At 38.5% G+C, this 288,358-nt stretch overlaps 1 protein-coding gene and 1 long non-coding RNA gene across 3 annotated transcripts; both read right to left on the minus strand.

Annotated features, from left to right (window-relative positions):
* Positions 1-40,840: 40,840 nt before the first annotated feature.
* Positions 40,841-236,333, minus strand: LOC124857612 (cadherin-18). Of its 2 annotated transcripts, XM_047348929.1 has the most exons (12): positions 236,000-236,333; positions 185,303-185,848; positions 162,292-162,586; positions 149,600-149,719; positions 124,808-124,975; positions 123,656-123,843; positions 122,018-122,271; positions 102,877-103,013; positions 96,230-96,351; positions 87,527-87,644; positions 59,109-59,360; positions 40,841-41,666 (listed from the first exon to the last, which is right to left on the minus strand). In XM_047348929.1, the coding sequence occupies exons 2-12, from the start codon at positions 185,531-185,533 to the stop codon at positions 41,161-41,163; spliced, it is 2,391 nt and encodes a 796-aa protein (XP_047204885.1). In that variant the 5' UTR covers positions 185,534-185,848; positions 236,000-236,333; the 3' UTR covers positions 40,841-41,160. The 2 variants fall into 2 exon arrangements, with proteins under 2 accessions (XP_047204885.1, XP_047204886.1); XM_047348930.1 differs by lacking the exon at positions 185,303-185,848 and having other exon boundaries at positions 236,000-236,330.
* Positions 236,334-257,152: 20,819 nt separating this feature from the next.
* Positions 257,153-272,248, minus strand: LOC124857613. The gene is made up of 3 exons (XR_007035633.1): positions 272,118-272,248; positions 271,935-271,981; positions 257,153-257,259 (listed from the first exon to the last, which is right to left on the minus strand). It is a non-coding gene; the product is annotated as an uncharacterized LOC124857613 (long non-coding RNA).
* Positions 272,249-288,358: the final 16,110 nt, after the last annotated feature.

Here is a 288,358-nt window from a genome sequence, read left to right on the forward strand (position 1 = left end):
CCTCTTCTCACTTCAAATAAAGAAAATGAGCACATTGAAAAATAGCGTGGCAACTTTGGTGAAATTGTCATGAGTAGTAAATATTTGCAAAAATATGCATGCTTACTAAGTAATCTTCGCTGTGCCACCACACACCTGTTCTTTTTATATCTGGCTTTTGCTGGCATGCATCTTGGTTCTGGAATGACATGGAAACTGGGAACTTGGAATACCGCAGTAATCCCATTTTTGCATTTGATTAATCACCACTTCAGAATGCTTAGTGCTTCCTGGTTGTTTATAAATAAATAAATAATTAACAGGAAGTTGAGCAGCTCTCCACAGCAGAGCATACCGCCCAAGGGAGTAGGGCTTGGCTGAACAATTGCTCATACTCCTCACATCCAAGCCTCATTAGCATATCTGCCTGCCTGCACAGACATTAAATGCAGGTGAAGCACATCCTGGGTATTATCACTTTGTTTAGAACACAAAGGCAACGCCTGTGCACCCCCACCCCCCACTTAATTTGCCACAGACAACAGGAGGCATCATCCTTTGCATTCTTATGCTTCTAATTGGCGGCGTGGATCGTGAATTCTGACCCATAATCTATGTTTTCAGCCTCTTGTAAGGCACTTTTCCTTTTGTACTTTCCTTTTATTTAGATGTGTTGTTTCGTTGTAGCTCATCAAAGCGTTCACAGAACACCATCTGTACAAAGGACGCAGATGTTTACGTGCCAGATTATCGTGTTAATTTTGCTGCCGAGTCCATGAAACTGAACAGGATAAATGAGCATTCACAATGCATAGTGTGTTCCTTCTCCAGACTATATTTAACATAATCTTTCACTGTGAGTGCAGAGACCTAAGTGGTCATGCCAGTTAAAATAATTAATAAAACTAAGATGCTGGAACAAAGTCATTTCTTAAGGTTTCTTTGTAACACATTGCGTGACTGTTCAGCAACCATAAAACCTATGAAATTACAGCTGAAAAGATACAAAAGGTTTCAGAATATTGGCTAAAACAGGCAACACACTAATCCCTGAATGTGACATATATGTGCAGACGTAACTTTGCTTTCATTCAAGCATGAGTCAACATTAAACCAATGTGTAGCTCTGATGCAGACCTATATATTTCTTTCTAATTTTATACTGTGTGAGGTAAATTTTGCGTCAATGCATAATTTTTTTAATCCTTGCATGTGAGAATTATTTCAATGCAACCAGATGTGCTCATAAGCATATATAGAGCTGTATCTTTTACTTATGAGAGTCAGGTTTTGAGCTGGGGTACAATTAGATAATTCATATTTTGCTAGATTATGTTGTATCACAACTACACATGCTGTGATATCCTACTTCTGGCAGGGATCCCATTAAGTCTCAATCCCTGTATGCTGTATGCTGATACTCTGAACAGTTGTAATAAACAGGAAAAGGGCATATAATTGACTCTAAAACCTTTTAGCAGGGATTCTTGTTAGAAATTTGGTCCCTCCTCAGCTGTATTTAGTACAAAAAGCTTTGCCTGATAATGTCATATAAGACAAAACCCCATATAAATGTGTCAGAAGTACAACTAAAGTAAAATTAAACTTTTGCAAAAAGTCAAAGGATTTTCTTAAGTAAATAATTGAGACGGCAAGAAAATGAGATATAACTACTGTTAACTTGCCAATTTATTATATTTGCTTATTCTGGCTAATGCACATCCATATTTAAATGTGTATTAAATGTATGAACTCAATTTAGATGTACACTAAACTTTCAGTTTGAGGCCCAGTATGGTTTTAACCTGGACTTCATCCACCAAAACATGGTCAATGGTAAATGTACTAAGGTAGACAACCGACAGACCAAGAATGGGGACTCTTCAAAAGCATGGAGATTGGACTGTTGCGTATATCATAGAAATCTACATTACATACTTTTGTTGCGCCTCGTTTATGATGCAACTAAACACAAACTTTTAATCCACAACACATCTATATTAAAACATCTAAATATAAAAACCTACTTTATGTGTCTAATTTATGTGTTTCACTTTTAGGTCAAGTGTAGTATAAGTCTAGCCTTGAGATCTAAGGCCACTTTGGAAATTTCTGAGACTTCATTAAAACCAAAGAATGCTCAGTGGTATATTTCTCTCAGTAGACAACAGAAAGACCAAGAATGGTGATTAATTATTGTATCAAAGGTTTGGAAAATTTACTTGGCATTTGTGATGAAACTGTGAAACAATCTCCTTCGTCTAAACAGAGTTCCATTCATCCAAGAGAGTTATCTTTAGGGTTTTATACTGTTGGGACCCACAGCCATGAGTTACAACAGGAAATGCGGTACGGACTTTTCTGGAACTTTCAAAATAAATTGCATTAACCTACTTCCGGCACAACTTTGGAATTGGGGGTAGCAGCAGACTTCCCATGATGCCACTGGCTGTATAAAAGCAACCCCCTTTCCAATGGTCCGATCTCTACCACCCGGGACTCCGCTGAGAGACTGGCTGGAGAGGAACAGCGCGCTAATGTCTCTTTACTGGCAAAAAGACATAAACTCTTCAAACTGGATCCAAGGGTGTCATACGATCATTGATCATATCGATCATATGCACTATGATAAGTACAAATGAATCACTCTGTGTATCCGGTAGATTCATTCATGAAAGGGAATTAAGGTACACGCCTGGCTTGACTTTCTCTCTGAGGCCTGCAGAAGCAAATGGTGTTCCAGAGGAGTTCAGTAGAGAAGCTGTCTCTACCAAGCAGAGTGGAGCAGTTTTTCCCAGTCTGAAAGGAGGACAACAGGACCCGCATCACCGTGGACGTCTCTTCAAACTTCGTCGTCGCCCGGACAACTCCTCAGCATGGTTCATGAGGTTAGGTTTTGGGCAGAGAGTAATAGTGAAGGATTTAGATTGAAATGATCTAAATGTTTTTCATTTTTATGAAGTTTGGTTTTGTTTGTGTTGAAATCAGCTATCTTGGTGCTAGCAGGCTGTCTGCTGCACATGTGCTCAGATTGTGTTCTTTGTTTGTAAGTTTTTAAAGTTAAGACACCATTGAGAATTAGTCATCCAGAAGGTTGGTTTTATTCAGCAGATCATTCTTTAAAACATTATTTATTAAAATAATATTTTATCTGATCTTGCATTGTGAATGGTTGTCTAAACGTTGCTGATTATTTCCTAAATTAGTTCCAAGACTAACTTAACTTCACTTCCAGGTTCCTCAAAATAATCCTTGGTTCTCAAACATAAACATTGCATGGTAATGTTGCATCACTCTTTTGGTCATGATTTCTAATTATCTTTAATCAACGTGTTTATATTGTACATAGCCCATTAGTCTTCGTTATTCTTTAATTCTGCTTGGTAGTTTAGTTGGATTGTTTTAGCATAGTGAAAAGTTTGTTAATTGAAATATGTTTGACTTTGAGTTGACTTATTTTTGTTAACAAATTCTTGTATTTTAAGAAATTGTGTGAATTCATTCCATATATGTGCAGAGTTTATGCTGTTCAATAATGTCAGAGCTCGTCTCACTCCTTTCTATTTTGTCCCAATACCATCGCCTTACTGGGCTGGTATTCACAGGATAACCCTTAAAAGACCAAAATATTATTTGATAAAATATTAAAATATTAATATGAAATATTAAATAATGTTCTCAGATTCATAATCCTAACAATACGTTTATCTCAAGACTGATAATAATTATATACACCACATTCACCATCAAACACACGAATGCAGAAATCAACTCAAAAAGATGCCCAAATCCCAGCGTCGCAACTCCACCAATCACAAAAAAAACACTGCAGGGCAGCATCAAATGCACAATAAGCTTATTTAAAAAGAAAAGAAAAAAAAAAACTTAAACATATAACAAAGTAATCTTCCAAGAGAAAAAGCAATTCATAACTTTAATAATTGAATGCCAGTGTCCATAAGTTGTTGCTTGTCAAAAAATCTAATAAATCTTTGAAGTCAAATCAGTTTACTTTCTTCAGTTCAGTCTTTTTTTGTCCCACCAAAACAAAAAAAAACACTCCCAAAAATTTGTCCCTCCAAAAAACACAGAAAAAATAAGTCAATTAATGGTACCATCCAAAATACAAAAATAAATGTATATTAATAACTTGCACAATACGTGTATAAAAGAAACCGACAACTTGCTACAACCCAAGCAGCCAAACAGTGCTTGTTTTCCACCATTTGTATTTATTTATTTTTGATCATCCTGACTAGTACGTGTCCATTCAGACATTTCTAAAACATTTTTTCGATCAAAAGTGATACATTTACTTAAGTAGACTACATATTTCAGAAATCTGGATTGAATAACCCTTCAGTGGAATCATTTTTAACCTGAATTTTATTCTGTGCAGTTCTCTAACTGCATGGCAAAGGAGATTAGATTTTTTATTTAGGAGACTTAATGAAAGACTAGATTTTCCTGATGTGTTACAGTTTAAATAAATGAAAACCAACACACATTCCCTATGTTAACAGTGTAATTAGACTGTTTACAGTTCAGAGTGGAAACAGACAGAATAGACCAACAACCGAAGCTGGAAACATCTAATTAATTATGACACCCCTAAACACACTGGCTCTGTGATAGTGCGCTGATTATCCGCAACATGGAAATGGGACAGGCAGGCTTCTCTCTGCCTGTTATGTTCCCTCACTTTCACACTCACCTGATAATACGATAACACATTCATTCAGCTTCTGTGTCCCCCGAAGACATGTAAATATGCCTGCCATTACAAGCCCCTTCCCTCTCAGTTATTCACTTCTCAGTCAGGTAGGTTAATCCACCAACGATTTGTGCTGAAAAGCCACAAGCTTGTAATAGGATCATGAAAAGCAACTTCATGTGTGGGAACACCGTGTAGCTGTTAACATCTATGAAACAAGGACAACTATGAAACAAGTGTCGGGTACATGATGAAATATTTCATCCCTGTGATTGGCAAGAAAAAGGATAGTTTTAGTAAATTAACAGCTTTATCATCTGAAATCTACTGTGAGATAAAATTAAGAAAAGCTAGTTCACAAATTTAAAATGTGCTTCATAAGTCATACAATAAAAAGTGGGATGTCATATCAAATAGCTGCGAAGTCCTTCAAAAGATATTTTAAGGTAAAAAGAAAAAACAATAATTGCACTACAGTTTGTCAACTTACAGTACCTTGCAAAAGTATTAAAAAACCTTTTCACATTTTGCTACATAACAACCACAAACTATTATATATTTCGTGGACTTTATGTTATAGACCAACAAAAAGTGATGCAGTTTTGTGAAGTTAAACTGAAATTATTCACATTTTAGTTATTTATTTATTTTTTTTTTACAAATAACTGTAATTATCTGAAAAGTGTGGTGTACATTGTCTGTATTATGTAGAATTGCCTTATGCTGCAAATGCTGCATCAAGCCTTTTGGGGTGTGTCTTACCAGAGTTATAAATCTGACCATTCTTCTTTTTAAAATAGGTCAACCACTGACATTCTGAATTGAGAAAATGCTTTCCACCTAACATTAATTGTTAGGTCTTGCCAAAGTTTCTTAATTAGATTGGGGCCTCGGCCATTCTAACACACGAAAACACTTTAATCTTAACCATTCAACTGTAGCTCTGGTTGTATGTTTAGGGTTGTTGTCCTGTTAAATGGTGAACCTCCACCCCAGTCTCAAGTCTTCCCAGCCTCTAACTGGTTTTCTTCCAAAATTGTTTTTAGCTTCATATATCTTCTCATCAACCCTGACCAGCTTCCTTGTTCCTGCTGAAGAAAAGCATCGCCACACCATGTTGCTGCCACCACAATTTCTCTCTGTGGGCATGCTGTGTTCATGGTGCCGTGTTAGTTTTCTGCCATATCATTTGGCAGGTAGACTAAATATTAAAATTTATTTTCACATATTTGCTGAGTGCCCTATAAGTAGCTTGTGGCAAATCTCAAATGGGAATTATGTTGTTGTTCTTTTAAAATAATAAAACAATTCTGTAAGGAAGAGTGGGCTAGGTTTGGTTGGATTGATTTTTCCCCCTCAATAAACAAAATAATTATAAAACTACTTGTACAACTTGCTTGGGATATCTTTGATATTAGAAATTGTCTGAAACATGTATGTGTAATAAAGTAAAAAGAAAAGAAACCTTTAAGGGTGCAAAAACCTTCTCACAGCACTGTAATTGCCCACCTGAAAACCCAAGTCATTGGTGGGCTCCCATTCAGTCCACATAAAGCAGTTTACTATGTTAGAACCTCAGAAGCTGCTTATTCATCCAAATGGTGGCACTCATTAATATGTGGATGCTCTCTGCATGACACAGAGAGACCATTACCAGCAGATACTGGGTGCCATTATCAGACAGAAGGAAGTGAAACAGATAGAGGTTCTCTTTACACGAGCAATGGCTGATGTTAATTTATGTCCTTGCCACTGGGAGTGGTATGTTTTCCGAACAACACTCTCCATCTGGTAATTAGTTGGAAGATCTACTGCAGACAGGTCCTTCTGTTGGATTGTTTGAACTGTGCAGTCCGCAAAGACAGCCGAATAGCAGGCGGTGTGTGTGATGGAGTGCTGGGAGCACGAGCACACAAACGGTCGGTGTCGTTGACACGAGCTGAGATGTCCCCCTCCCAGACTTAATGAGTCATTAATCATGGAGTATTCTGAGAGTGGGGAAACAGGAAGCCAAGAGTTTACACTTACAGAATCAACATCATAATGACACAATCTGCAGGAGAGCCTTGCCAATATGTCCTCTGATGGTGTTGCTGCAGAGACCCAAATATTTCATGTCCGAGTGATAACATCTGTTAGTTAAGGATTGACATCTGTGGAGTAACATACTCCTACCACTGCCTCAACATAGGTTATGTGACAAATTAAACTATGGACAAATAAATGGATGATAGAATGGATAGAAGAACATAAGAATAAATGGATGGCTGGATTTCTGCAGATTTACATAGTTGTTGCCTGTTTTTTTCCAAAACTAAATGTTTAAAAATTGATATGCATTGAAAAAATCACATTAGGAGATGAGGAAAAGAGACGGGTATATAACGGAGCACAACATTTCAAAGGAAAGAGAAAGAGAAACTTACACTCTGTGCTTGCACGTGAAGTACTGAATTACTAAGCTACAAATAGGTTTGGTTTGAAGAAGCATATGACTCATGGCTGAGGGAACATTTATCTTGGTGGCTGCTAAAAGCCAATAACAATGTAATATCCTCAGTAACACTAAACAATAGACTATCTACAATTGTCTTCCATATAGTTGCCACAAGTAATAAGAATTGTAAACATGATAAAACATGCGGTCTTTGTCCTATTTTTGATTAAGCGGCTGATAAACAGCTACTTTACTCATTTTCTGTAGCAGTTAGTTGTGGTGCTGTGCCAACAATAGCTTGCATGTACAGAGGAAAGAGAGATGGTGGTTTTGTATGTTTTTTTTTATAAATTAATCAGAAAATAGGTCTCTGCCATGTTTGCCAGTCCAAACACTCAGCATACCAAGATGAGTGATTCTTCATCATTGCAGACTTATAGTCTGTATAGTGTAGTGTGAGATTAATTTCATCATTGATGCAACATTGCATTGAAACAACATACATTTGATACAAGCTATGCATGTGTGTTGCATATATTTTAAGGGTCTTCATCAGATGTGGGGCCTGCAGCCGGTAGCACTGACCACACATCCAAAGGACCAGCCTGCTGAGGATCCTTCAGATTTGTGGTCTTGGGCACTGGTAATACAAGAGGTTCTCCATAGATGTGATACTTTCCTCAGCTTCAGGCTCACGTTGAACATGTATCCCATGAGGCCATCTGTGCAGCACCTGAGGTACCTGAAGCTGATACCATCCAGACCTGCACCCTTTCGCACCTTGATCTTTCACAGCTCGCCTGAAGTGTTCAAAAGGACAGGATGGTGGTGGGCGAGGGGGGCTGTGGGATGGAATCTTCTGAAGCAGAAGTGGTGGGTGATAATCTGAAAGATTCTGTGAGTTACACAATGAATTGGAGAAAGTATCTGGTGCACACAAGAACATTTATTTATCTTCCCTTCGGTGTTCCTTTATGGGCTCTGTACCCATCTACTCATCATTCATGTCGCTTATATTTTTTGCTTCCTCTTGTAAGTGAAGCAGGTTCTACCAGCATCACAAAAAACTTCCACGACTTGCTTGTTTATCACACGTAGTTGCTGTAATCTGTCATCTTGCCACAGGGTCCGTCGGCAGGGGTGTGTCACAACAAATCAGAGTTCAGCTGAACATGATGGAGTGTCTGAGTTCTTTGCTGTAATTTACTTTCTCCTGTGCTCAAACCAATTAGGACTACATTAATCAAACCCGTGTTTGACCTTGATGTATTTTGTTATGTAGTTTCGAGGTTGGAATCTAATATCACCATCTGTATAATAATCCTAAGATTTTGGGCAGATTTTATTTCATAAAGGAATCACATTGGTGTTACATTTCTCATGAACAAAGTATTGAAGCTATTAAAACATTGATTGCATTTACCTACAGAGTCCATACATGTCAACCTTACTTGTTTCATCACTTCAGCCTCTTATATATAATAAACTGCAGTATAGTTACTCACCCTTCACGGTTCTGTGTAAAAGTACGTCTCCATAGTGCATTCCAATCCAGAACATAAGGTTCTTTAAGTCAAATTCCTTCAAGGAACATCCAGGTGGGGAGCAAGACAATTTCTGCTCCAGAGGCAGAGGAAGATAGAGGAAACAAAAGGTGTGTGTGGTTGAGCAGAGATGCTTATATATACAGACAGGACCACAGAGAACTGCTTGTGGTGGAAGAGAAAAAAGAAATATAAACTATAACCCCAGAAAATCAGAGTAAAAATAAAATCTTCTTTGAATCCTGGTGCCTTTAAAAAACTCACATTATACTTAATGTCTGTTCATACGTAACATCTGTACGCTGTGAGCACCTGAAACTATGTCAGAGTCATGTTTGTGCAAATAAAGCTTTATCTGATTCAGAAATATTCCCTGCCACATGTACATTTGGGAATCTACTTACTTATGAATGTTCAATGTTGTGAAAACGTTAAATACATATTTTAAAATACCATGTGAACTATGTGAAGGCCATGTAAAACAATGGCAAAACAAACAAATTTTAAACAAGAAATCATGTTTTGAACACTTTTATTGTACATTGTGTAAAACTCATGTTAATTCCCATATGAAGTCCTTTGGTTGAAACCCCTGATGTAACATAGGAAAGTGGCAAACGGACTAAATCTATTTAGCGCTTTTCTGATCATACCAATTAAGCAAAGCCCTTTAAAAATGGGAATCCCATCTGCACTCGCACTCATGCACAGATATGCAGATCTGTAGGAAAATTATCTCACTGTGTGACTTTTGAACACACTATCCTGCTTTAGCAACCTTTCAATAAAATTGTCAATCACACAAGATTTACTGCAAACACCTTTACATTTAGAGCCTTACTATCATTGGAAATTGCAGTTTGTAAGCCAATGAATATTTAGGGTTCTAAATAGATTTTTATTATTTAACATGAATGTTGCCAGAACTGCTCTATGTTTCTGCTTTTAGGTTATATTTAAACAAAGAGATACTTACATCTGAGTATAGAAGGTTTACCCACATTGTGTTCTACACGTGGAAATTATGTTATAACATCTGAAACATTAAAACCCTTCCGCATATGAAATGTTTGCCTACGTGTTCCAAATCTGGAAATTATATGGTTTTGTAACATGTGAAGAACATTTTGGCAGATCTTGTGAACAAGGATTTCAAATGTGGAAATTAGAAAATGTGGTAACTTTTGAAACATGTGGAAGAAACATCTAGATCTAAAATCATTTTACCACAAACTTTACATTTGGAAATGTGTCGCACACTAACATGTGAAATACATTTGGGGAATCTTCCACTGATGAAGTGTTTTAAAGCTGGACACATTGTAAAGACATCGTTTTAATATTTTGCCATCGATACTTTCACCTGTGCTTTCTGGTACAGGTCCTTCTCAAAATATTAGCATATTGTGATAAAGTTCATTATTTTCCATAATGTCATGATGAAAATTGAACATTCATATATTTTAGATTCATTGCACACTAACTGAAATATTTCAGGTCTTTTATTGTCTTAATACGGATGATTTTGGCATACAGCTCATGAAAACCCAAAATTCCTATCTCACAAAATTAGCATATCATTAAAAGGGTCTCTAAACGAGCTATGAACCTAATCATCTGAATCAACGAGTTAACTCTAAACACCTGCAAAAGATTCCTGAGGCCTTTAAAACTCCCAGCCTGGTTCATCACTCAAAACCCCAATCATGGGTAAGACTGCCGACCTGACTGCTGTCCAGAAGGCCACTATTGACACCCTCAAGCAAGAGGGTAAGACACAGAAATAAATTTCTGAACGAATAGGCTGTTCCCAGAGTGCTGTATCAAGGCACCTCAGTGGGACGTCTGTGGGAAGGAAAAAGTGTGGCAGAAAACGCTCAAGACCCAACACTCTGGATGCTAAAGGCCGCTATCGAAGCATCCTGGGCCTCCATAAGACCTCAGCAGTGCCACAGGCTGATTGCCTCCATGCCACACCGCATTGAATCAGTCATTTCTGCAAAAGGATTCCCGACCAAGTATTGAGTGCATAACTGTACATGATTATTTGAAGGTTGACGTTTTTTGTATTAAAAACACTTTTCTTTTTTTGGTCAGATGAAATATGCTAATTTTGTGAGATAGGAATTTTGGGTTTTCATGAGCTGTATGCCAAAATCATCCGTATTAAGACAATAAAAGACCTGAAATATTCCAGTTAGTGTGCAATGAATCTAAAATATATGAATGTTCAATTTTCATCATGACATTATGGAAAATAATGAACTTTATCACAATATGCTAATATTTTGAGAAGGACCTGTAGGCTGTAAAGCCACGTTTCTCCCATGTGAACATGTGTTTTTTCCATAATGTTAAACTACTACAATACTAGGCTTTAAGAAAAAGATAATTTAGGAATAAAAACAGCTTAAAAGTATACATTTTCTGAGGAGCACCTGATGTCTAAGGCAGCCGGTCAGCAGATGTTATAAAGCACAGAAGGTCCTAGTCATTCATGAACTCAAACAGCTTGACTGTGGCTGCTGGGCCTCTCACTGGAGCACTCAGGTGGCTAAAAAAATGATATAATAAGAGGGACCATTGTGTCTCTATGGGTATGAGGCAAGTCAGGGCACTGAAGGTCTAATGAGGCATCGTGTTCCTACAATCGCACATGCAATATGGTCACCTGATCACTGCAGCAATGCACCCTGCAGAAATTGAACAGCTTGTGGAAAATAATAGTGTGAGAAAACCTCTGGTGTCAGATAGAATGCAATAGAATAAAAGGCAATTGTTAGTAATAACAAACTCAACACATGTAAATAAACTTGAAGCTCTATACATGTATAAAAAGATGCAACAAAAGCATAGTTTCTACATGAAAGTTTCTACTTGAATCAGTTTATCGTCATTTCATGGTACACCTAATAGTATTCAGCAGAATGAAAGCTATTCTGCTGAATCCTTACCAGCTAGTCTGGAAAAATTTTAAATACTAGTATTGTGGTTCTGGTTGTGATGTTGCTGTACCGTTTGCCTGATGGCAGCAGTTCAAAAGGTTAACGATGAAGCAATGAAGAGTCTCTGCCAATGTTCAGTGCCTTGTCTCTGCAGCGGCTCTGAAACCGATCATAGACAGAATGAGGACAGTCCACTGACCTTTTAAGGTCATTTATATTTGCCATATGTACACCCATGAGGTCAGTCTCCCAGTTCACCACCTCCCAAAGTTGAAAAGGTTGGATTGAAAACTGGTGACAGTGAAGGGTGTGTACATGGCTGTTTGTCCTGGTTGTCACTGCCTTTTGCCCATTGACTGCTGTAAATAGGCACCAGACAAGGCCCTGTATTGATTAGGTGAGTAACTAAATGGCTAGATGACTGTGGTATCCATTGAACTACAGTGACAGTTGGAGATTATTTAAAATTTGTGACATGTTGCATTATCCAACTGGAAGTAGCCAATTGGAAATGGCTAAGATACTAAGATAAGTTAAGACATTTAAATAATGCTCATTTTGTACCAAAAGGTCTAAGGGGTGCATAAAAAATATCCGCCTTACCATTATGCCACCTCTGCCAGCCTGAACCGTTGATACAGGTCAGGATGAACCGATGCTTTCATGTTTTTTTATGCCAAATTTACACCTAACCAGCTGATTGTCGCAGCTAAAATTGAGAGGTAAACCTCGCGTGTAAACCTGTGTACACTGTAGACTCGGTTTTCTGTTCTTAGCAGAGACGTGGTACCTTATGATGTCTTCTGTTGCTGTAGCCCGTCTGCTTTAAGGTTTTCTAAGGTATACATTTTAAGAATAGACAGTTATAACAAGTGTATTTTACATTTGTTTAAAAAAGTCTGTAAAAAGGTTTTGAATATGGCTTTCTGAAAGCCATGTGACCAATTAAAGCACTGTTATTGGTTCCTTATGCTCTTCTCTGTTTTATTTATTTTTAAGTATTACATTATTTAATGCATGTTTTATGGAAATGTGATAGCTTAAAAAATGATTTGGTGTCCTCAGAGGAACATGGTGCCATAGAGGGCTTCACAGCTACCATTCTAACTTCCTGTATTGGCTAGCTGTGCTGCAGCACAATAGCCTGCACTGAGGTGAAGGAACATCAGCATTTAACATTAGTTCTTTCACACAGGTAACAAAAAATGTTGATGACGATTAGGATTTGAAGTTTGTTTGCTGCTTTTCTGTTTTATTTAAAAAGCGTCACACATGTGAATATGAGACACTGAAGTGTTGTTTGTTATTCCTCTAAAAAAAAAAAAGAATGAAGCCTCTTTAAAAAAGCCAAGAAATATTATAAGTCACCACTTTACATGGTGGTCAGAGAGGGCAAAGCTGAACATTTATTTTACTTTGATGAGAGCTGCAGAAGCAACAGAGCTTTACCCAAGTGCCACATCAAGACTGCTCAATCATATTTTCAGACTTTCAGGTGGAATTTGTTTTTTTCCACATTCAAGCCTATTTTGTTACAATTTGTCAGTCTTTGATCTGTGAATAGAGCTGAGTGTACTGCCTCTGTGAATTTGATGGTTCTCAATGGAGGATTATTTTCTCTAATGTGTAAAATTGTCAAGGATTCTGAGTGGGAGGCCTCTGTGCGCCAGTGGAAGTGCCGTATCATCGGGTAGCAGCAGAAATTCCTCAGCTGCTAATGAAGTAATCAGACCAGAGAAGATGTTTATACAGTCCAGCAATCACATAGCTGGAAATCTAACCAAAGACAGCTCATTGACTTGCAATAAACAACCGAAGGCAATCAACAGGAGCTTTCATCATTTATTTTATCTCATTTCTTGTTTTCTATCATATGTTTTTTAAGAAAAAAATTAGGTCTGAGATTATGAACTTTTTGAGTTGTAAAGTGAAAGCATGCCTTAATTTTTAAAGCAAGACATCTCTGATTTCTCTTACAGAGGGAAGGCATTTTTATTGAAAAATCTTCAACCAAGCCATCAGCCAACATTTACTAGGCAGCTGACAGACATTTCAGCACTTCTACAACCCCGCTGTGCAACCAATGGTTTAATAAGATTTTTACATCTGTACCACCCAGTGAAGTAAAGGATTTCCTTTGTGGGACTGTATATTCTGGTTGGAGAAAATATGATAAAAATTAGCAAATGTTATTGCATGAAAAGATAAAATGTTATGTCTAGGAACTTTGAGCTAAATCCTCTTATGTTTTTGATATAAGGCATCTTTTGACACAAGTATTCTTATTCAGTAGTCAAGCAAATATTTATAGGGTGAAAGCAGACAACATATTTTTGGAGTGCCCCATAAATGAATGACAAACTCTTAAAGGAGTGGTAAAAAAAAAACTGTCATAGAACATAAAACACGTTTTACTTCTTTGATTTATTTGATATTAGGTTCAGTTTTCACTCACTGATAATTTAGCTTTAGGAACCAAACCTACTTTGAAAGGTTAAGCAAGAAGATTAACTGGTTTCATTCACTTTGCAAGAGAGCAAGACTTTCAGCAGATAACAGTGTTACGACCCGGCTCGGCCAGGGGTGAAGAAGGGGTAGTAACATAAAGCCAATGAGATATATGATGTATAAAGAAGGGTTATTTATTTGAAACGTTTGAAAGTTACTGGCACATACATAAAAGAAGGAGGGTACCGGCAACGGCAAGCAGCCTCCAGCACAAAAGAAATAAACCAAATAAAACAATCAAAATTGCCTAGGGGTGTAGCCAATCAGCAAACAGGGAAACAAAGCAATCAATACACTCAAAGGTGATCAAACCCTAAGTTTGAAACCTATTCAATGAGTTTTCCCAAAATCAAGCCAGCCAGTTCTAAACCAGTCGCCAGGAAGGACAAAGTTAAGTTCAAACAATTACCATTTTCTCAACCAGAATAAACCAAAATAAACACCAGCAAAGCTCCATAAGCACAAGTGGCGAGCTGCTCAGATTAAAATCACAGCCGCGCCTAGTGACAAGTGCAGAGAGTTTATATTGGGCAAACCCCTCGGTGATTAGCGGCGCACTGGCGGCAACAGGAAATGAACAGTCCACGAGTTCCCGGTGACATCCAGCAGGAGGAGTGCAGAGCGCCCAGGAAGATCCGAGTCCAACAGGAACAGCGAAGAAGAGAGCAACCAGTGAAGAAGAACACAAACAAGGGGGATTTCCACCAGGAGGAGTCCCGCGCAGCCAAGGCAACAGCAACGGAGGAACACGGTTTCCACCTTTCCAGCAGGCTCGTAGGCCGCCTGTAGACAAAGTTATGAAAACAAAACATACACATACGACCACCGGCCGTAACAAACAGAAAGGCTGAACTGATGAGCCCCAAATTATTCAAACCCTTGGCATGTTAAGCTTTTAAGTAATCTTTTATTCTACCCACATGTTTTTTCTGACTGGAACTATTGCCACCTTGGAGTGGCCCAGCCAGAATCCTGACTAAAATCTGTTAAAGAATATGTGGAGGGAGCTAAAACATGGTGCTGGCAAGGAGACCTTTCAACTTCAATGACTTGGAACTTATAACCAAAGATAAATAATCAAAATACCATTGGAAACATGCAAAAAGCCTGTCTGCACATAGAACAAGGGTTCACTTAATCTGCAAGGCATTAAATTGGCCTCCATTAATAAAGTAAAACATGTTGGTGTTATTTTTTAACTAGGGCATGATTTTAATCCCATATTAAACGGGTTTGTGAATTTCCTTTATTCACCTTCAGAATATTGCCAAAATTAGAAATATCCTATCCAGGAGTGACGCTTAAAAACTAGTCCATGCATTTGTTACTTGAAGGCTGGACTATTGTAATTCTTTACTATCAGGATGTTCACAAAATGTAGTTAAAGGCCTTCAAGCTGAACCAAAACGCTACAGTAAGATATTTCCACTATTTTAGCTTGCCTTCATTTGCTCCCTGTTAAATCCAGAATAGAAATTAAAATTATCCTTCTCACATATTAAGCCCTTAATGATCTAGCTCCATCATACATCAGAGATTTGATTGTTCCACATATTCCTAACAGACCACTTCGTCTTCAGACTGCAGGTTTACTGGTGGTCCTGGAGTCTCTAGAAGTAGAATGGGAGGCAGATCCTTTAGTTATCAGGCCCCTCTCCTGTGGAACCAGCTCCGGGTTTTAGTCCCTCAGGCAGACACCCTGTCTACTTTTGAGGCTAGGCTTAAAACTTTCCTTTTTGATAAAGTTTATAGTTAGAGTGGCTTAGTTTATCCTGAGCTATCTCTGTAGTTATGCTTTTATAGGCTTAGACTGCTGGAGGACATTATGACCACTTTCAGTCTATCTGCTACATTCTCATACTACTCTCCAGTTTTGCATTCTTTGCTGTTATTTCAGCTATTAACTTTTAGTTGTCACTCTGTTTATTTTCTTCATAGAAGCTACACCTGGCCCGGCACTGTGTGTAGCTGTGGCACCTTCCTATAGTGGGGCATCGGCTGGGATACTGCTGCAAACAATTTCATGTTCTCCTTCTATACATGATACACTTTGCCTTCTCTTTCAGCGCTTAACCCTGTTTTTTTCCGTTACATAGCTATTGGGTGAGCTTTTCTATGACCAGGACAAGAAGCAAGATGGTGCTGGTCTGTGTGGCTTGCCATCTGTCACTGGCAGTATGTTATTTGTTTGTGTTTTTTATATTGAGTATTATGGTGCATACACACTCTGTGTTGATATATGATCACCCAGCTTGTCAAGTCAAGTTTATTTAGTGCTTTTCAGCAACAAGGCACTCAAAGCGCTGTACATGAGGAAAAACATTACAATGATACAGAAAATCAAACACAGAAAAACAAATCAAATGACACTAATAATCCTTGGGAGTTTACTGGTAAGAGCTGGTTCTAATCCAATCTTTCTAATAGAGGTAATTAGCTCATTAAGTCCTCTGTGGTAAGGAAATCATCTGGTGCCACAAGAAAAAATGATAATATTAATCCTTGAGGTCTCTAGTATGAGGCAGTTGTGGTCCCATCATTCAAATAAGGTGGGTCACTGGTATAAAACAGTTTTAGTCCAAACTTTTTAAATACTAATAATGTTTGGCTGTCACTGGTATGATATAGTTGTAATACAATCCTTTTAAGAAATCTAAAATTCTCTGGTCATTAGTGTAAAAACGGCTTTATTCCAAATTTTCAAATACTATTAATATTTGGCTTTCGCTGGTAATCCTTCTGAGAAATCTGAAAATCTATGAAAAGTAAAGAAATCACACATTTAGGTAGGTGAGAAAAGAGAGCACATTAGGTAAGAAGAGGGAAAAAAAAATCATATTTCACACTTCATCCTTAGCAGGATATTCAGTTTGAGATTGCAAAAAAAACCTCAGCACAAAGAAGCAACATATATACGAAACAACATCATGGAGGGGATCCGGTGAAGGCGGTGTGAGGGGGTGCATGTTTATCTTGAGCATGTGTGTGTGTGCATGTCAGTTTGTGCAAAGTAAGTCCATGAAGCACTGTCACAGAGGCCATTGTAGTTGATGATACGATAGAACATTCATCAACTGGCCACACAGTTCTGAGCAGGTCCACAGATGTCCTCAGGGAAGGGACGGGGCAGAGGGAGCAGAGTGTCATGTTTACATAACTTCCAGGAGAAGTTGAAGATAGCCAGCCATCAAGGCCGTGCAGGGACGACCGTTTCAGAAAAACAACAATTATTTGGATTAGGCTGACTCTTAATTTTCTGTCAGCCTTGAGGGTCTTGCTGGTGCTTCTCAATGGTGAATCCAAACAGCCAAATTCCAGGTCATTTCCGCCAGATCCGAGCGAACAACTTTCTCCAAGATTTATCCCATTTCACCCCTGAGTCCAGGAACCGCAACCTGCCTGCAATCCTGTGTAAGGATCACATCCCATCTGCAATTCAGCTCATGTAACATCTCAGTCTGAGTGTTGATCGCTCTGCAGATCACATCATACATACCAGGCAGCCTTACAATAGCGAGAACAGCTGCTGACGTTTTCCGAGTTTCTCGATATACCAGGTAACCGCCAACTCCAACTTCTGCCAGGAGTCTATCGAGTATCCGGAAAATATTGTCCCGTCTGGACAAGAGGGTCCCCCTTCATCCTGTCTTCTTGTCGAGAAGATTTGATCAGTTGCATTGAGAGACCAGCTGACCAAATCCATAACTCATAATTTTGGAAGATATGCAAAAAAAGGCTCCAAAAAGAAAGACAAGAGACAGCTGAAGCAGGGCAGATATGGGAGGGTGCAGGAGACAGAGAAAACCATCCTCCTCCACCAAGAGCAGAAAGAAAGCAGCTTGTGTCCCCACTCCACCTCCTCTGCATAAGTGTGCCCGTCGCCGAAGACGCAGTAGCGGTCATCTGGTAAAGCTGAAAGCTTATTTGGCATCCTCTTTGCTCCTCTATCCAGAGAACAAGCAGTGGTGGTTTCCTTCTTTATCTTTTGCCGTTCTCTGGAACCTGTCGACGCCTGGCTGGTATCTGTTGTTGGCATAAATGGGACTTTCCATAAATCCCACAGTTCTTGCTAACTAAAGGCCTATCTCCAAACCACCTTTTCCTTCCAAAGTCCTTGAAAAGACAGTACACATTGAACAATAGGCATTTCTGGGAAAACTAATATTTTAAATTTTCCAACCTGATTTCAAATCTTAACACAGCAACGAATCAGTCATTTTAAAAGTTTTCAATTACATATTTTAACTAATAATTGTAGATTAGATTTGACAGCTGAGTTTGACACAGTTGGTCATGCCACTTTACTGTGTTGTTTGGAGCAATGGGTGTGTACAAAGGACATAGTACTAGAGTGGTACAGGTTCTACCTGGAGGAGTAAAGGTTTTATGTCAGTCTCGCTCTAAAGAAAAAATGCACATGTGCATCCCATACCTCAGTGTCTTAATGACATTATTGCCTGAATGTCACTTAACTTTTTATAATTCATTAAGAAAAAGAGCAAAGTAATAACCCCACTGAGATCCTCAGTTAAGAGTGTGTTAAGAGTTCTTGGCCTAGTGGGGGTCAATCTGGGGGTCAAACTGGACCCCGACCTGAAATTTGACAGTCAGATTAAGACAGTTGTGAAACAAAGCTTTTTCCAGCTGAGGCAGCTGGCTAAAATAAAGCCGAATCTCTGCAAGCAGCACTCTGAGACAGTAATCCATCCATTTATTAACACTCGGCTGTAGTACTGTATTTTGCTTCATGTAGGGGTCAGTGCTTCATCCATCACTTGTCTCCAGAGGGAGCAAAATGCTCCAGCTCATCTTTTAACTGGCACTTGGACATTTGAGAACATATACCCCATTTTATCATTTGGAAGAGGGAATGGTGCAAGTCAATGACTCAACTAAATCTACTGGGTTTCCTTAGAAACCTTTTTAAGCAATATGAATAAAACACTGAATTTGATTGCATTGTTTGATTACCAGGATTAGTCAGAATGCATGTATTTACTTGACTTGGAATATGTATGATTCCATTGAATTTTGTTTTGTTTTGTTTTGTGTCTGGAGACAATATGTGTTGTGAATTGGACTGAATTGCATTGAGTGTGATTGCTGTAATGTCACTAAATAGTTTTCCAATAATTATTTATTTATTCAATTATTAGCAATTTTTAGATTAAATCGAACTTTGTAAAAATTGATTTCACTTTCATACTGTCTTATTATCTTTTGAGAGATGTCCATCCCAATCACATTTCCCATCCAAAACAAAATTCTTGGTTGAATGAATATTTTCAACAAAACTCTGGTAGGAGTATGAATAATTGTGGGCTCAGATGTACATATATGTTCTGATGTTTGAGATATGGAACATCTATTAAATCCACAGTTCACAAACTGTGGTATAAGTCCAACTGCAAATCTGCAAATTACATCCAAGCCAAAAACCTAGGTCCCATTCCAAGTTCGAAAAATCAGTTAGATTGATGTCCTCAGTGACCAAATTAACTACAAACCACAATAAAAGCTTATACCAGTATTTCCCAGCATTTTGTACAATCACAACACTGCAGCAACACATTGTTCAAGGGCTGCAAAACTACTTTCTAACTTGGCTCTTGCAAACTTTTAAATGCAAGCTAGACATATTGAATTTAGAGGTCAGGGTTGCTGAGAAACCTTGGACTTTTCCCATTGGAAATTCCAGCTCTAATTTTTTTAGCTGAACACCTGGGATTTAAACTTTTATTTTAAAAACAAACTCAATTACTCCGCATGCTTCAACCAATTTACCAGTGTGGATGGATAAGAATGTTTTTTTTCGTTGTTGTATTTTTAGGACAAGACACAAGGAACTGAAAAGGTCCTAGTCCCATTGTACAGCAGTTTTAAAATGTCAAGATGGTGGTACTTGAAAAAGTTAGCATTAACTGAGCTGTGTACATGTTAAATGAGAGATTAACTTTTACTTTCATTTAGTCTAAAAGGACATCATAACACCTGCTGTCAGATCTGAAAGAAGAGTTTTCCATTCCAAAATTTAAATTGAGTTCTAGATATGCTGATTCAGTGCAAAATAAACTAAAACCCAAATTTGTCCACATTCATATCAGAATTATTTTCTCAGAAAGAATGAGAGAATTCAAAAGGAATGTAATTTTACACCATGGGTCAGAAAAATCATTTTTAACTGTATTTCATGTTGACACTGAATGTTTCATAAGGAATTAGCCACTTATATTTGCATCTTTCTTTTTAAATTTTAACATCACCCAGGGATAGAGTGGGAGAGATAATAAAAATGTTTCACAGCAGATTATGTGTCTGTTTATTCCTTCTAAGCTTTATATTAAATTAACCTTCCTTGTAGTTTTGTCTACTCAGCTGGGGCACGGCTGCACCATCAGGCAGTCGCTCTGGAGGCTACACATAATTTGCTAAACAACCGGGACACAATTGTATGCTGTTGTACGAGTTCAGTATGTAACCCACATGTGGGCTCTAAAGATTTCCCCAGAGCTTTGGAAATAGAGTTTAGGGAGCCAGTTGTTTTCTCTACATAATATACACTGTTGATAATGAAATTGATTTAGCCTTATTCTGCACAAAGACACCACAAAACATTTTGACCTTGAATTTGTTCAAATTTGCTGCTGTTGATCTTTTTACTCTTTTGATAGTGATGCAGAAACTCTCATCTGATGCAGTTCTTAATAAAACTGTATTTCTCTGTCTCTTGAAGTCCTTCAATCCTAGCTACTATGCCTCGCAGGAATACATATCTCTTTAACCTATTAAACGCTGTTGTTACATCCAGAAACATCAGTGTATTTCATATGGAATTTTTTTATGCAAGTCAAACTAAAGTATTGCAGAATTGTTAAGTAGAAGAAAACTTCTTGGTTTTTATGTGTTTTTCTTTTTACTGTCTAAATATTGTGCCATGCATTTATATTCAGCCCCCCCTGTTCAGGGACAACGAATGAAAAATAACCTATTGGCTAATTCTGGTTCAATGTTGATTAATTGTCCCTGTTAAAAAAAAAATCAATACATTTAGATTCAAATACTGGGCAATTTCATAGGTTTAATGGAGGAGCTGCAAAAAGAAACATTTGTTTATTATGATCCTGGGGTGATTTTCTGCCTGTGTTTTTTCCTGTGTTTCTGCCTGTGTTTCTTCCCCTCCCTTCCTGTGTTGCTGTTGCTCTATGGGTGGGAATGTTCTTATGGAGCTGCGTGCTCACCTGCAGCTGATCATCTAACCAGGCGTGGAGCATATGAAGTCAAGCCAGATGCTCCTGCTTTACTTGATATTTCTATTGCAGTAATCAAGCTCTGTTAAACCCAGATTTTTATTTATTGTTCAAATTACCTCCTCATGCCTCTTTATCTTAGATTTTGAGATTGGATTCCTAGTTTTAGGTTGAAACAGTGAGCCTTACCTGGACAACTTACCTCTATAGATTCATCGCTGGTCCTCTGTCCTCCACTTCTGCTTGTCCACCCTTACCAGCCAGAGGCAACTGAAGTTCATGCAACAGCCTGGAAAATATACAGAGCCTAAACTTTATACCAGAGATTCTCAGCTACCTCTCACCTGAACAGAAAACCCACCTTAGAACAAGTAGACACAGAATCCTGAGCTCTATATTTCCCATACCAAAATGAACCAGACTAACCGCCATTTCTCTTCTTCTTCAGCTTTTCCTCTGTTCGTTCCCCTGCAGTGTCACAACAAGTTGGTTTATTAATTATGGCTGTTAATAACTCATTTAACTTACCAACTTGTTGTCCACAGGGATTTACTAGCACTTGGGCCAGTTTTTGAAACTTCTAATATAACATTGTTTAAAGAAAGCCCCTTAACTATGTCAAACTGTATCATCTCAATTAAAATTCTATTGTATTCTAAGAAGTCTTTTGCATTTTGCCACAAGTATCATAGGAAGGACACAGCATACATGGAAAAAGGGGCTCTGATTGCATAAGGCAATGTCATTTTTAGTCCAAAAAAGAGAGAGAGAGACAGATAGAACTGTGCAAAAGTTTTAGGCAGGCGTGAAAAAAAAAGTTGTAAACAAAGAATGTTTTCAGAAATATAAATGATGATTGTTTATTTTGATCAATTTACAAAATGCTGCGTAATTGAACCCAAACATACAACCAAAGTCATTAGGAACTGTCTTGAGTGTAAAGAAGAACAAGTATCACTAGAAGTGATGGTATGGCCCCCACAGGGCCCTAATCTCAACATCATGGAGTGTGTCTGGGATTACATGAAGAGACAGAAGGATGTGAGAAAGCCTACATCCACAGAAGATCTGTGGTTAGTTCTCCAAGATATTTGGAACAACCTACCAGCCGAGTTCCTTCACAAACTGTGTGGAAGTGTACCTAGAAGAATTGATGATGTTTTGAATGCAAAGGATGATCACACCAAATATTGAATTGAGTTAGATTTCTCTTTTGTTCATTCACTGCACTCCTCTGCCATTTATGAATTTAAAAATATATATATCCTATTGATTTGGACTAAAGCAAATTATTCCAGCATCATGCCAATGGAGGTCATTTTTTTGGCAGCATTGGTGAAAGATTCAAATGCATTCCCAAATACATCAACCATATTTAGAATATATTTAGTGTAATGAAAAGCTCATATGCTAATCAGATAAACAGTCAAACACGACAGGAGACCGGGCAGCATCAATAGAACTACGTCCCCCAAGGCAGGTCTCAGCTTGTCTTCTTATCCACAGATCAAAAATAATACGGCATCATCTTAAGACCCACATAAATGTGCATAATCATGAAATTGCAAACTAGGAATCCACATTAGCAATGACTTGCTGTTATGCTCAGCAGGTTTTCATAGATCACAGTATATCTGCTGCTTCTCAGCTCTACAAATACTACCACCACAGTGAAAGCATTGCCTAGGGGGACCTTTTACCCAAAGGAATACTTCATGCTTTTTTATTTAAACTGCTGCAATGAATTCTGTTTTTTTATTAGTTGCTGTCAAGCAATTGGCAGCGTTACACGGGGGTTTGTTTCATACCAAGAACCTCTGAGGAAATTTCAGCTGTCTGTAAGCCAATTTTACTCATAGTATGAAAATTAATAGGGCTAACTGGGCCAAATAAAGACCACAAAAGCCTCACTTGAGATAGTCTTTCTTGCAGATGATATTACAGTTGCACCTCTATGTGTGTTCTGGATCTTGCTATAGAATTAGGCTTGTAAAATACAAAGATTAACATTTAAAACACCTTACAGATGTTAATTAGTTTATACTCTACCTGAGCATGACAGCAATTGTCATTTGTTTTTGTTCTAAGCTTTGACTTCCATTTTGTCACAATGCTTTGAAGAAATTGTTTGCACCATTACAGATTTTGTCTTTTTTTGCTGCTATTTATCTAAAGACGGGTAGGTTGATCAAAATATAGTCAGTTAATGTACTCAGGTAATGCTTTCTAGTACCTACATTATAAAAAATTGGCTGATGTGATATGTCAGCACATACTTAAATGGTCAGCACAGCACATTCTTTACACTGAGAAAAACTCCAAGCAGGATGAATTTTGGTTTCTCTGATACAGTTTTTGATGATAACCTGTAAAGGCAGTACTAGTAGCATGGTAGCAAAGAACCTATTAATAGTTGTGGCAATGAACGGGGAGTGGTGGCCTAGCAATAACACCAGTATTGACAGGAGAAACAGCAGTAAAAACACTAGCTGCAGAAGTAGAACCTGTAGCAGTATAAGCAGTGAAAGCAGAGGTTGCTGTGGAAGTAGTTGTAGTACAATTAGCAGAAGCAGTATTACAGTACTAGTATCAACAGTATTGATAGTGGAAGAAGGTGTAGGAGTACTGACAGCAACTGCAGTAGAGTCTGTAGTAGCAGTAGCAAAAATATCATTGAATGCAGCACTAGCAGCAGCATTTGTAGCAACAGCAACAATAGGAGTAGCAACAGTAGTAGTATTAAAAGCAACAGTAGAAATACCAGTAACACTGGTAACACTACAGGCACTTCAGTAGCAATAATAGTAATAGTAGCAGTACAAGTCATATTAGTACCACAAGCAGTTGAAAGAGTTATGGTACCGGTACTGGGAGTGACCAGGAGTCATACTATCCGAACTATTAGTAGCAGTGTTAAATACCTTGCAGTAGCAGAAGTACTTCTAGTAGCAGTAGCAGTACTACAAGCAGTGCCAGTACAATAATAGTAATGGTAACAGACAATGTTGCAGCAGTACTACTAGCAGGAGGAGGAAAAAAGTAGCACTGGAAGCACAAGTTGCAGTAGCAATAATTGTAGCAGGAGCAGGGGTAAAAATAGTCGCTGTAGCAATAGTAGTAGCAGCAGGAGTAAATACTACCCATGGCAATTGTTCTAGTAGCAGGAGTAACAATACTAGCAGTAGCAACAATAGCAGCGGCGGAGTAACAACACTAGCAGTACCAATAGCGGTATCAAAAGAAGAAGTAGAAGCAGTACTTACATTAGAAGCAGCAACAATCACAGTAGCAGTGGTGGCAGGAGTAGTAGCAGCCCTTACAGCATGAGTAGAAGAACCTGTACTAGTAGCACCAACAATAGCAGTAGAAATATCAGTGGTAACAATAGTAGCAGTGCTAGTAGCAATGATAGTGCTAAAGGTTGCAGTATAGGTGTTAAGTACTGGTGGCAGAAGCAGTCAAAACATAGGAGCAGTGTAAGTAACAACAGTAGCAATAAAAGTGTCGGTGGTCACCGTCATTGCAGGACCAATAGTACATGTAGCAGCAGTAGCAGTGGCAGAAACATGTCCGATGCCAGTGGTTGTTGCACCAGTAGCAGTAATAGCGGTAGTGGCAGCTGTAGCTGGACTAGCAGCAGAAGCTTTTGTACCTTGAGTATTAGTAGCAGTAATTGTAGTGGTGGACACAATACTTTCGTTTTTTTTTTTTATATATATAAATGGAAATAAAAAATATACAATATCTTTAAATTTTACTTATACAGAGAAATTACTTTACATTATAGTGGCATAAAGATAATGAAATAATTAACAAACACAAATATTTAACGAGAATAATTTTTTTTTTCATATATACAAAATGAAAGGAAAGTTGGACTTAAAACTTAACTAATAATGTTTAGATAACACAGGCAAACAAATACGTTTTTTATCCTGATTTAAAGCAACTTAGGTTTTCAGGGTGCTTTTATGGTTTTCTGGGAGTTTATTCCAGATTAGTAGAGCATAAGAACTAAAAGCTGCTTCTCCATGTTTGGTTCTGGTTCTGGGTATGCAGATTTCTGGGTAGATTTGAGCCAGAAGACCTGAGAGGTCTGGATGGTTGATACACTGACAACAAGTCTGTAATGTATTTTGGTGCTAAGCCATTCAGTGATTTATAGACTAACAGAAGTATTTTAAAGTCTATTCTTTGAGATACGGGGAGCCAGTGTAGGGACTGTAGAACCGGGGTGATGTGCTCCACTTTCTTAGTTCTAGTGAGGACGCGGGCAGCAGCGTTCTGGATCAACTGCAGCTGTCTGAGCGACTTTTTAGGCAGACCACTGCAGACACCGTTGCAGTAATCAATTCTACTAAAGATGAACGCATGGATTAGTTTTTCAAGGCCCTGCTGAGATATTAGTCCTTTAATCCTGGAGATGTTCAGGTCTGGGTCCATCACTACACCCAGATTTTGAGCCTGATTGGTGGTTTCTAGCTGTATTAATTGAAGCTGTGTGCTAAATTTTAAACGCTATTCCTTTGGTCCAAAAAACATGATTACTTCATTTTTGTTTTGATTTAGCTGAAGAAAGTTTTGTAGATGTTTCGCTTCCTGTTTCTTCCTTTCACCTGATTTCAATTTGTCCCTCAGTGTACCTTCTTTTTATTTTGTGACTACCTCCCTCTGCATATACATCTCTTGGTATAATTGCCCGTTGTCTTGACTTCGCATACCTCCCTTTATATAACCACTTACCTATTAGATCCTCTCACCAAACAAGTTCTGACAACTAGTGTTTAGAATATTGGAAAATGGACAGCTAAAAGACAAAGAAGTGTCAAGCCAATATATATATATATATATATATATATATATATATATATATATATATATGCAGCACCAGAAAGACTACTGTACTTAAAGCTTTCCACTAAATTTCCCTACTTCTCATTTATTTTGGGTACCTACAAGTTAGGCATTATGTTTCAGGTTCTATTCCAGGGATTAACTCATGTCTTTTACCCAACTAGAAAAGGGGCAATTTCAGTTATACTGAGTTTGGTTTCTCATCTGCATTTCTCCCCTCTTCCTGCAGTGAAATTAGCTTGTGAACAATATTTGCATAACCTACTCCTCCTCCATGTGTGCAAGACACTCCCATCTTTACAAATCCAAACTGGCTGAGATTTATCCAGAAGTGGATCCAACTCGTGATAGATGTAAATCTGAGGAATCCACATTGACACACATGTTCTGGTTACGTCCTAAAATACAAGCTTTTTGGTGAGGTGTTAATGAGGCTCGTTGTGCATGCAGTTAAAATGATCCTGAATCCACTCTTGGCTTTTTGGGTTGTTGCTGAAGAGTTGGGATTTTGTTTTGGAGGGCACAAGGTTATTGCTTTTTCAACTTTGTTAGCACATTGAATGATCTTTCTCAAGTGGAAAGACGCTGCCCGACCCACAGTATCACACTGGATTAGGAATGTGTTATCTAATTAAAATGGGAGGAAATCAGATTTAAGATGAGAGGCTCTGAAAATAAATATTTTCAGACTTGGAAATGTTTTTTTATTTTTCTTTAATCAACCATTGATTAAGGAATGAATGGTTTTAATTTAAAATGATTGATGCGTTGATGCGATCTTATATTGTAATATCTATTATTGTTTTATGCTCTCTGTATGTTGCTTAAATGACAGTTAGGACTGGTTTTGTTCTTTATGGGGTGGGTTACTTGTATTTATAGTTTATTTTTGTGTTTTTCTGATGTAAAACTTTCAATGAATAGTTAAAACATAAAAACTTCATGGTGGTGCTAAAGAAATGTTTGATGCGTCATATTGTTATCTTTGTTTTTTTAGTTGATTCAACAAAAGAAACTGGAAAAAACATCCTGTTTTTGGGATGTGGTGCTAGTGATTAAAGTTCCGAAAGATCTAATTTAAAAATGGTTATTTGCTTAGTCACAAACATTGATTTATTTATTTAGTTTATACGTTTTTTAAATACATTAAAAATGCATTGGTCAAAGTTTATTAATCACAATAACAAAACTTTATAAATTGCAAAATACAGGTCTGAAAATGAGTGAAACTAGCACATGTCAAAATAAAAGCTTAAAAGGGAGCTATGACCTAAGACTACACAGTAGTGTAAAGCTCAGGTGAAATTTGTGGTCACAGTCAGTAAAGGATTAACTTTAAACTTACACATTAATGATGCTTTCCTGTCAAATATAAAATACTTTTATAAAGACATCTTCCTTAATGTAAAACCATAAAATAGAAATCGTTTTAGTCGGCTTAAAATGAGCTATTTCTGCAAACAGCAATTACCCTTTTTTTGCAGGTCTTTACAGCTTGCTGCTGTGATGTAACTTTAAAATTTTAGTAGTCTGCCCACTGTTGTATCTCCTTTCAGACGTACTAGACTGGCTGGATTAGTCCAAATGCAGATTTGTTGTCGCTGTTTACCTGCATTTACAAAAAAGTAGCAGCATATGTATCTTTCATGTAGCATTTTGCTTTCAGCAGTTATATATTTTATTGGAATATCATAAACCTTTTTTTTTTTACCATATTCAACATCCCTCTGAGTTTATTTATGCCTTTTTGTGACAGTGAAATAATTTAAGATTGTGTTTAAGAATGATCCCAGTGAAATTGAACCCCATGAACAGTTTTAACAGACAGTCCTGTTTCCACCACCTCACTGTCTCTTTGGCACAGGAGCCCTGATTTGTTCACATTAACAACCAGCTGGCAGGAAAAAGGAGCTGCATAATGTGCTACACTGGAAATCGTTGCTATTGTTAACAAGCACCAGATTTTACACCTTTCAACAACGAATTCTTTAACAATAGCTCATTTTGTAATCGTTTAGACAAAACCACTACACTTCATCAGAAGATCTCATTCTTTTTACCCTTCTTTCAACAAGGGTAACTTTTCGAACATAGGTCCTTTGTTTTCTTGTTTTTCTTTTATATTTGTTATTAGAAATGAAATTCTACTGTGGCCTCCTTTCAGAAACATCAGTTTGAGAAATCTTTAGAGTTTTGTCTGATGGAGAGAAAAATCAAAGAGGGTTTTTTATCTCTTATCCCTCACTCAGCTGAATGTCAGAAGCACTCATCAATGTCTCCCTAAAGGCCTCATTATCCTCTTAATTTCCAATTATTTCAAAGACAAACGAGTACACCTGGCATCCTAAGCAACCCTGTCAATGATGAACATGGAAGACTGAGCCATCCTCACCTACCTCACTGGAGCTAAATGGGATGATTATCAAATGATTTTTTTATTTCAAATAGACTGCAATTCATGTGGGATTTACTTTCCATGTCTGAATGAAGCCTTTGTTTTGCGTTCTCAGGTGTAGTTGTTTCCAGCTAATTTACTAATGCTGTGTTGTTGTGATGCAGCCAAATTTGATCACCTTATTTTGGTTTTGAAACAAGGTCACCTTGTTGTTCCCAAATATGTGCAGTACAAGTATCATGTAGCTAAATTATTTGAGACTACGGTATTTAGTTCAACCAGGGTATCAGATGACTGGCAAAGAAGACACATATGGCTTTGGCTATAAACAAGTTGATTAAAGATGATTGAAAATCATGACCAAAAGAGTGATGCAACATTACCATGCAATGTTTATGTTTGAGAACCAAGGATTATCTTGAAGAATCTGGAAATGAAGTTAAGTTAGTCTTGGAACTTAGGCAATAATCAGCAAACGTTTAGACAACCATTCACAATGCAAGGTCAGATAAAATATTATTTTAATAAAACAATGTTTTAAAGAATGATCTGCTGAATAAAACCAACCTTCTGGATGACCAAATCTCAACAGTGTCTCATTAGCTGCCTTTATTTATTGAAATAATATTTAAAGCAATATTATTAAGGGAATATTTTGGAAAAGAGCCAAATCTTTCTGGAGAAATGGAGCTTAAAGGTGTTTCATTAGCTGTAAGCAGTTAAAGCCAACAAAAGAAGCTTATAGCTTTGCACCAGAATCAAACACACACCTTTAAAATACCATTAATAAAAAGGGTTAAAATGCAGACATAGTAACAGTTGCAATAGTGGTTTTCTGGAAAAATTTAATTTTTATGTCTTACCTTTAAATAGGTACCAAAAGTTTGCATTTAGAATTTTTAAGTGTAGAGTTAAACTCGATTTATTTCAGTTATGTAATCTCAGACAGAAATTGCTTCTAAAACCCTTAAGGCTCAACAGGTTAAAGTCTCAAACTGGTGTAGATGCTCCTCTGTATTTCAAAGAGTCAGCTGAGGTACTTCTGGCATTCGATCAGGATGTCCACTGGATCCTTTTGAAGGTTTTTTGGGCACGTCCGACTGGAAGACCCCGGGGCAGACCCATGGAGGGATTCTATAAAACTGCTTGGCCTCTGAATGAGCAAGAGAGGTTTGCTGGGCAGGGGGGTCTTTGGGTTGTCCAATGATCTAATCTCGGCTAAGTGGAGAACAATCGATGAATAGATGGATGGCTTGTACCTTTCAGTGCATCTTAGATGAACCTAGGACACTATGATATTTCTTTTTTGCTCCAATATTTTTTTTTTGCCCTGTGTTTGCTTATTTGTACTTTCATTCTCCTGTGGTTACTTGCAGATTAAGGGTGATGTTTCCTCCAATGGAGCTCTGTTCCTTTGCTTGTGTTGACATCTCAAACACTTTAGATATCTGGTATCACAGATGTTAAATGAAGCATGTGATCACTGATCAGATCGCAGCTCAATCCTACCTGACAGTTCACTGACCTACATTAAACCCACAAGCAGCCAAAGAGATTGCCTCTTTTTAATTCAGTGCAGTAAACCACAGTGTACCTACTGAGCACTAGGAATAAATTACTCATTTCATGTGTGTGGTACATGTGGCCTATTTCACAATTCATCATTTATACTGTTGATACTGTTGGCGTTACCACAGGATGAATTGTTAATGCCTGTATAGCACCTTCAAAAATCCCTTGTTTTGTTCATGAGGCTGTTGACAGTAGGGAAGGTATCAGCATATGAAAAGCTCAGGTTTCTATTATAAAATAGGTGATTCGGTTCAATTGCCTAATATTATTTGATCTTCTTTGATTTAGGAGGGTTTGTCACTTTAATTGCAAAATGGAACATCAAAATGAGGGAACTCTTTCCAAACTTCTTCAATGGCAAACACACAGAACAATTTTGGAGTCTGTGGGGAGTGTTTTTGGTGGATGAATCAGTGTTTTCACACTTCAGCTGAGGAATACTAGACTCAACCGGATAGCTAATGCTGTAACACATTCACATTAGGGACAGGTAAGATTCAAGTATGAGGATGTTTTGTAATTCACAAGCAGCACAGAAGCTGTTTCGCTAAGGAGTAATGTTGCTCGGTTCTCTTGTCGTCTACCTTCCCTGGTTGTTTGAAACGTGTGTGAAAGTTTAGCAGAGACTTTAACTTTGTCGTTTAGCAAGTCTACGGATGAACAGGGACAGCATACTTTCAAATCTTTACTGGATTTCTGAAATCCTTTCCAAATGGATCACCAACACAAGAACCTGAGCTCATCTTTGTTTTGATCTAGCAGTATCTCTAAAATAAGATAAATATGTTGTTGATATCAGTTCAACACCACATACAAGACAAATGGGGAATTACAATAATTAATATGGTTTTAGATATCCAGCCTTTTTAAAGTAGTTTTAGTATGGAGGCCTCAATTTACAAACTTATTATCACCAAATGTTGCACATCATCTACAGAGCAAATAGCTTTAATGACATGATGTAGGTAATACCAATTGTTGTTTCAGTCCTACATCCAACGTAGTCAAGGCCTATCAACCATGGCAGCCCAATAATGTCCAGAACATTCAGTATTTTTGGGGAGAGTGCAAGTAGATGGGAACTTCTGACCAGCACTGCATTACAGTTAGTATGTGGATGCTAAGTGAGCATGGTTGACATGCTTGGATTATATTTTTTATTTTTTGCATTATATTATTCATTATAGCCACTTTGGAATCCAACAATATTTTGACACTCTTACTAACAATAGCAGAGCAGTTACAACAAGTCTTACTTTTGTTCAGCAAGAGCTGCCACTTGAGCAAAAGTACCTTATACCATCATTTCCAAAACAGAAACGTGACACATTGAGGCACAACTGAGGCAATACATACATCACAAAAATTGCTCCTACATACTTATTGTAATATATCTGCACATAAACTATACAAATGTGAGATGTAAAGAATAATATGATTTGTACTTTGTTTACATCTTTGCAACCTGTTATTTTTACTTTTACAAAAGGAAATAAGGGCTTTAGTTTCTGCTCTGAATGAGAAGGTGCTAACCTGCTGCACTCTTTCTTAAATGGGGATTAGGTGAAATTCCATGTCTCAATTTGCATTGCCTTTGGACAATTGGTTGTGTTTTGCCCTGACTCTAATTTTACATAAATATACATAAACATGTGATATCTCCCCTAAATGCAAGCAGAATTCCTAATTTAAAGGTGAGCTATGTCACAGAGATATTGTTTGCTTTGCACCCCAGTTTTGCAATCTTAGATTTGTGCAACATTTCCAGATTTTTAAGGAAGAGTAGGCAACAAAAATTTAAATTGATACCGAAATTACTCAGAGACAAATTAGTAACCAAATTAGCAACATTTAGGTGCCGAAAAAGGCAATTGTTACACGTTATTCTCTTTCAATATGCATTAAAAACAATTAATTAATGTGTCGTCAGCACATTTATAAAGAGATTTCAGTTACATGATGAAGCTTTAACTTGGTGAAGAAACAGCAAGTCACTCGTAACAGCCTGTTTCCACTCCCTTCCCTGCATAACTTTTCATACCAATGTAGGTCAGCTGTTTCAGTGCTGCTCTGAATCATGGTTCTTTTAATCTTTTAATATTCATTCAGTCATTTTACTGGAATATGCATGCTCCAGCAGTGGGAAAGTATAAAAAATTCTAATTCTAATAAAGAGATCCGTTTATTTATGGCAGCAAAAAGGCACAAACATTTGAATTTGGCATATTTATTTAGAAAACTGATTTTGGTATACAGACTCCTGCTGCTGAAACGTTCAGGTAAAACAATTTTAATGATCACACACATGATTTTCAGTTCCTTTGATCTCGTTTATTTCCAGTTTACCTTCTCATACTGAGGAGGAATGGGCATTTATAATATGCAAAACCCTCCTCTGAAGCCTTTATGTAGGGCTGTGATTTAACAAACCCTCTCAGAAGCCGATGACGTCATATTCTATAAAAAGTATTTCGCATTGCCTGGATGTGCTGGGCCTGAGGTCTCGCAACCCACAGCTTCTGAATAAACAAATTAAAACAAATAAAGACAAAAATACACACCACACCTCTTAAATATGCAAACACAAGTACACATTCATCCTTGACCTGATATGCAAACTGCAATTAAAGCTGTTTTGGTATGTGAAACTGCGCGAAGTAAACAGACTCAACTGATATGTCACACACTGCAATTCCACAAGATAAGAGGGAACTAGAGGTGAAGAAGGCAGTAAAACATCATAGCAACCATCAGCACTTGCATTGGGACTGTTATTCTCTCAAATAATCAATTTTATTTTTTTGTGGACAGATAAAACCCAGGGAGCTGTTTCCACAACAAATATTCTCATTCAGCATGTGAGACATTACCCTTGTCTTATCTCAGAAACATATGGGGGAAAGCTTTGATAGATTGTGGCCCTGTAAAAAGCAATCTTTAGTCAGAAAGTGTTGCTTTAATCCACCTAAACCTCTTAAATTATCTCTCATCACACTTTGTTTTTGTGAAGATGCTCATTTTAGCTTTCTGGAAACTTTACACTTTTTAATTACTTATCATTTGATTACATTTCTCAGTTCGAGCTGTGAGTCTGTAAGCATCATGTATGCAGATAATTGCCTGGAGATTAGTTTTGCCTGTCAGAGATGGAAAAATCTCTGCCCACCAATCTGTGCTTTTAAAAAGCTTTTTTGTCCACCAGATTTATCCTCCACACGAATTGCATTCCCATGGATTAGTTGAGAGGTGCACTAAATGATACAGTCAGATGAGGAAATTATGTTGATCAATGTAATTAATTTGGCAACATTATAGAGGGTCAAATTAAATTAATTCATGTCAAATTAAATAAGATCATATATATATATATATATATATATATATATATATATATATATATATATATATATATATGCTTCACACTGAAGGCATCAAAACTATGAATTAATACACATGGAATTATATACTGAACAAAAAAGCAGGTCAAGTTATGGGTTTTAAGGAATGTCGGACTGACATACAGTACAGACCAAATGTTTGGACACACCTTCTCATTCAAAGAGTTGTCTTTATTTTCATGACTATGAATGTTGTAGCTTCACACTGAAGGCGTCAAAACTATGAATTAACACATGTGGAATTATATACTGAACAAAAAAGTGTGAAACAACTGAAAATATGTCTTATATTCTAGGTTCTTCAAAGTAACCACCTTTTGCTTTCATTACTACTCCGCACACTCTAGAGGTAGTCACCTGAAATGGTTTTCACTTCACAGGTGTGCCCTGTCAGGTTTAATAAGTGGGATTTCAAGCCTTATAAATGGGGTTGGGACCATCAGTTGTGTTGTGCAGGAGGTGGATACAGTACACAGCTGATAGTCCTACTGAATAGACTGTTAGAATTTGTATTATGGCAAGAAAAAAGCAGCTAATTGAAGAAAAACGAGTGGCCATCATTACTTTAAGAAATGAAGGTCAGTCAGTCCGAACAATTGGGAAAACTTTGAAAGTGTCCCCAAGTGGAGTCGCAAAAACCATCAAGCGCTACAAAGAAACTGGCTCACATGAGGACCGCCCCAGGAAAGGAAGACCAAGAGTCACCTCTGCTGTGGACGATAAGTTCATCCGAGTCACCAGCCTCAGAAATCGCAGGTTAACAGCAGCTCAGATTAGAGAACAGGTCAATGCCACACAGAGTTCTAGCAGCAGACACATCTCTAGAACAACTGTTAAGAGGAGACTGTGTGAATCAGGCCTTCATGGTAAAATAGCTGCTAGGAAACCACTGCTGAGGACAGGCAACAAGCAGAAGAGACTTGTTTGGGCTAAAGAACACAAGGAATGGACATTAGACCAGTGGAAATCTGTGCTTTGGTCTGATGAGTCCAAGTTTGAGATCTTTGGTTCCAACCACCGTGTCTTTGTGCGGCGCAGAAGAGGTGAATGGATGAACTCTACATGCCTGGTTCCCACCGTGAAGCATGGAGGAGGAGGTGTGATGGTGTGGGGGTGCTTTGCTGGTGACACTGTTGGGGATTTCTTCAAAATTGAAGGCATACTGAACCAGCATGGCTACCACAGCATCTTGCAGCAGCACGCTATTCCATCCGGTTTGCGTTTAGTTGGACCATCATTTATTTTTCAACAGGACAATGACCCCATACACACCTCCAGGCTGTGTAAGGGCTATTTGACCAAGAAGGAGAGTGATGGGGTGCTGCCGAGATAACCTGGCCTCCACAGTCACCGGACCTGAACCCAATCGAGATGGGTTGGGGTGAGCTGGACCGCAGAGTGAAGGCAAAAGGGCCAACAAGTGCTAAGCATCTATGGGAACTCCTTCCAGACTGTTGGAAAACCATTTCAAGTGACTACCTCTTGAAGCTCATCAACAGAATGCCAAGAGTGTGTCGAGCAGTAATCAAAGTAAAAGGTGGCTACTTTGAAGAACCTAGAATATAAGACATATTTTCAGTTGTTTCACACTTTTTTGTTCAGTATATAATTCCACAAGTGTTAATTCATAGTTTTGATGCCTTCAGTGTGAAGCTACAATATTCATAATCATGAAAATAAAGAAAACTCTTTGAATGAGAAGGTGTATCCAAACATTTGGTCTGTACTGTATTTATATATATATATATATATATATATATATATATATACAGGGGTTGGACAATGAAACTGAAACACCTGGTTTTAGACCACAATAATGTATTAGTATGGTGTAGGGCATCCTTTTGCGGCCAATACAGCGTCACTTGGTCTTGGGAATGACATATACAAGACCTGCGCAGTGGTCAGAGGGATTTTAAGCCTTTCTTCTTCGTGATACTGGTGGAGGAAAACGTTTCCTGACTCGCTCCTCCAAAACACCCCAAAGTGGCTCAATAATATTTAGATCTGGTGACTGTGCAGGCCATGGGAGATGCTCAACTTCACTTTCATGTTCATCAAACCAATCTTTCACCAGTCTTGCTGTGTGTATTGGTGCATTGTCATCCTGATACACGGCACCACCTTCAGGATACAATGTTTGAACCATTGGATGCACATAGTCCTCAAGAATGGTTCAGTAGTCCTTGGCAGCCCATCTAGCGCAAGTATTGGGCCAAGGGAATGCCTTGATATGGCAGCCCAAACCATCACTGATCCACCCCCATGCTTCACTCTGGGCATGCAGCAGTCTGGGGGGTACGCTTCTTTGGGGCTTCTCCACACCGTAACTCTCCCGGATGTGGGGAAAACAGTAAAGGTGGACTCATCAGAGAACAATACATGTTTCACATTGTCCACAGCCCAAGATTTGCGCTCCTTGCACCACTGAAACCAACGTTTGGCATTGGCATGAGTGACCAAAGGTTTGGCTTTAGCAGCCCAACCGTGTATATTGACCCTGTGGAGCTCCCGACGGACAGTTCTGGTGGAAACAGGAGAGTTGAGGTGCACATTTAATTCTGCCGTGATTTGGGCAGCCGCGGTTTTATATTTTTTGGATACAATCCGGGTTAGCACCCGGACATCCCTTTCAGACAGCTTCCTCTTGCGTCCACAGTTAATCCTGTTGGATGTGGGTTGTCCTTCTTGGTGGTATGCTGATATTACCCTGGATACTGTGGCTCTTGATACATCACAAAGACTTGCCTTCTTGGTCACAGATGCACCAGCAAGACGTGCACCAACAATTTGTCCTCTTTTGAACTCTGGTATGTCACCCATAATGTTGTGTGCATTTCAATATTTTGAGCAAAATTGTGGTCTCACCCTGCTAATTGAACCTTCACACTCTGCTCTTACTGGTACAATGTGCAATCAATGAAGACTGGCTACCAGGCTGGTCCAATTTAGCCGTGAAACCTCTCACACTAAAATGACAGGTGTTTCAGTTTCATTGTCCAACCCCTGTATATATACATATAAAAAATACCTGGACCCTACAGAGGTTTCACAAGCAGTCCAATTCCACCACGAGGATGGCAGACAAGCAGTTACTCTAGGGGAGTTGGACAGGACCATGAAAGATTCTTGACCAATTGGCAGGACCGATTTCTGCTCCTTTGTGCACGGAGGAACAGGATCAGTAGTGCCAGGGTCTGACAATGTGAGCCACTGGCATGAATGTCTCCAACCAAACCATTTGAAAGACTTCATAAGGGTGGCCCAACTTCACGTAAGTGTTTCTTAACCTTTTATGAGCCTCGACACACTTTTCTTGTTGCTAGAATTCACCACCAACCAAGAAGTCACAAAATGACACTGTCTAATACAGTATATCTATAATGACAACATAGTCTGAATTTATTTATACTCAATGTGAAACCTGGGGATGTTTAGAAGTACACAAAGCCAATATACAGGCTGAAATTGAAGAAAGACACACAAAGCTCTTCCTCAACAGCTCTCAGTATGTGTCTGTTTTTTTATAGCTGTCAGCTTTGAAAAGCTCAGCTCACACAAATATGCTGCGGAAAATGGGAGCAACACTGAAATAGCTTTGTTGGCCAGAATGGGAAACTCTTTGGCAGCAGTCAGCCGGAAACTGTCCAAAGGTAGTTTAGCAAGCCTTAGCTTTAAACCACAATTTTGTTTCAGTTCAGTTAGTTCCTTCTGCTCCTGTAAAGTCATGTGCTATATAGGTCCCTAACCCAGCCAAGGCATTCAGTGTAGGCTGAGGAGAAATAAAATAACTTCTCAAGAGGTTTCAGCTGTTTGTCTATTACCTCACACAGTCCAACAGTGTTGATATCTTGCTGTTTCTCTGTGAGGGGGAACATCCCAAGGTTAGCACTTTGCACGTTCCATTGCCAGAGGTGCAACTTCAAATGGAATTTGTTGATTTTATCTTTGCTTGTATGCAGGTTTGCATTCCGCCTTGGATTTGTGTGTTCAGTTCATTCAGATGATGAAATATATCTGCCAGGTATGCCAACTTTGCACCCCACTCATCACTTGCAAGTAGATTTGAGTAATTAGACCTCTATTTGTAAGAAACACTTTAAGTTCCTCCTGCAGCTCATACATGGTTCGTTGCCACGTGACAACTATCGAACCTCTGTATGGAGCATCAAGGTTTTATACACTGCTCCCAGTCCTCACACAACGATGCAAATGTGCAACTTTTCACAGGTTGAATCTCAACAAAGAGAGAGAGAGAGCGAAAGAGACAGACAGACAGATAGACAGACAGACAGACAGACAGACAGACAGACAGACAGACAGATAGATAGATAGATAGATAGATAGATAGATAGATAGATAGATAGATAGATAGATAGATAGATAGATAGATAGATAGATAGATAGATAGATAGATAGATAGATAGATAGATAGATAGATAGATAGATAGATAGATAGATAGATAGATAGATAGATAGATAGATAGATAGATAGATAGATAGATAGATAGATAGATAGATAGATAGATAGATAGATAGATAGATAGATAGATAGATAGATAGATAGATAGATAGATAGATAGATAGATAGATAGATAGATACTGTTGCTACATTGAGGCAGCAGCCCAATTTCCATCTTCCCTAAATATCATAAGTATTTCCAGGTCTTGTTTGTTTAAAAACACAAGTACAGGTAGATCTGTTGCTGAAAGAAATCTTGACTTGGATGACATCAGTAAGCCGTGGTGTTGCAGGCTTTGCTGCCCTCGACAACCACACAAGGAGAAAGTGACTGTGTGAACAAGAGGGTGAAAGTAAAAGAATAATGACAGACATTAACTAATGTGTTAACCTGATAATTGAATTATTTTGGCTTCAAGCCAAATAGAGTTATTACAGCTTAAAGCTCCAGTTTTTCAGTTAAGTATAATAGAAAACTAAATAAAGAAACAACCACTAATTGTGAGTTTTGGGAACCGCTTTGCTTGCCGTTGGCTAACTTGTGTGACCTTTGCCGTGGGCCAGCCTCAGGCCCAAAGAAAATACTGGCGAGATTTTTCAGCCTGTCTCCCCTTTGCAGTCCAACATTCGCTCTGTGGGCTTCGGGAAGTAGTGAGCAAACATCCAAAGAATGAGACAGAAGACCATCACAGTAATGATTACAAACTGAATAAGTGGGGGGCCTTAAATATTTATCATCCCTTCTTAGGACCATCATAAGAAAAATACAAAGAAACAAAATCTAACTACATTAGACCATGAGAGAAAAAAAAATGGAGTGAAGTGGGTGAAGATAACACATACAATTCCTTTTAGTTCTAATACTATGTTTCATACATTTGTCATCCACTGAAGACTTGAGAAGCTGAAGAGCTCTTTTTCATGATGAAATGTTCACTCATGGCACTTTCAAGAAATTCTTCAGAGCACACAATAAAACCAAACTTTGCATTTTGGACTTGAACAGACTAGCTTAACTCCTTCTGACAAATAACACCATGGAGTAAAACTTTTCTCTCTTACTTAGCATATTATGTAAAACATAGAGTGCGTCTTCATTCACTAAGGAACAGAAAGGCTACAACGTTCCTTGTCTTTACATAAAAGTATTTAAAAAATCCAATCTCATTCTTATGGGAGTCTGTCATGACTTTGGGAAAATCCAGAATAAATATTACAGAATAACTATTCTTCACTTCTACTGTGTGGAAATGTCTTATTTGGGCAGTGGCTACAAAAATAAAACTACGACAAAATTACTTTCACTGCAAATTTGAAAGCCTTATTGCCTTATTATATAAAAATGCTGAAACCCAGTTTCGGTTCAGATTTTTATGGCCAGTAGACTGCTTATTCTTTTGTGCAAGGACCCTTGTCAAAACCAAAAGCTGTAAATTTATATTTGCAAGCTATTTTCCCAATGCCACAACTAGCCATAATATTTGTTTTGCCTGTTGGCATAAATTGGCATGTTTCTGGGCCATTCCAGCATTCCAGAAGCTTAATCTCAGCCTCTTTTATCTAATCCAAACCATGCTTTTATATTACTGGATCATCGTTCTGTTGGAACACTCAATTGTTGTCTCCAAGTATTAATGATAGAAGCAAACTGTCACCCTTAGGTAAAAATAAATGTTTTAACATTTTCAAAAACAAACCTAAAACTACCAAGACTCATGAAATGAAAACTCCTGCTTGAAACCCTTAAGCGGGGGTTTCTTCACGATTGAAATTTGCAAGTAGGCACACAGACAAGCCAAGGCCTTTCTGGAAAGAAGTTTATTGAAACTTTCCATGAAGTCAAAGGTCTTCTGAAAAAAAAAAAATGTTTTCTGGTGAGACAAGACAAGGATTGAGCTGTTTGGCCACGATGACTAGAATAATTTGGAGGAGTCAATGTGAGTATTTCAAACCTAAGAACATTGTACCAACTGTCAAACATGGATGTGCATGCTTGGTATGAGTGAATGCTGCAAAGTCAATAGCACAATGCAAAATATGTATGCAATTGGCTTAGCTCTGTCTGTATGATTGGATTAAATTTACTTTTTTGTGTGATTCAGCATTACATTAATTAAAATAATTTTGTGGAATAGGTGGCAGTATCATGCTGTGGACTGTTTTGCTGCCAGGTGTACTGGTACACAACACAAAGTGGATGGAATACAATGAAATGGACTACCGCCAAAATGTTTAAGTTCATCTTAAAACAGCAACTAGTTGGTAGAATCTCTGACACAGTCTGATGTTCCAAACAGACAATAACACCAACTACATCAAAATGAGGTTTGGAATTGATAATGTGGGCTAAAATGAAATGTTTTGAAAAGTCTTTCTAAAGCCCAGATAACAACCTCATTGAAAAATTGTAGATTAAGTTTAAAAGCTGGGCCAACCTAATTTAAGCTTAATAAAAGCTACAAAACACGTGCAGTTAGAATAAACCTTGGTAAGGGATTTTTGTAAATCTTAGTGGGGGTGTATGAATATATTTGAGCCTAGATGTTTAATTTTGACCCCTGTGCAAATTTAAGAAAACTTGTGCATTCAATTCTCATTGTAAAAAAGTTGTTGGTTGTATTTTAATTTCATTGTGGGGGAAAAAGGTTTTAAATAAATGAGCAAAAAGGCCCAAACTAAGTTCCTCTATTCTGTTAATCATGAACAGGTTTGGTGATGCTCTCCACCTTGATGCTCTGTGCTGATCTCAATGTGTCTTCTTAGAAGAATAAGACAAATGTACAAATTTTTCACATATCCACTCAAATGGATTTCAGGACTTTATTGAGCAATAAAAAATATACAGCAAGGAAAATATCATTTTCCTTTTTCCTCATATTTTATCTTCTTTCAATTTTAAAATCTGACAATTCCAGATGAATAATCCATGATGAAATGTGACAAAATGGAAAGAAAACAAACAAAACAAAAACAATAAAATAGAGCAGTAATTTTTAGTTCACCAATAAAAGTTGAGGAACACTGAGACTGTCTCTGTTATTAATAAAAAATCAGAAAAATATGGGTTTGTAACAGATTTGGTTTGAACAGGAGTGAAATCACAGACTAAGTGGTCACATCCGACTCTGCCTCTTCGTAGAGTTCTGCTAGTTTCTGGAACTCGGGTCCCCAGTCTTCCAGGTAGGTATATTCCTGCTCCGACTGTGCGCCAGCAGAGTCCAATGGACTTATGGACCCTGTAGATGAGCCTTGGCCCTCGTAAGCGTAGGTCTGGAGGGAGTCATACGGTGGCACGCTGCTGTCCATGTCGGCCTCCACTAGTCTCTGTTTGATGAATTCATGCACATCCCCCTCATCCAGCTCAACCGACGGGCTCCTGCGGACGTGGGGCATACGGCAATGATTCCTCATGTCTGGTTGAATGTCCCGACGGAACTTGAGCTCCTCGGCAGCAGCTGGATTTCGCAAAGCAATGATGTCAAAAGCCTCAGTGTCTTCCTCTCCACCGCCCTCGTCATCGTAGGTCACCACGTTTTCTCTAATGTCCTCTTCAGCGATGATAAGGGGCTCCTTCTTGCTGCGCCTTAGTGTAACAAAGAGAACCACGATGGCTGCAAGACAGGAAAGTAAAATTTTTAGTATGGATTTAAGGATAATACTGCCTCGTAGGAAAAAAAGGAAAGATTTACTTTGGTAACAATCAGCAATAGATATAAATACTAACTCCTTCCATGTGTGGAAATGCCAACCTTCGTGTTTCTGTACTACAAAGTAATTGCACTAAACTCCAATCAATTTATTGAGCATGATTATCTGACTTTTGGTCAGAACACTAAAATGGATTGAGCATTGAAGGGCTCTGAATTAATAACAGGAGTTGGTTGTCTTTAGCCTCAGGAACATAAAGATACTTTAAATCCAGGCCTTCAATGATAAAATTGCAACAGTTTTAATGGTCTGTAGGTAAATTTTCAGGTTACAGTTAAAAGGTTTTACATTTCATGAGGCTAAATAATTGACTTGGACTTCACCAGGTTCTCGAATCCTACATCCCTACAAGATTGAAGACAAAAAGTATGTAGGAGGGCTACTAATTCAGTACAATTGATTAACTGAATATCAGCAAGGTTAACCACCTTTCTAAAAACAGGAGTTTTGGCACTTTGCTAGTCTGTAGTATACAGGTGTGTGTTAACAAAAAATTGTTAGAAAAGTCATTAGCAGTTACCTCAGTTAAGCAATTGTTGTTGCTCATCAATTTTGAAAAGGTTATAATGCTATTTCCAAACAATTTGAAGACCATTATTATGCACATAGAAACTAAGTATTGTGCAATTGAAAGCAGATTCACTATAAATGTAGACCATGCAAAAAACCCAAGAAGTCCGTTCATAACTCTACAGGCTTCTTTTCAAATATTTATTGTTAAAAATCATGCAGACTCAGAAAAAAGACTAAAGAAGTATGGCTTGTTATAATGGTTGAAGGAGAAAGCCTCTTTCCTAACAAAATAGTTTCTGTCATTCCCTTTGAAAGAGAAGACTTCTGGAATAATGTCCCTTTGGACAACTGGAACCATAGTATAAAACCAAACACAGCATTCTCAGCACAAAGACCATATAAAGACTATCAATATGGGGAAAGGAGGATGATTAGGGCTTGTTTTGCAGCCATAGGAACTGGGAACATGGCAGTCACTGAGTTGACTGTGAACTCCTCTGTATATCAAAGTAATCTAGAAACAAATGTGAAAATATTTTTCTGAAAACTGATGCTTGGCTTAAACTGCATAATCAACAGTGATACCAAACGCAGCAGCAGATCTATAACACAAAAGCTTAAAAAGAAAATCATGAAGGCAAGACCTAAATCTGATTAATTTTCTGTGCTGGGAGCTTAAGATTTCTCTACCGTCAAAAATAAAAGTGATGTTTAAAACAGGAGTGGGCCAAAAGTCACACAGAAAACCACTACTGAGGGTAAATGCTGCTGTATGTGGTTTTGCTATCTATTGTATCATGGTGTGTACTCTGTTTTTTGTCTTTCACAAAGACTTTCCATGTTGTGTTTCCTAAGCCTTCAAAACCAATGAACTGAAAGTGGTTGTACTTTCTATTTTTTTTTTTTAACCAAACTGTCCATCTTTTGCATCAGTCCTTAAGTCTAAAGAATGATTCAGAAAGAGTTGACTAATAGAAATAAACAAGCTTTCTAAGTTTAAAAAAAGCCAACTAGGAGTCTTTAATACCATGAAATAACAGAAAACAACGGAAAACCTGCTTTGTCACATTAATGAATTTTCAATTCATCAAAATAGTATCAATGAAGAAGACGTGTTTTTACAGGTGAATTATCTAGAAGGAGCTTATTGCTGCATTAGCTGAGAGAAGTGAGATATATCAGTCTTTTTAAAGATGCAATGTTGCCTCACAGTGCCATCATAAAATGTATAAGCAGAAAAAAGAAAGCATAATGGTACAAAGGAACATAAAAAGGGATCTAACTGATAAAACTGCTTGGAAGGTGACATTAACAGAAAACTGCACATGTGCCAAAGCATTCTTTCAGGATGAGATATATCCTAGCCATTAAGAGGTGTGAAACTGAAAGGTGGAGGTGTTAGATAAAGGACTTATAGGATTCAGCTCTGTTAACCTAAAAAACAATAATGCTTTTGACTAATCCAAAATATGCACCCAAGCAACACCTTCAGGTTTCCATTGTTTGATGGTTATTAAAGCCTGTCAACAAATAAAACAGTTTCTAGTTTTCTAATTCACTTAAAGCCAAGTAAGGAAGAAAAGGATATTTAGATGGAAAATATGGGTCCAATTGTTCTTGACCAGAGAGACATCAGGATAAAAATCCGAGCTGCTAGACAGTGAAAGTCTTACACCAGAGAGCTTGAACAAAGATAGAGGAAAGGTTAAATATGCCTCAACAAGAATATATTGAATTAGATGGATTGGACCGTATATAATTAAACTAAACGCATTTATATTATTTATAAACCATAGGCCTGTAGTCATTTAATCCTACAATGGTGGGTTTCTTGGGCACTGGGATGATGGTGGATCGTTTGAGGCAGGAGGGGACCTCACATTTCTCCAGTGACTTGTTGAAGATCCGTGTGAAGATCGGAGCGAGTTGATTTGCACAGGCTTTCAGACATGATGGGGAGACGTTATCAGGTCCTCCAGCTTTCTTTGTTTTCATGCGCTGAAAGAGCTTGTTTACCTCTTCCTCGGAGATCTTTAGTGCAGCCAGAGGATCTAAAGGTAGGGGTTTGGTAGCTTTGTGGTAAGAACTTGTTCCTGAATGGGATGTGGAGGAGATGATTTGAGGTGTGAATGGCTTCCTGTCATGTCTGCAGTAGAAGCCATCAGACGGTTCGCCAGGCGAGGATTCTGTTGAGGATGGGTGGGGGGTCTCCTATAGGTAGTCAGGTTTCTAAGACCCGTCCATACAGCCGAAGCATTGCCAATAGAAAGGCTGTTCTTAAGCTTCTCACTGTAACTTCTCTTGGCTGCTTTGATCTCCTTTGTTAGTTTGATCCTGGCCTGCCTGTACCACACCCAATCTCCACTGCTGTGACCTTCTTCCTTGTCCCTGCACGGGTTCCTGAGATGTGGAGTAAACCATGGCTTGTTATTCCCGAAGGTGCAGAATGTCTTGGTCTGCACACACATGTCCTCACAGAAACAGATGTATGATGTCACCACATCAGTTATTTGGTTTAAGTCAGTGGCTGAAGTTTCAAAAACAGTCCAGTAGCGTCTATTTTGATTCCTCAGTCCACTTCTTAACAGTGTGTACCACGGGTTTGGAAGCTCTTAGTTTCTGCCGTAGGTTGGGATGAGGTGGATAAGACAATGATCTGAAAAACCCAGAGCAGCCCTGGTAACAGCATGATATGAGTCCTTTAAAGCTGTGTAACAATGGTCCAGTGTGTTTTTTTCTCCTGTGGGACACTTAATATGCTGTCTGTATTTGGGGAGTTCATTTGAGAGGTTTGCTCTGTTAAAATCTCCCAGTATTATGATGAAAGAGTCCGTGTATTTTTTATCCACATCTGAAATCAGCTCAGCGAGATGTTTTTCCGCGGCAGAAGTGCAGCCATGCGGTGGAAAATATGAGCCAATTATTATAAACAAGGAAAACTCTCTCAGTGAATAAAACGGTTTGCAGTTTATGGAAAATGTCTTCAGATCAGGACTGCATGTTTTCCCCTGGACTTTTATGTCTCTGCACCAATCTTTGTTTATATAAAAGCACATTCCGCCTCCTCTCTTCTTCCCTGATAGCTCCGCGCTGCGATCCGCTCTGAACAGCTGGAAGTTTGGCAACAACCAAGCGCGGTCCGGGATGTTTTCACTCAACCATGTCTCGGTGAAGCAGAGAACCGCTGGTCCGCGGAGGTCCGTGTTTTTACCGGTGAGGAGAAGCAGCTCGTCCATCTTGTTACTTAGAGAGCGGACATTTGCCAGATGGACTGAAAGCAGTGGTGTTCGTAGTCCTCTTTGGTGGAGCTGTACCAGCGCGCCAGCATGCTTTCCCCTTCAACGCTTTCGGCGGTGTATCCCGCAGAGTGCCGCGGCTCCGCTCACCAGGAATTCGGTGAAGCTCGGATGGATGAATGATGGTGAAAAAATCCAGAGAGACGACTCTCTGATGGTGACAAGTTCCTCTCTGCTGTATGAGCCAACATAATTGTGGCTCGAGACCACAGTACTGTGGCTCGAAAGACATAAAAACACACAAAAACGGAAAGAAGGAGAGAGCGAAGCTCCGAGGCTGCCATCGTCAGCGCCATCTTGGTTTATGGTTGTTTCACTGTCAAACACTTTAACAGCTGCCTCTAACCCTATTGCTGAAATTAAAATCCCATTACATATAACCATGCATAGGCAGCATAAGAGACATGGGAAAACATACCACTCTATTATTTTCTATTAAACAACCATCATGGGTGCTGTCTGGTAAGCGTACAGTGATCTGAGGAGCAATGCCAAGTGATCTTTTCTGAACCTGTTGACAGGTTCTAGATAAAACAGCTGATGTCCAGAAATCTGTTTTGTCTCAGTCCACTACAGCACAACATCTCCAATATGTGGTAAAGACACAAACTGATTCAAACCAGTTGGATAGATGGCAACACTTCTGATATGTGCTTGCCTTTGTGCTGTTCCACACATTCCATCTGGAATGCCAAATATAATTCTATCCATACCCATAACAGGTTGGCAGGTTTACCAAATAATTCTAACTTAACGCTTAATGTTTTTGTGGGTGACAGGGTTTTCTACCAAACAGGCTAAATTTGCGCTGGTGCTTTCGTACCACCAGTTCTCTTTGTTTTTCCAAAAAAAAGCTCTAGCACTGGTTCTTTCTCAGCACCAACTCTTAGCTGGGCCAGAGGAAAGAACTGCTTTCATAAAGAGCTCGACACCAATCGAAACTTTGTGAGGACCATGCTGAAAAGTTAAGTCTTGGTTTCAATTTGCCAAATTAAAGAAAAAAAAATAATAATGAAACCAGGCTTCAACAAGAATAAAAAGTTATATTTGCATGCTGTCTCCCATCCTCCCACTCTTTATTTCATTTATCACCTCTCACAGAGTTTAAGAAGGTCAATGTGCAGCATAGAGCTGCACCTACAGATGTTATTTTTAACAGAGTCCATTTCCAACTCTCTTTTTAAACACTATCAGACATTTAATATACCCAGGTGGTTTTATCAAATCTTGCTCTAAACATGGTTTGGCTTCTGTTTTCCTGCCCGATTTTCAGAAACCATCCTATAAGGATTGTCACAAGTTCACAAACACTTCTTGGTACATAAAACAGAATAAATAAATTAAGGTGCTAACATTAAAGGAAGGGATACTCTTGCTGTCCTACAATTCTTCACTAAAAGGTAGAATAAAAAGGCAGGAGGATCGAACATTTACTAGATGAAAAACTGCATGTGTGTTTTATAACTGCAATATACTGTATAATATAATGATAAACTATGTGTATAATAAACTATTTTACATGATACATAAAGTATACTATTTAACCAAGTATTAGCTTTCCTTCATGATCTTGTAAAGTAAAAACCAGCATCACTCCCAGATTTTAGCTTGGAGCCAAAAGTCTTCACATTCACACTCTTCTGATTCTGATTGTTTTGTAACTAAAAACCTGAAAAATCACAATTGATCTTTTTAACATGGCTGAACAAAAGAGCACCCTATAGAATTATTTCAAAAAATGCAATTAAAACTTAAACACAAGGTTCAGCAAAGAAAATGTTTCTTTTATAACTTTAATTAAAAATAAATAAGTTGACTGTGCCCCAAGAAAAATAAATTATTATTTATTAATTTAAGTTCTAGGCTTGAGTTTTCAAAAAATACATCACAACCTGCATTTGTGGGGGGAAGAAAGAAAAAATATTCAACTTTCTTCCTGGTGAATAGGCACGTCCAATGTGGGGTTAGAGAGGGTAAAAAATGCAATTTGTCTGAGACAGCCCTTATCGCTCGGCTTGTTTAAAACACCCAATTACAAAATGTAGAAATGTAGGGCTGTGTGAGGTGAACTGGGTCATCACTGAGTAAAATGAAACGTCTGTTCCCTTATTTTCTTCATCATGCAGATTTCAGAGCCAGTGCATTGTTTTTCTCCACCTCCTCCTTCTCCAATCTGCACTTTAACACCTTATGGAGGTTTACAAGTAAATAACTTGACTATGAGAAATTGTTACTGGTGAAACCTTATTTGAATTTTCAGAAAGTGGACTGCAGTTTTAACAGTTTGCAGTCAGTTTGTAGTGTTTTTGTATCCATATGTTGTATTGCAGTCCATAAGACACCGATGTTCCATCTGTGGGCTATTGAGGTCATTACACATACAAAGCTATGGTCTCCTTAAAGCACAGAACATTTGAAAAGTCTGACATTTCATTTATTTAGTAGGGAACTGGCAGGGAGTTAGCAGGGAACAGTGCTGGCAACGTTCCTATTCACGCTCTACACTGCAGACTTCTCCATCAACTCCCCAGGCTGCCATCTACAAGGGTACTCAGGTGACTCTGCCATAGTCAGACTTATCCCAGGTAAGGATGACTCAGAGCACAGGACTTTGTTGACTGGTGCCAACAGAACTACTTCCTGATCAATGCGGGGAAAACCAAGGAGCTGGTGGTGAATTCCCGCAGGTTCAGACCCACCTCTAAACCGACACTTGTAAACTGGACTGGAGTCACAGCACTGATGTTCTTTACAGAAAGGGTCAGAGCAGATTCTACCTGCTAAGAAGACAGATCTTTCGGACTGCAGAGGACGCTTCTAAAGACCTCTTTTGACTCTGGGGTGGCATTGGGCATCTTCTATGGTGTAGTTTGTTGGAGCAGCAGCTGAGAGGAAGAGGTTAGATAACCTCACCAGTGTAGTGATTATTAATCTGAGAATATTATTTAATATTTAATAATTTATCAAATAATATTTTGGTCTGTTAAGGGTTGTCCTGTGAATACTGGCCCAGTAAGGCGATGGTATTAGGACAAAATAGAAAGGTGTGAGACGAGCTCTGACATTATTGAACAGCATAAACTCTGCACATAGATGGAATTAATTCACACAATTTCTTAAAATACAAGAATTTATTAACAGAAATAAGTCAACTCAAAGTCAAACATATTTCAATCAACAAACTCTTTACTATGCTAAAACAATCCAACTAAACTGCCAAGCAGAATTAAAAAATAACGAAGACTAATGGGCTATGTACAATATAAACAAGTTGATTAAAGATGATTGGAAATCATGACCAAAAAGAGTGATGCAACATTACCATGCAATGTTTATGTTTGAGAACCAGGGATTATCTTGAAGAATCTGAAAGTGAAGTTAAGTTAGTCTTGGAACTAATTTAGGCAATAATCAGCAAATGTTTAGACAACCATTCACAATGCAAGATCAGATAAAATATTATTTTAATAAATAATGCTTTAAATAATGATCTGCCGAATGAAACCAACCTTCTGGATGACTAATTCTCAACAGTGTCTCATTAGCTGCCTTTACTTATTGAAATAATATTTGAAGGGAATTAAGGAAATATTTTGAAAAGAGCCAAATCTTTCTGGAGAAATGGGGCTTAATGATGTTTACTTAGTTATCAGATTTTGTGAAATAATGTTTAGGGACTATTATTCACTAGCTTGAAACTAACAACCTTTTTGTTAAATATTCTTTAGTAGCAAGCACGTGTTCTTACCGGTTAGCGTTGAGCTAACAAAAGAAGCCAATAGCTTAGCACCAGAATCACCACATACCTTTAAAATACCAGGGTCAATGAAAGGGTTAAAATGCATAAGCACGAACGGCGCGTTATGATCAATGTTCTGTTTAAAATCACCCTTCAAGTAAAGTTTGTCTTAACTTTAAAAACATACTAACAAAGAACACAACCTGAGCACGTGTGCTGCAGATATTCTGCTAGCACCAAGATCGCTGAGTTCAACACAAACAAACCAAACTTCATAAAATGAAAAACATTTAGATAATTTCAATCTAAATCTTTTTGTTATTGTTCTGCCCAAAACACTTAACCTCATGAACTGTGGTGAGGAATGTTGTCCAAGCGACGATGAAGTTTGAAGAAGGTATCCACAGTGAACAAAGGATTAGCTTCCCGCTAACCTCCAGCTGTGGATGAAAAACGGCTCGTTGTGTTCGCCAACAACACTGCACGTTAACACGATGATGCGGTCTCTGCTGTCTTCCTTCCAGACTGGGAGACCATTCCGCTCCGCTTCATAGAGACCGCGTCTCTGTAGAGAACTTCTCTGGGACAATTTGCTTCTGCAGGCCTCAGAAAAGTAAGCAACCCTTACACCTTAATTTCCCCTTTCATGAATGAAAATACCGGATACACAGACAGTATTTCATTCGTACTTATCTTTGCATATGATCGATGATGTGGAAGCATAAAGCTCTGTTTAACTAGATCAAAAAAGTGTTATTATTGTCTTTACCATAATAAAATTAACTCTGTGATAAGTTCACTCTGAGTGGAGACATGCAAGGTGTCTGTTTGGAAAACAAATTACAGGCAGTCCAGTTGACCACAGGAAGAAGGAATGATAAGAGCTTTCAGCTGGGAAAGTTTTGATATCTCTAAAAGTCCTGCCAGGTCAATTTGACCTGAGAGTTTGCATCCTGATAAAGTCATGAGAGTGTTATTATAAAATGTCAAGTATGCCAATCTGATGTTTTCCAGATGTTTGGCTAAATGTGTATTCCCGGAAAAGTAGAGAAAAGCAATGTTGAAGGTGCCAAGAAGGTTACGTAAATGAGAATGATGATGTCAATTGGTCAGGATGCAATACAATACACACTAATGCTTTGTATCTGTATAAAACCGCCCCGTAAGGACTGAACGGGGGGGGGGGAGACCTCCGGAATTTTTGATGAAGATGATTCTGTTTGCTTTTTGAAGAATAAAAGTTCCCCTCTCGTGTGGGTTGTGTGTAGAGAGATATTCCTGAGTATTGTGATTTGACCGCTCGCTCCCAAATGATCGTATGACATCCTTGGATCCAGTTGAAGAGTTTATGTCTGTTTGCCAGCAAAGAGACATCAGCTCGTTTGTCTCCCCTATCCGGTGCCTTTCGAAGGCCGTGTGGAAGAGGGCGGATGTAGCAACAGCTGTGCTTATATTTGGGCAGTCCGCAGATATCCCGTTTCCTGGCTGTGCCGGAAGAAGGTTAATGCACTTTATTTTGAAAAGTTCCAGAAGAGTTTGTACCGGAGTTTAATGTTGAAATCCATGGCTGGGTCCCAACACCAGGATGCCTCCTCGATCCAATGCTGGTGGTGGGAGATAGAAGTCTGTCAAAAATAGCATCTTGGACAATGTCTTCCACCCCATACATGGAGCTGTTGCAGAACTGGACAGATCCTTCAATGACAGACTGCTGCATCATAGGTGCACAAAAGAACATTATCACAGGTCCTTCCAACCAGCAGCTATTACACTTTATAACCATCACTGTTCCCAACAAACTCAAACTCAATAAGTTTTTTACATCCCTCCACAGTGTTTTTTCATTTCATGTAAATAATCTGTTTTTGTTTTGTATGCAAAAATATAAACGCGCATTCTGGATATTTTTTAAAATATCCTATCCAGTTGAACAATTCTTTCAATCTGAGTATGCTATTTTAATAACTTCTAGTGAATCCATTCTTCCATTTGCCTGTCATTTTGTTGCCTCTGAATTTCCTGACTGAAGGAAAAAAAAATCAATTCAATTCATTTCAAATATTTTTATTCAGAGGGGAAAACAAACACAGTGTTGATAAATCATTTCTTGTACTTAAAGCATTTTTTTTCTAAAGTTCCATAGAGTATAAAAATGTGTGTGTAACAAGGGTTCTTTCACCTCAGTCACTCTTCAAAAAGGTAAGACAAGACAACATGCTGTTCAACTTAGACTAACATGTTGATCTTGATAAGGTGGGAAATGACTGCAAGAAAATACCGTATTGTGTAACATTTCCCACACAGTCTGGGGCTGAGGAATAATTGAAAGTTTTAAAACAACTGGAACAGTGACAAACAAGACTAAATGAAAATCAAGTTTATCTTACTACCATGCACAGTGAGGAGGATGGTAAGTAAGGTCAATAAAAAAATCTCCAGAGCTCAATATTATACAACTCCAGGTGGCATCTTAATATAAGTCTTAGTTAAATAAATTAGATGCTATCTACATGCAAACCAATTCTTTCTTGTCATGTTTAAACAAACATAACTACCTTTGCAGGTTTCTAAACACTCCTTGAACATCACAAGTTTTTAGCTGTCTGCTTCTTTTTACTTAATAGAAGATATGGCTAAGGTAGGGTAAACTCAAGCTAAGGTAGCTTGAGTTGGTGATTTTTATAATATTTAATTGCCTTTTTCTTGCTTGATCTCCAAGTCATATATGAATGAAATTCAGGACTGGAGTAATGATAAAATTGTATATTTCATTTGTAACCAAATATATTTTATGCTACAAATAAAGGCTTCTGAGATTATTAGTCAGGCTAACAATACAGCAGGTATTATTCTGCTGACAGTAATTTTCTATGTAACTTACTGCTATGAAGAGTTGTGATAACACTAAATTATAATTTGCGTTTTATTTGTGTATTCTGTTTTGTAGAACCACAAACATCCGTACCTGTACACATGAATCTACTTGAAATCAAATGAAACCTCTTAAGCCTGAAACCTGAAAACCTAACCTGAAACCAGTAAAGCATCAACTGGCCTGATCATTGACTTGGGGTTCATACAGGCTTCTAAACAGTGCACACTCTACGATCACCACCATAGTAAACCAGACATTAACCAGACATTAATAATGCATTAGAACCTTGTTTCTCAAACACTGTATGAGAATCAATTTATGTTTATTTTGTAGTTTTTACGGTGCAGGAAAATGTTCTGGAGATGCTAGGACTATTCTGGGTGCTCTGAAAAGGAGAAATAAATATCTGCAGCTGTCAGAGACTTTCTTTTTATGTCAAGGGCTTCTACATGTAGGCGTTCTTTTCTAGTCAGTCTGAAATTTAAATTTGAAAAAAAAAAAAAAAAAAGGTCTACGATACAGTTTTATGTAGTTCCTAGTAATAGTACAACACAGCACTTTTCAAAGTCAGTCATTGGTTTTGATTTAGGTGTGCCACCCCGAGATTTTCAATAGTCCCATGTGGCCCCCCCGTAAAAAACTTCAGGGGGTGCCACTGTCCACAGGACACAAAATTGGCCCTCTTCCACAGTCATCTCTGTCATCAAACTTAAATCCAGTGCAAAGCCTGCAGCGTACGCTCAATGATCTGAAGAGATTGTACAGAGAGGATTGATGAAGAGACCCTCTCTCTGTATGCTCTAACCTCAAGAAATATTAAAAGAGAAGAAAAAGGGCTGTCATTTCCCACAACGCTTCGTAAATACTATCAACACCAGGAGTGCTAATAATTTCTCAGGTAATATTTATGTTGAATCATCTGGATAGAGAAAATTACATTGGAACAAAAGAAGACTTGACTTGAATTTAATCAGAAAGTTTAAATAAAATATCCTTACTTTTGAATCATGGATCAGACTTTAATTTAAAGAGAGTAAAAATGACAAGACATTTAGAGCTGAAAAGAAGCTGAACAATTGTCTATGATCAATTAAAGTATGACAGGCTTTAGAAAATAGCAAAATAGTGTTAAATCCTATTATCAGCCTTTAGAAATTATTTTTGATTTAATTAAAGTTGCTAATGAATTAATACAAACGGTAAAAAACTAAAGAATGGTGTTCCAGCTGTCATAACTACTCATTCTCTGTAAAAAATGCAGAAATTTTAAATAATGTGTTTTTATCATAGCTGTATTTTCAATGTATTTTTCCGGCTTAAACCAATTAGTACTGTAATGCTGTACCATTTTCTCTAAAACAAAATTAGTATTTGTAATTGAAACTGCTTATTAAAATTATTTTAGTCGTGTGGAACAACCATTATCCAGCGAGTTAGAGCCGTACAGAGTGAGTATTCCTCTCTGGTGCGCTGCAGACTTAATTAAGGTGGCTTATTAGGGAGCACAGAGGTAAAGCACGGACATTAATCAGACAAATGGAAAACAATCAGGCATAAACAAATAACAGAGACACTCAGACATGAGCAGGGATCAAAAGTATGAGATATGTAATTAAGCTGACGCTGTCACACTTTCTTCTTGGTACGTCTAAATATATTGTTTTTGTTTTTCATTGAAAGTCCATATAGTCTTGAGGTGAATTGATTGTAAATCCATCTGTTTCTCTATTTTAGTTCATTGAAAGTCATGTGTGATTTTTGACAAATTTGGTGGTACACTAAGGCCAGACATTCAGAACACCAAAAGTAGTTTTTTTTTAAAGATAACTGCCATGGCTTTTGGAATTTGGTGAGTTGTTCTGTTCCTGTTTTCACCAATTAACTCACCTGCATCCACTCTAAAAAGTCATCTCCTTCTGCATGCAAGAAGCAGCAGAAACCAGATGTTTACATGTACTGCATAAAAAGAAAAGAGAAACATGGGAGAACCTTGTAAGTCTGAGAACAGAATCTCAACAAAGTATTGAGGTGGTAGTATTATGTTGTAGGGGTATTTTACTGCAGAAGAGACTTGTGTACTTAATAAAATACGTGGCACTATGAGGAAATAACTTTCTATGCAAATATTAAAGCAACATTTCAAGACACTTGACAGGAAGTTAAAGCTTGTGGACAAATTGGACTTTTACATGGACAATGACACTAAGCATACTACCAAACTAGTAACAAAGTTGCTTAAGGACAACAAGGTCAATGTTTTGCAGTGGTCAATCTAAAATCATTCTCTTGAGAATTTGTAAGCTGAGCTGAAAATTAGTTTGTGTGTGTGTGTGAAAGGTGGCCAGAAAACTTGACTCAGTAACTCCAGTTCTGCCAGGGAGGAATTGGCCAAAACTGCAGCTAACTATCATGAGAACCTTGTAGAAGGATGCCCAAAATATTTGACCCAAGTCATACAGTTCAAAGTAATGCAAACAAATATAAATGAAATGTATGCAAACCTCTGACTCTGAATGGCAGAAAATAAACTTAAACAATTACAATATCGCCCCCTGTTGGACTGAATAGTTTTTATTTCTGTAGAAACTATTCCCAGTGCCAGGTTTCAGTAAATTGGATCTCGGAGTATGTTCAACCTGCTTTGTAGTGCAAGGAACTGTTATATTATATAACTCTATATATATCCTGTTGTTGGATCAATAACTAGTCAAGCATAAGGTACAAGGGGAGTGCTGCACAGAGAGCAGCTGAAATGCTATATTAAATTTGATAAAGTTCAAAGCAATGGACAAAATTTACAAAACAGGAAAACTACTTTTTCTCTAGGTTTGGTCAACAAAAACTGGAATCGCACTAAAATTTTATAGGCAGAATGATAAATATGTCATATTAAAATACAGAGTAAACATGCTGAACCTTAGCGTATCATTTCACAAAACCATTGCATAAAGGTATAATGCTCAGAACAAGAACAAATGTTAATTGAGGAATGTTGATGTATATGTCGAGGCTACAAAATGTTTAGAAACAGACTGCCCTGTAGAAACGTTCAAATATCTGTTGCTGCCAAAAAACATGGATACTGAAGAGTTGCTGGCAAAGGGAAGTGATTCAAACGGGACAAAAACCACAACACTGCAATGCCAGTGAAGTATTTTACTGCCCTAAAAAGATACTAAGTTTTCAAACTTGACTTTGCATGGATTGAAAAAAAAAAAATATATATATATTATTAGTTTGGAACTAAGTATCATCTAAATACTTATTTTTAAATGACTGAGATTGGTATCAGCAAAAACAATCCTAATCGGACAACTCTTTAAAAAAAAAATAATAATAATCACAAAAAATAAAAACTTAAAATACAAAAATACCCTTTTAGATTTTTTTTTTTACACTTTTTGGGCTGAGGAAAACACATTTGTAACACAGTATATTAATATATTTTATTTTACATAGATTTCATCAAAACAATAAAGAAATACATGTTGATGTTTCATGAAATTAGGAGAAGTACATCTGGTCAGGGGAATAAAATTGATCTTTTCAAGAGGAAAGAAAAGCTAAAAAAATAATTTTCACCTTCTTTTCAGAGCTTCTGTGAAATTCAGTATTGCAGTTCATTTAAATGATTCTATGTACAAGTCTATTGCTTATTTCGGGACTATAACATTAATCTTGTCATTACCATGTGATTTTCTTTTACATGAGCACATCTAAATGTAGTGTTAATAAACACTGCATTCAGAATGATCAGACTGCGTTTCATCTGAATCTGATATAAACATAGCTGGAACATTGTGTTCATATTCTTAAAGGGACAAAAAACACCAATGACAGTCCACCAATAAGCTTAAGCAAACATTAAAAAAGCTACACTTTGTAAGACAATCTGCCAAGTCATCCTCTGCCTAGACTCGTTAAAAAATAAACAATGCCTATGCATGATGTTACCACAGAGAGAAATAAACCATACACTGTTCACATCTGAAAACATTGTTTTTTCAATCCCACTTTCCAACAATGTATTTTCAAAGTACCCTGAAGAAGGAGAATTATAACAATAGTACTAAGAAGTGGCAGTTACCTCAAATGGAGGGACATTGTTTTGGCTGACACTTACTGACAAAACCTTAAGTCCCTGTGGGGTTAAACCATGTCTAATGGTCGAGGAAAGAGTTAATACAAACTGCAATACAGTTCAATCCTCCTCTGCAAAAAAAAGAAGCTGATATTATCACTTCTTCTGGCTCAACATGTTTGTTTCCTTTCCTTCTATCTGCATTGTGCTGTTGTTTAGGTATTCAGCAAGCATCCACAACTACGACCGTTTCCTCTGAACAGTGGTGATGGCCTTTTGTTTGCCTCTGCCAGAAGCTTCGGGAGGAAGACAGTCTGTACGATTATGCATAACCTTCACGCACTAATGTCCACAGACAATCAGTAATGAGAGGAGGAAAGAGAAGAGACTCTGTTATTAAACAGTATTATCTAATCATGTCCAAATGCAGAGACGCTTTAACACCTACCGGAGCTGATAGGTGATTGTTTACCTGTGGAAATTTAATGAGCTGCCTTTGATCTTTTTACTTTTAATTTGTCTCATTTTTTTAAACATTTCTTATCACTCCCATGGATATCTGTAATCTGACCCATTACACTGACTGTAACTGATCCGAAAGACGCAATCGTGTTTGCAAGTTCAAGTAAAAATCTTTTGCTGTCACTGGTTATGTGTGTTGCTATAGAAACACAGTACAAATTACCACTAAAGGAAAGCTGTCTGGCTGCTAGGATAGCCAATATTGGAAAAGTGTTTTCCGTTTTCACAGGATTCCTGACGTTCTTGTGTATTCATGGTATAACCTGAAACAGAATCAGCAGGAGTGGAAGACGTGTTGCTCCTCCCCTCATTTGTTGATATTTATCGACATGCGCTGCACGAGTGACTACATGCAACGTCTCACACATACTCGCAAGAGAGAACAAATGAGTTTTTACACTGCATGCACAATCATTTGCAAAAGGGTTTTAGATATAAACTTTAGCAGTCATACTGAAAATGCATTTTCCAACAAAACGTTTTTGCATCATTGCATCTACTATTTGTGGGTGGAGATATTTCGAAGCAACACGTGTCAAAAATCACATTTTAATCCTATTTCTATAAAACGCAAGACAAAAATAAAATAAAGAAAGTTTAGACGTAGGTACTAAATGTTTTCTGTTAAATCTGCTTTATAAGCAGAAATGTTTTCCTTAGGCAGTGTATTATATCGGATTAAGACCGCACCTTGACAGGTCTTCTGGTGTGCATCAAGAATGCAGTGTGCTCCCTTTAATGCGTGATTAAGACATTGAGTGTTCCAACTTTTAACAAAACTTCCTTGGCAATACTGTGGTGCTGACAGCAATACAAGTAAGTCAGTTTTGGTTTAAACATCAAATCCTGCTGCTGTGTTGGCTTCAGCAACAAATAACTCGCCATGCAGATGATATCAAGGATCCATACTCTACAACAATAACCACAGTTACTTCAGGTCATCTGCACATAGAGATCCGTTGGAATAGGCCTCACTGAAGAAGAGAAGTGCAGACACCTCCAGATTGCACATTTATATTGTTTGCTTGAAGGCCTTGGAAAGTTGTGAATTTTTCAGCTGCAGTCCAATCCAAAATGTAATTATCATGTTTCAGAGAGAGGTACTTGCATCATATTTGGCGATGAGAAGGAAGGAGGTGGACAAATCTGGTGCCACAGGATTTTAGAAATGTCACAGCTCAACTCATATATAACAACTCACCTACTCCACCTCAAGCATCAGTGAAAAATACAGATTTTGGATTTTGTGTCCACGATGCCATGCGCTTGTTCACTACTGCCTCTGCTTTCTATGTATAGCATGTAAAACATGCAAATGGCAGAAGCATAATATTGTTTAGGCATGACAAACCTGTTACAGTAAGTCTGTTACAGTACTGTTTTATTCTGATTATGCAATGTTTGCTGTTGATTTTACCAGTTATTTTAAATGTCTTTAAATAATTTATTGACATTGTGTTTTATGTTATTACTATTTACATTGTTTTTCTTGCTTCTCTAGTGTCTTAATGGTTACTATGGTTTTCATTCTCATGCATCTAGGGCAGGGGTGTCCAAAGTCAGTCCTCGAGGGCTGGTGTCCTGCATTTTTTAGATGTTTCCTTGGTTTAACACACCTAATTCGGGTGACTGGGGCTCAGCAAAAGCCTGCTCATCATCCATCTATGGAAATCAGGTGTGCTTAGCCAGGGAAACATCTAAAACATGGGGACATACGCCCTCAAGGACAGACTTTGGACATCCCTGATCTAGGGTCTCTCGTAGAAACAATGTTGTTATGCAAGACAACCTCAATTCCTTCTGTTAGCACTTAGCAAGATAAGTGCTTAAAGTGCAACCAAAGGTTAAATTATTGTGCAAAATGGCATGTTAGTTTCCCTTCAGATATGCTTTTAAAATGTGGGATGTGTCATTGTGGGATCAGGCTATTTAATGCCACAACTAACTTTTTAAATGTATACTCTCAAAGGAGGAGTATTGATTTATGTCAACCTCTGCTGCAATAGTAGTTAATAAGCCCAATTCAACTTGCTGCCTTGCAGATTCAAACAACATCTCATTTCCACCTTCTCTGAAGTCCTTCACATACTTTTTCTTTGACCCTCCCTTACTTCAACTTACTCATGTCAGATTCCACCAATGTCCTCCCATATATATTCATCCCTCTCTCCATCTCTGCCCTCGTCATACTCCTTCAACTTCCCACTCTCTAACTCCTCCACGGTCAATCTCCGCCATTCATAGGCTCAGGATTTTTCCACCCCCATCCCTCACATTCCGTCCTTCTTCAGCCCCCTAGAGCATCTGCCCCCAACTCACCTAGCAGGATGACGATGCACAGCAGGATGGCGATCAGAGCCCCCGTGCTGAGACCCGCAGAGGAGAGGAATGCCTCTCCCTGGCAGATCCGAATCTTCCCATGGTGTTGGCAAGGGCACACCCGCAGGGTCAAGGTGCTGGTGCCACTCAGCGATGGCTCCCCACCGTCCCACACCACGATGGGCAGCTCGTAGAGCTCCTGGGTTAGGTGGTTAAACCGGCGCCGCCTGGCAATGATGCTAGCTGTGCTGTCTACAAAGACAAAATGTTAGGAAAACAGTCAGACCCCCAGGGTTAAAAAGACTAATTGTGCACCTTTTTCAGAGAAGTATGCAAATACCTCTATAATGGTGACAGTAGTCTGGTAAACATAGTCTTGGGACTGTTACTGAGATATTTTTCCTTTTAAAGTATCTGGAGATGGGATTATTTACTGTGTTTGCAACTTATCAGCTTGCCAAGGGTAATTCATTTCAAAAGTCTGTTTATTTCTTTTAATCTGCAGCAAAATAACAGCTTACCTTCGTCTCTGCAGAAGCACGTCATTTTCATGTAAATAAGCAGAAAGTTCCTCTACTGAGCTTGTGTGCTCCTACAGATAGCTTGGTATAATAATTGATGAAAAGTTTTAAAGCTCACATTGATAATCTTTTGAAGAATCTGAGTCTAAAATTAGGCTTCTTTCTAAGAAACAAGTCATCTTTTTCTTTTAATGCTAGGAAATGTGTTGTTGCTGCCACATTTTTCCCTATCTTCTTACCCATCATTGCACATTGTATTCTCTAGTGAGTTGGTTATCCCTGTCTCTTTGCAGACTTTTTCATTTGTCCATTTTATCTATAAATCCATTCTTGGTTTATCGCCTCTGAATTTGTTCTCTTACATGTGATCTAAACATACCAGTTACAGTCTACGATCCCAGAATGTCATCTACCTCTGGGTTCCATCAGTCCGTACAGAGTTAGAAGAACTGCTAAAGAACTTCTCTTATATTGCACCTTCATCCTGTAATCATCATCAACAGGAGCTGAAACTGTTGTATCAAATTTCTCTGGATGGTTTTATTACGTTTAAGAATATTGCAAAAGTGTCAGAAAGTTCTTGACTTTGTTCTTAACTTTATTTATCTATTAATAATTATTTATATTTTAAACATTGTGACATATGTCAAATATGTTCTAACAGATCTCACTTGTAAATGAGAACTTGTGTCTCAATGAGACTACCCATACAAATAAAGGTTTATTAAGAAGAAGATGAAGAAGGAGAAAAAAAAAAGAACGAAACAGTAGTTGGATGTTTTCTGGGTATTATCTAAATGATCAACTTTTATTACAGACCACTTTATTCCATATTACCTCAGTACTAAAAAAAAAAATTATAAATAAAAACTGACCATAACTGATAATCTTATTTTGATCAGAACAAGAAAACTATTTTTTTGTATAGCTTACATTAGTAGACTATACAGAATATAATTGAAAGTATGTCACGGAGAAGAAATTGCGGCTACAACAAAAACTGAAATGGCTTATAATTGGGTAAGGTCAGTGAAAGGGGTTCTCTGAGGGATTCTTATGAAGTTTGCCAAAGTTATTCCTCCAATTTCACACGGATGTGAAGCGACAATGTAAAGTGAGTCGCACAAGAAATGCACAGCTAAAAAAGCCGCTTGCTGATTTAAGGACTAATTTTTACTCAAACCCAGAGATGACTGCCACACAGACAAGGTAACAGCAGCCGATATTATCAGTGTGAAACTTTAAAAGCTTGTAAAGTTTTTACCAAATTTGTGCAAATTAATTGTTTTGCGCTAACAGGTAAGCAGAGATTCATGAGTGTAATGTGAGATCTTCGTTATGCTGGGACCCACAGCCATGGATTTCAACATCAAAACTCCGGTACAAACATTTCTGGAACTTTCAAAATAAATTGCATTAACCTACTTCCGGCACAACTTAGGAATTGGGGGTAACAGCGGACTTCCCATGATGCCACTGCCCGCATAAAACCCCCCACCTTCCCATATGTCTTTCTCTTCCACGCCGGTGATCATCGGGATAGGAGGAGACAGCGCGCTAATGTCTCTTTGCTGGCAAACAGACATAAACTCTTCAACTGAATCCAAGGTGTCATAAGATCATGCGATCATATGCACAAGATAAGTAGAAATAAATCACTGTCTGCGTATCCAGTGATTTTCATTCATGAACGGGGTAATCAAGGTACAAGCATTGCTTGACAGTTCTCTCTGAGATCTGCAGAAGCGAACTGTTTCCAGAGAGTTCCCAGCACAACGCCAAGTGCAGCAGTTTCCCAAGGAAGGACAACGGAGACCGCATTATGGCAGTTAACGTGCAGTGTGGTCAGCGGACAAAACAGGCCGCCAACCCACTGCTCCGGAGGTTAGCAGGCAGCTAACCGCTTCGTTCACGGAGCTCTCTTCAAACTTCGTCGTCACCCAGACAACTCCTCAGCATGGTTCATACGAGGTTAGGTTTTGGGCAGAGAGATAGAAGTAATAGAAAAAGATTAATGATCTAAACGTTTTTCATTTTATGAAGTTTGGTTTTGTTTGTGTTGAACTCAGCTATCTTGGTGCTAGCAGAATATCTGCAGCACACGTGCTCAGGTTGTGTTCTGTGTTGGTGTGTTTTTAAAGTTAAGACAAACTTTATTTAAAGGGTGATTTTAAACAGAACATTGATCATAACTCGCTGTCTGTGCTTATGCATTTTATACTTTTTTATTAACCCTGGTATTTTAAATGTATGTGTTTGATTCTGGTCCTAAGCTATCAGCTTCTTTTGTTAGCTCAACTGCTAACCGGTAAGAACACGTGCTTGCTACTGAAGAGTATTTAACAGAAAGATTGTTAGTTTTCAAGCTAGTGAATAATAGTCCCTAAACATCATTTTACTAAATCTGATAACTAAGTAAAAACCATTAAGCCCCGTTTCTCCAGAAAGATTTGGCTCTTTTCCAAAATACTCCTTTAATAATATTTCTTTAAATATTATTTTAATATATAAAGGCAGCTAATTAGACACCGTTGAGAAATGGTCATCCAGAAGGTTGGTTTTATTCAGCAGATAATTATTTAAAACATTATTTTATTAAAATATTTTATCTGATCTTGCATTGTGAATGGTTGTCTAAAGGTATGATGATTATTGCCTAAGTTGGTTCCAAAACTAACTAAACTTCATTTCCAGATTCTTCAAGATAATCCTTGGTTCTCAAACATAAACATTGCATGATAATGTTGCATCACTCTTTTTGGTCATGATTTTCAATCATCTTTAATCAATTTGTTTATATTGGACATAGCCTATTATTCTTCCCAATTCTTTAATTCTGCTTGGTAGTTTAGTTGGATTGTTTTAGCATAGTAAAGAGTTTGTTGATTGAAATATGTTTGACTTTGAGTTGACTTATTTTTGTTAATAAATTCTTGTATTCTAAGAAATTGTGTGAATTCATTCCATGTGTGTGCAGAGTTTTGCTGTTCAACAATGTCAGAGCTTGTCTCACACCTTTCGATTTTGTCCTAATACCATCGCCTTACTGGGCTGGTATTCACAGGATAACCTTTAACAGTCCGAAATATTATTTGATAAAATATTAAAATATTAATATTAAATATTAAATCATATTCTCAGATTCATAATCATAACAGTTAAATTCAAATTAATGACATCATCATAGTATTGGTAATGTGTCCCTCAATGTCCCTCATAAGCGTTCTTGTTGTCCCGCACTCGTTTTTTTGATATCTGGTCACCCTAGACGAGGTTGACTTGCCATAATTTATTAAACCATTTTGCTCTCTACCAGGAAATCCTGACTGACTATTTCCTTTCATAAGTTCTTGACCTTAAGCTAAAGCGCTCTTGGGTTATGAAGCACAACATTACCAAAGCTACCTCTAAATAGCTTCAAACACAAAATGAAGGTTCTGAAGTGGTCTATTCAAAGTCTGTTAAAATCAAAACTAAATGCTGCAGCAGGCTTGCCTTGAGCAGTCTGCTCAGTATTTTCTATCATTTGATGGCAGTTGGTTTGGAAAAACCAGTAATTGAGCTTAGGAGGCAATTCTATTTTCACGTGTAGCAGGTAGGTTTGGATAACTTTTGCCCGTCAATGAATGACGGTGGCGTAGTTGGTAGCACTGTTGCCTTGCAGCAAGAAGGTCCTGGGTTTGATTCCCAACCAGGGGTCTTTCTGCATGGAGTTTGCATGTTCTCCCCGTGCATGCGTGGGTTCTCACCGGGTACTCCGGCTTCCTCCCACAGTCCAAAGACATGCCTGTTAGGTTAATTGGTCTCTCTAAATTGCCCTTAGGTGTATGAATGAGTGTGTGCATGGTTGTTTGTGTGTTGCCCTGCGATGGACTGGCGACCTGTCCAGGGTGTACCCCGCCTCTCGCCCATCCATAGACTGCTGGAGATAGGCACCAGCTCCCCCGCGACCCACTATGGAATAAGCGGTAGAAAATGACTGAGTGACTGAATGAAATCATCATTTGACACCTGCATTTGGTGTTTACACAGGTTGTCTTTTAACAAATATTAAAATTAGTGGTAAATTAGTTAAAAAACTAATAGTAACATTCAAATAGTTTAGATTAGTGCACAGTGTTTGTAGTTTCCATTCATTTATTCATATGTTCAGTTTTATAATGAACATTTGAACCTATATTTTAAAATTGTATTAAGAGGGCATCCAAATGCTTTCACATATTTAAAAGTGTTATTTTTAAGTAATGTAATAAAACTATTAATAACAACTTGCCCAACACTGTGTTCCAATGCATTCTGATCAACTTCAATAAATAAACAATTTTTACAATTATTTAGTAAAATTTTCCTTCTAGGAATATTAGGGTAATAAGTGCAGCGCAGGAGTACTCCACTTTAAAGTTAAATTTTTCAGTTGTGAGATTATGCTGCTGCAATAAAAGACACATTATGCCTTCAAGGCTAGGTCTGATCATAAATATTGGCACATGAAAAAGGTTATTTACAGTTTTTTAGTAAAATTTTTATACATCTTCACATCAATGGAAGTAAAATATACACAGGACTGACTAAACGTTCACATATGAGACACTGCACGCTGATCTGTATGTTCATGCTATTTAATTTCTGAAAATGCTCAATCGTGCAGCAGGGCAACCTTTCCCCATCCACCCGGTGAAAACACCTCCGCCATGCTGTGCTATCAAGTTGCCGCTGCTCTGAGACCTCGCCTCCCACTCCAATCTCGGCTCCATATATGAATAATTGTAATGATCGACAGTTGGAAAGACAACACGTACTTCAAGCTTTATTAAGCCAGGACTCGCTGTTTCACTGCATCAGCACGCAGATGGGTGGAGGCTTTGAAAGACGCAAATGGCACAGAGGAGAGGCAGGGATTTGTAGGTTGGATGTCTAAGCAGTAAGCAGAGAGCAGGCTGGGTGACGATAGAGGCTGAATGAGAAAAAAAATCAGGTTGGTGTGTATGTGCAGGTCCTTGTACTAACCACAGAGAGGAAGTTCACATCCATTATGTTATGGTAATTCACATGAACCCATGTCTCGTCACAGGTGAGAGGAGGAGAACCGTGTGATTGCAGAGTGAGTGTGATTAATACCTTGGTGAGACAGACCATCTGCAGCCAAACTGCATCCACATATGAGGAGACAAGATACAAAGTTCAACAGTTTGACTGTTGCAACTCCATAGAATTACCTGCAGGTAATAATTCTGATCATCAGACCTATGTATTTTGCATAAACCAAGGAATACATTTGCCCAATATTGTAAATTGCTTTGAAGTTTCCACTCCACATAAAACACACACACACACACACACACACACACACACACACACACACACACACACACACACACACACACACACACACAAACAAATTAGTATGCACTGAATGTGAACACCTCTCTGCACTGAGCCAGTGCTGGCAAACAGCTGCGTTTTCCCAAAACCACCAACACAATGAGAAGAGTCACTTGGATAATTTTTGCATTCCCATAGTGCATTGCAAAATGCTAAACCTTTTCAAATTTTGTCAAGTTACAACCAACAGAGTTCAGTTTTTATGAGATTTTATGTGACAGACCAACACAAAGTTGCATATTATTCTGAGACAGTAGGAAATGAAAGATGGTTGTCAAAATATTTAGCAAATAAATATCTGAAAAGTGTGTATCTGTATTCAGGCCCATTTACTTTGGTACCCTAATACAACTCAGTGCAACCAGCTGCCTTCAGAGGTCACCTAAATATTAAACACATTCCACCTGTGTATAATTTAATCTTAGTATAAATGTAGCTCTTCTGTGAAAGCCTAAGGTTTGTTAGAGAAAATAAGCCCACAAACAGGATCATTAAGATCTTGCAGAAAGGTAATTTAGAACACAAAAAAGTTTGAAAACAGTATCCCCAGCTTTAAACATCCCAGAATCTAAAACTGGAAATAGCATGCCCCAACTGCCTAGCAAGACATGGTCATCCACCTAACGTGGCAGACAGAGCAGGAAAAACATTTATCATGTGTGACAGAAACCTTACACAGTGACCAAACCATCTCCATAGTGAAACCTGGCGGTGGCAGCATCATACTGTGGAGATGCTTTTTTTTTTTAGCATGAACGAGGAAGCTGGTCAGAATTGATGGAGCTTAATGCAAGAAAGAAAACCTTTTAGAGGATGCAAAAGATTTGAGACTTGGGTAGAAAGCTAGCGTTAAGCAGGACAGCAATCCAATGACATGCAATTAGTGTTGGAATGTAACAGTTTAGATCAGTCATTCTCAAATTGTGGGGCGTGCCCCAAGGGGGGCATGATGGCATGACGGAAGGGGCCGAGAACAGCCATAACGTTTTTTTGTCCAAAAAATAGAGTGCACGCACAAACCTAATGTGAATGTCTGAGGACTCTGACTCATTTGGCGGTGACACAATAAACAAAAAGAGCAGGGATAAAGCGGACTTATCCAGAGAGGGTCTTCTGTATGGAGAAATATATTACAGGGGCACAGAAGAAAACAGGTAAACGTGTCAGGTACGACCAGAACATAGACAATGAGAGCAATGACCAAGGAGACTTAATATTATTTGCTAAATAATTATATTTGTTCTTTACTCAGGTTGCACCTCATTGTTCATGTATTAAGTAGGTGTGCAGTGGGATAAAAGACTAACTGTAGTGAGTAATACTGTGATGCTATTAAGTTAGGTACCACAAATTGTCGATTCATCTTTTTGCCAACCTTTTTTGTTTTTAACACACAACTTTATTATTACTGTTCTAAAATATGTTATTGCACATTTTATGTTTTTTTAATAGTTTTGAAGAAGAACAATCATGATAGTTTTGTTAAAGTAACATTTTTCTGGATATATAGTTTTGCTGGGATGAGGGGGCTGAAAATGGTTCATTCTTTAAAGGGGATGCAACAGAGAAAGTCAGAACCATAAATTTAGATCAAAGTATATTTGTATCTTGGAATAGCCTAGTCAAAATCCAGTCATTTATGCAACTGTGAATATGTGGCAATACCTATGAAATGTATGTTTAAAAATGCTCTCCATCCAATATGACAAAATTTGAGATATTCTGCAATATGAACACATTTTTCAGTCTCTTGATGTTTAAAGCTGGTAGAGACTCATGTGTCCCAGTGTCATGATCCCATGAAGTTTTTTATTGACTTTTGTCTGTGTTCTGTATTTTGGGCTGCAATGGAACAATGGAATCCCCACCTCGCAGACGGCACCTGTGCCTGACGCCTTGCATGTCTTCCGTGACGGTCAATGTGTTCCTGCACAGGTTCATCAACAACCTACTCTTTTGCCCGCATTGGGCATTTTGTGGATGAGCGTTTTGGGTGGACTCAACTTGCTTTCCAGCTCCAGTCTGTTGGTCTTCAGAAACCTGAAGTTGGACTCTGCCAGCTCCTGGCCAGTCTGTTGATTGTACTCACCTGGTTTCCATGTCCCAATCACATCTCCACAGTATTTAAGCTTATTGGTTTCTTTCACTCACTGTCGTTGCTCTGGTTCCTGTGTATTTCCCTCATGTTCTGTGAGTTTTCAGTTTCATGATTAAATACAATCTTCATCATGTGCCTGCTTCTGTCTAGTTGCCATTGCACACCACACGTTTAAGATTTTTATTTATAAGATGAATACTTTTGCAAGAAACTGGATGCACCCTAGGTATTCCTTTTAAGTTTTAAAGAATAATGAGATCGAATTATTCATAAAAATTTCAAAGCAAAAACTTCACTTTAATATTTGGTACATATTTTCTTTACATATTTCTGCAAAAACAAAATCTTAAATTTACATCTGTCACCTCAAATGTGTAAAAATTACTGTTTGCTATAAAGTTATCTTTTAGAACACGAGTATTAAAAATAGTAAAATAAATAAATCGATAGTACACGACACAAACACATTTCAACAGAATTCACACTTGCCTACACATGCACTTGGTTGCATTACTTGTCAGCTTTGGTAGGAGTGAGTAGGTGCCTGATGGGAATCTGCAGCACTCCAGTTTTCACTGGAAATGTGACATAAAGAGCAGTGGAAATCCTGTTCTGAAGGAACACTATATGATAACCTATAAGTTAAAATGTGTCTACTTCTTGTTTAAGTTAAACTTGGTCTCTATGTCAAGAGAAGTACTGGTTTAATTTGAAGTAACTGACAAAATGCAAATTTATTAAGCTTGACTTACAGGTACTTCTGTCAACAACTTCACATATTTAATATCTGAAAATATTTTAATTTGAGTTAGACTTCAAATTAAAGAAAACTTTATAAAACAAAAAATACATAAGAAATATATAAATGCAGAAAACGAGTTTGCACATTTGACTGAAGTAATTTCTGTCTTATACTCATTATGGAAATGGAAATAACTAATGAATTGCATCCCACCTGGTATGACTCACCAGCTGTTTCAAGCCTAAACTTCCTTACAGGCTTTATGCCACAAAGGATACATTATCCGGATATCTTCAGAGGCCAAAGTAAATCTTGAATAGGACCTTCCACTCCTTTTCTCTGGATGATCTATTTTTTTCTCTTCAGTTAAGACAATTACTTCTTGAATTACAACGTAATATGCCACACAAACTTCAAATCCTCTTATAAGAATGGTGTCTGGAAATTGGACCAAAGCCATAGTTATGATCCTTAGTGTTAGGTTTTGGTTCTCATCTATGTTTTTTTCATCATTTCCCTGTTGTTCATCATGTTCTATATTCTTGCCTTATTTTCTGAGTTAACTGCTGTGTTCCTTTCCCCGTGTAGTTTAGTTTCTTCCTCTTAGGTTACCATTTGTCTTTTTCTCCTGGATTTAGTGTTTCTGTGTATCTCAGTTAATCTCATCTGTGCTAATTAGTCTCCCTTCCTCAGTCTCTTTGCTTACCTTCTGCCAGCTGCTCCTCATCATCCTCTGATCAACACACCATCATCCAAAGTCGTTCTCTATTCATCCCTCAGTATTTTATCCCTTTATTGGTCATTGCTCTCTGCTGGTTCCTCCTGTTACACTTCCTGTATTCATGCCCTTTCCCCATAGTTTTGCCTTTGACTCTGCAAGTGCTCCTCTTCCTGTTTCCTTGTGCGTTCTTGTAAGTTCTAAATATTTATTAATAGTAAAATTATAATGTTCATCCAACGTGCCCATCTCTGCCCGTGTCTTACTATTTACCCACACTCTGTGAAGTGCCTCAGTAGCATTTAAAGAGACCGCACCAAAACAAGTTGCTCTCAGACGCACCTCAGAACAGGGGTTACAGACTGTGGAGCTATAATAACAAGGAATTCAGACCAAAGCGTTGCAGTTCCACTTTATATAGATAACAAATGAATGATTCAAGTGCGTAAATGAATGATTTAAAAGCATGATATGTACCCTTTAATGCATAGAATAGTTGCAGTGCTTCAATGCTCCAATTTCCCATTTGAATGTGTTATTATATTATGGCTTTCAGCTGCTATACAATGCAACCCAAGCTAACTTCGATTAGCATCTGCTGTAATCTGCTGACATCTGGAACCATATTTTGTGAACAAATTAAAGGGATTTCAAGGGGATTCAAGTCATATACAGAATAAACAATCCATCTATCAGTCCATCTACAGATTATCTGAGACAGGTTGTGAGGGGTAGTTTATGCAAAGATCCGCAGGCCTCCCTATTTGCTACTTCATCCATCTCATCTGGGAGGCATACAGAGTCAGAGCTGAGCTCTAATCTCTCCAATGAATGTTGGATCTACCTTGAGGCCTTATTCCACTGGGACATATCTAAAACAGTCCCCTTTGTACATGCCTAGACAACCTCAGCTGGCTCCTTTCAGTGCAGAGAAGTAGTCACTCTATTCTGATCAGCTGCTTTAAAATTGAGCTCCTTGTGTGATCCCTCAGGGTAAGTAAAGGTAGTCTGCCAATTAAGACCATTTTAGTATTTATAATGTCATTCTTCCATTCATTACCCATTCGGATGTTTGGTAAATTAAATGCCCCGTCTACTGGCTTTGCTCTCTCTTCATCACTACATACTTAAACAACTTGGAGCCGTTACTCACTTTTAAATAGAAGGTAGAAATTGACACTGGACAATCAAATACAAGCTCTTCTTAAAAGGGGATGGATGGATGGATGGATGGAGTAAATTTAGTCCGTTTTTGCATAAGCTAAAATGAATTTGGTTATTTATGCGAGGAAATTTGGAATGTAATTTTAAACAGGAACATACAAAAAATAAATTCATTCTTCAAATAATAGTATATTACAATGCTTGTTTAGTTAATACTTATACAGTTATTTTCTCAAATAGAGTCATAAATCTAAGTTAATAATCCTGACCTTAAAGCAGAAGGCAGACTATTGTGTTCTGTTTGCAGCTCTGTTCTATGTAATGTTGATAAGCCCAGCATACTTCAGTCTACTCTGCCCCTCTACATAACACATGCACTTTCAATAGATCATTAAGTGTTGGGAAATCAACTGTGAGTAAATGTGCATGACATAAAAGCTAATTGAACATCCCACGTATGGGTTTGACAGCCGTCCTCTCAACACAGCCTAATAACTGTGGTATTATAGGATCCGCTATGCACAAGGGAAGAAGTTGCTGTCAGAAATCAAGTGATCAATTTAAATATGTGGCTTGTTTATAAATCATAGCATCAGTCTAATTGTCTTTTTAGATGAAACTGTGTTTGAGTGTGACATATAACACAATCAAAGAGCCAGTCAACGTTTAGTTACTGTAAAGCTTGTATGGGGTGGTGGATATATTTGAATTGACTTCAACCGGATCGGATTTTGACACAGAGATTTCCAGCTTTTTGCCCCCATAAACCCATCCACGTGAACTGACCTGTCTTCATTTTAACAAAGATTACAGTTTCTTTGAAGCCAACATTTTTTATTAAACCCCTACACTTATCTGATTCAGTGAATGAGAGCTGGTGCTGTTATGGATCTCTGCAGCAGAAAAAGAACCAGTTGTAATAAGATAATAGCTTGAATGATATCTGAACTGAATAAGTGATGGAGATTTCATGAAAAAAGCCACAACAGTTTAGTTAATAGGCTCTTTTTATACCCATTACTGTCAAATTATCAAAAATGGGTGGAAAGGACGAATCCATTACAGGTGTAATTGACTATTTAACTGCAGAGGTATAACTTAGCAGTGTTTTAAACTGAAAATCCAAATTTTCTTATCCAGAATTTAGCAGAAAGCTACAAAAACTTTCATGAAGATCCTTTTGAGAGAAAACTGTGACTGATATTAAAAAGGTGATTATGAGAGAGTGAATAGTGTGACTAAATAGCATTTTATCCAGCCGCTAAACAAAAAAGGGAGGGTTGGATGGGTGCTTATTGGCTGTAAAGAATGTGTATGGTTGGATGACGGATAGCAGTAGATTGGCTGGATATGTAGCCTGGGTGGATGAAAAATGGTGTATTTTGTTATATAAGTGCAAAGATTTGAATGATCAGTTGTTTTAATCCAATTCCCCCTACAATCTAAATTTGAAAGACAAAATACAAACTTACTTTAGATCTCATTGTTAGTAATATGTATTCAATAAAGGTTTCCACATGGAATGTATGTGGGACCAAAAATAACACAATGAAAAATAAATATGTAGATAAATAAATACACATATAAATGTATAAATAAATAAATAAAAGAAGAATTAAATACACATATAAATATATAAATGCATAAATGAATAAATATAAAAATAAATAAATACACATTTAAATGTATTTATTCATCTATTTATTCATTTATTTTCTCCTTTTTGTGCATTTATACATTTATGTATTTATTAATTCATTTATTTATACATTTTTTCATTTAAACTTTTATTTATTTATTCCTACATTTCTTTCTGTATTTCTACATTTCCACATTTATTTATTTCTGCTTTTCTGTCTCCGTATGTTAATGAGGTGGGTGGTTCTAACATTTGTCTTCAGCACCATTGGTTAGAATGTGTGTATGATCCCGATCCTGCTACTACTGCCTAGACTCCGGTACCAAAGTTCTATTGGTAGGCATGATGGAGGGTTATCTTACAGCCATTGCCCATGATTTAAGGTCATTGGCAAATAATATTGAACAAAATGACTACCTCCATTTTCATTTTGCACGGGTCATGGAGGATTTCAATCAGCTCCAAGCTGAGATGGATGTGGAGTTTGACTCCACTATATTGGAAATTCTGGAGGAAGTTGGCCGCCAACTTACTTCGGTAAAGTTAGAAAGATATTCACAAATTCGGCTTTTCCGGATCAATAACTCATCAGCGGAACATTGCCTCTAGAAAACCAACACCTCTCTGCAACCACAGCAAGGCAGACAGTGAGCATCAAATCGTATTTTCCTCAAAACGAGCCTAACACCGCGCTGGGAGACTTGCAATGGCCTCTATGCAGAGATCGCTGCTCCTCTAATGCGCAGGGACCATCTGCAAATTGCAACACCAGAAAAATATAGATGGAGAAATATTCAATAAAGTTGCCAAGGAGAGCTGTATTGTCATTAAAATCATTGTATGTGATGTCACGTTTTTCATACTACATTTCTTGGATTGGAAATGAATACTTAAAAAAAATTGGAATTTCCCAAAGACTATAGCCTAAATAGCCAAATATTCAGTAAAATATGCATAAAATGGTCAATAATTTCACTATAGCATGTTGTAGTGCCAACAAAGTCATAGCACACATAGAGCACCTCATCTTGAATCCTTTGAATAAACACAACATTGCCTTTATTGATGCAGACTTGCTTATACTGATAATAATTACAACCAAATAATATTAAACTTTTCCTTTACTGTCTGCAGTGTGTCACAACCTGAGATCGGACACCATTACACAAAAAGGTCTTACAGCTTGTTCATGCAATATGACATAAATTCCCACTGCCTGCAGGCTCCAACTTGCTCACTGACAAAAGAAGAATTTAACTGGAATGACATATTTTAGTTCTAGTTAGTATTTTCAATAAAAGTATGATTTTATGTATAGTAGCTTCATATTACATTAATAAATAAATTAACAATGTGCTATTTGTTATATTTTGAGGAGCAAACCAGCAGTAACAGATCCAGTGCCTTGCGAAAGTACTCTGCCCCCTTGAACTGCTTCAAACATAAAGATTCATTATAATTTTTTGTCAAGAATCAACAACAAGTGGGACACAATCGTGAAGTGGAATGAAATTTATTGGATGTGTCAAACTTTTTTAACAAATAAAAAACGGAAAACCACAAGCAATTCCCACTGTAGTCTCCCTCATAATGCAAGAAACAAGACAGAAAATGATATTCAGGTGAACAGGATTTTGTGTGCAGCTGTAAGGGCTTCTTTAATATTGGGATTTTTATTATTCATTGTGATTTGATTTTATGTCATATTGCATGAACAAGCTGTAAGACCTTTTTGTGTAATGGTGTCCGATCTCAGGTTGTGGCACACTGCAAACAGTAAAGGAAAAGTTTAATATTATTTGGTTGTAATTATTATCAGTATAAGCAAGTCTGCATCAATAAAGGCAATGTTGTGTTAATTCAAAGGATTCAAGATGAGGTGCTCTATGTGTGCTATGACTTTGTTGGCACTACAACATGCTATAGTGAAATTATTGACCATTTTATGCATATTTTACTGAATATTTGGCTATTTAGGCTATAGTCTTTGGGAAATTCCAATTTTTTTTAAGTATTAATTTCCAATCCAAGAAATGTAGTATGAAAAACGTGACATCACATACAATGATTTTAATGACAATACACCTCTCCTTGGCGAATTTATTGAATATTTCTCCATGTATATTTTTCTGGTGTTGCAATTTGCAGATGGTCCCTGCGCATTTGAGGAGCAGCGACCTCTGCATAGAGGCCAATGCAAGTCTCCCAGCGCGGTGTTAGGCTCGTTTTGAGGAAAATACGATTTAATGCTCACTGTCTGCCTTGCTGTGGTTGCAGAGAGGTGTTGGTTTTCTAGAGGCAATGTTCCGCTGATGAGTTATTGATCCGGAAAAGCCGAATCTGTGAATATCTTTCTAACTTTACCGAAGTAAGTTGGCGGCCAACTTCCTCCAGACTGTCCAATATAGTGGAGTCAACCTCCACATCCATCTCAGCTTGGAGCTGATTGAAATCCTCCATGACCCGTGCACAACGAAAATGGAGGTAGTCATTTTGTTCAATATTATTTGCCAATGACCTTAAATCATGGGCAATGGCTGTAAGATAACCCTCCATCATGCCTACCAATAGAACTTCGGTACCGGAGTCTAGGCAGTAGCAGCAGGATCGGGATCATACACACATTCTAACCAATGGTGCTGAAGACAAATGTTAGAACCACCCACCTCATTAACATACGGAGACAGAAAAGCAGAAATAAATAAATGTGGAAATGTAGAAATACAGAAATAAATGTAGGAATAAATAAATAAAAGTATAAATAAATGAATGTTTGAATAAATAAATAAATGTATAAATGAAAAAATTTATAAATAAATGAATGAATAAATACATAAATGTATAAATGCAAAAAAGGAGAAAATAAATGAATAAATAGATAAATAAATACATTTAAATGTGTATTTATCTACTTTTATATTTATTCATTTATGCATTTATATATTTATATGTGTATTTAATTATTCTTTTACTTATTTATTTATACATTTATATGTGTATTTATTTACTTATATGTGTATTTATTTATTTACATATTTATTTTTCATTTTTTTCATTTTTGGTCCCTCATAGGAATGTACATAGAATTGGAAATAGTAATAAAATGCATAAGATCATTGATCAACTAGAAAAACTTGAAGAAGACAATCCAGCAAGTAGAAATGAGTAGGTCTTCAATTCTCCCATGCAGGTGAACAACCATTTGGTAAAACCCAGACATGCTGCAAAATAAAAGGGTTTTTAACTTTTCAACAAGGAACAATAAAATAATAGATCATTTTGATTAGATATTTGATGGAAAAGAGTCAATACACTTTAATGTTTTAAAAGATTCATCTGGCATTGATAAAAATAAATGCTTTGAATATCACCAACTAAAATATATTATCCACTCCAAATTTAAGATGAAATAAATAAAAATAGATCCTTCTCTAGCAATAACTAGCTTCCTTAAACTTCCGCCCCCAAAGTTGCTTTTAAAGACTTACAAAAAACCTTCAGAAGTATATTTTCCAATCTTACCTTTTATCAATAAATGGGATGTTGATTTGTACAGATTTTAGCAAGTAAAACTTGCACAAACACTTCTAGAATGACCCAAAATGCCAACCTTCATCTTATACAATACAAAATCCTTCACAGAATGCACTATACAGGGCAAAGTGTTCCAAATAGGTTTCTCACTAACAAATGTCCAAACTGCATGGGAGATTTAATTGATGACCATCTATCAGGCACTGTCTGCCTGTTTATGGCTTTTGGCTAAAAGTAAGTCAAGAGCTATCAACATGATGAGAGTACCCAGTACCAGACTGCCCTTTACTTAACCTATTTGTTGACATCACAAATGTAGATTTGGAAGTGAACAGACGCCACATCCTTCTTGCAGCTCTAAGCATTGCAAAAAAAACCTATACTTACTGGAGGAATAAATACAGTTTAAATATAATTTATTTAAAAAAAAAATGTCATCAATTTAGCTTCTATGGTGAGAATGTCTGCTTGTAACAAAACAGATAGTCGGAATTTAATTTTGGTTTGGTTTCTAATAATTAAAAACATCATCACTGGTCAAGATGGTATGGGTTTGGCCATCTTGGCATTGGGGGCTGAGGGGTATGCGGATGCTGGTGCTGGGGTGGTGCTGCCCCCAGGAAGACTGGGCATTTGGGCACTTCCCTGGAGTTTTGGTTGGTCTGGCATAGGTGTGGCAGAATTGGACCTGCGGCTGGGATGGGGGTTAAGGGGTTTTGATTAAGCCCGGGTGGACAGAGGTGCCTGAGATCCTGGCTGGTCTCACGGTCTCTAGGCTGCTGGTAGTGGGATCATTTGACATTACCAAATAAACACATGTAAGCACCGGGTGGGGGGGGGGATCATCCTCTTTTGACACCCATGCTGGTTTAGCAGGGACCGAGGCATGGGGTTGGCCTAAAGGTCTCTGACGGCATCTTGAGGGTGTGTGTGTGTGTGTATGTGTTGATTGAACATTATAATGGATGGATGGCTGGACAGATGGACGGACGGTATATTTACCTATTTATTCGCAAATGTTTGAATGATCAGTGTCTATAATTCCCGTTATATACTTTTTCATAAAAAGGGATCCTTTTGTGAGCAAACTCTAACTGAGAAGAAAATGAGGTCATGAGAGAGTTAGTGGTGTGAATGACTGAAAGGGATTTTCTTCAGATGCACAACAACAGAGGGAGGTATTAGGCCACCAACTGTTAGTCTGCAACAACAGCAATGAAAGAAGCTGCTCTGAGCGTGAAGAGCTTACTTGAATTATCAAACACAGGAGTCAACAGTATGACGTTCTTTCTGTATCTTTCCTTTTTCAAGTTCAAGTGCAAATGCAATCTCTAATTGAGCACATTTGACTGAGATCACAAAAAGCCTGAGAGCAGCAGCTTAACTTTTCAGAGGGGGCCTTCCGCAGTGAAGAGAGCAGGGGAGAATTAAGGGCAAAGAAATAAGTAACATTAATTCAACTAGAACGAGGATTATAGAAAGTGTAAATAGGTAAGCAACAGTAAATGCAACAAGGAGATTGAAAAGTATCAGGTAAATTTACTTCTAAACTCTAATAACATTGGTTTAAATTTTTGGATTACAACAAAAGCAAAATGTTATTAAATTAGAGACAATGTTTATATAATACCTTATAGATACAGATTCATATTCATTAAATTAGAATGTGTTCTAAAGAGGCTCCTTTGTAAGATTAAAATATATTAAATATTAAACATTCTTTTCATTAAATGCACATCTCTGTATTTAAAGAAAAATTGTATTGGTCTGATCTAATATTTAAATTTTTAATACCATGCTTTCATTAATTCCCTGTAAGCGGAAAATCATTTTAATTAACAGAACAAAGGCTTGAAAACACCTGTGTGTAATTAATGTGCTCTTCTAAGAGTGGCTGTCAACCTTTAACGACAACTATAACCTGCTTAACTCAACTGAAAAACCCACTGAAATCCAAACTATTAACTATTAACTTATTGTTACATATGTTTGTCTCTTATAGATGGGGATGTTTCAACTGGACCTCTCTCAAAAATTCACCATTTTATCTTCAGAAAACAAACAAAAGCATATTGGAAAATGACTTACGTCTGAAGAAATCATGCTTGGAATTTTTATGCTACTTCTAAAAGGTATTAGTATAAAATGTTTGGAGCAACAACACTAAACATAATAAAAAGAACACCACACTCACAGTGAAGCATGGTGGTAGCAGTATCATGCTTTGGAACTGTTTTTTTTTATTTTTATAGCTGATACTGGGGTGTTTGTCAGGGTAGAAATAATTATGAACCATTCCAAATACCAGTCAATGTTGGCACAAAATCTCCAGGCTTCTGCTTGAAATCTGAAGATTAACTTCAACCTTAAGCATGACAACAACCCAAAGCATATATCCAAATGAAACAAAGAATGGCTTCTGCAGAAGAAAATGTAATTGCCCAGCCAGAGTCATGGCCTAAGTTTGATTAAAAATCTGCAATGTGATCTAAACAAAGAAGTACACAGGAGACTAACTCCCAGTCTAGCATATTTGCAGAGTTTTTGTAAAGAAGAGGGGCCAACTATTGCCAAATCAACATGCCACATTCTAAGAGTCCTACCCAAAAATACTGAGCACTGTATTAAAATCAAATAGTGGTTCAACAAAGTATTGGTTATGCAACCACCTAATATTAGGTTTTTCTTTCCTCCTAAAATATGTCATTTTGTTTTTTGGTTGAGTTGTATAAGATTACATTAAATGTGGAATAATTTCTGAAATTCATCTTGTTCAAATTTCCCACCACTAAATCCTTCATACTTAAAAAGACAAAAGATTCTGGGTAAGCCACAGCATGTTTTTCAACTATGGTATTTAATTTTGCTCAGGTGAAGCTGTGTTGGATGTTTGTCCATGGGTGAGTTGATGAGCTGTTTTCCTGAAGGAGACTTTTGGGAAGAGCTACAGAGTAGCCAAATTTAGTCTAATTAGTGAATAGGTTTAGTTTATCATAGTCTAACACAGTTAAAATAATGTGCACATAGGAACTTTAAATAGGATCTTACTCAATTAGTTGAACCCGAAATTTCAGACCTAGATAAGAGCAATCATTTAGGATTGCTTAATTTTTGTACATAATGTAATTCCACTGCTCTCCATTATTGTTCACAATTTTATTCATTTTACTCACTCAAATACTTCACATATTTTCACATGATATTTACTATACCAATGTAAAATCTCTCTCAGCCCATTGTGAGATTTACAGAGTAAATCTAAGGGGGGAATATGTGGAAGCTTAAAGCTTTGTTTGGTAGGCCTGTTTTGAGTCATGTTGGGCCTAAAAAAGGGAAACAGCTGTGTAGCTCAGCTTTGGAATGAGGAGTTGATAAGAGTAATGAAACTGTTTTGGTACAACTGTCACGTAGACCACTTTGATTGCTTGCTGAAGTGATGCTAGTCTTGTATTCCCATAACTGAACAGAATCAATGTGTCAAGAAAATGTACATAAATCCGATTGGTCAAAAGATTCACATTTACAATAATGATATGACTTTTGTATATATATCCTGACTTGTGTCAGAAATTATGGGATTCTTTGAGATTTTGTATAAAGATGTATTCAGAGATGTGTTCTGAATAAAAGGTCCCCCAATGTCGGCTTTGAGAGGAAACCAGTTGTCTCCTCAACCTTTTTAAACTTTCTTCTCCCATACTCAACCTCATATGGGTGACCGTTTCTTCTGCAATTAGACAATTATATATATAATGTTATAGTAAAACAAAATATAGGGCTAAACTTGTTTTTTTATGTACAACTCTAAGTTGTTGAACAAGTAGGCCAGTCCCTCAAAGGCTGTGTCCTGATTGGTTCTTTAGAGTAGATTTTATGAAGTAGAAATGCATTCACTGTGTTTCCCTCTTTGCTCCCTGCTAGCAGTAGTATTGTAGCACAGCTAGCCTATACAAAAAGTTAGAAAAGTAGTGGTTTAATACTCCAATGAGATTTTGCTTGATTTAATTGATTTTTGCCAAATGGCAAACAGTTAGCAGATAACAATTACATTGAGTGTTGTAAGGGTGTTCCTGAGCATGTTGCTTTAATATTAAGTAATAGTCACCTTACTAAAGATCCTTCAGCATTGAGACCTGAGTTGCCAGTGTTTATTACAAGCAAGAATATAAAAGGCCAACAGAATTGTCCTTTAACCTCCTACCTCAGGATCTCTCTCCCACCCCCACCCATCCTTCTTTATTCATGCTTATTTCTTGAGGAATTGTTTTTTTTTTCCTCACCACAAAATTTATAGTTTTCAATTAGTAGCCTTTCAACATCCATTTAAAGTGGAACTCTCTGAAATGGGAACATAAAACTTCAGAATATAACCCATTCAGGCTTTAAGGAATTTTGGGTTTTGTTTGAATTTATTGTTCTATCACATTTTCCCATTTATTGTTATCTCTGCCGATCCCAAACTCACACAGGTATGATTTACTCATCTGTCCTCTTTTATGCCTTTTGTTGAGTGAAGTACGTTTTTGCACTTATTGCAATGGACTGGCGACCTGTCCAGGGTGTACCCCGCCTCTCGCCCATAGACTGCTGGAGATAGGCACCAGCTCCCCCGTGACCCACTATGGAATAAGCGGTAGAAAATGACTGACTGACTGGTTCGAGTACTGACCCTGGCGACCTGTGCTGCATATCTTCCTCCTTTCTTCACTCAACTTCCTGTTTGCCTACTTTCAAATAACTAAAAAATAAATAAATAAGGGCCACTTGTGCTGCAAAACAAATCTTAAAAAAGTACATATCAATGGATAATACAGTGTCCAAGACAAAAGTATTAATAGGAACGTCTCTATGTCTCTAATGTCATAAAGTGAAGATTTATAGGTAATTTATCCATTTAGGATGAGGAAGTGAGAAAAAATTTAATCTGAGAGCAGTAGCTTGGAGATCTAACAAACTTTGGAGGAAAGAAAAGCATATTTTCTTCTGCCCAGTTGGCAAATAACCACTTGATACAAAAACTCTAATCGGAAAAAAAAAAAAAACACGAAGCTTCTTACACTATTCAGATAGACATAATTTATGCTCTGATTATGATCAGCATTGTTACTCTGATGTACGAAGGCATAATTAAGCACGTTCGTCCCTACAGCTGAGTCACCACAACAGCCTCCTTTATATAAAAAAAAAATCATGCAGTGATTATGGAGGTTTACTTTTAACCACATAATCACTCAATCCATATGGGAGATTATCTACACCACAGTAACATAGCTGTCAAAATCTTATTCTAAGGGAAGCCTCAGTCACTAAACTCAAACCATACAGATCCACTAAGAGTTATTTTTCTCACATCAATATGTCTTTTGGCCCCAAAAGCCAGTTCAAGTTAATACTACACAAGCACGGGATATATGGAAGGTTAAAATACTAAGATACAGTCATATAAGAGCTGCAGTCAAACTCTCTCTTCTTCATGTGGCTCAGACACAGAGACAAAACTGTTTCAGCTGAAGCCAATTATTATAACAAAACATGCAGGAGAATCATTTCAAAAGAGTTGTCACTGATTTAATGCGATCTGTAGTCATCAGCAGATATTTTGTCCTGTCAGGATAAATATTTTTGTTTTCCTAACTACCTCTGTCTGTAACTCTGAAACAGTTTGCCCCAGGGCAGCTGTGTCTGCAATGTAGCCTACCACTGTCAGTGTGTGAAATTGTGTATGAATGGGTGGACTGATTGTAGTGTAAAGCGCTTTAGGGTCCTTTGACTTGATTAGGTGCTATACAAGTACAGGTCATTTACCATTTAGATATTCTAATTGCGTGATTGACACCAAGATGGCGCCGACGATGGCCGCCTCGGAGCTTCGCTCTCTCTTTGTTTGTGTATTTTGCATGTTTATATGTTTTCGGAGCCACAGTACTGTCTAGGACCACAATTCTGTGGTCTCATTCAGTAGAGAGGAACTTCTCAACATCAGAGAGTCCTCTCTTGGGATCTTTTCACCATCTTTCATCGATCCGAGGTTCACTGAGCTTCTGGCAAGCGGAGCTGCGGCACTCTATGGGATCCTGTGCGAACGGAGACGTCGGAGAGGGAAACGTGCTGGCATGCTGGTAAAATTCCGCAAAAGAGGACTACGAACACCACTGCCTTCGATCCATCTGGCAAATGACCGCTCTCTAAGCAACAAAATGGACGAGCTGCTTCTCCTCACCGGTAAAAACACGGACCTCCGCGGATCAGTGGTTCTCTGCTTCACCAAGACATGGCTGAGTGAAAACATCCTGGACCGCGGACTGCTGATGCCGGGATTCCAGCTGTTCAGAGTGGATCACAGTGCGGAGCTATCGGGGAAGAGGCAAGGAGGCGGAATCTGTTTTTATATAAACGAAGGTTGGTGCAGAGACATAAAAGTCCTGGGGAAAACATGTAGTCCTCATCTGGAGTCATTTTTTATGAACTGTAAACCGTTTTATTCGCCGAGGGAGTTTTCCTTGTTTACAATAATTGGCTCATATATTCCACCGCATGGCTGCACTTCTGCCGCTGAAAAACATCTTGCTGAGCTGATTACAGACGTGGAGAAAAAACACACGGACTCTTTCATCATAATACTGAGAGATTTTAACAGAGCAAACCTCTCCAATGAACTCCCGAAATACAGACAGCATATTAAGCGTCCCACCAGAGACAAAAACACATTGGACCATTGTTACACAGCTTTAAAGGACTGCTTTGAATGCACAGACTGGACTGTTTTTGAAACCTCAGCCACTGACTTAAACCAACTAACTGATGTGGTGACATCATAAATCAGTTTCTGTAAGGACATGTGTTTGCAGACCAAGACATTCTGCACCTTTGGGAACAACAAGCCATGGTTTACTCCACATCTCAGAAATCTGCGCAAGGACAAGGAAGAAGCTCACAGTAGTGGAGATTGGGCACGGTACAGGCAGGCCAGGAACAAACTAACAAAGGAGATTAAAGCAGCCAAGAAACGCTACAGTGAGAAGCTGAAGAACTGGTGATACTTCGGCTGTATGGACTGGTCTGAGAAACCTGACTACCTACAGGAGCCCCCCCACCCATCCTGAACAGAATCCTCGCCTGGCCAACCGTCTGATGGCTTCTACTGCAGACATTACAGGAAGCCGTTCACGCCTTCCACAGATGCTGGTCATCTTCTACACTGCCATCATTCAGTCTGTCCTGTCTTCATCCATCTCAGTGTGGTTTGGCTCATCCACAAAACAGGACAGGTGCAGACTGCAACGAATAATCAGGAATGCAGAGAGAATAATCAGGGCTGACCTTCCCTCCATCCAGGACTTATACAGGTCAAGGGTCAGAAAAAGAGCTGCAAAAATCTGCAGACCCAACACACCCTGCACATAAACTGTTTAGAGTTTTACTTCCAGGCCGCCGCTACTGTTTACTAAAACCAGCCGCCACAGAGACAGTTTCTTCCCCCAGGCTGTTTCTCTGTTGAACATTTAATAGAGTACCAAACAACAGCATACAGATGTTGCAAATGCACCTTTTTATTTATATATGTGTATATTTGTATTTTGTATATTTGTATATTGTTTAATGCAAAAAAGAAAAACCACAGAGCAAAGTGTCCCGGAGTCAAATTCCTTGTTTGTATGTACGAACTTGGCAATAAAGCTGATTCTGATTCTGGTACTTATCAGGGTTGCATGTGGCATTAAAGGGGACAGGTCACATTAAAGAAATGGGAACCTGTTTTTGTAGAACCTTCAACCTTTTGGATATTTTGAATGGGTGCTTGAATTCGAGTGTGAAGTATAGGTTGTGTGTGGAGTAGGTGTGTTTGTGTGCATTTGTGGGTGGATTAAGTCCATATGCTAATTTGTCACCTGGAAGTGCAACGTTGTTATAATGGTGAGAAGGGTACAAACCTCAAAGTACTAGGAAGGTGATAATTACGAAAAATGTATCTAATTCTTTAAAAATATTACTATTTATTGCTCCAAAATATGAAATTTGCTGTTTAATAATAAATAATTATAATTTACAAAATGTTACTTACTTAATTTTAACCGTTCATCAGATCGAGAAGGTTCATGGTTTCCATTGCACAGAGGACGATTGTGAATCTTTGCCACTGCTGAGCTATAAACATTTGGGGGGTACTTAGAGGAAATAATTACAACCCCTGTAAAAGACTCAGAAGTTGCACCAGCTTGTAATTTAAATATTTAAGAACGTAAATATGAAGAGATGAAGAAAACAGACTCCTTGAGAGAAGGATTTCTGTGAAAGATTAATGTGTTTTTTTTCCTTTAAATTAAAAGTCAATGTCATTGTTATATTTAGTTTGAAATATCTCTTACACCCACCTACCCTCTGTGGGTTTCAGAGATAGTTAATGAGATATAAACAAACAAAATTTTGTATTGTATGTATATCTATTAGAATTAATCAGCCATATTGCTGTTTTGTGTTCTGTCAAATGTTGCCAGTTAGCAACACAGAAAAGGATCGAGTGACCATTCTTACTTTCTCCAAATAAACTATACACAGAGAAAGTGGATGAGATATGTGAAAGTAAATAGGTGAGAAGTGCAGATTTCTTGTCATTTCTTGTCACCCACCTGGGACAAAAAGTCCAGATTGTATATCAGGGAAGAAATATGTCTACAAGACGAGCTTCTACTATGTACATCAGCATGGGCAAAATAGCGTTTTGTTTTCTCATATCTACAGTGAAAAATAATTAAACAGGGAAATTCTGTCCATCCCACATAGGATTATATCAAATAGTCTAATCAGAGAAAAACAAGACACTGCGGGCTAGTATGCAATGGTAGGTAAAGCACAAATTAAAAGGCACCGTATCTCAAAACAGAACTAAACCAAACAATCTGTTATTAATCTTTCATAAGAGAAGGCAAGGCCCCCCTTCCTTTGGGCTTTGGAAATTACATTAGAGATATGCTTGCAATAAATCCTACATATTTTAGGAGAAACATATTTGAAAGACCAGGAATATTAATTAAAAGGTGTTTTTTTTGACTGGAAAGTGTTTAATTTACAGTATGCACTTGAAGCTGATCCTGCTTGCCAACAAAGTTTGCTAACTTTGACTCATTCCCCGTACCACTAGCTCCTTCCAACACAACAACAGTAAATAATTAAACCAAGTGAAATCCAACATTAAAATCAATAGTAGACCAGCTCAGAATTAGTTGATTTCCTCCTTATATAAATGTGGTGAAATCTTAAGCAACATCGGCTTCCCATAGCTTAAATTGTAAAGATAGCATGTTTATAAACAAACTTTTGAGAATGCAAACTATACTCACCATATCGGATTTATCCTGTAAGATTGGAAAACGTTATTATATTGCATGCAGGCCATTAATTTCCTTACACTGAAAATTTGTTGTTGTGATCAATTTTTTTAAGCACACAGCATATGGCAAAACTGTGAAATTATCTGCTTAAAAAATAAGTTTGGAGACAAGCAGTAAAAAAAACCAGCCTTTGGCTTTCACAGCACAGCCATCATTATCACACCAATAGTGAAAAGACAAAATATCACTCCATTAATAAGTGTGATATGAAACAACTCATCTTACTTGCGCTACTTTAGTTCAATATTTCCAATGTGTTGGAAAAGTATGAATTCCCCTTAACCTTTGACACACTTTCTTTCGTGTTTTAACCAAAAATTTCAATGTACGTATGTTATTTGGATTTTATCAGTCAACAAAAAGAAGTGCATCATTGTGAAGTTAAAAAAAGCATATTTGGAAGGATTTTTTATGCAAATAAAATCTGTAAAGTTGTGGCTGCATAGGTAATAGGACCCAGCCCCTCTGGTACCTGAAAATGAAATCCATATTAACTAAACTGAAAAGGCCTCAGTGGTTTGTTAGAGAACGTTAGTGAAACAACAGCATTGTGAATGTCCATGCAACAGGATACCACCCTCTCATTGATCGACTTAGCTTTACTTACTTTGTTTTCTATTTGGCATCAGACAAAAACTGAGGTTAATTAAGGTAAATGTTTTACCTTTTATTGTCATTTTGTGTGTTTGGAGTAGGACCTAAGTGCAGACAAGAACGTGGGAGGTGCATGATGATTGTATTCATTTTAAAATAGGGAAACTACAGGAAGACTCAAGTAGAACAGGATGAGGAACATGGCCAGAGGAATAGGCATGTAAACGGGGCAATGGAGAAACAGACGGGAAAAACGGAAAGTATACCAGGCATGATAACGGGAGGGTCCAGCGGAGAACAAAGAGAACCGTATATATATGCTGAGGGAGGTGCAGAGAATAACATGGGATGCCAGTTTGATAAAAAGGGGAGATAAAAAGGAACAGCTTAGGCAGAAGGTTAGCAGGCAGGCTGAGGGGGGGAGACTAATTACCATAGGGAAGCTCAACTAGGACACAAGGAAACACGTAACCAGGGAGAAAGACAAATACTAAACTAATGGGAATAAACTAGATAACACAGGGTTACATTAGGTATGGGCTGGTTATTGGTCTCAAGTTAATGCATGATTTTAAAACTTTACCTTTTCAAAACCGCCAAAATTATTAAGCATACTGTTCCTGTGGGTTAAAGTATATTTAAAATGAGCAAGTTCCTAATTGAGCGGTGTTTTGTCCAACTGCAAGGGCAGAGCATCCCTCTTATACCAGTTTCATTGACTACTAGTCTCTAACAGGTGTCTCGTTAACACAAAAAGTCAGCTGCATGGAAAGCCATGACATGAAAATCAAAGAGGCACTGTGTCGCTGTTATGAAGGTAATGTTTTTTTGAAAGTACAGTTAGCATGCTAAATACAGTTGACATGCAGGAGGGGTAGAACAGCTGGTATGTCAAGCAGCAGCGTGCAGGCTAGATACCCAAATTAATATCTCAGCTAATTAACCAGCAAATAGCTCATTATAATCCCAGTGCTATTCTATAAAGTGCACACTAGTAAGAAGCGAAAGGCATCTTTATTTTAAAATGTCCGCTAAATTGAGCAGGTGTTTCTTCTGTAGTGTGCCCCAGTCTTCTACCAGTGTTCATATGTAAAAAAAAAAAAAATGTGCTGTTTCAGCTCCCACTGAATTTAAACTTCTTCCCACAATGTGAGACTGAAGTAGACTTTAATTCTTGAATATGTTTAGCTACTATAAACTGATAAATCAGTCACCAGTACATGAAATTCCTAGATTTTGCCAGGTTGAATGTCAACACAGTCACTGGTGTTCTGTCAGTCTTCAAGTGTACTTTTGTAAAAATGGCTAAATGATGAATATTGAAGTTAAAAACAACCTTATTCTAACTGTAATAATAACTATTATATTTCAGCTGCAGCAGTGTAATGATTGTTTTTCTTTGTTATTGTTATTTTTTTATTAAAGCAATTAGATCATGTTACACAATTTAGTTTTGAATGTTTATGTTAATACTGTTAAACTAAAGTTTAGTTTGGCTTTTTTGTTTAGAAATGTGTCAAATTTGTACTTTTGCAAATTAGTGTAAACATTCATAATTTCTTTATGTATTTATTTTATTATTATTATTCTTAGATTAATACATTTACAATGTAGCATAAAGAGATTATTATTAAAGAGGTTTAACCCATTTTTGTATAACAAAACATTAAATGAACCCCACACATCACCTCCGTCTTCCCAAAAAAACAAATAACTCAGCAACATTCACAATTTTGAGGAATTTTTGTAACACATGCCCGTAGCTTAGAATTAAAACCAAGTCATAACTAATAACCATCATCATGCTTTACCTTATGATAGTTCCTTAAGTTAATTAAGTCTTGCTCTGGGTTATTAAGTGTAAAACTGGGATCTAATTACCTACTCACACCATATGTTTGTGAAAAGTAAGTAGTTCTTTGCTCTGAAGGAGATCAGAGTCTTTGCAGTCAGTTTTTGGCCTTGCTGTTATTCTCTTCCACCTTGAGACTTACTGATGGTCAAGAGGTGTGGCATGTCCCTGAGTGCTGCAGCAAAACTTGCCTCAGAAGTTTGAAGCAGCCAAAGGAAGCCTTATGATGGGAAGGAATCGGACTAAGAGATAAAACAACCTATCTTGTATGATAAGGGATTTCTTTTCTTTATCTCTCTACTGTGACCTTCATCTCTGTTTTTAGGCTGCTCTATGGCATCCAGAATGCAGTGAACTCCTCTTCTCAGCGGGTAACCGTGAGATCTTCTGGCTGAGAGCTTATAAAAGCCCTGTGATTGCCGACCACCCGAGGGCTAGGCATTCACCTGACACTGAAAATGGTTTCTATGGCAACACTCGCTCGCCAGCCATGGGCAGGCAAAATATTATACACAGGAGGCAGCGACTGGGAGCGGCTGAGCGGAGTAATCCATTTGACAACACGATGTGCAAACACGCCATGGCTCTGTGACTCTTCTGTTTAAAGCAATCAGAAGAGATCCCACTGAGGGTTCAGCTCACCATACTCACTTGTTATAAAGCATGTGGTTTTACTGCACTACAAGGGTGGAATGAGAGAATTGGAACAACCTAGGCAATGAGGATTTCTTGTTGGCCAAAAACTCATGATGAAAGCTAACAAACAAATTGATCACATTAATTACCTTCATTGTCCTTTAAGGTGAAGTTAGGATTAACTGGCAGCTGGTTTGGAAAAGCAAAAGAGAACCTCTGTCCATTAGCAAAGTCATCCTTATCAACTGCTGTGATGGTCTGGATCACCTGAGAAACAAAATTAACATACTTTTAAAATCATTAGGTCTTTTTCCATTAAACACAAATGTTGAATTTTTTTGTGCCATGTCTGGAGAGCAGAATGGTCAAAACATCATGAAACATTAATCTTGAGCTGTGCATTTAGCTTAAAGTACAGCCAGCTTTGGATTGTACCAAATGGAGCATTACTGCTAATTACTAAAAGGCAAAAAAGGCAAAAAAAAGAATGGGAAAAGTCCATCCTGATCCCACTGAACAGTGGTCTGGTGCTCATACTCATACAGTGCCTTGCTAAACTTGAGAAGTCAATAATCGGAACTGTGGCATGCATTTCTATGCAGCCCCCATGGGTCAATACTATACACAACCACCTTTCACTGCAGGTAAAGTTGCTGGTCTTTTTGGGTGTTTTTCTATTAGTTTTGCATATCTATAGACAAACGTTTTAACCCACTGTCATTTGCAAATTAAACAGAATAAAGTATGTCTGTGAACATACATTTTCAAGTCTTACTACAGTTTTAGGGCTCGACTTTGACTAGGCCATTCTAACAAATTCTAACAAATGAAGAAGTATCCAACCTGTTTTAACCCAGGACTGTTCTGTATTCAGTTGTATACCAGCTCCCCACAACATGATGCTGCCACCACATGTTTCACTGTAGGGATGACGTGTTTAGGATGATGCACGGCGTTCATTTTCTGTCAAAAACAGTGTTCTGCATTCAAGCCAAAATGTTTTGCATTCAAGCCAGAAAGTTTTATTTTGATCTTATCTGGCCTAAACACCTCCCACATGCTTGCTGTGTAAAAGGCTTTATTTGTTGCAACCCTTCCAAAAAGGCCAGATTAGTGGAGTGCATAGCTAAAAGTTGTCCTGTCATGAAATTCTTCCACCTGAGCTCTGGATCTTTTCAGCTCCTCCATAGTTATAATGGGCCACTTCTCTGATTCTTCTTGCCCAGTCAGTCAGTTTAGGTGGACGCTACACTTCGATAAGTTTGCAGTTATGCCATGCTTACCTCCATTTTCAGATTATGGTTTGATTGGAGCTCTGTGAGATGTTTAAATATAATGTATTATAATCTAACCCTGTTTTAAACGTCTTCACAACATTTTTCAAAAACTCCTTTCCACAAGTTTGTGATAGTAATGTAACAAAATCCATCAAGTTAAATTGTTATGAATACCTTTTCAAATTAAAGTATAATTACTTATAGAAAGAAAACTTTATATCACCCCGTTATCATTCATGTCCTCGTCCTTAAATGACACAATGTCCTTATGTCATTCTGAAATCAAAAGGCAAGTCAACTGCCATCACTTTATGACAAAATAACCATTTGATAGGTTTATGTTCTAAAAAAGCACCATTACAGCGGTGCCAATTTTTGAGAAAGTGCTTTATTCATCTGCTTGAATGATAAAAGTGCCCACTTTCAAAATATGTAATTTGTTTTCAAAGCTGCTACATTTTTTGGAGTAGCTTTCTCTTAAAATAAAAAGCTAGGAGTGAAAAAAGTCTTGTAGCAGTAAAATGTAATTGGCAAGTAAACAATGATCGAGGGAAACAGGGAATATTTGCTGGTAAAAGGTTTAGTTGGAATTTAGAATTTTTTTGATGGTTTTGTTTTAAGTGGGTAATCTTTTAGGCATCCACAGAAAGCTTGTTATATTCCCCAATATTTTTATATCCTTATGGTAAGAAATGCTACCATTTATTTATATCCAAAAATATCAGTTAGCTTAAAATATTATCTATTTTATGATGAAATAAACCAATTAGAACTTGAACCATGTGAAAGTGTTTGCATTTTCAATTAGAGCAGGCAATTTTCAGCCTATCAGAACTCACACAGTTCTGTTGCTAGGTAGACAATGGAATTCATCAGGTTTAAGATTGATGGTAGCTTTGTAAATTTACAATAGCAGTAATTAAATAAGGACATTGACAGTAAAATCAACCATTAACTTCACTTCTTTAAGTGGTGGGCCTTTGTTATTAAAACATTTATGACGTGCTGATTTCATTTTACTGATTGGAGTAATTGGTTTAGTTTGCAGAACAAATATAAACAAACAGAGATTAAAATCAATGGAAATTACATAAATTATGGAGCAAAAATTGTAGGAAGAAGGATAAGCATATTATGCCTGCACCTTTTTACGATCATTTTAACATGAGGGCAGCACTTAATTCTTTCACATAAAAAACAAGAAGAAAGAAGGAACAGCATCAGCAGAGATGCAAATTCTAGAATTCATGCAATAATCTGTGAACAAAAACAATTAAAGCTGAGTTTGATATTCACTTGACATCTTTGCACATTTTTTTTAAATCTACATTGTGAAGAAGTCTTAATTTCTCTTCATAGTTATTCAACTTGTTTACCCAAAAACAGGCGTATCTTCTCCTGTCCTAACGTTTACTTTTCAAAACATACATTTTCCTCTATCTTCATTTTTTTATATCAAACAGCTTCGTCTGCAGTTACGAAGGAAATCAATGCTTACTGTGTACATTATCATTACAGCACTGAGTTCTATCAAACCAAGCACACTGTACAAAACAGAGGCTATTTGTAAAATGTATATATGTATACAATTATTATGGCATTATACACTCACTGGCCACTTTATTAGGTACACCTGTCCAACTGCTCGTTAACGCAAATTTCTAATCAGCAAATCATATGGCAGAAACTCAATGCATTTAGGCATGTAGACATGGTCAAGGCAATGTGCTGCAGTTCAAACCAAGCATCAGAATGGGGAAGAAAGGTGATTTAAGTGACTTTGAACGTGGCATGGTTGTTGGTGCCAGACCGGCTGGTCTGAGTATTTCAGAAACTGCTGATCTACTGGGATTTTCATGCACTACCATCTCTAGGATTTACAGAGAATGGTCTGAAAAAGAGAAAATATCCAGTGAGTGGCAGTTCTATGGGCGCAAATGCCTTGTTGATGCCAGAGGTCAGAGGAGAATGGCCAGACTGATTCAAGCTGATAGAAAGGCAACAGTAACTCAGATAACCACTCGTTACAACCAAGGCATGCAGAAGAACATCTCTGAACACACAACATGTCGAACCTTGAGGCGGATGGGCTACAGCAGCCGAAGACCACACCGGCTGCCACTCCTGTCAGCTAAGAACAGGAAACCGAGCCTACAAATCGCAGAGGCTCTCCAAAATTGGACAATAAAAGATGGGAAAAACATTGCCTGGTCTGATGAGTCTTGATTTCTGCTGCGACATTCAGATGGTAGGGTCAGAATTTGGCATCAACAACATGAAAACATAGATCCATCCTGCCTTGTATCTACGGTTCAGGCTGGTATGGTGGTGTAATGGTGTGGGGGATATTTTCTTGGCACACTTTTGGCCCCTTAGTACCAATTGAGCATCTTGTCAACGCCACAGCCTACCTGACTATTGTTGCTGACCATGTCCATCCCTTTATTCCACAGTGTACCCATCTTCTGATGGTTACTTCCAGCAGGATAACGCGCCATTTCATAAAGCACAATCATCTCAGACTGGTTTCTTGAACATGACAATGAGTTCACTGTACTCAAATGGCCTCCACAGTCACCAGATCTCAATCCAATAGAGCACCTTTGGGAGATTCTGCAGCCGACAAATCTGCATCTGTGTGATGCCATCATGTCAATATGGACCAAACTCCCTGAGGAATGTTTCCAGTACCTTGTTGAATCTATTCTAAAAAGGATTAAGGCAGTTCTTAAAGCAAAAGGGGTCCAACCCGGTACTAGCAAGATGTACCTAATAAAGTGGCCGGTGAGTGTACATAAGCAACAGCACAATTATGCTACACACTTCAACCATGAACATTTTTAATAACTTGAATTCTTTGAATAACTTGCATTTTTATACTCAAAAAGAAAAGTGCATTTTGCATGCGTAACAGCAAATTTACAGTCTCCAAACTTACTGCAACTCATTCTCCCGTTGTCACTCTGGACTCCGGTGTGACTGCGTTTGGGATCTGTATTAGAGGCTGACATTTTTTCGGGAATCCCGCTTGTAAAGATCACGTGATTTGGACGGTACAGGATAAAAAATTAACGGGAGCAGACGGGAGCGGGAGCTAACCAATAGGATGGAAAATAAACTAGGATCAATTGTATTTGGAAATGTAAAACTGAGACTTTGTTATAAATTTAAGAAAAAAAAAAACTTGGATCAATGCCGCCATTGTGTAGTTTTTTCCCAAGAAGACTATACTTTAATGCGAGTCAAACGAACTACACGACCCACAAGCCAACAGTGCTTCTGATCGATGTTTTCCACCTGCATTCAGAATGGAGGAAGCAAACGTACAGAGCCCGCGAGGGGACATGGGGGAATTGTTTTCTTTTGCGTCTCCACGCAACACTTTTGCATTCCCACACAATACTTTTGCGTTCGCTCGCAATACTTTTGCGTTCCCACGCAATAGTCTTTGCGTTATATCGCAATACTTTGCGTGGGGACGCAAAATAAAAAAAATTCCGCATGTCCCCTCGCGGGCTCCGTACAAACGCAGTTGGAGAACTGGACGTGGTAAAATAGGATTTGCAGCGTAAAATCAGAAGTAAGGACTTATCTATTAAACTCATAGAGCTGACAAGAAAGTCGCAAATATTACCGAACTTCAGGAGAGTTGAATGCAACGGTGTTAACACGCAGTATGCTGCTTGTAAAACGTGTTTAGTCGGAATCAAGTACACCAGTGATTAAGGCACACTAAGGCAAATTCTGGATTGAATCAGTCCTGCATCTCTTCATTCGTCAAACGAAAAGTACCATTACATGTCAACAAAATTGTTCGCATGTGCACTAAAGATTTGAGAGCCTTTGCCACAGTAGAGCGGAAAGGCGTCATCAAGGGAAGATATTAAATGAATACGTTGTGAAATAGAAAAAAATTTGATGTACCATTAATGTACTATTTATTTTAATACATCATTAAATATTAAGTGTACTACTAATTACGTCATGTCGTCTTTAAAATTATACTTAATTATTAAGTGGCACATTTAATTGCATAATAGTCCATTTCATGAAAAATGGTACATTTATTGTTTCTAATGATGTATTAAATAAATAAACGGTACCTTTAATTTAATGGCACATTTAAGATTACATTTCTTTCATGTTACATTTACTTCACTTATGGGACATTCACAACATTTATTTATTTAGTGATAATTTTATTGTTTTAATTTTGTCCAGTTTGACCCTCCATTCTTGATGCCTGTATAGGAGGTCATGTCAGAATTTGAATCAGGTGTTCTGGAGCAGACACACATCTAAAACTTGCAGGGAAGGGTCCCTGAGGACCAGGGCTGTGAACCATTGAGATACAGTTTCTAAATTGTGAATGTAATTTTTTGCACTTTTGTTCACCAAATACAGTTCTCTTGCTAGGTGCATTTTTCTTTCGTTTCAGCACCTTGAAACATAAAAGTAATGTCATTGTTCAAAGGAAACAATCACTTAATAAATGAGTAAAATACAACTATGCACATTTTGTTTATTCAACTAAGATAGACATGGTCTGTTTCCTTGTTTCGTATTTTATTATTTCTTCATTATTATTCTTTTTACTTTAACTGGCCTTTACTGCAGCTAAAAACAGGGACCTAACTGGTCCTTTAAAGAAATTGCCAAAAGACTAAATTAAGAAAACAAAAATGGGAGTGGCAGAGGAGTGGGAGTTGTTCTAAATGAGAGCGGGATGGGAGTGGAAGTCAATTACCAGGAGTGGGATGGGACAGGATTTTTTTTTTATGCTGGCCTGGTATAGGGATGGGACAAGACATTTTTCTGTGGGAGCGGGATGGGACAGGAGAGAAAATCCACTACCATGTCACCCTCTAGTCTGTAGTCAACTCGGTGGGCACGATAACCAGAAAACAGGGGCGTGGAAAGGACAAACTACAAACATACTCGTGTTTTGCTTTATTTTGAAGAGCTGGGAGATAATCAAGGGGTTTGATTTTGAAAAAAAGCCAAGCTCAAATAAGAAACTTCACCTTCCAAAACAAGCCCAAAACCGCAACCTGTGACTCACAAGATTTTCAAGCCCAAAGTTGCTTATAATAAGCAGACTAGGCAACACTGGCACCAATGTGTTTAGTTTTACATAATATTGCAAATGGTTTACATTTTACTTGCTTAACATGTTTATATGAAGCTTATGGTGCATTTCATTTATTATTATTCCCGAAAATCTGGTTTCATTAACTCTTACAATTGGAATATCATTCATCATGAGACTGACCTCCTTTTACAGTTGATTGTTGCTAAATATAAAAAAAAAAATGTTTTGTAGTAACTTGGTGATAATTTTTCTAAATTAAAGCATTTTTGTCAAGCTGTCAGTTCCTTTTTTTCCAACTCCAGAAACTATTCAAAACTTTTATCAGTGAAATTTAATGTTGTTTTATTAGCATAATAGAATGTTAAATTACTTGATGCATTACATATGTCTTTTATACATTACAGAGCAAAGGTTTGGACACACCTTCTCATTCAAAGAGTTGTCTTTATTTTCATGACTATGAATATTGTAGCTTCACACTGAAAGCATCAAAACTATGAATTAACACATGTGGAATTATATACTGAACAAAAAAGTGTGAAACAACTGAAAATATGTCTTATATTCTAGGTTCTTCAAAGTAGCCACCTTTTACTTTGATTACTGCTCCGCACAATCTTGGCATTCTGTTGATGAGCTTCAAGAGGTAGTCACCTGAAATGGTTTTCCAACAGTCTTGAAGGAGTTCCCAGAGATGCTTAGCACTTGTTGGCCCTTTTGCCTTCACTCTGCGGTCCAGCTCACCCCAAACAATCTCGATTGGGTTCAGGTCCGGTGACTGTGGAGGCCAGGTCATCTGGCGCAGCACCCCATCACTCTCCTTGGTCGAAAAGCCTTACACGGCCTGTAGGTGTGTTTGAGGTCACTGTCTTGTTGAAAAATAAATGATGGTCCAACTAAACGCAAACCGGATGGAATAGCATGCCGCTGCAAGATGCTGTGGTAGCCATGCTGGTTCAGTATGCCTTCAATTTTGAATAAACAATCTATTCAGTAGGACTATCAGCTGTGTACTGTATCCACCTCCTGCACAACACAACTGATGGTCGCAACCCCATTTATGAGGCTTGAAATCCCACTTATTTAACCTGACAGGGCACACCTGTGAAGTGAAAACCATTTCAAGTGACTACCTCTTGAAGCTCATCAACAGAATGCCAAGAGTGTGCGGAGCAGTAATGAAAGCAAAAGGTGGCTACTTTGAAGAACCTAGAATATAAGACATATTTTCAGTTGTTTCACTTTTTTGTTCAGTATGTAATTCCACGTGTTAATTCATAGTTTTGATGCCTTCAGTGTAAAGCTACAATATTCATAGTCATGAAAATAAAGACAACTCTTTGAATGAGAAGGTGTGTCCAAACATTTGGTCTGTACTGTATATAGCGTTAAACGTTTAGGCACCAGCACAGAATCTTGTGGTACATTACATTAACCCTTAATAAGTTAACAGTGCACCGATTGCTTTTTATTTTAAAGTTTGTCATTAAACTTTTAATAAATTGAAATATGTCACTAAAATATTGCATAACTGACTTTGGCCGGCTTAACTCGGAGTAAGGCTTTATTTTTACATTACATTCTTTTTAGGTGCAGAAGGGTTCTGAGTATGAAATAATTTAGTCCAATATGAAAACTTTTTAAAATTGTTGTCCTTACATATCGAGTGATACACTGTTAGTCTAACTGTGTGACGAAGAAGAGTATTTAGAATCCATGAGTAGCTATTTAAAATGTTATAGTTTCAATTAGTGTCTTTAGATTTGCAATAATTATTTGATCCAGTTACAAAATATTCCATTTGTGATATAAATGTAAATTGTTTCCAAAAAATTACCAGAATAAATGTTCTACTCTGCATATTTTCTGCTGAATGTAAAGGTTTCGCTGTCTGCAAAAAGATTGTGATTCTTGCTATTTAATCCCCTGAGCCAGGAGTCCTGAGCTTGCAAACCTTAATTCAAATTTAATCCAAACCTTCATTTAAACTTGTCTTGGACCAGTTCTTAACTATAAAAAATTTATTTAGTTGTGTCTTTTGCTGCTTTACTCCATCATCCTTTGCAGAGCCACACTTTCAGCCATTTCCAAGCTGCTGATTGCTCTATATCTCAACACCCTTCTTAATTTGAATGAATCAAAGACTACTGTGAGCAAATTGGAACGAGCTTCGATTTAGACCTGTCATGGTTTGCTGCTGAGATGCTCATTTTGTATAAAGGATGATTAAGCAGCCTCTCTCCAGCGCTGTTAGAGCCGCTACAGCTCTGGTCTCGCTGAGCAACCCACAAATTGCTGAGGGAAACGAGAGTTCAGCACAAAGAGGAGTGGTCAGGGAAATGACTGTGGTTAATGTGCACCTCTACACACTTTCATCTTTAAGTTCAGGAAAGTTTTGAACATGGGAGGACATAGATAGGGAGAAAAGCTGTAAAGAGTGTTTAGCATTTTTTTCTTCCCAGTGATGGGTTTCAGACGCTCACCTGGCTGGGCCTTGAGCTCTCGCACACAATGACTTCCTCATCAGTTGCTATTTCTGGCGGATTGTCGTTCATGTCCAGCACCTGCACGGTAACAGGAACGTGCCTGAGCAGACTGGGGTTGTCTGTAAGCAGAGACAGAATAGGTGAAAGCTGAGAAAGAAGCTACATTTTAGGTTCAATGCACAATAAATCATTCAAGATTTAAAAAAAAAGGTACACACAACTCAAAGGATAGTGACTGTTACTGGTAGCAAGGAATACCAAGGCTTTAAATGCTTATATTCTCAAAAAAGTTATTTCTCAACTTTGCCCTTCCCCAACTTGTTGCTACACAATGCATATAAACTGGATTAAAATAAGATCCAACACTATCTGTTGCTTTTAAGAATGACAAATGTGGCAATTTGGAAATACACTGCTCAAAAAATAAAGGGAACACTTAAACAACACAATATAACTCCGAGTAAATCAAACTTCTGTGAAATCAAACTGTCCCCTAAGGAAGCAACAGTGATTGACAATCAATTTCACATGATGTTGTGCAAATGGAATAGACAACAGGGGAAAATCTTTGGCGATTAGCAAGACACACTCAATAAAGGAGTGGTTCTGCAGGTGGGGACCACAGACCACTTCTCAGTACCTATGCTTTCTGGCTGATGTTTTGGTCACTTTTGAATGTTGGTGGTGCTTTCATAATCGTGGTAGCATGAGACGGACTCTACAACCCACACAAGTGGCTCAGGTAGTGCAGCTCATCCAGGATGTCACATCAATGCAAGCTGTGGCAAGAAGGTTTGCTGTGTCTGTCAGCGTAGTGTCCAGAGCCTGGAGGCGCTACCAGGAGACAGGCCAGTACACCAGGAGACGTGGAGGAGGGCGTAGGAGGGCAACAATCCAGCTGCAGGACCGCTACCTCCCCCATTGTGCAAGGAGGAACAGGAGGAGCACTGCCAGAGCACTGCAAAATGACCTCCAGCAGGCCACAAATGTGCATATATCTGCACAAACGGTTAGAAACCAACTCCATGAGGATGGTATGAGTGCCCGACGTCCACAAATGGGGGTTGTGCTCACAGCCCAACACCGTGCAGGACTCTTGGCATTTGCCAGAGAACACCAGGATTGGCTCTTCTGTGCTCTTCACAGATGAAAAGCAGGTTCACACTGAGCACATGTGACAGACGTGATAGAGTCTGGAGACACCGTGGAGAGCGATCTGCTGCCTGCAACATCCTTCAGCATGACCGGTTTGGCAGTGGGTCAGTAATGATGCAGGGTGGCATTTCTTTGGAGGGCCACACTGCCCTCCTTGTGCTCACCAGAGGTAGCCTGACTGCCATTAGGTACCGAGATGAGATCCTCAGACCCCTTGTGAGACCATATGCTGGTGCGGATGGCCCTGGGGTCCTCCTAATGCAGGACAATGCTAGACCTCATGTGGCTGGAGTGTGTCAGCAGTTCCTGCAAGATGAAGACATTGAAGCTATGGACTGGCCCGCCTGTTCCCCAGACCTGAATCTGATTGAGCACATCTGGGACATCATGTCTCGCTCCATCCACCACAGACCGTCCAGGAGTTGGTGGACGCTTTAGTCCAGGTCTGGGAGGAGATCCCTCAGGAGACCCTCTCTACATGCTCTTCCAGGAGGAGTGACTGCTACAAATCTCTGACTCGATGCAATCTGCTGGGTTTCCTTAGATAGAAAAACGTCTTATCCAATTTGAATAAATAACTGAATCTAACTGCACTGTTCAATGGTTAGGATTAATTGGAATGTATGTACCTGACTTTTGTGAAGTGCCTTGAGACAACATGTGTTGTGAATTGGCACTGTATAAATAAACTGAATTGAATTGAGACCATCCACCGTCTCATCAAGAGCATGCCCAGGCGTTGTAGGGAGGTCATACAGGCACGTGGAGGCCACACACAATACTGAGCCTCATTTTGTCTTGTTTTAAAGAGATTACATCAAAGTTGAATCAGCCTGTAGTGTGTTTTTCCACTTTAATTTTGTGTGTGACTCCAAATTCAGGCCTCCATTGGTTAATAAATTTGATTTCCATTGATGATTTTTGTGGGATTTTGTTTTCAGCACATTCAACTTTGTACAGAACAAAGTATTCAATGAGAATATTTCATTCATTCAGATTTAGGATGTGTTATGTGAGTGTTCCCTTTATTTTTTTTAAGCAGTGTTTGTATGAGCATACATTAAAGAACTCTGCTACTCCCTAACTTCTTGCTGCACACTGCTCTCCAGCTGGCTGGGACGAGGCTCCTACATTTATCACTGTCTTATAAGAAAGAAAGATTTGACTATTTGGAAATATGCTTCAGGCGTACAGTCTGGCAGCACTACCCCTTACCTCAATGTGGGCTGCACACTGCCTGTAAGCTGGATGAAAGAAAGCTCCCACATGTGTCTCTTCTTGCAAGAAAGATACATTTGGCTGTTTTTGAAATAAATATGGAATAAAACTGGATGATACTGACAAAAGTATTATCACAATACTTTTATCTGTATTGAATGATTTTATTTATTATTATGATCAATTAATAATCTAGTTTCTAACATACCATAGGTTTCAATAAAAATAGAAAGAAAAATGGAAACAAACTTTATTAATAAGTAATTACATTTATCTTTTAAGTATGGCTGTAAACTGAACAAACAATTCATTGAGAACTGCGGGACATTATTGATTACAGGTTAAATAAAATAAACTTTCTCAAATAGCAATCATATGGCTGAAAAAAGTCTCCTAAAGTTATCCCTAACCTAAAGTAGCTGTCCACACATTTTGGAATGGTTTCTTGATTTATAGTTGCACTGGTCATAACACAGACATTAAAATCAGTGTTTAGGACTCAGTCTAACAGCTTAGCATAAAATGTTGTTTAAAGGTCCAAATATGACCTTTAGCTAATATCAAAGTAACAGAACACTTAGTTTATTCACCAGGTATTTAGGTACTTTTAATTATTTTTTAATATGTTTCCAACAACTTACAAGCAAAACAAAAAATGAAGTTGATTACCTTCAACTGCTTGGTTGTCACCTTCAGCCTAATATATATGCAAGTAAGGTGTACTGAGCACTCTGATTTTATGACACATTTTTACTTAAACTTTATTAACTTAGTTACTCTTCATTCTTCAATGATTAAAGGGACTTTTTGGACTAGTGACCATTCCAAGGCTTACCTTGCCTCTCATGCATTTGCCTGTTCATCTACCTGTGACCATGTACTAGATCAAATGAGTCAATAAATTGATTGGAATATGAAAATCCAATGAAGCAAACTAGGTAAAAGATGTATGGGTACTGGGTCTGGGTACTCTGGCTTCCTCCCACAGTCCAAAAACATGACTGTTAGGTTAATTGGTTTCTCTACATTGCCCTTAAGCGTGAATGAGTGTGTGTGGGGTTGTTTGTCCTGTGTGTGTCTGTGTTGCCCTGCGATGGACTGGCGACCTGTCCAGGGTGTACCCTGCCTCCTACTCATTGACTGCTGAAGATAGGCACCAGCTTCTCCACGACCCACTATGGAAGAAGTGGTAGAAAATGACTGACTGACATTTTTTCTGTAAGCTCCCCCTAACGGCCACTAATAAGGATGCAGCTTTAATGCAATAATGCATTGTTTTTTTTTTTTTTCAGACTCATTTGTTAAATCCTTGTTTTATTTTTGTTCAGTTTTAATGCTTTTTATTACTTATTTTTATTACTGATTCCCACGCATAATATACATGTAAAGTATTCTATATAGTTTTTTGCTGTCACTTTTCCTTAATATTAAAACTACCTATTCGTTTCCAAAATGTTGAGGAAGCGCAAATGTTTGTTTTTCTTCTGAAAACTGGAAATGTATAAATAATTTTAAAAGCCGATGCCTTCTGACAAAAAAGCAGGACATCAATGTTGTTATTATGTTAAAATGGCAAAAGCCAATCAGGATAAATACTTCACTGTTTTTGTCGGTTTTATAGTATATTTATCCCCAAGTGTTTTTAATCGCAGATTCGCTTCATAGTTCACTGTTTAATACTTGCAGACTGTAGCAATCTTAAACACAGTGCTTAAACAACTTGGAGTATGCATGACTTTTCTGTGGCCCTGAAGGTCGTTGAGGAATGTAGTTCACTGTCGACCCATGAGGTACCTCTGTCCAGGATTGTAGAGTGCTTTTACTGGGTGGCTTCCAGGAGAGATAATGATTTACGGTATGAGTGTGTAGTAGAGTGGCTGAGGTGAAACAGTATGTTTGTTCAGCAAAAAATAGTACTAAGCAGATAAAAAAATCTTCAGGTGCACATATCCTCAAGGGAATTTCTAGTTCTACATGTTTACTTTTTATTTTGTCTTTAGGCTTGTATGTTTTTGTTTTTGCAAAGTCCAATGAATGTTTAAAATGGCATCTGCTGTTTTCAGACTTTTACACATTTCAGAGACAGGAAAGGTGCTCCAGAAAGCATAAGTACACAACTGTGACAGATGACAACATTTATATTATTTCTGCATATTGTAAAAGATTATTTAAAAATAAAACTGATAATAAATACATCCACATTATTCATAAATATTAATAAATGAGTCTATCATTTCTTAAATGTAAAACTACAAACTTCCACAACTTGTGGATCTCCCCCAAACTCCTACATGAGTTTTGCTTCATAATCCTTTTAAACCCGTGATTATCCCTGCTGCTTATGCATCTTTGTTCACACCAGGATTTTCCTCCATTCAGCTTCCCAGTGAGATGCTTGAATACTGAGTTTTAGGCGCTCATTAACAGTAAGCCATAATCATCAACACTAACAGAAATAAATACTTGAAATACAATGATCTGTGTGTTATGAACCTATGTAACATAAGCTGCACTTTTTGATTGTAATATCTGAAATAAATGAACCCTTTAAAACTATTTTTATTTATTGAGGTATTCCTGTATCCTACCTGAAGTAAATAATAACCTGTTTAGGCACCTGTAACATATATACACATATATACACACACATATATATATATATATTTCTATAGATCTATCAATATATAGATATTTATTATTATTATTATTAATAATAATAATAACAAACAAATAAAAATGAACAAAGAATATTGACTTTGTTGAAGCTTCATAATCAATTGAACTGCCTTATTTTTAATCTTATTTTATTTATGACATACATGTATGAATATTATTCAGCAATGACTTTATTTAATTTTGGTACTTCTGGCCTGCCACAGGTATGCTAACATTTGAAAAATGGCTGTGAATTTAAACCCTCTAATTTCTTATCCAAATTCCACTTTTAACCTCTGCCAGATAGTTTGCAATGCAATAAGTTGGGAGCTGTTGCTTTGTCTATGTAACTGTAACTCTTTGCCAGCTTTAAGTATATGTCCTTTGACTGTGTCTAGGCATGTATTGTTGAATACTAAAGAGAGACAAAGAGATAAAGAAGCATTAGCATGCATGTCCTTGTCCACTGGCTGGATATTTGCCTAATTGTGATTACAAATTACCCAAGTCACCTGAGGTTAGGGGGCTTTATTGATTTAATTAGTTACCAGACTAGAAAAGGACATTTAAACAAATAGAGATTGATTAAATTTTATGTGCAGTCATAGGAAAATTCACTTTAGCCTGTTAAAATACAGTCTAAATAATGTGCAAATGAAACTGACCCAATATTTTCTAATCTATAGTAATTTTACAACATTTAAACTATGCTGAATATACTTGATTACAATGTTTAAACACTGAACTTCCCTTCCAAAGACACATGTATGTTAACATATACTGCACCACCTTTCTTGTTTACTGCAGCACAGTTGGACATTTTGAATCAATACCACGACAATTGCCTGTCCAGAGTGTCCACAAATCAAACCTGCCATGCAACATTAACATTGGAAAACCAGTCACAACATGTGTTTATGGGGTGCTGATTACTACATGATTAAGAATGTTCTTTCCACATATTTGTTGATTAGCATGTCAGCATGCAATCCAGCTGGAGTGTCTTTAAATAACACACACAGTATCTAGTGTTCTGTACCTACAATGTGCTACAGATTTGATTCTGTAGCTAAGGGGAGCATGTGTGCTGCTGATTCATGTACTCATTGCTTTTTATGGATCCCCTCTTTTATTGATATTGATTCTGACTCCTGTGTTACTCTCTATGAATTTGAACCCGGGCTGCCCCCTAACTATATCATCCCCTCAGGGTGTCCTGTTATCTAGAGGGAGAGAGAAAAAATAGGTTGAGCTAGAGACAGGGCCTATTTCCTCTTTAATTGTTTCTATCTAAGCTGTGGTAAAGGACCTTCCGATTATTTAAAAGCATCTCTGATGTATAACATCTAAAGTTATTTGTAAAGATCCAGTGACATTCAAATTATTCTGAGTATCCTCAAGACCAGAGGATATTCTTAATCTATTTTGAAGGGGGCTGAACAGGAATTATGTATGTTTGCAGATGGTTAAATGAAGAATAATCCAGTTCTTATGAAATTTCAGCGAACTGCTAAATATTTTCCTCCCAAATGCAACCGTAGCCAACACAAGCTTCTAGTGTAAAAGGTAATGAGTAAGTCATTGCATTATGTTTATTCATACACCTGGGTACCTACCAACCTCCGAGGCCATTACAGTAATGTTGTGCCAGGGTATATCTTCTCTATCCAAAGGCTGTGTTGTACGTATGACTCCACTGCTTTCATCGATTCGGAAGTATCTTACTCCGTCCTCTTTGCTGTCCAAGTAATATCTGTCAGAGAGATAAATACATTCGTAAGTATGGAATTACAAAGCATTTGAGGTTACATAAATCACAGATAAAAAAAGATAAAAATAAGGGTCCACACAGATTTGTTAGTCTAATTCTATATACCAAAGTATGGTTCTCACAATCAAAAAGAAGTCTGATACCAAATTCGCCAATAGGTTTTTGCTATGGCCCTTAGTGTTGCTTGAATTGCAAAGGATCCATGGTTATAGCTTTATCACCAATAGCTGCAATACGTCTTAAACTAAGCTCTTTACAGCTCTTGATTCCAATCCGAATAACGACTTTCTGAGTGAACTGTGAAAACCTTCACAGAGTCTGTGTGAGGTTTTTGTGGTTACTTTGAGCTTTTCACACAGTCATAACAGATGAACTTTTGGTTTACTGCTAATATTTTAATTAAATATATTTATGACCATGAAAAATTGCTTCCCATGGGTACATTTTTGTCTGTCTGTCTGTCTGTCTGTCTGTCTGTCTAAAGTACTCGTACTCGTCGTCTTCCACTTATCCGGGACTGGGTCGTGGGGGCAGCAGACTCAGCAGACACCCAGACGTCCCTCTCTCCAGACATCTCCTCTAGCTCCTCCGGGCGGAGCCCATGGCGTTCCCAGGCCAGCTGAGAGACATAGTCCCTCCAGCGTGTCCTGGGTCGTCCCCTGGGCCACCTCCCAGTGGCACATGCCTGGAACACCTCCCGAGGAAGGCGTTCAGGAGGCATCCGGTATAGATGCCCGAGCCACCTCAACTGGCTCCTCTCGATGTGGAGGAGCAGAGGATCTACTCCGAGCCCCTCCCGGATGGCCGAGCTCCTCACCCTATCTCTAAGGGAGTGCCCGGACACCCTACGGAAGAAGCTCATGTCAGCCGCTTGTATCCGGGATCTCGTTCTTTCGGTCATGACCCAAAGTTCATGGCCATAGGTGAGGGTAGGAACGTAGACCGACCAGTAAATCGAGATCTTCGCTTTCGGCTCAGCTCTCTCTTCACCACAACGGACCGGCACAGTGCCCCCATTACTGCAGCAGCCGCACCAATCCGCCTGTCAATCTCCCTCTTCATTCTTCCCTCACTCGTGAACTCCTCCACTTGAGGCAGGAACTCCCCTCCAACCTGAAGAGGACAAGCCACCCTTTTCCGGTCGAGTACCATGGCCTCTGACTTGGAGGAGCTGATCTTCATCCCAGCCGCTTCACACTCAGCTGCGACCGCCCCAGCGCATGATGTAGGTCTTGGCTAGAGGGGGCCAGCAGGACCACGTCATCTGCAAAAAAAAGAGACGAAATCCACTGGTCCCCAAACCAGACCCCCTTGGCTGCGCTTAGAAATCCTGTCCATAAAAGTTATGAAAAGGACCGGTGAGAAAGGGCAGCCCTGCCGGAGTCCAACATGCACCGGGAAGAGGTCCGACTTAGTGTCGGCAATGTGAACCAAACTTCTGCTCGGCTTGTACAGGGACCGGATGGCCCCTAATAAAGGGCCCCCGATTCCATACTCCTGGAGCACCCCCCACATGGCATCACGTGGGACACAGTCCAATGCTTTCTCCAGGTCCACAAAACACATGTGGACCGGTTGGGCAAACTCCCATGAACCCTCTATTACCCTGTAGAGGGTATAGAGCTGGTCCACCATTCCACGGCCGGGATGAAAACCACACTGCTCCTCCTGAAGCCGAGGTTCAACCATCAGCCGGACTCTCCTCTCCAATACCTTGGCAGGGAGGCTGAGGAGTGTGATCCCCCTGTAGTTGGAACACACCCTCCAGTCACCCTTCTTATGAAGGGGGACCACCATGCCAGTCTGCCAGTCCAGGGGCACTGTCCCCGACCACCACGCAATGTTGAAGAGGCGTGTCAACCACGACAGCCCCACAACATCCAGAGATTTGTGGTACTCAGGGCAGATCTCATCCACCCCTGAAGCCCTGCCACTGCGGAGCTTTTTAACCACCTCGGTGACTTCAGCCAGGGTGATGAAAGAGTCCAACCCCGAGTCCCCAGCCTCTGTTTCTACCAGGGAATGCATGATGGTAGGATTGAGGAGATCCTCGAAGTACTCTTTTCACCGCCCGATAATGTCCCCAGTCGAGGTCAGAAGCCACCCACCCCCACTGTAAACAGTGTTGGCAAAGCACTGCTTCCCCCTCCTGAGGCGCCGGACGGTTTGCCAGAATCGCTTCGAGGCCAACCGGTAGTCCTTCTCCATGGCCTCACCAAACTCCTCCCAGGCCCAAGTTTTTGCCTCTGCCACAGCCCAGGTCGCGGCACTCTTGGCCTCACAGTACCCGTCAGCCGCCTCAGGAGTCCCGCAAGCCAACCACAGCCTATAGGACTCCTTCTTCAGCTTGACAGCGTCCCTTACTGCCGGTTTCCACCACCGGGTTCTGGGATTGCCGCTGCGACAGGCACCGCAGACCTTACGGCCGCAGCTAATGGCAGCAACATCGACAATAGATGTGGAGAACATGGTCCATTCGGACTCTATGTCTCCAACATCCCCCAGAATCTGGTCAAAGCTCTCCCGGAGGTGAGAGTTTAATACATCCCTGGCCGAGGGCTCCGCCAGACGTTCCCAGCAGACCCTCACTATGCGCTTGGGCCTGCCAAGTCTGTTCGGCTTTCTCCTCCTCCAACGGATCCAACTCACCACCAGGTGGTGATCAGTGGACAGCTCAGCCACTCTCTTCACCCGAGTGTCCAAAACATGCAGCCGAAGGTCTGATGATACGACAACAAAGTCGATCATTGATCTCCAGCCTAGGGTGTCCTGGTGCCAAGCACACTGATGGACACCCTTATATTTGAACATGGTGCTCATTATGGACAAGCCGTGACTAGCACAGAAGTCCAATAATAAAGCACCACTCGGATTCAGATTGGGGAGGCCATTCCTCCCGATCACGCCTCTCCAGGTGTTACTGTCATTTCCCACGTGGGCGTTGAAGTCCCCCAGCAGAATAATGGAGTCCCTGGGAGGGGGACTATCCAGCACCCCCGACAGGGATACCAAGAAGGCCGGGTACTCCGCACTACCGCTCAGCCCGCAGGCCGAAACGACAGTCAGAGACCTGTCCCCAACCCGAAGGCGCAGGGATGCGACCCTCTCGTCCACTGGGGTAAACCCCAACACGAGACACCCCCAGCTAAAGTTTGAGTAATAAAGCATATGTGTGCCTTCTCAGTGTAATTACCTCTGAGGAGCTCTCCTTAGAACTTTAATGATGTTAAATAACACACTTTAACTATTAATGCTTATTAAAACCAAACCGATCTGTGTGTGCAATTTGCTTTGTCTCCATAAGTATCTAGTTTAATGCCTATGTCCTTTCAGAGAATACTAAATCCTAACTTGAACTGTTTTATCCAAAGAGACACAGGCTAAGCAGGGACCAATATAAAAATCTCAAAAATAACAATTCTGTGTAAAAATACCACCAATTTGTGATATAACAATAATAACACAAACATTTAGGACAAAATCGAATGTATTTGTGTTTATTTTAACAAACCAAAATATCTATCTAAACCAATTATTGCTGTCTTTTGTGGTTTCCTTAAATCAATTAAATTCTTACTCCTGCTAAAATAATTTTGTAAAATATAATAATAATTAACATAATAATATTGATTATTGCTGATATAATAATATATATCTGATTTAAACACTTCTCTATGATTTTTATACATATGTATATGGAGAGAGACAGAAGAAAGGTAAGTGTGTTTGAGAGTCACACTGTTTACAATCAGAGTCAGCGATGTACAGTCATGTTAAAATGTTAGGCTGCCCCCAAGTTATTTAATTATACGTACCTATCATAAATAACCTTGTTTCACTGATTAAACAAACATATCAACGAATCTATATTCTAATTGAGGAAAACGTGAGGACACTGTACCCCCTTCTAGGTAGTGTTAGGACCTTCGGTTAAAATATAGTAACTTCATGCTACACACATCCCCCTTTCTGGTGTCCAGATAATTTAATTTTCGACTCATTCGTTCAAAAAACTTTATTCCGAAAGTCCTGGTCTTCGTCCATATGATAGTAATACAGAAGGCATATTTTTTTAAATAGGGCATGTCAGTTGCTCATTCAGGCTGGCACTTTTACATTTGGAGTACGGCTTCAGAAGAAAGCTAGAAAGCTAATTGTATTGCAGTAAATTTGCTATGCTTTATTATTTTAAGACTCCTACCTCTGTCAGGGAACATATAGGGTTTGGAACTTCTTTCAGCCTTTTGGAAATCTAAAATATATCATAAAGGTAACATTCTTTAGGGAAAACACACAGGGACTGCGGTTTACAATGAGTAATGCTAACTATGTACAGTATACAATGCTTAAAATGTTGAATTAGTAACTGCTTTCTCTTTGATTTAAAATAGCTGTAAAAACCTTTTAAACAGTAACTCCTCTCTCACAAACAAATATTTAGAATGACGTTAATGTACAAAATACAAAATTAATACTTTTGAAAATATTGCCGCAAATTTGTCTGATACCATCTCAAAGCCAAGGTGCTGTATGTACATCACTAATACCTGTTGTTGCATTATCAATACATACGAAGGATCATCATTTAAGAACGTTGCTGCCATCTAGTGGTCAGACCTTTGCTCAATTATGCCTAATTTAACTAATTAGCATAACAAATACCCTTTTATCGTTTGTGTTGTATTCATTTCGTTGTACCCCCCAGTACAATGACAATAAAGACTATTCTATTCTATTCTATTCTATTCTTCAAATTAACAATTTCTACTTAATTTAGCACAAATAACTATTTAAATCATAGTTTATGTTTTATATATAAATAATTCTATACACTTTGAAAGAGTGAAAGATCATGTCAAATCAGAATTGGCTAAAATCAGAAATTGTTCTAAAAAAATTTGATTATAGTGACAGAAATGTTCAATGTAATTTATAAAGTATATCTTCAACTGGGCATTTCCTCACAACAGTCTCACTCAACATGACCAAAACTGCAGAACAAATATCTGAGATCTATTATTTTGTCTTGTTGTCACACATTGCTCACCACCTCAACCCCCACCCTGTTATTAAAAAGCCACTACAACCACAGGGCATTTTACAGATGCAGTAAAAGTCAGATGAAGTGGATGAGCTTAGCAGCGCCAACCGACACATATAGGATTTGTATTTAATTTATTTGTGTTTACTCATAACTGCAGAAAACAAAAACACATCATTAAAAAGGTAAAAAATTGCAGAATTTGTGTGCAGTTGCTCACAGCATGTGTAAATTTAGAATATTTGATGTTCCACATTAAATACTTTTGTTAATTAGTCATTCTTAGGATGACATTTTTAGATACTGATTAACATATAAGGAAAATGCCATTAGATACATTTACATATTAAAGTACTGCAACAGCTTTATGACCATAGGATAAACAAAGAAAAGAGCAGACAGAGTAGTATATTAGAAAATCAAAACATGACAAAGAGTAAACTGTTAAAATGGTAATGTTCAACAGGCACAAACATGTATCTACAATCTTCATGTCACTTAGTTTTAATCACCTGTTGGCTTCAGTCAAACTCTCTGACCTCTGATACAGTATATTGCAAAAGCTTTTATACCCCTTAAACATTTTTACATTTTGCCTCGTAACAACCTTTAACCTGTATTTTATATAGAGCGTATGTGGTATTCGAACATAAAGAGGCGCATAATTGTGCAAAAGGAAATGAAAAAACGTGTCCAAAATCTACAAATAAAAGTGAGGGGTGTGCCACGTTTTATAATCAACCCCATTAACTCTAATACCTATAAAGAAAATCCTAACAGTTGTCTTCAGAGGCTGTTGACACCCTCGGCCACCTGATTCGAGGATCTCTGAAGCTCTGAATGCCAGTCCATGAGAGCCACTGTCCTGCAACTCTAGATGCATTCCTATTCCAACACAGCTCAAACAGCTGAATTACCTCCACAGCTGTCGTTAAACTCTGCTCGGGCCAGGTGATAAACCATTCATCTCATTCAGGTGTGTTCGAACAGGGATGCATGTAAAGGCTGTAAGACAGCGGGTCTTTTAGACCGGAAATGGAGACCCCTCCTGCAACTCTTGCAGGGTTATCAATAGCCTTTACAGTGCCTTTTATTTAAGAATATCAGGAGTAAAAAAATATTTTTATTTGTGAAAAAACCCTTTATCCATTAATTTAAAAAAAAAACATGAATTTTTGCCATGATGTGTCAAAATGTGAAAAAGTCCAAGGGGTTTAAAGACCGCTGTTAACAAAAAAATATAGATTTTTTTACTAAAGCCATTTATAATTTCTCTTTTTGTTTATGTTTTCAGGATCTAAGACAGATTAAAAATAATGCCTGCAATGAACTGCACCCTCCCTTCTGCGAGATGACACACAACTCAGCAGTGACTGATTTAACAAACGAGACAATGTCTGATAAAATCACCACACCGACAGTTGCATCTGCATATAAAAGGATTTTCAGAAAGTTAGTTCATATGCCCACTTCACAACCCAGCTGTCAGGACTCAGCTACTCTGCAGAGCAGACTGAGACAAAGGAGAAAAAGCCAGTCTTTGCGCCAGATGTTTTTTACCCCTTATACTCTCAGAGTGCGTTTATACCTTGTCGTATACAGTGATGGATTTTGGGTCAGATGCTGAAAACAGGCAGACAAAGTAGCTAAATGTAAACAATAAGAAGCAGTGATTCTGCAAGTCTTTGTGTTTCTTAGAGACAGAAAGAAAACAAATGGGGGGTCTACAATCTGAGGAAGAGCAGAAATATACTCCGAAGGCTTATCTGACAGTGAGCAGAACTGTTTGAATTTATTTCTTCTCTGAAAGAAAATATCTTTATGAAACAGAAAAAGAGAGATAATGCGTAAAAAATATGTGCAGGTGCTTAAACCTTCCACATTCACGCATTTAAGCCACACATGTACATGTTAGGAGACTCTTTAAAATATATAAACACAGTAAATGTCCAAGATGGCCCAACTGTAATCCAGTATTTAAACCTGTTTCAGTTGTCCTCTCAAGTAAAAATAAAAGCATTTATTTTCCAAATTTGCTACTTTTCATTCACTCACAAGGCTACTCGCCCACTACAGCATGTGCTTCTGCCCACTCATTAAAACAGACAGAAATTGCTGCTGATTTTACAACAGAGATAAAATGTGGGACAGGCAGAAAGGTAGAAATCAAGTGCTGTGAGAATTAGCCAAATATAAATATTCAGAGTTATAAGGTGGAAACTGAAACCAGCCTTTTACCCTCCTTAAAATTATCATTTGGAGGTGCAAATCTGTTTTTGTTTAATACCCAAGCATATACTATTCCACATCTGCCATGTGTTTTAATAATTCCTGGTCAAGCATTGTCTTTCTACTCATCTGTTACTGTTGCATTTAAAATATGGTCTCTAGCTATTTGTTTAGGACATAATACATTATTTGTCATTAACTGTGACACTAAGACATAATACACAATTTATATAGACCTCTTCTAAAACGTTTAGGAAAAAGTAATACTTGCATCAGCAATGACTTTATTTGAACACTTTCTTATCTAATGCTACTCCATGCAGAAACTCTGTCTGCACTGATGAAGATTCCCTCACCTCAGTATGGCAAATGCTCAAAGTGGCTGACATAGAACAGGAGTAGTACTTATTTTCAGATTATTTCAGCCAATATTTAGTTAACCACTTGAAGTCACTCATCGACTGTGTATAGAACATCAGATATTTAGCCCAAGAAGGTCAGGAAACCATTCTAGAATGAGTGTGAATCAGGTCTAGAAAAGGACCCACAGTAGTTACTTGTAGAAACAAGTAACTACTTTGGGTCAGACTGTTAACTATAAATGTTAGTTCTTTCATAGCTGTGAAAGGGATTTTCTTTAACCCTTCAGGGTCCTGACTGGCAGTACACTAAAGGTTGACTGCAGTAGAAACACAGATCCTGACCAATACTCTAACTGTATAATCTCTGAAGAAAATACTGGACCAGAGGTTTTAAAACTGCATGTCCGAGGTTATCCATGGCCAAGGATCAAAGTAAGAAAATACAGTTTTACTAGGTTTTGAAAAAAACATTTAAAATTAAAGCTGCAAGCAGCATTGAAGGCCCTCAGCGCAACTCGGCCTGTGCAGCGACCGCGGGAGCCTGGCATCGCCGCCTGCGCATGAGCGACGAGGCTGCCATTCAATTCCACACATCAGCACTAGGAGGGACTGTGAGCGACATGTCATATTATCTTCGGACATGCAGAGTTCTCCTCTGGCGAGAGGCATTTAAAATTTTGGGGAAATCTGACCTTCCAGATGGAAGCTGCACTAAATTGTTTTATTAGTGGGCAGAGCTGAAATGATGTCATGAACTGACTGTGGCAACATGTTCAGCATTGATCCCTAATGATGTATACTACATTTCAAGTGGATCTGATGATGTATAAGGGAGATAGAGCCCTTGAGGTGTCCTAGGGGGCGCTATTGATCCAGTGCACAGTGCAGTATGGTAAAAGGGCAAACAACAAGAGCTTACAATACTAAATTAACATGTTTCATGCTGTACACCAAGAAACTTCTGGTAACCGGAATCGTTCAATCTTTAGCTCAACTGAATCTGATCTGTGACAGATTTAACTCCAGTAAGTGAACGCACCCTGCCTAAGCACTAACAGGTTTAACTGAGTGGAGAAGACTCAGTTATTTTCAGTAACAATGAGATGTTTATTTCCAGGGGAATACAAAAATGTGCTAATGTTAACCATGCTAACACCACTAACACTAACACCACAAGAACATTTTTAAAATGTTAAGGCTGTAATAATTGTGTATTTGTTTTCAATGAAAACAAATGACTGCTCATTGGAGGAACCATAATAACGAATATTTTGAATGCCACCAATTTTAGTTCTGAAATTTGAATCAGTTAAAATAGTATTACTATGTCAAAGCTTAGCAGATGAAAAACTAGCCACAAACAATTACTTAGTACATCTCTAATAGTTTGCTTTATTAAAATGTAATAGAAATTCACCAATTTCTAGTTGAGATATATGTTGGAATCCTAGATACCTTCGGAGTGATTTTGTAAGGTCTGAGAATATCTGTAGGTGCTGTAAATAAAGTCAAGCTTAAGAGACATAAATTACCCAACATAATTGAAAAGTGGGACAAGGTGCATAGAAACGTTTAGTCAAATTAGACATTAGGACCTTACCTCATATTAAGGATGTTTTTAATCTTACAATCCACATGTTATGACACAGATGTGCTACGCTCAAAATAATACATGTAAAAGTTTCTTTTATATAAATCATTTTATTTTACTAATCTAGAAATTCACAAAAAAGCTTTTTTGAATAATCCATACAGTTAATTTTAAATATTGAATAATGCGCTAGCTCCCTAATGTCAGCCAGTCTTTTTATTTAACAGAATGATTATATTCAGAAACCTTAAATACCAAAGCTGCTTCAAGCCAGAAGATGATTTTTATCCGTCATTTTATCTAATTTACAACCCTTTCTGCTATCTCTCGAGTTCAAAAAAAACTATACAATAAACAGATAAAAGATCCAATTTTTTTAATTTTCTCTGTACAATATAACATGTCCACATATTTTCCAAAGTCTGTCTTTGATTACTTAAAAAGGCTTGTGGCATCTTCAATCCAGGAAGCTGCAGTTCCTGGAGCTGCTGAGCTCTGTGTCCTGACTCAGTGACAGAGAAGCATGCAGAAAAAGAGAACACAGACAGCAGGATGGTTTTTCCTAAACTAATCTGAAACCAAGCCAACTCTGCATATTTTGGTGGCAGACAAAGTGTTTTTCTCTGCATCATGCACAATATGTTTGTTTATTTATATGTAAAGTTCCTGCAACCTTTGTTTTGTTTTTCTCTACATCTATGACATGTTCAGCATTCCTCTGTGACTTTCTATAGGAGTATTTTGTCAAATTTACTGCTGCTCTAAATCCAAAGGGAGGAGCCTCCAGATATCCCAAAAGCCAAAACCAGGATAGGCCAGGAGGAGCTGAAGCAACTCTCCCTCCACCAGAGGGACTAAGGTGGCAGAACAAATAGCAGAAATTTAAGTGGTTCCAAAATAACATACAGCCTTATCTGACCCACAGTTTCCCTGTTCTATCTCTGACTTTCTGGTTTAGTTTGGGGGATTTTCAGGTACTTTCTGAAACGTTCTTTTTTTATTTTTTCCACTCCTAAAACCTCAAATTAATGTCTGATATCGTAACTCAGAATTAGGCTGTAAGGCTTTTGTTTAGACTTCAGAGAAAGCCAAGCAAAAGTTTGAGAAATACCAATCCTTTAATAATCTTACATATTATTAGAATTGTTGCTTCCTATTCCTAAAACTACTCCCTCTTAGTGCTAGAAGGTTAAGGGGGAATATTTCCATCATTGGTTTACCCAGTTTTTTTTCTGTCTTACTAAATTGAATCAGTAGGAAACAGACATTAGTGTAATAAATAAAAAAGTAACTTTTGATTGTGTGTTTACTACTTACTTTGACTGGCTGAATAAATCTTTATTTTGATAAATATCCACAACCTCAATTTGTGGTTGATTATGTTGAATTATATTACATAAATACAATTTAATGTTTAATTCTAAACATTGGGTACTTTTAAACTTTTACTACTAAAATATGTAAGCTTATATTCTACATTTTGCCTGTGTATGTAACAAAATAAAAATAAAAAACAATGTTTTTATAGCTGCAATAATCAATGTTGTTATAGTTTAGCAATAGTGTCAATAACTGTTATTTTTGTTTTATCATCGTCGTCATCAACATCATTTATTGTCCCAAGTGAAAAATCTAGGTTTAAACATGTCTACAGACAAACAGTTAAAGACTCAACACACATCCAATATCCCAGACAATACAAAACATAACAAATCACTAACAATAAAATAGCTAGAAAGGATTACAATTACATGTAAGATCTCATTCCAAGCCATGCCTACTCTATATGCAAGTTAAAACAAAAAGAACTATAATTAAACAAGATTGCAGGAGTAGTAATGGTATAGTACTTTTTGGTACTGAAAAATAATGCAGTTGTGATATTTATAATCTCAAACCAGACCATGCCCTGTGTCAAAATGAGGTGAGATCCTTCCATGTATCCATGCAGAAATTAATTAAACCCTCATGATTAGATCAATGACATATACAGCAGTAAATGCTCACATTTTAAAGCTGTGAAGTCTGGGGGGCCCATTTGGTGTATTTTCTAATTCTTCTTTCTTTTGTTGAAGTGTATCCCTATGATTGAGTTTAGCAACAATCACATATGATGAAATGAGAGCCTAATCTTTAGAGTATCAAATAAATAATGATCATATTACATGGATAAGATGTCATGAAACAGTAAAATGAGTATATCTTCGCACTCTGGAACTGAGGACTGAAGAGGCCTGTATGGAGTCAAACATTAACATTAGAACTCCCAGGGCCGTCAATTTGACGGTTTTGAAAGTTTGACATGCCATAACTCTGGTTTATTCAAACTCTTATCTTCCTGGCATCCTGACTTTTTCTAAACCTGTGTCTTGTGTATTCCTATGTCACTATTTTGAAAAAATAACAAAGTAAATAAAAGATCTAAGTATTTCTACCTCTAACTAGCACAGCCGCTATTTTGACGGACCTGTTATTTACATTGATTTTCTTTTCCTGCGGCTGAGTACGCGCGAGCGTTGCCTAACAAACGCCACTCTAGAATGCAGTCTGAGAAGGAGATTGTTGGCATCCTACAAATGGCTTTCAGAAGGATATTTTCTGCTCAAGAGGTATTGGAAATGCTTCAAAAATTACATGATTGTGATTCTGGGGTTGCGAGAGATTCTGATGGCTCTTGGTCAGCATTCACATCCAGTGACAGCGAGTAAGAGAGTGATCCTCCCCCGGCTAAAAAACACGAGTCGTCCCATTAGCAGGAGGTTGTGGCGCATTATATCAAGGTAGTAAAAGACTAGACTATGTAATGATTTTATAATTTTAGGCTATAGTTTACACATTAATAAGCTAATAATATATAAACTACAGCAACAGTGCTACAATCAGCGCAGGTTCAGAGATAGGGAGACGAGCCAGGTGCCCAGTGCCCAGCTATAAACCCAGCAAACCAGCTCACTGGCAGGAGAGAAACTAAAAACACAAGGTACTGTTAATGGGAAAAAAAAAAACAAAACAATAAGTTAGGTCATAGATATAGTAGCCCAGTCACAACAAGCTATTCTGCTCTTTACACCGTTTTCATCGCAAGACGAGCACACACCTGGGAAGGAGTAGGAAATATGAAATGATGGCACTGTGTGGACAGTAGTAGGGGAGGAAGAAAGGAGAGGGAGGCGTCAGAGCCAGAACGCGTTGACAGAGCGCCATATCCAAGATGCCTAGACCGCATTCCTCTGCTTGGTGGATGCTGAAATGCTCATCCACGTTCAGGGCTGCAGGGTGGCTGAGGTCTGCACAGTTTTAGGAGACGGTTCCTGCTCGGACATGAGTGTGGATGAGCTGAAGGCATTTTTAGCACTAGTTTATGTCCACAAAGTGAAAGGGGGTCGTAAGATGGAGCTGTCCAGCTTTTGGTCAGATAAGTAAAGCTTTTTTTTTAAATGTACCCATTACTCTATTATTTTTCAGTACTATTTATAAATAATAATAAAACATAATAGGTTTTGATCAAATACTATTATTAATTCTTGTCAAAACCATATTTTTATAGCGTGCAAGAAAATCTTTAGCATTCTGACCAATGTAATGCAATGACGTCATCACCGCCCCGCATCCAGAATGTTTGCCGTCAAATTGAGGGGCTTGGAAGTTCTAGAAGTGTTAGAATTCTGGGAGTCCTAGTGTTAACTGTGACTGTCTTATCTTTTTCAGAAGTAGAAAACTACAAGTACAGGTCCTTCTCAACAAATTAGCATATTGTGATAAAGTTCATTATTTTCTATAATGTAATGATGAAAATTTAACATTCATATATTTTAGATTCATTGCACACTAACTGAAATATTTCAGGTCCTTTATTGTCTTAATACGGAGGATTTTGGCATACAGCTCATGAAATCCCAAAATTCCTATCTCACAAATTTAGCATATTTCATCTGACCAATAAAAGAAAAGTGTTTTTAATACAAAAAACGTCAACCTTCAAATAATCATGTACAGTTATGCACTCAATACTTGGTCGGGAATCCTTTTGCAGAAATGACTGCTTCAATGCGGCGTGGCATGGAGGCAATCAGCCTGTGGCACTGCTGAGGTCTTATGGAGGCCCAGGATGCTTCGATAGCGGCCTTTAGCTCATCCAGAGTGTTGGGTCTTGAGTCTCTCAACGTTCTCTTCACAATATCCCACAGATTGTCTATGGGGTTCAGGTCAGGAGAGTTGGCAGGCCAATTGAGCACAGTGATACCATGGTCAGTAAACCATTTACCAGTGGTTTTAGCACTGTGAGCAGGTGCCAGGTCATGCTGAAAAATGAAATCTTCATCTCCATAAAGCTTTTCAGCAGATGGAAGCATGAAGTGCTCCAAAATCTCCTGATAGCTAGCTGCATTGACCCTGCCCTTGATAAAACACAGTGGACCAACACCAGCAGCTGACACGGCACCCCAGACCATCACTGACTGTGGGTACTTGACCCACTGGACTCTTGCTTGAGGGTGTCAATAGTGGCCTTCTGGACAGCAGTCAGGTCGGCAGTCTTACCCATGATTGGGGTTTTGAGTGATGAACCAGGCTGGGAGTTTTAAAGGCCTCAGGAATCTTTTGCAGGTGTTTAGAGTTAACTCGTTGATTCAGATGATTAGGTTCATAGCTCGTTTAGAGACCCTTTTAATGATATGCTAATTTTGTGAGATAGGAATTTTGGGTTTTCATGAGCTGTATGACAAAATCATCCGTATTAAGACAATAAAAGACCTGAAATATTTCAGTTAGTGTGCAATGAATCTAAAATATATGAATGTTAAATTTTCATCATGACATTATGGAAAATAATGAACTTCATCACAATATGCTAATTTTTTGAGAAGGACCTGTATAATCAAAGAAAAATGTATAATGATTTTCTATTTTTCTACAATTATTAAATGTAATGAAGAGGGGTAATGTAAATCAATAGTGATGTATGAATAAAAAGAATGATGTTTTTCCTTTTTAGCTTTAACTGCTGTGAGAGCAAGAAGCAGATAAATATTGTGTTAGAAAGCTTGAGGCTGAGCAGATAAGGAGGGCACCATGGCCTGGGAGCCAGAGGCGGCAGAGTCATAACATCAGGACGGGAGGGGCAGAGGAGAGCCAGCTTCACAGGAACTGTGCATGGATGGAAGGTCAACGAGCAAGCTCAAGTCATAACAAGCATGGGAGCGAGAAACGAGAAGCCAGGTGCTTTTTGTCAGTTTGAAGTTCGAAAAACAGGCAAAAGTCAAAACACAGGGAGCCATCTGCGGGCTGTTTACGACTATGTCTATGGAGGCTGGGAGACAACACCGAAATGTCACGGCGACCGCGTAACTCAATGATGGGAAAGCTTGCCCGGCAACAGGGGATGAGCAGTGAGGCTATATGCACTATAAAAACTGTGCCAAAGAAAGAAATGGGGTTGTTTCGGACAGAGAAAGAAGCTACAGATGAATCAGAAGACCGGAGACGCAGCCCCGCTGACAAATTTTGCATTATAAAGAGGATCAACCCGTGTGCCCTGAGAAGAGCTGCAACTCAAAATTGAGAATCTGAATTTCATCTGTTGCATTTTTACCAAGAACACTGAAGTGAACTTGGTCAGTGAACAACTGATTGCTCTAAGTTTCAGATTCCTGGAAGTCCTGAACCAACCTCAATTACACCTCAAAGGTTTTCTTCAACTATTCAGCCTCTGGAAGCTACCAACCTTTGAAACAAATGCCAACGAAGTTTCTGTTTTTTTAATTTTTCAATACATTTTTTTTTATTTTTTCAACTTGACCATCGAAAACCCGAGCATCAGCGCCTGTCCACTTAGAGGAAAAAAACTGAAGATTTGCCCTTCACCCAAGAAGACAATCACTCGTTGCCTACTGAAGAAATCATTCCATTCGGATCCATGGTTGGCCTCTGTCTCCAAAGCCTCTTCAGCCTTACCAGTTTCAGCATTAGTGAAAGCTAGGTTAAGTTGATTGATTTAGTTCTATTATTCAAATTATTAGGTTTTGCTGTTACTAACCCCTGCAGAAGCATTACTAATTAAAGGAAGCACATAAAATTCTAGATTTATTGTGGACAGTCAATTATTTGAGTCACCTCATTTTTTTTTTTTTTTTGTTGGTGGTGGTAAAAAGTCTTGTTGCCTGGTTCCAAATGATTTTAGGAAGTTTTTATAGGTTGCCTTAAGCCAAACTTGTTAAAACAATGCCCTTGGGGCTCGTTCCGAGCCACTAAAATCAACCTAACCCATATACCAATTTCAAGTTGTAAAATAGGGAATGAGCAGCCGTTAACAGAAGTGACTATCGAGGAGTGGATAACTGCTGTGGGTTCTTCAGTTATCCAAGCCACCAGTTGAAGAAGGGCATGACTTCTGGAAAAGATAGTCTGTTAGAGGTTAGGCGAGTCATTTCCCGACACCAGCTTAAACAGATTTTCCAGTAAACCTGCTCAGTAAGACCTTCCAGGTTCAAGGAAGTCTGGACCCATTGGATGGAGAGCTGGATTGAGCAATCCCCTTAGAAATAGGGAAGTAGGAGGGAGGGATTAGCTCATCGGACAACGAAACTGTTCATGCAGTTTACCCCTTATGTCTACATGATGGTATTCTTTTATTTCTTCCATGCTACCTGTTACAAAGGCAATAGATTTCCAAAAACACTCTCAAGCAATTTTGAACTTTTGTGACTAAATGCTGCTTGTTTAACAACAGTGGGAGTTACCCAGTCTGGTACAATGCATTCCACTTGTTGCTTCACGTGGTTGCCATTGCTAAGGGTTGCAACAGCTCACAAGAAAAGAAACATAAATGCCTGAGTTGGTTGACAGTGTCACTAGCTGTCATTCTTCCTGTCATATACTTTCCCATGCCCTCAACATTTCAGAAAAATCCATTACCACAGCTTGTGCTCCAGGAAGTTTATGGGCTAAGTGAATATCAGGGTCTCTCAGTGGACTCCTGTGCCTGCTAAGCTGTTTATTTTTACAACATTTGGTCAAATACACAATTTGTAAGAATCTTGCATTATGGGGGGGCATATTGGGTAGCGCCTCAATGCAGCCTTTACTGCATGTCTTCCCCCTTCTCTCTCAGCCCATTTACTGTCTGAGTCGTGTGAAGAGAGGGCAATAAAGCCACCAAAACTTTTGTTAAAGTCAAGTTATATCATACTACAGAGGAATAGTGTCAACCTCATATACACAGTGGGCCAAAATTAAAGAGTTGCACAAATCTGATGGTCAACTTGATATATTTTTTAAATTGGATACTTATTTGGCTAAAGCTGCATTTACACAGAAGACAAATATATGTCCTTTACCTTTGGTAGCAGATTTTTTACTGCTTCCCACCTGTCCAGAAAGCTTCTGTTTTCCATCTTTCATTTGGCCATTTTTGGGAGGAGTGGCCTGATGGGACTCTACTTTGGACCAGCAGAGCATTCTGGGATTTGTTATACTAGCTGTGTATGCAAAGTCTATCAGCAGCCAGCTCTAAAAGACATTCAGAATGCATTTAAAGTCCAAACATGATTATAGTGCAGGCCGAATCTGGCCAGCAGGCCTAAGTTTAACACGTATGCTATAGAGCAACACAAAGAGCAGAGAAGATGGTGAACACTACATTGAACAAAGTTTTTACGCTGCCATTTTTGAATAATCAAGTGGATCTCATTGCAGAATGCCAGTGAGTACATTTTCTTGCTAATAACCCAATGATATATCAGCAACCAACAGATTGTGTCTATCTGTTCATAAATCATTAATGCTTTTTATGGAACCTCTTGCCTCTGCAGTACATGTCAAATATTTCAAATATGATCCCATTACATGCTGCAACAACAGAAGATTGCTTCTTATTGATATAAGAGCAATGCATTACCTCTTAAGGAGTATCAGGTTCACAACTATTCCATCAATTTTGTGAACAACATGAAGAAAATTCAAATCATTACAAGCGATGTAGCTGCTGGAGTGTAATGCCAAGGAACAAGGCACCTGTTCAGTACACTGCCTAAGGCTAGTACAAATTTGTATTTTTCTCCCCATTTCCCACCAGTATACAAACGTCTGTTTAGAGTGCATATAAATGTGCAGAGTAATTGTCTTGCCTCAGGTTACTTCTCAAACATAAATAAGCAGATATCTGGTGATACAGAGAACACTGCAAAGCTCTCAGTGAAGCGTAAATTGTTTTAGAGATGTAATGTTAGCAAAAAGTAAGAAACTATATAATGGTAAAGGACATACAAAAAAAAAAAAAAACACTATACAAGTTTTACATTGCACTAAAAAGCAATGTCAAGCTTAGAAACCACCATTAAAAAACATCATACAACATGCATAATGCTGCGCCAACTAGCAGTATAGAGCCTCAATTTATCAAAAATACAAAGGATAACACAATTTGGGGAAAAGGTAGGATTTTAATGCTAACAAAGTTATTCCAAAAGAGCTATTCCTTGAAAACGTGGCATACAGTGGACCGTCAAAAGGATGATGCATTTGTCAAGCCCTGTGTAATGTCATTTTCCTATTTTTTATTCATGAGTTTTATAATTTGACTGGAAAAGGGTGGTTTGTCCTCCTCAGGTTGGAGGGGACTTCCTGCCTCAAGTGGAGGAGTTTAAGTATCTCGGAGTCTTGTTCACGAGTGAGGGAAGAATGGAGCGGGAGATTGACAGAAGGATCGGTGCGGCCGCCGCAGTAATGGGGGTGCTGTGTCCGTTGTGGTGAAGAGAGAGCTGAGCCGAAAAGCGAAGCTCTTGATTTACCGGTCGGTCTACGTTCTTACCCTCACCTATGGCCATGAACTTTGGGTCATGACCGAAAGAACGAGATCCCGGATACAAGCGGCTGACATGAGCTTCCTCCGTAGGGTGGCCGGGCACTCCCTTAGAGATAGGGTGAAGAGCTCGGCCATCCGGGAGGGGCTCGGAGTAGAGCCGCTGCTCCTCCACATCAAGAGGAGCCAGTTGAGGTGGCTCGGGCATATATACCGGATGCCTCCTGCATGCCTTCCTCGGGAGGTGTTTCAGGCACATCCCAACGGGAGGAGGCCCAGGGGACGGCCCAGGACACGCTGGAGGGACTATGTCACTCGGCCAGAGGAACTGGAGGAGGTGTCTGGGGAGAGGGACGTCTGGGCGTCTCTGCTGAGTCTGCTGCCCCCACAACCCGGTCCCGGATAAAGCGGAAGACGACGAGTACTAGTACGAGTTTTATACAGTGTTCATCTACTAGGTTTTTCATGTTAGACAGCTCTCCTTATGTCCTCCACCCGCCTACTTTCCTAAATGTTTAAGAACACAATGCCCAATTCATTGTTAGAGTTAGAGACGGATGGAAACGCAGACAGGAGCTTCTTCCAGAAGCCTTAAGAACTATTGATTAAGAACACTTAAACAGACTCTAAAAAGAATCAGGCTCCATTAAAGTAAAATATAAAGAAATGTCCAGTACTGTATACATCATGCAAGTATGAGCTTTGGTTATACAAAATACTAATCCTGTTGGTTCATATGTCGTCCAAATACAAAACGCAGTTTTGATTCAAAATAAATTCAAAACAGAACACCAAATGCTATTTATCCACTGCAAGTCAGCTGAAAAAGTGCTGAGCCTCAAAATAAGCTTCAATGCGTTTTCAACCTTGGGCTTCCTTTACATTTGCAGTTTGTAAGTCTCCAGGAGAAAATTATAATTTTTTCTAAACTTTTGCAGGACTGTTTATTTAGTGTGACTCTCTTACCTTACAGGACTGCTTCTGCTGTCTGGATCTCGAGCTGTAATGCAGCCCACTTCTGTGCCACTTGGTGAGTTCTCGTAAACATCCAAGATATAATAATCCATAGAAAAGACGGGGGCTTCATCAACATCCCCCACTGTGATTTTAAGGGTAGCAGTGTCTTTGAAAGCACCAAGGTAGGAAAACCGTGGATCCACATGTGTATTCATTCCTTCAATGTGTAGCGTATAGGTCTTCTTTCTCTCGTAGTTCAGGGGCTGTAATAAAAAGACACCACACGCTCACACCACTTGGTTATTACACACCCAGGTTCACAATCATATTTGTACCTAATTTGCTGTAAAATGGGATCCAGTTAGGCTCAATGTTACAGCCATTTAACCTTTTAAATTGTATCACTTGCACTATGTGTTATCGGCACAATACCTTAGGAGCGTCCTATAAAGCATGTCTGATGCAAAAACATTTAATAGAAACAATATGAAGACCTCATCATGAAGACAATTTTCAACAGGGCTGCTAGAGGTCAAAACAAAACCCTTTAGTTTAAGACTTGTACCCAGAAAGAAAAAAAGTCAAATATATCAGATAGCACCAGCTGGGAACACGAATGTCTTAATCACCCGTGGACATGTGGTCTGAAATCCTGAGAAATATTTTCTCCTGGAACATAAGAAAATGGGGTCAAATAAACTGATGGACTGACAGATGCACCCAGAGTACTAATTGAGTCGATTTTGTTAATGTAAAAGTAATTTTCCATTGTAATACTGCACTCTCTGAGCTTCAAGGAAAATGAGGTACTCTCTTCTTTTGGTCTAAATTCCTATACTACAGGGTACCTACACATTGCTTCATTTCAGACGTTCAGGTTTATAGTAAAATTTCCAATATTGGGCTGCATGGTGATGCAGTTGGTTGCACTGTTGTCTTGCAGCAAGAAGGTCCTGTGTTCAAATCCCAGCCAGGGGTCTTTCTGCATGGAGTGAGCATGTTCTCTCAGTGCATGCGTGGGTTCTCTCTGGGTACTCCTGCTTCCTCCCACAGTCCAAAACCATGACTGTTAGGTTAATTAGTCTCTCTAAATTGTCCTTAGGTGTAAATGGGTGTGTTCATGGTTGTTTTTCCTTTGTGTCTCTGTGTTGCCCTGCAATGGAGTGGCAACCTGTCCAGGGTGTACCCCCACTCTCGCCCGTAGACTGCTGGAGATAGGCACCAGCTCCCCCGCGACCCTGTATGGAAGAAGCAGGTGTAGAAAATGGATGGATGGATTTCCAATATTTTTTAATTTTCATGCCATTTTTAACAGCTATGTACAAATAGATACTGTAAGTTTTCATTTGATGTAAAATTCTAGACAAAAAAACCTCTAGCCCTGTAGGAATGACAATGTGTCATATACAGAAATCTGTACATTTTTAAAGTCAATAACCTAAAACAAGGCACTAAAAGCTAAAATGTTGCTGGAAAAAACTAAACATAAAAAGAACTATAAGTTTGTTGTGATAGGTCTGTGTCAATTCAACCCTTCACGTATTGGCACCATTATCCCAACATCCTTTCATTTTGTACCTGTAAGCAAACCATTTCCTACCCATGTGCATTGTATATTAGCTTATCTTTGTAGTTGTACTCGCTTACCTTTTTCAGGCTGATGATTCCCTCTTTTGTGTCTCTGTCCGTGAATATGGAGAACATATTAGCCCCCTCTGAGTTGATGATACTATACTTAATGTCCGCATTAACACCAAGGTCATCGTCGTTGGCTTTGATCTTCCCCACTGGTTTCCCAACTTGAGCGGATTCGGGGACATAGAGCTGGTAATTTTCTGTGGAGGAACATTGATTTGCACCCACTTAGAGTAAGCAAAAAAAACAAAAAAACAACAGTATTAAACAAAACCTCCACTGCACCAAATAGTTCTCTGAATGTTTTCCTACAAAGGCTTTGCTAAGCAGTTTGACTCCGTCATCATTTGTTCCTGAGGGAATGTCATTAAAAATACTCTGCAGTGCTTCAATTGACATTAAATGTTAAACTGGGGGTGATAGCATTGCAATGAAGCAGATAGTTAATCAGAAAATGTTGATACTGGAACGGTTCTTTGTTGTACCATAAATTGGAAATTCTGAGCTGCAAGGCAATGTACTTGATGAGGCTTTATCATTACTTAAATTTTTCATTTTAATGGAGAGAATTTAGCCTGTAAAACAGAGGATTTTGATAAATATTCATCAGATTAAGCAAATTACAGAATGTTTGACAACAATATTAGACTTCTGAGTTGTAGAATGAGTATGATAAATGATAAAAGGATTACTGACATTCTAAAACTGATACAGTGTATATCATTAATCTATGTTTATTTAAAAAAATCATTATTACTGAACTTTATTACCAATAAATAATACTAAAAAAATGTCTCTTTTTATTGAAGCTTGGTTCCTGCTCAAATTATTTTTTATTTCAGAATCACTTTAGTGAGTCTTAGAATAATTTTAAAAAGCCCTCACTGTTTTCACTATACTGGTGAAAATATTGCAGAGCTCTTAAAATAATTTTTTAGATTATAAAACTCCCCAGATAATTTTTGCGGCAAGGCGGGAGATGTTTCAGAACATATGCTCAGTTTTACAACCAGCATGGCAGTGCGATGTGATGTGGAGCAGATGTGTCCAGGTGGCTAAAAGTAGCTCAACCTTATACATTCAACCTAAGCGGTAATTTCTCCAAACTTGGTAACTACCATAATGACAGCTGTGTCTTGATTTTTTCACTTTCTTAGTACTTACTTTGGGGAAACTTGGGTGGATTGTCATTGACATCTGTCAGGGTGACGTTGATGGTGGTGGAGCCAGATAGCCCTCCAACTTGGCCTGCCATGTCTTTGGCTTGAATAACAACAGTGTAGTGTTCTCTGGCTTCTCGATCCATGTCTGATAAGGCAGTCCTGATTATTCCTGTAAATTAAAGGAACATGCCATTTCAAATGACAAAGACAATAATATTTTTGTGCAACATATAAACATTTAATTGGCAAGTTAACAAGGCAACATATCAACAAACATAAAGAATAACTGATGTTTGAAGTAGCCATGAATCAGGTGGTTGTCTTCAAGTTGCAACATCAATTATGTTATTATCATGCACCCCCTTTCTGGGTCTTAGGAAGGGGTTTATGGCCTAAAGTTTGACCTACGCCCAAACCTTATGTGACATAAGTCACAAAGATCCAAAAAGGTGTTCCTTGGACAACAGCAATAAACCCAGAAAATTAAAGATAGTGCCAAGCAAAACAGGAAAATAAAAACAAATCAAACCAGGAGCAGAAGAAGAATAAAACAACCAAGATGTTGTTTTGTACATACTGTCTAATATCTACAAATATGCCCTTTTAGACACTTTATTCTCAAGGACTACATTAAAAACAAAAGCTGGTCCAGGATGGTGTAAATGAATAAAACTGTCATGTGCTCTAGAGAACCTAGATAAAGTTAAAGTTTTTTTTTTTTTTTTTTTTTTTATTGTGTTCATTTCAGAATGAACACAATTAAAATAAAATGTCAGTTTTATTTTGTTTCTATTTAGGGGTTTTTGGGGTTTTCCCAAACATTTCCATTTCAGTATTATCTTTTTTAAATGCAGTAAATGATGTGAAATACACTGTGTTACAACTTAGAATATGGCTAACAACTAATCTGGCTAAATGTTAGAGCTAACACTTTTTTTCATCCCCCATTTTTCAATTTTGTTTAATTTTTGTTTAATATTGACATGGTGATAACTCTGTATCACCATGTAACTCTTTTTGTGGCTATTCAAGGTAACGGCCAGTCTAAGACTAACCTGTACTTGCTTACCGTGTAACTATGGTTTACAGTTCAAGCTAATGGCTACAACTACTATGGCTAACAGTTACTCTAATAGCTATTAGGGTGCAGAGTATGTATTTCAATAGCAGATTTCTGGTACAAAAAAATCACAAACAAAATCCAAACACTACTGTCTGGTTTCATTAGAATGTAACCAAATCATTTATCAGCTAAAACCCTAGAATTGACAGAGGGCATATTATCTTATATACAATGAATGTAAATAAAAACAGAAAAAGAGATTATTAAAAGACTACATTTTTTAATGTACTAACTATTCAGATAGCATTCTGTTAACAATATTGGCTGTACTGAATGCCTTAATATTCCTTTCATCTTTGATTCTCCAGGTCCTTGATTGTCAGATGAAGCCCTTTCCTTCCTATTCTATTTAAAAATATTATGTAATCTTAAATCATGGCATACTGCAACACCCTAAGGCACTTGTACTATCACATTTATTCATAACACGGAATGCTCAGCCATGAACTTTCATACTGTGATATATGACCACATCGCTGACTACAAAGAAACTGTTCCTACAACATAAGAATCTAACACCATAGACATGTTTTTCCCCAGTGCTGTTTTTTTAAGATTTCTGTGGCACTAGTGGCATTTATTTGCAGTAATCAGACAGGAAATGGGCAGAGAGACAAGCTGCGTCGAGGACTAATAGCCTCCTCATCACCCTCACCAGGTGATGATTATTTATACATTAAGGTGCCGTTGTATAAGTGTCTGTACAATGTCAACCCTAGTTTATGTGTTCCGATAACTGTTATCATGTTAATTTATAGTCTTCAAAAAAACACCACATAGAAACAAGAATCCATATGTTTATACTGTGGCATAAGTGTTTATTTTTTATTTTGTTTTTCCCACAGCCGGCATACTGTGGTCACCATTGAGCTTGTATTTTCATTTAAATCTGCAATAGAGCTACAGATATTATCCAGGAACACTGGAGTAAATGGCAATGTTGATCACAGCAAAAGGGAATTTTGTGTCACCTTTGCACATTTTCACATACAATTGCAACAAAAAACAATGGATACAATGACTTTAGAGGATTATAACTGTATCAAAAAAGTCTAGCATGATATTTTGTACCCATTTTTTTCCAATCTCTCTAAATTTCCTACATGTGAAAAAAGTACTCAGTCTATTTTTATTGGTATTTTAATAACTGTGGGAAAAGAATAATCATGGAAATTCTCAGACTTTATGTCTAAATCAAATTAATTATAGATTTGTTTCTTTTAAAGTTTTTATGTCATGACCTAAAAATGTGGCTCTGTTCCATGATTTATCAGACGACTGGTCATCGTCAGATGACTTATGAAATATGATGGGTTGTACCCCCCCATCAATCCTGAAGGAATACAGTTGACCTCTGGTACAATGAAGACAACACCCAATGTTTAAAACTGAGAGTAGAATATTGCAATGGGATGTTAGGACTGGCTCCCCAAAACATGCTTATCACATGTTTTACATACAGTGCCTTGCACTTTCTTGAACTTCCTTGACTATTCTCACATTTTTTGATGTTATAACCAAAAACCTAGATGTTTCTAGGATTTTACAGAGAAATAATGTATATTTGTGAAGTTGGAGGAGAAGGCGACATAGTTTTTAAAAAGTGATGTGCAGTGTTTGTTTTCCTCCACAACAATGTTTTGCATGTAATCCAAAAAGATTAATTTTACTCACCTAACCTGACTACCTTTTTTCCCATGTAAGCTTGCTGTCTGTTTGGCTTTAAGGTAAGCTTTAAGCAGGATATCTTCAGAATTTCTTTTAACAATGGCTTTTGTTTCCCACTGTTTAATATAAGCCATATTTGCGGAGTGCACAGCTAGTTGTTGTCCCACCTGAGCAATAGATCTATGCAGGTTACCCAGGGCCACTTGGCTGCTTCTCTGTAGAACGCTGTTCTTTTCCAGGCCTGTCAGTTTCAGTGGTCAGCCATATTATGGTAGGTTTGCAGTTGTGCCACATTATTTTTCAATTTCATAAATACGTTTCAGCATCTTTGAGAAATCCTGTTGGTTATTTATACTATTGCTAAAGTGTCTTACTTGAAAAAAAAAATGAATGTTATGTTACTGTAATAATATGAATTAGTATTAGTATAAACAATTAAATATAAATGCAGACCTGCACTTATTCTCATAAAATTTCCCTCTTTTATATTGTTCATGGTTTTGTTTGAGTTTAATCTAAATTTTACAACCTTGGATTTGTTTTATACTTTTCCAAATACAAATCAAAGTGCATAAAATTTATTAAGATATCTATAAAATACATTGTTAAGCTGAAACTGAAACAATTATTGCTACTTTTCCAGTATTCAGTTTCAATCCAGGCAGCTTGAATTTCACCAAACCCCATTTAAAAGTTAATGGATACACTTTTATTATGTCTTTCAGTTCACAAAAGAGGCAGACATTGGTGTGTTATACAATAGGTCACTTTCCTCTCTCTTGCTTTCAGGACTCTGAAAGTAATCCTTTTGCCTCAGGCTGAATAATCATTAAAAGTGGGTCAAGGAGCCAGGCAGCCGACAATATTAAGATTTAGGGGATTTGAGGTTACACATCATCTGTCACAGTGAACCCTTGCTGAGGTCCAGGCGACTAGTAAACCTGGATTTACCAGAAGTGATCAACAAAAAGGGCTAAATATAGCTTAAAAGACATGCTAGATCCAGGTTTGATTCAAGCAAAACTACTAAGAAAGCTGCAATCAAGATTTCACTTGTCAGATGTATTTGCAATATTCATAACCTTTCACAATATAAACCTGCCAAGTTGAAGACACTCCAGGAGTAAACTGACATTTGTACTCCTGCATTAATTGTTGTATGAATAGGAACTCAGTGATTCATCATCTTTTTAGTTGTTCCAGGTAAAAAAAAGGTCTAACCCTTAGCAGTTGAAAATTATGGGTTTTTCAATCTAAAATGAGACAAAACACTCTGTGTTCATAAAGATCCAAGAGCAATCCAGCATGCAAGAGGCCATGCATGCTGGATTGTGTGAAACAAAGTAATACTAGGTTGAACCACTTTTTCTGTCAATGAGGGCCATGGTTCTATATTGTTCATTCCTTATTATGTACCATCTTCAATAGTATCAACTGCTTTCATGGTGTCATTCTGTGCAGAGGAACTAGCGTTAGGCAGGGAGGCAAGTGAGGCTGGCTTTAAATCATTGCTCCATTTTGCTAGTTTCATTTTATTGTTCAACTATAGATGGACTTTACTTTCTTATTTGGAAATAATAGTAGTGAGGATATTTTACTCTAGTACAGTGGTTCTTCAACCTTTTAAATTAAGTGTCGCCTCACCAAGTGCTAGGTTTTCCAAGCACCACTATGCTGTCAAGGAACTACAAGAGGTCAATGGTAGTAGAAGACATGGGCTTTTTCTGTTTGTGGTATTTTGTCCCAAAGAAAGTGTTGAGTATGAAAAACTCTGCATGACACAAACTACTTCTCTGCTATGAGGATGTAATGGAGATCAGGATTTGGTTGTGCAAAGACCCCCTCTATGTTCAGTCCCTGCACCCGGCATCCCAAAGCAAAAGCGATGTTTCATACAGTACACACATGTTTTAAACAACACATAACGTGTGACAACATTAAAATGTTTGGTTATAGAGAAGTGAGGTGGAATCCATGGATGGTTGGTTTCCAGGGAGATGGAGTCTGATGGGTCAGACCTCAGGCCTCCCTTCATAGAGATAAAACATTACTTCATCTGTGCCTTAGGTAAATCTTGCTCTCTTCTGGTCAATCTGTACTGAACTTCAGATTATTTATGTCAAAACCTTTATCATATGAGGCTCTGAACCTGCGTCGACGCAAACCCCTATCCATTTAGATCAAATCATGCAATGCACAAGGAGCAGACACTGCTTTTTATCTCTCAAAACATCCATCTTACTGCAAGTATTCAGTTGCAGTAAGACAAACATTTCCACCTTAACAAAAGAAAGAAACATAATTAACATTTGTAATCATTTGCATCTTATGTTTGAAATTCCATGAGGTAACAACCAACAATTTAAATGTTGCATTAATGAACAATTGGTTGCACCATCCGCAAGGCAGGGCCTAAAAGCCTACAGAGCTATTTGTTTGGTGGCTGTCATTTGTTTGGTAATGATTCAAATCTGATGACTAAGTGAAGGCTGGAACATAGATGAATCTGTAAATGGTAAATGGACTGAACTTATATAGCGCTTTTCCAGTCACACAGACCGCTCAAAGCGCTTTACACTAGAGCCACATTCACCCAATCGCACTCACTAACGCTCACACATTCATACACCGATATGCAGATCAGTAGGGAACATGAGGTTAAGTGCCTTGCCCAGGGGCACATCGACATACAGCAGGAGGAAGCTGGAATCAAACCCACAACCTTCCAATTGCAAGACGACTACTCTTCCTACTGAGCCACAGTTGCCTAAATGAAAAGCCTTGTCCTTCCACTCAACTAATTATCACCACAGCAGTCCAGAGCACTGCCCAGCAGTACAGATGAGTCTTTCCATCTCCTACCCCTTCCCACAATCACTCCAAGAGACACCAAGATACTTGATCTTCTCCAGTTGAGGAAGAGACTTGCTCCCCACTCAAAGGGAGAAGTCCATAATTTTTTCAACTTAAGAACCATGGTCTCAGACCAAAAGCAGCTAAATCTCATCCTGGCTGGCCACTTCACACACTCAGCTGCAAATCACACCAGAGCACAATGAAGGTTCATGCTAGAAGACACCAAATGAACCACACAAAAAACCACACAGAAAATGAAAATAATCTAAACATAAAATTTGAGTTTTCCAAATCAGACACACTCCTCTAAAATTACACCTTGAGAAAAGGATCAAAGATAGTGGGCCTTGGCACAGTCAAAATTGCTCCATCTAAAGAGCAACCTTAAATTTGAGCTTGAATTTGCGCTGAGGACTAGACAGTCACAGCGGACCCCCCTTTTCTAGGTCCACAAAATACATGTAAACTCGACAAACTCCTAATGACGAGGCAGCAGCTTCATGGCAGTAAAGATCTGGTCCATCTGCTTCACAACCAGAATAAAAGCCCCCCTTTCTCTCCCTGAATTTAAACAGTTCTAATGCTCCTTATAGAAAGAAGTTCCAAGGACATCTCCCATGCTTCCCTTTGTATTTGACTAAGTATAAGAAACTACTTGGTCTAAGCAGCAAAAGGATTTCTGTTAGAGTTGGCAAAGATCAATATGAAAAGACATCACGCACTTCTCTCTATATATTTAAGACTTTCATAAACCACAGATCAGGGCAGCCTAAAATGGTAATGGGTTCTAAGAAAGAGAAAAGATGCAAGGCTACAATGCAGTTTTTAGGCTCCCACAGGGAATGAAAATACATGTTGAACTAAACATTTTCGAGACTCACAACCTGAGTAATTTCATGTCGTCAAAGTTTTCTACTGAAATGCCAGGTCTCAACAGGCATCTGCTGCTGTTCTTTGTTCCAAAAACTAATCAAAGTATAGCTAACAACTTTCCTGTAATGATACAAGCCCCCCAAACTCCATTGTAGGTCCCTTGTTATTTCCCTCAGCCTTAGCAATACTTGACCTAAAGTCCTTAAGACAAACTTGGAAAGTTGCCAAACATTGTTTTACTAAAAATCACACCAAGATGGACGATCTGACCTTTCAGATTTTATATTACCTTTTAGTTCATAAAGGAGCAACATTCCTGGGCAATATTTCACAGCTGGAACCAAACAAATAAGCACTTATAAAAAATAGATGAGATTTTCTGTGGCAAGGAGAATTTGGCTTTGATCCACCAACAGTGAGAATGGCCAACTGTGAGTCACACTAAATAAAACAATATGTCTCGCAAAGCTTTTCACACCCTTGAACTCTGTCAGATTTTGTCATATTAAATCCAAACACATCAGTACAGAATGTAGTAAATTATTGTGAAGTAAAAAAAAATGACAATATCAATTTTCATTTATTTTTTACTCAATAAATCCTGAAAAGTGTGTTGTGTATTTTCTTTCTGCCACCTTTTTAATCCCAAAATGAAATCCAGTGCAACCAATTACCTTCAGATGTCACCCAGTTAGTAAATAAAGTTTACTTGTGTGTAATTTATGTATAAATGTAGTTCTTCTGTAACGGCCCCAGAGAATTGTTAGAGAAAATTGGTCCACGACTAACATCAAAAAGACCAAGGAGTACTGCAGACAAGGTCAGGAAGAAGTTTGCCAAGCAGGATAAGGTTATAAAACAATATCTCAAGCTTTGACCATTTTACAGAGCTCTCTTCAATCCATCATCTGAAAATCAACAGGCGCAACTGCAGATACACCAAGACATGGCTGTCCACCTAAACTGACAAGCCAGACAAGGCGAGCATCGATCAAAGATGCTGCCAAGAGGTACCTCTGGAGGAGCAGCAGAGATTAAAAGCTCTGATGGGAGTCTGTTGATAGGACATCTGTTTGTTGTGCACTTTACAAAGTCTTTTTGGACAATTGGCAATGAGAAAGCCACTGCTGGAAGAAAGCTATAAAAAGTCCTTTTTGATATTGACCGCGAGCCATGCAGACAACACAGCAAGCTGCTCTCATCAGATGACACTCAAATATGCCATTCTTGGTCTGTGCACATTATCCAAAACAACGGTTGCATCATACTGAAAAGTCACCTGCTGGCCAATATTATTGTTGATTATTGCTATGACAATATTAGTTTTGGTAATATTTGTCTAACTTTGTTCTTTCCCATCTATGATTATGAGGCTTCTAACACTCTGTGACCATTAGTGTATTTGGTACCATCATCTGTGTCAAGTGCGATAATGTACTGCAGTTAGACTAAATCCAACAGATTAAATAAATTATTTGCATACAAAGTACCAATCCCCCATGTATACCTTGCTATATTACCATTGCACCCACTGATGTTGCAAAGTCTTGTGCAGTCCTACCCTGAACACATCATAGGTGACAGCATAGTGTTGGCAGCATCATGCTGTGGGGAAGACTTTCTTCAGCAGGGATTGGGAAGATAGAGTTTATGGGAAGACGGAAGATACTAAATACAGGGCAATCATTGAAAGTGTTCAAGGTTAGAAAAAAACTTGAGACTAGGGTGGACTTTCACCTCCTAGCAGGACAACAGCCCTAAACATGCAGCCATAGCATCAATTGAATGTTTTAAAACAAAGCATATTGATGTGTGAGAATAGCCCAGGCAAAATCCTGACCTAAATCTAATTGAAAATATGTGGCAAGAGCTCCATCCATCTTCTATACCTGCTTCTTCCATACAGGTTCGCAGGGGAGCTGGTGCCTATTTCCAGTGGTCTACGGGCAGGATACACCCTGGACAGGTCGCCAGTCCATCGCAGGGCAACACAGAGACACACAGGACAATCCCAGGCGCCCAGAGTCAAACCCAGGACCTTCTTGCTGCAAAGCAACAGTGCTACCAACTGCACCACTGTGCAGCCCACACCATCCATCCAACCTGACTGAATTTGAGCTGTCCACCAAAAACTACTTGAACAATAGAGACATACTTTAAAAGATTTGCAGCTGTAATTACTGCCAGAGGTTGTAATGAAAAGTATTGGCTCAGGGGGCTAAATATAAATGCATGCCACACTTTGGATATTTATTTGTAAAAAAATCTAATCTTTCACCATGCTGTGATTAAAACAAAATTTGGTTGCACAAATTATGAGTATATACAGTGTGCATACCACACTTATCAGAGCTTCCCTTCAAAAACATTTTGAAAACCATGTATCTGTTTTGTCCGCTTCACAATAATGCACTAAACTGCATTGCCCTGTTACACAAAATCTAAATAAAACAAACTAAAGTTTGTGCTTTTGATCTAACAAATTGAAAATAAAAGTTCAAGGGGTTTGAAAACTTTTGACAGTCAGTGTAAAAGGTCACCACCAAGGATTGCATTGCATCACCTTCAATGCAGCCTCTTCATTCTTAAATCAAATTCTTCTCCAGAAAACATACATCAGTGCTCTGACACACAAATCGGGCCGCAGAACTCTCTTTCATGCTCAACTCTGAGCTGTATCACCTCAAACCGTCTCTCCTAAATCTCTACAGTGCGGCTCAGTTAATTTAGAAAATAATTGAGAAAGAGCTGACTTCCATGAACCTGGCCTCATCTTACACGGTGAGGTGGTTAGCCTTTTCCTCAACCTCCTCAGTCTATTATAGTCGATACTATCACACTATCCACCTCTTTGTCTGGTGGGAAACTTCTAAAGGAGAACAATCTCTCGAGTGAACAAAAAGGATTATAGGAGATTACAAAAGCACTCTTCAATCTTCAGCTCTAGGAATCTTGGTTTTTGGCTCATCTAATACAATGTTTATGTGAGTACAGATACAGAGTTTGAGAGGAAAAACACTGGATGAAAGCAGCCACTGAATGTAAGAAATATGAGTGATAATAATACAGTTTTTGTTATATAGTTTATCATATAAATATAATTACAGTGCTTTGCCTCTTTCTTCAAGTTTCAGTTTTTTTTTGGTTTTTATGTCACACCTAAATGTTTCAGATCATCAGACAGATTTTACAATGAGACAAAGATAAGAAAGAGTAAATACAAACTGCAGTTTAAAGATGATTGTTTCATTAATCAAGATAAAAAAGTATGCAAACCAACCTGGCCCCGTTTTTAAATCATGAATCAGTTGTGATTAACCACATTTGTTGGAAAGCTGAGTAGAATTTTACTAACTACACCTAGGCCTGATTGCATCCTGACTTGTAGAATTATGAATCACAAATAGAGCCTGTCTGACAGCATGAAGTAGTTAAAAACATTAAAAAAAAAAATAAGGCAGTGTGTCCTGATCTAAAGAAATTTAAAAAAATAAATGAAAAACAGAGAAAAGGGTTTCAAAGCATTTTCACAGGCTTTGGGAAGCCACCAAATCACAGTGAAAACATGGAACAGCAGTGAACCATCCCAGGAAGAGCACATCAGTGACTAATCCAGGAGGTCACCACAACCCAGAGCAACAGCTAAAGAACCGCAGGCCTCACTTGTCTCAGTTAAGATCAGTGTTCTAGTGCAGAAAGACAGTTGGAAAACCATTCATGAAACGCTCCAAATAAAAAAAACACTTCTGTTCCAAAATCTTGTCCAACATTTCCTAAAAACATCTTGACGATCCCAAAGATTTCAGGAAAAATACCCTGTGGACTAATGAGACAAAAGCTAAACTTTCTGGAAAGTGTGTATCTTTTTACATCTGGCATAAAACTAACAGTGTTTTAGAACAAGAGCACTCAAAACACCAATAGTCAAACATGATGGTGGTAGTGTGATGGTCTGGTGCTGCTTTGCTGCTTTAGGACCTGAACGATAACCATAATTCTGCTCTCTACCAGAGGACCATGAATCAGAATGACAGGCCATCAGTTCATGGGGGTTTTTAAGTTTCCGAGTCCAACTTTAGACCTAAATGCCATTTAGACGTGGTAACATGACCTTAAACAGTATTCATGCCTGAAAACTCTCCAGTTTGGCTAAATAAAAACAATTCTGTAAAAACAGTGAGCCAAAATTCCATTACAGCAATATTAAATATGCAGTACTAGTTATCACAAACACTTGATACCAGTTGCTGCTGTCAAGGTGGTTATAACTAGTTATTAGATTTAAGGGGCAATTACCTTTTTACATAGAGCCAGGCTGATTTAGATAGCTATTTTCCTTAATAAATGAAATTAGAATTTGAAAGTGCATTTTGCTATTCCTCGAGTTATCTTACATAGAAAAAAATGTGTTTGATGATTTGAAACATGTAGATGTGAAAAAACAATTTAAAAAAAGAAGAAACCTGTAAGGGTTAAAATATTTTTTTGTCTTTGAAAAAATCTGCTTGGACTGAATCACAAATGATTGGCATAAAGAAAGATTTAACCAGAGCAAATGCTTAATCCACTAAGTGCAGAAACATCCTGATCTGTGTCAGCTCCTTCAATAAACTCAAACACTCACAAATCCCAGATCAGCAGCGAAATTAGCCTATTTAAGATTCAAAAGGGACTTAGGGCTTCAGTAATGCAGAGAGTCTTTGCATATAAGTGTGTGTGTGTGTGTGTGTGTGTGTGTGTGTGTGTGTGTGTTTGTGTGTGTGTGTTTGTGATGGAGTACAGATGTGAAGCGCGGTTAAGGGGCATTCGACCGTGAGTTTTGAGAGGAACAGCCTTGATGTCTCTGCTGGTAAGTGACAGATGCACAGTAGTGAAGGGGAAAACAAGAGTTATGACCAAACTATAAAAAGGATGAATTCAGCACCACATCTCAGATGCGTTTTCTGCTGAAATATAGAAAGCGCTTTACCAAATTCGCTGACTTGCAGTTTTGAGATTTGCAAACCAAGTAATCAAGTAAATCCTCTGCTGTGAATGTTGTTGAACACAGTTTAAATGTCACTAATCCTGCTACAACAGCCCTGTTATACAGGTCCTTCTCAAAAAATTAGCATATTGTGATAAAGTTCATTATTTTCTATAATGTAATGATGAAAATTTAATATTCATATATTTTAGATTCATTGCACACTAACTGAAAAATTTCAAGTCTTTTATTGTCTTAATACGGATGATTTTGCCATACAGCTCATGAAAACCCAAAATTCCTATCTCACAAAATTAGCATATAATTAAAAGGGTCTCTAAACGAGCTATGAACCTAATCATCTGAATCAACGAGTTAACTCTAAACACCTTCAAAAGATTCCTGAGGCCTTTAAAACTCCCAGCCTGGTTCATCACTCAAAACCCCAATCATGGGTAAGACTGCCGACCTGACTGCTGTCCAGAAGGCCACTATTGACACCCTCAAGCAAAAGGGTAAGACACAGAAAGAAATTTCTGAACGAATAGGCTGTTCCCAGAGTGCTGTATCAAGGCACCTCAGTGGGAAGTCTGTGGGAAGGAAAAGGTGTGGCAGAAAACGCTGCACAACGAGAAGAGGTGACCGGACCCTGAGGAAGATTGTGGAGAAGGGCCGATTCCAGACCTTGGGGGACCTGCAGAAGCAGTGGACTGAGTCTGGAGTAGAAACATCCAGAGCCACCGTGCACAGGCGTGTGCAGGAAATGGGCTACAGGTGCCGCATTCCCCAGACCTGGGCTACAGAGAAGCAGCACTGGACGGTTGCTCAGTGGTCCAAAGTACTTTTTTCGGATGAAAGCAAATTCTGCATGTCATTCGGAAATCAAGGTGCCAGAGTCTGGAGGAAGACTGGGGAGAAGGAAATGCCAAAATGCCAGAAGTCCAGTGTCAAGTACCCACAGTCAGTGATGGTCTGGGGTGCCGTGTCAGCTGCTGGTGTTGGTCCACTGTGTTTTATCAAGGGCAGGGTCAATGCAGCTAGCTATCAGGAGATTTTGGAGCACTTCATGCTTCCATCTGCTGAAAAGCTTTATGGAGATGAAGATTTCATTTTTCAGCACGACCTGGCACCTGCTCACAGTGCCAAAACCACTGGTAAATGGTTTACTGACCATGGTATCACTGTGCTCAATTGGCCTGCCAACTCTCCTGACCTGAACCCCATAGAGAATCTGTGAGATATTGTGAAGAGAACGTTGAGAGACTCAAGACCCAACACTCTGGATGAGCTAAAGTCCGCTATCGAAGCATCCTGGGCCTCCATAAGACCTCAGCAGTGCCACAGGTTGATTGCCTCCATGCCACGCCGCATTGAAGCAGTCATTTCTGCAAAAGGATTCCCAACCAAGTATTGAGTGCATAACTGTACATGATTATTTGAAGGTTGACGTTTTTTGTATTAAAAACACTTTTCTTTTATTGGTCGGATGAAATATGCTAATTTTGTGAGATAGGAATTTTGGGTTTTCATGAGCTGTATGCCACAATCATCCGTATTAAGACAATAAAAGACCTGAAATATTTCAGTTAGTGTGCAATGAATCTAAAATATATGAATGTTAAATTTTAATCATTACATTATAGAAAATAATGAACTTTACAACAATATGCTAATTTTTTGAGAAGGACCTGTATTTGCTAATACAATATTTCCTCTGGACTGGTTTGCATCTATTGAGCAGACAGGTTCACTGCTGCACATCACTAATTTACTGCATTGTGCTTCAAGATGAACTTCAATATATTAAACATCTTCTAAAATGTACAACCAAAGGTATGATTTCTAGCTTCTTTCCAAAACTACGCATGGCTACCCTATCTGATAAAAACAGTTAAGCACCAGATTGAGCAACCAGAATAAATTATCTGATTTAAACGCTCTTTAATACACACAACCTGTCACTGTTCTACATGTGCTCCAAAGTAAAGTCCAAGTTTGTCTCTTAATCGGGGTGCCTATTTTAACCTCTTGTAGACTGTTGCAAATTTGCCTTAAGCCGCTTAGTCTTTATGTAGAAAAGGTTGAATATATTACACTAATGCCTGCTGATTCAAGAATTATAAATACCAAGAATCACATAGCAGGAACTTTGCCGCCATCTAGCAATTATATAGGTTTGAACAGATAAAAGTGGGACCATCAGGTTTTTTGTAACATACCTAAGGATGCACCAAGTGTGGAGGCCTACAGTTCTCTTCAGTATATCTTGACTGAAGGGTTTTTGATTTGTCCATGATGTCAAACAAGGAAGTGGTGGGTTTAAAGTGTTGCCTTAGAAAACATCCACAGATGTGCCTTCATTCCAATCAAATGTTACAAATTAATCAGACACTCATAAAGTCATTACACCATCATCTGGGCTTTTCCAAATTGCATAAAGTCAAAGTATTCTTAGTGTATGTACAATTCTTATTTTGTAGAAAGTTGAGAATTCTCTAAATGTTCTCTCTATTATCATTCTGGCATTTATCATAGAGAGATAATTCTAATAATCCTAATGGAATGAAAACAGATTAAATGTAGTGAGAAAAAAATGTTTTTTGTACAGTGTAAGAAAACATTATGAATGTACTTCATGCATACAGTTTAGGCAGTCTGCAACAGTTCATCAACATTAACTGAAGAAGCTGGACTCATTTCCCTGCTCTGCTATGACTTCTGCCTCTCCCACTTTCCCCTTCCTCGGTTGGTTTTTAGAAAGTATTTCTCATATGTAAATCAGCATGTGGAACCATCGTTCAGGACTGCTGCCTTCACTCGCACCACATCCTGCCTACCAGCATGACTGATTGGACCCAAGTCAGAGTCCGGTGCTGTAATCAGGCACCAACAATCAGCTGCACCTGCTGCACAGAAGCGCAGCTAATCTGTTCGTCGGGGTGGCTGTGGTTTCATGTGAGCAGCTTGCTCTCTTAGCTCCTGTTGTTTTATATTCACTCGTTAGTGATTACAAGTCAGCATCAAGACATTTAGGCAGTTATAGTGATTGGTTTTGTTTTTGCTTTCCATTTAACTGCAGCCATTTGTAGCCCAGTGTTGACACATTTCAAGGTTGTGCAAATCAGTATGTTTCCTTAGTGAGCTTTTGTAGGTGTTAAGGCATTGGATTTATATTAGGAGTGCAGGAAAGGCCATATCCTGTTCAACCCTCTCTTTTCTAACACAGAGGATGATGTTGAGTCAAAGCCATCTTGCAACGCTAGCTCCCCATGAAGTAGTTTACCATTTTTTAGCACTTGCATGTTTATTCAACAGGAGGGTAGAGAGAAAGGTTAAAAAACTTGGTATGCATTTCAGAACCTATTGCTGAAATTAGATCCCTATTAGAAACACTTTATGCCTTATCCTATCTGCATACAGACAGGAGGAGAATCAACTGATTCACTGATGCAGTTAGAACCAACTGGAGCTCAAGCTTGTGAAGATAATGGTGGACTCACAGAGAATCCTCTCACGCCCCATTCTCGCACCATCCCCAACAACACAGTGTTGACTGTAGATCACTTCAGATTCTTAGGATCTACTTTTCTTAGGATCTGAGGTGGTAGTTACCCATTGGTCATCAATCGATCGGTCGGTCAGTCTGTCTGTCGGTTGGTCCTTTCTTATATTTCTTGAGTGGACCTCAATAGAGTACTTTAGCTATTGAGTGTGCTTTCTGCAGTAAAGAGAGGTCACCATAGAGTGTCTTTCTAAATCATTCCAGAGTTATATGCCAAGCAGTGACATACTGAGTGTTCTGACACTCTTCCTCCATAACTACTTTCTATCAAAGACAATACTCCCCCCTTCAGGTCATACATCTTTGCGAATAAAAGCAACATTTGCTGTATGCCAACTTAAGGTCTCTGTCACCCTCATTTAGGTCCATAACAAATTCAATCTAATCCTGAGTTTCCCTGCTTTCTTTTAGCATTTCAGATGAAACCATCACATTTCTGTCAGTTGTAATTCCATCAAGGCTTCTGTCTTTTTTCTTGTAGGGATGAGAAAATGCCTCCGTGTGATTTCAGAGATAATTATAAAGAAGTATGAAGTCATTTCTTTTCAGCCTTCAGCTAACTGACTTTGAGATGTCAAATGTCCAACAGAATTAGCTTTTGATTTTACACATATTTAACTCTTGCAAGTAACTTACAAAATTATTAGTTCAATGCATACTGATAACATAATTTTACTCTCATACAATAGATACATGCACAGCATTTAATATTACAATTTACCTCTGCTGCATCAAAATTATGAATACTATTACAATTTTATTTTCAAAGATTATATTTTCTAAATTGAGCAGCCTTTTTACCACGCTGACTGAATGTGAAACCCTTTTATTTCATTGGCTTTGATTTGCTGCCAGTGTGCAAAAATCTATGCAATATATACAATGTTTTCAAATAACATTGAGCAAGTTCTCTCACAATATTTTGCCATTTCACATTATCCAGAAGGTAAGGTGTGCATGAATATCTGGGAGCAGATAGGTGCTTTGTGCTTAAAATGAAAATAAAAAGTTGCAACCTTGACTGCAGCTGGTTTCTCGTATGCACCTTGAGCTGCTGATAGCGGCGCATTAATCCTAACGCTGTGCATAATGTCAACCCGTAAGAGGAGCCTATAGGAGGAGAGAGAAAATAATTATTTCTAATAATGTTTGCTGCCTCATACTCTTTATGCTTTCAATTCTTTCAAAAATACATCCATTGTTTGCATTGTAAATGCATGCATGAGTATGGATAGCTAAGTCAACAGCCTTGACAGTCATCCTGGAGACACTGTAAACAAAACAATGTGTACATGATGCAAAGCATAATAAAATAACATGCTGCTGTGAATCACTATGTTGGTGCAGCTTTGTGGGGTTTGCAGGGGTGAGAATGGCTCTCCAGGGACAGACCCTGTCCACCTACACAAAGGCTTTTCTGATTAAACAGTTAAACAGTTATTAACAGTTGTTAAGGGCTGAAGTAGAGATTCCACAACTCCACTGTTTTGCAGTAAAAATGATTACGCTTTACACAACTTTAGGCATTTTCACAATATGGTCTATCTGCTTTGTACATCAGCAATGTTGGATGAAACGATGCCATAGAAATATGCTCTAGCATTGGTTTGCCATGCATTTTTCACCGTAGCATACAAAATCTGATCACCAGATAAGTCAGGCTGCCACAGAATTTCAGGGCATGTTGAAAATCTCATCCACATATCTGCAATAATAGTTAAAATAATAAAAATATTTCTTACAGTAATGTTTTGTTGAAAATTTTGAAATTAATTGTTATTTTGCCATTATTAAAGAAAACAGACAAATCCCTGACATTCCTGGGGGAAACACTGCTGATAATAATATTAATAACAGGTTTATAAAAAGGATAAAATGTTACTATGTAGGTCTGCACGGTGGCACAGTTGGTAGCACTGTTGCTTTGCAGCGAGAAGGTTTTTTCACAAGTGCTCTAATGTTTGTGTAAATGAATGATAGTAAAAATATGTCGGCAGTTGGCACACAAAACTTCACAATGCTAGTGAAGATATCAGACATCACCAAGCAAGCAAGTAATTTTAAGAGATATGATTTAAACAAGTGCATAAGGCACTGAATAAAGTTCTTCATAGGTGTTCTTGTCTTAGTAAACTAATGTCAGCTAGCTAATTGGCTGGATTAGCAGCCTTCAGCATGGAGTAGGCTGTTTATTTTACGTGTCAAAACACTAACTGTTGCAGCTTGTTGTCAGCTTTTGTTTAAAGTCTTACCAAGTTTGAAAAGAGTGATGGGTTGCACTCTGTTTTTTCTTCTTTTGGCCTAATATACACAACTGACTGACAGCTACAACAACCAATGAGGGCAAAAGAGCAATGGTCCTCAGCGTGTTAAAACACAGACGAAAAGTAACTATTCTCCTGCATGTAGGGTTGTACAATTAAATATTTACAAAAACTTGAAAATGAAAAAGATGTAGCCAAATTTCACCTTGCAAGACCCTTTGCTTTGATTTATTTTGTTCTTCAGGTGCAATGAAAATATTTTTTGCTAGGCTCAATGATTAGCTGTGGTCAATAATCTTGATTTCAAAATTGAACAAAATAATTGTAAATGTTTTTTTTGTTTTTTTTTACTTGACATACACAAAGTCAATGTTGTTATCTAAAATATACACACGCTAACAGGACAGCCCTAACAGGTGTGGATTTTACCAGATGTATTGATCATGAAAACTTTTTAAACAGGAATAACTCGAATGAAAGTCTGGCCACTTGTTAGAAACACAGAAAAGGGTCTGAACTGAGAACTTTTGCTACGAAGATAGACTGTTCAAGCAAACATGGATGAGATCAACAGTAAACAGTCTCTTTGTTGAAAATGTTTTTTGCTTCAGGATTAAGACACAGTAGGATTATTAAATTTAAGGGAAGGAACAACCCAAACCTGTGGGAACAGGATACAACAGTTTATTCTGTGAACAACTGCTACAGAAAGAGAGTACCACTTCTTGGAACAGGGAGTACCTGGGAGGCTGAAGCTATTCGTGCTTGAAGCGTTAACAGCTGGACAATGCTTCCTGTTAAAGCAATTTTTGTTTTTTAATGTGCTTTCTGTCAGTGCAAAACATGCTCAATTCCTCAGATCAAATTAGATCAATAACCATTTCCTTCAAATGTTCCTCATCTATGTTTACCAATGATAACAGTCTTCAGCTGCAACAGTTTTTGTTTCTTCATAGCTGAGCCAAATGAAAAAAAGATAATATTTGTCTGCATCTGCAATCTGATTGTATATCAGAATATTAAGTTCCCTTCCATCCAACATATGTAAGTGTTGAAGTGGCTTTTTAGAGCAGAGCAACTTAATGTTGTGGGCAAACTAATAAAGGCACACTTTAGTTTGAGTGGGATCACAGACTGTTTCCTCTGAATATTTTCACTGCAACAGTAATGTATTGGAGTTTTAGCTGCACTGCAATGCTTTTATTCTTTAAAACAAAGAATATGTGTAGAAGAGGGGGACTTGCACAACCACTGCAAGGCTCACCAATATAATGTTATCTGGTGAAACAATTGACAGATGAATGGAATGTGCTGCCATCAAAGTAACAATGCTGGCCAGAACACCAGGAGAAGCTACATCTATTACAATGCTTCTGCTGTGACTATGATTATGAATATATTATTTAATATTTAATATTAATATTTTAATATTTTATCAAATAATATTTCGGTTTGTTAAGGGTTGTCCTGTGAATACCAGCCCAGTAAGGCGGTGGTATTAGGACAAAATTGAAAAGGGTGAGCCAAGCTCTGAGATTATTGAACAGCAAAACTCTGTACACACAAGGAATTAATTCACACAATTTCTCAAAATACAAGAATTTATTGACAAAAATAAATCAACGCAGAGTCAAACATATTTCAGTCAACAAACTCTTTACTATGCTAAAACAATCCAACTAAACTACCAAGCAGAATTAAAGAATAGGGAAGACTAATGGGCTATGTACAATATAAACAAGTTGATTAAAGATGATTGAAAATCATGACCAAAAGAGTGATGCAACATTACCATGCAATGTTTATGTTTGAGGACCAAGGATTATCTTGAAGAATCTGGAAATGAAGTTAAGTTAGTCTTGGAACCAACTTAGGCAATAATCGGCATACCTTTAAACCCTTACCTTTTAAAGAATAATCTGCTGAATAAAACCAACCTTCTGGATGACTAATTCTCAACAGTGTCTCATTAGCTGCCTTTATTTATTAAAATAATATTTAAATAAATATTATTAAGGAAATAGTAAAATATTTAAGGAAATATTTTGGAAAAGAGCCAAATCTTCCTGGAGAAATGGGCTTACGTATGCAAGCACGTGTTCTTAGCTGTTAGCAGTTAAAGCTAACAAAAGAAGCTTATAGCTTAGCACCAGAATCAAACGCATACCTTTAAAATACCAGGGTTAATAAAAGGGCTAAAATGCATAAGCGCGGACGGCACGTTATGATCAACCTTCTGTGTTTAAAATCACCCTTTAAATAAAGTTTGTCTTAACTTTCAAAACACACAAATCGAACACAAAACTGAACACGTGCTGAGCAGATAGCCTGCTAGCACCAAGATAGCTGAGTTTAACAAAAACAAAACCAAACTTCATAAGATGAAAAACGTTTAGATTATTTCATTCTAAATACTTCTATCTCTCTGCCCAAACCCCTAACCTCTCATGAACCGTGCTGAGGGAAAGTTGTCACTACATGTTAACTGCCGTAACCACGGTGATGCGGTGCCGTTGTCCTCCTTTCAGACCTGGAAACTGCTGCACTCAGCGTTGTAGAGACAAGGTCTCTGCTGGGAACTCTCTATAACACAGTTTGATCTGTAGAACTCAGAGAGAAAAGTCAAGCCACGCTTGTACCTTAGTTATCCCCTTCTATGAATGAATACCGGATTCTTCCAACAGTAATTCATTCATACTTAACTTGCATATGATCGCGTGATCTTACAACACCCTTGGTTCCAGTTTGAAGAGTTTATGTCTGTTTGCCTGCAAAGAGACATTAGCGCGTGTCCCTCCTGTCCCGGTCATCACCAGCGTGGAAGAGATTGATTCCTTGGAAAGGGGGTGCTTTTATACAGCAGTGGCATCATGGGAAGTTCGCTGTGCCAGAAGTAGGTTAAATTCAATTTATTTTGAAAGGTCCAGAAAAGTCTGTATTGCATTTCCTGTTGCAACCATGGCTGTGGGTCCCAACACTTCCAAAACCTTTGAGTTTTGAATACCAGTTTTTGTCACAAGTGATGTGCCGCTTTGGTGAATTACAAGCAGGTTGGGCTCACAACAAAGTACTTTCAAATCTTTCCAGAGGGTCCCGCTTTTGTCAGATGAAGTTTAGATTGATGATTGTCAGATCAATCTGTTGGAATTATGATTATTGATTAATTAATATTTATCAATAATTATAATTAAAAATTATAATTTGACTAAATTAATTTCTTAACCAAAATCCTCATTTATGAATTGAGACCAGAGATGTCTTCTGGTGTTGTAATTGTGGCTCAACGCCTCTGATAATTACAACCGTTAAATACTCAGTAATAATTGATGAATTGATGAAAGGGTTATAAAACTTTTGGCGGCAAGCTAGCAAGCAGTAAGGTTGAAGTAAATGGGGAATTTTACCATGAGGTTATTTTAACAGTACAGTGTCACAGCGCACCTGTGCTTGCTCTCAGGTGTTCAGCATCCCCGCAAAACACACACAAAGCTGGGTAGCGCAGCGGCCTCCAGACATCAAACACGGCACATGAAAGTTTCAATAAAACGGTTACATGCACATATCATTCAGAACACATTAGATTAAATAGCGAATCTCATCGCACTAAAATCTCCTGTACCCTGCCCAGACTTTCTAAGAAAGAAATAAAAAATGGGTGTTACTTGTCGTCGTCTTCCTTCTGAGCGGGGTTGAGAGAGAATGGGGTGGAAGTTGGAAGTTACTGTGCGTCCACAGTTAACTTCAGGAAAAGCGGTCAATATTCGTCCTCTGGCCTCCTTGGCGAAAGGGAAAATATGATCTCACTATCACAGTCCACTAGGACAAAACAAGGTGGCTCCTTGAAACTCCGTGTTTTTTAGTTACGTGTTAAGCTCACGTCTTCGATCGGCAAAGTGAAATTTCTGGCCTTTTTATTCCAGAAACCTCAGTTATGAATTCTTCATTGGCCAGTGAGAGAGAATAAATGAAATCCACTCGGGGCTCTTCTCCGGGCGATGCTTCAGATGTTGGTAACCGTGTCACGGTCTCTAGCTGAAGGCAAAATGGTGGGTCGTCTCATCCTCTGTTATATAGTTGACGGTGGCCTCAGGGCTGCAACGCTCCTGTCTTATCAGCCACGGGGGCCGACGGGATCTGTAGGCCCGGACTGTCCTGGATACAAAATGGCCGAAAACGCCAGGAGGCCTGGTGGCGTCCAGCAACGTGCAAATGGTCCAATATTCAGCAAACAAGTGGTCCAACAAATCGAAACTTTATAAACCCAAATTCAAGCTGCAAACTGTTATCTCTACTTCTGTCTTGGGTGGACATGCAAGAACAGTCAAGCATTGCGTTCCAAATGTTCCCATCTGCAACTTTCAATTGTGGTCTTGGCTGTCTATTGCTCACATTTTTACCTTGATCTTCTTTAGGGGAATTGATATACCTATTGTAAGCTAAAAGCCTGAACAAAGTTAAAAAGAAAACATATTTAAATATTAAAAAATCATTTTCTATCTCTAGTTTCAAGTAAACATTTAAAGCTGTAATCATTCTGCGTCCATCCATTTTTTATATAGATCTACAAATGGGAATGAATCAAACTCATGTTATAACAGCGTCTGCAGGCACTCTTAGTTAAAATACTTTAATTCCATTAAGTACCTGCAAGGCATTAAAAACATTAAACCCATATTTGGTGGGCATATAGGATTTCCAGAGCTGTAATAACAGTTCATGATTGCGTTGGAGACATCTTTATCTGTATTAACATCTTCCGATGTTGAACATTATATTTTCATTGTGGACAGTTTGCCATTTCATGCAATTTGTCAGCAGTCAAACCCGTCTGTTATTTCAGTCACTCTCAGATCCGAGAGGTTCTTATCAAACCCAGCAACGGCAGGGGGGAAAAAAAAGAAAACTCGTCGCTTTGACTCATGCTGAGGATTTGGGTCAAGGCCGAGGCAATCCCTTATGTCTTTCTTCAACACCATATGTGTGCCAAATGCCATGATTACCTTCTGTCCTTAAATAATCTTCAGTCACTGCTATGTCAGGATGCCAACCTGAGCTCAGAGGGGAATAGGCTGCATGTTTGAGCACTCATATAACGCCCCCGACTAGTTTTTGAATTTCCCATGAAGGTGTCTCAGCAGTTTAAGCATAATGGGCTCCGAGTAGAGGAGGATATGAGGACGTGTAAGCAAACTAATGCACTGCAAGACATCTGCAGATGCAGCTTCATCTCTCCCGCAGGGTGCCGGAATGTGGCAGTGCGCCAGCAGAAATACTTTAATACCTGAGCCGAGCATGTAAGTGATCATATGAAAGTGCAGCTCCCTGCATGTGTGCGTCCTCCGCTGACCAACAGGGGTCCTTGTACTAATTTTAGAGATGAGGTTGGTTTGCCAGTGACAAAAAAAGGCAGCAGCCTACTTGTATAAATTAATATGTGTGGGTGGAATAGTGCTGTGTGGAGAATGCAGCTGGCTAAGGCCTTCCATTTCATCCCTATGCTCTGCTTGCCCCATGTCCGTTTATGGACAAATAAAGAGAAAAGCATTAAATATTATATTTTATCAAAAAAACTTGATTTGAATTCATTGGGTTGCAACAATGTCTGGAAGACATGGAAAAGTATGGGTCCTGATTTAAGCTATCCTACCATCCATCCATCCATCCATCCATCTTTTATTTCATCCTACTGTCAATCCTTCCAATGTTGCATTGGTCTAGCCTTCTATTTCTTATTCTATCCACCTGTCTCTCCTTCAGTCCACTCATCCATCTTTGCATTTGATATTTCATCCGTCTATTTTAAGACATCAAATAATCAATTTTTCCAACTGTTGTTCTATCAATCTATAAAGAACTTATTATTACTTATAGTAAGTCAATAGGCTTCAGAACACTATAGATCAAATTAAAATGATGGTTTTTGGAAGTAAAAAATGTGTAGGACACATGTAAAAGATCCTGTTTATACTGTAGTAACATAGACAAAGATATCTATTCACTCTAAAATCTGCCACCACACCACTGTGGAATTTTCCCATTAATTCCCAACCACCCTTTTCACCTCAAGGTAAAGTCAGAATATACAGCTGTTCTTTTGTATTGCTTAATCAGCACAAAAATTCCTGTTTCACATGGGCGGTACGGTCTCCAAGGAGGTGACAATTTATCCCAGATGACAATGAATCAACTCATACAAGAGGACGTTGGTCACATTACCCGACAGCACCAGCAGCAGCAGCAGCATAAGAGACAAAACAATGCAAAATTTAGATGCATGAGCAGCCAGAGGACAGATTGTGTAAGGTATGGAAAGATAAGCAATAAAAAGACCTTCACATGCTGAAAATATAACATTTTTCACATAAGTTACATGTCTTGTACCTTAGAAAGCCTATTAATATTTAATAGATTATGGAAGAGGCCTCTCAGACAAAGGATGAACTTTAAAGCAGTGAGCTCTGCCGAGCTGCAAACAATGGCTTTCTGGAGAGATCTTCACAAATGCCTTTTTAGCCCCTTGAGATCTTACTTATGGTCCACAAAGTGAGGTTCGCGTGCTCCACAATAAAGCGGTTTTATGACTAAACCATAACTGCACTGTGTTGCTTTTACTTTTAACGATGCCAGATATGGTGAAAATAGCACAGAATGTCTACAGCAAAGAGACCATGCTGGAACGATTTTACACATTTTTAGACTTTAACAACAATAGCAATTTCATCCATTCGTACAACAACTTGCAAACATTTTTATACCCTAGGCTTTTTCCCATTGTGTCACATTACAACCACAATCAACATTGTATTTTAGTAAAGTTTTTGATGATAGAGCAACACAAAGTGAAGCAAAAGCTTCCATGTCCCTATCATCCCCACATGATGCTACCACCACCATCATTTATTGTGGGGGTGGTGTGTGCAGTGTTAGTTTTCACCATGTAGAACAGGTAGTCTCATTTGACCATCCATCCATTCCTTCTACCACACGTTTCCTGTGTTGCATACATAGATTAGCGCAAACTGCAAACAGGACTTCTTTAGCCTTTATTGCAATAATAACTTGTTTTCTCATTATAAATGCCAGATTTGTTGATAGCATGACTGATAGTTGCTGTTGACTGATTCTCCCACCTGAGGTATAAAGGTCTGCAGGTACCACAGCCTCTTTGCTGCTCATTAGATTTTATTTAGGGTCAGAGTAAAGGGGATTGAATATAAATACTTATCATCACTTTTTGGAAAAATCCTGAAATCCCATTTTATAATTACACACAAACACACACACACACACACACATACACACACTTGTTCTTGGTCAATCACATATGTCCCAGTAAAGTACATTCAAGTTTGTTGTTGCCAAATTATAGAGAAGTTCAAGGGGGAACAATACTTTTGCATATCCCTGCATTTCTGGTTTTAGTGTTTATAAATAAATGCATACTGTAACACTCTGTCCCCCAGCAAGCAAGAATACTGCACCTGTTTTGGGGTCCACGGAGAAATATGGCTGTCCTTGTAAAATACTGTAGACTATCCTTGCGCTGTTACCATAGGTGGGATCGTCAGCATCTGTCGCTGTTACTTGCAACACGGAGGTACCTAAAAATAGAAGAAAAAAGAAGCAAAAATGATTTACGGCTTTCTAATGGTAATGCAGAGACACTCAAGTATAATTGTATATTGGTTTGAAATCTCCTAGCAACCACATGTAATTCATTTAAATCCCAGTTGAATTCACAAAATAAAAATCTGTAAATAGATCACACGGCTGGAAAGAGAGGAACAGTTTCAATGCTAGTCACAGACTTCCAACGTAGTCACCCTGTTTAATGTTTAATGTAAAGAAACAAGAAGCTACTCGGCAAACATGCTGATTTAGCATATTTTAATACTGGTTAACATTTGACTGGAAAAACTCTGAAAAATGTTGATGTGTAACTGTGGTTTGCTTGATAGGCAGCAGGTTTCTGTTACACTTTAGATAAACTCATCATCAGCATTAATGATTTTAAACTTTTCTCTTTTGCAGAAAGAATTGGGTGCACAAATTTTAACTTTACCCCAACTCAAACAAGGCCAACTCAGAAACCACCAGGATTCAAGCCTACCTGTCCGATTTGAAGGGAGTTTTACATTAACATGGAGTTTTACATTACCCCAAAGTCAACACCTTAATGCTCAAACATCTTTGCAGTGACCAAATTGACAAACCAAATGTCTTCTAGAGAAAACTTTTATGGCCAAATGAAAAAAAAAGATTGGCCACAACGACAGGACGCATGACCAAAGAAGTCAATTTAGGGCTTTTAAATTCAAGAACACTGTACAAACTGCCACGAATTGTGGTGACAGCATCATACTGTGAGACTGTTTCATTGCAAGTGGTAGTGGTGACTTGTAAAAAGAGGATTGATGAATTTAACTGAACTACTACCTCCCCTCGAATTAGTTAGATGGTCAAAAAACAACTTGGTTTTCTAACAGGATAATGCATCCAAACACACATCAGCATATGTTTTGGACAGGATGGAAAAGGCTATATTAAGCTTCTGAAATGGCCTTCCCCAAGCACTGACCTCAACCCCATTCCAAATTAGTTAACTTTAAAACCAAGGCTATGCCAGGAAGTCAGCCAGTTTAAATCAACTCCACCAACTCTACCAATAAGAGACGTCAAATGTCCAGATAGTTATAGCCATGTTGTAGGCACATTTTAATTTTGTAACCTGGAACATTTCAACCCCATAACCTATTGTAACCTGTGCTCCTGTTTTGTGTTTTTCAACTTTGAGGTCTAAAAACATGCTGTTTACATACAGTGCCTTGCAAAAGTATTCGGCCCCCTTGAACTTTTCAATCTCTTGCCACATTTCAGGCTTCAAACATAAAGATATAAAATTCAAATTTTTTGTGAAGAATCAACAAGTGGGACACAATCGTGAAGTGGAATGAAATTTATTGGATGTGTCAAACTTTTTTAACAAATAAAAAACTGAAAAGTGGGGCGTACAATATTATTCGGCCCCCTTGCGTTAATACTTTGTAGCGCCACCCTTAGCTGCAATTACAGCTGCAAGTCGCTTGGGGTATGTCTATCGGTTTTGTACGTCGAGAGACTGAAATTCTTGCCCATTCTTCCTTGCAAAACAGCTCGAGCTCAGTGAGGTTGGATGGAGAGTGTTCGTGAACAGCACTCTTCAGCTCTTTCCACAGATTCTCGATTGGATTCAGGTCTGGACTTTGACTTGGCCATTCCAACACCTGGATATGTTTATTTGTGAACCATTCCATTGTAGATTTGGCTTTATGTTTTGGATCATTGTCTTGTTGGAAGATAAATCTCCGTCCCAGTCTCAGGTCTCTTGCAGACTCCAACAGGTTTTCTTCCAGAATGGTCCTGTATTTGGCCCCATCCATCTTCCCATCAATTTTGACCATCTTCCCTGTCCCTGCTGACAAAAAGCAGGCCCAAACCATGATGCTGCCACCACTATGTTTGACAGTGGGGATGGTGTGTTCAGCATGATGAGCTGTGTTGCTTTTACGCCAAACATATCGTTTTACATTGTGGCCAAACAGTTTGATTTTGGTTTCATCTGACCAGAGCACCTTCTTCCACATGTTTGGTGTGTCTCCCAGGTGGCTTGTGGCAAACTTTAAACGAGACTTTTTAAGGATATCTTTGAGAAATGGCTTTCTTCTTGCCACTCTTCCATAAAGGCCCGATTTTGCAGTGTACGACTGATTGTTGTCCTATGGACAGACTCTCCCACCTCAGCTGTAGATCTCTGCAGTTCATCCAGAGTGATCATGGGCCACTAGGCTGCATCTCTGATCAGTCTTCTCCTTGTTCGAGATGAGAGTTTAGAGGGACAGCCGGGTCTTGGTAGATTTGCAGTGGTCTGATCCTCCTTCCATTTCAATATGATTGCTTGCACAGTGCTCCTTGGGATGTTTAAAGCTTGGGAAATGTTTTTGTATTCAAATCCAGCTTTAAATGTCTCCACAACAGTATCTCGGACTTGGCTGGTGTGTTCTTTGGTCTTCATGATGCTCTCTGCGCTTTGAACAGAACCCTGAGACTATCACAGAGCAGGTGCATTTATACGGAGACTTGATTAAACACAGGTGGATTCTATTTATCATCATCAGTCATTTGGGACAACATTGGATCATTCAGAGATCCTCACTGAACTTCTGGAGTGAGTTTGCTGCACTGAAAGTAAAGGGGCCAAATAATATTGCACGCCCCACTTTTCAGTTTTTTATTTGTTAAAAAAGTTTGACACATCTAATAAATTTCATTCCACTTCACGATTGTGTCCCACTTATTGTTGATTCTTAAAAAAAAATAGAATTTTATATCTTTATGTTTGAAGCCTGAAATGTGGCAAGAGGTTGAAATGTTCAAAGGGGCCGAATAGTTTCGCAAGGCACTGTACGTTATATCAGCCGATGGTGACTGGGTCCTCCTGCAGGAGTGTTGCTGCTTGTGATGTAGGGTTATACATCTGTGTCCACCTAAACAGCTGATCAGGCTTTAAAAGCAGAATTTTGTGAAAATGTGTAACTACCTTGGATTACTTGCTGTGAAATACTGTTTGTTTACATTTGAATCCCTGGCAAAATGGCTTTGACAGCATTACTCCCTCAACCTCCACAAACATCTGAAAGCAAAAGTCTAAACTTTATTGTATTTATTTCATTAATACTTCTAATACATTCTTAGCTTATTTTAATACTTTATATGAACTTAAACACTCTAAAACACAGTGATATTAAACATGAAAGCTTATTCCCGTAAGACAATTCAAACTGAACAGAAACTAGGAGATGACTGAAACAAAACGCTGGAAATATTTAACCAGTAAGGCACCCTCAGACCACAAAAGTGCACCTATAAGTCAGGCTCCATCCAAAAAGTACTGCCTCCCAACCAGGACCAGCTTTCTACCCTGGCACTCTGATTTAACCCTGGTTTCAATGGAAACAATAGAGGTAGAAGAAAGGCCCAAAAAACCTTGTTGATGGCAACAAATGGATTGTGGTTGAGATGCAACTCTCAAAGGTACATTTCACTAAATATTAGTGAGAGCTTACGTATGTATTTAACCTAGTATAAATAACTTTGGTCAAACTTGTGCACCCAGTTTTTATTTAAAAACAAATCATTGCAGATTTTTCTTCTATAACCCTAGAAAAAAATTTAAAAGCTCCAAATTATTATGTAATTCAAGCCCATAATGAATGTATGCAAAGGTCTCCAGCGCATAGAATCAGAACACAACTAATTTATAAGCAGGACTTTGAACAGACTATGTAACAATGTAATGGAAACATTTATTATCATATTGTACTGTGCATGACTTGCAAGTTGCTGAAAATTTTGCTAAAATATTTAGAATTTTAAATCAGAAAATATTATGAATGCAGTTACCTTCTATGAATTACAAAAGGGCTATAAAACAAAGACAAGTGATTAAAAAACCTGAACTAATGCTGACCTTTTATTTAGTGAGTCATTGTAGAAACTATTGAGGTTCAATTTTACACTCCAAGTGTTGCTCACATGGCATTACAGGCTTCATTGACCCCCTATAACTGCATGATGAGTGCGCTGTAATAGCACTTGTACTTGCGTTTATTTGATGCACTGGTGTATTTATGTATGTAAGCTCTGCAATTTGATTAGACAAGTAGGCTGCATGATGCATCTCATGGCTATCTGGACTCTCGCCTTGCTCTGCTGTCCTTCCTTTGGGAATTACACAATGGAACTCCTCTGAGTCTTACCAGATGTGATTTTTTTTTCTTAGTTACCTTGTGGAGCACAGTGTAACGTCAGCCATCATAAATTATATTCAGCGCACAGCATGCTGGTTAATGCTGCCAACCTCATAATGATAATTTAAGTAGAAATCAACAACTCCTTTATTGCTTTAGAATCTGAATTAGTACTAAATGAATAAAAATTATAAGATTTAACAAAAAAGCTTTAATTGTTCCAGAAATTAATTCATCTTTAATGAACATTACCTGTGGATGTTACATATGTTGATAATGATGATGCATTCATTATATACTCGCTCTTAAACTTAAATGGCAAAGTGCAACCAGCTGTATGTGCTATGTATTTACAGCTAATAAAATGAGGACTATCACAATAAAAAAAAAAAAGGTTTGTAGTCATAAAACACAATGTTGTATGTGCCTGTCTTAACAAACTATTTCCTGAAATTGAAGAAAAAAACATTGCTAAAAAAATCAAGAAGGTATGAGGAAAATCTATGTGCAGCACGGTCTACGTTTTTCCTTATTAAACCTTATTTTACTGCTTCTGGGTAAAACAAAAAACACAACCAAAATTTCTTTTGTTCTTTTCAAGAGAAGCGCACTCAGCCTTAAGAGGAAAATCAGTGTTTCTGTGATTAAAACGGATGTAGCATTTGTTGTGTTTATTTTCAGATGCAAGAAATTAAAACAGACCTACATTTGGAAATGTTCAGAACGTTATTCAACAACATCGTTATCGCTGACTCATTGTGATGAGGCTGTTGTTTACTCTCTACTTTAGAGTTTAGATCGGATGAAGGTAAACATGGAAGCTTTTCTAATTGCAGGTTTTGAAATCTCACTATGAATAGTTTCAAGTGTAAGGAAACAACATTTCTCTGAATGTGTTTCTACAGTAGTACCTGATGTTGAAATTGCTATTAATAGCTGTAAAACCGCCGTCACACTGTGTCTTATGTTGACACATATGTTGGCGCACCTAAAGAACATGTTTAACTAGGGTCAAAACATCAAGAAATGAAGCTTATTTCATGTAACATCAAGCCAAATACTTTCACGTTTTTGAAGTATGTAAAATGCTTATGATGTTTGTATTTTGTGTTGGGATATAGGGTGTAGAATGTGTGGCACAGTGACAGAACTAGTTGCTGTGATGTCACTGTGTTGTTTTGAAATCTTGAAATCTTGAATTTTCCTAATGTGGGACAATAAGAGGTATTACTGCTCTATTTCTTTTGTTCTGAGGTTGGTTTGCACATTTTGTATCAAAACACATTAATATCTGGGACTCAGAACCCATCTCCTTCCTGTGCGGTATGATGCGTTTATAACCGAATATAACTGAACAGATTAACATGGAACCTTCATGCAACCCTGCATCTGGAAATTCTACCCAGGAATGAACCAGACTTGTGGAAGTCAATAATCCTATTCCTAACATCTTGGCTGATTTCCTTTGACTTTCCAATATTATCATGCAAGGAAGAAATGTGTTTGAGGTGTGCCTCCAATTAACTCAAATATTGTACATTTTACACAGTCATCATCAAGACATTTCCAAAATATATAAAGGCATAGTAATCTTAGTGTACATATTAACACCACAACAATATAATAAATGTTTTCCTAACATAGAAGCTTACTGTAAAATTATCATCCCCAAGCCCAAAGCCAACAATACATGTTGCATAAGTCATAAATGGCACAAGACTTCATATTTCTGAAAATGTGCTAATTTGTGACAGTTTGACATACATAAAATGGAACTGTGCATGTGTTTTTATTTTAAAAGTGAAGAATAATGTCAATAGCAGCTTTTTCTGTCAAATTGTTGTAAAGGTCTCAGGGTCCAAATGTAAACTGAACCAAACTCTTTTATATTTCTAACCAGTTTTTGTTTCAAAACTAGTATTTTATTAGTTAATATATTATGTTCTATTGTTATATTTAAGAAATGTCTTTTTTCACTGGGAGTCATATATAGCTATAAGAAGGGTCAACATTTCTGCATGGGACCATCGGATACAGTAGAAAAAAAAATCATGATGTTTTTTTATTTTTATGTCAGCAATTCTTGCAAAAACCTTGTGGAAACATTTTATTTCATATGTTACACACAGATTATTCCGAACTTTCGCCACATTTTTACATCCACTTATTACACCTACTTACAAACATCAATTCATCCACTTCTTCAATACTTACTAGACTCATTGATGGCACCACGATACGTAATGCCCTTCTAAATGGTCAAAGCTGGTCTCTGAAAATGGATTGTACTGTAGGTTCTTATCATCCTCCCACAACCTGAATCGAGGTGTTAATCTTCAACTTTTACCTCACTGAACTCCCAGTAAGATGTTATTTGAGACTTTATGGGTCAAAACTGACCTATAGGACATTATAGGATAAAACATGTCTTTACAAAGGAAACAGCTGTTCTTTTTTGAGAGGTCTACCACCGGTTATGAAATATAAATCTATGTTTGATGATATTTTTATTGTGTTACTAAATACCTAAAAGCTACTAGTTCGTGACTAGTTAATGTCTTAGGTGTAGTCAATAGTATCTTCAACAACTTCCGCATGGATAAAGAGAATGTACTAGCAAACTGACAGATGCCAGACCAAAGTGAATAAAGTTTAGTACTTTCTTTTTAGCAGTTTATCCACTTGAAACAACCACAGCAAATGTTTTCAGTGAAGTATTTTAAGATGGTAAAAATCTGCTTTGACTGTCAGTTAATCTGGATTTATAACCTAAACTCAATTCTCTTTATTAAAGATGAAGTCATTACATAAGTTATCAACTGCAGGTCAGATATTAACTATTTATTGCCACTCTATATTTTTACAATCTACAATTCTATTTTTTTAAATCCTAACTCTACATTCAATTAAATTTTGCACACAATTTTGCTCAAAATAACTTCCATAACACATTGATATTAATGATGAATATTGTTCTAACTAGTCTTCAACCAATGTGTTTTTTAGTCTTGAAACTTCAATAATCCATTGCCAGCAGGGGTGTAACGAGATCTTGTGATATTTAAACTTGATGATATTTCTTGTTTAAATTAAGTCTGTCTCAAAAAGGTTTATCCAAGTTCTTAATATAACCTCTTTTGGTCAAAATTGCATCGAAGAAGCCTTCGCATATTTTGTTGAACTCCCCCCACCCCAAAATACATTTTGTAAGCATTGTATTAATATTATTATTATTGTTGTGCACTGTGGCTGGCTAACAGCCTAAATATCTAATATACTGTTACTTGTCAAACCTGATCTATTACACATGTTAATACTCATTTTATTTGTAAAACACATTAAAACTAGCATGTAAGCAATACCGCAGAGACTAGGCTGTTTTCTTAAAGAATTTGTACTGCATTTGATCTCACTTTATGGGGTTTGTATTTATAATCCATGTTATTACCATAGAATGAGTAATTGTTTTCACTATATACAGTATTATTAAATGGTATATAGAAAAGGATAAAATATACCTTTAAGACCACCTAAGATGTGTCCTAAATGAAAACTGATTTGGGTAAAAAACTTTAACCTGAACTGAATGACACTGATTTCCGATTCTTTGACACATGGCTTCTAATTTGAAGGTCTTGTTGTGTGTTGTTAAAATGTTGTCTTGTCTAAACTAGGGCTCTGTCAATACTAATGAGAATAGCACTTTCCACATAGAAGATTCATACAGAGATTATTTGTTATAAACAAAGGCTTAGGGTCCATCTCTATGGTCTATTTGCCCCCTCATCATTTTCTACTTCATTTAGTTTTGGTCATTTCATACCCATATTTTTAAGGTACGAAGAAAAGCAGTTTCCAAAAGGACTTCTCGGTCTGAACATGCATGAATCTGTAGCTGCTAGGTGGAGGTTGCATGCACACTTTGATAACTGACAATTTTAATTAGTTTACCATATTCTTACTATAGGCAACTGTGATAAAATGTGGTTACAGTGTATTAATGTGTGAGCGTTTGTAAGTGTGATTGGGTGAATGTGGCTCTAGTGCTTTGAGGTGGTCTGTATTCCTGGAAAGTGCTATATAAGGTCAGTTTATTCCATTTACCATTTTATACACCTGAGGCCATAGAAGTGAATGGAAAACCTGATTTATTTGGATGGGTGAGCGAATACTTTTGGCAGTATAGAGTATGTGAGATTTGAGCATATCGATGACTATTTATCTCCATTAAAATACTAAGGTACGAAGTAAAAATAAGCAAAGGTCTGACAGTGAGAGGTGCAAAACGAGTTGCCTGCTAGTATGGCCAAGAGCAGGCATGAAATTGGGGGAGTAATATTGATCCAGGATCATTTTCCCACATTTACTTCCCTATCTCATCACTCTGTTTTCATTAAATTTCAAATGTTAGCTGAATACACTATTGGCTGAAATAAAGGAATGGCAAAGGAAACAGGACATACAATTGGTTGGAAGAATATATCAAATGAAGCACGGCTTTATCTATATTCAGACTTTTCTTTTGAGATTTGATGTTGTTGATGTATGTTGTAGTTGATTGAATTTCATGACACTGTTTTGACTCTGATTTTTCAAAGAATACTAGCTCACAGTTCCAGCCTTCAAACGTCAGTAGATCACCGCAGTAGCAGGTGAGACTGGGGAGAATTTTGTCATGCACAAGAACCATCAGCACCTCACTCCTCTTCTCCCTGTACACAAATGACTGTACCTCAGTGAACCCATCTGTGAAACTCCAGAAATTTGTAAATGAAAACACTGTTATTGGTCTTATCCAGGAAAATTATGAGTATACAGACAGACATGACACTGTGTCTACTGTGGACCTTTCCGGTTCGTAGGAACCACTTTTTCTCAAGGGCTCACACATGGTCCTCACACATGGACACTTTTTCGGAAGACGGCCCAGCAGAGATTGTACCTCCTGCAGCACCCCATGAAGTACAACCTAATGCAGGAGCTTTCTGTCATCTTCGTCATTATTCAGTCTGTTCTGTGCACCTCCATCACTCTGTGGTTTTACTCATCCGAAAAACAGGACAAGTCCAGAACACAACAGAAAATTAGGTCTGCAGAGAGAATAATGGGAGCTGACCTCCCCTCCATCCAGGTCTTGTACAAGTCTTGGGTCAGGAAAAGGGCAGCTTACATATCTGCAGACCCGACACATCCCAAACACAAACTGTTTAGAACTTATTTGCAAGAAACAGCCACTACAGAGACAGTTTCTTTCCCCAGGCTGTCTCTCTGATGAACACAATGAATACATTAGATATATAATACCATATTTGCATGACCACAACCTGCCTTTGTTTTTTCTTTACTTTATGTGTTAAAGTAATGGCCGTATGTAAAAATACAGACTGTTCCTTTATCTTTATTTTGTTTCATCTAAAGTTTATATTTATACTAAATGTCTCTATGCTTTAAGCACTTGAAACCAAGGTCAAAATCCTAATTTCTGCACACATCTTGACCTATAAAGCTGATTCTAATAAGCTTAATGTATAGTTAAACCACTGTTAGAAAAAATAAAAAATAAAACTATCGCTCTGCATGGATCCCCCTTAAACCATCGCTCACTAGAACACTATCACCCCAGTGAATATTATAAGGATTGTGCAGCTGAACTACCTGGCATGTACCCAGCTAATCATTTAAGACAGGGGAAAAGGAACATCACAAACAATTATCTGCTACAGTCCAAGACAGCCCATTCCTACACTTAGGAGATTTAGTATTGACAAATGTGCTGGGGGGATTAGTGCTCTGGAGTGTGAGGACACTTGATTGTTACAGCCGATTTCATGCTGAAGACAGCCAGTTGAAGCTGAATTGCTTTAATGGACATTAACAAAAGCAAAGTAGGGATGGGTAAAAAGGCTAAATGTTACTCCCATACGAGACGTTAACTTATTTCTTTGGGGCATCAATGGTGATCGATTTTATCAACTGATAATTGAGTTTGTGGCAAATCTCTAAAAAAAAAACTAGGACGAAACAAGGGGATGCAAACTGAGAGGTTTGCCCTTTAAGTAAACAGTGTCTTGCTAAAATATTCATCCTATTTAACAGTTTTAAAACATTGTTCTTGTTATAAGCAGAAACTTAAACATATTTCGTAGGGATTTTAAAGCAGGGCGAACAATGCTGGGAAAAAAGTATTTGACGTCATACACTTTTTCTGATTTTTTCTGTCACATTTAAATATTTATCGGATTATTCATTTTTAGCATTCGACAAAGATAACCAGAGTAGAAACAAAATGCAGTTTTCAAATGATAATTTAATTTATTAATGGAAACCATTTATCTAAATCAACCTACCCCTGTGTTTAAAAGTAATTGCCACGTAAAGCTACAACTGACATCAAATGTTTGTAGCAACAAGGAATCTTTGACATGACAGTGGAGGAATTTTGGCCCACACGTCTGGGCAGAGCTGTTTAATTTCACCTGCTCTGGAGGGCTTTCAAACCTCTCTCAAATCACAATTGGATTTAGGTCTGAACTTTGACTAGGTCCCTCCTAGGTCCCTTGTTAGTCCTTCAGAGTTGGACTTGCCTGTGTGCTTTGGATCACAGTTCAAGTGAATTTTGACTTAAGGTCACAAACTGATGGCCAGACATTCTCATTCAGGATTTTGAGCTAGAGAGCAGAATTCATGGTTCCATGATGTACTGCAAGTTGTGCAGGGATGCAAAGCTTCAGATCATCAGACTACCACCACCCTGTTCGACTCAACGTATGATGTTCTTTTTCTGAAATGCTGATATATGTCCATGACACTGTTCTTCATCTATCCTTGAGTTTCCTTACATCGGGACATGATGTGTTTCTTCTGCAGTCTTTTAGCCTTCCTGTTTTACACCAGTTATATTTAAGTAATTCTTAGTTCAACTGGCAACAATCAGGCCTTGCTGTGGCAAGTAAAATTAAAGTTGGCTTCTAAAAAATGTGGTTAATCACATTTATTTCATTCTTAAACAAAAGGTGGGGGATGAGAGTATATTTACTTGTGTTATGTGTTATTAAAATTTGTTTAATTATCCAAAGTGTGACCAAAACAGAGGAAATGTTTAAGGGGCCAAATGTTTTGATTTACAGCACTGTACTTTGGTCTTTGTGATTGCAACATCATAAAATTTGATAAAGTTGAAACAGAATGAATATCTTCGAAAGGCATTTTGTTTATGTCACTTTGCCTTCCATTTATTTCGAGATGAAGTTAAAAAAAATTAAACTCCCTCACTGCTGGTTAAAAATGTATGATTCTCTCCCTTGGTAGAAGCCAACACATTTATCCTTAAACTGGCACCTAAATATTTATCACCTGTGATTATTAAATATTCATTTGACATACCTGAGTCAGAAACTTACACAGTAACAAGCAGAGCTGTGTGTGCATCAGGCCTGGGAAACGTATGAATATTCATGAGAGCAACCATAGAGATATTGACCCTATATAAAGTGGGCTTCGACAGATCTGTTGAAGTGTGCATGTTTAATCAGCTTCTAACATCTTCTCCAAGCCAGATGAAGCCATTCATTCTCTGTTTCATATATTTCTCTGGGTGATTTCATACAGGACAGAAATAAACGGGAAGCTTCCACCTCACTGTCAGTTCCACAAACCTCCTTTTTTTTATTGCATTTGAAGCAAAATCACTCTGACAGCAGTTTGGCTGCAGTGTGGGCCAAGCAACATATCGTTTTAAAGGATTAGAGCGTCATACTTTAAAGCTGTTGCGCCGTGAGGTAGAATCCACTGGACTGAGAAAAAAAGAGCAGCTTTTGTTCACCAAGCTACAAAGAGAAGACATGGATGTGTTGCCACAAGATCCTTGGACATGCGAGGAGTGGCTGTCTCAGGGAAGGAGGACGGAGGCTTTACATTCCTCCGTAATGTGGGGGTACTCCAGTGTTGATGGCAGAGGAGCTACTGAGTGCTCAGAAAGACCTGGCCACCCGAGAGGGGAAACATAAGAGCAAGGAGAGGGATAAAAAAGATGAAAAAGAGAACTCTAGCTTAGAGAAGATCACTGTAGAAGATTGTAACACCAAAATGCAGCAAAGGGTAAATATTTGATTGCACTTTGTCATATTAATATCATCTTTTTCTGCTGGAGTATTTTTGCTCTGAGTAGTTTTAAATTACACAAAGGGTTGAAGCCAAAGGTCCTCCTTGAAATTTTCTCTTTTTACTGTAGAGTGCAAATGTAATGATGGCATGAGCATAACAAAAAGTGGCAAATATACCACTTAAGTTCAGTTCCGACCGTCTTTTTCATTCTCCCTCTGACTTACGGCAATTGACAGCAGAGGGCTATCATTTAGAGCTCCAGATTATTAAGCTGCGCTACTCACCCACTTCAGACATCTCTGGCACTGTAGCTACAAAGGGTCCATTTGGAAATTGAGGTGCATTGTCGTTGATGTCTTGCACTTTGATTATGAATTCTGACATTGGTTCCAGGGCCTCCTGCGTGTTGCGGTCCAAGGCTTGCGCATGCAGGACATAATGTGTTTTCCTCTCCCGATCCAGGCTCTTGGTGGCATGAATATCACCCGTCACTTCATCGATGATAAATATAGACCCGGCTCCCTCTCCGCTCAGAATGTACCTGACGGATCCGTCACCTTTGTCTGAGTTTGAGTGAAGCTGGATGGGGGAGACGGAGAAAAAGGGTGTTAGAATATGGACAGGATATTACAAAAACATCTTCAAATAGATTTATTTTTCCAAATCAGTCTAACATTTTTAATTGCAATGCTGCAACTGAAATGTTGGATAGATTTACAGCAGCTCGCAAAAGAGTTCATACTGCTGAGACTTTTCCAAATTGTTTCAAGCTACAACCACAAACTTCTATGTGTTTTATTGGGATTTTATAAGATTTTATTAGATGAGAATTTTGAAGCAGAAGAAAATTATACATGGTTTTCAGTTATTTCAGAAATAAAGACCTGAAAAGTGTGGGATGCATTTATAATCAGCCCTCAATCAATTGTAGAACCACCTTTTGCTTTAATTACACCAGCAACTGTTTCAGGGTATCTCTCTATCAGCTGTGCACATGTAAAGACTTAAATGTATATTCCTTCATATTCGCAAAATAGTTTAAGCTCAGACACATTCTATAGACAGCATGTATGCAAACCAGTATTCAGTATTCACCAGTATTACCACATATATCTAATTGGATTTAGGTCTGAACTTTGAAAGGGCTCCATCTAACACCTGAATATAATTTGATAGACCAGTGTTTCTGAACCCTGCTCTTCAGGACCCACTGTCCAGCATGTTTTAGATATTTCCCCTGCAGCCACATACCTGACGTAAATGAACTAGTGATGAACTGGCTTCTGCAGCTCTTGATTTCTTGCTAAGGAGGTTATGCAATCATGTGAATCAGGTACACACCTTAAACATGAAGGACATTGAGCCCTGATGACCAGGGTTGAGAAACATTGATCTAGACCATTATATTGTAACACTGGCTGTATGTTTAGGATTGCACACAAGTTGACTTACCAAATAGAGAACGTCTGAAGGTAATTGTCTTTAATTTAGGGTTAACAGTAAAGTGTGCTGTGTACAAATGTCCACCACACTTTTTATTTGTCTGTCTGTCAGTCATTTTCTACCACTTCTTCCATAGTGGGTCACGGGGATGCTGGTGCCTATCTCCATCAGTCTATGGGCGGAGGGTGGGGTAGACCCTGGACAGGTCACCAGTCCATCGCAGGGCAACACAGACACACTCAGAACAAACAACCATGCACACCTAGGGGCAATTTAGAGAGACCAATTAACCTAACAGTCACGTTTTTGGACTGTGGGAGGAAGCCTGAGTACCCGGAGAAAAGCCAAGCATGCACGAGGAGAATATGGAAACTCCATGCAGAAAGACCCCCGGCCAAGAGTCAAACTCAGGACCTTCTTGCTGCAAGACAACAGTGCTGCTGTGTGTATGTACATATTATGTATTATTATTATTTACATAATTATATATTTTCCTTTTACTTCACACTTCAAATTAAATATATTGAAGTTTGTGTTCAAGAGGTAGAAACATTTTTACAATGAACATTTAAATCCATTTAGAAAATAAAGCATATGTCATCATTATTTTTTACCAAAATCAAAACATATTTTACCCCTTGGAATAATGGGGGCTGCCATGGACATTTTCTTCCTTAGGAAAGGAACTAATGAAGAAAAAATGGCATTACAGTAAGGTGCAATTTGTGTAGAAGATTTGCACTATGTAGAGTAGTAGGCTTTGCAAGATTAATTCATTGCATGGTGGTCTTTGGCCCACATTCCTCCCCTTTAAAATCTCCCAACATCAAACCCAGACATCACATTATTCAATATTTCTCTTTCAGGCCTTACTATAGCCATGCATCCCCGCAGAACCGCATCTTTAGAGATTAAAGGTTTAAAGAAAATCCTTACAAGACGGTTAAAGATGGAAAAGTGTTACCCTTTTTTTTCTAACCAGGTCTCACAGGAATAGAGCGGAAGCTAAACCATTGGTTCAGCTATAATTGATACCAAGAGGATTAAGACCTTCAAGCTAAAAGCTCAGCTAGGGAGCAGTTTGAAAAATTTCCAGCAAAGCCAAATTTCAACAAAAGGGTGGCACCCTAATATAACTAACTATGAGAAATAGGTTTTAAGAAATACAGAGTGAGATGTTGCAAGAAATTATTTTTTTTTTATTTTCACTTCTGTCACATGATGAAGTGGTGAAGTTTTTGCTTTCCATGTTGGAGATCCATATCCAGTAAATAGCTATGAATGCCGAGGCCAGCCACAGTCTGGCTAAAGCCCCTGTTGTGTAGGAACAGTACTAGACTGACTATTTCAAGACTGACTGACTGACTAACTGGTTGAAATATTAACTAATGTAATAAGTGTTTTCTTCTTGCATAAAATAAGTATTGAACATGTAAACATATTTCAACTGTAAATATATTTTTTATGGTGCTGTTGATATGATTTTCATGCCATATGTCACTTACAACTCAAATAATCCAGGCATGCATAGGAATCAAAACATGACATGGAATCAGTGTTGCAGACAACCTTCCATGGTAGGCCAATAAATTGACTTAAATATCTCCATATTTAGAAAGAAATCCTGCTCCCAACATATTATCTGCTGGTTTAGTCCTAACTTATGGTTTCTCATTGCCAATGTGTCATACAAGAAGCATCTCATAATGAATAAAAGTGAAGAGATATCTCAAGACCTTAAGGTTAATACTGAAGAGGAAAGAACACAATTTTACCCTAAAGCAGCCAATAGGTGATCTTTGCAAGATTTCTGAAGGAACACTTGTTCAATAGTCACGGACACTTGCTTCAGAAAGAGCTAGAATTAGAGGATAAAGTTTTTTTCCATGAAAACAGTAGTTACTCAACCAAATAAACCTCTATCAGTGCTCAAAGCGAAAGATTCCATTGCTGAAGAAAAAACACCTTGACCCTCATTAAACATTTGCTGCAGATCATTTAGACAAGCCAATACAATTCTGGGAGAATAAAGTCTGGCTAGAGGCAACTAGAATTTAACCCTTTGGAGGTCATTGGACTTGTGCCATATATGAGTTCGGCATAGAGTATCAAATAGCATTCTGATCATATGTAATGTGTCAATTATAGTTTGTCTGTAAACAATACACTGCTACAATTGGAACAATGTTTTGAAGTAAAGAACAGAGTAAAGGACAAGTCGGTCTACTTTCACAGTAATCTAAATATAGAAGCCATCTATCATTATGGGGTATTGGTCCAGTGTTACAGCCTTAAAGAGACCACCTTGTGATAGTGAAGCCTTGTGCACCAAAGGCTTTTTTCTCTCATTGTATGAAATCATTTCTAGCATTTTCTACAACTATGGCTGCACGATATTACAAAATTATGCAGTGAAGATGTTACTGGAAAATGCCCATGCGAGTTGTGATAAATAAGTATTTTTCTTACTGCTTTCTCTCTTATATTTTCTTGTCGTTGCTGTTTGTAACCTTTAACATCTTGGCCACTGTAATCTACTGTATGTCAGGTTAGGAAAACTACTGCTCTCAGATTCCATCCAACATCCTCAGTATTACACTAACATGCAAAATGTGACCTAATTATACACGTAATATATTACCAAGCAATTACTGCATTCCAAGCAATGCCTTGCAATATTAATATCACACACATCCTGTATATATTTGTGTTTTATTGTGAATCCCCTACTCCAACACTTTGAGACATGTTAAATACTCTGAGACGTGCAAAGTGGAAAAGCTCAATCCAAACTTACTTAAATATTCCATACCCACTTTTCCCTGTTCAGGATACAGAGAATGAACACTGGGCTCCCAACGTTTTCCTTCCTGACTGGATTTTAAGAGTCCCCAATCCATTTTTGTCCATTTTACAATAAAGAACGGGCTGCACGGTGGTGCAGTTGGTTGCATTGTTGCCTTGCAGCAAGAAGGTCCTGGGTTTGACTCCCGGCCGGGGGTCATGCATGGAGTTTGCATGTTCTCCCCATGCGTGCATGGGTTGTCTCTGGGTACTCCAGCTTCCTCTCTCAGTCCAAAGACATGCCTGTTAGGTTAGCTGGTCTCTCTAAATTACCCTTAGGTGTGTGAATGTGTGTGTGCTTGGTTGTTTGTGTGTTGCCCTGCGATGGACTGGCGACCTGTCCAGGGTGTGACACCGCCCGCCCATAGACTACTGGAGACAGCTTCCCCTTGACCCACTATGGAAGAAGCGGTAGAAAATGACTGACTGACAATAAAGAATACAAATGTTCACTATGAATTAATGCAGATGTTGTATGTATGTAGGATGAATGAATTATTGGATGGATAGATTAACAGAAGGACAAATGGATGGATGACAGATGGATCAACAATAGGATGCATGTATGGATGATGGACAGATAATGGATGAAAGGAAGGACACATGGATGCAACATTTAGACAAAGAGAGCAAATGAAGTCAGTCTTGACTTCTCTGTTTTCTTTTCCATACTTATTTAGACATGGAAAATACACTACCAGTCAAAGGTTTTAGAAACATTTACTGGTTTTCATTTTTTTCACGACTGTTTACACTGTACGTAGATTCTAATTGAAGGTATCAAAACTGTGAATGAACACATATGGAATTATGTATCAAAAAATTGTAACAGAACTTTAAATATGTTTTATATTTTACATTCCTTAAAGTAGCTGCCCTTTGCTGTGATGACTGAAATGTTAACCTTTGGCCATTTCTCAATGAACCTCTGGGAAGTTCTTTGAAAACCATTTCAGGTGACCACCTCATGAAGCTCATGGAGAGAAGGCTAAGAGAGCAAAAAAGTAATCGAATGAAAGGGAGGCTATTTAGGAGGTACAATCTAAAATATAAAAATGTTTAGTTATTCTATACTTTTTGTTAACTACAAAATTCCATGTGTGTTCATTCATAGTTTTGATGCCTTTGGTGAGAATCTACAATGTAAATAGTAATGAAAATAAAGAGATCCATTAAGTGAGAAAGTGTATCTAAACCTTTTGTATGTGAAAATTCATGCTTTTTTTCATACATTTCCAGACTGCTTAGAAACCCTGACAACTTCCGATGCAGCTCAATGATGTGAACATATTAACATACATGGATGGTAGCTAGGTGGATGTTTAATAACAGTCTAAAGTCAATATGTTTTTAGATACACAGACTGGATGTTAAACATGTTGAAAAGTGGAGGTCTGAGGCCATCTCCAATCAAAACCTCAACCAGCAAATGAATTTCCTATTAAAGAGCTGCTGTTCTTTCTGGGCCTGACTCTTGATGAGCTGACTGTCCTTTTCGCTTTAAATATGAAGCCTGCAATTAGATAATAAGTCAAAGCTCCTGATGAATCAGGTATTTAATTAGAGGCTAGATACTAGTAACACAAAGCAAACCTACAAAGTGTAAAGGAAATAGAATTAGACGTTGCATGCACACACCTGCAGTGTGGGAGAACCCTATTATCCCATTACTTTGTTGGTGAAGTATTGCCTATAAATGCCTACTCTTTTCTGATTTATTGTCAATTTCGCAGAAAAATCATGTTTCACCATTGGCTCAAGTTGGATAATCAATTCCTAACTATACATTTATGATTTGAAGTCAAAGAATTAGAGTTATTACTTAACAACAATCCAAATCCATATCTGCTAAAAGCATATATCCACTTCAGTTCAGCAGCCTCCACTCCACCTCATAAATGTAATTTCGCCTCTAGACAGACTGCTAATTTAGCTATTGACTTCCTTTGCAAGAGTCAATAAATCATGAACCGCAAAATTCGAACCAATGATGCATTCGCTGGCTATTGCCTTCTGAAATCTATGGGTGATAAAAGTGCCAACAGGTTGCCAGCCATTACATAAATGTTACAGCCTGAAAGCAAAGCAGTGCAGGTGTTCAGTCGCATCTCTTTCTGGTTTAACCAAAAATGTTTTAAACACCATCTAAATCGGATTAGGCTAAAAAGTGTCAGTTCGTACTGGTTAGACCCCCGCTCCTGTATTCTGACAGTTAGGATAGAGATCCTGGAATTCTTTGAGACACTGAAACACAATAAAGAGGGTATTTAAAATGGTAATTGAATGTTATTTTACTTGTTTAAATGAGTCCAAACAATTTAAAGAAAAAAATCCATGAAGATTGCACAACAAACCTCTGGGTTTTGATTTATGGATCTTTATATCTATGTTGAAAAAAAAAAAAATTCAATTAACCTGAAAGGTTTTGCACAAAAAAATAGATTTTTTTGTTTTAAGTCTTGGTTAGTCGAATGAACTTTGGACTATTCTGAATAGAGTATTCTACAATGGAAATGTGTTAGAAGTTAAAAAATGAAATTAGGCCTTATTAGAACAAGAGCATTTCACACTAAAAACATTTTTCAGTGTATTCATAAAGTAGGAAAAATTCCCACTTTAAGACATGACTGTTTTCAACAAAATGTCCAGTGCCAATTATTGTAACTACTAGAAAGTACACAGAAATTAAACATTTCTGTCATTTGTACTCTACTTTTTAAGTTAATCAGAAAGTAAAGGAACTTTTAATGTCTTATCTAGAAATTATGATTTAAACAATATTTAGGGTATAAATGTGACCTGATGCACATCGTTAACTAAAGCTGGCAACAAGACAATAGCTATTAGCCTTAATTTGCCTAAATCTACATTCAGAGCCACCACTCACCATGAGGAACATGGGAAGAAAGGTTAAGAAATCTCCTAAAAGAATCTGTAAAATAATTGGTTCTACAATAAAATATGGAATTCAATCTTTTTTTATACATATATACAATAACTGTAGAGGGCTATGAATTTGACCCATATGAAATATGCTTGCAGCACGTTTTGAAATAAAAATTTGGTTTGATGGAAACAAACTGTCCTTAAATGTGAACAAAACTAAAATAATGTCTAGTAATTGTACATCAGACATGAAACTGAGTCTACAGGTAGTTGTGCATGAAAGTAAATGTTTTGGTGTAATAACTGATAATAAAACCTCCCATTAGGCACACATTAGAAACTCTGAAACAGTTGGGATGTAAAGCTACAGGTACAAGAGGATGGATATAGGATATATATATCTATCTATATCTATATAGATAGATATAGATATCTATATATAGTAAAATTCAGGAAATATGAGGCATAATGGATTTTTTGAATTGTGTAAAACTGTTAAATATACATATTTACAAGACACATATCTATATCTATATAGATATATCTATGTAGATATATAATGTCATTAACTGCCCAGCTTCAACTTAATATATAACCTCTGCCACGATGTGGTGTTGTCATATCTCCACAAAGACTTTGAAAAACCAATTTCATCTATAGGGCATCAAAACAAGGGATCGTGTTTATCTCCCAGTCTCTAAGGGTGACTTTATTAAAGACTAGTGGAATAGATGACTGGTATGAGGCTGGCAGCTGGCAGGTGGAAATGCATCTCCGTGGAGATCAAAGTAATCCACAGAGTCTGAGGCCCCAAGGCCACATTACGAAAAAATTCGAAGCTCAAACAAACCAGGACCAAAACTTTTCTCATACAACATCTCTGCTTTTCTGCTGCTTTCACCGTGAAGATTCTGTCGAGTCTTTTCCAAAAAGTAGACTTACATTGTTTGTGTTCACAAGCTAATTGGTACTTACAGCCAAACAGCTTACCACCAGTGCCACTTGTCAGGTGCCTAAGTCAATTACGGCAAGGCTAGAGATTTGAGCGAGAAATCAAACCAGACAGAAATCCTCCCAAATAATGTTATTTCTGCAACACTAAACAGTAATTCTGCTCATTTTGGTAATGAAACTAAAGCTGATACTTATCATTATAGTTGCTCAGCCAATCACCAAATGTCAGATCTCATAAAAACTGAGGGTTGAAAATTGAAAAAATACAATTTAAGAGTGGAAAATTTGGACTCAATATTAACAATAGTTTAATTAATTAATTGATGTTGTTTGATATTATTTCTATATAATTCTAAACATAAATTGAACTGTTTTTCTATATTTTCTTTTCACTTTTTGAAGCTGATATTTGTTGTCGTCATAAGTTCCATCTTTCCTATTCTAAAATAACTTAGACCTGTTTTCTTATATCTAGATTATTAAACAGAAGAATAAAAAATGTGTTTACATTCTATATTGTAACAAGTCAGTGGCGGTTTACAGATTCTGCAAACCAGACAGACAGACAGACAGACAGACAGACAGACAGACAGACTTGTCATATAAAATTAATACTATGGCACAGATAAATATGCTGGTTATTGAAATCAATTATAAATCGCTTTGAATTAGATTTTTTTCTACCCTAAAGGGTGACTAGCCGCTTGGAAACTCAAAATGTCAATCCTTTCCGATATCTGAATACACCATACTAAGTACAAGCAGGTTTTGTTGACAACAGCGCTGTACAGTTGACATATCTGCTAAAAGTACCACTCAGCTTACATGAACTACGGACATAACAGGAAGGCTCAAGCTATTTCAGCAAAGTTGTTCTGTTTTACCCTTTTAAGCTTTCAACTTCTGTCTGTCATGGAACATGCTGGATTTGTAAAAGTTAGCACCATTTTGCAAATATCAAAGTTCAGGTAAGGACCTCTATTCTCAAGGAAACAATACACAAGGAGATTGCTGTTTTAGCAATGCTAGCCATACTAAGATGTTTAAGGAGGTTTAAAACATCCAGTCTGTAATAATTTTGTCTTTTGTTGTAAAAATAATAGTATAACCCTGATTTACAGTCTTTCACACTGTTAGGGGATATGACCTCTGCTCCTGATATATTTTAAAATGAAAAATCACCGCAGCAAGTCTAGAAAAAACCATCTGTGTAACTAACTGCTTTTCCCTAATATAATGTAAAATAAAAATGCATTACATTTATGGTCCAGTGTATATATGTGTATATATATATATATATATATACATTTAAAATATATTTATTACCATTTATCGGGCAAAGGGAGTCAAATTCTTTGTTTGTGTCACAAACGTGGCAAAAGGTTGATTCTGATCAAATGTGCAACTTGTTTTAAGTATTTTGTTATTTAAATCCCATAATTGCTCACCCTGCCAGCTTTTGCTTAGGTGTAGCTGCTTTTGCATGCACAGGGTTTTTACAGAGGAATACACTTCTCCATAAATACACAGACTTTGGGTATAATCTTTGGCTAGTATTTTTTGAAAAGTACAGAGACAAGCAACATGCATGTCACGCTGGCTGGGTGAGCCCTCGCTCAAAAACACCAACACTAAAGCATATTTATTCTTATGTAACACATTTAGACATAAATATGTATATATCCTCAGACTTTGAAGGGCTCGGGTAATCCTCTCAAAGAACTTTTTGAGACAAGAGCCACAGCAGTGCCTGTCGGTGCTGATATTTTCTTTAAATCCCTAATTTCAAAATGCCAACGACAAGCTGATGCAGGGTATTCCTTTTTTATTGCATTTGAATACCAATAAATCAAACTCTTGTAACTGCTGTCCATATCAACTACTGAATTGTGTTTGAGATGCAAACACTTCTATTATAAAAACCAGGGCTCTAAAATGTAAAAAGGTATTTTTTGTTTACAATACAAAGCCATAAAAACTATTTCTTTCCTTACAGCTTCTTCTTTTTTTTTGTCAGACTTAAAATAGTCAAAAGATAGCCTGAATAAACACAGAGTCAGTTCTCAAACAATGATTTAATTTATCTTCACTTTGACTAGACGACTTAAAAACATTATTATTATATTGTTGTTCAGGCATTAATTTGCTAATGTGCATCAAATCCTTTCTCTGCTGCATGTGCCAAATGTTTACAAACTGATGACTAAGCATTCACCCTGAGGATCTTCTGGCAGAGAGCAAATTTCATGGTTCATTCAGTTACAGCAGATAGTCCAGGGCCTCAAGTAGCACCTTACCTGCACATTTAACTGTCAGGGATGTTTTTTGTCTTAAATGCTTTTTTTAGTTTGCCAGTTATAACCGGACACATACCTTTCAAATGTCACTTTTGTGTCTTCAGTCCACAGAATATTTTCTCAAAAATGTTGAGGATGATGAAAACAGTTTTCAGCTAATGTTAGACAGGCCTTTTTTATTTTGTTCAACAGTGGTATGCTCTCCCATAGATGCCATTTTTGCCCAGTCCCTTTCTTATTTTTTTTAAATATGAACAGTGACCTTAACTAAGGCAGGTGAGGTATGACAGTCTGAGTTATTCTGTTCTCCTGGATGAGTCATTGATGCACTGTTGGAGCAAATTTAGCCGACTGGCCACTCCTGGGAAAGTTAACCAATGTTCCATGTTTACTCCATTTTTTGAAATTTACTCTCACTGTGTTTGGTGGAATCCCAGCAACTTAGAAATAGCTTAGAAACCCTTTTCAGATGGATTGATTTTGATTTATGTTATTCTCAAATTTCTTTAGATAGGGATAAGATCTCTTTCTTTTTGAGATCGTTTAGCCTACTTTATGTTGTTAGACAGCTTCAGTTTAGATGGTTTACTTAATCCTACATGTCTTGCAATATGTAGGCTGGGGTGTGGACAGTAAGGTTCAACTCAGCTTAACAAAAAATGTGGTAAGTTCGTAATATAACATAGGGGAAATTACTTTTTCACATAATGCCACGTCGGTTTTGATAGATGTTTTACTCAAATAAAATCATCAATTGAAAGCTGCTTTTTTTTAACAGCTTTTTTTAAATGTACTTATGTTATCATTTCTGATAATAACATTTGATCTGAAACATTTAGATGTAGGCGTGTACCGATTGATCAGCCTGCTGTTCCATCAATCTGCCCCGATTTCCCTAATTTTGGGTGATCAGCCGATGTGAAACCAATCGTATCCACCTATCTATCCACTGTTCCCTTTTGCTCTGCTGTGAGAGAGGGCTGACTGACAGACCAGCCCACCAGGCCACCTCTGTATGTGCGCGATTCACAACTGTTGACAACATAAGATTGGAACATTGAAGGTGTGTTGTGACCTTATGACACTTGACAGTCTCAGTTATAAAAAAAAAATATGCATCATCTAAAATCGGAATTGGCAGGTCCGGCTTTTTAAAGATTGCTAATCTGTGATCGGCCAGAAAACTGCAATCAGTGCATCCCTATTTACATGTATAGCAAAAATAAAATAATTCTTTAAGGTAAGCAAGTAGTTATTTACAGAACTGTATATATTCAAGAAATGCAAAAAAAAAAAATAAATCAGTTTATATTACTTATATTTAAAAAGGTAGGAGCATCATGTGTCAAATTACAGATATGAATTCTGCCAACAGAGTAATATATATATCTTTTAGTCTTTTCTTCACTGTAGGTTAAAATAGATTCCATTACAAAGAACCTCTACAGTCCATCAACACCTCCATCTTGTTACCAGCAAATTACAAAAAAACATCATTTGTTACCATCAATCTCAGAGGAGAAAAGTGTGCAGCAGATGTAACCTGCTTCTATCAACAACCCTGTTGTAAACATACAATAAAACATAACAGATAAAATTTTGTTTATGGACAAAGAGAGCCAGCTGCACATTTCCAGCATTTAATCTTAGTTCAGACATAAGTACCATGCCAATTATATTATCCCTGCCAATTTGTCTGCTGAACAAATATAAGGCTGAGTGGCCACCTGCCTCTGGAGTAATCAGCCAAAAGCTTTAGGAGTTGCCACAATTCAGAGAGACATAGCAGCCATTTCAGGTGAAGTCAAGAACATTAGTTAGTTTCAAATTTAATGGAAAGTGAAAAATATCAATTTTGTTAAAAAGGGGCACATGGCACATAACATAGTCTTTAGAATCACACCAGACTTCTGGAAAAATGCTATACCAAGGGAGATACAAATGTGTTTAGGTGCCATGCTTACTGACTGTCATCTCTTTTACCCACTCCTGTTTTCATCCTTGTCCTTTCTGTTGTTCAGATCCTGATAATATATGCGAATTGTTAGAATGCATTACTGGTGAATGTCCTTTGTAATGACTTGCCTGAATTGAGTTTACAGATCCTCATAATGTATGTGTCTGCCTTGGATTGTTTGCTTTGTGGTAATTTAAAGAGGTGTTTTCTGTACTGTTGGAATGTCCATGTCTCGTTATTAGCAACTGTGCTGAAGAAAAAAAAAGGAGAACTACAATATTAGAAAAATAAAAAAATGCTGGTGAAGGCAGAATCTGAGATGAAAAACATATATTACATTGACAACGCTTTTTCTAATTGAACCTGTATTGATTTCTAATCGATTTTACATCAGTTACACCTACAGAGATCCTCGGCTTCCTGTTTGTTTTATGACCCAGCTATGAAGGGTTACAATCTCAAGCAATTTTAAAGATGCATTCGGTGGACGTTTGAAACTTTCAGCAAAGAAAAGCTCTTTTGTAGGACTGGACGGTTAAACAGTACTTCATTATAAAGCGTCCCTTAATTATACTATAGTCTAGTCCACAGTATTAGTATTACCCTCAGGTCGTCGCTACAGAGCACTGTTTACTAAAACCAGCCACCAAAGAGACAGTTTCCTTCCCCAGGCTGTTTCTCTGATGAACATGTAATAGAGTACCAAAAAACTGCATACTGAAGTTGCAAATGCACCTTTGTATATATGTATATTTAAGGACTTAAAGATATATGCATAAATATATTTAAAATATTTTTAAAAACCCAGAGAGCAAAGTGTACTGGAGTCAAATTCCTTGTTTGTATGTACAAACCTGGTAATAAAGCTGATTCTGATTACATCAGTATTTTAAAGGTTTGCAGCATAATGCAACCGTAATTTCTTAGTTTAAAGAACAAATTTGCAATGTTGTTTTTTTTTTTTTTACATTTGCAGTGAAGAATAAATACATACCATGTATGCAGTCATTGTCAATTTATTGAGTACAATCTCATGGCAGCAGTTAAATTAATTCAGGCATCTAGATGCGATGAAGATAACTTACCGAGAAACAGAATGGAAAAGAAAGGGGACGTAAATTACTGTAACCCTGATATGTTTGTTGGTGCCACATGGGCTGGACTAATTATGTCAGAAACTGCTGATCTCTTGGGGATTTTCACACTCAACCATCTCTCAGGTTTACAGAGAATGTTCTGAAAAATAAGAGATCCACTGAGCAGCAGTTGTGAAAACAAAATGCCTTGTTGATATCAGTGACTAGAGGAGAAGGGGCAGACTGGTTCACGATGACAAAAGGGCAACATTAGCTCAATTAACTTGTTGTCCATCATAACTAAAGTTCGCTTAATACCATCTCTGAATATACAACAAAACACAACTCAAAGCAAATGAGCTACAGCAGCAAAAGACCACCCCAGGTACCACTGCAATCAACTGAGAAGAGGAACTAAGGCTTTCTACACAGGCTGACCAAAGCTGGACATTGACAGAAACAATAATGCTGCCTCGTTGGAATTTAGATCGTAGGGTTAGAATTGTGTTGTGAACAATATAAGGGAGTGGTGGCCTAGTGGTCAGAACAGGAGGTTTGCGTTCCAGAGGGTACACATGGGGCTAGGTTCGTATCCCACAGATTGCTTCTCTGGGTCCCTGAGCAAGACCCTTAGCCCCAGAATGCTCCCTGGGCGCTGCACAATGGCAGCCCACTGCTCCCTATAAGGGATGGGTTAAATGCAGGAGACATTTTGTTGTAATGTGCAATGACCAATAAAGATGGTTACTATTATAAAATCATAGATCCATTCTGCCTTGTATCAATTGTTCAGACTGTTAGTTGTGTAATGATATGGGGGATATTTTCTTGGTTCACCTTTTAGGTCCCTTAGTACCACTAGAGCATTATTTAAATGTCACAGCCTGTCAGAGTATTGTTGCTAACTATGTTCATCCCTTTACGATCACAGAAAGCCCATCTTCTGACGTCTCCTTCTAGTAGCATAATGCTAAATGTCCTGAACACGACAATGGGTTCAATGTGCTCCAAAAGCCTCCACAGTCACCAGATCTCAATACAATAGAGCACCTTTGGGATATGGTGGAATTGGAGATTGTCATCATGAAAGTGAAGCCAACAAGGCTGCAACAATTGCATGGTGCAGTCATGTCAATATTGAGCAAAATATTTGAGGAATATTTTCAACACCTTCCTGAATCTAGACAACATAGAACTAAGGCAGGTCTGAGAACAAAACAAGGTCAGACCCGATACTAGCATGGTGTACCTACAACAAAACATCCAAACATGCCACATCCAGAAGTGTGCTTGTAGTTCACCCAGATGTAAGGAAAACCTTTAACAGGTTTCTACCATTGTCATCTTGATTACAGGTTTCCTGTTATATCCAGTCAGCTTTGCTTCTGGTCTATTTTCCATTCTGTGACTCAGTGCTTCCACTGCATCAGTTTAATGGGTTGTTGTTCAGCTTTTTTATCTTGTTCAACTGTTGATAAAACTGCCTTAAGGGTCTGGCTAATAGCCAATGCTTTAAGGTGCAGGGCAGAGTAGGGATGGACTTAAAGGTTTATCACAGTATTTAGTGGCATATATTGTTGGAACGCATTTGCTAAAGTGATGCATCAGTCACTGGAGTTTCCTACGCAAACACTAGCCATTACTACCACGAGAATATTACAACAAAATAACTTATAGGTACATTCTTTATGGACAGCTACACAGTTGTAACCTGTAGGTGTGAAAGGCTGGTATAAAATTTGCAGCAAAGTTTTACTGACTTTCTTCAAAACAATACCATTGCTATTTTTCAATACATATGTATACAGCATCACTAATACCTACCATTTTTAAAGGTTTGTTATTTGTGATTTTGTAAATCTTTTAATCAGGATAGGTCTACATTCTTCCCATGGATCTGAGCAACTCCTTAAAATTTCTGTGTCTTGAATCGAAAGATAGAATTAATAACCAAATAGGAGCTGACTGTGAGAATCTTGGTTTGAAGCCTGTATTCCAACATTATACCTCGGGGGCAGGTAGCAGAAGAAAGGAGAAATGAAAAGATGATGGAACATCCACCCTATGGGATGATCAGTTTCTTGGCCTCATATTTTAAAGGGGGAGGGTTTGCTGTTGATTAAATCCCAGCTCCCATACTTAACTCAAGAGGACTTAATCTATTTTTTTTCTCATGTGGGTGTGCTTGATTGTCTGATTATCACCACCTTTTGGCCATACTCCCTCCCAATCAACTCCTGTGAGCACCCCCTTCTCTTTGATTGATTTGTAACAGTCACAGCGAGCCCTGATGACGGAACGCCTGCCTAATGACCATACATCAAGAGGAAGTGATGAGGGGCGTGCTGAAGACATGCCGTTAATGCACATCACCGTGATCCGCCCCAACATTTGTCCTCTATTTTGACATCTGTGAGGAGAAATGGAAAGAGTTGTTGTTTTTACTAGCAGCAGGGAGGGAGGTTGATATATCTATTTATGGTAATGAGATATTTTGAGTCCTAGGAGCAACTCTGACTCTGTCTCTGACTGCTGCTGAAGTTTCACATACTGTAAAAATAAAACTGTCAGATTTGCATGAGAAGTTTTTAGCTCATGCCTAGTCAGCGAAGCAGAGAGCCATCGTCTCTTTTTAATTTTATACATGAAAATGACAGAGGAAAGCACTTATGAAATTATGTATACCTATGTAGGCAGCTGGCATGCTGTTTTCTGTAGTTTGTGGGTCACTGGGTGGTAAACAGCTTTGGTTGCTTGTAATTTGGTTACTTTGAGACTAATTCAAAGATACAGCCTAAATTTATATTGATTGACTGTATACTATATCAAGCAGTCCACAATCAAACAAAGGCAAAAGTTAAACATATTATGTTTGCATGTTTACTTTCTGTGTTGCAGAGTATTTATATCTTGTTTTGTCTTTTCTTTTTACCCTTTCTGTTTTAAGTCTGAGAATAAACAAATTCTAAGTAAATTCTAAGCAAATAACTTAAGTAAATTCTTGATCCTGCAAGTCAGACAGTAATTAGGTCAGGACTAAATTGAATGCAACTTTTTCTAAAAAGTGGTTAATCACAATGAATCCATGATTTAACAAGAAGGGATAATTACATTCCCACCTAGGGCCAGGTTGGTTTGAATAGCTTTTCCCCTAATAAATGAAAACTGTGTTTTGCATGTAGACAAATTACCTTTGCCTGGTAAAATCTATTTGATGATTCAAGCATTTGAGTGTCACAAATAAGCAAAAACAGAAGCAAAACTGTATGTAAGGTGCCATTGCAGCACTGGGTATTGTTATCTTTAACATTGCAACCTTTAGGCAATACTAACTAATTCCGAGTCATATGTCTTTGAGTCAGTAAGAAATTCTGCGTAATATTTCTGTATGATAGGTGTTTCCCATTCCCCCCATCGTGATTAATATTGTGCTACAGGCTGTGAAATGTTCCTTGTTATTTCATGTCACACTTCAAAACAGTCAAATTTGCAGGGACTTGTTGCATGCATTACAAGTCATAAGAGAAAAGCATTATTATGTTGAGAACGTTGCTTTGCCTATTCCTTCCCATTGTTGAGCTTTTACTACACACACGACTGTTGCCTGATTCTGTCACTGCACAATCCATTTTCAGATGCGTGAATAAAACATTCAGACACCTTTCTTTAAAGCCGTGAGTTTGTTCTGCAAATGAACACAAAATCAGACAAGGAGTATAAGTCCCAGTCCGAGCTGAAGCACCCATTCTGTCATATGTCAAATTGCGTACTGTCTTGTTTAGTAGAAGAAAGATATCCAGTGATATCTCAATGTTTTCTGCCCAAGAGCCAATTCCCTTTCTCCAAACCCTCTACCTCATCCTGCAGCTAGTTTATAACAGACGCTTCACTGCAGCACACCGTCTTTCAGGGTTTGGGTATTTGCATCATCCAAAATTACCATCCAATCTGTTCTCTGACTTCTTCAAAGTGGCATGCTGAGCTGATTGACACAAGGACATTCACACCTTCCATTGGGAGAATGGGTTGTCTACTGTCTGGTATCTGGACAAGTTCTGTCCTTTACTGAGCATTTGCGTCTCACTCATGCACGAAGCTGTCATTTCCCAAATGCGTCAGCCCCCCAGAAAGGTGTCACAAGGGATTACGAGAAGCCTAAGGGGGATTAAAGTGTTTTTGACAGACTGGCCGCTTCACTTGTTCCAAAAACTTATGTTGTATTTTTTGTTTGTGGAAGAATATTGACAAAAAGTGCACCTAAAAAACTCGAGAACCCTTAAAAAATTTGTAGAAAGCCTTAAAATAACTCTGTCTTTTATTGCAGTAGTATTACAAAAAAACAGAAAACCGGGTTCTAGCATGGAACAATGCATTCCAATGGTTTGGTGTGAAAGCACTGAACTTTTAGCTGGAAATCCACAAAGTATTTTTTCTTGGGCTTAATATGATGCGACACACAGGTCTGTTTTATCCACTCTTCAAAATGGGAAAGAGAAGAGAGCATGCCATCCAAGTAAAGCAAATATTTTGATAAACTATAAAATGGCAACAACAGCTACTTGCTTAAACGTTGCCATTTCTACAGCCAGGACAATAACAAAAATGTTTAACTGAACTGGAATTGACACAAACAATGCTGGATGAGGACCAAAATTTCTCATGTCACCAGACGTAGAGAGGAGGATTATAAGGGAGGTAAAAATAATTTACCGTTGACTCTAGCAAAGAGCAACATCTTGCGGTCTCTAAGTCTCCAAAACCACCCTTAGATGTGATCTACATGCTGCATTGCACCTGAAATATTGCAACGTGTAAAGTCTTCAATTGACTCATTCATTTTCCACAAAGCTTAAAAACTGTAGAGAAGAAACCTTTTTTAAAGAAGACTTAACCAAATGCTTCAATAATAAATAATTACCATATCTAAGTGCATTTTTGGTAAGGACCATTGGAAAGGCAGTTTATTAACAAGTTTCCTCATTTTTGCTCTTCAGTCAGGTTTTAATCCCACCACAGAACTGAAACTGCAATGGTAAGAGTTTTGAATGACATACATCTTAACAGTAAAGGAACTAAAACTACTGTGTTGGTATTATGGGATCTCAGTGCTGTGTTTTGGTTCCAATCTTACCCAGGAGACCGTGATAATCTGGGTGAACATTTACATGTCCTTCAGGGCTCCATGCTTGTGACAATTTTATCCAATATCTACATCCTCCCCCTGTTTAGCTTATGTAGTATTGCAACATCTCTTACTATATACTATGAAGGCCGATGAAATTAAATGTTATATTTTTGTCATCCCGTGACCAATGTCCACAAGAGCCACTGAGTCAGTGTATTTAATAAATCATTAAGTGGATGGGTCAATGCTTCCAATATGCAAGATTAGAGAATAATATTTAGCTAGACTCCATGAGGCTAAAGACCACAGAGCATGCAAGAAACCTAGCAAAGTTGTGGATATGGACGTTTTTTTTAAAAACCATGTTATTTCTAATTTTGTGAGATCTAGTTGCACTAGATGATCAATCTATTTTCAGGCTTTTCAAACAATTTTACCAATAATTTTGGAGAGCATTGTACCTAAATCTTCCAACTTCCAATTCATATACTGTAATGTGTGTGTGCCGATTTGACCTCTTATCAAGTTTATGTCTTAGACATCCAACTTTTGATTACCCAATTATCCGCAAAGAGGCTGTTTGTGATTCTCTGCAGTTGAGCCTTCCATTTGCTGCTTGCTAATGTCAAGAGTTTTTAATCAAGCAAAGAAACGAAGATGAAAAAAATTACAGTGAGGGCCATTTAGAGTGTATTAATCCTCCTTCTCCCTCTCTGCTGTTTTCGTCTAATTAAGGGTCATTCTGTCTCCTGGACACATTAGGACACTGCACACCCATCCCAACCCACATAATTAAATGTTTCCTTGTGTTTGCCATCTGGAGACCTCGTCTCTTTAAGCGTGCATGTGTTTGGCTCAGCCATGGATGGAAAAAAAGGTACCGAACTGCACACAGAGAACAGAAAAGACTGGTAAAATATCTGAAATCCAGGATGCACAGTATTAATCCATTTTTGTGACATCTCCCAGGAAGGAGACATTTTACAGCAGGAATCCTTGTGATGACCTAGAGCAAGCAAACTCTGTGCAGCAGCATTTCTTTGTCTTTGACCACATTTCTCCACAAGCTCCATTGGGAAGGACAAGTGTGTTAACGTCTTGATCCCGCTGGCTGAATAAAAGACTGCATCTTCGAAGAAACCATGGATCCAAAGTAAAGAATGGTCCTCTGTGTGTGTATCCAGTGACCATATCCCAGCTGAAAATAAGACTAGCTGCCAGAAACTGGTTCTCTTAAGCCCTGCAGAAAAGAATCTCAACCGAAGTTGACCTAGAGAAGAGTCGGTATCCCTAATTATGCCAACGAAAATGTTTCCCCTACACAGTCTAAAGAAGACGGCATTAAAAATAAAAGCTCAGCACACCTGACGTGTTCAAGCAAATGCTTGCCTCAGCTGATAGACTGAGAATGGCCGTCACATCTCTGTTCATACTGCTGTACTACACATGCTCTCATGTTCATCAGGACGGTTCACAGGAAGAGGATGTGTCTGGGCAGAGAACATTTGTTTAGATGTTGTTTATTTAATTGTGTTTTGATTTGCTTTTGGTGATTAACTGTTCAAGCGAATTAGGTCGCTATGCCTGATCCACCAAAGTTTGTTGTGTTTTAAATTTGCGACAAACTTTATTTCAATGAGTGGTTTAAACACTGATGATCCAGTAACATGAGCTTACTCCTCTTTATCGGCGTTTCCCCTTTCTCCCAACTCAGCCAGGGCTTGGTAATTTTGATCAAAATTGCTAACTTTATTCATATTTGCCTTTGACAGTTTATGCATATATGCACAACACATGTCATATTGATTCCTCAATAATGTTTATATTTCTTCTCATTGCTTTATTATCATCCAGGATTAGATGTTTATGTTTGTTTTGCTTTCATTAGCAGGACCTATAACAAGAGCACAGCCATACATCCATAACACACACACTTGGAACAACAGAACCCTTGAGGTAGTTTGCAGCACCAGCAGAAAACAACTAGCAAAGCTGACATAATGAAGTTCAAAGCAGCCCAACAATTTAATGTATAAATAATCACATATTTATGCAGTCAGGGCCACGGTAAGCTGGCACTTTGAATATGTTGCAAACATCCTTGTTGTTGCTTTTACTGAAGACACAATGCCTGCTCAGTTGTTTTTTGGCGCGGAAGATTTCATGGTTCATTTTTGCATCAAACACTGGAGGATTATCCATGTTTCAACAGTAAACAACATTTCTCTGTCAGCCTGACGAGGCGATATGTGATTCAATCCCCAGGTTGATTCAATAAGCACACATCTGAAGCACAAATGATGTTTGCTGTCCTTTTCTCCGACCCTTGTCCAGGCGTATCATCTTATCCTTCTTCCCTCTCTCTCTTTTTGCTTTCAAATGATAGTTGAAATACAGACATATGTTTAGCCAGAGTAGCATTCTTTTTTCTCTGGGTGCAGTTGAGGATTAGTCTGTGCCTGAGTGCCTAGAATAATGATCACTGCAGCGGAGAACCACATTTTCACATTCTAGGCGATAACGGGTAGGCAATCTGCAAGCAGAGGGTTTACCCGGTTCCCTGTAGCTTATTGTGCTTATAACAGAAAAGCCACCACCAACGGCCAATAACTGGTCTTCACCTCATATTTTTTGGACACAGAAGGATATAAGTCACTCTTAAAATGGCTCTGAAGTTATAGTGTATTGCAAAAGTATTCTTATCCCTTGACCTTTTTCACATTTTCTTATGTTATAACCACAAACTTCAGTGTATTTCATTGTGTGGCAAACAATTATACAATTGCTTAATTGTGAAGGTGAAAACATTATACATGGTTTTCAAAAGGTTTTATAAATAAAAATCTAAAAGGTCTGGCATACGCCCTTTTCTGTGAAACCCATAAACAAATTCAGGTGCAATAAATTGACTTAAAAAATCACCTAATGGGTCGCAATATTAGTTTGTGCATTAATAGTATTCCAAGTCCATTTACCCTGTTGGGTGGACTCCCACAGCAGTGGATGCCCACACCTGATACACGTTATGGTGGCCAAGATGTGTTTGTAGCACTGATAAGAAGGTGAGGGAAGAGTAAAATATGGATTTATTGCAACTGATGACGTCATCTTAATATTTTATCTCCCCACTGAATGAATTTTAAATTTCACGCAGTCCTATTCAACTGTGCAGGTTAATCTCAGGCTTACATATAAAATGCTACAAGTGATGGTACACAAACACAGCACATCATCATTAACTAATCATACCTAACACAAAGTAATGGTGGCACCACCATGCTATAGGGATGTTTTCATTGAACAGGGACAAGCAAGCTGGTTATCACAAGAAAGTGAAGAGTATGGTACAGTTGAAGATCTACGGAGAAATGTCTGTCCATCTAAACTGACGCGTCAAAAATAAACAGCTCAGGTATGAAAGTCCACTCGCAGGTCAACTATTAAATGTGCATTCCAAAAAACCTGGCCTTTATTGAACAGTGTCAGAAGGAAAAATTATTAATGAAAGAAAGCTGTAAAAAGTCCTGTTTTGAGTTTGCCAAAAGCCATGTAAGGGACACTGCAAATGTTTGGGTAAAGGTGCTTGGGTCAGATGAAACAAAACTGTATTTTTGGCCTACACGCAAAAGCACTACAGGGAAAAACTAGTTTAATGCATTTCAGTGAACATACCACACCCACCATGAAAAATGGTGGCAGCAGCATGCTATGGGCTGCTTTTCTTCAGCAGAGGCAGAAAGGCTGGTTAGTTAATGGAAAGATAGATGGAGCTAAATACAGGGCTATCCAGCAGGATGACTATTCAGCCCCAGTTACAATGGAATACTTGAGATTTAAGCATATGTGTTAAAATGGCCCAGTCAAAGTCCAGACCTAGATCCAATTGAGAGTCTAAGGCAAGACTTGAAAATGTATCTTCAAACATGCTCTCGATCTAATCTGACAAAGATTGAGGTAGTTTGCAATGAGGAGTGGGCAAAAAATTGAAAATTTTTATGTGTAAAAAAAAAAAAGGCACAAGCATTCCCCTAAAGCCTGAATCATTTTCCTTCTACTTCACAATTATGCTTTACTTTGTTGGTCAAAAAAAATTCTAATGCATTGCACTGGAGTTTGTGGTTGTAACATGAAAAATTAAGAGTTGAAGGGGTGTGTATACTTTTGTAAGGCACTATATGAGAAGCAGCTGTAATTATATTGTTCTAATTCAGCAAACAATCGAATCTTGGTTTTTCTTCCTACAGACAAACTGAATTTAACAGTTTAGTGGAAAATAAGCATGATAACGAAAGCCATTTTTACTGTCAGAATTACTGCACTATGTATAACCGGGTTTGCAAAGTGACAAAATAGAAGATGCTTCTTAAGAACTCAGAATTAAATATTTTTTGGACATTTTCAGAAAGGAACAGTTAAAGATAATATCTAAGTAATATTTTTATAAGTTAAATCTTTAAAAAACACAGACAGACGGACACACACACACACACGCAAACATACAAATAACACCCAAATTTCCACATCAGAAGATAAAAAAGCTTGCATAATGCTGACATGATAATCTAAAACAGCAGAACAGCTTGTTCCGTTTGCAACCCATTTCTCAATAAACAAGAGGAGCGAGAAAAATGCCAAGTAAGCTGTTCAAAAAGCAGGTTCCATGGGTTGGAAATAATCAATTTTTACACACTGAGTGTTCAGTGAAAATCCTACCTTTCCCACATACTGCACATCTGGTCCAATGTGTTCTTCTAAAACAAAGAATTGGTTCCAGATCCAGCCACGCTTGGGTCTGTGGTGCACCTCTGTCTCCCCGTTGGCCAGTTTGGTCTGGTTCTTGGAGGGCACTTTGGTAGGGACATGGTGGCCTGCCCCAGAGCACCTCTGGATGAAGCAGAGGCAAACCAAGAAGGGACAGAGGCAAGAGGTGGTGGGTATCCTCATGGTGGCGTGGTACTTTGTAACTGTATTCCTTTATTCCAGGGCGGCAAGGTCCTCCCGCCACTGCCGCAGCAGCCGCCTCCAACAGCCACTGCTGCAGTGGTCCAGAAAAAACGACGGTTTAAATCCAAACTAAAGTGATTATCTTCCAAGGGGATCTTCTAAGTTTCATGGTCCAAAGCCAAGGATTTGAAAAAACGCCAAGATATATCTACATTATGGAATTTTCCATACTCTGATTAGCTTTTCAAATGGAAATCAACTTCTGGGTAGTTCTCCTAGGTATAGAGGTTATTCCAGGGAGCCATTCTGGATGTCCTGGAAGAGAAAACAGAGAAACGAGAAACACAGATTAATTTGATGGATATTAAAGCCTAAATGTCTGCTAATTCTTCCAATTAAATTGCAACCCATAAATCCTTTCAGACGAAGACGCACATGTCAAACTGTCTGACTGGGAGAAAGCACAAAGGGAACGAGACACCCTGCTGCATTATCTCAGCCGTTTGTCTCATTTAACCAAGACGGAAACATATTTAGACTTAAAGAGTAACATTGCTATTTAAAAGGTTGTCTCAGCCTATATTGTTAGAGGGCAGCTTAGTGACCGATATCGCCCGATGATATCGACGTCATGAATCACAGGCATGAACCATTGGGCCTGTGCCTCAAAGCCTGACTTGACTTTATTAAAAATAACTTGACGAGGGTTTGATGTGGATGTTTTAACACGACCGAGCCACATGACAAAGATTAGTGTGTTTCTGATGCACAGTGAATAATACAGTGTGACACAAAATTCACTTTTTTACATTGGCTGTTTGTGGTTCATCATAAAACCACAAATCTCAAAGCATTTTGTAAGATTTTATGTGGTAGACCAGCACAAAGTAGTGAGTCAAAGGAAAATGCTGATGGTTTTTAAAGACTTTTGTATTTTTTTACAAATAAGAATTCAAATGTCTGGCAATTATATTCAACTCTTCTGGGTAAATACCCAGTAGAGACTCCATTTTACACTAATACACTCTTTTTGATGTACGCCTGTACCAGCTTTGCACATCTTGAAACAGAAATCTTTGGTCATGATTATTTGCAAAGTAACTCAATCTCAGACAGATTCTGTTAAAACTCTATTTTCAGGTTTGCCACTCATATACAATGTATTTAGGTAGGGACTTTGACGGTCCATTCTAAAATATAAAAATGCTTTGTCATAAACCATTGTAGCTCTAGATATATGTTTAGGATCATAGTCTTGCTCATACTAGTGCATGTCACACTATACAAATTTAATTTTTAACGAAAGTGTTTGAATGCCATCATTTGCATCAACTTCACAATTATTCCCTACTTTTTGTTGGTCTATCACATAAATGACATTAACATTTTTTGAGGTTTGTAGCAAAATGAAGACTTTTGAAAGGTACTGTAGGCGTGGTTAAAATAAGCAAGCACTATTACTATGATGAAGACATGCAGAAAATCTCTAAAAGTGTGGAGAGAAGATGTGTTTAAAATGCCAAATAAAACAAATCATTTTTAAAAAGCAAAAAAAAATTTGTAAAAAAATTCATAAAGACTACTCAAACGAACAATTGAAATTCCATCTTGGTGAGCATTCCAGACAAGCTCTGTCAGCCATTGCAAAGAATATGCATTACAAGTGCTCCAGAAAGCATTAGTGAGTAAATTGTCTGGTCTTGGAGTGGATTTCAAATGTAGATATGCTTTTTTGGTGCTGCTGAAGCATGAAATCAATCCGTTTCTCGTAAAGAAGAATGAATCATTTGACCTTGCTGTTCTGTGGTGTCGTTCAAGCTTTACCACACAAAAGTAGATTTTAGATGGAAAAATTTTGAAAACCTGCCCATCTACTTAACGCAAGGTTAAATCGTGCAATTTGTAAGCTTTTTCTGTAACTTTAGATTAGAAGGTATGGAATACTGTGTACAGCAGCAAATCAACCGTTTCATAAAATGTGAGCCCGGAGATTACTTTGGCGGAAAAACAAAAGAAAAATCTGAACCAGATATTTGACCTTTACATATAAGAGGTTTTATATATTATGTTTAATATGCCGAAGAGGTCAATACTAAATGGTAACACTCAAATCAAACTGGTCTCAGAATTCACAGACTGTCTTTAATGTAATGTATACTTTCCAACACCACATTTCCAACAGTTTAACACACAGGGCTCAGCATAGTTTTAGCCGTACTGCATAACAAATTGTGCAAAAAAAGCAGCTTAAGTGGAAAAAAAAAAAAGATATATATATATATATATATACAGGGGTTGGACAATGAAACTGAAACACCTGGTTTTAGACCACAATAATTTATTAGTATGGTGTAGGGCCTCCTTTTGCGGCCAATACAGCATCAATTCGTCTTGGGAATGACATATACAAGTCCTGCACAGTGGTCAGAGGGATTTTAAGCCATTCTTCTTGCAGGATATTGGCCAGGTCACTACGTGATACTGGTGGAAGAAAACGTTTCCTGACTCGCTCCTCCAAAACAGCCCAAAGTGGCTCAATAATATTTAGATCTGGTGACTGTGAAGGCCATGGGAGATGTTCAACTTCACTTTCATGTTCATCAAACCAATCTTTCACCAGTCTTGCTGTGTGTATTGGTGCATTGTCATCCTGATACATGGCACCGCCTTCAGGATACAATGTTTGAACCATTGGATGCACATGGTCCTCAAGAATGGTTTGGTAGTCCTTGGCAGTGACGTGCTCATCTAGCACAAGTATTGGGCGAAGGGAATGCCATGATATGGCAGCCCAAACCATCACTGATCCACCCCCATTCTTCACTCTGGGCACGCAACAGTCTGGGTAGTATGCTTTTTTGGGGCTTTACACCGTAACTCTCCCGGATGTGGGGAAAACAGTAAAGGTGGACTCATCAGAGAACAATACATGTTTCACATTGTCCACAGCCCAAGATTTGCGCTCCTTGCACCATTGAAACCAACGTTTGGCATTGGCATGAGCGACCAAAGGTTTGGTTATAGCAGCCCGGCCGTGTATATTGACCCCGTGGAGCTCCCGATGGACAGTTCTGGTGGAAACAGGAGAGTTGAGGTGCACATTTAATCCTGCCGTTATTTGGGCAGCCGTCGTTTTTTCGATACAATCCGGATTAGCACCCGAACATTTAGCCATGAAACCTCCCACACTAAAATGACAGGTGTTTCTAGTTTCATTGTCCAACCCCTGTATATACACACCCAGCTACAACCTGTTACTTCTCAGCTTGCTCCTTATACAGGTCCTTCTCAAAATATTAGCATATTGTGATAAAGTTCATTATTTTCCATAATGTCATGATGAAAATTTAACATTCATATATTTTAGATTCATTGCACACTAACTGAAATATTTCAGGTCTTTTATTGTCTTAATACAGATGATTGTGGCATACAGCTCATGAAAACCCAAAATTCCTATCTCACAAAATTAGCATATCATTAAAAGGGTCTCTAAACGAGCTATGAACCTAATCATTTGAATCAACGAGTTAACTCTAAACACCTGCAAAAGATTCCTGAGGCCTTTAAAACTCCCAGCATGGTTCATCACTCAAAACCCCAATCATGGGTAAGACTGCCGACCTGACTGCTGTCCAGAAGGCCACTATTGACACCCTCAAGCAAGAGGGTAAGACACAGAAAGAAATTTCTGAACGAATAGGCTGTTCCCAGAGTGCTGTATCAAGGCACCTCAGTGGGAAGTCTGTGGGAAGGAAAAAGTGTGGCAGAAAACGCTGCACAACGAGAAGAGGTGACCGGACCCTGGGGAAGATTGTGGAGAAGGGCCGATTCCAGACCTTGGGGGACCTGCGGAAGCAGTGGACTGAGTCTGGAGTAGAAACATCCAGAGCCACCGTGCACAGGCGTGTGCAGGAAATGGGATACAGGTGCCGCATTCCCCAGGTCAAGCCACTTTTGAACCAGAAACAGCGGCAGAAGCGCCTGACCTGGGCTACAGAGAAGCAGCACTGGACTGTTGCTCAGTGGTCCAAAGTACTTTTTTCAGATGAAAGCAAATTCTGCATGTCATTCGGAAATCAAGGTGCCAGAGTCTGGAGGAAGACTGGGAAATGCCAAAATGCCAGAAGTCCAGTGTCAAGTACCCACAGTCAGTGATGGTCTGGGGTGCCGTGTCAGCTGCTGGTGTTGGTCCACTGTGTTTTATCAAGGGCAGGGTCAATGCAGCTAGCTATCAGGAGATTTTGGAGCACTTCATGCTTCCATCTGCTGAAAAGCTTTATGGAGATGAAGATTTCATTTTTCAGCACGACCTGGCACCTGCTCACAGTGCCAAAACCACTGGTAAATGGTTTACTGACCATGGTATCACTGTGCTCAATTGGCCTGCCAACTCTCCTGACCTGAACCCCATAGAGAATCTGTGGGATATTGTGAAGAGAACGTTGAGAGACTCAAGACCCAACACTCTGGATGAGCTAAAGGCCGCTATCGAAGCATCCTGGGCCTCCATAAGACCTCAGCAGTGCCAAAGGCTGATTGCCTCCATGCCACGCCGCATTGAAGCAGTCATTTCTGCAAAAGGATTCCCGACCAAGTATTAAGTGCATAACTGTACATGATTATTTGAAGGTTGACGTTTTTTTGTATTAAAAACACTTTTCTTTTATTGGTCGGATAAAATATGAATTTTGGGTTTTCATGAGCTGTATGCCACAATCATCCGTATTAAGACCTGAAATATTTCAGTTAGTGTGCAATGAATCTAAAATATATTAATGTTAAATTTTCATCATGACATTATGGAAAATAATGAACTTTATCACAATATGCTAATATTTTGAGAAGGACCTGTAGTGGTTCAAACAAGATGGTTGATCTGAGCATTTGAAGATTTAGTAAAAAGAACAGAAACACAAAAGAGGAGGGCTGACAGAGAGTTATCCAAAGGATTATGTGACAGCCATGGCAGGGGAACAGATAAATCTTTCTACATACAATTCTTCTACATTCCTCTGCTAGGTAAACCTTGTAGTTTGATTGTGACACAATTCACTTCAGCAAAATGTGGCATGAATATATTAGCATTAATGATAGCGTATGTTAGCATATAAACACTAACAATGCTTGCTATCCCTGCCATTCCAGTATATCAGGTGTTCGCAGACTTGTCACCTTACAAACACTGGCCAGGATGTGACTCATTGTTGGAATAACTTATTATCATCACTGTTTTAAAGCAACACCAGAACTGAAAACCACTGAATACAACCACTACTAAAACAATCTGTTGCAACAATTGCAAAATGACAAAGAAAAATGAACTGATTGTAAAAATTCACAACTTAATAAAAAAAGATAGGAAGCTGCTACTTGTTTAATTTCCTGTAGAGACTAATTGTGCTGCAATGCTTAAACTAACTTCTGCATAAACAGCAAAAGTAACTGGAGATTCTGTTTTAGCTGATATTTCTATCCTCCTCACACCATAGCTACAGCTAACATTTCTGTTGGAATCTAAAAGATATCCTGCTTACTTACAGTTGTTGTTAAGCTGCTATATCTTTCGGTCACCAAAACCGAGGGACTTTAACCTCAGATGCCCCACTTGCCTACGCTAAAAATCTGTTGCTTTTACTTTTAAAATTGTAGGCTGATTTTCAAAATCTGAGGGACCTTGCATGTGACAATAAAAAATTGTAGACATGACATGTTTGGTCCTACAGTGTGTGGTGTCCAGCCACACAGCAAGCACAACAGATTACACATGAACAGAACTCACGAAGATTCAGATCTCACAAACCCTCTCGAGATTAAACATGAGTTCAGCGTAATTCCCTTCCGTGATTCTGTCACCTCGCTTTCTGATTGGCTATATGTCATATACAGGCTGTGTGCTCGTCTGTCCTCGTGGAACACCCGACACGGTAGGAAATCAGGCCAAGACAATCCAACATGTTGATTATCCCTTATTTGAGGTCGGAGCGGTTCCGATGTCTGAGCAGACTAGATCACTCCTAACACACCACACACAGCAAGATTATCATATAAGAGTATCTTAAGAGCCATCAATATTATTGGGGTGTTATGGTTTGCGAGATATAGGACCCCAGAATGTAGACAAGCAGGCAAAACAAAAACAAAGTTCCGCGGGCGACCAGGTGGTCACCCCCAGCAGGCACAGAGTTTCGGCGGGCGACCAGGAGGTCGTCCCCAGCAGGCACAGAGTTCCGGTGGGCGATCAGGAGGGTTCGCCAGGCTCTGCTTCAACCCTCGGAGGCAGAAGCAGAGCCAGGCGAACCCTCAGAGGCTGAAGCAGAGCCAGGCGAACCCTCGGAGGCTAAAGCAGAGCCAGGTGAACCCTCAGAGGCAGAAGCAGAGCCTGGTGAACCCTCAGATTTGGGTTCAGAGACCAGAACAAGGACAAACCATTCCTTGAACCCCTCAGGAACAGGGTCCGGTGGCGCTCCCTCCTCGGACCCCTGGTCGCAAGGCTCAGAGGCCAGAACGAGGACCAGTTCCTCACTGAACCCCTGCAAACTAGGAACAGGAAGAAGGTTCAGCGGCGCTTCCTCCTTGAACCCCTCGTCGCAGGGTTCAGAAGCCAGAACGAGGATAAGTTGCTCTTTGAACCCTTCAGGAACTGGAGCTGAGGCGTCGGCAGGACCCTCAGTGACGTGAGCAGGGGTTGATGTGTCGCAGACACCCTCAGTGGAGTGTGCAGAGGCTGAGGCATCGCCGAGACCCTCAGTGGCATGCGCAGAGGCTGAGGCGTCGCCGAGACCTTCAGTGGCGTGAGCAGGAGCTGAGGCGTCCCCGAGATCCTCAGTGACGTGGGCAGGAGCTGAGACGTCGCCGAGACCCTCAGTGGCGTGGGCAGAAGCTGAAGCGTCGCCGAGACCCTCAGGGACGTGGGCAGAAGCTGAGGTGTCGCCGAGACCCTCAGTGGCGTGGGCAGGAGCTGAGGCGTCGCTGAGACCTTCAGTGGCGTGAGCAGAGGCTGAGGCGTCACCAAGACCCTCGGTGGCGTGAGCAGGAGCTGAGGTGTCGCCGAGACCCTCAGTGGCATGGGCAGAAGCTGAGGTGTCGCCGAGACCTTCAGTGGCGTGAGCAGGAGCTGAGGCGTTGCCGAGACCCTCAGTGGCGTGAGCAGGAGCCGAGGCGTCACTGAGACCCTCAGTGGCGTGAGCAGGAGCTGAGGCGTCGCCGAGACCCTCAGTGGCGTGAGCAGAGGAGTCGCCGGGGCCCCCAATGACGTGAGCCGGGAAGTCCCTCTTACGACGTCCTCTGCGCCGTGTGGAGGGGGTTGAGGCTGACTTAGGATCAGGCGTCATCCCAGGCTGTGGTGTGTCTGGCCTGGAGTCAGGCTGTGGTGTGTCAGGCTGTGGTGTGTCAGGCTGAAGACCTGGCTGTGGACCTGACGTGGGCTGCTCTGCAGCAGCAGCAGCTCCCTGGATTCCTGGCGTGGAAGGAGGTGGACGGCAGTAAAACTGCCTTACTGCAGTCTCATAGTCCCTCTCGATCTGCCTGATCCTCTCCATCAGCTCCGGAGAGGAATACATGAGGCTGCACAGACGGCATGGGCGGAGGTGCATCGAGCCTGGGAGACAGCGCTGTGGCAAACGAAGATGCGGGCTTACTTGCTGCAGGGAGCCTGGGAGACAGTGCTGTGGCAGGCGAAGATGCGGGCTTACTTGCCGCAGCCCTCACAGTAGGCTGGCTGGGAAACCACCTCCTCGCCAGCCGACCAGCTGGGAACCCCTGTACATCGGCGTTTCTTGCGGCGGGAGGAGGACGAGGGCCTCACTGTCGGACCAGCTTGTGCAGCCAGGGGAGCAGGCGGAGAACGGCGACGAAGGGGACCTGTCCCCGGACATGGAATCGCCAACCTGGATCCATCATAAGCCGATTGCAGCACTGACAGCCCTGCAGAACGGCGCAGTGACTTCTCCGCCTCCCGAGACAGGAAAGTAAAGAGGTCCATGGAGCTGGCCTGATGCTCATCTGCGAGGTCCATCGTTGGCGGAAACATTCTATTATGTTTTTCGAGATATAGGACCCCAGAATGCAGAAAAGCAGGCAGCGTGATGGAAAGTGAAAAAGGTTTAATAACAAAAAACTCACTCACAACAAGAGGCAGGAACAAAACAACAAACGGGCAGGCAAGACAGGCATGGCATGATCAAAAAAAAAACAAGACCTGGTTTGAGAAATGTTTCCGCGACGACTAACTGAACAGGTGTGTATATATGGAGTGAAAACCAGGTGGAGCAAGGAGACAGATTAACTTGGAGCAGGTGAACCGAATAAACTTAATTGACCGACAGAACAAAACGTGGCTGCGGCAAAAACAGAGACAGAGACAGAAAAAATAATAAACAGAAGCATGATTCAAAATCTAAGCAGTGAAAAACATATAAGGAAAAAACCCGAAGCCAAAAACCAAACAACCCCAAATTATAACACGGGGAATGTCCGTAGGTGAAGATCAGGTCAAAAATCTGCATAAAAAAATGTTTTTTCCTAACTGTGACATCACGACTTGCCTAAATGATCCGCACATGTCAAAAATCAACCAACAGAAAATCCAGGGCGTTTAAAGCAAAGTATCATGGAAAGTTTAGACTACAAATTTTTCGACTTCATGTAGTAGCCAGCTGTGCTGTAGTGCTAATGCCAGAATATACGCAAACAGGAACAACAAATAGAAATTTGGTTTCATTTGTGTTATTTTTTGCTTTTGTCCTCCTAACTTTTCCACAGGTAACATGTTTTGTCAGTCTATAAATAGTTATGTTTTCTTGTTTGTATTTCCTTCAGTCCTCATACCAGATGGACTTTTCCCTCTAAAATCCCATATTTACCAGCATACTGACAAGTTGTCTTTGTTTTTTACATGAAGTGTTCTTAAACAATGCTAATGCCAACTTTGTTTTGATTTCTCTAAAAATCACAAATTTCAAAAAAAGGACTTTGTCTTTAGTTGCAACCTTTCTAACTTTCTGTAGGGGGATTTAGGTAGTACGACTGCTGTTTAGCTTTATTTTGTCAAGAATGTGCTTCATAGCCACCAATGATTGATAACACTTAAATTCAATGAAAAATAATGACATCGAAAGCACACTGCCTTCATTACAAAATAAAAATTTGAGACAATGTTTAGTGAAAAAAAGTACAAGAAGTACAAAGGTGTTTTTGCCTTGCATTATTAATGGGATGTACTGCAGTTTTAAATAGCCCCCTTGAAGCTAAGAGCACAGAGTAGCAGCTTTAAGGGGATTATGGAGCCGACAAATGCATGTATTTGATATTTAACAGGATATTGCAGCTGAAAGACTTCAAAGTTTCTCTTGCTCTCAATCTCTTTTAATACATGTGACAAGATTAGAGAGAAATGCTGCAAAGGGGCAATAATGGAACTTTTGCTTGTGACACACTTTGAAGAATAAACATTAAATTATTTTCAAAGAAAATAAATGTTTCACAAAACTACATGGATTAGGATATGCTTAGAACCAAAATGTTCCCAATACCTACATGCAAATAATGTAGCTGAGCTGGATAAACTCATAGTTTCTGGCCATGTGACCCTAGAGGTTCTGCAGTGGCTAAATAACTAAGTTGAGGATAAAAACTCCGCAACACACTAAAGGTGTAATCTGGGAAGACGGTTTCCATCTGCATAAGTAACAATACACCCCAAATCCTGTTTTATTACTTTAACTGGAAAAATTAGATCAAACTCCACAGAGAATACTAATGAAGTAGTCATTTTGAGTAAGTTGTTTCAGAGACTTCGAGGTTTTTAATCTGGCACGAATGTTTGTAATACAATCTAAAGAACATTTTCCAACAAAGACTTGTTGAGACATTTGTGGCACCTCAGTGAGTAACAATAAGAATATATTTTCCAATGGTTTCACTTTAGCCTCCTGGGGTTCTCTTCAATCAGTCTCCTAATTGTCTGATTACCATGCTGATTTGAAGCAAAATACATTTCAATAGCATCTGGCTCTGTCAACAAAAATAATTTCTCGCTTTCCTGATGATGATGATATTGTTTCGAGCGGGCCCCTGCTCGTCCCCGTCTTTATGCACTGTATGTAGAGTTAAACAAGGTGGGTGATGCACAGGAGCTGCATCAAAGATTATGTGGAAGAAAGATGCAACAGTGGGTACATTTACATGAAATTGGGTTTGTGCTTGCCAAAACTTCATTACGGCAAGATAAGTTCATAATGTAATTTTTTTAAATTCTGTTCTGCCACAGTTGCTACTTTGCATTTTAAAATAAACCAGCAAGATAGGATTTCAATAATAACTGTTTATTAATTATATAATATTAAATACTATTTTGTACAGCCCACGATAAAGCAGATTTTCTTACACAGAATAGGAGAAAACGAGATGGATGCATAAAATGCTAATTTTCTTTATATTTTACAAAAGCTTTTCAAAATTCTTTAGCAAAGATGCAACAAAAAAAAAATTGCCTGCTGGATTGTTAATTTCACCAGCCCTGACTGGTGAACTGCTAGTGAGAAACTTAAACATCTTTTTCCAGTAATTGAACATACGACATCAAAGAGCTAACAATACTCTTCAATGTGGAAAGTGTTAGTGAATGGAAAATGATTCTAAGTAACTATTTTGAGTATCAATGAGTTGTTTTAAAATGAAGTTAAAGGAAGAACAAAAAGTGCAAGCCTGCTAAAAAGAAACTACACTTTCATCAGAAACAGGGAGAAACAGGGAGCAAATCAGATAGCAGGAATGGCGAAAGTATTACTGCTCACTTTTGTCCTTTTGAGCTTTAACCGCTATCTGTCATGGAACATACTGGATTTGGAAATGTTAGAAGCCCTTTGTAAATCTCAGAGTTAAAATAATGGTTCACATCCTCTAGGGATCACAGAGATTTTGTCTACAGTCAGTAATGCTAACTGTGCAAATCCCTAAAAAGCTAAAATGCTAAATAAAGTTTAAATTGTCTACTAGCCAATCATTTGTTATTGTTTCAAAAAAACTGTAAAATCTTGTTTTTTGACTAATTTTTTGCCCCTTCCTCTGAAGAAAAGCCATTTCACTTTCCCACTACTCTGAGTAACTGTGAAATACAGTAAGTAGAACATAATTCAAACCTTAACCCTCTCTGTGGAACTGTGGCATGTCAAACCAGCAAGGAAGAAGGTGATAAAGATGTGTCCATGTCCTGTTTAGCTATCGCCACCAATCTGCGGAGGAGGAGGAAGCGCAAACATCCCTAGTAGAAAAGGCTGCCAGACGGCCGCTTCATGCCTCTCAGTCCTGAGGGGGGCGGCCTACACTTCATGCATCAGTGTAAAATAACTGAGACCAATCTGGTGGAACACTCCACCACCACTGTTGTTAGACGAAACAACTGTCCTTGTTGTTTCTTTATTTTTTTACATTTCGAGCTACCCTACAGCAGTCCCTGACAGCAAACTTTGCATTTTAATCTTGAGAATGGAAAAAGAAAAACATGACTAGAAAGACTTCTTGTTGATAAAAGATGAAACCTTCGCAAGTTTGGCATTCTTTAAATGTTGTTTAAGTTACTTTATCTTATTTAACACTCCATTTCCTCAAATGTGACCAAGATGAAAATTGGATTCTTTATTAATAAACATCAGAACATGGTGTTCAACAACAGTACTTCAACAAAAATGGTTTGGGTTGTCTCATAAAAATCCATGTTTCCTCTTCTTTTATGTTTTTGGTCTCTGCAACTTTTCTTTGTCCTCTGAGTGCTAAGAAAAATCCCAACAGATTTACTTTCACAAGTAGAGCGTTACAGCTAACGCTATAATGCTCCGCTTGATATATATATATAAAAAAAACTGCTCTGGGATTATTTTGACTGCAACTTTTGACTGAAAGATCATCCCATAGGCAGACTACATACACTGCCCTTCAAAAGTATTCACACCCTATGTACTTTTTCCACATCTTGTCAAGTTACAACTACATAGGTCAATGTTTTACTGGAATTTTATGTGATAGATCAACCCAAAATGCTGCCTGCATGTAATATGGAAAGAAAATGAAAACAAGGGTTTCAAAGGTTTTTACATATAAGAGTAAAAAAGAAGGAAAATCGCTTTGCACATTTGATTGCAGACCCTTTGCCCTGGAACCCCTAAGTCAAATCCAGTGCAGAGTATTGGCTTCAAAAGTCACATAATTTGTAAACAGACTCCACCTGTTTGTACTAATATCAGTATAAATATACAGCTGTTTAGTCCATGCTTTGTAGACCTTACACAGCACTATTAAATCCATCCTCTGAAAGTGGAACTTGAAACCTACCAATGTTCACCAGAACTGACAGTCAGGGCAAAGAGACTGTTAATCACAGAGCCTGCACAGAGACTTGTGGTAACTCTGGAGGAGCTACAACAAAGGAGCACAGATCCACTGCTTAAGTGGAGGATTCGTTGCCAGGACAGCTATTAGTCGTCCACTCCAAATTTTACTTTTTAGCCTATAAGCAAAACACTATTTGTGGTGAAAAACTAAGAATGCACGCATCAGTTAACATACAATCCAAATGGTGAGACATGATGGTGGGAGCATCATGCTATAGGGATGAAGCTAGTCATAGCTGATGGGAATATGGTTACACACATACAGGGCAATAATGGAGGACAAATCAGAGGCTGCAAAAGACTTAAGATTAGGGCCAAAGTTTACCTTCCAGCAGGACAACAATCCTTAAACAAGAGCTCCAATAAAATAGTTTATTTCAAAGCACATTTATGGGCTTGAAAAGCCTAGTTAAAGACCAGACCTTAAGACAGCATCATGCTGTGGGAATGTTTTCTTCGGGACAGGGAAGCTGATCAGAGTTAATGGTAAAATGGATGGCACTAAATACAGGGCAATCCTGCAAGAAAACTTGTTGCATAACTTAAAATTGTTCGACACTCATCATCTCCTAACAGGCCATAGGCTCAGCTTTCTAGTGGTCTGTCCACATCATTTAGAATGAAAGATATAGGCCAAAAAAACATAGCACCATACCAACATTGGTTTATGTGTTTGCAATTCCTGGAGTTTTCAGAAAAAAATTATATTTTATACCTTTGCTCTAACCTATAAATTTAACATATGTGCGCATAAAGCTAAGAGTGGGCTGAACATTTAGATATGTAACACATTGGTATCCTTACAACATGCTGTCCATGACTGTGTACAAAATGTTCATGTTCTAAATCAGCAGATACAAAAAATGTATGAATATGTATGCCTCTGGAACATTTTACCAATGCCTTATTTCAAACATTCTGTTTATCTTATTTCCCCCTTTCTACGCAGTTTGAATTTTTACTTACTGTACTCAAGCTCAGTAAAGCATCTTCTGAAACTGCAGGCAACAAACAAACCTCTGTAAAGAGGATCAAAATGTTTTTATTTATTTCCTTCTGGTTAGGTGAGAAGTCAAGATGCTCTTTGGCCACGGCCGTCTCTCTGGGGCTGCCCCTCTTTGTTCTGAGGACGGAACAGTGGCCCAGCAATGCATGTTTTGATCCAGCTGGTTTGCTCCACATCAGCAGAAAGTCAGAGCTGGTAAAATCGAATGTGGTGGATGAGCTCTTAGCAGGAGGGCGGCGAAACATTAGCTGTAGAATCTACCAGCTGTACTGCAGGTCTCCAGGTCCTCTTAAATGTGTTAACATGACCAACAAAATCAAGTTTTTCCGTGGCATCAACAAAACAGAAGATAGATATTGTGCCTTGGAAAGTTATGAAACCTCTTAAACCTTTAACATCAATATTGGGATTTAATTATATTTAAAGTACTCTTGATAGCGAAATGAAAGAAAAAATGCATGGTTTTCAAAAATGTTCACATCTAAATAGTGTTGTGTGCATCTGCAGGTCTTTTGGGGTATGTCCTTACCAGCTGTGCACAACTAAAGGCTGAGATTTATGACTATTATTTGCAAAATATCTCAAGGTTGGTTAAATTAGAGAAAGAGCATCAGTGATCAACTATTTTCTAAAGTGCCATCCCCACATCATGATTCTGCCACCACCATGTTTTACTTGGGGGACAGTGTTTTCAGGGAATTATGCAGTGGTCATTTTCTGACACTCATTGTGTTTTATAAGTAGGTCAATAAGATCAAATTTATCCATATTTGCTATGACCCCTACTGTTTGTTGCAAACTGCACTTGTTATTGCACTTTTTCAACAATGACTTTCTTTTTGTCGCTCCATAAAGTACAGATTTGTAGAGTGCAGAACTAATACCAGTCTCCTCAATTAATTTGCTAACCTGATCTGTGGATTTCTGCAGCTCCTCCAAATTTACCATGGGTAATGTCCACTGTCTCTACATACTTGTCCAAGATGTATCAATGCGATAAGCCCAGTTTCCTTAGAAAAATGTCTTACCTACTTGAATAATAAACTGAACTTGACTGCATTGTTTAATAACTACGATCCAATTGGAATGTTTCTACTTTGACTTTGAAGCTGTCTGCATGACAGGATTAAATTTACTCTTTTTGTAAAGGTCCTTAAGATGATATTTGTTGTGAATATATCTATACAAAGATATCTCTATATATAGGTATAGAGATATATATACATAAACTGACACGGTGGGGCAGTTGGTAGCACCATTGTTTCGCAGCAAGAAGGTCCTTGGTTCAAATCCCAGCCTGGGGTGTTTCTCCCCATGCATGTGTGGGTTCTCTTCAGTTACTCTGGTTTCCTCCCACAGTTCAAAACATGACTATTAGGTTAATTGGTCTATTTAAATTGACATTAAATCTGATTGTATGTCTACATGGTTGTTTGTCATGTGTGTCTCTATGTTGCTCTGCGATGGACTGGCGACATGTTCAGGTTGCACCACACCTCATGTCCAATGACAGGACCAGTAATGTGCTTATTAAGAGCAACATTATCAGATGGGACAAAACCCAGTCTGTATCTGTTAGTGCTGGATTTGGGAAAACCGTGTTTATGGCCTTAAGGACGCAGTTGGCAGATATCAAAAATTGGACCAACTCAACAGGATTTCGTTAACCTAAAACATCAATGAGGCTTTAGCCCTCTCTGCTGAAGCATTTTATTAGCTCCGTTTTATAAGACAGTAATTCCAAACTGGGGTTAGATTTTAAAGCTAAAGATACTGTCAACATGTTTTGCATGCTTACAAAATAATAAAAGTCAACAAAAAACTTTAATTACATCAAAATCTGCTGCCTTTCCTAAAAAAAAAAAAATATGCTGCCTTTCCAAGTACGTTTCTGGAATTGGAATAATTTTTGAAATAAAATATAGCTTAGGTAATAAAGTACCATTTAACCTATGTTTATACACAGCCTGCTTTTCAGAGGAATCACAAGTGTTACAAGCGTTATCAGCCTGATTCAGAGGAAGAAGACTTTCCTGGAGGATGATGACAAAACCTACAGGACTTTCAAAGGACAAGCACTTGTGTTCAGACTGACCAATTTCAGGTTATTCTATCATTCATGGACGTCAGAGAATTCAGCTCCTTGCCACAATAAAAACAAGTTTTAAATATCCCTGGACAGAAGTATGAAACATCAAGGTTGTTGTTAGTTTTAATAGGAAGTTATCTGGAGTATATTTTAGTAGAGGAATATTTTCTTATTTTGTACCCTTGGTCATTGAATAATCTTCAGAGTACAATAAAGCGTAATGTTTTCATCTCAAAACACCCTTTAATGACTTCTGTGACTGATGGGGTGTGACTAGTATTTTTAATATGGACATTGCACTTATATTATGCTGATTTTATAGGACAATGATAATTTTTTTCTGTATTTTTTAATTTAATCCCTTTATCTTGTAACTTTGTTTTAATTTGTCTTCGCCAAATTAACGTACTGCTGCCTTGCCACATATTCTGTAGTATCTATAAATGTGTTTTGTGTGTGTGTAAGCAAGAAGAAATTGAGCACATTTTGTGATTCAAGTGCTTTTATACGTACAAAGTATGTGCGTCACCTATTTTCTTTGTGTATATCGCATCCGTACTGTGAGAAAGGATGTTGAACTTGGAATATACTTAATGATCAATAAACCATCTGGAAGTAAAGGTCCATGACCCTAAACACATGCTAATGTTTTATTATTTTTTTTAAATATATCACAAAAAGCCTAACGTCCGTGCCTTATCAGCCACTCCAAGCATTCAGCATGCAGAGGTGAGCTGTTCTTAATCGGTGAGTAAAGAGCATCTGCATATCATAGCATTAGATGAACAACAAATCATCCTTCCACCATTTCTGTGGAATTTTTGTAGATACTGTTGCAGTGGTGAATATGTGCTGTAATCTATGAGTTATCTATCATAGAGTAATCTATGAGTTCATAAACTCATGTTACATTATTTTTTGTCTGAACAAATTAGTCCATATTACTAATGCTATAGAATCAGATTGGTGCAAGTTGATGCCCGATATGTTATTTTCTTGAAGGTGCATACCTTCAAATTCCATTCAAAGCAGATAAGTAATAGTGTGCAAGGTATTTATTTTAGTTTTTTGTGCATGCATGAAATTCAGGAGGATGGGAGGCAATGCTTTTTTTCTCAGTGCAAGATGGGGGCTCCCAGTAGAAAAGGTTGGGAGCGATTGTTGTAGGACACAGTGAACAGCATTAGTCCTGGAGTGGCCGTGTTTATTTTTTAGAAAGCTCAAAACAAAAATTTTGTTTTTTAAATATAAATTTTTCTGTACAAAATGAGTCATGGTAAGCCAAACAAATACTGTACATGTGAAAAAAAGAACTGGAGTAGGAAGTCAGTACCCACCACAGTTACTGATATCCTTGGTAAAACTCTGTTAAAAGCATAAATGTTGTGGAGACTTACAGCCTAAGACACCACTCGTGAGCATTGAAAATATTCTAGTATTCACTTAAAGATGTGCTAGCTATTTTCATGGAATTTTTCAATTTCAAGTAATTTCATGGCCTATAATGACAAAAAACACACAACTGGTGTCTATATAAGAGTTTAATAAAATCGAATAATGTGTTTTGCTGGATAGAATACATGTAAATTGAATTTGCTAAAACAATAATGCAACATATAGTAATAAAATTGAAATGTAAAAATTATCTTATTTATCCAACATTGTATAAAAAAGGAACAGTTTATATATCCTTTGTACAAACATAAAACCAATCAGCCAAGTGATATATGTCTTTTATTTTACATGAATGTCTTTTTCACAAATGTCAAATGAGACATGAGGCTTCATGTACTAACTTAGTTTTTGTTGTTACACACATTTCAATTCAATTAAGTTATTTTCCTTTTTTTGGAGCTTTTTGTTGTAAATATGTAGTTTGAGATCATTTTATCTTATATCTGGCACCTTTTTATTAGACAAGTTTGGCTGTTGGTTTATTCAGTGTTAAAATATAAACCACTGCATTTCCCAGTCCTCTTTCTCCTTGGAAATTAATGCAATAACAACTGAAGATCTTGTGATTCTCTGACAAATGATACCATTGTCTTTTACCAATAACTGTGGAAATACATTTGAATGATCAGCAGCTGTTCTATAAATAGGCGCTTTCTGCCTGCAGACTTGTGGATGCTTTGACCTAGCTCTTTGTAGGTGAAAGAAAGCAGATCAGTGTGATCAGCTTCACAAGCGGGGGAATCCTCTAAGAATGCAACACACTCTAAAGGCTCCACAAAATTGGAGGAGACACATAGTTTGGAGAGCAGTGCCAGCAGTTTAGAAGTTAAGCCAACCAGACTCCAGTACTTTCACAATGTCATCTAACTAAAATAACACAGGGGATCAAAGCTGAGTAATCCCATGTTATAGGTTACTTATTATATGCAAACTAGCTGAGCTGTTAGAACCATTTTGTTTTTTCTTTAGGACACCTTCTATTCTGTGTAAGATGCACTGCCTTGAACAAGTATTTACACCCTAGGAACTTGTTTTCACCTTTTGTCATGTTACAACCAAAAACTTCAATATACTTTATTGGGATTGTATGATTATGCAACACCAACACAAACACTGTTTCTTCACAGTTTTAAATAAAAATCTGTAAAGTGTGGCATGCATTTTTTGTGATGCATTTTTTGACAGCCCTAAATAAAATCCAGTGCAACCAATTGCCATCAAAAGTCACTTATTTAGTAAATCACAGTCTACCTATGTGTAATTTTATATAAATACAGCTCAGAGAAGCAGTCCAGAAGTTAATAGTAACTCTCAGGAAGTAGCAGAGAACCACAGCTCAGGTGCAAGAATCAGTACAGTAAACAGTAGAGGGACTGTGCCTCAACAGGAAGAGTGGTCGCTATCAGAAAATTCAGTTCAAGCATTTTCCTCTGTCACGTGTCGATGTGCCCTTAGAGAGCGCTTAACGACAAGATGCCTATCGATCTATGCCTGTGTATGAATGTGGATCTAGTGTAAAAGTAGTTTGGTCAGTATGACTACTAAAGTGCTACAGAAACAGACAATTATTAATTGTCCTGTTAGGGAAACAGCATCAGTTTTCAAGACTGTTGGTGGTAGCACCATGCTGCTGCACCACCTGTTTATGATTGGTGGAGTAATGAAGAAGGAGGACTACTTTCAAATTCTGCACCTTTACTCCAATCCAACAACTAGTATTTTTCTGTTTTCAGTTTACAAAAAGCTCTGTTTGCTATGCACCGCAAACATGTTGGAGAAGATGCTTTGCTCAGGTGAGACCAAAGTTAAACTGTTTGGCCTACATGCAAATGCTGTGCGTGGAGAAGATTTAACACACCAGACACATACCATCAGCTCAGCTCTCTTCACCACAACTGACCGCCACATTATCTGAATTACTGCGGCAACTGCACCGATCCATCTAAGTCGCTCCATTCTGCCCTCACTCGTGAACAAAGTTCTCAAACTCCACTTGAGACAGGAACTCCCCTCTGGCGTGACTCGGCTGTGAACCACCTTAGTTCAAGCTGTAGCTTTTTCCTGGAGAGAGCCAGCAGAACTACTTAGTCTGCAAAAAGCAGAGACAAAATCTGCTGGTCCCCGAACAGTGCCCCTCCAGAGTAGAGGGGCACTCCTGCCTCCCGCCTTTGGCTGTGCCTAGAAATGCTGTCGATGAAAGTTATGAACAGGACCAGTGACAAAGGGCAGTCCTGCAACAGTCCAACATGCACCAAGAACTGACTTAGCGTCTGCAATGCGAACATGACTTCTGCTCCACTTCTACGGAGAACAAATGGCCCTTAATAAAGGGCATTGGACTCCATACTGCTGGAGCCCACCGCACAGGACACTACAAGCGAAACAGTGGAATATCTTCTCCAGGTCCACGAAGCTCCCATGAACCCCTCGAGAACCCTGCGAAGAGTATACAGTTGGTCCAGCGTTCCACAGCCAGGACGACTCAGCCACACTGCTCCTCCTGAAGCCGAGGTTCGGCTATCGGCCAGACTTTCCTCTCCAACAGCCTGGGTTAGGCCTTCCCATGGAGACTGAGGAGTGTGATCCCCTGTAATTGGAACACACCCTCCAGTCTCCATACTTATAAAGGGGGACCACCCTGGTCTGCCTGTTCAGGGGCACTAATCCCAACTGCCATGCAATGTTTAAGAGACGCATCAGCCATGACAGCCTCACAACATCCAGAGACCTGTGGTACAGATCTCATCCACCCCCCAAGGCTTGCCACCGTGGCTCTGGAATTCATCTCCTTGAGACAGGTTGGACTCTCTTCTACTCTGGAGGGGCATGGAGTACCTGGCATTTTGCTGTCCCGGGTGGGGATGCTGGACCATGCTTCTCTCGGGGACTCTTTCATTCTGTTGGGGGACTTCAACGCCCACGTGGGAAATGACAGTGACTGGAGGTGTGTGATTCGTAGGAATGGCCTCCCCAAAAATTGCGCCGCTCAAGGTGGTAGCAGGTTGGAGTAGCTCTGTTACTTTTGATTCTGATTTATTCTTTTTTGGGAACTATTCCTCTTGTGGTGGATACAGTTGATTTTTTTTGGATGACTGTCCACTCCAGTGTCGGATGCTGTGCAGCTTGGAGGATTTTTCTTAATACTTTCTATTTTTGGACATTTGTTATGATGCATTGCCATGGCAACGGGGTTGTTTCTTACAACCGGGAGCAGCTGATTAACATCTCAAAAGCTCAAATAATACTTCAGCTACAACCCCAAATCCCTGATGAGATGAAAAGGAGACGCCGTGGATGCAGAGCAGGAGCTAAGAGAAGGAGGAAGTTCAAACCATCTCTTCCGTCGATTTTGATGGGCAATGTTCGATTGTTGGGAAACAAGTTGGATGAACTCCAAGCCCTACAAAGGACACAGCCAGAGTACCGGGCATGCAGTATCATGTGTTTTACTGAGACATGGCTGCAGGATCATATCCCCGACTCCAGCGTCTCTCTGCCGGGCTTTTTAACCATACGAGCAGACAGAGATTTAAAGAGGCGCGGCAAATGTAAAGGAGGTGGATTGGCAGTACTTGTGAACAACAGATGGTGTAATCCAGGACATGTTACTGTGAAGTGTCATCTCTGCAGTCCAGATGTTGAACTGTTGGCAGTAAGTTTTCGACCATATTATTTACCCAGAGAGTTCATCAGTGTTATTTTGGCAACAGTTTACATTCCACCTTCCGCTGTTGCTGACACTGCATGTGATGCCATCAGCTCAGTTGTTACTAAGCTACAGACACAAAACCCCAATGCTTTTGTGGCAATTTCTGGTGATTTTAACCATTCTACACTCTCTGCTACACTTACAACGTTTCAACAATTTGTCAGCTGCTCTACCAGAGAAAACAAAACATTGGATTTGTTTTATGCAAATGTCAAGGACTCATACATCTCTACAGCAAGACCTCCTCTAGGCAAATCAGATCACAATCTTGTTTTTCTCTGCTCGAAATATAAGGCCCTTGTTCAGAGGCAACCTGTAATAAAGAGGACTGTGAGAAAATGGTCACAGGAAGCTGAAGAAGCTCTGCAAGGTTGCTTTGAGGCTACAGACTGGGACGCACTGTGCCAGCCACATGGAGAGGACATCAATGTCATGACTGAGTGTGTAACCGACTATATAAACTTCTGTGTGGAGTCTCTGCAGTCAGGTCTCTTTGCCACGATCAAAATGGCATGATCAGAAAAAATGTTTACATGCCCGCTGTTTGGATTGACAATCGGCATAAACCAATCCTCTCATTCATTCTGAGCAAGCTGAATCTGATCAGAATGTTCTGATTAGTGCGTTTACATGACACATTTTTATTTCTATCTGCCCTTTATTCCGAATACTTATTTCCATGTAAACATGCCTACTAAAGCAGCTTAAAATTAAAGGGAAGATGGGTAGAGCTAAATACAGGGCAAAACTGGGAGAAAACCTATAGAAGCTGCAAAAGACAACAATTTTAAACATACTGCCACTGGTCCAATGGAAGGGTTTAAATCAAAGCCTATTCATGTGTTGGAATAACCTAAAAAAAGTTCAGACCTAAATCCAATTCAGAATCTATGGCAAGATTTGAAATGTACTGTTCGCAGACATTTCCAATGAAATTTAACTGACCTTGAGCTGTTTAGCAAAGAAGAATGAACAAAATCTGATGAGCAGATTTGTAGATGTAGTTACAGAGAAAGGTGGTTCTACAATGTATCAGGGACTGACTGCAAAGCACAACAAAGTTTTGTTTGCAAAAAAATGTGGAATTCATCTATCATCATATTTCCATGTTTCAATTACAAATTCTTCAGCAAAGCATTTTAGATAATCTTACCTGGCTAATTCGTGCTGCCTTAATTACAAAAGCTTTGCGCACATCTGACATTAACATGCATCGTGGGTCATCAGATCACAGAGCGGACAGCTCTAAGTATGTCAGTTCACACTTGTCATTCAAATGTGTCTGCATCTGTCTCAAGTGACCACTTGTGATCAGATCTCATTTCCCCACTCTATATGCAAATAAAAACATAGCCTGAATGACACGCTGGAATATAAAACATCGCCAGCTGTGAGCAACAAACAGGACATTATAATGTTTCTGCACGGTCCTAAATTACATTCATCGGCACATTAGCGGAGATTAGGGCACTAAATTAACAAATGTCAAATTACCAGCTGTATGTTAAACACACATTACCAAAACGTTATTTAGTTTAGGCAGAAATATAAAACTTCATATGGTATGTAGTAAAGCTCATTCTGAGAAGTCTGGTTTAAACTCTCTACTGGGTTCTTTCACCTTTGGCAAATGCGAAAAAGTACCTAGAAATCCCAACGCTGGTCATTGGTCATATAAAGTAACTTTCCTGCCTATTGTGCACCCATGGTTTATGTTAAGCTTGTAATGCGTAAATATGTATTTCATAAGCTTTGAACTTCTTTTCTGTCACAAAATACATATATATGCGAGAGAAAAGAATAAAGGATATACTACAGAACTGTAGGATTCACATGGCAGGTATTGCTTCGATAATGGCAAATTAAATGGCAGAAATGTGCCCATATAGAGAATGCAGGACCTTTTTTTGACTCTTGGTTAGCATGGCTAAATCACAGCGGGCAGGTTCTTCGGTGGGTTCTCAGCAGGAGTTTCTCTGTAAGAAGTTTGCAGTCATAGCTGGGTGGATTTTTTCTAGCTACAGCCCTCATGCCAATTTCGAGACGATGATTTTTTTGTACTTTTTTGTACGTTTTCTGAGGTTGGTTTAGTTTAATAGCTTTAGTGGTTTCTATAACAAAAACTGGGTTCACAAGGTTGAATTTATTGTGGATTTTCTAAATCCTACAAAGTTATAGTTTTACATAAAGGCTCAAATGCTGTGTGTATATATATACCTCCACAGCCGTCGGGTTCAAGTCTGGTCCCATTGACCTTTGCTGCATGTCTTTCCCTCTTTGTCTCCACCCCATTTCCTGTCGTTCAACTTACTAAATAAAGGGCACTAGTGCCACAAAATAAAAATAAAAACGAAAAGACTGAGCTTTTTGGATGCACAAACAGAAGAAATTTTTAGAGATGCCAAAAAGAGGCTTGGAAATTGTGGTGGTTGCATCACGCTAAGGACCAGTGGTACCAGCCCACTGTAGATGCCAGTATGAAGAAAGAGGACTATCTCCAAATTCTTCACGTTCACCTCAGTTGAACAGCTAGTTGCTTAAAACTTAAATAATTAGTAAAATATTCACAAACAAAACTGGATTTGTAGTGAGCAAGTCTTCAAGTTGCCCCCTCAACAGATTTTCTCACGTGAGCTCCTTCAGAATTACCATGGGCCTCTTGGATGCTTTACTAATTAATGCTCTCTTACTCTCTCCATTTTTAGATGATGACTTGAACAGAGCTCTGACAGATGTTCAAGGCTTGGGAAATTGTTTTATAAGCTAACTCTGCTTTGATCTTATCCACATCGTTCACCCTGACCTGTCTGTTGTGTTCCTTGATCTTCATGATTCATTTATTTATTATTTTCCTTCTATTTCACAACTATGCCCTTTTTGTGTTGTTCTGTCAAATAAATTCCCCAAAAAACTACATTGGCATCTGTGGATTTGATTTGAAGAAATGTGGAAAAGGTTTAAGAGATATTAAAAGACCAAACCCCACAGTTTCTGAGGACCACCACAACACAATCCTGGCTTTTGTATGCCCACAATTGGACGGTGATCTAGATGCGTACGAATATTCAGTAAAACCTACACATTTAATCAAGCAATAATTGTTTAACCATTAACTTAAAATCTGTTTTGTCAAAATGTGCTCAAAAGGAAACTTGATTTCCACCAAAACACAAAACATGTGACTGATTTATTCTAGAGCTCTATTTTCCCCATCACTGTGGCTTTATTAAACTTTTTCAAATACTTAACATCACTACCATAGTTCCCCATTTTGATGTGAAAGGTTCCTAACGATTTCTCCCCGCCAGCTTAACTTAAGTTCATTTCTCAACGCCCACAAGAATGGAATTTTGATCATATTTAATAACCACAGGATAGTGGGCACAAAATTACTTCAAGATCATCTAATAATCATGAGCTGGCTCAATGCATATCACGGCCCAAGGCATGTCTTCTTGTCAGATCTAGATATAAAGATCTAAGACGCTCTCCTTGCCTAGAATTAGGTAGGTAAAGCAGAATTATCTTTCAGGGTACAGATAGCACACCTACTTAAGAAATAAATTTAAATAATGTGTGGACATTGATAAAAAAGTAAACTATGACCCAGAGATGCTTGTGTTAACAGTGCAAGACACCTCTATATATTTTCCTATATATTACAGTATAAGACATGTTTTTTTTTACATATACCATATAAAAAAGAAACATTACATTTTTTGTCTCTTCAACAACATGCAAAAGACTTTTCAAAGAGGTTGACAGTGTCATTACCCAGAATGAAACAAGTCTTGTATCGATATGGGCTGAAAGCCCACACAGAGAGGAAGAATATACTACTCGAAAAGCAACATAAATTGCCAGATTACAATTGGCAAATCCACTCAGTGACAAATGGCCGTAGTTTTTGAGTCATTTCCTGTTGTCTGATGTAACCTAAATAAAGTGTGTGACTATAATGATCCATAATGTTGACAATTTAAGGAAAAAAGCGGGAGCTCTCAGTCATCATCCACACTGTGAATGATGGCGTGGCAGCCCCATGTTTATAGGGTGATTTGCTGCAGGAGGGAATGGTGTAAATCATGTGGAAAGAACATTAGGTGAGTATATTGGAGCAACATCTCAAGACATCAGCCAGGATGGTAATGCTTGTGATCTTCCAAATCGGCAATGAATACTGTCAAATTAGTTACAAAGTGGCTAAAGGACAACAAGGTCAACATTTTGGAGTGGCCATAACAAAGCTCTGATCTCGGTCCCATAAAAAGTATGAGGGCAGAGCTGAAAAGGTCCAGGTGGGTAAAACGGCCAAAGAACCTGTTTCAGTTGAACCAGTTTTGCCTAGAGGAATAGGTCAACATTCCAGCAAAACATTGTGAGTATTTTTTGAAAGAATTCCAAAGATCCTAGACTTAAGTCAATCAATTTGAAAGTCATTCTACCAAATAATAAGGGAATCTATGTAAACGCCTTGCTCTAAAAAAAGTTACAATTGTCCATAATTGTCTCTCATTATTCTGGCATTTAGCAAATATAAATAATGTTGGCAATCGCAACTGACCTTAAACATGACAGGTTCAGACTGATTTCATGTCAAACAGTGAGAAAATGTACATAAATATCCGCTGTACATAAATATAACTGTGCAAATATAAAAATGCAAATGACTAAAGCTTGAGCCTTGCATTTCCAGCTTTTTTCAACACCTGTAATCAATTACAATAAATACATCTCAGGTTTTAAAACACAGCTTAGCCTTGAAGGTAATTAGATCTAGTGCAGTAATGACTCCCACGGAGTCATGAGAAGAAGATGGCATCTCCATCACCCCCTCCCACCATCTTTCCCAAAGTGAAGAGTAACTCGTCCCTCCACTACACTACTCTCTAAATACCATCTGTTCTAATTCTCAACTTTGATTACCTCAAACCAAAAAACTCCTTGCATGAACCAGCACAACAAAGCTTGGCAAAATGGGAGCCTTTGATGTTATCATCTCCTTGTGTTTTACATGCCAAGCTAAAAAAAACCTATTTACATCAGGAAAGGAGTTTTTGTTGTTACTTTTTCTTTTTTTCCTTTCGTGTTTAATTACAAAACATGCCTGTACTCCTCAACCCCACTATATGTTGTTTGGCTGCCTAATGAGAGCTGGGTAGAAGATGGAAAATTTCCCATCTGTTGTGTGTTTAATGCCTGGATTCTTGAGCTCTCATCATACAGCGGGAGCGCTGGGATGGAGCTGACAGCGCCCATCTGCTGGCCCCAGCAGAGAAAAAAAAAAACAACAAATCACAGTTTTTCAACTCTCATCACCATCATCACTCTCCACACTAAGTGCAGAGGTGCCACAAAACATTTAGAAAGGGGTCTTCAACAGTATACACAACACTGACATATGCCTGGATGCAAGTCTTCAGGCCAGCTGACCACTATGGTTTTCAGTCAGAATGCTGATGGTCTAATGAATCAGGCTTTTATCATAGGAAAACAAAATGCTTATCACAATTCGATGTGATGAACAGCCTTAGGCAATTTTTCAGCAGGAGCTATCTTCTTGATGTGATTCAAGAGTGTGGTAGTGAATGGCATTTTAATCTCTCATATATTTATTTAAATCTCAGTCCTGTTCTTTATTCAAGAAGAAAATCTTGGAGAAGTCTCTAACGAGCTCCACCTAAATAATCTGATTTACAAGTTCTAGCCAGGCTTTAGAGTACATCATATAGCAGTGATTCCAAACCAGGGGTACTTGTATCCCCAGTGGTATGTGAGCACATTGCAGGGGGTACGTGGAAACATTTAATATTTTATTTTATTTCCAAGATGACAGGTAACTATCACCAGTTAGTAGGGATAATTCTTGGATGTGTGATGCTTTATTATGACCCAGGTACAAAGTACACCAAGCTTTTATTAACCAAAAGAGCAAAAAAGGCACAATAAAACAACTACAGGTGGTAAAGACTAGAGCAGAGGTGTGATTGCTGCTCACCTGCTACTGAGAGAGAGAGAGAGAAAAGTAACAGCTGTTTCCACTCTGCCCCCAGATCTATCAAAGATTATCTAGGACAAGCAATCTCAGGTGTCTCATTAAAGCTAGGTTAAATGATGAAAAGAAAGTAAAAATTATATAGTGAGCCAAAGCATAAATGTTTGTTAAGTTTCTGATTTTATAGGTTTAAATGTCTGTTTATAAGGAACTTATTCAAAAGAGCTCCAGTTTTTGTTATAGCAAAGGCAGATTTATTACTTATGTTGATTTTGTATGTTAGGTGTGGAATTGCCTGAGTCCGTGTGGGGCAAGAGTCTGTAAAACAATTCACCTCTGTCCAGTAAACCGTAGACACCAACCTGTACAGTTTAAGTTTGCCCATCGTGTACATTATTCAAAGGTCAGGTTGCATAAAATCTACCCCTCTGTCTCATACTTTCTGGTTCTGTTTTTCCTTAACAAACTTTTGGTGTAAAATATTTGACTGCTACTCTAAAGCCTATAAAAGGCCTCTTCCGCTCGATGTAGGACTCGCCATATGTGGCACCCAATGGACAAATAAAGATCTTCCCACATCAATGCTTTGACCTTTGGAGATGGGAATGGTCGCTGCCAGAAAACGTTTCTTATAGGAATGGAAATCCTCTGCTGCCCCCTCCTTTCAGATGTGGATCATGGACATCATGTCATTATGCAAATTGATCGATTAATTAGAACTTTTGTAAGTGTTTGGAATCCATTTCTAGCTCACCTAGAGGAAGTTAAAGTAGTTTGACACGCTAGCTCTTGCCCCAGAATTATTGTCATTTCCTCTTTGGTTTCTTAGGCAGAGTTTAACTAAGTTACTTGTGCTTATTTGTCTGAGCCACTATTTGATTCTTATGTACATGTTGAAAATTATAAATAAAATGCATAAAAAATAATTAGTTGTACAGTCTATTTTCACTAACCCCTTGGATATATAGTAATTGTATGTTTTCACAGATTAACGGATGGCCGTTAATGTCATTCATTATATTAGATCACACAAGGTACACAATATAGCCCAAGTGTTTCATACCCTGCCTTCTGACACGCAGCTAAAGTCCATATACAGCTAAAGTATATATACATATACACAGGGTTTCCGCTACATGTAATTGATCGTGGCGCACCGCCATGGCAAAATAAAAGCCGCAAAACCTTCAGAATAAAGTTTATATATATATATATTTATATATATATATATATATATATATATGTATGCGTTATGTTAATTTTTATTTCTGCACTTATACTAACCATAATCAGAGAGTTTAAATATTATGAAACCTTAAAATTGACATTTTGAAAAACCAACACCGCCGACTCCTTGCCTGTGAAGCTGCTACAGTTCTTTGTAGAGGGAGGCGAAAGAATTCCACATCCTCCGTTCCTGCTCTGTTCCGTTCCGACTGACGGAGCAACTATTAATGAGAATGGTTGCACATTCTTCGTGACTACACCGAACATCGCCGTCGACGGACCCGCTCTCTGTCGTTCTCCGTCAAATTATGGAACAACTCCAATTTTCTGTTCCATTCCGGTCCGTCTTGCTCCGGCTGGGTCAACCAATGTACCTCTCATGCATGCTTTCTTCGGGCTCCAAGAACTTGGAGCGGACATACGTTGCATTTGAATGACAGTAATGTAGTTAATTAATATGACTTTTACCTTGATGCGTAATGTTTCAGATACAAGAATTACTGGAAGTGATGGTATGGCCCCCACAGAGCCCTGATCTCAACATCATCGAGTGTGTCTGGGATTACATGAAGAGACAGAAAGATGTGAGAAAGCCTACATCCACAGACGATCTGTGGTTAGTTCTCCAAGATGATCTACCAAATATATACACACAAATATGTTTTAAATTTTACATTCCTTAAAGTAGCCGCCCTTTGCTGTGATGACTGAAATATTCACCTTTGGCCATCTCTCAATGAACCTCTGAGAAGCTCTTTGAAAACCATTTCAGGTGACCACCTCACGAAGCTCATGGAGAGAATGCCAAGAGAGCAAAGCAGTAATCAAAGCAAAGGGCTATTTTGAAGAATAGCCCTTTTGTTTACTATATAACTTTTGTTTACTATATAATTCTATGTGTGTTCATTCACAGTTTTGCTGCCTTTGCTGAGAATCTATAATTTAAAGTCATGAAAATAAAGAAACCTATTAAGGGAGGAATTGTATCTAAAACTTTCGACCGGTAGTGTATATTGCGCCAAGTCACAACACATGTCGTCTCAAGGTACTACAAAAAACGTCAGCTCAAACAAATCATACTAAGACTCCAAGTCAAGTACATACATTCCAAATTGGTCCTAATTATCAAACAATGTAGTCAAACTTTCTTATCCAATTTGGTTAAAAAATTTTCTATGTAGTAAACCCAGCATATTGCATTGAGTCACTGACTTAACAATCCCTCATGCTGAGCATGCATTTAGGTCATACAAACGGAGGTTCCCATTACATCAATGTGGCCTGCCTACTTTGATGCTGAATCCAGTCTTGATTTAATAAAGTTAATCACGCAATTAGGATACTGTGAGAAGCCATCTGCCAGGACCAATTGAGGGTTTGAGAAGTTAGAGCAAACACACAAAAGAAAGCACAGAAACACTGATCAAGAAGTAGTTTCTATGTTAAAGAAAAGTTTTCTCTGCTTTAATCATGGAGCTGATGTATAAACCTAGTCCAGCTGCTCATACAGGTCCTATATAATACCAGTTCATCATGGAGTCTCATAGGGTGCTGTGCTCGGCCCAACATTTTTCACTTAATGGCATAATGTACTATTGATTTATAAATATTCCTTAGATAAACTCATCCGTAAATCTATATAAAACCCATTAAAAAGACAAGTTTTCTTTTATTCAGAAAATATAGATTGTTTATCTTATCTGCTATTAAGAAATTAATGCTCACACTAAAGCAAAAGCACAGTCACATTTGTGTAGGTGTAACAACAGAGCTACTCATTACACAGAGGAATCATGTATTTTCAAAGAAGTCTATGAATGAACAGCTCATCTTTTTGTTGATGATTTTTTTTTAACCAGTTTCAACAAGTGATACTATAACTGATTGCTGTTGACATTGTGTGATTTTTAAAATATTTGACATTGAAATATAAAAAGAGCAAATATTTAAATTATTGTTCACAATAAATTTCATAACGGTTTACCAGTAAATTATTTCGTGTAAGAGGCTATAACACACTAATAATCTCACAAAATGTGCTTCCCTCTCTCCCACACAAATCTATAAACAACTGCAGATGTTGATGTGCCGGTAGAGGACAGACTGTATCCTTGAAACATTAGAGCACATTATTTAAGAAAAAAGATGAGAAAATGTTTTTTGTGGTCCACACGCCTGGAATAATCACATGTTGTAAAATTAAAGATGCATTAAGTTTTTTGTAATAAAATATGACAATTAATTTAGCTTAGGAATTATTTTGTTACACCTGATAAGTCATAGAGGTATTATAGTACAAAATAAATAGAATAAACAAAAACAGCCTAGTAGTATCTTTTAAGAAAGAATTTTAAAATACAACAGTTCTCTGTGGAACAAGGTTTACATATGCTATTACTAAAAATGCTCCACCTCTTTCGGTTTCCAGCCTCGCTCTGGGGACAGTGAGCAACAGCTGGTCTACAGAACTCCCCAACAGGGATATACTGGGTAAGAAGGTAATGAAGGATGGGGCGTGTCCAGTAAATCATTTAAAAATAAGCAGTAATAATTTTAAATCTATCCATTGCAAAATAAATCAGTTAGTCAATGCTAAAAAGTGATACATAGTCTACCTGCCTCAGCCCTGATAAAAACAAACCAGGAAATAGTAAATTAATGTAATCAATGTAAGATCAATTTTGAGGATACAAATGTTTATCCCATTTGGGTTGCAAAGGGGCCAAAACTTCCTGGTAAATTTCTGGGATGTTTCCAGCTGCTTTCCATTGGACCTTAGTCCCTGGATCTTTGAAAATAATCCAAGTTAGAAATATTTTACAGATATAATGTGAAGTTCTGAGAATTAACTGGTAATTGGGGGTAATTTATAAAAACTATCATATCCAAACATAAACATAAACATTTTGGTTTGTCAAAGACAGACAACCATGTGACATTTGCAAGTTAAGCTTTAAGCCTTGTCCACACGTAGGCAGATATCTGGGAAAACGAATAACGTTTTATGCATTTTGTCCTTTTATCCACACATGAACTCTGTTTGACATCACTAAAATCAAATAATTCTGAAAACTTTTTTCAAATCTAATTTTTTGAGCCTGCGTGTGTACATGATTAAACAGACTTTTACGGTTCAGCGCATCACTGTCTGTGACTAATATTGTGTTGCTGACGTCAAATGTGCGACCATTGTTTATAGACTCGGCTGTACAGTGGAGTAAAAATGAATGATGAACAATTCCCAATCATCATCTCACAAGACAGTATCTTGTGTTTTATCAGCTTTATATTCTAAAATTGTGTTTAAAAGAAGTTCAACGTTTTTGTCCACACAAACGAACCTCCTGGCACAATGTTTTATACCTAACATACCTAACATGAAGTTGTGATTGTTTCGAAGGATTCTGATTAGCTGAGATAGGTTTCATTTTTGCAATACACTGCCCCCTATGCGACTGGAGTGTTTAACACAGCGCTCAGTGGCTTATTTCTGCGGGTTGGTTTGGATGAAAACTTTTCTGAAAAATGTCACATGTGTACGATATTACTTTTAAAAATGATTTAGAGAGATATTCGTTTTTTTTTTTAAATACCCTGCTACATGTGTACAAGACCTCATCATCTGTCATACCATCAATAACATCATGAGAACTTATTCAACTTTGTAAGTGGCTACAATTGTTTTGTGGTTTTTAACACTATCCCACCCATTAACAGGTGCCATGTTGAAGAGATAATCAGTGTTATGCACATCAACTTGAATATAATGTTTTACCCTTTAGGTTAAAACAGGATTCTTTGTGGAGCTGGATGTATCATTTCACCGCTAAAGTCCAGCCTTATAAGACTAAATATTCGGTTTCTGCAAACCTTTGTTCGTTTATAGAGAAGAACCCAAAGATCCACTTTTAATTCCTTTCTCAATGAAATCAACCTGATAAGAGCAATATCATCACATTTAAGCAGCAGCAACTAAATGCATGAATGGCTGACTGATTAATTGCTGTTATACCATTTGGCAAGTTTTCCATCAATCCACTAATGAGCAAATTACAGATTTCAGAATTGCTTGAATGAATGTCGGGCTCTTGGGATTAATGTTGTCCCCTGCCAAACAGAACAAAAAACGAAGACACAATGTGGATTCAGGATGGTAATATATTCATATCACCTCCAGCACTTGGTTTTCCCTCCTGTTTGAGAAGTCTAAATTCAGGTTGAGGCCACTGGGGTTTGGCAGAATTCACAGTTTCAACAAATGCTAAAACACATGGAGCAGGTGGATTTTAAAATGAGGAGAAAGCATCTGCGCTCTCATCCACGAAGTGTGGCCACGGCTATTCACTTTAGCATGTCATAGACATATAAGCTTTCCTTCTCGCTGCCAGGTAGATTCCCACATGAGTGGATGAAGCGTGAGAGATTTGCGGTGTTCAGAGATGCTTGCTGCACTGCATTTCAACTGCCCGCAGCAACTTATATGTCTGTGTGTGCATGCGTTTGTGTGTGTTGGGGGAGGGGGGTGTTGGGGTGGAGGTGTTTGGTGCACCAACAGACAGGTATGCCTCATCATCAAAATAAAGAACAAGGTGGTGGAGCAGACAACAGAGACATAGCAGTAAAGATCAGTCTCTGTGAAGTGAAGGTTGCGTCAGGGTGGTGTTCATTAATTTCTTTAAATCCTTTCAATACAACTTTGAAAGCTTTTAAAAGCTAAAATTCAAAGAGTAGCATTAAATTAGACACTCCTATTATTGTTTTCTAAATTACTATAGTTTTCATTATTTTGAGTCTTCAAGTATTTTTATGCATCTTATTGAACTGATTAAAGCATATGTTTTATATTTATTATCATAAGCCTAAACAGATCATTTGTTGCAGGAAAGTCAATGTATTAAAGAATCCCAAAGAAGGAGGAAACCTTATATTTATAGGTTTTTGGGTTAGACTACATTTTGTAGTGATTTCTGCTTTCTTTTTACTAATTCTGACACACCGATACCAGCCTTAGCTATTTCTGACTTCTCTATAATAACCTTGTAAACAACGTTCAAAATATTGTAATAAACCTAGCGGGGAAGACCCAGAACTCAGTCCCTTCAGCAAATTCTGGGTCTTCCCCGTTAGTTAGATTTTCAGGCTGTACATGACCCTGAAGTTTAGAATAAGATGTCATCAATTTTAAAGATTGTTTAACAAATCCAAAGTACATCTAAATAATTTATGATTGTTAAATGAGATAGTTTTGTTTACTTTATTTATAATTAAGTTAATTTTTCATTTGAGTGATTTATTTTCCGACAAAAGGGAGAAACATACTACATGAAATCATTTTAACATTGACAGTTATTTCATCAGGAGTTTAAAATCTGGCTGCCGGCGCGGGGTTGTTGACTTGTTTCCCTCTAATTGCTTTCTGAGATTCATTCTGATACACAGAGAGCAATTTGACACTTTGGAACATGATCTGACAGCCTGGCAGCAGTCACCAAGTACAGTAAAGCCCTTGGGGTGAGGAAGTGGGCAGATGTTGCAAAGTGAATGGTGCAGTCACAATTTTGGAAGCAGTTGCAATAAAATTTGATTATGCACTGCACATCTTTATGGAGCCCAAAAAGTGATAGTAATGGATTACAGTTAGTGTTGATTTCCTATCTGCATGAAACGCTATTTGTTAATATGGAGTAAAAAATGTATTAATGCACTAAGTAAAGCGACAATGACATAATATACAGTAACTTGCAAAAATATTAATAGCACCTACTTTTCCAAATTTTTTCATGTAACAGCTTTAGCGTATGTTATTGGGATTTTCTGAGGCACAAAGGGATGCAGAATTCTGAAATGAAACCTATGCATTGTTTAAAAAATCTGAACAATGTTCACTACATTTGTATTCAGCCTCCCTAAATTAATATACTGAATCACATTTTCCTGCTATTACAGCTGCAGGTCTTTGGGGTAGGTTTCTACTGGCTTTGCATATCTAGAAACCATCATTTCTGCCCATTTTTCTATGCAAAGTAGCTGAAGCTCAGCCAGATTGGATGAAAATAGTATGCGAACACAATTAGCTAGTTTTCCTGACAAATGGATTTACATCTGGACTTTGCCTGGAGCATTCTAACACATAACATCAAGTCTTGTAACGTGTGTGTCACTTGATGCACTTTCATTCTGAGTAGTGACTGGTATCAAGGTTGTGGAATTAACTATGTTTAACAGCATCAAGACAGGGTACATTCAATGTAATCTAATTTAACTATCTTGTTTTAATTATTTTTAACATGTTTAAGAATCAACTGATGCTCTAGGAAAGAAACTTCAAAGCTCAATGATTCTCTCAAAGTAGATGGATTATTATTAGCTAAACTAATCAAAAAGTAAGTCATTGGTTTTACTTGAAATTTCAAGCATCCAGCATGCAAAGGTGAGATAAGCATTTGCATTGCTTAGCTTAGCTTGACATTAAGTAATGTGACTGTTGGGTAATTGCTGCGATATCTAAGTAGCCACTGGGATTCTGTAGCAGAGGCACACATTGACAATATACATCGGTGTTGGGAGCTGCAACGCTTATATGAGGGAATTCTTCGACATGTTAAAAAGATCCATGGTAGTCCTGCAATATTTAGTGATCAAATTGTGTACACTACAATGTAAAATGCATAGTAAGGCCCTGCCAGACTTTTATCTCCATTCATCTTCCCATCAAATTTGTCACTGTTGAAGGAAGGTATCCCTGCAACATGATTTCACTGTGGTGACCTTCTTCCATGTTTACTGTTTACACAACATGGCCTGTAATTGTACTTTTCTCTGCAAGTTCACCTGCAAGCCTTGTCTCTAACAGCTTTTCACATGCAGTTTCATCTTTGCAAAATTGGGGAAGAAAAGGATTACAGCATAAAATGTTTCATTGTAGGAATTGTGTCAGGGAAATAAATGAGGTTTCTTCCATAGATAGCATTTTATACATTACACAGAGGTGGAGTCTATTTCCTAACTAGGAAGCTTCTGCAGCAGCTGGTTCCACTAGATTTTATTTAAAGGTATTAGAGTAAACCTGGGGGAATATTTTTTATTAGAAAAAAATGTTTTAATCTTAGTCCTTAGTCCAAGTATTTAAGTTGTATTAAAAATCCACCGGTCGTCTTAACTTGGGCGGACAGCCCCCCGTGGCTTGCCTCTCATCCACTGCAAATCTGCAAATCACTGTGGATGCCATGTCCATCACCTCCTCACCTCCTCCTCTCCCTTCCTTTCCCTCCTCTCATTCTTGTGAGACTCTGGCATGGTCCAATTAACATCCCAGCGATGCATCACGAAGGATGAGCCGGCCCGGCAGGCGTGCAGCAAACTAATGTTTTATCAGTGCTACGCATCAGGGTTTCTCCTTGCACTGCGACACTGACAACAATCTGACATGACTCGCCTTTTCCACCCTGTCAGGACTCTCCACAGCTTCTAAAATAGACTCTATAAAGTAATAAATGCAGTGAATGTAAATTAAAATGCCTCTCTGGAGCTGTTGTAGCTCTGCATAAGAGTGGAGAATGTGTGAAAACATGTTTTGCACTGTTGTTTTATTCAAAGTCCTGTCATTGTAAGTACATTCCAATATTGTCTATCAGCATGCTTTTACTATTTTCTGCTGAACACTCCTTCAGGATACTGCTGAATGTCTCCCACTCTATTGCGTGTGATTTGCTGACTACAAATGTGTAAATGAAATGCCTGAAGCTTAAAATGTAAATCTGGCAGGGGGTAAGTGTGATACGAGACGCACCCAGGTGAATAAAACACAGCTCTTTCGAAAAAGGTGAAGCACCCAGAGTGAGACCAAAAGGCACTATCCGTCACCCCGACGCTTTAAAGCAGAGAACAAAAATGAAGCACTTTAAGGCAGCCCCCAGGATGCCAGACACAAACGCACAGCGATTACATAATGACGGTTCATCCTTTACAGCAATTTAAAAAAGTCAACGTTTCTGAGCAAACACTCACGAATGGGAGATGGAAATCCAAACCCTCTAATAGAGCATTAACTATTCATGTGGCATATTGGCAATCAAATGGCCCTGTTTTCATATTCTGCGCAGTCATTCTTCCATAAAAGATGGAACAAATATGCAGTTGGAATAATCTCATATCCATTAAACTGTGGAACATTGTTTCTTAGTTTTACAATAGGTAAAGCTATTAAAACATTTTTTTATTCTATTTGTTTTTAAAAATAAATATTATTTTGTTTTGACTACAATGCAGAACTGCAATGGTTTTCCGTTGCCCCGACAAAAACCCAAATCCCTTTTACAAAGCACCTCAAGCCAGAGCTGAAGCATTTTCTGGCTATAAATGTCTGAGAGGAATAAGGGGACTTAGACTTTCTAATTTTGCGGTGGTTCTTAAACTTTATATGGCAAGTACCATTTGAGACAATTCTAAGGTTTTCAACTACTACCACGCTGACAGACAGTTATGAAACAGGACTTGATCTTCTTTCTAGTTTATTTTCAGTCAACAATAAAAACAGAAAAGAAAAGATATTTATGTTTTTTTGTATATAAGTTGTAGAAAATACAATGTCTGGAGACCCCCTGGAGACCTGAGGAGACCCTCACAATTTTTCACTTAAAAAAGCTAAAATCACACCCACACAATTACACGCACATGATTACAACATTGTTACCTCATTTGCATTTAGACATTCAGTATGTTGTGCTCCTAACCAGTCAAGTAAGAGTGAACACCATGATAAGATCCAGAGAGATTTTTGAGGCCTTCAGGAAGAAGATTGTAGCAGTTTTTGAGACTGTAAGGGTTGTTTCAAAGGAATTTTCTTTCAGTCATTTCAGCAAATACTCGACACGCGGAGGACATACCCAGAGTTGGCCATCAATGCAAGCTCCCTCCCAAAGTGGACCATAAGATGCTAAATAAAGTCTCAGAAAAACCTAAAAAGTCATCACAGGACCTACAGCAGGCTCATGCTATTGTAGATATGAAAGTGCATGTCGGTAAAATCAGTAAAAGCCAGCACGCATGTTACTTTCATGTGAGGTGTTGCCCTCTTCCAAAAACTTGAAGAACACGCTGACGTTTTCCTGAGAGAACACATACATGCTTGGAATCAAATGCACTTCATACCAACAGCAATAATGGAGCTGGAAGTGTCATGGTTTGGGGATGCTTTTGCAGCAGGTTCTCACCAGCTGAGAAGTAAGAAGCTAAAAGTCCTGGGCCAAGTGAAGGCCCAGATCTTGAGCTCATTGAGATGCTGTGGGGTGACTTGAACCAAGCTGAAGATGCAACAAAACCCTCAAACATCTCACAACTAAAAGCAAGGAGTGGGGTAAACTTTTGTCAGACTGATGTCAGAGACTGGGAGACATTCACAAGAAGCACAGCCATCTACCACTAAAGAAATTAAGATTAGATGTCTGTTCTGTGTGAACATTTTTAATAATAAAGAAAAAAATATTTTAATTGTCCTAATTTTTCACTAACACTTTAATTTTGCATTCCAAGTTTACTCTGAAGATAAAATTTCCAAAAATCCAATTGGATAAGTACCCCTGAACATGGAAAAGTACTCCTGGCTCATCACTCCCAAGTTTAGCTGTTTGAAATGGGCTTTATGTAACTTTATCTGAATTAGACCCTATAGGATTGGACTGCTTGAAGAATGCTAGAACATGGGCAGAAAAACAAACTTTATTCCATGATATCTGAATTTTTAACACATATTTTCTCTATTCTTTAAAAGCAAGGAATTTTTAACATTTAATGATAAAACATCTATAGAAAGTAATCTAGCAAGTCATTAAGAATTAAGAAATCGCTACAAATATTTTTTGTTTTTTACTTTAATGTATTTTATTGGGGCAGCACGGTGGCGCAGTTGGTAGCACTGTTGCCATGAAGCAAGAAGGTCCTTGGTTTGACTCCTGGCCTGGGGTTTTGCTACAAAGAGTTTGCATGTTCTCTCTCTGCATGCAAGGGTTCTCTCCAGGTACTCTGGCTCCCTCCCACAGTTCAAACACATGACTGTTAGGTTACTTGGTTTCTCTAAATTGCCCTTAGGAGTGAATGGGTGTGTGCATGTTTGTTTGTTCCGTGTGTCGCTGTGTTGCCCTGCGATGGGCTGGCGACCTGTCCAGGGTGTACTCCGCCTCTCGCCCATAGACTGCTGGAGATACGCACCAGCCTCCCTGTGATCCTGTATTGAAGAAGTGGGTATTGAAAATGAATGGATTTTATTGGGCTTTTAATATTGACCAACACAAAGTAGTGCATAATTGTGAAATGGTAGGAAAATAATAAATGTTTTTTTTTAACCCTTTTTCTTCTTTTTCTAAATGTGCCCTGTCGTGGCCTTTCAGGCATACCATAAAGAGAAAATGGTTGCATTCATGTGCCCAGGCAGTTTTGCTCTACAAAAAGGATATCAGAATCAGAATCAGAATCAGAATCAGAAAAGCTTTATTGCCAAGTACGTTTTTGGACATACAAGGAATTTGTTTTGGCGTAGTCGGTGCAATACAGTACAAATTAAACAGTATAAACATATCTACAATATAATATAAATATATGTGCACAGTTTTAAGTGAGTGAGAGTAAATATAGAGCAGTATAAGATGCAAGAGCAATACAACAGTGCAGGTGATCATTGTGCAAGTAAAGCAGTGCAAGTAAAGCAGGAGTCCAAGCTGAGCGTTAATGTAACACATAGAGTTACAAGTTACAAGTGTCCTGTCAGCAAAAAAAGGGGGGGTGTGGGGGAAAGGGACAGTGTCAGGGTGGTTTCCGGGCTTTGTTAACCAGGCTGGTGGCAGATGGGAAAAAACTGTTCTTGTGGCGTGAGGTTTTGGTCCGGATGGACCGCAGCCTCCTGCCAGAGGGGAGAGTCTCAAAGAGTCTGTGACCGGGGTGGGAGGGATCAGCCAGAATCTTCCCTGCCCGCTTCAGGGTCCTGGAGGTGTACAGTTCCTGGAGCGACAGTAGACTGCAGCCAATCACCTTCTCAGCAGACCGAATGACACGCTGCAGCCTGCCCTTATCCTTGGCTGTAGCAGCGGCGTACCAGATGGTGATGGAGGAGGTGAGGATGGACTCAATGATGGCTGTGTAGAAGTGCACCATCATAGTCTTTGGCAGGTTGAATTTCTTCAGCTGCCGCAGGAAGAACATCCTCTGCTGGGCTTTCTTGATGAGGGAGCTGATGTTTGGCTCCCACTTGAGATCCTGGGAGATGATGGTTCCCAGGAAGCGGAAAGATTCCACAGTGTCAATTGTGGAGTCACAGAGGGTGATGGGGGCAGGTGGTGCTGGGTTCTGCCTGAAGTTCACAACCATCTCCACTGTCTTTAGAGCATTGAGCTCAAGGTTGTTCTGGCTGCACCAGTCCAACAGATGGTCCACCTCCCATCTGTACGCAGACTCATCACCATCAGAGATGAGTCCGATCAGGGTGGTGTCGTCCGCAAACTTCAGAAGCTTGACAGACTGGTGACTGGAGGTGCAGCTGTTGGTGTACAGGGAGAAGAGCAGAGGAGAGAGAACACAGCCTTGGGGGGAACCGGTGCTGATGGTCAGGGAGTCAGAAACGTGCTTCCCCAGCCTCACGCGCTGCTTCCTGTCAGACAGGAAGTCAGTGATCCACCTGCAGGTGGAGTCAGGCACACTCAGCTGGGAGAGCTTCTCCTGTAGCAGAACTGGGACGATGGTGTTGAAGGCAGAGCTGAAATCCACAAACAGGATCCTGGCGTAGGTTCCTGTGGAGTCCAGGTGCCGGAGGATGAAGTGAAGGGCTAGGTTGACTGCATCATCTACAGACCTGTTGGCTCTGTAGGCAAACTGCAGGGGGTCCAGGAGGGGGTCGGTGATGTCTTTTAGGTGTGAGAGCACAAGGCGCTCAAAGGACTTCATCACCACAGAGGTCAGGGCGACGGGTCTGAAGTCATTAAGCCCTGTGGTCCTTGGCTTCTTGGGAACAGGGACGATGGTGGAGGACTTGAAGCAGGCTGGCACATGACATGTCTCCAGTGAGGTGTTAAAAATGTCTGTGAAGACTGGAGACAGCTGATCAGCGCAGTGCTTCAGGCTGGCTGGTGAGACAGAATCCGGACCAGCAGCTTTCCGGGGGTTCTGTCTCCTGAAGAGTTTGTTGACGTCCCTCTCCTGGATGGAAAGAGCCGTCCTTGGCGTGGGTAGGGGGCTGGTGGGGGGGAACTTCAGGGTGGGGGTTGGAGGTGCCAAGGCCCCTCTTGAGGTTGGAGAGATGGGGGTGGTGGATTGTGGCTGCAGCTGTTGGGGGGCGTCGTGGGAGATGGTTGCAGGACTGTCCCTTTGTCTTTCAAAGCGGCAGTAGAACTCGTTCAGGTCGTTGGCGAGGCGTCGGTCGTTGATGGAGTGGGGGGCTTTCGGCTTGTAGTTGGTGATTTGCTTGAGCCCTTTCCAGACAGACGCAGAGTCGTTGGCTGAGAACTGGTTTTGGAGCTTCTCAGAGTACAGTCGTTTGGCCTCTTTCACAGCCTTGCCAAACTTGTACTTAGCCTCTCTGTATATGTCTTTGTCCCCACTCCTGAAGGCCTCTTCCTTATCCAGTCTTAACCTTCTGAGTTTAGCTGTGAACCAGGGTTTGTCGTTGTTGTAACTCACCCTGGTGCATGATGGTACACAGCTGTCCTCACAGAAGCTGATGTAGGAAGTCACAGCCTCTGTGTACTCGTCCAGACTGTTGGTAGTAGTCCTGAACACATCCCAGTCTGTACAGCCTAAACACGCCTGGAGATTCTCCACAGCCTCACTGCTCCACTTCCTTGTCGTCCTCACAACAGGTTTGCAGAGCTTTAGTTTCTGCCTGTAAGCAGGAATCAGGTGGACCATGATGTGGTCTGATTGGCCCAGTGCAGCACGTGGGACGGCGTGATAAGCGTCTCTGATGGTGGTGTAACAGTGATCCAGAATGTTGTCCTCTCTGGTTGGACATTTTAAAACCGAATACTAATTGCATGATTAACTTTATTAATTCTGGATTCAATCCAGCATCTGAGTAGGCAGGCCACATTGATGTTATAGTAATCAGTGTTTGTATGACCTTCAACCATTTGAGTAATTGTGTGTGTGTGCACGTGTGTGTCTGTGTGTGTGAGAGTGGGTTGGTGAGCATAGGTGTAGAAATAGATGTGTTTATGCTGTAATTATGTTGTATGTTGTGAGTATGTGCGAGTTTGTGACTTGGAAGTGTACATTTGGAAGTGTGGCGAGAACAATAGAAGGCCTGCAATCCACAGCACCTAGGAGCAACAGGTGGACCTGTCTCCAGAAGGCAGCAGCACTCCCAGGCAACCACACCCTATTTCAGCCATAAGCCCAGCATAAAAGAAGGTCGCTAGCAAGGCACAGGAGCTGCAGCCCCCAAGTCAAAGAGGCACGAGCCCCCCCAGTCAAGCCAAACAGCCACCCCCACCTGTGAAGGCTAAGCTCAGGAACCGGACCCCCAGCGGCTCAGGGCCCGCAGCAACCCACCGACATCAAGACTGCATAGCACCAAGCCGGGGAGACATTGCATGGTGCTCTCCCATGCCTAACAGGCCAATTCTCTCATACCTCAAGACTACTGCTGTGTGGTGTTACATAGTAGTAGTAGCAGTAGTTTATTTTATTTTGGGCCATAAACCATAAAAGTGCCCAGTCCCAGTTCACAGACGCAGACAGGGACCAACATCAACATCCTTCATTAAACATAAAAGTGCCCTCTTTTGCAGATGCCAAGCCTTTAAAACATACAGTGCTAACTGAAACACATGATACTTTGGACAAGGACTTTATCAAAAAGTTAATTCCTTGAAATTGTATACAGGGGACAATAAAACAGAAAGTGCATTTCATTTTCATATTTGAAGGAGAATGGGGTGGGCATCAAGGCACCAGCATGAATTAATCTTGAATCTTGGGTGGCAGCTCCTCACCTGGCCCCTTCCTTTCCTGCCAGTGTCCAAACAAGCCCAGCACCAACTAAAGCCAGGGAGCCCCCAGAAATTCCCAAAGACACTACGGGAAAAATGCATTATATTTAAACTTTATATTTATTCTTCCAGTTCTTGAGTATTGATTTTTTTGCGATGCTTAAAACTGCAAGAAGGATATGGCATCTAGTTGTTTCCAAACCTACATTTGTGATGTCACCAAGAAGGTAAAGTGAGGGGCAGATTAGAACCGTATACTCTAGGCATGTTGATAGGTCTTCTCACACTCTCAAGCTGTTGTTTTGTGGTTTCCTTGGAGTCAGTGCAGGAGAGGGTTTTCATTTATTGTGTGCTCCTGAGATGAAAAGCATAACGCCATAATGCAGCAGCCCACTGTAGATGGTTGCCCACAATCAAACTTCCTTTTACAGTGCTGAGAGGTCTTAAAGAAAATGCTTTTTTGGTCATTTGTCACTGCCAGAGAGAGTAGGAGATGGATCATTGTAATGTTACTCTCACCCATACTGAAGAAACCCATAGTGCAATAATGCCAGAGTGATGCATAATGCTCTGTGTCCTACTGTAAAAAGAAAAAAAAATGTCTCAACATTTTCTTGATAATTACTTTCTGAGAACATTGGTTAGGCACATCAGTGAGTCTATTGTGCTATCAATATTTTAGTCCAATTGAACCCTGTCTCCTTTTGCCTTTTTGATGTTTTGGTAAACAGTTTGAAATCTACAGAAATGCCAAATCTGTGAGTTTTAATGATCTGATGAGCAACACTTTCAAACTTTTTTTATTGGGTTCTTTATTATACATGATTAGTGAGTATCAACGCAACTTCTTTAAATAAAAAGTCATTACCAAAAGCTTAACCCATAATGGCAAAGAAAATCTTATAAAACATTGGAATTTTGACATTATTTCTAATAGCAGCTGACAGCATCATATGATAACATATCACTGTGTGTAAGGAATGTATATGAGTTTTCCATTTTTGAAAATAATTACTGACATAAATAAACTTTTAATGATATTGTATTTGTTTAGATGCCCTTGTAAATGTAAAAGTGGGGATACCCATTAATATTGAAAAAGATTTGATTAAAAGCCCATCAGAGTCACATTGACAGCAGCTAAAAGACACCAGCTTTATATTTACCTATATTTGAAAAAAAAAAAAAAAAAACTAACATAAAGTTGAAACAAAGGTGTGTAAAATACAATAACTTTATTGGGAATATCAAAACAGCACCCATTGAGGGTTAGCATAATGTTCACTAGGTGGTGCTCTGTTTTCCCCACTGTGAGCTGTTCTCATTCCTAGCTGCCTGTTTACTCTTTAACTAACTCCAAATAAACGTCTGTGTCCGCTGCCAGGAATGTAAAATGCAATGTTTTGTGCACGTTTGATCCTCAATGTGAGCTCTCATGTTGGTTTGAGCCCAGCACACGTCCCCGTTGGGGTAAGCATGTCTATGAAATGTAACACCAGAATCCTATGCATCTTTTATATCTGCAAACCGCACAACGGCGTGACACGGCTGCATTCAGAGCAGAGGATTATTTTAACTTGTCACATTCTGGATTTTAAAAAAAGATAGCATCGCTGAAGAGGCTCATCAACACTTGCTTTTTCAAAGTCATGATTCCCACAGGAATAAACCCCCACTGTACTGTAAGCCCTGAGTGACAGGATGAGCCAGTCAGTGACCACCTTTTGTTTGCCATGATGGGAAGAGAATGTTGGGAGGAAAGAATGTGATTCATCTTTTAAAAAGCCTTGGGGCTGTGCTGTTGTTATAGTAATCCACCATTCTCACTCCTGTCTAGTCTGCGAGGGATGTGACTGAAACTATATTGGCCCTCACGGTAGCCACCCGGACTAAGGCAATTCTAACATGGACAATGAATCCTAGATGCACTTTGTTTGTTATGGGTTGTTTGCACTCAATGTAAAGAAAGCTTATTTAGAGCTTGGAGTAATAATTTTCTATTTAACAATATGCTAGTTTCCATTCAAATGTAAACTAAACTGACCTTAGCAGTCATGATTAGAGTTGGGTATCCCAAAATTACTAAAAATATACGTCACGTGGTTTAATTGCCTTAGAGTAAAAAACAGAATTACAAATTTGATCACTAACAGCTGCCAATATAACATTACAAGTTGATTAATATTTCTTGCCAGTGTCAACTCCAGAAAGCTAACAGGCCATTGAAAGAGAAATAGATTTTCTTTTTAACAAATGTAAAAACAAGGGTGAAAGACTAGAAAACAAATACCAGCTAGAGGTGCATCTTAAGTAAGCATGTTCTTCTACTGGGTCGTGATAAGTTAATATGTTTATCCTAGCAGTGGACACAGTCAATTGTAACTGGTGCTGCATATTATAAAAATAGGTAATTCCAATATTATTACATAAAAATGCAATATCTATAAGTTAATTTTTTTCAGTTTTGTCTTTCTTTGCCATTACACAATGTTCCACCTGTCAGTGAGCTTTTGGGCTCTAAAATCTAAATCAGGTGTGGACATCAACAGAAGATGCAGTCCAGGCAACTGGCCAAGTATTTGTTGGACATGCAACATGTGATTTCCTGACACCTAAAATAACCTTGTAACCTTTTAAATAGTAATCTTTTGCCGTATTGCACACACTGATATTGAGATGGCGACTGTGATTTGATATTTTGTGCAGCTTTAAAAAAGATAGACAGTATTTTTAAATATGCCAGACTGGCAGGTTGATGTTAACATCAGTCTTTCCACTACATGTAATTGATCGTGACGCCACACCTGCATTGTTATGTTCATATTTATTTACGCACTTATACTAACCATAATCAGAGAGCTTGAAATTTAAATATCATGAAAGCTTAAAATGTACTTTATTTTGAAAAATCTACACCGCTGGCTCCTTCCTGCCTGCGATAGCAGCTTCGCAGTGGTTCATAGAGGGAGCCGCAAGAATTCCACATTCTCTGTTCCTGCTCTGTTCCGTTCCGACCGACGGAGCAACTTCGTTGTTATGGTAATTAATGAGAACGGTTACACATTCCCCGTGACTACTCCGAACGTCGCCGTCGACAGACCCGCTCTCCGTCGTTCACTGTCACATTACGGAACAACTCCAATTTTCTGTTCCATTCCAGTCCGTCTTGCTCCGGCTGGGTCAACCGATGTGCCTCTCGGGCATGCTTTCTTCGGACTACAAGGAACTTGAATCGGACATATGTTGCATTTGAATGACAGTAATGACGTTAATTAATATAACTTTTACCTTAATGCTTAATGTTTCAGATACGTTTTGAACAGCACGACGTACTGCCACGATTTTAAAAAATCCTAGACAAAAGTCCCCCTGAAAACACACATCCATAAAATAATAAACATAAAAAGGGAAAAACAAATGGATACAGATCATGAAAACATGAATGAAGCCCAAAAGAGCATTAGTGGCCATCTCAAACATAATTGATTAATATTTGTCCATAGCTATTGAATGTTTTATGCATGACTGACAATAGAGACCAAATAGTGCACATATAAAACATGACTGAAAGGCTTCCAGCCAAATACCTATTCCACATAATGACCATAATCACAAGACAGAGAGCTCTAAGCCCCACCTGTAATTTCCCCTAAAGTAGAAAATGCAATGCTATCCCAAATAGTTTGAGGTAGCCCATTCCACGAAATACTACATGAAGAAAGAGGTTAAATGTGAAACAAATTCTTACATTTCACTCTCAGCCACATGTGACTGACCCTGGACTAACCCCTGCTTGCAGCAATAAGTGGGAGCAGCACTGCTATAATCTTCAGATCAGGAAAAGTACCACACTGTTTCTGTCATATCATTTTAAGGAGTTTCAAACTGCTAGATCAGTATGATAACAGTTTTCTAGTTTTTAAAAACATGCTTTGTAATGATGTTGTATATCTTTGACCTGAAACTGGCCCCGACCTTGACTTTGTCTTATGTTTCTATATAGTTTCCACAAGACCTTTCTTGCAGGGATAGGCAATGCTTCACTGGCACCTAAATCCTAACTTTCCTCCTTTTAGTTATTGTATAAAACAACTAAATTACACTAATTGTATTGGGGATAAATATTTCTGGAAATGTCCTTCATTCATCTCTCATACACAGCTGCCTGACCTGAACATTTTAGTAAAAATGTGGTATACCTATGGAACTGTGGCCCATAGCTTTACCTTAGGCTAAAGTAAATTCCTTAATTAACAGTACTATTCCAGTGAATCAAATCTGTGACCAAATGTGCGTCGGTGACTTAGGTGGTAGGGCTTCATCCTGTAACCGCTGATTCGAAACCCCGCTCTGTATATTTAATTCGATGTGTCCTTGGGCAAGGCACTTCACCCACCTTGCCTGCTGATGGTGGTCAGAGGGCCCGGTGGCACCTATTGTATGGCAGCTCTACTTCTGTCAGTCTGCCCCAGGGCAGCTGTGGCTACAATGTAGCTTACCACTGTCAGTGTGTGAGTAGGAGTGAGTAGGTGTATGAATTGGTGACTGATTGTAGCGTGAAGCTCTTTGGAGTCCTGGGGCTTAATAAGGCGCTATACAAGTGAAGGCAATAAATTGCACTTTTGCATGTGACAAATCATTATTTAGCAATGCTGTGCTATGATTAAAACTGTTCATTATTTTTAGGGCTATCACAAAATCTGCATTACATGCAAGCTTGACTTGTAGCATTCAGGTTTGTGTTCAGAAAAAACAATGCATTGCACTGAACTGTTGTCTTCAGAGGCACCAATGATGGCCCAATTAACCCTGAGACTCTTTACTGTGTCAGTGGGACCAGTTTTTCATTTCAGAACATTTGTAGTTCATCTTGAATTATTACTGGGGAGGTGATGGCCTGTGCACGTTGAGGGGTGCTTTATCATTTTTATAGGTGGTCACTGATGCTCAGAGCAACTGGTAATGTCAGCTTCCAAATGGTAGATGATTGCTCTGTCTGGTTATTACAAGGATGATTTTTATGGGTGTGTTTTAGCAAACAATTTTCACTACGGGGCTGAAACAGCAATTGAAATAATTACCCAAACCATTTGATTGGCAAAGATCAGTTCTCTAATTGAATTTTTAATACATTTTTGACCCCATACACAGGGCTTTAAAACAGATTGCTTCTGTTTTTGCTTAAATGTTAACAACTAAGAAATATGACCTGAATAAATACTAAATACAGTTACCAAATAATGAATCGAAAACTCCATTTTTTAATACTGTAACTACGGACATTAAGAGAATGTGACGGTAATGAGTCTTTAACATTACTGGCTGCCTAGATATGCCACAGCATTGCAAGTCCAGAGTTTGATCAGGCCACTCCAAAACCTTAACTTTTCAAATATTTAAAGGTTTAAACTTGCTGGTGTGCTACAGATCATTGTTCTGCTCCATAATTCAAGTACAGAATAATCCTGTATTTGTCCTTCTGTGGGAAAATGTTGGTGTATAAACAGCAAATTAACAGGGACATCTAAGCACACAGATTCACATTAAAAATAAGTAATAACAATAAAAAAAATTGATGCACAACTGAATCCAAAGTATACACTTTAATAAAGGGTATCAACACTTCTGTTATCTAACGTTTTGTTATACAAGGAAACAAATCTTTTAAATTATATTTTATTTCCTAAATGGGTGCTGAATTGCCTTCTATTTATTTTTGTAACTATATTTTGTAAATAAGAATGAATTTCGGGTCATACTGTAATTGCATTTTTTTCTGTTTTTTATTAGAAAAAACAATGTGCTTCCATAAGGTTGCCACGGTAAAAAAAAAAATGATAACGGGAATCGTTTTTCGTAACTGTATCGTGTTTGTAAGTTTAGTATTGTGACAATCCTAGTGAATAAAAGCTCTCACCGTGTACTCCACCTCTTGTCCATTGACTTGTGGAGATAAACACCTGTAATCCTGCAGGGATTAGCAGGTATAGCAGATAGATGGATGCTTCTGTTTTGGTAAGGTTGTTGAGAGATTTCTTTGCTTCTCAAGATTGGCCAAGATTGAATAGTGTTCAGTTAATCCCGTTAAGTCTTAAGTCTCAAAGCATTGATATTTTTGTACATCTGGTGTGATTTATTTTGTGTATGTTGATATTACAGAATGTTGCACTTGCCAGATTAAACCGGGCATCTGACCAGTACATTTGAAACTCCAGCCCTAGCTGCTTGAGCTTCTTACGAATTAAATAAGTTTCCTCGTTTCACTTTAACACCATCCATCAAAGTGTTGATGGCGAGAGAGTCTCTGAAAGTCACCACTAGCTGGTTTGCAGTTTGAGCTAGCTGGGATGGTTAATTCATGTGCTACTTCTGCAAAGAAACATCTAAAAATATAAAGTAAATTACAAAACAAGTAGATTTTAATGGCCCAAAGCTCACTTTGGCAAAGAGGCCCTCTGAGACTGTTTTCATAATTTCAGACAGTATATTATAACAAACAGTAACATATTCCCTGTATTTTAGTATTTTTAATAAATAAAGCAAGCATATTTCATCATCTACTGTATTTGGCAATAGAATGTAAAAATATTCCCACTTTGGATTTGATTGAGGAATCTAAAACTTTATAAGCTCATTTATGACATGGTTGAAAAAACTACAGTGCCTTGCAAAGCTATTCACACCCCTTACCACATCGTGTCACATTACAAACACAAACAATGTATTCTATTAGATCTTATTGACCAAGACAGAGTAGTGAATAAGTGTGAGGTAGTAGCAAAATGACAGATTTTCACATGTTTTTAAAGATAAACAACAGAAATTTGTGATGAGCAAATGTACTTAACCCCCTTTACTGTGACACCCCCTAAATAAAATCCAGTACAACCAACCTCAAGAGCTCACCAAATTGGTGAATGGTATCTGGGTGCAAATAAAGCTGTTTTGTGATGGCTTCTAAGATTTGTATTAGAACAAACAGCATCATGAAGACCAAGGAACACAAAGGTTAAAATGATATTAGGTCCTCCAGCATCATATAAGTTTGAACATCACACAAACTACTATTCAGTCCATCATCCAAATACGAAAACAGCATGGCACAACTGCAAACCTATAAAAAACATGGTTGTCCACCCTTGACATAGAAGCACTCGGAGCTCTATGGTACCCCTGGAGGAGCTGCAGAGATCCATGGCTCAGATGGGAAAATGTAATATCCGTGCACTCTACAAATGTGGCCTTTATACAACAAAAGGCAAAAAGAAAGCTTTCCTGGAAAGAAAGAACTCCCCTCTGCAGTTTGCCCAAGCCTCACAGAAGACATAGCAAACATGTGGAAGAAGTCTGTCTGGTCAAATGATACATAGGTTTAACATTTAGCTCAACTAGCTATGCGGGGCACAAAACCAGCGCTGCACATCACCCTGACCTCACAATCCTCACGGTGAACAAGGTGGTGGCAGCATCATGCTGCGGGGCAGAGTAAAATGTAATATCTGTTAATGGGCTGAATATCAATGTGAAGCACACATTTCTGTTTTTTATTATACAACATTTTTTTTAAATCATGCATTATTCTGCTTCCATTTGTGTTGGCCTATCGCATAAAATACCAATATAATAAGTATATTGAACTTGCGGATGTAATGTGATAACATTTGCTTCATATTACAAATAGACCTGTATTGTTAATGAAGCTAATTTGTTGTTGCCATCCAGTCTACATGGATAATACAACTGTAATCTTCAGAAACTAGGAGCCATAAAATATCCCAAGGCCCCAATTAAGGAAAAAAAAAAATCTAACTTAACCCTCGTTAACTCATGTTTTATTCTGCTTTCCAGCGACAAAAGTAATACAGATTTGCATTTTGTCTGTTGGCTTTAGACAGCAGCAGCCAAGTCCTTTCCACGTTGCAAGCAGATAACGTTTCCTTCACCCACTTCAGCCGAAACACTCACGATGAGAGGTGAGCACCTTTAAAGGATGTCATGCAAATAACTGGCAGCCATATGGCTCTCCCTGTGCTCAGCTGAAGCCCGTCAATGCAACATTAACGAGGACACTCGCATCGCATCTTTCCACTCATACACGTTTCACAGAAATCCAGATGACACAAGACATGCATTTTTCTTTTTCCTCGCTCTAGAGGGAACTGGACAGACACTGTCGCCGGATAGACTTCAATAGAGGCTGCAGTCCCTCAGAGTGGACTCCTGTTTCCTGCAGTGCGCGTAAATCCCAGTCTGGCCACACATTAGAGGCGGTGTTGATGGAGGGGATCTGGCACCTCAGACTCCTACTCTGTTATTCAGCCTGTCAGTCATTCATAACTCTGCTGTGGCTTTGTGTGCATTTATTACAACGACAAAAAAAGAAAAGAAAAAGGAAAAACGACGGGTGCGCACTGTGCTTCCAATCCGTGCCGTTCTGTACAGTGGCACAGTCAAAACTCGCCACGCACGCACACATGCACTGTACTTCATTTTATTTAGCCCGACTCCTAACTGACCAGCGGAAGCCAATTTGCGGCAGGCACACGCCCGTCTAAGCCGTGCGCACAGGCGCAAATATCAACTTCCCATCGCTTCCACAGACAGAAAAAACTTATCTCCTTACCTGTCCGCGCGCACCTCCTCAACACACGCGACAGTTCCCCAACGCAGAAAACCATGCACGAGTTTGAGTTTGTTCCTTATTTATCCGGCCTCCTCCAGTTTCCTGCCTCAGTCAGCCCGCTGCCATCCTCACCGGGGCAAAGCTTCTCTGCGCGGCTTGCGGAGAGTCCACTCTCTGCTCTTCGCTTCTCTTCTATGCGCGTGCGTGCTTGCGCGTATGTATGAGCGCGCGATTGAGTGCACGAGCGCAGGCACTGACTGTGCGCACGTTCTCCAATAGAGCGCAGATACTGCGGCGCCTCAGGCTGATAGACGGCGCCCAATTGGTCGGTTTGCAGCTCAATCCACAACTGCAACACTCGGATCCTCCTCCTCTCCTAACTCCCTTTCCCTCTATTATCTCACTCTCATCCTCACCTCCTGCCTTTCTCTGTTAACACGTGATTATATAAGATAGTAATCAGGAAGTGATACCCTACCTTCCCCCCAGCACTCCACTCTCCCTCCCTCATTCCCATTTCCTCACACACTCACAGTTAAGACACACACAGCCCACCTTCCAAGGGTGTCCCAACTGAATGCAGATGGAAAGATGGATGTGCATTGAACCAGAAAAATAGGTGAATTTACACTTTAATGGTTTAAAGTGTTTCTTGGATTTAACTCCTTTATGAATACCGATCCATTACGAATCTATTTAAGGAATCTTATGAATAACCGTTAATGAGTAAAACAACTAACTTTGTTTTACTCGTTAATCATATATTTAGAGAAGAAAAATGTATGGTCATCTTACCCCATAATAAACAGCCTGCTACCCCCTTTGGTTGAAATAACTTCAGTGAGATGCTTCTTGTCATCATCTTTTGTCTGAGAAAGGTTTGCCCCACTCCCAGCTGTGAGATGTTTGAGGGGTATCTTGAATTTACATCCTCTTTCTACAGCTTTAATTCTAGCCAGGACCTTCCATCTCTGTTTACCAGTACGTATGTTTTGGGTCATTGTCATGTTACAGGTGTCATTATGTGTCTGTGGTGGACCAGAGGCAGACAAGTACGGAGAAGGCAGAGTGGGATCCGTGGGAAAACTCCTTTACTTTTCAGTCAACTCACATACAGGCGAGGAGCAGGGATGAAGGTGAACATGAAACAATAAGGCAGGTGATCAGGAAAACAGGGAACAGGTGAGACGTGGAGAACAGGGAGGCAGAGGGAGCAGGTGAAGCAGACAGAGACAAATGAGGACATGGAAGAGCTTGACGAAGAAACAAACTGTAAAACAAACCCAGGGAACCAAAACACAGGGAGAAAAACAAATCTAAAAATACAATAAAACAACACAGTCAACAGAACAGAACCTAGGAAATAAAACACCAGAAACAGGAACTCAAAGACTAATCATACTAGAACATCAAAACATCTGATTAAACGTAAACAAATACAGAACCAAAAACACACTGTGACAGCAGGGCCCAGTTCTGCTTCCTTTTATTACAGATGGTCACACATTTTTCTTCAGCACACTCTGATACATGGTAGAATTAATAGTGAATTTTATGATGGTGAGATAGACAGGTACTGGTGCAGCAAAGCAAGACTTCCATTTGCATCTTGCGGTTTACTTTCAAAGAGAACTTGCTTGGACACCCTGACCTGCCTACGGTGTCGGTTGTTCTGAATGTCTTTCACTTGAAGACTATATTCCTCACAGCGTTTCAAATTCCACTGAGACCTCTTTAAATCCCTTATTACACCTAAAAGTTGCTACAACCTAGTAGCAAACAAGTTGAAATGTCTGTTATTAAAACAGATCAAACCTCTTTCGAAATGCTGAGTAACTTGCACTTCACATGTTACAACTCTGTGTAGTTTTAGCCATTTTAAGTGGGGATGAGTGTGGGGGTGTCCCAATTTCTTTTCCCCAGAAATGTCAGTTAATTGTTGGTGTTTAATTGTAATTAACTGTTTTTTCAGGGATAAAAAGAGATTAGACATCAATATGTGAACACTGTTTTTTAAAAAACAAAATATTTATTGTGGCGTCCTTTTTTTTTACAACTGTATAATTGAGCACATAACATTTTTCTTACTCTCTGATGTTAAACCTGACTGTTTTGTTATTAGTCAAACATGGAATTCTGTCTCAATTTGCTGGGGAATGGTGAAAAGTTAATTGTATCTTTTTAAGTGAAAGGATGTTTGTGCTCCAGTGACTTCAAGTGCAATTTCAAAATAATGACTGTTTCTGAGTATAAAAATAATAAGGAAAGACAGCCATTCTCCTAACCAGGGGGTAGTCTGTATCCTTGCACATCTTCCACCTGAGAGCTTGTGGCCATGGAAGCGGACAGCTGCTTTTGTGATATTTAATGAAGATGTGTTCTATTTCAGGACCTTTAAAAATAGCCTCATGAATGCATTCTAAGAATAAAACAGTTCTCAAAAGCATGAAGTGTTGTAGAGGCACTGATGATTCTGTGATAATTTTTATTATCCAGAATCTTGACAGTGCCATTAGCAGAGCAGAGCTTCCAATTACTCTGTGAGTTAAGAAGAACTCTGAGACCTATAGGTCAACATCTAAGCAGCAAAACCTAAAAATAAATGAAGTGTAAGTTGCTTTGTCTGGCTTTGGAATATATGTGATTTAAATAGAAGAACACTTTTGCAAACATTTAAGTTATTACTGGGAGACCATTAAATATAGAAAAAGGAAATAAAGTGCAACACTGGTAGTTTTACAACCTCCATCCCAATACACATGCAATATAATTCACAGGGGTGCATTGTCAATGATAGTACTTCATTCCTTCAAAGTTTGGACACACATAAAAGTATTTCAGGAACACCAATATGTGTTGCGAGATAAGAAACAATGTTGAAACAGCTTTAGGGAAGGCACATTGCACCTGCAGCCTTTCCAATTTCCTAAAGTGCATATGCTTTGTGTTTGATAAGACACAGATTATTGAATAGGAAGCCTTGCATTTGTCACTTTTAATGAAGAACATGTCTGAGAAACATTAACATTGTGTATTTAATTCATTTCCATGACTGTTATCTGAACAATTTTTACTTTAATACAAGAGGTACAAAAGCATCGTTCATGTTAAATTAGATGCAATTTAGCCAAATATTTTACCTGCAATTTAGCTGACCAGATAAATAAAAAATGCAACTGCATAAACCATGGTCACCTGTTTTTCTTTCCTGTAAAAATTCAAAGTTTAACATTTGAACTACAACAAAGCTCATGAACAGCCCATACATAGGAAATGTTTTTGGTGAGAAAATGTCATGAAAATATCACAACTAATAGGACTAGCCATGGCCAAAAATATGGACTTTCAAAATAATGTCTCAATATTTCATTTGCCTAATCATTGAAAAAGTGGGTTTCAGTTTATCAATCGAACGATTACAAAAAGGAATATGTTAACTTCTCAAAATAAAAGCCTCAAGTTTTCATAGGTTATAATATTGCAAGAGTAGGCTTCATGTTTCTAATGGATCCAAACTAGGCATGATAAAAGTGATTCTGTTAATTTTTCAGAAGAAGGCTCCCAGATTCTGTCCAAACTAAAAGTCTTAACCTTTCATAGGTTAGATAAGTACAAAACTAGGTTCCACGTAAAAATTTAACAAACCCATAGGTAAAAAAAAAGTACTTTGGCCTTTCAAAATATAGCAAAATAAAGCAATGAGGGGCACCTTTGCTAGAAGCGGGAAGGCTGATGGAGAGAGAATAACTAACACAGATTGAGCTGACCAGAGATACAAGAAACCCAGAGGAAACATCTAACAGAGATCTAATAGAAAATAACTCAAAGTATAAAGAAAACAAGATTAAACTAGGAAGGTAAATACAATGAATAGACTAAAATAATACAAAATAAAAGAAAATCCAAACCCAAATACCTCAGGATCGAGACATTATGTAGGTCTTTCAAAACAAAGCTCATATATTCTGTTCAAAATTACAACAGATTCAGATTACCAATGGAATTAAACCAGCAATAAAAAGAGGATTATGCTGGTCTTTTAAAAATAAAACTTGTAAGTTATTTTCAAAGTAAATGTCGGAACCTTTCATAGATCAAACAATTTGCAAAACTACATAAAAGCAATGATTGTTTGTCTTTCCACTAAAGCATGTATGTTCCCATCAAAATAAAAGTCACAACATTTATTGGGTTATAATGCAGGTTCCACATTACTAATAGACTATAACTAGAGATATAATTTGTTTCTGTTGATCTTTAATTTAAGCACACAGATTCTCTTCAAAATACAATTCTTGATTTTCATAGGTTACATTGTTGCAAAACTATGTCCCACATTAAATTTAAAACAAAACCAGAACCTTTACGTTAGATTATTGCAAAGGTAGGTTCTTTGGTATTAATGGAACCAAATCTGTGATAAAAAAGGGTTATATTAGTTTTTCAAAATTAAGCAAATTAATTCTGTTTGGAATAAAAGTGTCAGACTTTAATAAGGTAGATAACTAGATAATTTAGGTTGCATGGTATTAATTTACCTAAATCAGCCATAAAACTTTTTTTATTTTTAAATAAACCTCAAAGTAAAATGAAAATCATGTTTAGGATTTTTTAAGAAGAACAATTTAGTTATGATAATATCGTTAAAATAAATTTAAACAACAGATTAAATAATTATTATTAAATTAAGTATAGTTTGTTCCTCGCACATAATGGCAACACCCCTTTTTCACATTCTGCAACCATCACTTTTCAGTTTAATCATTTGCGCCTCACTGCTCTTTCCAAGTCCAATAGCACTGTTTTAAATACCTTTGTATAATGAAGCTGGGCATTGTTTTTTTTTTTTTTTACTTTTGCTCTTTCCTATTCTCTTTGTTTTTTTCTTTGTTTTTAACAGTCAGTCAATCAGCCACTTTCCCACCCACACTTTGAAGCACTCATTCACGTCACACAGGTACCCCTGGGCCAGCTGTTGAGGCTACTTATGAATTCAGCCATGCTTTTGCTCTCTCTGGATCCAAAGGGAAACTAAATGAATAATGAAGACAGCAGTGAAATGGGCAAGTGGAGGTGGAGGATAAGCACAAGAGTGAGGGAGAGTGGCCACTGGGGAACAGAACACGATGGAGAATGGGGGGAGGGGGGACAACTTGTTAGTGCTCACCCATCAATTAGACCGCAAAGGGGACATGAAGAGAATGGAGGCCGGTGCGTCATGGACAAAGGCGCGAGGAGAGGGGCTGTAGGTCTATAAACCAAAGAGAGTGCTTGCTGAAGAGACAGATTAGGCACCAGAGACGAGGAGGCGAGAAGTGCGATGAGAATCTGGGGGAAAGTGGACACGGAGAGACAGGGGTCTTGAAGGCGTCAGCAGCTCCGCAGCACACTGCCTCTAGCTTCATCTATCATCCAAGCCCAGTTCTTTCTGCCAGCACAAGTGTGTCTCTGGTCTACATCCAGAGCTGGCATGCTGTTTCAAAAACTCTCTAAAGTGGATGTGCTCGGTATGTTAAACCAAGGTAATGACTCTCCTTGAAAAGGCAGACAGGTGTTTTCATTCTGAGCTCCAAAAACAGAAAAAAGAGATCAGTTTGTTTAGGATACAGATTTTTATAAAACTGCCAAAAAGGCTGCATTTAAAATTTAACTTAAATTTGAGGAGTACTATCTGTATACCTGTCTGTCTATTGTTTTTACATACATATAACCTTGAAAAGAACAAAATAAAGAGAAAAAGACAACATTTAGAAAAAACTGGTCAGTCAGAGAGCACATGCTTATGAGGTACAAAAAACCATGTTTAGAAATGTGCACACAGTGGCTTGTATTTACAGTTTGTAAATACAAGCCACTTACAAGCCATTTACAGTTTGTGCTAAAGATCTAACGGGAAGTAAAGTCTCAAGCATGTGGTACTCTATTTTGGAGTCAAAATCAACAGAAAAAAAACCCTGAACTGAAAGCACCCATCTTTCAGAAATTTTTTTTTACTGCAATTTCTTAAGTCCCCAGCAGTACACTTTCTAAGTAAAGATAGAAATCTGGAAGATATAAAACCAATAATCCACATAAACAAAGAAAATATAAAACAACACAGTACCACTGCAAATTATGAAATGGTCATAACACAAATTATGTTGACTTATGCTCTGAGACGAAAAAGTCAGTATTTATATGGGGAAGAAGGTAGCTTGAAACATCCTGACCTCAAGGTTGGTTGGTAGCTCACTGCTATTACGCCTAGCAGCTACACAAGTAGCAGTGTGTTGTGAACACACTGATTCTCATGCTGCACAAAGCAAAAATTGCAAAAATAATTATTCCCCAAAGGCAAGATATGTTGTTTTTATATACTTTACACTCAGGTCAACATTCTTTAAGTCAAACATGTGGCTGAAATTAAAATTTTAACAGAATAACCATCTGTTTGTTTTGTCTGCCAGTTATAACAACGCCCTCCACAATTATTAGGTCACATTGCAAAGATGTGTAAGAAACCCTAAAATTAATTAATCTCTTATTGCAGTAGAATATGCTTTTAAGAAGACATAGACAAATTCCATGGTTTATTTACAGAGCAATCTAGTTAAAACAAATTTAACTAATGTTTTGCAACTACTTACCTCTTTTAAGTTGGTCAGAGTGTCTAGAAAGCTTTTAATTAGTGATTCATGATTTCTGTCTTTTCTGTGGTAGAAATATGAGAAGACCCATTTCTTTTATCGACTCTTCAGAATGAGAAAGACACAACCATGGCATTAAAGTGATACAACGTGTATTGATCTTCACAAGGGCCCAAAAGAGCTACTTGTCAAAATATATCAACACCTACAGTCAGAACAGTAATTAAAGAAACTGCTGCAACTGGAACAATTTGAGTCGCAGTTGTGCCGATTCAGTAGCTGTGAAAAACACGTGCGGCGTAAGTAGCATGTAGGAGCTGTAGTGCTCATGCAGTGAAATATTTTGAAAATCTGTGGCAGCCTGACTTATGTGCTTGTCAAATTTTGTATGATATCGTTTTAAAGGTGTGGTAAGATGATCACGATATTTCTTTGGCATGTGTTTTCTCACACTTATCAAACGAAAGTGGGTTAGGGTTATAATGATTAAGTTTCTAGGCAAAACACTACAGTGCTTCTCTGCCATCCAGCCATCCTTTGCACATGTTTTAGTCCATCTTAAATACTACATAACTGCTGTGCTATTTGACAAACACAATGGCAAGCCAGGTTAAAGCTTATATGTTTGTTGTTACTTGGTCAGTCAGAGAGCACATGCATTAGTGGACAGATTAATGTGCCAAACTAAAACTATTGTATGTCTGAGTCAACAAAACATAGGACTTATTGATTTTAGTTTTTTTAAGCTAGCTATGGTGGCATAATACTATAGCTAATGTGGAAAAACAAATTTTTCCTGGTTCGAGTGGTACAGAGTTTCAACTATTAGCCTTCAAGATACAGCAATTATTTTGTCCATCAGGTAGCTAGCCACATGACTGAAAACTCTAAGTAAACCTTTAATTTGCTCCAGGCCAACAATCTGTACATTTGTGGCAAAGTGGGACACTGGAAATTATGGTGGAGGAACTGTGAAGCTTTGGGCCTGTTTCTCTTCCTTGGGAAGCTGGATGGAGTGCTTGCCATCAGGGGCACTTATGTAAACTAGGTGGTCTACATCATAAAACTGAAAACCTTACTGGGTTTTCCATCAGGTAATAACATTTGGCCAAATCAACACAGTAACAGCTTCCCAGACACAAAGTCTACCTCATTCCATGGCCATCTTAGTCTCTGGACCAAAATCCTGTAAAAAACCTGTGAGGTGAGCAGAAGTGAAGAGAGCAAAAGAAATGACCCAGGACTCCAGAGGGAACATGAAATGAAGAATGATCAAATATGCCTCTTTCTGTGTGCTCTAACCATATGAAATCTAGTCGGAGAAGACTGAATCCTGTCCTTTTGACAAAAGGGGTTGTATAAAGCATGACAGCAGGGGGTTCAATAATTGTAAGAAATATTTATTGTTATTTTTTATTCCACATCAGAAATGTACCCAAATTGAGTTGTACTTTGCTTTTATTTTAAGTTTGAGATTACCCCATTAAAATAATTTATAAGAAATTTAAGAATTTTTATGTATCTTCATAAGGACTGGCTATAGAAGGTGTTGCATAAACTATTTTTTTTACAGCATTTCACAATTAATCAGGCAAGTTCTTTTGATTGACTAGTAAAGCAACATATACATAGGAAACTTCATTCATTGTGTGGCACTATTTATGTCAGTCACTCCTGACATATCAAGCATATATTGCAAGAGGTAAAACAAAAGTTTATTTATTTTCCAAATTACACAAAAGCTTGAGTCAACAGCTCCTTCGTTCTTCCTTTCGCTGAACGTCAAAATGATCAAAGGTTCACTGGATATCATTCAGAGGCAATGAATAAATAAAGCAGCGTGTGTCACGTTGGGAGCATCCAGCATACAGAAGACACGACCCGGCACAAACAGGTGACAACCTTTGAGGCTGCATCATAGAAAGATTCCTGTCAACGTACCTGACAATGTTGCTGGAAAAAGCTTATTTGTCTTTTTTCAGCATGAACACCTTTAATAATTCCAGTATTGGTTTAAAACCATAAGAATGCACATTAATATATACTATACTATTATAAGTGTTTGTCTGCCTACTTTTACATGTACATGAACTTTGATGACATCCTATTCTTAATCTACAATCTTGTTGATAGACCCACTGTTGCCATTAACAGAAACTTTAGCTTGTTTGTAAACATCCTCCACAAAGTTTAGGAGTGCGTTCATAGATGAAAAAAACAGAATTGCAGCCTCTGCTCTAATTCATCCCAAAGACGTACAAGAAAGTTGAGATCAGGACGCTGTGCAGGCCAGTCTGCACACTAAACTTTATACACTTGCAGCCATGCAATTGATTGTCACACCAGAATTTATTTATAGGATGGTGTGGCCCAATACCTTTGGCAATATAGTGTATGATAATACAACGGACAATAGAGCTACTTAACACATCCATATTTTTCTCAAAAAGTATTTCTAATGGGTGTCCAGTGATATGAGGTTTTCTCCAGATGTCTGTAACAATCCGAGTAACCCTGACATACAAAGAAATTGAACCAAATTAAGGAATTAAGTTTAGTCAGACAGCTTACCTGTAAATACATCTTTATTAGCCAATACAGTATACGTTTCAGTTTGGCATGTAGGCTTTGATCTCATCATTCCATAACAATGGGCCTCATTATGTATTTCTATCCCCTGAAGATGCCTTCTGCATGTCAGAATGTGAGGACAGGGTCTCTGTACTCTGAGCCCAAGGGGGGTGCTTGGGTGGTGGAGAGGATGAAGAGAACCAAGCGGAAGCTGGCAGCAACAGTGCATGAAGTGCAGAATGCCAAAGGAGGATGCTTTGCCTCTTAAACCGAACACCCAGATTGTTAGAGTATGCTTTATATATTCAGCAGAGTGTGAAAGAAGCATGTGAGAAGCAGCAGCGCAACTGGAGTTGACTACCTGAACTAGGAAGCAGATGACTACTCATATGTGTAATGAAATGGAATGACACATGGAATAAGAATTGAACATATGATGAACAAACTGAAATCTGTCCATATTTAGAAACCAAACCAGCTCTCCTTTGACTGATAATTCATATCAGCTGGTTTGGTTTTACCTGATGGTCTACAAAAAAGTTTCTTATTATCTATTTATTGCCCAAGAAGCATCTCATGACTGGTAAAAACAAAAAGCATGGCAGCTTTGTAGCCTTGTTGTTGTAGGGCATACCAATGAAACTGAGTACAGGCGTTTGCTAAACCTCTGAACGTGCCAGTTAGCACTGTTGGGGCAGCTGCTCCCTGCAAGATCTTTTTGAGGATTTGAATGGGCCATTCAATGTATCATTCAACAGGGGCTTTTCCACCAAACTGGTTCTGGTGCTTATCTAGTGCTCATGCTTACATGAGCACTAGATCTCAGATCTTTGTGTTTCCACTAATGCAAACCGTGGTCCCCAAAAAGAGATGCAAACCTAGAACCGATTCACTGCTGGAGCACAGGAAATAACCCCTTTTGTTTGGGGCCATCAGCTAACTCTTGGGTAACAGTGACCAATCATATAGTTATAGTTTAAAACAAATCACTAGGTGGTTTTATTAAATCCATTTCTAAAATGTATGTGTTTACTCCACCTTTTCAGTGCTGCTTGTGTTGGTGAGTGATCAGTATGATTCTTCTATGTATTTGCCACTCTGTACAGAATGATTTTCACAGGACTGTCACGAAAGGTAAACCTGTGTAAAACAGAATGCTATAAACCTACATGACATTAATAAGGAGAGTGTGGTTTCACTAATGAGAAACTAGAGAAGTTCCCTGAGAGCAAAACTCTATGTGTGAAGGCTTCTGCCCGACAACAAGCTGCACAACACTCCGGAGCTTACTTAGTTATTGATCCTAAGTGCCATTTCGCTGCATGATGTCCATTTCTCTGACGGGTTTTTAATAACATGTCAGTAAATCGTTTTGTCAAGGGGTCTAATTGGTGAAGATCCTCTAACGGTAAACTGTAATAACAATGTGTTCCTTGGACTAGTTTGCAAGCGATTAACTTATGAGGACATAGTTGTGGTGCACCACATCTCCATTTTTAATAATGAAAGCCGTGTCTATGGACCCTTCATTTGTGAGAGATATTTGGTCAATTAATCACAATGAAGCAGAACTGAGGGATTATGCACTTGAGTGAATCTCATTTCAAGCTACTGTTTTGGGTGGGTGTGGGCACAGGAACCACTGTGGACACAGACAAATGGCAGGGACAGAAGCTGGGAGACAAACATCAGCAGGGTGGGACTGGGAATATAGTCAGCTTTCGCACCACATCTAATTTATTTTTGACCGAGGAGCATCAAGGTTAAACTGTAGCCGAGCCATTTGGAATTTATGTACAACTGTCCTCTCTGTGGAATATTCCCACTCGTGAGCTCTTACCCAGTCAAAACAAATTGCTATTCAGAATCAAACAAATCTTTGTCTTCGCTGTTGACTCTGAAAACATATCATTCTCTCATTACAAAGCATTAAAAGTTGCACTGACAAATACGCTGCATCTCAACGGCTGCTGCAGTCTCCAATGAACAATTGTCTGAGCACTTGTTAGATATGAACCGTCAGTATGCCCATGGAAATTTACTGTAGGTGGCTATAGAAGTTGCAACATTTTTCAAAATGACACAATGAGTCTGGAAGAGATTGGTTTTGAAGTCATTAGTGGAATAAAGGAGAGTTTTCAACACATGAATAAAACAGTAGGTGCATATTATTTCAGCTTTGGAAACCCTCAAAGCAGCTTTTTATGCTCTAGTTAATTATGTCATGTCTTGTTGACACATCAAGGTATAGATTTACAAGGCAGGTTGTTTACATGCACCTCAGACAGACAATGAAACATCAAAGTAATTCCAAAGTAGGTCTAACATGAAATATTAGCCGTAATGAGAAAGTACTTGAAACAACTGGGGCAACTGACACAAACAACCAGACAAACAGAAACCAACAAGTATCTCAGGAACAAATTGATCCTATGACAACACAGCCATTGAGTGACAAACATTTGCACTCCTGTGTTCAGTCAGTACTGAAAGTTAGTTTTGGCGCTTTAGACTCACAAACCCAGATCCACCTGAGCATCCTCCAGATTCTCAAGTCACGTCCTGGTCCAGACAACACCAATAATACTTACCCAGGTTATTTACCTTCAACCATGAGAACTCCTCACCCTGCAAACAATTGCTGGAGATCAGATAACATGCGAAGAAAATCAGGGAACAAATACTCATACTCAACGTCCTCTGCCTGTCATCCACCTGGTTCAGACAGAGACTCAGTGTTATGAGTGTTGCAAATTAGCATTAATCCTTTTCCAGTCTGAATACAGCCAAGGTGTTGTATGCTCACCATAAACACTGGTTCAAACATACGCCTCGGATATAGCGCTGTGTGCAGGTTGTGTGTGTGCTTCATCTCTTCCATTGCAGGGTGTGACTGGCAGCTACAGGCCATCGAGGCCAATCAGGTGGAGATTAAAGAAGGACTAATACTCAAATTAACTTTTTTTCCAGATAAGCTGTATAAACGGGGCCTTAGGTGTGCTATCTTTATGTTGCCGTGCTATTCTTTTTTATTTCATGGGCAACTTGTTTAACTCTACAATATTTGTCCTAAAACCGTCTTAGTGCTGCCCTCTTTGGGTTGAACGGTGGTTACTGTAGTTGAACTTTCCTATTGGTTCAAACGGTACAGCTAGGCACATGTTTACGCCACAGCCCCCGTAGTGAGTCAGGTGTTGGAATTGTTCCTCCACTGCTGCGGCAGCGCCGGCTTTGGACATCGCTGAGTTAACGCCTTAAGCCAGCAGCTGAAAGTGATAAGGTTCAGGCCCGCTGGGCTCTGTAAAGCCTTTCTTAAGGGGGGTGCTGCCACTTTCCCTCGTCCTCCTGACCACACCTCTGCTTAACCACATCTGCTCATTCCCACACTTAGCACTGCCCTCTTTGGTGGCATTTTTCAAAATTGTTTGGGGGCAGTATTACTCTTTTACACGGGGATTATTTCCACTTTAAGAGGAGTGGGTTCCCCTTAGGTAGACGCTAGATCATTCCTACTCACAGAGTGGTAATCAGGCCTCCTATCCAATACTTGCATTCCTTTTCGTTGTCTTGAAAGGCCTCAGAATTCTTGGAAGTACTGATTCTGGAAATTCTTCCGTTAATATCCTCTGGCTGTTTCCCCAGGCTCTATGTTGGAACTCCTCCAGACCAGTGGCAGATGCTGGTCTTTCAACACCTTTCAAGATCGCTGATTCGCTCATTTCGCTGTTGATCAAAAAGGGATTCAGGCTCAGACAGATCATCCAATCATCATGCAAAATCTGAGCGTCCGGGCCAGCCGAGGCCAGCCCACTGCCCCATAGAACCCCAGAGACGCTGAGCGTCCGATGGGCGGGACAAAGCCCAGCTATTTTGCTTCGCTATTGAACTCACTGTTTAAAGCACCGTGAAGCTGCGGGAATGAGTGACAGGAAAGCTGCATCGTTACCAGTGATAAGAAGCTGATTCTGAACAAAAATGTAACACGTTGTTGCACATATTTATTCAATGACATGTACACACAAAAGTATATATCTGATCACTTATTTTTTGACATTTTAGGGGAAGCTGAGATTCCCTTGCAGTCTTAGAGCAATCGCCACAGCTCCAGATTCCACCAACATCACTCAGCTGCCTGTTCACCCTCCAAGGCTCTGGCGCCATGTCCATCTCCCTCTCCATCTCCCTTTGGAAACAAACAAAGGATCACTACCAACCTACACCGCTTACCACAATCTGCCAACCTTAGCCTTTGTGGGTATACTCGCCTTTCTCCTGGTACTCAATCATGACTACAAACAATAACAGTTTCTCCTCTTTATCATCATCACCATCAGGTTAATAACTCTTCGATATCTCGTTAACCTCTGCCTTGTTTTATGCCTTAACTTCAGTAATAGAGTATAAACCATACGATGTCCGGATAGAAACAAACCCAAGTATTCTGGATTACTTTTTATCAGAGCTTTATGCAATGAGATTTAATTTCTTGTTTGAATTACTTACACTTTCATGCACGCCATCTGGTTTTTCACTGAAGCAGTTCCAGAATGAGTTTAAGGGTGTTGCTAGAACTTCAGTGTTCCAGCTTTTTTGCAACTTATTTTTAAAGCTGAAGCTTATTTTTAAGATTTTTGTAGAATTAAGATTACAAGCATAACTAACGTTGGAGTTTTTAAACGGTGCTCATGATTTTTTAAATTGGTTGCTTGTGTCCTTTAAACTGACATCAGCCTCTGTTGAAAGCGGCTGTTTGTTCTGGCCCAGCTAGCAGTTGGTATCACCAAACCCGAACTAAAATGCAGGCTGCAAATGTTTAAACATTCTTTGCCTGCTGGATCCGCAACCAACTGCATATCTCAATGGACGTGTCACTTAATAGACAAATTATAGGAACAGTACTCAAACACAACAAATGGTAAAAGATGTATCTGTTAGTTGTTGGTGTCTTACTAAAATGCATTTATTTCTTGTTTTTATTGCACTGATCTCATTTTTCAGAGTGTAAGCAGCAACAAATTTATAGACAGATGGAATTGCTGTGGCACACATTGTACTAACTGACATCAGTTTATCATGACATCTCCAAAGAAAGCCTCTCTTCTTTAGTCTAATGTCTGCTGCCTCAGCTCATCTTCTCTTGATTTACATTTTCTTCCTCTGTTTACATCTCAAGAAAGGGAGACATGGGAACAAAATGAAAGATGGGGTGTATGTAAGACCTGGTTCTGCCAAACATTTGTTCATTAGGTCAAACAGAAGTACTCCACATTACAGGAGAATAAGAACTGGGAATTGGACCGTGAGTCATAGTTATCACTCAGTGAAACATATTGCTTATGTGGTACAGAAGTTATTCTTATATAGCAAAACATTTAAAAAGATATTTGTTTTTGTATATGGTAGACAATGACTGTATTGAAATAAATATTTTATTTAAAACTGAAAATTCATTCCACTGTTACATCAATAATGGCAAATGTGGTAATGTCTGTGTCTACCAGTTTTTATCTGTCGGTTTTAATGTATTATTATTTTGTGGTGAATTTAAATTAAGCAGTGTTAAAAAAAAAAATGACAGTGCTTGTCCAGCTAGGTGGAATGTGAATGTGAGGCTAAATTTTAAGGTCCAGTGATACCTTTACGTGTTCCAAAAGGATAAAGGACAACCACAAAACTGGATTTGAGGTTGTGTTTTATTACAATGCTTTCGTGACTGGCCTCCACAAAGTAGCATATACTTCAATTCAATTCAATTCAATTCAGTTTTATTTATATAGCGCCAATTCACAACACATGTTGTCTCAAGGCACTTCACAACAGTCAGGTACATACATTCCGATTAATCCTAACAATTGAACAGTGCACTCGGAATTAGCTTTTTATTCAAATTGGATAAAAAGTTTTTCTATCTAAGGAAACCCAGCAGATTGCATCCAGTCAGTGACTTGCAGCATTCACTCCTCCTGGATGAGCATGTAGAGACTGGACAGTCACTGGCGTTGACTTTGCAGCAATCCCTCATACTGAGCATGCATGTAGCGACAGCGGAGAGGAAAAACTCCCTTTTAACAGGAAGAAACCTCCAGCAGAACCAGGCTCAGTGTGAGCGGCCATCTGCCACGACCGACTGGGGGTTTGAGAGAACAGAGCAGAGACACAAAAAGAACACAGAAGCACTGATCCAGAAGTACTTTGTATGGGAAGGAAAAGTAAATGTTAATGGATGTAGTTCCGTTAGTCGTTTCACCTAGAAAGAAAGAACAGAAACTCTGAGCCAGTGTTCAAGATTAGAGTCTGAAAGAGAGCACATATAATTAGTTACAGTAAAAGCTCAGTCAATTTCCATGTCTAGGAGAGAGAAAGGGTTAAACACTAAAAGACAGGGCCATGTGGATCATTGGTAGAGGGTGAGCATTAAGTTGTTGCCAGCAGAAGCTCGGACGATTCCCCTCTCCAGAAAGGTGTCACAGGTAGACACAGAGCCAGGCCAGGTGTAGCTTCTAGGAAGAGAATAGAGAGAACAAGGTTAAAAGCTGAAATAACAGCAAACAATGCAAAATTGGAGAGTGGTGTGAGAATGTAGCGAAGAGGGTGAAAGTGGCCGTTATGTCCTCCAGCAGCCTAAGCCTATAGCAGCATAACTACACAGATATTTTCAGTTCAGATTATTTAGTTAAACGGCGCTTATTTACAACAATGTCGTCTCACGGCACCTCACAAAGGGTCCCACTGATGGTCATTGTTATACTAAAAACCACAATGATTGGAATACCTCCCTCTGTCAGACTGATTATAACCATTGGAAAAAAGAAGGGGTTATACAGGTAGCAGAAATGGAGGGTGTGTTTGCACCTCAACCATAACTGAGCCGGTTTAGGCTAAACCTGACTCCCCCTTACTCCAACCAACAGGGAGGGAAGAAGACGGAAGTAAAAAATAAGGAAGATAGCTCAGGATAAACTAAGCCACTCTAACTATGAGCTTTATCAAAAAGGAAAGTTTTAAGCCTAGCCATAAAAGTAGACAGGGTGTCTGCCTCACGGACTAAAGCTGGGAGCTGGTTCCACAGGAGAGGAGCCTGATAACTAAAAGATCTGTCTCCCATTCTACTTCTAGAGACTCTAGGAACCACCAGTAAACCTGCAGTCTGAGAACGAAGTGCTCTGTTAGGAACATATGGAACAATCAGATCTCTGATGTATGATGGAGCTAGATCATTAAGGGCTTTATATGTGAGGAGGAGAATTTTTAATTATATTCCGGATTTAACAGGGAGCCAATGAAGGGAAGCTAAAATAGGAGAGATATGATCTCTCTTTTTAATTTTCATCAGAACTCTTGATGCAGCATTTTGAATCAGCTGAAGGCTTTTAACTGCATTTTTTGGACATCCTGATAGTAACGAATTACAATAGTCCAGCCTTGAAGTAACAAATGGACCAGTTTTTCAGCGTCACTCCTAGATAGGATATTTCTAATTTTGGCAATGTTCCGGAGATGAAAGAAGGAAATCCTAGAAACCTGTTTAATATGGGATTTAAATTACATGTCCTGGTCAAAAATAACACCAAGGTTTTTTACTTTATTATCAGAGGTCAATTTAATGCCATCCAGGTTACGTGACTGACTAAGCAGTTTCTTTTTTAAAGACTCCGGTCCAAAGACGACAACTTCTGTCTTGTCTGAATTTAGAAGCAAAAAATTTAACGTCATCCACGTTTTTATATCTTCAAGACATGCTTGTAGTCTATCTAACTGGTTGGGTTCATCAGGATTTATGGATAAGTAAAGCTGAGTATCATCAGCGTAACAATGAAAATGTATCCTATGCTGCCTAATAATTTGACCTATTGGAAGCATATATATAGTAAAGAGAATTGGCCCAAGTACTGAACCCTGTGGTACTCCACAATTAACCCTGGAGTTTAAAGATGATTTATCATTTACATGAACAAACTGGAATCTGTCAGACAGATAAGATTTAAACCAGCCTAGCGCTGTTCCCCTGATCCCTACAGCATATTCCAGCCTTTCTAAGAGAATTTTGTGATTGACTGTATCAAATGCAGCACTGAGATCTAACAGAACCAGAACAGACACAAGTCCATTATCTGAGGCCATAAGAATATCATTAGTGACTTTCAGCAGAGCTGTTTCAGTGCTATGATGAACTCTGAAACCTGACTGAAACTCTTCAAACAGGTCATTGCTGTATAAATGCTCACACATTTGATTAGCAACTATTTTCTCAAGAATTTTAGAATGGAAGATTGGATATAGGTCTGTAATTTTTCAAGTCATCTCGATCAAGCGAAGGTTTCTTAAGTAAAGGTTTAATTACAGCTACCTTAAAAGCCTGTGGTACATATCCATTTACTAAAGATAGATTAATCATATCTAAAATGGGGCTGGTAATCAGAGGGAACACTTCCTTAAATAATTTGGTTGGGATTGGGTCTAACATACAAGTTGAAGGTTTAGATGAAGCTAATATTTCTGATAACTCAGGAAGCTTCACAGGATCAAAACAGTCCAAACACAAATCAGGTTCTGCAGTTATTTCCAATGTTGTCTCACTTGCTGAGGATGAAGTAATCATCTTCGGGAGTATGTCAAAGATTTTCTTTTTAATAGAATCAATTTTATTTAAGAAGAATCCCATAAAGTCATGGCTGCTAAGAGCTAAGGGAATGGATGGCTCAACAGAGCTATGACTCTGTGTAAGTTTAGCAACTGTACTAAAGAGAAACCTATGATTATTCTTGTTCTCTTCTATTAATGATGAGAAATAAGCTGTTCTAGCTTGGCGAAGTGTCTTTTTATACAACAGTAGGCTATTTTTCCAGATTAAGTAGGAATCCTCTAGGTGTGTAGACTGCCATTTTCTCTCCAATTTTCTAACATTGTGCTTTAAAGTACGCAGCTCTGAATTAAACCAAGGAGCTAGCCTCCTATTAATGATTACCTTCTTTTTCAAGGGGGCTGCATTGTCTAATGCATCACGCAATGATGAAGAAACACTATGAACAAAAGAATCAATTTGTGAAAGAGCAGAAACAGAATTATTGCCCTCCACTGTGCTTTTCAGTGATAATGAGGAAATTAAAAGTGGAACAGATTCTTTAAAAGTTGTTACAGCATCGCCTGATAATGATCTACTGTGGAGTACTCGGTTAAATTAAACTCAAAGGTTATAAAGAAATGGTCAGACAGGACAGGGTTATGAGAAAATATTGTTATGTCTTTACACTCAATGCCATATGTCAGCACAAGGTTCAGAGAATGAAGACAAAGGTGGGTAGGTTTGTTAATGTTTTGTTCAAAGCCAATTGAGTCTAAGATAGCATTAAACGCTATATTTAGGCTATCACTTTCAGCGTCTACACGAATGTTAATATCCCCCAATATAATAACTTTATCTGTATTTAACACTAAATCAGATAAAAGGTCTGAAAACTGATCTAAAAATTGAGAGTAAGGGCCTGGTGGACGGTACAAAACAACGAACAAAAGAGGTTTTAGTGCTTTGCAATTTGGATGAGGAAAACTAAGGATTAAATATTCAAAAGAGTTGTAGCTATTGATTGGTCTGGGGCTAATCAATAAATCCGACTGAAAGATGGTTGCTACTCCTCCTCATCGCCCAGTAATTCGAGGAATGTGAAAATTTTAATAATTAGCAGGAGTTGACTCATTTATAGTAACATAATCTTCTTGCTGCAGCCAGGTTTCTGTGAGGCAAAGTAAATCAATCTGATTGTCACAGATCAGGTCACTAACTAGCAATGTCTTTGAAGAGAGAGATCTTATGTTCAGTAAGCCACATTTAATTGTTTTATTTTTCTTTTCGGTCTGAGTTGTGTTTATTTTTATTAGATTTTCCTGATTTCCTCCTTTTAGATTGTTTTTTAATCTATTCAATTTTGGCTGTGGGCGAGACACTGTCTTAATAGGGTAATGGGTGGGTAGTAGTACAGAAGCTGCAGAGAGGAGTGTTAAACTACGACCCTGCTTCCTGGTCTGAACCCTGGGTTGTCAGAGTTTTGGAGAACTAATAAATTCGGCCAGATTCCTAGAAAGAAGAGCAGCTCCATCCAAAGTGGGATGGATGCCGTCTCTCCGGATCAGACCAGGTTATCCCCAAAATGTTCGCCAGTTATCAATGTAACCCACATCGTTTACTTGTAAAGGGGGAGGAAAAATGATAAATGTCTAACAATAAGAATATGTGTGCTGTGTACATCAATGACAGGGGAAATCCTATTTTAAAACCTTGCTAAAGACTCTATATGGGATTTAGTTCTGGACTTTGACTGGGCCATTCTAAAACATGGTTAGGCTTTGTTCTAAACCAGTGATGTCCAAACCTTGTGCAAAATTCCAAAGTTGAACCACACAGGGGCCATTTTGTTTCCAACTTAAAACACAAACTTATTTCGTTGTAATTTTATTTTTTTTACCTACTCAGCAATACATTGAACATGCAATATGTTTAATTACAATATTGCCATATTAAAACAAAGGTGCAGTTTCCTAATTGTTTTCTGTTTTGTTTGTCTAGAAAGAATCTTAAGATAATTGCCAGCAACAAAAATTTAAAGTTTCTTCAAAAATCTTATCTGACAAATTGCCAAAAGTGCCCACTAGAGGGCCAAATTTGTACCACTGTTGCTGCCCTCATTGCATTCGGCAGCCACAAATGGTCCCTGGACCGCACTTTGGACACCTCAGCTGTAAACCATTCATTGTTACTCTGGCTGTATGTTTAGGGGTTTTGTCCTAATGAAAGGTGAACCTCCATCCAGTCTGAAGACTCCCACCTTCCCATCGACTATGAGCAGCTTTCCTGTCGCTGCTGAAGTAAAGCATTCACAAAGCATGATGCCGCCACCACCAAGTTTTACTGTTGGGATGGTGCGGGTTCAGGGTATTTGCTTTCCACCATAAATATAATTTGGCATGTATGCAAAAAATTAAAATTTCGCCAGAGGTTTTCTGTGCCCACTACATGGCTTGTTGGCAACTTTAAACAGCAATGTTTTACGAATTTCTTTCTGCTATTCTTCCATAAATCCTTCGATAAAAATTTGTTGTTTGCACAACTAATAGTTTCCCTAGTAACAATTCTCCCACTGTGGATCTCTGCAGCTCCTCCAGAGTCATCATGGGCCTCGTGGATATTTCTCTAATTAATGCTCTCCTTGCCTACCTTGTCGGTTTATGTAGCTAGCCATGTGATTGTAGCTTTGCTCTTATGCCAGGCTTGTTTTATTCTCTGATAATGGATTAAATAGTGTTCTATGAGATCTTTAAGGCTTGGGATTTTGTTTTAGAACATAATCTTACTTCAAACTTATCCATGGCTTTAAAGCTGAGCTGTCTGCTATGTTTCTTAGACTTTTTGGGTCATTAATGTTCTCCAACAACCCTGAGGCCTTTATAGAACAACTATATTCAGGCCGAGAATAAAATACACACAAGTGAATTTTATTTACTAATGATGTGGCTTCTGAAGGCACTTAGCTGCACTAAATCCTGTGAGGGGCCCTCAGGGCAAAGGGACTGAAATACAGGTCCATGGAGTATGTTTAAAAGTTTCTTGCAGAACATCTTAGAAAAAATGCATCGGAAGAAGCCTTGGACTTTCAGTTTGTGGTTACAGGAAGTGGCTGTGTATTAGACATAGTTTTGCACACCTTTGAGTCGGAAGATAGAGCTGTTTAAGGTTTTCACATACAATTGGGATTTAATCGTCACACTAGTAAGGCATTACTTTCATGATTAATAAATCAAGCAAAAAGAACAACTCACCTAATGACTTGAAAGTAGACACCATTCCCAAGCAACTATTAAAACATAATGAAGCACTAACATCAGATTTCAGAGCTTTATGTCAAATGAAATTAATTACAAAGAAAACTGTTAAGATATTTGACGAGACCAACTTATTTCTTGCCTTTTCTTTATTGCAGAAGCTATGAGGAAACAGACCAGGAAACTCAAAGTCATGTGGTCCAGCCTCCATTTACTTAAAGTAATGGGGTAAGCAACCCATTTGCATACCTGCAGAGGTAGAAATAAGTTATTCTCTTTTTCCAGAAAATTCCACAAATAATTGTGCATGTTCTCCTATGTGCAACAATTTTAAACAATCCCCAACATTGGCCTTGGATTTTGAACCTCTTGCCAAGTGCTATTGAAAATAGTATTAGTATCGGATATGTACTGCAAAGTACTGCAAAGTAAAGTTCATTCTGTGTAAATATTGACCTAAGTGGGTCAACAAGCATGTTGCTCATTATCCAGGCCCAATTCTCTGATTCTGACTTTTGTCACTGCCATTGAGTGTTACTTAGACTCGTATTAAAAGGTCACATTCTTCTTCTCTCTAACCTGTTTGAACACTGTCCTTTTCCACCTTATGACTTGACTAAAATGCTGCCTTGAATCAATAATTCAGACTTCCATCGGAAATGCAATACTCTTTGAAATATGTTCATGTGAAAGAAATGTGGAAGGGCATTCTTGCCATCTGGAATGAATGATGTTATGATGCAGCCATGATGAAATTAAACCAGTATGCCACAATGTATACATATTTGGCAGGTCAATGTTGAAAACTCTGCAGTGCTCAGCATTCTTGCCCCTGGCAGTGCCCCAAGGACTTCTGTCCTCTCATGCATAGAGATCTCATTTGCAGATCCTGACCAACCAAATCAGGCTTCACTCTGTAAATTTTATTTCACTCAGCTCAAAGCAAACACTTAAGCTTAATAATATGTAACTGAACAAAATTAAACCTCAAAGTGGACAAAATTGTCTACTTTGTTCATACACATTTCTGTAGGCATTCCTTTTTTCTGTACTTTCTAATTGAACATATCAGCGCAAAACATAAAAATCTGATCACAAAAAAATAAGCAAGGTTTATTGGTTCTCAGTGCAGCCCCAAATCAAATTACTGAAATCATAACTTGGGTCTATCTATGTAAAGTTATTCCTCCTTTACTTTCATGAACTCACACAGAGCATTCTACTTTCCTAATACAGTCTCCACAGACAAAATTGCAAGCGATTTTTAGTTTCTTGAAACAGTATTATCATGGATTCATGACATGACACTTCTAGAAGGATCCCAAGGACTTGGAAGAAAAACAGGTCCACAGTATCATATAATTTACCATAGTTTCAGCGGGCATGAGGTGCTTTTCCAAATGTGCATCCCTTGTTATTCACCACACCCACCTGGACAGGTTGTTGCCACAAAAGCTCAGCCTTAGTGTCTGCTGATCAAACAACACAGTGTTTGAAGTGCCTGTACAGTTGAGCAAACTCCACACATGTAAATTAGCAGTATTGGGGCAGAAAAGGCTTTTTCCTGGGAATACTTCAAAACACAAGTTGCCATTTGGATTGAGTCTAGTGGTTGTCAGTGAGATTTTAAGATATGTTGTACCTCTTAGCATTTTGCTAACTGTACCTTCAGTAAGATAACTTTGGGTCCTAATTAAACCCAGTGGGTAAAGGAAATAAGCCTTGGTTAGAGTATAACTATAAGAGTAAAGTACACATTACATGCTTCTGTAACATTTATTTTTAAGAGCTGTTGGGGGCAGTAATTGTTAATTTTTGCTCTGTTAATGTGGGATTTTTTTTTCCCCTGTCTGAATAAACTTACCGGTACTTAAAAGTTGGACTTTAAATTTTTTTTTTCGGTTTAAAATTATGTTACTGCAAAACATTTTTTTTTTAATTAAGGCTTTTTGCACATCTTTACCAGTTGTGCCAACAATATGTTAATGCCTGTGAGTTTATGTTTTGTGATTAATTAACGGACACGCCTTGTGTAAGAGTGTGTAAGTAAATGAACATAAGATTTAGCAAAAAAGTCCAAAAAACATGATCACCGAATTATTGTCCATGAGTTAATAGCACCAATGCCAAAAATACTTTTTTGTCTCTATAATTCACTTTTTTGCGGTTGTTCTATTTCTACAAAGAAGACGTACTATTGACATGTTCTCGTTTCTGAAGTCTCCATTTAAAAAATAAATGTCTCCTTATATTTGGCTGGTAGTAACAGTATTTCCTGATTAGTATTGTCATTTACTTGATTGTGAGTCGCTTTGCCCTTTGAATCACTGATGTGATCAATAATGCATCCAACCACTGCAAATGTGGATGAAATTCAAGTCGGAACACTAACATCAAGGCAGGCCCAGTTACCACAAGGCATTGAATCATCCACGATAAAAGCTGGATCAGAGAAGGCACGGCAGATAATAGTTACCAACTGGTGCATTAAGAAGCACACTTTGGAAGAGAGTTGAGCTGAAAAACATGGATTACTTTCATCTTTTGGGTCAACGACCTTGTAAGACATCTCATAAGAAAGCAAATTTATCGCCAAGGGAGTCTGCATAGTCCCATTGAGATGAGGGGTGAATATACACTAAAGTTACTTTCTTATTAGGCTAAGGGGGCACAAGCCAGTTAGCTAGCGTCAAGAGGACAGTTCTCATTTAATGAATAAAAAACTAGATATCACATTTGTGCAAGAGGTGTGGTAGCTAAATGTTTTAGCAGCTGAATTTCAAACATTCTTTATAAAGAAAACAAAGAAGAACCACTGTTTTTCATAAATTGATTGGTAACAATGTCAACTGCATCACTGGTATGGAGAAAAACAAACTAAACAAACTAACTAAACAAAATAAATTTATTCCTGTTGTTCTTTTTTACACACAAGCTAGCATTAGCACTGCAGCACAGCTAGCTGCTACACAAAGTTAGAAAAGTAACACTTTAATGCTCCTAGGAGCCATTACATTAAGGGTTGGGGGAACTATTTATTATTTGTTTATTGTGTTTGTTTTAATGTACAAACTATTTAGGGAGGTGTTGTGGTCAGAGGTGTAGCTTTACAGTTACCCACCACGACAAGAGTTCCTCCAGCAATAGGTCATATGGTGCCAGTAGTCTCTAAAGCGGTTGAAAAGCCAAAGCAATATTACCACTGCCACACTGAATGTACAATACATGCCACTTTATTAGTCACACTTGTTCAGTTGCTTGGTAACAAAAATAATACATTAACCAACAACCAACAATCTGGTTTTAGCCATCTAGACCTTGTGAAGGTAACTTGGTGAGCATCAGAACAAGAAAAGATGATTTAACTGACGCTGTGTGATGTTATGGTGTCCATATAAACTAAAATCTGTAAAGAATGTTTTCAGTACCTTTTGAATCTATGTCACGAAAAATTAAGCAGTTCTGAGAACAAAAGGAGTTCCAACCCAGTACTAGCAAGTGGAGTTAATAAGGTGGCCCTTGAGTGTATGTTAGTAATTAGTTGTACAATGTACAAGTGCTGAACCTACTCACGGCCATTCCTGAAAAAGTAATTTTTCTACGCACAAGGGACTTTGTCAGATAAACATTCTGCCTAGAGTGCTGCTAGCACTGAGTGGGTCATTTAACCTTAGGATATAATTACCTTTACTTGAATATAATTAAATATAGAATAAAAAATAACTGACTTTTTGAAGTCTGCTAGTTCCAGTCACATTATGTGCACTTAAACAACTTCAGTGGAGAATTATGTTCTTTATTCAGTTTTTATGACATACAGCTGATGACACATATACCACATTTATTATATGAAAAATGTAGGTTATTAAAAAGAACACATATAAATACTTTTGAGCTATTTATCTGGTCAAGATATTTTTGTCTATAATTTTACAGATTGTAATATTTGTGGATTGTGATAAGGGCTTTGGATCAATACAAAGAAGAACATTGTCTAAGGGGACTGAGTTAAAGTATATCATGAGGTTTGAACACATAACCTACAGGTGATTAATGTAACCATAAAGTCCTTACTACCTTATTCGAATGCATTGTATTACTTAAACTACTTAAAGGTTTTGGAATTTCAGTCATTTTTAACATCTTATTGCATTTGTATTAGTTTGGTTGTTTTCTCAGATAGCATAAAGGAATAGTATGACTTATAAGCTGCAGAACATATACAAATGGGAAATAAAGTAATTTTCATCTATTTCTTGGATAGAACAAGCTTTGGCAAGAAAAAAAAACGTGTAAAACTAATTGCAAATGTTGATGGTCATGTTACTACTTACTGAGTCCCAAAACGTCGTGTTCAAAAGACTGGATTGTTGGACTGATTGTTTATATTAAAAGTTAAATCATCAGTCCAGCATCACCAAAAAGACACACTCAGCCTATTAAAATAAAAGCACAAACCTTTTTTTTTTTTTTTTTTACAGTTTATAGCATACTTTGGAACATGTTTAGTAGAACATGTTTACTTAGACTCAACTGTACCAGTTTTAATATAGAATAAAAATGTGGTTTCTTAATAATCTTTAAACGTCTCTTACTCAGAGTGAGGAGTAGAAAAACCACTAAAAGAAAATCTGTTTCATCAAAATGTCTGTTGTTGTTTTGTGTTCAAATGTAGTTGTGCACCTACACCTCCACACTACTTTTTCAAATTCTTTCGTCTTTAGATATGTGCTCTTACTTTGTTTTTCTTATACTTCTTCTACTACTTAAATGTGCTGCTGTTGAATGGCATCCTCTCTTCCTGCTTTGGGTTTGCTGGCCTGAATGCATTCACACTGGAAGCAAATCCTTTCAGGTTCCAGATTAACTGTGCTGAGACTGGCAGTTGTAACCATGCCAGGGTAGGGTTCTCTGGTCTCTTTCGGGGTCCAGACTGAGTTTACACTGGTGTGATCCACTCCAGAAATCAGACTCTGGCATGGTACAAAGTATTCCAAAGGTTTGGTGTGAAACATTGCTAAAAGACCTATTTACGTCCAAGCTGTAAATCCCCACCTAATGTGTTAACATATTGCTCTAATATTTCAACAAAATGTTATTTCCTCATTATTCCTTCTACTTTGTAAAGTAAACCTGTACAACATAATACTACCACCCATGTACTTTGCAGTTGGGATAGAGTTCTCCCCCAATGTCAGTGCAGGACTTGTTAAGTTTGGAAAAGTATACTTACTTACCATGTCCTAATTTTTTTCTGGTCTGTTTTGAACAAAATCTGTCTCATTCCTGTTTGGTAAAATAGTTGGACATTTTCATGCTTTTTATACTTGCATATATAGCTTCTAGAAATTATACCCAAGGATGAACTAGTGGGGAGGTCCACAATTGGCTTCCTGGTGTCTTGGCTGATTACCTTTGATTTTTTGTCATGATGTCATACAAGGAAGCAGTGTATTTGAGGTTTAGCCTTGACATATGCCTTTAGGTTTTTGTCCAGTTATTAGTCTTACAAAGTCGTGACATCATCTGCGATTTCCAAACTTATTTCAAAGGCATGCAAACTTCTGAAAGTCATTAAAAAAATCTATTTTCCCTAGCTTCTTCTGACTCCTTGTCAGACAGAGACAGTTAAAAAAAAATCTACTGATAGACTCGAGACTTGACTTGAACTGAAATGTTTACAAGTAAAAAATGACTTGTAAACATATATTAATATTAATGCAGTGAAAATAAACATTTATTTATAATTTTGTCTGCTGGTAAACTATGCAACCTTTCAAAAGGTATTATACTCAGCTGTAACCAGTAATTTCTTTTAAATATCTACAAATCGCATTAGTGACAACTGAAAATTTAATTACTGTTCTTTCGCTGTTCATTTACTAACATCCAGAGCTTGACAGCACAACATAACTGCATGGGAAGTGGCAAGATTTACCTAGAATAACTTTGGCATTTTCTGAAATAGATTAGAATACAATTCACAGAATAAATGTGTTCAGTCTGGTTAAGTGGACTGAGAGAGAATTTCAATAAAGAGGACTGAAGGCAATAGATTAAAATACTATCACTTTTATTGTCCCTGGTTATGTTTTATTTATTTTCTTTACAAACAGATCTTATAGACAGTAAAACTACTTGAATTTGCACAATACTCCAAAAGTAGCAGATTAATTGTTAACATGTGAAAAGTGTAAAGAATTCAGTGTGCACCAACCTTGAGGTTGGTGCACACTGTATTCAGTGCAGAGGTGAATACTAGAAATTTATAAAGATATTTTGGTGATGCCTTTTCGCAGGAAGCCATTAATTAATTCAGACAATACAAACTCAACAGGAGGTTTTTTGGACAAAGAGCAGGTAAAAAGCCTCCCTAGAGTTGTCAAACATCTATAATCCAAAATGCAAAATGACCCACTGTTGGCAAACTCCCAGGTACACTCTGAACATATTACCACTTCTGCCAAGACCAGCACAAACACAAAAAGTGGCTGAATAAACAGAAATTGCAATCATCTGACCAAACAAAATCAGTCTTTGGGCTTAGTAGATTGGTTAATGGTTGAACAACAGAGGAGAAATTTCTGCAAACGTTTCAGTAATAGCCAACCATTCCAAGAAACCGACGCAGTTCACGTCTTGTTTTTAGGTGTGGGATAATAATTAATCGCTACAACCTTGACGTTGATGGGACGGACCTGTCCCAGTCCCACTTCCCTGCCTAAATATGTCACAGTGGCCTTGGCAAACTCGCACTTTGCTAGGTTGAGAGTCAAGGAAGCTTGGGCCAAACTGTGAAATACTTGGCGTAAGGTTTGCAAATGATCTTGCCAAGGCTCTGAGTGGTCCACGAGGTGTGTGACCAAAGACCAGCTCAGCAGGACTGAAACCAAGAGATTCCTGAAAAGCCTCTCTAGCAGCAAACACCACAAATGAGACTCCTACAACCCAAGTTTTTTCAGTGTCTAGGCAGTACTTAAGGGTCTGCCTAGACTTAAGGCAGACTTAAGGGTCTGATGCCACCGTTCCAATGCACCCTGTGATTCTGGGTGGTACGCAGAGGAAACAACATGTTTAATACCCAGAGTTTGCACACATGATTGTGAGCAAATATTGTTTTCCACACTTTGTTCCCGGTAGTGGTCCAACACAGTCTACCATAACATGGTCGAATGGCCGATCCATTACCAGAACATGGCATAGTGGAGCACAGGGTATTACTTGATTTGGTTTACCAGCTTTTTGCACACATGACAACTGCGTTTCGCGTTTCATACCAGGCCAGAAAAAGTGCATTAGCAGAAGCTGGTATGTCTTGGTAAAACCTAAGTGACCAGACCACTGGCTTTCATGAGCCAATGATAAAACTCTTTGTCTATGTATAGTTGGAATCACAAACTGTTTAACTTTACTGCAGTCTGAGCTTTCTGCACCTGATGGAGACCATTGACGCATTAAGACACCTTGTTCCAAAATGTAGGCTTGTTTCTCTTTATTAGCTTGTTCAGCACTTACCACGTTCTTCAAACATTTTTGCAATGTTTCATCAGCTTGTTGGGCAGATGACAAATGTTGTCTAGTCAGGGGAATGGATGCTTTCTCCCAGATTGGACTAGGCTCCTCCAGCTCCACCAAACCTGGGAGTAACGAAACAATATTACTTTCAGTTTGTATGTCGCTCTCCCTTGATAACGAAGGCATCAGCAAAGAGTCAGAAATTGGCTGAGTTTTGCGTTTTAAAGCTAAACAATCAGCGATGACATGTCCAGGTTTGTGACAGTAGAAACATTCACCACATCTGAACAGCAGTTTTAACCAGGTGGGTCTGTGGCACAGGGTTAACACGTGGCCTCTTATTAACAATAAAGGTTGACTTATGAGTAAGCACATACTCATCAGCAAGAACAGCAGCAGATGCAAGATGCAGATTCTGTTCATTTAAATATAACATCACACGATCAGAAATGCACTTTTTAAAGTCTTCCAACAGGATCAACTCACGTAATGAGTCATATTTGTTGGCCCTTGACACAGCACACCACTTATCAAAAAGAATGCCTTTCTCTCTGGCAAACTCACCATGTGTTTGTGCAACAACTTTCTTGTGTTGTCAAAACTTTTGTCTATAAGCTTCTGGGACCAACTCATAAGCTTGCAACACAGCAACTTTAACCATTTCATAATTTAAGCTCTCTTTTAATGGAGGTGCTGCCAACATCTCTTGAGCTTCACCAGTTACCAATTTGCACTGTAACAAAAGAGGCCAGGTTTCCCTAGGCCACAGCAAAGCACCAGCAATGCGCTCAAATGCTGCAAATTATGAATCAACCTCAGGTACTAAAGAAATACACTTCCTAGCAACAAATGGAACAGCAGACATGGAGGTGGAACCTGGTGTCTCCGCAGAGGCAGCTCGAGTCTGGGCCTCCAGCTCAAGTTTACAGCTTCATCTGCCTCTATTTCCATCCTCCTGACTTCAAGCTCCAGTTGAGCTCTTCTGTCCTGGGCTTTCTCTGTAGCCTCCATTTTGAGACGTACAAACTACACCTTTAATCGAGCTCCATCCCAGCTCTCTGAGCCAACAGAAGACAGTGGATCATAATGAGGGAGTGTACAAAGTGTTTTTCCCTGCTCACCCACCTCAGCATCCACAACAGAGCCAACTTTAAGCTCCTCCTCAGATAAATCAGTTTGACTTGGCACTGCAGCCTCAAGCAGATGAGGCACTTTAATCACACCAGCTTCCATCAACTTGTCCACAAATAGAACCTGAAGGTCACGTTTAAGAGCCTGTTTTGGGACCCGCAGTTTAAAGTGATCCACAAACTGCAGCAGTTCACACTTGTGGCAGGTATTAATAAGCTCAATAGATGGGGCAGCTAGAAAGTGCTCCAAACTAGAGGGTGACACGGGAGTGGATTTTCTCTCCTGTCCCATCCCGCTCCCACAGAAAAATTGTCCCATCCCAATCCCAGGCCTGCATAACGAAAAAAATCCTGTCCCGTCCCACTCCTGGTAAGGCATTACCTTCACAATTTAGAAACTGTACCTCAATGGTTCACAGCCCTGGTCCTCAGGGACCTCAGGGACCCCTTCCCTGCAAGTTTTAGATGTGTGTCTGCTCCAGCACACTTGATTCAAATTCTGACATGACCTCCTATACAGGCACCAAGAATGGAGGGTCAAATGGGACAAATTTAATACAATAAAATCATCATAAAATAAATAAATGTTGTGAATCTCCCATAAGTGAAGTAAATGTAACATGAAAGAAATGTAACATTAAATGTGCCATTAAATTAAAGGTACCATTTATTTATTTAATACATCATTAGAAACAATAAATGCACCATTATATAATGAAATGGACTATTATGCAATTAAATGTGCCATTGAATAATTAAGTAAAATTTTCAAGACGGCATGACGTAATTAGTGGTACACTTAATATTTAATGATGTATTAAATAAATTGTACATTTAATGGTACATTCAATTTTTTTCTATTTCACAACATATTTAATATCTTCCCTTGATGAAACCTTTCAACGAGGTCCGCGAGGGGACATGGGGAATTTTTTCTCTTTTTGCGTTCCCACGCAATACTTTTTGCATTCTCACGCAATAATCTTTGCGTTATTTCATAATACTTTGTGGGATAGTTTGGGATAGTTTCTAAACCCGATAACTGCAAAAATGAAACAAACACTACACCCGTTTTGAGATTTATTGAGTTTTATTTTGAAATCGGCCTTAAATAAAATTATCTTCAAATCAGACTAAAAGACAGTTTTTATCCACAAGCTGTCAAACAAACTACTGAACTCTGGAAAATAATACTGCACGAAACCACATCTGTGACACTTTGCTTATTGCTGCTGCATGATGTGTACTTTTTTTGTACGCCATTAGTGCTTTTGTTTTTATCGTGATTTGAATGGTTCTTCTTATCATAAGCCTTTAATCGCATTGTTGACTGTGTGTTAACCTGCATATGACAAATAAACCATATCAATGACATATCAGTGCTGTTTGTTTTGTGAGCAATTTGTCATCTGTGCTGCTGTTCCAAAATGCCGAACGCAAAAGTATTGCGTGGGGAGGCAAAAAAAAAAAAAAAATCCTCCATGTCCTCTCGCGGGCTCCGTATCTTTCCCCTCTACTGTGGCAAAGGCTCTTAAATCTTTAGTGCACACGGAGCAGTTTTGTTGGTCAGATGAGACTTGACACATGATGGTACTTTTGGTTTGATGAATGAAGAGATGCAGGGCTGATATAATCCAGAATTTGCCTTACAAGTGTCCCTTAATCACTGGTGAACTTGATTACGACTAAATACATTTCACAAGCAGCAGACTGCGTGTTAACAGCGCTGCATTCAACTCTCCTGAAGCTCGGTAATGTTTGCGACTTTCCTGTCAGCTCTATGAGTTTAATAAATAAGTCCTTACTTCTGACTTTACGTTGCAAATCCAATTTTACCACGTCCAGTTCTCCACCTGCGTTTGCTCCCTCCATCCTGAACGCAGGTGGAAAACATCGAGCAGAAGCACTGTTGGCTTGTGGGTCATGTAGTTTGTTTATAACAAAGTCTCGGTTTTACATTTCCAAGGACAATTGATCCTAGTTTATTTTCCCTCCTATTGCTTAGCTCCTGCTCCCATCTGCTCCCGATCATTTTTTATTCTGTACCGTCCCAATCACGTGATCTTTACTGATGCTGTCTCCCATCCCGCGGGATTCTCATGGGAATTCCGTGACCCGTGGGACTCCCGAAAAAATTTCAGCCTCTGCTCCAAACTGAACATAACTGGCATAGTAGTGAAGTACCGAGAACAAAAAGAAAAATTCTAGACACAAGAATCTTCTTTAACGAGGATCCCGGATGAGCCCCCACTTATGTTACGACCCCAGGCCTCGGGGATCAGGGGGTGGTAACATAAAAATGTGCCCAGACAAAAAAAAAATGAAAAGGGGTGGAGTTTATGAGGATTTATTACAAAGAAAAGGGTTCCACATACAAAACAGCAAATGCTTTACCCAATTAATAATAAAACTTGGGCTAACATAAACAAGCTAGAGGAGGACAAATCCAGCCTCAGCAATTAAAAAATCTAATCAAAACAAGAAAACAATCAGCAAAACTGGACACAGAATTTTCTTATAAAACTGGAACAGTTTGGATTATCTGTTTTTATTTGATTACAATGTATTAAAGTTTATAGTGCATTTCACAAAATAGCTCTAAGTGGATCCAAACACTAAATCAAATTTATTTTGCAGACATAATGTATAAATTGGGCCTTAAGGGTGCTTTCTTTATATTACTGAGCTTTTTTTTTTTTACTTTTTTATGTAAACTTGCTTAATTCTGCAATATTTTTCGTAAAGCTGTCTAAGTGCTGCCCTCTTTGGGTTGAATGGTGGCTACTGCAGTTGAATTTTCCAATTGGTTCAAATGGATTAGCTTGGTACATGTCTGTCTTGTGGGATAGCTTTATGCAGAAACACTCTAGGCAGGATTTCAAACCTAGAAACGTCTAGTTGCAAAGTAGCAGTGCCTGCAACTGCACCACCGTGCAACCCTAGAATAGCCAAATAATTTGCAATTATTTTAAACTGTGAGTTCACTATTTATCTACTGTGTTGGGTAAATTTTTGACCCAATAGCTTTTTAAAGCTACCCAAAGTACGACCAAACTACTCTTACCCAGGTGTTGTTAAAAAACACTAGCATTTTTTAGTGTTAAATATTTAACCATTTAGGAACAGTGAAAGTGTTGTAAAAACTCTTAACTAAATAAGCTTTAAGTGTTTGCTGTGTGGCAAAAATTTAATGAGCAGAACCTTGATGGCATGTAAAATGGCATTTTTTGTTTTTATACTCAAGAGTTACATAGGAAAAGGTGACATTAAAGAGGCCAATTACAATAACATCTTTTAAAATCGGAAGTCCCTTTCACCCTATGTCTCAGCATGTATCCCAAAAAAATAGCTCACTATAACTATGAATGCTAAAGGGGCTTGAGGATCATTTTCAATGTATTTTACAAATTTTCACATGGTTAAGCACAGTTAGTTCCAGGGCATTGTTGGCAAACATAAAAGTCACATTTTGGAAGGGGCTTTTTTAGAGTTTTTTCTTTCATTATGCTGAGTCAAGAGCATTTGATAGGACATAAAGTGACAAGCGTGTTTGCCACAATGACACCACCTAAGTGTCTGAGGGATTCATGGCAGACAAGACAAGCTGAAAGGTGCCTGAAGCCCGAACTAAAACTGTTCAGTGGAAATCAACACTGTCAGATGTCATTCACATAAAGACGAAACAATGTAGAGACACCTGGGTCACCCGAACTGTCTTAGACTTCAAGAGCAAAGTATAACATGTACTTTAAAAAGTTGATAAGTAGTGTTAGACAGCAGCTGAATAAATAAACAGACAACAAACAAGAACACCTGTATTAAAGAGAATCTAAAATTAGATGCTAAAAATAAAAGATTGACATTTTGGAGGAGATCACTGTTTGACCAGTGATTGCTATGAGTAATGAGAGAGACGCAACAGATGTCACAGTCGTTTATATTTTCATTAAAAATTGAATGATGTTTCCTGTTTTTGGTTTAATGGAACACAACCGCAAGTAATTCAGTTATTTCTGCAAACACAGTACCTCTGTCCACAATATCTCCTAATTTGGAGTATACATCCAACCAAATTTATTGCATAAATAAAACTGTAGTCTGTATTCTGTTTGGGGGCTTTTTTCATTTACCTAATACCTGCAGGAATAAAATAAAAACTTTTACCTGAATCAGAATGAACAAGTAGTTCCCTTTTGCAATTATATGTTTCTTGATATCTCACAGTGACAGTATATTCTATGCAGAATTTGAATATTTTAAAATTCAGCACCCTCATCTCAGACCTAAGCAAAAAGAGACAAAACACAGCCCTGAGTCAACCTGGAGCCAGATTGCAAGTCACTGAACTCCTGGGCACAGTAACTTAAATACTTGCCCAGACTTGGTACTAACATACACTTTTGATTATTTGGTCATAAGCAGACAGCTTTTAGAAGGTGTGTTCCCAGCTGGCAACTCAATACATCCCAAGTATTTGGGTCTCAGTTACCCAGACTACAGAAATATAAAGATGAAACCCTGTCACATAGCTAAGCAACGAACACAAGCTGATGTTTTTGTAATACAACCTATTCATTCAGTCACTCAATATAGCTGGGGTACATGACACATGTTTTTCTTCCTAACCCTTAGGTCTGTCGCAAGGTCATGCAGTCACATGAAGAACATGTAATTCATTGATGAGCTAATATCTATGGCACTCCACACCAAACTAATGCAAGAATGTCATGCATGACTCTAAAAGCCCATATGCTTAATTTTAATCAGCAGTGAGCAAAGTTCAAGTTCCTGGTGACATAATAGCAGGGGAGAGATTGTGTTGGTTGTATGGCAAGCCCAATTATTATATAACAATTCTTTTGTGTGTATTTATTCCATATCCTAACCTAAATGTCAGGTGTCATTTTCACCTGCTAGACCACATCTGATAGAATTTAATAAACACAATTAAATACACCACAAGGCACAATCAGACTAAAAAAATAAGCGCTAATAGTTTCTCAACAAGAGTTCAAACATGTTCAGACCAATAGGGTAAGAGTGTGTGCATCTAATTATATAATAAAATGGGGAAATAACATTTTGCAAGATACATAAAGCTGCTCAAACAGAAATTATTAGAAATTATAACCTCTGATCAAACCAAAGTTACTATAGCTCAGCCTCCTAGTAAAAGACCATTGATTAGAGTCACATAACTAAATTTCCTTACGGTAAACACTATGTGTATAATGAATAATTACTTTATTACTTAATTATAGTTAAATATAGTAAATGTCCTGCACTTGCATAGCACTTTATCAGGTCTGAGGACCCCAAAGCGGTCCTCAGGACACAACAATCAGTCATCCACCCTTTCAGAAATTGACAATCTGTCAATGCCACCATCAGCAGGCAAGGCGGTGCAGTGTCTTGCCCAAGGACACAGCAACTGATTAGGAGGGAGCAGGGATTCGACTCATCAACCCACCAGTTGCAGGAAGAACCCCTACCACCGCCGCCACTGTTGCCCCACATCAGTGAAATCTTTGGGTGAACATGCAGGCACAAGTTGAGGCATGGTCTTTACAACATGTACTGTGGCAGATGACTCCCTTTCAAAAAAACTCAGTCATCTAATGACTAAAACCACAAAGGTATGAAATGGCTGAAATCTCACATGCTTGACCTCTACTCTCAGACGCTCATTTAATCAATTATTCAGCTATTACTGGAACCAGTTTCCAACCATCAGTATTTATAAGTCATCCAATGGCAGAATTATTGGGTTTGTGTTTTACAACATTTTATTCAGGTACCTCTAATTTCTCTAATACATAAAATACAGAAGACTAAAAAAGCAAACTAAGTGATATAGCCATCACTGTGTTGACAACCTTGCTTGGTAAAGCATAAGTTTAATAGGAAATGTAGGACTAGACATATCAGTATCTGATCTGCTGAATGCTTAGCAGCTCAGATATGATATGTCAGCCTATGTTACACTAAAGTACCATATGGTCAAATACATTTATTAATAACATTTTTCCCCACATATTTAACATGAAAAGGCAGCATTTTGTGTTTAGACACATTTTTGAAGGAATTACAAATATGTTAATTAGGGTTTATTAGTTAACTGTGTAATTTATTATTTTTATAAAAGTGAGCCACTGTGGTCTTGATGCAGTAATACGCTGACCAACTGAGAAGCAAACATATTTTCCAATGCTGCAAGCATCTTCATCTGTATTCAAGTCTGGCTTCAAACTCTGTGCTCCCACATAGGATATTTCTTACCTGGTAGGTGGTAGCTTTCATTACGTTTCCTCACAGCAAAGTTGGACCTAAAGTCAATATATAAGCAGATATTTGCACAAGCATCAGAACAAAAAAGCACAATTAGATCAAACCCATTTTGTTAATACAGTATTCTGCCGCCATAACGTAACACGTATAAAAAACACTCTTTGCACCTGATACCTTCTCTCCACATCACATTTAAGTCAGAGATGAATTCTAATGATTTTTCCTGGCCTCTAAAGTCACAAGATGCCAATCTGATGAGATCTAATGTTTTCTGTGGGAAGCAAGTCTAATCCTCAGAGATCCTGTCCCACAATCCAAAAAGCTCAATGTGTCTGCATGTCCCACTACCAGGAAGGGCTAAAGTCCATGCCCTCATTTGTCATTGCTACATGCTAGTTAATACCTCATGAAGCTTTACACATATTGTCACATTAGAACCTAAAACTTCAATATATTTTATTGGTATTTTATGTGATTCCCCATAGTATAGCATGTAGTTATATAGTAAAACGAAAAGTAACAAAAAAAGCTATTTGTTGTTTATTTGTTTCGGGCATAGTGTTAGAAAGTTTTTTGACACACATGCAGAGACTTTCAGGAGACCAGCGAATCTTTAAACAATTTATTAAGAGAGGTAGCTTGTGCAAGATCTGGAGTGAGCTTTGGAGCCTCGGTCGGGCACGACACTGAGGGAAGGAGGAGAGAATGGTGAGTGAAGAGCAGGTTGTGAAGTTAATGCTGCATTCGATAGTTTGCTTATTGGAGGGGATGGTGATCCAGGCCAGGAGGAGGTAACTGAATCCAGGGTGGCTGCCAGTGTGCTGGAAGTGAGGAGCGGTTAGTTGGAGGGTGGACAGAGTTTTCAGGAGGAGCGAGGAGCCTTGGTGATCAGGACGTGGGCTTAGAGACCCAGTAATTCTTTGAGGCAGGGAGCGTGAGTTCTGGAGGTTTGCTTCGAGTAGGAGCTGGAAGTCTCTGGAAGGTAATCTTCAAACGAAGAAGAGAGGTTGAGGTTAGATCCGCCAGTGGAATGATCGTAAACTTGCTCACAGAGGCCTAGAGGTACCACTAAGGTTGACACTCAGGCATCGAATGTCCAGCAACAAGTTCCTTTAAAGCTCAAATGATGAGCCTGATGATTTCCAGATGACGGCTGCAGCTTCTCATCTCCGCCCACCAACTGAACCTGCTCCGTATCCCTCCCAGTTGATGGGGTACTGCTACCCTTGGCCCGACGACAGGAGTCGAAGATCCGCAGAACTGTATAAGCAGGATGGCCATCAATTTTCCAGGTGGGTGGAGGGGCCTTAGAAGGAGGGCACACTACAAATACCGCTATTCTTCGAAGACCTCAGAGGTTTGAGCATTAGTGAAAAAAACTCTTTCATGAAGACAGAGGAACACAGCAGACAGGTCAGAGATAAAGTTGTGGAGAAGTTTAAAGTAGGGTTAGGTAAAAAAACAACATCTCAGGAGTAAATCACAGAAAGGGAACATGCCAAGATTGCCAATGTCTAACAGGTGGGGTAAGGAGATATTTAAGTTTTTATGATTTGGGGTTGTTTGGTTTTTGGTTTTGGGTTTTTTCTTATGTTTTTCACAGTTAAGGTTTTGACTCGTTCTTTTGTTTATTATTATTATTTATTATTTTTCTTAGATTTTGAATCATGCTTCTGTTTATTATTTTTCTGGTTATGTTTTAGTCTTGTTCGTGTTTTGTCAAGTTTGGTTTTGTTTGTATGTTAGAGTCTCTGTTTTTGCCGCAGCCACGTTTTGTTCTGTCTGTCAGTTAAGTTTATTCGGTTCACCTTCTCCAAGTTAATCTGTCTCCTTGCTCCACCTGGTTTTCACCCCTATGTAAAATAAACATAAGAAAGCTTACTGCTGTAGGGAGGCTTTTATTCAGTTGTTACATGGAAGATGGTCAGACTTCATGGGAAGATGGATGGCGCTAAATACAGAATGACCCAGGAAGAAACCTGTTGGGTGCTAGAGCTGTGCAATTTATTGTGAATATATCGTCATCACAATAGCAGTGTGTGTAATATTGCAAATGAACTGTTTGCAGTGCAATATTTTTTTGGCTAATATATTCCAAGTGTTGAACTTAGCCAGTTGGACAGAGTCTCATGGCAACAGATGCTCACACTGGACACAAATGACATTGCCCAAAATGCTAAAGGTCACAGAGTGATAGAACCACAAATAAGAAAGAGGGGAAAGATGAAATTAGGCTTATATCAGAACTGATATTGTTATTGCAACATTGTCTAATATCAATTTTCTAATATTGTATTGGAGGCAGAACAAAATATGAGACTAGGATGGAAGTAAACCATGACCGTAAACATCCAGCCAAAGCTACAATAGAAACACTTGGATCAAAGCTTATTTATGTGTTGGAATGGTCTAGTCAAAGTCCAGAACCGCATCCCACTAACAATATGAGGCATGACTTTAAATTGCTTTTAGCAGACACCTTCCCTTCAGTCTGACACATCTTAGGCTATTTCACAAAAAAGAATGGGAAAGACGATTACAGTCTCTAGATGTGCAAAGTTGGTAGAGACAAGGCATTGTGTTTGTCACTTATCACATAAAATCCCCATAGAATCTATTAAAGTTCGTGGCTGTAACCTGGCAGTGTGCTCTGTGAAGAGCCGAGAGGTTTGTTACATATACAATAACTGTACTTTGTTGGTGTTAGGAAGACATTAATGGGCAAAAATTCAAATGTATCTTATCAGTGAAATATGCAACATAAAGTTAGCCCATAATTATTGCTAAGCTGTTGGTCAATTTAGAAGAATTCAATCCAGTTAGCACAAATTAAGCAGATGATCATGAAAAAAATTACTTTCATGCTCTTTAAGAACTTACAGAAAACATCATGAAATTCTACCTTCAGAAGTGAAAATATGAAAACAGGTACATCATATTTCTCATGCAAACACTGCTCTGCCAGCTGTAACAGAAAAGTAAGGCTGACATGTTTGCTTTGCCTATGTTCTAATAAATCCTGACAACTTCCTTCCTCTTCTGCTATGAGTTAAATCGTGTTCTAATGAGAGCAATGTTTTGGAAAGCTGGAAATGGCTCGATGAATATTTTAAAAGTGTTGTAGCTCCAGCAACTATTTACTGAGGCTTAGTTGCACTCTAGTTCATAAAAAAGAGACTGTGTGTTGTAGGGAGGGGATTTGTGTTGCTCAGTGTGCAGTTAGGGCGTGTCACCTGTCAACCTTAAATGTGTTAAATTCCTCTGCGTTAGTCTTTGAAAGACAGATCTGGGATTAGAGAATCAGGATGGTATCACCGGGTAATCCAGCTTGTGTCTCTGGCTGAGGTCAAGCGTGTCAGTGTCTGCTGCTAAATGCGGCCCCAAACGGCGCACCACAGATCACCACAAGGAGTCCGGTGTGATAAGCTTCTCACCAGTCCTGACAAGCTGTGTTTGTGAGTCAAGACACAGACACATGCCTTACAGCTTGGTCCACCTGTCGATATACAGCTTTCCTTAACCACTACATGCTGTATACTACACTAGTCTTCACATTTCAAGCCCAACCTTGGGTACTTCTTGAAACCTAAATGTATGTTTAAATCCCAAAGGTTATTAAAAATTAACAACCTGTAATCCGTCCCTGAGTTTTTGAGGTCAAATGTCCAAGCTGCTTTGTCTGTGCATGTAGAGATTTAAAAAAACAAAAAAACAGTCCGTCTTCACAGCATCAGAAAAATAAAGAAAATTAATTTTAGCCAGGCTCAGGAGATATAGTGTCTCTGCACCATCTCGTAAGAAATATAGCCCTTCTGACATCAACCTGAAGCCTTTTTACAAGGACCGTATAGATAAGGATCGGTGAACTACAGTATCTTGATTTTCAACTCCCATTGCAGTTGCCATTAACCCAGCCCAATCAATACTTTCAATCCTGCAGCACTGTATGCAATGCAGAGACTAAGCAACATGCTGACCTGAGGAGACAGAGGCCGTGTCCACCCAGGTCAATAGTGAGGCTGAAATCCTTTCTTAAGGTCATAAAAGCAGCTCTGGGGAAATTTTATTTCAAGTAACAGTGTATGTACAGCTGCACAGTTCACTGTGTACTCTTTTAAGTGATAATTAAACCCTGTGTTGTTCAAAAATGCATTTCATTTTGTTATCCCAAGATGAAAGATCTGCTTAAGTGCAATGGAAACTAAATGAATAACTAAAATATTTTTCAAATATTTAAAGGGGTCTAAATGCAGGGCTTGACAGGGTACCAAGCGTGGTCTCATAAGAGAATATATTATAGAAATGTTTTTCTTCAAAACGGTATAGAGTAAAAGCCATTATTTAAAAAAAATACAAAAATAGAAAGCCCCATCACACTGCGAAAGTACTCGGCACCCTTGAACTGGTCAAGCTCTTGCCACATTTCAAGCTTCAAACATATAGATATAAAATAAAAAATTTTGGTGAAGAATCAACAACAAGTGGGACACAATCGTGAAGTTCCTCATCATGTACATTTCACTAATTCAACCATCCAACTATACAAGAAACCAATCAAGCAACAGCTAACAATTACATAATAAAACAACAATTAACAAGTGATACCCCTAACCTGTAATCCGACCAAAGAACAATTAGAAACCAATCAACCAGTATTAGATGCCTACTCATTAATAAGCAATTTGTTAGCAACCAACCCAAAACTATATAGTTTGATAATCTCAAAATGCATTTTAAATTCCTAAAATCAACCAACAAACTAACCAGCCAATCAAGTTGTTGCTTTGTATATAGAAACATCTAAGTGACATGACTGGATTACCGGTCTATGGTCAAGATGTGCAGGTCTTAACCGTGTACACTAATCTGTCAAAATAAGTCGTCTGATCCTAAAACCAACTAAACAACAATTCAGAATAGTAAATGCTTTGTAGTCTACACATGAATAAAGGATTCAAGGATTTAATATCATGAAGTTGCAATTAAAGAGGTACTAGAGGGATGTTTCTTCAGCATGATTTGTGTTTTTGTGTGAAGCAAAATGATGAGTCATTAGTATGTTTTTTGAAGAAAATTGCCAACTCTCCTTTCTCAAGGAAAATAACTTAGCATCATCCGTCTATAATTAGATAATTAAATACCCGGTGTCTTAAACAAAAGGATGGCTTTCTGCCCTACTTACAAGGCCACAGATAATCCATATCAACTAACTCCAACTTCCTTGGCTTTAAATTACATTTAGATGATAGACTGGTGGAGTACTCACTTGTCCACTCCATCATTCTCCCCGCGAAACAATCTAAACAGAAGTAGCTTTGCTGGGTCATTGTGAATCCAGTGTGTTAATGTGGCCTGTGAAATGCAAGGCCACATCTTAATCTCTTACCTCATTAGGCTGTATAATGTGCAATGAAATCCTCATTTCAGGCACATAAGTGGAAGGTTCAGTCTAAAGTTACTGACAGTGGTGGAGATACCCAAATCCCACACGGGCAGCAGAGTTACTGTTGCTGGGAAAAAAACACAAAAACAGGTGGGATCATAATTTTATTAAGGTTCAGTATGAACTGTTGGAAAATGTATAATATTCAGCCAGGAGATTTCCAAATCTGTTTACGATGGCATTGTACACAAAACTGACATTCAATATAATAAAAAGGTTTAAATTTATCATGCATTTTCTCTTACCAACACAGGGTTAAAATTATATATAGAGGCTCAGATACATACATACACTGCCACTGATATTTTGTTAGATGTATCTTAGTAAGTTGCACATTAAATACATGCCTTTTAGAGACACCACACAGCTTCTGGCATTGTTCTGGCTGGATATTTGACCACTCTCTCAGAATTGGTGGGGCTCATTGAAATCAGTTGGTTTCCTTGCACTGACCTGGCTTTTATTGCATAGTCTGTATATATTTAATAGGTTTGAGGACAGGGCCATTCCGGAAGTTTATCTAATATTGTCACCCCTAGGTAAAATGGAACTGGTTTAGATGCATTTAGAAGAACCCAGGAATTTTTAAGGTTCAAGCTGATCAAAAACCATAAAATGCTGAAATCAGGGTCACTGTTCAGTAAAGCCAGGTTTTAATATAGACTGAAAGGGTACAGATCAAAAAACGCTTAAAACTCACAACTTTGAACTTAACTAAAATTTGCAGTTGCCTATATGGAGAAGCCAGATTCTTACTGAAGAACAGTTTTATGGTCAAACAAGAACACGTTTTTGTCGGCACATTCACAAAAAATATACTTAGAGTAGTCTAGGTAATGCATTTAAACCTAAGAATGTAGTATCAGTTGTCAAACATGGTGACAGCATCAGGTTAATGTACTGTGTTGCTGCCAGTAGTACTAGGGCCTTGCACAAAGTTGACAGAATAATGACAATTAAGAGGTACCTCAACATGTTTCAACTTCACATTCTATTAAAAGGCAGAAAAAGGCTGAAACTTGGACATAAATAGTTGTTGCAGAAGGACACTGATTTCAAACACACTGCACAACTGATTTAGGAATGGATAAAGCAGGCTAACATTAAACTTTTGGAACTGCCAGTACCAGAACCTGTTGAACATTGATGGACTACTCTTTTTTTTTTTCTCGTGTCCTGATACTATTAAAAGCATTGGTAGTGCCCGGAAACCAACCAATTTAAATAGACCAATTTTGTCAAGAATATATCCTTCAAGGGTTATACCAGAAGCTTTTTGGCAGCTACAAAAATAATTTGTTTTCCCTGCAGCTTGCTAAGGGCCAGTCATTTGAATATTAGTAGGGGTTGATGTATGTTTATGTATACTTTTTATGCTCTGTTGATTAGGGAAAACAGCTACTTTAAACGTGTAACCATAAATGTTTGTGCTTTAAGAATGATTAAAATTGTTGTATAATCATTCCTCAAAAGTAATGGTGGCGAGTGCTTCTGCACTGTGCGAATGCATTTAAAACGTTTTTGTAGAACTTTTTCACCATCACCACAAGTTACACTTCTTCTCCAGTCACAGACTAGTTATCTATCCCAAGATACAGAATCAGTTGTCAGATTGGATGCCACCTCATCGATCCAGTCCAAAGGATACTTTAAACTGTCCAACTGCCACTAAAACATTGTAGTACTCACAGATAATTTGTCCAGCCTGAAGCTTCTGTTTAACATCCCTACAAATGAAGCAACCTTAAAAAATTAATTAACAGCCTTCAGTTTAAATCTCTAGGAGACTGTCAGGATACTCCAGAGAGGCTTTAGACCCCGTGTCTTACATATCTCCCACTTGCGCTGCCAAAACTCTCCTAAGGGTTTTGCCTGATTCAGAAATTTGTAAAGGAAGGCCTCTACTTTTGCGCTGTCAGTCCCGGTGATCTCCAGGAAGAGCGGCCCTGAGAAGATAAGGCAGCTAGACAATGTGCACGTCCACCTGGGAATGAGAGATGCTCCATCACCGGCCCCAGGGTTACTAAAGTGTCAGTAGCTCTGTTGGTGTGCTACGTTGAAGAAGAACCATATCCTGAATGGCACTTGGCAGCTACAGAAGACCTCCCGGCTCGGTTATTGCAGCACACAGCACAGACTGCAAGGTCAGATTTTTTACTGAGGCAAAAAATTAAATCTTCAATAAGAAAGAACATGTCATGTACACACCAGGGTACCGGAGTGTGCAGCATCTGATACCAGGCTAAGGAGAGTAGCAGGGTTGGTTCTTTCTAACTGTCAAATCTGGACCTGTTTGTCACTGTGGTACAAGCAGTGGGGAAGGAGACTAACAGTAGTGTACTCTTAGATGTTAATCTGTGTTGTGCCAACAGGCAGAACAGGGATGCAGAAAAACAAAAGGTGTGGAAAACTTTCGGCACTGAACATATGTGTCATATGACAGAGACTCTCATTATTTTAAAATAGAAGTGAAATTATTTGTACAAGTTTTTAGATAAAGAAGCATAACAAGTGAGAAAGTTAATGAATAAACTGCAAAATAAATAAATTAACTGCACTGTACCCCAGTACATTCTTACAGTGCTTACAGTGTGCATAAAACTTTAGGGTGCCCATCTGGGGCACACCTGAGGGCAAACTTTTTTTTTTTGCCTCTGACTAAATGTTGCCCTAAGCTGTGAGCCATGCTGCCCTATCAACGTTGTTCCTTGCATCAGCAGAGAGTTTTTCCTACTCAATTGAAAGAAAAAAAAAACAGAGATTTTTGTAGATTTCTACAACCCGCACAAATACTTCAGGGTAGTCATTGCTCCCTAGAGAAGAAGATATTATGTGGATCTAAAACCAATTTAAATCAAGCCAACATTTTAATTTTAAATACAATAGCATTGTAAATCTTTGACAAATTCAAAAGACATCTCATTTTCATTTCACATGGTTCACATGGCAAGATTTTTAAATTGTCAGCTGATTCTCAAAACCTGAGAGACCCCACACGTGACGAAAAAACTAGAAATAACATGTTTGGTCCTACAGCAAGCACAACACACCACACACAAACAGTTTTCACTCTCAAACATTTCGATTTCAAACGAGAAATCTTGCAAACCCTCTCGAGATCAGACATGAGTTCAGAGTAATTCCCTTTGGTGTTTCTTTCACCTCGCTTTCTGATTGGCTACACGTCACATTTAACAGGCTGCATGCTCGTTTGCCCTCGAGAAACACCCCACACAGTAGGGTATCGGGCCAAGACAATCCAACATGTTGAACATCCCCAATTTGAGTTCGGAACAGTGCCGACGTCCTTCCGAGCAGACCCGATCACTCATAACACATCACAGACAGCAGGAATATCTCATAAGATTATCTTAAGAACCATCATGATTATTGGGGCATGTCGGAAGGGGAAGATCAGGATTAAAATCACCATGAAAAACCTGCCGTGTGAACCAGGCATTAGAAGCAGCCAGCTAATTGCATTTCCAAGAGACTGGTCGTTTTTGCAGCCCCTTTAAATAAGTTTTGATCACAACAACCTGAGAACTGAAAGTTTTCCCTGCACATAGGAATGAATCTGAAATAAGTTCCTCAAGAAGATTGGGGAACATTTGTAGAAGCATCCATGTTAAAGACATACCTTTAATTCATCATCACCTCAGTGACTTAACCCACATTGTTATCAATTAATAGTTTTGTGAAGATGTTTAAAACTTGTGTGCAACAGAGCAGGAAAATAAATCTATATTAAATCACCTTTTGACTCGATACAGAGCTTGCTGCCCATCTATGATTTATTGACCAACAACGCATTAGCTTCTGGTGTTAGTATTTAAAGAAAATCCTTTACCAGGAGGAAAAAAAAAATCATTTTAAAACAACTGTCTTGTTTGCCCATTCAGTAAAGTCTGAGATTCTTTAAGACTTTCTATTGAAAACATGGCCGCTAGCCAAAGACACAATGGATTTAGTCAGTGCCTGTGCTTGACTTACTCACAGTGTTTATTGGGACATAGAAATAAGATGAATGTTAAAAGAATAATAAACTATCACCTAAAGTGCACTCTCAAATGAGCAATGTATTGATTTATACATACCATAGAATCTAGAAAATAGATTAGAATAGAAAACATCTAAAGAAAACATCAAGCCTTTTATGTGCAGAAGTTGTGGGCAAATAATTTCAGAGCTGCAGCCATCCATCTCTCTGCTAGGAGGAGGGGAGGGTGTTGAAAAAAAGTGTCGCCCACTGCTTCAATCACACCAGATGGCTCAAGAAGCAACACAAGGAGTAGGTAATCTGGATTTATAACCTTGGACATGTGCTGAGTGCAGGGGCATCTGTTGTGACGGGGTGGCAGCTATTTTAATGAAGGCAGGAACTTGGTGCTAGGATCTCACATAGTAGATGAAGAGCTGAGCACCTAATGCTGTCTTGCATCAAGGTTACAGTGGGAGCAGCTCAGCCTTTGTCCTTGCGGCTTTGAATCATACCTCATAAAGGGTTTCAAACCCACTGCACTGCATCTTTCCGACCCCTTAAAATATCTGTGTGGGGAACCAGACATCAGAAAATACTATTCCCAAACCCCAATATGATCTTTGTCACCATTTCCATTCATGTAGATGCTTGATTAAATGCTGATCTCATCTATGTCGCAAAAATTCTTTAAGGATTTCTTTGTAAGCATGTTGGTAGCAAAAAGGCTGCAGTCCAGTGAATAAAATAAGTAAATGCACATATGAATAGAGTTATGTTACAATTCAAATTATGTTACAAAATAGATAAATATAGATATGTGTTACCATTTAAATAACATCTAATATAAATAAAAATATAAATAAATATCTCTTGAGTCATCGAAAAAGATATATAATTGTTCGAATATTTACCCAAAGGAGAAAATAATTATGAGTGTTAATACTTTAATAACTACAAACAAATGAAAATATATTTCTATAGTTTGTTTAAAATAATCAGTTTGTTAAGAATAATTACCCAAATGAGAAATGTGTTAAAATAAATTATTTGAATATTGTTTAGTAACAACCAACCAAACAAATACATTTACATAAATAGTTTTTAATTCCAAATTAAGACTATTAACACTATTTTTTCATCTAATGAGGATTTATCATATAGTTCATTGTACATAATCATTTTATTATTTGCTTAATTAAGTGCTTATAATTTAAACTGTCACTGAATCTCATCAAACAGACCTTAACATCTGATTGGTTAACCTGAACTTATTGATGACATATTAAACTAACTCTATATGTAGTTTGTTAGTTTTAAAACACAAAAAAAGTTGTATATATTTCTACAACAATAGTGAAAATAATGTAACTGTGGTATATTTTTTGATGTTGGGCCTTCTGAAATTTTTTTCATCTCAAGTTCAAGGACAATTTCATGTGTTGGCCAAAATAAATATTTTCAAAAAGGGCAAAAAAAGGCAACTCTTTACGTGAAAACACAGAATATTTTATTATTTCTCTCTTTTCCTAGCTCAGTTTCAGGCCGTGATATACTGTACAGCCTAGTTAAAGAGAAGCAGCTGCTTCAGCAACCTTTCTGTGCTGCACGGAGACAGTTAATGCCACAGGAGCCTGCTGAGCTGATTTATTCCTCAGGATCTTCTGATGCTTATTTCACTTTACAAAGTTGCAGTTTATTTTGACAGCTATAATACATTATACCCATATACAGATGATGGAGGAGAATTAAGTCATGTCCCCAAAAATGAAAGTAAAAAAGATTGTGCAAGAAAAACAAGTTATTCCAGAGAAATCAACAGCTACGCTGGTTATGATGCTCTGTGAACACTTTAATGCAGGGATTTTTATTTGAGCTAATGATATTTTGGAAGAGAAAATTAGCCTTATCAATTAGACAATGCTTTTAATTTAACTTTTTACTTTAATTTAACTGTGCTTAAAACATAAGCTTTATGACTAATTGCTTGTTAAATGCCTGAATCACAAACAGATTCGCCTATTTTCCTGCTCCCTCATCAGTGGGGAGGCAACAACAGCAAACAGTGTCAGCCGTATGTCGTGTGATTGTTTGTTCTGACTGAGGTACCCCCGTTCCACATCAAAAATAAATCCTCATTAGCGATCTGAGCCATAAGCGAAATGAAAGTAATTTCCCACATGGACCTGGAAAGCAGTGTTGGGTCCAGCCTGGTAGGTAAACAGAGGGAATGATGTTTTTGTCTTTACAGCTAAAATCCATGAAATGCAACACATCGTGACATCACTGATCCTGTATATTCCCTACTTCATAAGTAATGAAGTGAAGTGATGCACTGGATCAAATCCTGTCCTGCATTGGAATATTAAAAGTCAAAGCACATCTGACACTGAAAATGAGAAATGAAAATGAGGAGAATGAAGGTACACTTCTGAAGAAGAGAAGGTTCCCAATCTGCAGAAAAATTAAGCTCACTTTGTATTGTCACTCAGGGTTGACAGTCATATTTGCATGTTACCATTACTGCAATAACAGTATCCCTAACGATATTCTACATCAGTGTTTTATTGATAACTATGTTCTGGACAAGGTCTCAATGTGTGTGTGTGGATCTGACCAGGTACTCCACCAATCCAACACACATCTAAAGCAGGTGCTAAACAGTTTTTTATCCTGGCACTATGCTGCCCTATCTAAAATGCTTTTTTCTTAAGTTCTCTCATGTCTTTGAAGTAGGTGTGATGCTCATTATGTTTTCCAATTATGTGTTGCCTTATGCAACCAGGCTTCATAGTTGCATAAGTGTGAAAAATAACACTTAAAATGCCTCGACTGTTGACTTAATATTCATTACATGATAGTGTAATGTGTTTTGCAAAGACAAGGGAATAGATACAAAAAAATAGCAAAGGCCCCGAATGTTCCTAGAGAAGCATAAATAATATGTTTAAAGTTAATGAACAGTGGTTACGCCACCTGATGCTAGGAGTAGGAGGCTATCGCAGACACAGGTGGTTTAAAATCCGCAACTGACTGCAAAAGACCTGCAGCAAGATTTGGTGGCAGTAGCCATTGAGGTTTTACTTGTCACAGTAAGGTACATAATAAATGCTGAAGGGCTTAATGCTTGAACACCAAGAAGTGCACCACCACTGACCCAAAAGCACAAGAAAAGTCTGCTCCAATTTGCTCACAACTGTCTAAATAAGGCAAATGAGGGCTACTTCCTGTCCTCTGGCTCTCAAAACCTGTAGTGTGTGAATGGCTAGGTGGATTCACTTAAGTATCCGGAAATCCTGGGTGGAAATGTCCTGCGGTCTGTGAGGAACCTAAAGCTTGGGAGTCATTAAACCTTCAGAAGACATCCTGGAAGATAGAAGAGTGGCGATCTTCTCAAATAAAATTGTCAGTCAGTCAGTCATTTTCTACCGCTTATTCCATAGTGGGTCACGGGGGAGCTGGTGCCTATCTCCAGTAGTCTATGGGCGAGAGGCAGGGTACACCCTTGACAGGTCGCCAGTCCATCGCAGGGCAACATACGAACAACCATGCACACACTTATTCATACACCTAAGGGCAATTTAGAGTTACCAATTAACCTAACAGGCATGTCTTTGGACTGTGGGAGGAAGCCAGAGTACCTGGTGAGAACCCACACATGCACGCATGCATAAAATTGATTCTATTAAAAAGAAATCTTTGACATACTCCCGAAGATGATTACTTCATTGGAAATAACTGCAGAACCTGATTTGTGTTTGGACTGTTTTGATCCTGTGAAGCTTCCTGAGTTATCAGGAATATTAGCTTCATCTAAACCTTCAACTTGTAAGTTAGACCCAATCCCAACCAAATTATTTAAGGAAGTGTTCCCTCTGATTACCAGCCCCATTTTATATATGATTAATCTATCTTTAGTAAATGGATATGTACCACAGACTTTTAAGTTAGCTGTAATTAAACCTTTACTTAAGAAACCTTCGCTTGATCGAGATGACTTGAAAAATTACAGACCTATATCCAATCTTCCATTCTCATCTAAAATTCTTGAGAAAATTGTTGCTAATCAAATGTGTGAGCATTTATACAGCAATGACCTGTTTGAAGAGTTTCAGTCAGTTTTCAGAGCTCATCATAGCACTGAAACAGCTCTGCTGAAAGTCACTAATGGTATTCTTATGGCCTCAGATAATGGACCTGTGTCTGTTCTGGTTCTGTTAGATCTCAGTGCTGCATTTGATACAGTCGACCATAATATTCTCTTAAAAAGGCTGGAATATTATGTAGGGATCAGGGGAACAGCACTAGGCTGGTTTAAATCTTATCTGTCTGACAGATTCCAGTTTGTTCATGTAAATGATAAATCATCTTTAAACTCCAGGGTTAATTGTAGTACCACAGGGTTCAGTACTTGGGCCAATTCTCTTTACTATATATATGCTTCCAATAGGTCAAATTATCAGGCAACATGGGATAAATGTTCACTGTTACGCTGATGATACTCAGCTTTACTTATCCATAAATCCTGATGAACCCAACCAGTTAAATAGACTACAAGCATGTCTTGAAGACATAAAAACTTGGATAACTTTAAATTTTTTGCTTCTAAATTCAGACAAGACAGAAGTTGTCGTCTTTGGACCGGAGTCTTTAAAAAAGAAACTGCTTAGTCAATCACTTAACCTGGATGGCATTAAATTGACCTCAAGTAATAAAGTAAAAAACCTTGGTGTTACTTTTGACCAGGACGTGTCATTTAAATCTCATATGAAACAGGTTTCTAGGATTTCCTTCTTTCACCTCCGGAACATTGCCAAAATTAGAAATATCCCATCCAGGAGCGACGCTGAAAAACTAGTCCATGCCATTGTTACTTCAAGGCTGGACTATTGTAATTCTTTACTATCAGGATGTCCACAAAATGCAGTTAAAAGCCTTCAGCTGATTCAAAATGCTGCAGCAAGAGTTCTGATGAAAATTAAAGAGAGAGATCATATTTCTCCTACTTTAGCTTCCCTTCATTGGCTTCATTTAAAATTCTCCTCCTCACATATAAAGCCCTTAATGATCTAGCTCCATCATACATTAGAGATCTGATGGTTCCATATGTTCCTAACAGAGCAATTCGTTCTCAGACTGCAGGTTTACTCATGGTTCCTAGAGTCTCTAGAAGTAGAATGGGAGGCAGATCCTTTAGTTATCAGGCTCCTCTCCTGTGGAACCAGCTCCCAGCTTTAGTCCATGAGGCAGACACCCTGTCTACTTTTAAGGCTAGGCTTAAAACTTTCCTTTTTGATAAAGCTTATAGTTAGAGTGGCTTAAGTAATCCTGAGCTACCTTCCTTATTTTTTACCTCCATCTTCTTCCCTCCCTGTTGGTTGGAGTAAGGGGGAGTCAGGTTTAGCCTAAACCGGCTCAGTTATGGTTGAGGTGCAAACACACCCTCCATTTCTGCTACCTGTATAACCCCTTCTCTTTTCCAATGGTTATAATCAGTCTGACAGAGGGAGGTATCCCAATCCTTGTGGTTTTTAGTATAACAATGACCATCAGTGGGACCCTTTGTGGGGTTCCCTGAGACGACATTGTTGTAAATAAGCGCCGTTTAACTAAATAATCTGAACTGAAACTATCTGTGTAGTTATGCTGCTATAGGCTTAGGCTGCTGGAGGACATAACGACCACTTTCACCCTCTTCGCTACATTCTCACACTACTCTCCAATTTTGCATTGTTTGCTGTTATTTCAGCTTTTAACCTTGTTCTCTCTTTTCTCTTCCTAGAAGCTACACCTGGCCTGGTTCTGTGTCTACCTGTGACACCTTTCTGGAGAGGGGAATCGTCCGAGCTTCTGCTGGCAACAACTTAATGCTCACCCTCTACCGATGATCCACATGGCCCTGTCTTTTAGTGTTTAACCCTTTCTCTCTCCTAGACATGGCGATTGACTGAGCTTAACTGTAACAAACTCTATGTGCTCTCTTTCAGACTCTAACCTTGAAAACTGGCTCAGAGTTTATCTGTTCTTTCTTTCTAGGTGAAACGACTAAAGGAGCTACATCCATTGACATTTACCTTTCCTTCCCATAGAAAGTACTCCTGGATCAGTGCTTCTGTGTTCTTTTGTGTCTCTGCTCTGTTCTCTCTAACCCCCAGTCGGTCGTGGCAGATGGCCGCTCACACTGAGCCTGGTCCTGCTGGAAGTTTCTTCCTGTTAAAAGGGAGTTTTTCCTCTCCACTGTCGCTGCATGCATGCTCAGTATGAGGAATTGCTGCAAAGTCAACGCTAGTGACTGTCCACTGTCTCTACATGCTCATCCAGGAGGAGTGAATGCTGCAAGTCACTGACTGGATGCAATCTGCTGGGTTTCCTTAGATAGAAAAACCTTTTATCCAATTTGAATAAATAACTGAATCTGACTGCACTGTTCAATGGCTAGGATTAATTGGAATGTATGAACCTGACTGTTGTGAAGTGACTTGAGACAACATGTGTTGTGAATTGGCGTTCTATAAATAAAACTGAATTGAATTGAATAAACCTAATTTACAGTGGGAATTGAACTTAAAATGCAATTGTAGGTCCGTCCTTGTGTGGTCAAATGAATATTTGGTAAATTCAACAGAGAAACTGTGGCAACTGCCCTGCTACAACAGCTTGTTCAGGTATTCAGCACCTAGAGGGGATTGGATCTTCACCAGTGCGAACAGAGTTCCTGCACATTGTAGAAGGAGATTACGTAACAGTCTTATTGCTACATTACTGCCATGCGATATCTCTAAGTTGCTCATGGCACAAAAATCGGTCGCAGGCTTAACTGGAAATCTAATTATAAACGCTAAAGTATGTGGTCTGTAAAATTACTGCTGGAACATTATTAGCGAATCTTCATCACTGCAGAGTGACTACTGAAAGCAAATCACTGGATTTTATTTGGAGCATCAGTGTAAAGTGGCCGAATAAAAATGCAAATAACATTTTTCGGATATTTAT

Source organism: Girardinichthys multiradiatus, chromosome 21 (genome assembly GCF_021462225.1).
Source record: "Girardinichthys multiradiatus isolate DD_20200921_A chromosome 21, DD_fGirMul_XY1, whole genome shotgun sequence".
NCBI lineage: Eukaryota > Metazoa > Chordata > Actinopteri > Cyprinodontiformes > Goodeidae > Girardinichthys > Girardinichthys multiradiatus.

Bases quoted from the DNA above. Each gene is read 5' to 3' on its own strand.
- LOC124857612 (XM_047348929.1), bottom strand. From the start codon at position 185,533: ATGAGGATACCCACCACCTCTTGCCTCTGTCCCTTCTTGGTTTGCCTC. The intron at 149,720-162,291 runs GTGAGTAGCGCA...TTCTATTTTTAG, and splicing joins GCCAGAGATGTCTGAAGTGG to GTACCTCCGTGTTGCAAGTA. The intron at 124,976-149,599 runs GTGCAGTATTCT...TTTAATTTACAG, and splicing joins CTCCGTGGACCCCAAAACAG to GAATAATCAGGACTGCCTTA.